Below are 288358 nucleotides of genomic sequence, written 5' to 3' on the forward strand. Positions count from 1 at the left end.
TGCTAGGTGATGTCTATAGACAGCACCTCACCCCCATCCACACACTGGAATTGGGTCCAGGAACTCCAAAAGGGCACCCATCGGTTTAAGCCCTGACTTACAGGCACGTCAGATGTCTGCACATATAACCATAGTTTTAAGGAAGTTCGACTCTTAGAATTATCCAGAATGAGAACTTTCAGGGACAGACCAAGTTTCACTAAGTGACATTCATTTAATTAGCAAACATAATGCTGTTCTCCTATTGTATGTCAGGCATTTTATTAGGGGAGAGGCATACAGTGATGAATAAGTCATAGTTTTTCTCTTTGGTCTTTCATATTAGTGGGGAAAGCACACAAATACATAGTTACATAATATAAACACATACGTCTACAATGTATAGTTGTTCTGGGTGTGAAACTAAGGGTCTGTACAGACTAAAAGAGGTGTAGAATAAAGCTGCTAGATGACACCTTGCTCTGGCCTCGGGAATCCTTGGTAAAACTGTGATCAGAAATTCTAAACACAGGAGCGCTTGGGTGGTGGAGGTGGTTGGGCAACCGACTCTTGGTTTCAGCTCGGATCCTGATCTAGGGTCATGGGATTGAGCCCACGTCGGGCTCCGTGCTCAGCTTGGAGTCTGCTTGAGACTCTCTCTCTCTGTCCCTCCCCCTGCTCTCTCGCTCCAAAGAAATAAATAAATCATTTAAAAAGTTATAAACACAGAAGCCCACAGAGTCACTAATTTTTTTTTTCTCAACCAGAGATATGGTGGGAAAAGTACGTTGCATCTGCTCCTGACTGTTTCAAGCCTTGATGATGACACAGAGGAGGAGATAACTTAACCACAGTGTCTGATAAATGATTAACTCTTGAAGGAACTATTACGACCACCACCAAGAAATGTTTATTTGCTCCCACCATAATAGATGCTATGGTTGCTGGGGGGATAGGGAGCCTGGAGGTCACCTCCATTGCAAACACTTCCCTGGTCTCTCCAGCTAAATTTTTCTCTGTATATTTTACCTCTTCTTTGGCATTTATCACATTACATATTAAAGTGTGTTCTATTCTATTTCTCTAATTCAGTGTTTGATTTTTTTTCCTTAGAGAGGGAGAGGGGGGAGAGGCAGTGGGATAGGGAGAGAGAGAATCTTAAGCAGGCTCCAAGCCTAGCGTGGAGCCCAAAGCAGAGCCCAATGCAGGGCTTGGTCTAACAACCCCTGAGATTATGACCTGAGCCAAAATCAAGGGTTGGATACTTAACTGACTGAGCCACCCAGGGGCCCTAAGTGTTTGATTTTTGGGCGTAGATGCTGTGTGTCACTTTTTAGCTTACATGTAGGTGGTTTTAACTCAATGTATGTGGATAAGTGAATGAATGAGTGAATGGAACGCCAAAACCTCACAGTGGAGTTGGGGAGATAAATTATGTACACATGAAAAAGTAATGATAATATTTCAGGTCTAGGTCATCAGTAATGTAGTCGGAATAAGGAAATGCTTTGCAGCTATACCCATCAAAATGGGTAGAACTGAAAAAAAATGAAGGAAGATATTGCAGAATAATGAATGAATGAATGAAGCATCTACAATAAGCAATGCACTGTGTCAGGAAGATACAAGAGCGAACAAGACTTGGGACACCTGGGTGGCTCAGTCGGTTAAACGTCTGCCTTTGGCTCAGGTCAGGATCCCTGATCCTGGGATTGATTCTGGCATTGGGCTCCCTGCTCAGCGGGGAGCCTGCTTCTCCCTCTTCCTACTACTCCCCTTGCCTGTGCTCTCTCGCTCTCAAATAAATTAATAAAATCTTTTAAAAAGTGAACAAGACTAATACAGTCCTGCCCCTCATGAGAGGTAGATACAAAACAAAGTACAGAAATAATTATACAGTGAAAATCGCTGTAATACTACAAAGGAATGCAATGAGGTTGTATATTAGAGGGACCAAATCTGGTGGATGTATACGAGTGTGATGTTTAGGCAGAGACCTGCTGAGTGAGTTGAAATTACCCAAGAGTATTAGTTTCCTAGAGCCGCCACAACGAATAACCACAAAGGTCACGGTGACTTAAAACAACAGAAATGTATTCGTTTACAATTCTGGAGCCCAGAGGTCCAAAATCAAGGTGTTGGCAGGAGTGTTCTCACTCTGAAGCCTCAAAGGGAGACTACTTCTTGGCCTCTTCTAGCTTCTCGTGGCTCCCAGAGTTCCATGGCTTGTGGCTGCTTCACTCAAATCTCTGCCCCTGTCTTCACAGGGACCTCTTTGGGTTTCTCTGTGTCCATTTGTCATAAACCTCCCTCTGCTTTCTCTTATAAAAACATCAGTCCTTGAATTGAGGGCCCTCCCTAAATCCAGGAAGATGTCACCTTGAGATCCTTAACTTAATTACATCTGCGAAGGTCTTATTTCCAAATAAAGTCACATTCACAGGTACCGGTTTGGATGTATCTTTTGCCTGGGGACACAATTCAACCCATTACATCAGGTGAATGGATGTTCTGGAGTGAAGGAAGAACAAAGGGCCTTTTATAGAGAGGAAACAGCATGTGTGAAAACCTTGCCATTGAAAGTAACACAATACTTTTATTCAAGCAATAGAAAGGAAGACTTCCTTTTAAGCATACGTTGAATAGGTTTGTTTATAGCTGCTTGCTCCCGACACCCCAATAAAATGACAGAAAATGAATCTGAAATATAAGAATTCACAAGGGTAAAGAGAAACAGAGACAACAATGGACTAGTATGTCAACGAATTTTTGGAGGATAGTAAGAAGAGGGAAGAGTGATTAATAACTTTAACAGAACAGAGAAAGCTGAAACCTTACATGTTTGCATAATGATGACAAAAAAGAGCAAGCCCATTTCCCAAAAACTACAGAAAGGGTCAGTTCCTGGAGCCTCTAGGAACAGTGGAAGGTAAGAGTAAGTGATGGGACTAAACCCAATGATCAGCTGAAAGTCTGTATATAAAACAGATTCCAGTTCTTTCCCCCCATATTTCATAGCTTAGTCTCTGTATTCCTCCTTTCTCTGTAGGTAGAAGCTTTCCTCCAGTCTCTGGAGGGCACCAGGGGTTTATAATCTGGAGAAACTGAATTAGAGAAGTTATGCACTTGAGGATACTAGGCAGCATGGAGGAGAGACAGGTGTGGGACTGACAGCAGTATAAATAAGAATTTGACACTGAAAGTCAGAGCCCCTCCCCCCCCCAACCAACCACCTTTCCCTGTTCATCTCCCAGAATGGTAGCAACCAAGGTTATTCCTTCCAGGTAAAAAAAAAAAAACAACCAACCAACCCACCAACAAGCAAACGAAAAAACCCCACAAGACACTTCTCTAGGGAAACAGAATGGTCCTGGAGGAAACAAGTTATAAGAAGAGATATTTTTAGGTCTCTTAAATCACCAGGGACCTTGTCTAAATGCCCTGCAGTGGTCAAATCAGTCTATGCCTTCAGAGCTTTAGTCAGCTCTTTAATATTCCAATTTAGTATGAGTGAAAAATTACAGGTCTCCGAACACTGGAAAAAAGCCAGTACAATGAAATACAGAGACTAGAAAAGCAACTCAGAGGAAACAGATATTATAAAGAGCAGAAGAACCTTGTAACTATGATATGCTCACAGAAATCAGAGAAGATACTCCATCCATGAAACAATACCCCATTTCCGTTAAAAAAATAGAAGATCATTTGGAAATTAAAAATATAAGAGATTAAATTTAAAAAAACTTCCAGGGGTTCCTGGCTGGCTCTGTCAGTAGAGTGTGCAATTCTTCACCACAGGGTTGTGAGTTTGAGCCCCACATTGGGTGTAGAGATTACTTAAAAATAAATTCTTTTAAAAAATTTAAAAAATTAAAACTTTCAGTATAGCCTCAGGAATAAAGTCAGGAAACTCTCAAAATGTATAATAAAAAGGCAAAGAGGCAACATACAGTAAATCTGATGTATAGACATTTCAGAAAGAGAAAACAAAAAATATAGGGGAGAGGATTTTCTTTTTTCTTTCTTTTTTTTTAAAGATTTTATTTGTAAGTAATCTCCACACCCAATGTGGGGCTCAAACCCACAACCCTGAGATCTAGAGTCACACACTCTACTGACTAAGCCAGTCAGATGCCCAACCCCTCTCCTTTTTGTTTCTAGGTGAGGGGATTTTCAAATGAATAATATAAGAACGTTTCTCTGAACTAGGTTTCAAGATTGCAACTGTCCTTTAAATTCCCAGAATATTGTATGAAGAAACACCTACCCCAAGTGTAGACAGGGCATTGGTATATATGCATGTTCTCAGACAGCGGTTCTGTGTCTGTCTTTCTAGTCACCTTGGTGGTTCAGAACTCTTCTTTAGCAGATTCCACGGGAAGGGCCCATGGCAACAACACGCAAGAAAGTCTGAGTTTGTGTGTGTTAATGAAAGTCTGCCTCTGCCCCTTTATATTTGAAAGTCATTTTTGCTGGGTATAAAACCCTTGGCTCACATTTTCTTCTCTTGAATATCTTAAACTATTACACCATTTTGGCCTAAACTATTGCTGACAAAAGTTTGATGATAGTCTAATTTTCTTTCCTTCATGTCATTTTTTGTTTGTGCCTAGATGCCCAAATAATGTTTTCTTTCAAGTCTGGTAATTTTATGAGAAATGTCCTGGGTTGGTGATTTTCAGGTTGACATAAATATGTGTGTGCTATACTCTTTCAACATGTAGTTTTAAGGTTTTTTTTTTTTAAACAAGATTTCCTGACTTACAGATTTAACGTTTGTTTTGTCTAGCTTATTTTACAATGGGGAGACCTATGGTTCTTACCTGCTCCTGGAGTGGACAAAACCTGGAGTGGCTCAGTCGGTTAAGCATCTGCCTTTGGCTCGGGTCATGATCCCCGGGGTCCTGGGATGTAGCCCCACATTGGGCTCCCTGCTCAGCGGGGAGTCTGCTTCTCCCTCCCCCTCTTCCCCTCCCCCTTGCTCATGTTCTCTCTCTCTCTCTCAAATAAATATATAAAATCTAAAAAAAAAGAAAGAAAACTTGTAGTGCTACTTAAAAGAAAATGTTTGTATTGAGATATAATTGACATATGACGTTGTATTTGTTTTGGGTGTACGACATAATGATTTTATATATGTATATATTGTGAAATGATTATATATTAAGTTTAGTTAACATGCAACATCACACATAGCTAGAATTTCTGTGTGTGTGATGAGAACTTTTAAGATCTACTCTCTCAGCGACTTCCACACATACAATACAGTAGTGTTAGCTACAGTCACCACGCTGTGCATTATCTCTCTAGGACTTATCTGTCTTAACTGGAATTTTGTACCTTTTGATCACCTTCACCCATTTTGCCCACCACCTCTACTTAAACACACACACAACTATAAAGACTTGTTTTATTAGGTAATAATAAAAATAAGAAATAAAAATAATTAATAATAAAAATTAATAATAATAAATAATAAAAAGTAAATATTAAAATTCCTAAGTGGCTGGAGCATAAAGAGTAAGGATAAGAGACACCTGAAATGAAGCTGTAAAGTTAGGGGAAGTTAGGGACGGACATGTGTGACAGTGTAGAGACCACACCCACACCCACACAAGCTATAGCTAGGTGACAATATTAGTATTTTTCATTTGTACGAGATGTTGTGATGGGTGATGCCTGGATGGTTTACTCGGTTAAGCATCTGCCTTTGGCTCAGGTCATGATTCCAGCATCCAGGGATTGAGCCTGCAGTCGGAATTGGGCTGCCTGCTCAGCCTGCTTCTCCCTCTCCCTCTGCCCCTCCCCCCGCTCATGTGCACGTGTTCTCTCTCGCTCTGCACTTTCTCTCTCTCTCTCAAATGAATAAATAAAGGATTAAAATAAATTAAATTAAAATTAATTAAATAAAGGATTTTTTTTTTTTTTTGAGAGAGAGAGAGGGAGGGAGAGCACAGAAGGAGAAAGAGAGGGAGAAGCAGCCTCTCAGCGGAGCAGGGAGCCTGATGCGGGGCTGGATCCCAGGACTCTGAGATCATGACTGGAGCGGAAGGCAGATGCTTAACGGACTGAGCCACCCAGGCGCCCAACAAATAAATAAATAAAATCTTAAAAAAAAAAAGATGTTGTGATGGTTAATTTTGTGTGTCCACTTGACTTGGCTAAGAAATGCCCAGAGAGCTAATAAAACATTATCTTTCCATGTGTCTGGGAGGGTGCTTCCAAAAGAGCTTGGCATTTGAGTTGGTAGACTGAGTAAAGAAGATGCCACCTCACCGACGTGAGTGGGCCTCATCCAACCTGTTGAGAGCTGAAATAGAACCAAAGGGCAGGCTCTTTCTTCTTGAGCGGGGATGTCCATTTTCTCTTGTCCTGGGACATTGGAGCTCCTGATTCTTGTACCTTTGAACTCCAGGGCCGGCCGACCTCCGGGTCTCAGGCCTTCAGTGTTGGACTGAATTGTACCACCAGCTTTCCTGTCCTTCAGCTTGCAAACAGCAGATCGTTGGACTTGTTTTTACACTCTTTGTATCTTTTGAATTTTGTGCCACATGCATACATGTTGATAAAAAAAGTTTAAGCTAAAAAAGAATTTATACAATGTCACACAGGTAGTAAGGGCCAAAAAAAAAAGGACTAAATCCAAGTGTTCAAAGCTGTGATGGTGGATAAGAGAAGGGTTTTCCCTTTGTGCAGGATAACAGTGACAGAGAGGGATCAAAGAGCCTTGTGGTCGAATTAAGAATGGACAAGGCAGAGTGCCAAGCGAAGGAGTGTGGACGTCATCCTGCAGATCATGGAAAGTTGCCCAAGTGTTATGCAGGGGATAATTTGATTAAAGGAATATTCAAGACCTTACTCCTCTCCTCTTTGACCACTGCCCAGAATCCATCCAGTCAGGGTTCAAGAGGTGAATTAGGAGAAAGAAGTAAGATACAGAATGATTTTCTTTTAATAGAAGCAGACAGCTCATTTAAATCAGCTTCAAAGGGCTCCAGGAGTGATTGGGCACACCTGGTCACCCAGCAGGTGAGGGAGGGACGATCACTTGCACAGTGGCTGAGGAGAGCGCCGACACACAACCACTGAGCAATTAGTAGACCACAGAGGGCCTGGGAAAAAGTATCAGGAGCACCTCTACCATTCCTGGCTACCCTTCCCATTGATTGCTTTTTCTCTTGGACAAAACAATTGAGGAAGCTGTGTTCAGATTAGAATGATTTTTCAGTGCTCTGAAAGAATCTAGGATCTAAAAGCTATTGCATTAGCACACGTAAGCCTAGCTATAATGCAATAATTTGCATATATAGCAACATTCATCTCAGGCAGAGCCGTGCTTTCCAGCATTAACTCATTAATCCTCACAGTGTCCTTGGGAAGGAGCTGGTGAGTGTGATTATCTCCATTCCACAAATAAGAAAAATGGAGCTGCTGAGGGGGTAAGTAATTTGGACGAAAATAAGTTGGGTCTACGTAGGGAATTAATACTAGAATTAATACAAGTCTCTTGGAAATGAGTTATAAATGATTGGTTCAACACAGTTCGGTATTCAGATTTCTCAAAAATTTTGATAAATGAATATCTGGCTTTGGCTTTGTAACCAACAGAATCTGATTATTGTTCTCTCTTTATTCACCCGGATGAATACCAAAATTTGTCTCATGGAATTCAAAGCCACATTTCTCCCTGACTAATAACTTTAGAGCCCAGAGGTCATAGACTCTGTGAAAGGAATCACAAGGTCAAGGGAATAATAAGGGCAATTCACTTGGCTTAATAGGTGATTAGCAATTTGTTTTTAGTTTTTGAACCATCCAAAATGCAACTTAAAGATGATGATTTGGGTGCAAATAGTTTCTTCAGAAGGTATCCCAGGAAGCATATTGAAGGGGTGGAGAAATAAGACAGCAGAGAGGAAAGTCAGTGAATGCTCCTTAGTGAGAGGGTTCTAGCGGTGGCAATGGTCTGTCCTCTAGGGACCCACTGGGAGACCCTGCAGACCATACCTCAGGCCCAGGGGCAAGGAAGTTTTTAACTTCACCAACTCCTGCCAGCCTTTAGTATATGTGCTGCCGAAGCGAGCACCAGCCTTTAGTTGAGGATCATTCCTGTGCACTCGTGGTCTGCTCTGGCCCAGGCTGACAGCTCCTGCAGGCAGGAAACGCAAGGAAGCTGTAGTGTGCCTGACATTAAGCTTTTAATTGCCAAGGTATCTATTTCAAAGACACCCTTCCTGAATAAACCTATTGTCAGCTGTAGGATACAGCCACTAGCAACGCAACCAGATAAGAAACCAGGTCACCCCCACCCATCAAGTTCCCCTTTTAGAAAACCCTGGGTAACCTGGATCACTGACCACTTGAGTGACCCCCACTTCTCTCTTCCTGCACCCTAATTCCCACTCTAATGTTTTACATTTGCCAATAAAGAGCGAACCCAAGAAACCCTAGGCACCCTACCCTTGATCCTAACACAGGCAGAGCCCAGGTCCGTGGTCCCATGCTCTCTTCCTGTGCTCATAATGAGAACCACAAGGGCTGGTCCGGCCACAACATTGGTTCTAGGCAGCAATGGCTGTGGGGGCTGCCACGTATGGGCAGTATGGGCCCAGGTGAGCAGCTTAGGCATTTCTAGCCAAAGTGTCCCTGTCGCTAGACTGGGACCAACAACACGGAAGCCTTGAGCAAGGAAGGGATTTCACAATTGAGACTACTGGTGACCTCAGGGGGGGCCAAGAGGACAAGGTCAAGGCTCTGGCTGCACCTGCTACAACATTCGACTACCCAGCATTTATTGAATACTTACTGTGTGCCTGCCACTTTCCTAGGTGTAGGGCTACAAGATAACGAAGATATGGTGATTGTTCTGAAACATAAATTCTCGTCATGACTTTTCATAGAATCAACCTTCAGGAGTTCAGCTCTGCTTTAAGCTGCTACAATATTACAGGAGATACAGAGAAATTTGTAAGCTTGAGATGCAAAAACATTGAACAGCCTTAATGTATTCTATTCAGTTTGGTTTGACTGAGGGAGTGATTCCCAGCCTGTTTCCCTCATCTCCTTCCATCTAAGTGACAGGGCTTTGGTTTCACGCTAGACCAGGGCAGAATCCTCTTGTTTTATGAACTCCCTTTCACTGTGTTTCAATTACTTCTTCCCCAGTAGGCACAATATCTGTTTGTTTGGTTTTCTTTATTTCTCCTAGATTGAATGACAAATATATCTGCTTTTCTACTGTTAACTTCTTTGTGTGAGTGTATGCGTGTGTGTGTGTGTTTTCTCTTTTCAACCTGATTCTCCCTTTTAAAACTCTTATCAATGACTGAGTTCATTTGGGATTTTTCCTTCCTATTCCAGTGCCCACATAATGACTGCCCCTCTGTGGCAATTTCTGGTCTCCAAATTTACTGATATTTTAATGTAATGCTGAAATTTTCCGCTCTTTTCTGGTTTCCAAGGTGAAGCTAGGTGAATCTTTCCTTGGGTTAGTAGAGAGCGAGAAAAAAGCCATCCCTGTCTCCTCTGCCTCACAAATGTATCCCAGGTAGCATTTATGGATTTTATTTATTTTTATTTATTTCTTCATTTGAAGGAGAGAGAGAGAACACAAGCAGGGAGGAGGGGCAGGGGGAGAGGGAGCCGCAGACCCCCCTGCCGAGCAGAGACCGCCCCACCACCCAACGCAGGGCTCCATCCCTGGGATCAAGACCCAAGCCTAAGGCAGAGGCTTAAGCAACTGAGCCACCCAGGCGCCCCACATTTATGGATGTGAAACATGGCTACAGGAATCAGCCCTCCTTTTCCTGACCATTGTTTGGCCTAATGGAATAATGATGACGAGATCCTCAGTTGAACATGGAGGCACAGGTGCTTTGTTATCTTGACAAAGTGGCCTTTCTGCTCCGTATTTAATCATGTAGTTATATTTCCAGATAGTTTTATGAAGAAGGGAACCAAAAGAATTTGAGGTGGTGGGGGAAGATTCGTCTTATTTCCGTTAACTCCATGGTTATGGGGTGAGTGACTATGATTACCCTTGTGCAGTTATCTTCTTGGCCATCTGTGTGCTTTCTGGTCAAGGTCAGACATGAAGAAGCACGTGTGTAGCTCCAGTGATGAGGCAAAGAGAAAGTCACAAGTGCGTGGAGGGTGCTGGCCATTGGCGTTATCGGCACCACACGGAGCAGCTCTGAACGCTGAGAGTTTCCCGTTCTATCTGTTTGATTTGGGAGCTCTCCTCTGCCGTGACAATGGACATCAAGAATAGCCACAGAAGGTAGATTTATGTAATTCGAGCCTACAAAAGTCAGCTCTTTCTCCCATAGAAACAGTCTGAGAAGGTGATGTAGTACGAGGCCGAAGATGCAGATTCAATTGTAACTCACACGCCCGATGTTCTCATCTTGGTAGCACTTGGCAGTCCGCTATGCTAATTTGGGGGGCGGGGAAAGGAGAAGGGGAGTATTGATGTCTTTGGTTTGTCATTTCAGACAACAATTCTACATGGGAGTCTCAAAGTCTTTGAAGAATCTTGGCCAAAAAAGAAAGGAGAGAGAGAGTGGTAGCTATAGAGAAATGCAGGGTCAAAACCCAGCAAACCGTCAAGGAAGCAACACTCATCCTAATGGGATATTATCAAATACAGTTAGAAAGTTTTGTCTCTGTCTTTAGTCTGTAAATGATTCCATTGATTTTCTTTCTTTCTTCTTTTTTTTTTTTAAGATTTTATTTATGTATTTGAGAGAGAGAGAGATAGTGAGAGAGGGCATAAGTGGGGGGGTGGTGCAAAGGGAGAGGGAGAAGCAGAGAGCTCGATCCCAGGACCCTGGGATCATGACCTGAGCTGAAGGCAGATGCTTAACTGACTGAGCCACCCAGGTGCCCTGATTTTCATTTTTTTGGCAACCTTGTCCCAGTGTCTATTCTGTACCTTCCTGGACATCTATGTTTTTTTTGCCTGTGAGACATCTCTCCTCCCATTTGGTAACAGGACTTAATTTTCTTAGGGAGTCACCTCTCCCCCACTCTCAGTTCAGGTGGCTTAGGTGGGGCTGATTGTCTCTCCTTGCTCTAAAGGTAAGAACACACCCCAGGCATAGGTAATTAGAGCATTCCAAACCCCCTAAACAAGGTAATTGGCTCAGGTGATGGCCCTGATCCAAGCCAGACCGTGAAATTAGCTCCAGAATTTTTATTGGAACTTTTGGGAGAGATCATTCTCTTTTTGCTGCGGTTGCTAAGGTGTTAGGATATAAGCCTGGAGCTGTAGGTAGTCACTTCTACCATCATCTGGGGAGAACCTGCGTGAGAATGAAACTAGTGCAGGGGAAAGCCCGGCCAATAGATGCAGACAGAAGTCATGATGACAATGAATATTTCAATCTAGCAATGACTAAAATAAAAACAAAATTATCCCTTGACTTTTCAGTTACCTGAGCCAATACATTTCTCCTCCTCCTCCTCCTCTTCCTCCTTCTTCTTTTTGCATAAGCAAATTTGAGTTGCCTTTCTCGTGCTTGAGAACCAAAGAATTCTGGCTAATACAACCTTTTACTAATCAATGGATATTTCTTTCCATTGCTCTGTTTGATTTGTCTATTTTAATATAAGCTTAGCCTTTTTTACTGTGGTAAAATACACATCACATAAAATTTTCCATTTTAACCATTTTAAAGTATACAGTCCAGTTGTATTAAATACATGCATAATATTGTACCACTATCACCCTATCCATTTAGTTTAACCTTTTTAAAAAAAATTTGGATTTGAGATAAATTTTCTTCTTTATAGTCTGTTTCCTAAAAGATCAAGTCAATTACAATAATGTTGAATTAAAACCATTATATGAAATTAACTTATTCTGGCAATACTGTGGGGGCCAGGAAGTATGCGGTCCACAAATCACAAAGGGGCTATTTCTCCCAATTTCATATTGAGTGGACACAATCTTGTTGCTCCCTGAGTACCTCTTACTCTAATTATCTTAGTTTGGGCTGCTTTAACAAGATATCATGGACTAGGTGGCTTAGACAACACACATTTATTTCTCACAGTTCTGGAGGCTGGGAGGTCCAAGATCCAGGTGTCAACTGATTCAGGTCCTGGTGCCGTCCTGCTTTCTGGTTTGCAGATGGCCACCTTCTCACTGTATCCTCACACGGCAGAGGGAGAGAGAGAGTGAGAGAGAGAGATTGTCTCTCTTGTGTCTCCTCTTATAAGGGCAGTAGTCCTGTTCATGAGGGCTCCACTCTCATGACTTAATTACCTCCCAACGGCCTCATCTCCAAATACCAGCACATTGGACATTAGAGCCTCAGTGTGAATTTTGGCAGGCATGTCAGTCCACAGCATTTTGTTAGGATTATAGAAAGGTCCAGTACAAGAGAAGTCTTATTAAGTAATGAAGGCAGACTAGGACTCATAATCAGAGACACTGATGGATGTGTAAATGCTATGGGATTCCCACTGGCAATTCAAAACCCTCCAAGTCCTTGATAGTGTGACTGACAGGTTCTCACTTTTCTGAGTCTTTAAAAAATAATTTCGAAAGCATTTTAAAACTTGGGAAAAAAAATTAGAGCAAAGAGACTCCAAGGCACTGAAGAGAATTGGTGATGGGAAGTACATATTAGAATATAGTAAGATGGCGTGTGTGTGTGTGTGTGTGTGTGTGTGTGTCTGCCTGCACTGGAGTTGTGGTAGTTGGGGGGCACTGCAAAATATAGAGAAAGCTGAAAAAATCTCTTCCTCAGGTTCAACTGGGTAACCAGTGGTGGCCTTCACTTAGAATCCTAAGGGGATGTCAGAGGCAATCTTTCACTTCCCATCCTTCAAAAATGCCTGTTTCCTTTGCTCTCTCTATTGTCCCTCTCCATCTCTCTCCTGACACACTTACTCTCCCACATGTGCTCTCTTCCCTTTCTTGTTCTCCTTTGCCTCGGTCCTGCATGCAATACCAAAGGCAACAGCAGATAACTTCAGCATGTCCCCAAAGCCCTTTAGAAATTCACAATGAGTCTGTTTAGGCCAGGAATCTCCTTGATTCCCCAAAGGATTTGCCCTGTTCCCTGGCTAGCTGCATGGAGTTCAGAAGTCATATTCACTGCTACATGAGCATGAAATTTCCTTGTAGATTTTGGATTACTGTGCTTTCAGGACTTCTGCTATTTCAAGACCTTGGGGATCTTTCAATGGAAGTTTCAGGAGAAGCGATAATGGTCCCCATTGAGAATTCTTATTAAAAATGGGAGTAATATATTTTTTCCCTAATTCTTAAGGACAATTGAAGGAAGTAGTGATGAAAAGCAATTGAAAGCAGTTCATCGGGATCAAAATGGCTGCCTTGCTTGTTACTCTACATAGAATTCTTCTGTCATGTCCGAGTTACTATGTTGAATCCAGATTTGGTTCATGTGTTGCAGATGTTGGAGAATAACACCCCCCTCTGTGAATAGAGTGAAGGAATCAATTTTTCCTGGTGTCATTTATCCAATTGACCTTAACTCAACAAACCAGAACTTAGAATGTATAACAGGGAACATGTGTCTCATTTGGGGTCTTGTTCTTGTTAGATTTTAAAGAGGGTTTTTCAGGGAGGTGTCTGGGTGTGGGCTGCTGCATAAGAGATGCAAAGATGGTGAGTATCATGTCTAGTCGTGTTGCATTGAGTGGAGCTCAGTCACTTGACCACGGCTAACTACCAAGTGAGGTGGAGAAATGTAATTTAGCCGTGTGCCCAGGAAGAAGAGAAAGGTGAGTTTGAGTAGTAGCTGACCAATCTTTATTACAAACAACCACTCAAATATTTTCTACTCCCATTTTCTTTTTTAAAAATATTTTATTGTATTTTTAAAATAGATAAAACATTCATTTTAAAATATTAAAAGAAAATATTTTATTTATTTATTTAGGAGAGAGAGAGACAGGGAGAGCACAAGCGGGGGGGGGGCAGAGGAGAGGGATAAGCAGACTCCCTGCTGAACCCAGAAGCCCAGTGTGATGCAGGGGTTCAATCGCAGGACCCTGGGATCATGATCTGACTTGAAGTCAAAGGCTTAACTGACTGAGCCACCCAGATACCCCTAAGGATTTTAATTTTAAGTAATCTCTACACCCATTGTGGGGTTTGAACTCACAACCCTGAGATGAAGGGGCATGTGCTCTACCGACTGAACGAGCCAGGCGCTCCTCTATTTCCATTTTCTTTCTTTTTTCCTCCGTAATATTTTAAGACCATGTAATATGCTATATATTTCACTTACTTATTTTGTTTATTATCTGTCTCCACTACTACAGCGCAAACTCTATGATTAAGAAGGTTTGTTCAGGGGGATTTTTTGTGTTTACATCACTTGAAACAGTGCCCAGTAGCTCATAATAAATGCTCAATAAATATTTGTTGTATGAATGAATAATATTCAGAACTTTCTTTTTCTGTTCTTTCCTAAGTAGTTTAACCAATTCTACCTTATTTCCTATGTGAGGATATCTTTTGTTTATTTATTTTTTGAGATTTATTTACTTATTTTAGAGAGCGAGAGAGCAGGTGTGGGGAAGGGCAAAGGGAGAAGGAAAGAGAGAATCTCCAGCAGACTCCCTGCTGATCACAGATCCTAATGTGGGGCTGGATCCCAGGACCCTGAGATCATGAACTCAGCCAAAATGAAGAGTCTGATGCTCAATGACTGAGCCACCCCGGTACCTTGGGAGGATGTCTTTTAGATTGCCTGTGCGTCCTTTCCAAAAGATGTCTTTTCACTTCAGCTACATTTGACTGTAGTTCTTTTTCTCCTCTGACTCCTATGAAGAACCTAGACCGAGACAGTACTTACCTCATGAAACAGTCCACGAGGTGGGTAAAGACATTAACAAGCAAACTGTACCTTTTAGGACACCTTATTTTGTGGTATATTGTGCATTTTTCTTCTTCTTTTGCTATTCCCAAAAGTATAACCTTTTCTAAGTTTCCAGCTTTGTCTTAGGTGTGTCTAGGGAAATTAAGATGTGTATACGTCTAGAATAATATGGCAGAGGCTACTAACTGTCCAACAAAATCCATTCTCTGCTTTTTCCATAATAAAAAATTTACACTAGACCATAGCTGCATAGTTAGTGATTACATTTCCCAGCTTCCCTTGCAGCTAGGTATGCCCTGTACCTAACATGTCCCCGTTTTATGCACAGAAGTGATCTCTGCAACTTTTCACTTGCTTATGAGAAAATCCCTAACTTTGGGTAACTATTGTTTTCTCTTGCCAGTTGTCTGGGAAGATGAAGACCAGAGTGACCTTGGAAACCACACTTTGAGACTGCAGGGCAGCTATCAGCCTGGGTCCCTGAAGGATCATGTAGACAGATTTGGTTACCATTCTGGACCATCACTGGGACTGTTGTGAGAGACAGAAATAAACTTCTTAAAATGGCATATTATTTTTCGGTATCTTGTAATAGCAGATTAATGAGAATTCCCAAAGAGAAAGTGAGTTTTGAGGTCAAAGCCAAGGCCTCTTCTCCAGTACAGCACAATGATTAAAATCATAGACTTTGGGATCAAACTGCCTGGGTTCATACTGGGCTTCTCCACTTACTAGTAAACTGGGAAGTTTAGTTAATCTCCCTGGGCCTATGTTTTCTCTTTTCTTACCTGAGGATAAAAGCAATACCACCTCAAAGGGTTATTGTGGGGATTAAATGAGGTAACGTATGTGATGAGCATGGGAAGAGTTCAAGAAACAGTAGTGATTATGACTTTTATTCTAGGGATTCCTTCTCTATTGCCGGCTTTGGGGTACTAAAGTTGGAGTTCATTAGAGAGAGAGTGGATTTCCTTATAAGGCACAGAATCAGCTTTGGTTTTTCTTTTTTTAAAGATTTATTTATCTATTTTAGAGACAGAGACTGGGAGGGGGGTGAGGGAGAGGGAGGGAGAGGGAGAATCCTGAAGCAGTCTTCCTGCTGAGTACAGAGCCCGATGTGGGGCTCAATCCCAGCACTGTGAGATCATGACCTGAGCTGAAATCAAGAGGTAGATGCTTAACCAACTGAGCCACCCAGGTGATCCAAGCTTTGGTTTTTCTAAGTCCATCATGGGCGGACACTGAATGCTATGATCTCTGGCTCTTCCAAATCAGACATCTTCACTTCTCAAAACTGAGGTATAATTCACATACAATTAAATGCACAGGCCTTAAGTGTACAGATCAATGAGCTTTGAAAAACATATATATCAGCATAAGTACCACTCCCATCAAGATAGAGAACATTTCCATCATTCCAGAAAGATCCTTCGGACCTTTTCTTTTTCTTTTTCTTATAATATTTTTTATTATATTATGTTAGTCACCATACAGTACATCCCTAGTTTTTGATGTAAAGTTCGATGATTCATTACTTGCGTATAATACCCAGTGCACCATGCAATACGTGCCCTCCTTAATACCCATCACCAGGCTTTGGACCTTTTCCAGTCAATTCTATTCCTAGTGGCAACCACTAAGCTGATTCCTATCATCCTAACTTAGTTTAGCCTGCTCCAGAATTTTATACAAATGGAATCCTACAATGTCTGGATTCTTTCAAGCACCTTCATGTTTTTGAGATTCATCCATGTTCTTGTGTATATAGTGTCAAAGATAAAACTAAATCGGAGACAAAATTAACAAAGACTGTTGATTCATTGACTCTTGGCAAGGGAGCCCATCTGTCATCACTTTTGCTTCAGCAAGGATTCAGATGTAGTAGAAGGGAAAGGAAGTTTTAGGGAGCAAAAAAGAGGAAATACTGAGACAGTCCCTGACTGGCAAGTATTCTATTAAGGTGGGATTTGGGGAAGCAGGGAGACTTTCTAATTGGTATTCAGGTATTTGGTAGCCCTTGGTACCCTGCACGGGGGAATGTGAGCAGATATTTCAAAAGAGGAGGGCGTGTTCAGTGTTCGATGGAGGGTATTCCGTGACCAGCCATCTCCTGGGACAAGTTGGGATCCATGGGTGGTGTGGGGTTTTTTGATGGTCAAACTGGCATAATGGTTTTTTGGGGAAGAGCTGCAATGGCGGGCAGTTTCTCAATCAGTAGTTTGGTCCATTTCCTTGCTAAGTAATATTACATTCAACATACTAGACCATTCCATAGTGAACCACAATTCACTTGTCCAATGATGAATTCTCTGCTAAAAAAATTCAATATACACTCAAGTTATTCAGTTAAGAAGATTCATATCACAAAAAGATTCTCCAATTTCAAAAAGATGTTCCACAGACACCCTTAAATAAGAATGACCCTAGCAGCACTTAGAAAGTAAATTTATTTACATAAAGTCAGTTTACATGATTTTTTTAATGTAAAGATTTCATTTATATATTGGAGTTCTATTCTAGATGACCTTTGGTAAAATTTCTTTTTATAGTCCTGAACTTATTGATACTCATTATACATTCATTTCCCCCCCTCTTTTGGGAAAAAAAAATAGAGATACAAAACTGTGACTGTTAACTAGTTTTCTTAAGCAAGTCTCATCAAGATCTGTGTGCAGGCTTCTTGGGAAAAAAAGCTTGTGTTATCACCGCAAATGGAACGTGTGATGTTTGCAAAGTTCCTGTGGGAAATCACTAATATTTGTACTAATATTAGTATAAACTGAACTATATTAATATTGTACTGATATTTGAACTAATAGAAATACTAATATTCGTACTAAAGAATAAAGAGGGACCCATCCACTGAACCCTTCTTAACTAAGAATAGAAATACAATCAGATGTCATTGTTGCCCATCTTTTCTGCATCAGAAGCTTTTTTTTTTTTTTTTAAGATTTTATTTTTAAACAATCTCTACACCCAACGTAGGGCTCAACCTTACGACCCCGAGATGAGTCCCATGCGCCACCAAATGAGCCAGCAGGTGCCCCTGCATTAGAAGTTTTAAAAAAGGCCAGATGCTTTCTCTCCTTGAAGTAGGGGGAAACCAAGGCAGGTGAGAACCATTGTGTGTACCTTTTTGTTGAGTGTGGGGAGGGCTACCTCTGATTAAACGTATGAAGAAAGGAAGAACTCCCATAAACAGAAGGCTAAAACTGGTGTGACAATACCTGAGTGTTGTTTAATTCTGTTTTGGTTAGACAATAAGCAGGTGTTAAAAATTTTTTTATTGGTCTCTGAATCTTTTGACATTTTAAAACTTTTTCCTCTAATTTATTTAAAAAAACCAAAATTAGGCCTAGTCCAAAAAAGGGTATCATCTCTGATTTTAGCAAGTGCTTAACATAGGTACTCATTTATCTTTTTACATTTGTCTTTAATAAATCACCACTTATCCTAAGCAAGTGGAAGAATAGTAATTTGCAAGATTGCATTGTCTACTTACAAGTCCTCAAGTGGAGTGATTTTTCTCAGAATTCTTTTTGATTACATGCCTACATTATACATATGCTTAAAAAAATTAAAAAAAATCAAGATAAAAAGCTTCTGTACAGTGAAGGAAACAATCAACAAAACTAAAAGGCAACCTTTGGAATGGGAGAAGATATTTGCAAATGACATATCTGATAAAGGGTTAGTATCTAAAATATGTAAAGCACTTTTAAAACTCAACACCCAAAAAACCAAATACTCCCATTAAAAAATGGGCAGAAGACATGAATAGACTTTTTTTCCCCCCAAGAAGACATACATAAGGCCCACAGACACATGAAAAGATGCTCAACATCACTGATCATCAGGGAAGTACAAATTAAAACTACAATTGGATATCACCTCACACCTGTCAGAATGGCTGAAATTAACACAGGAAACAACATATGTTGGCCAGGATGCAGAGAAAGGGGAACCCTCTTACAGTGTTGATGGAAATGCACATTGGTGCAGCCACTGTGGAAAACCATACAGAGGTTCCTCACAAAGTTAAAAATAGAGGGCTGCCTCGGTGGCTCAGTTGGTTAAGCATTTGACTGTTGATCTCAGCTCAGATCTTGGTCTCAGGGTCATGAATTCAAGCCCCACATTGAGCTCCACACTGGGCATGGAGCCTACTTTAAAAAAAAAAAAAACCCAAAAAACAAAATAAACAAACAAAAAAACAAAGTTAAAAATAGAACTACTGTATGACCCAGCCATTGCATTACTAGGTATTTACCCAAAGGATACAAAAACACTGATTTTAATCAAAGAGATACATGTGCCCCGATGTTTACAGCAGCATTATCAACAATAGCTAAATTATGGAAAGAGCCCAAATGCCCATCAACTGATGAAGATGTGTGGTGTGTGTATATGTGTGTGTGTGTGTGTATATATATATATACAATATATATAATGGACTATTACTTGGTCATGAAAAAAGAAAAAATCTTACCATTTGCAATGGCATGGATGGAGCTAGAGTGTATAATGCTAAATGAAATAAGTCAGAGAAAAGACAAATGCTGTATGATTTCACTTATATGTGGAATTTAAGAAAAAGACAGATGAACATGGGAAAAAAGAGAGAGGCAAACCATAGAACAGACTCCTAACTGTAGAGAACAAACAGGTTGCTGAATGGGACGTGGGTGGGAGAATAGGTTAAATGAGTGATGGGTTAAGGAGCGCACTTGGAGTGATGAGCCTCTGAATTCTACACCGGAAACTAATAAGTTAGCTAACTGGAATTTCAATAAAACTTGGAAGGAAAAAAAAGTGAAAAAAAAACAAAACAAAACAAAGTCGAGCATTTTTAAAAAATAAAAGTTAAAAACAAGAAATCATTCAGCATTATTATTTTCATGTAATGGTTACTTACGTGCTAGGTGCCAGGAATACAGTGGTGAGAAGTCAACCTTTAACCTGAAAACAAGTTGAAAATACTGTGAACGAGCAGTTTCCAAGTGAGAAGTTTGTTGACCTAAGATTTTGCCTTTGGGGAAAAGATACAGAGAAGTGAGGAATAAAGACCTAAGGTGATACTTCTTGAAGTATGTGAATGTTTTCTGGTCCAGAAGCTCATGTTTGGAATGAAATAATCATCATTCAGAATGGTCCTTTTTTCCTCTCCCCACCATGGAACATTATTTATAAGATGAGTGGCTTTCTTAAAACTTGAAATTAAGGGAGATGGAAGATATCACTTGGATTTTGTGTAAGAAATCCATGAACCTACAAGGCAAAGGGCAAAATCAATTTGCTTTATCTTGGTAGAGAAAGTGAATTTTGTCTGAATCATACTTTTAAAGTAAAAATGGGCAGAAATTCAAGCTTGAAGATTTTTTTTTTTTTGCAATGAATTTGCTTTTTTCCAACAACTTTCTACAGGTTAGTGATGAGAGCAAGAAAGAGAAAGCCTCAAATACAAACGCTAAGCACTTGCACTGACCTTTCAGCTGCTACCTAATCAGTGGGCTGATCAAGTCCAGAACAAGAAGGGATTGCCCTGAAAGGGAAGAGCCATCCCTTGTTGTTTAAGTGACTATTCCTATTGACAGCAATTTTCCCAAAGGGAAAAAACACTGGCGAGATGGAAAGCAAAGTTTCTTTCCATTGTCTGTTCCTCTATAATGCCAAAAACAATCAGCTGAAAGGCAGTGGGGAAAAAATCTAAGGGACAACTGGTGTTTTGTCTGTACTAGGTTGCATGATCTGTTTAATGACTTGACTGCAACGAATGGTTGTTTTCGCACTGAGTGGAAACAAGTTAAGAGATTAAGACTTACCAACTAATAGACTCCGGTAGCCTGATGATCATGATGATGGCGGCGGTGGTGGTTGAAGATATTATTTTTTGAGTGCTTACAATGCGCCATACATTATTCTGCACTTCGTTTAATTCCCAATAACCTAATGAAGTAGACACTATTATTGTCTTCATTGTACAATGAGGAAATGCTCGAGATCGTACCGCTAATGAACATGAACTGGGTTGGTGAACTTTAAAGATGTGTAAAACACGCCAGAAGAGAGCTCAACCTTGTGAAAATTTAACTTGCAAGTGCCTACAAAATTATGTGACTTGATATTAAAAGCCTAATAATAATGGGCCTAAAATGCGTTAGATTTAAATAACCTTTTTCCAGAATAATTATCTTATGAAAACTTTAACACCACAGTCACCTCATTTTGAAGGGACTTCAGAAGACACTTCTTATGTCTGAAAGTTCTTGAAAATTGAAAGTGATAATCCATCCGTTCATGGAAGCTTTCATAGCACGCGTAACAGAATTTTGGAGGATAATGTTGATGTGGTTGGGCATGGTATGAAAAGAAAAAAAAATGTTTAGAATGAGAGTAAGAAATAATGTGTCACGTAAATTTGAAGAAGCCAGCCCTTTGCTTCGGTGTTATACGTATGGACAGGCTGAGGTATTTTATGTATGTGTATGTATATGTATGTATTCATAATATAGTAACTGAGATTCTTGGGTTACCTGACGAAGATACATGAAGAAAGGGGAGATAAGTATGAGACACCTTTAGAACGTCAAATACAGAGTTACCATATTGCTGTAGTTCACACACATGACATGTAAAACTGCACTATCTTTTTAAAGATACATTATCTCTTTTTTGGACGGGATCCACCTTTTAGACAATTGGGTCCCCCTTTTCTCTCATAACTCACATACATTATCCATTGTTGGCTCTGTCGTCAAGACATACTTGTAGTCCTTCCACTTCTCACCGTCTCCACTGCTACTCTGGTTCAAGTCACTGTCATCTCTTGCCTGGGTCACTCCAAAAGCCTCTTACCAGTTTTCTCTGCTCCCACCTTGCCCCCTGTGGCTTATTTGGTTCTATTAAAATGTACGTCAGATGGCGACACTCACATGCTTAAAATGCTTTGGTAGCTTCTCATCTCAGAGTAAAAGTCCTTATGATGGCCTGCACACCACTGCCAGATCTGTCTCTTCTACCTCCTCCACACTCCGATCTTACCTGTTCTCTTGCCTGAACTCTCTTCCTGCTACACTGACTTCCCTCCTGTTCCTTCAACTTGCCAGGAACAGTCTTGCCTGGAGGTCTTTGCCTTGCCCCCCTGTCAGTTAATGCTCTTCCCTCTGATAGCCATATGACTCATTGCCTTCCTTCCTTCTGGTTTTTGCATAAATTCAACATATCAGAGAGACCTTCCCTAAGCATGAGGACTTAGTCCTACCCCCTGCCCTCCCTATTCTTCACATTCTGCTTTATTTTTCCTCCATGCTTAGCACCTGTTATAACCCGACATATTCTTTTCTGTTTATTGTTTGTCTCTCTGCCCTAGAGTGTAAGCTCCTGAGGCAAGATTTCTGTTCAGTTCACTGCTATATCCCCAGAACATCATAAACACTCAGTAAATAATGATCTTTCGAAAATGAGTGAGTTAGTCCTCATGGTAGTTCAGGATTGCGAATAGGACAGGAAAGGAGCTACACTTTCAAAAATTGGCTTGAAACCAGATTTTCATAACACAAATTTTGTTTGCATATCACTTATGAAATTTAACATGATTTAAGAAGAGTGATTCTAAGTTTCCAACAGTTTTTTTTTTTATGAATTGGTGATAAGCAAAGTGATACAAGAACAGGAGAGAGAGGCATTAACAGTTTGTTATAAATCTATGTAAGCTCCATGAAAGCGAGAATTTCCCGTTTTATTTATCGCCACTTCCTAGCACTTTGAACATGTAGTAGGTACTCAGTAAATGTTTATTGAACAATTGAAGACATTTTGTATATGTCCCCACTAAAACTCATCTTACGGAAGCACATTCCATGCTCATGGATTGGAAGAACAAATATTGTTAAAATTGCTTTACTACCCAAAGCAAGCTACACATTTAATGCAGTCCCTATCAAAATACCAACAGCATTTTTCACAGAACTAGAAAAAATAATCCCAAAATTTGTATGGAATCACATAATACCCCAAATAGTGGGGCACCTGGCTGGCTCAGTCAGTAGAGCATATGACTCTTGATTTCAAGGTCATGAGTCCAAGCCCCACATTGGGCCTGCAGCTTACTTAACGACAAAAAAGATCCTGAATTGCCAAAGCAATCTTGAAAAAGCAAAGCAAAGCTGGAGGCATCACAATTCCAGACTTCAAATTATCTGATAAAGCTGTAGTAATCAAAACAGTATGGTACTGGCACAAAAATAGACACATAGATCAATAGAATAGAAAACCCAGAAATGAACTCACAATTATACTGTCAACTAATCTTCAACAAAGAATATCCAATGTGAAAAATACTGTCTCTTCACCAAACGATGTTGGGAAAAACGGACAGTAACATACAAAAGAATGAAAACCGATGCAGCCACTGTGGAAAACAGGATGGAGTTTCCTCAAAGAGTTAAAAATAGAACTCGCCTATGATCAAGCCATTGCAGTACTAGGTATTTACCCAAAGGACACAAAAATACTAATTCAACGGGATACATGCATTCTGATGCTTGTGGCGGCATTACCTACAATAGCCGTATTATGGAAACAGCTCAAGTGTCCGTCGGCTGATGAATGGATAAAGAAGTGGTATCTACCTACAATGGAATAATACTCAGCCATAAAAAGAATGCAATCTTGCCATTTGCAACACCATGGATGGAGCTAGAGAGTATCATGCTCAGCGAAATAAGTTAGAGAAAGACAGGCATGCGGTGCTGCACGCGGGTGTGCATCCTTCGTGTTGAACAACAAATCGTGGCGTTTTGGCTTGTCTACGCATGGGGGACCCCGGAGTTCGAGATATCCAAAAGGAAGAATCCAGCTGCCTGGGAAAATGACAAAAACAGCCTCTCATGTGGATAATGTTTCCCTGTGTCTGAAAGACCCTTCTCTGGGAGAGGAGTCTACACTGCAGTGTCTTGAAGACATGATAAACTTCTTTTGGACTACAAAAAAAAGAAAAAAGACAAACATGCAAAGGGAATAGAGAGAGATTGAGAGAGACAGAGAGAGAGAGACAAACCAAGAAACAGACTCTTAACTATAGGTAACAAACTGATGGTTACCAGCGGGGCAAGCGGTGGGGGATGGGTGAACTAGGTGATGGGGATTAAGGAGTGCACTTGTGATGAGCACTGGGTGATGTATGAAAGTGCTGAATCACTACCTTGTACACCTGAAACTAATATTATACTGTATGTTAACTAACCTGAATTTAAATAAAACTAAAAAAAAAAATTAGTCTTATGGAAGCAAATAGCAACCTAAGTCTCTCCTTTTCCTAATGTCATTAGAGAGCTTTCCAAACAGTGTATTTTAATACATACACCTACATGGGTACACGTTTAATTTATCGTTTGAAATCTTTATTGCTTGTCTTAAATATATTGAAGGACGCAATGGTAACCAGTTATTCTAACTTTGTTATATATTTTCTGATTTTGATTCTGTTTTTTAACTCACTTGATTTATTCCCTGAAGTATGTGTTGAGTACCCGCTGTGGGCAAGTGTGGTTAAATACAGTTATTGAGCTTTGGCAGAGCCCCCGAGGGGCAATGGGCCTAAACTCGTTCACTGGCCGTGAGAGCGTAGGGAAGGAGCAGACATGAGCTTATCATGGCCAGGATTTGACAACTGATTGAATGCTGTAAGAAACAAGGGAGGTGTAAGAAAGCTCGCAAACAAGACTCAGATGGGGCTTGAAACAACAGGGACAGAAAAGCTTATGGTGCAATTCTCATGTTTGGATGTCTGGAATTCATTTTAAAACAATTCAGCATAGGGGCGCCTGGATGGCTCAGTTGGTGAAGCGTCTGCCTTCAGCTCAGGTCATGATCTCAGGATCTCGGGAGGGAGCCCGGCATTGGGCTCCCTGCTCAGTGAGGAGCCTGCTTCTCCCTCTCCCTGTGCCCCTCCCCACCCTGGGCTCTCTCGCTTGCTCTCAAATAAATAAAATCTTTAAAAAAATAAAACAATTCAGCGCAGATGGACTGTTACTATGTGTTTGTGGCCTAGATTTTTTTCTTTTAAGATTTTATTTATTTGACAGAGATAGAGACAGCCAGCGAGAGAGGGGACACAAGCAGGGGGAGTGGGAGAGGAAGAAGCAGGCTCCTAGCGGAGGAGGCAGATGTGGGGCTCGATCCCATAACGCCGGGATCACGTCCTGAGCCCCTGAGCCCCTGAGCTGAAGGCAGATGCCCAACCGCTGTGCCACCCAGGCGCCCCTGTTTGTGGCCTAGATTAAGCTACAACTAAGTGCAGCTAGCCTTCTAATCAGACGTTGCCAGAGACAGCTATCCTACACAACAGTATTTCTGGGATTACCGGTGCTGCGACCCACTCATAGGTACGCTACTTCTTACTAGACGAAATGTCAACAATGGCCATTTTACTGGTAAAATGAGTGACTTGTCAAACAGCATGAAGACAGAAACGGGAAATTCCGATGTCCTGATTTGTGGGATGTTTCAGAGCCCCTCCCCGCGCTGGCACACGCAGGATACAGATTGCTGTAGTGTGTATTTCTTCCGTGTGTAACCTTGGCCTCAGAGGAGTCTTGTGTGATGTCCTGGTGTGTCTGCCTAGAGGGGTTCGAGCATCTGGACAAAAGAAACAAGAGACAGAGAGGAAGGAAGGAAGGAAGGAAGGCAGGAAGGAAGGCAGGAAGGAAGAAAGGAAGGAAAGCAAAGCAAGCAAGCAGAGCTTTCTCTTGAGCTCGGAATAGGCGGGAAGAATGGCTTTTGTGCTTGCCTGGTTAGTCACTGGTTAGATGGCGAATGCGTGTGTGCTGGCGGAACGTCGTCTGCGGGCTCCTTTCTTCACAGCCAGGCGCCGAGGTTGTGGGGGAGTGCTGATCTTTACTCCAGGCAAACTTCTTAGGTGGCTACTGTCATCTTTCCAAAAGAACGTGCGTGTTGTGCATACGGAAGTGGCTGAGGTCAGTTGGCAACACCGCACCATTGTGTGGTACAAAATAGAAGCCACACTAACTTATACGATAAGTGTCAGTCAGTCCAATTATTTTAAACTTTATACCACGAGAGCGATCAGAGGAGTTTTGAAAGTATTCGACATAAGCTTATTTAATTTTTCCTTCCTGATTGGCTTCCCCGATTTGTTGAAGCCTCAGTCAAGGCTCGGTGTGCCTTGTAGAGCCGATGAGGCTGTCACTTCAGGCTTCTGGAGAAGAAAAGGTCACTTGGGCGTTTTTGTGCCTGGTGACCTGTGTTATCTTTCTCCATGCAAGATGCATCTGATGATAGGAAAGCAGATCAAGAACAGGGAAAGAAGGGAACTGAAAGTCAAAGGAAGGTTAGAGCAAAGAACCGTGAAGGGATCCATGAAAAATTGAGAAGAATTATTGGTGAATTGCTGAAAGATATTATTGCTGCCTGGTGCCCTAAGGGCAGCTGACAATAGGCATGATATTTTTCATGTTCCCTTTACACAATGGAAAACCCATGACTTCGCTTTGCTTATGAGGCAACTGAATATTCTTACTCTAAAATGAGTTTTCAGACCTCTGTTTGGTATTTGATTAAAGAAAAGCAATCTCTTCGTCAGTTTTCAGGCACCTATGTTCTTCAGCCCTTCAGATTTTTTTTCTTTGTGAATGCATTAAATCATCATCTTTCCACAATGTCTATGATTTTTCAGAAATGGAGAAATCTATCACCAAATTTAACGTATAAAACATGTCTTATTTTCGTCTTTCTCTTTAATTATCATTTTCTGAACCTACACAGCTGTCTATCAAAATGTGCAAATTAAAAATCCTGACCTTGACACGATCAAAATAAGATATTTGCTACATAACTGAATTATGTGTTTATCTTCCATACACCTTATTCATTACCTCACAAAGAATTTTATTTGATTTTTGGATATTAAAAAAGCCTTCTTTATAAATGAAGTCCTGATTCATGCTACAACATGGATGAGCCTTGATTCCATTTATATGAAATGTCCAGAATAGGAAAATCAATAGAGACAGAAAGTAAGTTAGTGGTTGCCTACAGCTGGGAAATGATGAGGGTGGGGGATGGGGGGAGGATGGGGGTTGACGGCAAGTGGGTATGGGGTTTCTTTTATAAGGGACGAAAATATCCTAAAATTAGAGTGTAGGGATGTTGGTGAGCTGCCCTCTTTTATTTCCCTTTAAGGCTCAGTAAATTCCATGTCGAAGTATACATCACTTCAAGCACTGACATAGCAGAATCACAGAGTTGCCTTCGGAGTTACTTGGGTGGTGAGACATACTTCTGTTTATACTGCATCTTTCACAAAGTTGGAACATGGCCAGTGATTTCAAATCCATACACAGGGTGCAATGTTTTCTCATATAATTAACAAGTGAGAGTTTAAATGACTGATGCTGCGTATCTAGTTTTAGCTCTACCACGAAACCGTCTTTTAAAACCAGGAACTACAACATAAAGAAAGAAATTATATTTAAATAACAATGCTCCCTCTGTAGAAAATCAAAGCTGATTACAGTAACGCTTCATTTTCTTTGTCCTCATTGCTGAGGACCCCAGCAAGTCAAGAGGGATAAATCCCTGTTAGAATTTTTTTCTCCTGCTACCAGTTGTGTAATGAATGAATAAATGCACACACACACACACACAAAGAGATACATTACAGGAAGTCACTTATGTGAAAGAAAATAACATAGTGTCTAGCATATGGCGGGTATGTGATAAATAAATGATATAGTAGTTTCTGAATAAGTAGGAGGGGGTGTTTTCTGCTAAACAGAAAGCAGGCTTCAGCTTGAAGCTCTTCGCTAATACATAATTGCTGCTGCTATACGAGGGATTCAGAATATAATTAGTGATTTTCAGTATTTAGACCTTTGCTTACTGGGCAGGAGCGAAAGGACACAATAGAGAAAGCAGATGATGCAATTTTTGGTAGTAAGTCTGCTTTGGTAGCATGGAGGAAAGAATATCCAATCTGTGTGATAGGTGTTGGTGTTTTCAATCTTTCACTCTCTGGCCTCCTTTGAGAACTGTGAGGAAATTTAAAAATTTTCACTCTTCTGCTTTGAGACCTACAAATCAAGCAGTTATAGAAGTAGTGTCCCGACAGACAAGGACATTTTCCAGTTTAGCAGCCCTAGCCTTCAAGCTGATTTGAGAGAGGCGTGGAGTGCACGGACACCAAGCCAAAACGCTTTTAACTGCAACAGGGAGGGAGACGAAGAGATTAGAGAACTTAGAGAAATCACGACGCACAGCAAGCCACCTGGGCAATATCATTAAATATCACCACGGTGTTGGTCTTTGTCTGTCTCATTCCTGGCTCCTAAGAGCTCCTAAAACCCTTGAAATTTCCTAAGTGGAAAGAGCGTGATAATATGAGTGATAAAGGTGTCTTTGGTTATTCCTAACAAGTTCCTTTTAACTACACCTGAGTTTATGTTAATGACCTGACTTACCGAAAGCCCCTGTGGCTGGGGGCTGGTTGCCAGGGGAACCAGCCCTGCCAAGAGAGGCTAGAGATCGGGTTCAACCACTAACGGCCAATGCTTTAATCAATTGCGCCCTGTGATGAAGTTTCCATAAAAACCCAAAAGGACAGGGTTCGGAGAGCTTCTGGGTTGGTGGACATGTGGAGGTGCTGCGAGAATGGGGCGCCCAGAGAGGGCGTGAAAGTTCTCCATCGCCCTGCCTCCTGGCCCTGGCCCCCTCCCCGTACCTTGCCCTGTGTATCTGTCTCCTCCATCTAGCTGTTCCTAAGTTATGTACTTTTAGCATAAACCGATAATCTGGTAAAACAAAAATAGAACAAACGAAAATATCCCCACAGTGGGAAGCATCTAACAACATGTGTCTCCACCAGGGGTGGGGTATCTCCAGATCACCTTTAGGGGACTTCCAAGGACAGACACTGGGGCTACCGACTCCTAAAATCTGGAAGTGGCAACATTTATTTTAAGGTTGCATAGAAAAAATGAGCTGACCTCTGAACAGAGCGTAGTGTTTATTTACTAATTTCGTTCTTTCATTTAACTCAATAAATTATAAGCTTCGATCATGTGGCAGGCCCTGTCTTAGGTCCTAGAGATACTCTATTCAATCAAGACATTAAAATTAACAGTGATGCTAAGAAGGAGAGGTCATAATGAGAAAATAAAATATATTAGATTTTAGTTGTTTCTAATCTCTCCCCTCACCTCTTGGGAGGAAGACGCTTAGGTTATTACTAAGTTCATGAGGATAATGGCCAAAGTGGAAAAACAAATAACCTGGAGAGCATGGGGGAAATCAGTGAGACTGCATCAGAGAAAAGAAGGCTTTACTAGAAGGTGACAAAGAATAGATATGAAAAGGGGAAGTAGTCAGGGAGAGTGAAGACTTGCGTAAGTGGAGTTTGCCTGAAACTAATTTTGAAGATCCTGAAGATGGATAGATAAGGGCTTTTGTGGCAACTTCTGTGAGTATGGAGTTATAGATGAGGAAAGAGGACAAAGAAATTTTGTCTGAGAAAGTGACTCACTCTTTTAGAATTTTCTTTTTTGGTCAAATTTACTTTATCCAGTTTATGTTGAAGTTCATAGTGCATTGTTTCAGAAAAAATAAGGGCGTGTCCAGTATACGAAGGTCTCCTTAATCTATCTCACGGTTCTGCTTCCCTAACTCACCAATTGTTCATTGTTTCTGGTATGTCCTTCCCAGAATATTTTCTGTATATGAAAGCAACTATGAGTATATAATATTTTCCCTGTCTTTGTACAAATGGTACCATACTATATACGGATGAAAAATACGGACATTCTTCCGATATCAAAATTATGATTTGGGGAGAGAATGCACTGTTTGGTACTGAATACAATCAGATAAAGAACCAAAGACTATGTATTTGCCATAGGTAAGTTCCTTTGGGGAAAAAGGCTCTGAGACTCTGAGATTTGTGTGTGGATTGTCTAGCGACTTGGTTTCTCAGGGCCTCTCCCTTGATTAACATTCTCTGGTGGAAATGAATAAGCAATGCAAAGACCCCCACACTTCTTGCCTATTCCCTTGGGTCCATCCACAAGGCTCTTCCCCAGACCTCCCCATCCTCAGCGTTCCAATCCTTCCCATTTTAAGCTCTTGACCAAACAGTCAAACCACATGTCCACGTCCACGAGTCTCTGCAGTCTTTCCTTGGGCCACTTTCCCTTCACACGAAGTGAATGAAGTGCTCAGCTGAAGCTCTGCCCATGGGGAGACTTCCCTCCACCCCTGATCTTCAGAGCCACCCCTGAATGGGTATGTGGTAGAGCTGCAGTCTGTTTCTGACTTGGACTCCCACACTGAGCTCAATCATTCAAGAACCCAGCCCTGTCTTTTTCCTTCTCCGTGAGCTCTTCACAGAGGTCCCCCTATGTAGCCCTAGGTATGAGCTGCGGGACAGACGATGGTGCGATGGTGGGGAATGACATGGAGCCTGGAGCAGCTGCTTGGGCAGCTTATTTTTGCCCTTTGCCCTTGTTTGTGCTCAATCCCGAATGTATCACTCCCATTTTAATGCTGCTGGACACACTTGACCTTATAACTTTGTGGGTCTGACAGAACACAGTTCATGATAGGCATTTCTGGATACATAGGCACTTGATGTCCAGTGGTCAAGCTTTCTGTCTTTTCCATGAAAGCTAACAGCATATCGGGATCTGTTTTTCAAATGATTTGTTTATTTTGATTTTTTTTTAAAAGATTTTATTTATTTATTCGACAGAGATAGAGACAGCTAGCGAGAGAGAGAACACAAGCAGGGGGAGTGGGAGAGGAAGAAGCAGGCTCATAGCGGAGGAGCCTGATGTGGGGCTCGATCCCATAACGCCGGGATCACACCCTGAGCCGAAGGCAGACGCTTAACCACTGTGCCACCCAGGCGCCCCTATTTTGATTTTTTTTAAAGTAAACTCTATTCCCAACATGCGCTTGAACTCATGACCCCCAGATAAAGAGTTGCATGCTCTACCAGCTGACCCAGCCAGGCACCCCTCAGGTGGTTTATAATCCCTGCTGCAAATGGCATGATCATATTCCAGAATCCCAGGAATCTGCATTGTGGTTCTTTTAAAAAAGTTTTTTTTATAGATTTTATTTATTTCTTTGAGAGAGATAGTACGAGTGAGTGGGGTGTGGAAGAACAGAGGGAGAGGGAGAAGCAGACTCCCCGCTGAGCAGGGAGCCCAGTGTGGCCAATCCCAGGACCCTGGTCATGACCTGAGTTGAAGGCAGGTGCTTAGCTGACTGAGCCACCCAGGTGCCCCTGCATTGTGATTCTTATGTTGGGACTTGCCGTAAAATCCATATGGCATCTTTTCCTACCACAGATGCCTCTAATACCATAGAGTCTGCTGGGTCAGACGGCAAAGTGACAGTGCTGCCTCCAGCCTGGACTTGCTGTAGAGCCCTTTGCTACTCTGGGCTTTACTCAAATGGGGAGACTTCCTTGTGATTTGGTAAAATGGGCCAAAGCATATTTCTAAGTGTAGAAAATGGTACTTCCAAGACCTGGAGATCCCTTCTAGGAGTTCCCTTCTAGGTTCCATGTTACTGGTGGGAAGTGTAAGACACATTAATTTGCTTTTCACTTTGGAGGGTATATCCTCTCATGCCTGAGGCCATTGACCCTGAATTCTTGCTGATGTGGTGGGGCCTTGAATCTCTGCTGGGTTTATTTCCCACTGTTTGGAATGTGTGTCTTAACAAGGCCTCCAACATACTTGCTACTTCCTGCTCATTTGATCCTATGAACATGATGTCATCCATATAAGGGACCAAGGTAGTATTTTGCAGAATGGTTGGAGATTCAATTCCCTCTGGGCCGTATTTTGACAGAGAGTGAAATAGTTAACATAGTCCTCTCATAAGACAGTTAAATGCATACTGTTTTCTGGCTTAAGTTAATGTGAACTTTCTAATAGAGAGGACAAAGAATGCATTTGACAGCTGAATGGTCACATGCTATGTACCAGAGGCAGTGTTCGTGTGCTCCAACAAAGATACCATATCTGACACTGCTGGTGCAATTTGGACCAGTATTTTGTTGGGTTTGAGGTAGTTCCCTGCCATCTTCCATGATGTAGTTTCAGTAGCAGCCAGATTGGAGAATTAAAGACATGTATGATGTGGACCACTAATCTCTGCATCATTTAGGTCTTTAAGAGTAGAATTCATTTCTGCCATTCCTCCCTTAAATATGATATTATTTTTGATTTACTATCTTTGCTTGGGGGGGGTAGTTTCAGAGACTTCACTTGCCTTTTTCCATTAAAAATTTTTTTTTCTTAAGTAGGGTCCATGCCCAGTGTGAAGCCCCAACACAGGACTCAAACTCACGACCCTGAGATCAAGACCTGAACCTAGATCAAGAGTCAGAGGCCCAACCCACTGAGCCATCTGGGCGTCCCTTTAATAAATGTTATCCCACAAACCAAGGAATCAAAGTAGGGTATCCTGCTAACTATAAAATATATGTAGTCCAATAATATATATGCATATATAGATAGAGATGTTGGCAGTATATAGAATATAAAAAATCAATTATATACAAAATACACGAATATCAGTTGTATTTTTATAGACTAGGAATGAACAATAAGAAGCTTAAATTACAAAAACAGCATGATTTATAATAATATAAAAATTATGAAATACTTAATGAATTTTAAAAAAGATGTGCAAGCCTTGTACATTTAAAACTACAATTCATGAGAGATACTAAAGAAGAATTTAATAAATGGTAGGAAGACTTAATATTGTTAAAATGTCATTTCTCCCAAAACTGGTATATCGATTGAATGTAATCCCACAAAAATCCCAGTAGGCTTTATTGCAGAAATTGAGAAACTGATTCTCAAATTCATTTGGAAATGCAGAGAAACTAGAAGAGCAAAATTGCTTTATAAAGAATACGAAAGTTGAGAAACTAACACTTCCTGATATCAAGACTTATTAATCAAGAGAGTGTGGTATTGGCACCAAGATAGACACATGTAATAATGGGACAGAACAGAGTTCAGAAATAGACCCACACATAAGTGGACAACTGATTTTTCAACAAAGATGTGAGGGTAAATCAGTGGAAAAGAATAGTCTTAGCAAAAAATGATGACAGAGCAACTAAATATTCTATTTTAACACAATGAAATTAGACCCATATCTTAGAGCATGTACAAAAATGGACTCAAAATGGATCATAGACCTAAATATGATACATAAAATACACAACTTACGACAGAAAACATTGAAGAAAATCTTTGTGACCTTGAGTTAGGCACAGAGTTCTTTGAAATGGTACCAAAAGCACAATTTACAAGAAAAAAACCTGATACATTGAACTTTATCAAAATTAAAAGCTTCTGTTCTTTGAAAGACACTGCTAGGAGAATGAAAAGACTAGCACAGAATGGGAGAAAATGTTGGCAAGTGATACAGCTGATAAAGGACTTGTATAAAGAACCCTGAAAATTCAAACAAGGCAATACAAACATTGGAAAGATAAAAAATAGGCAAAGATTTGGGGCACCTGGGTGGCACAGCGGTTAAGCGTCTGCCTTCGGCTCAGGGCGTGATCCCGGCGATCTGGGATCGAGCCCCACATCAGGCTCCTCTGCTATGAGCCTGCTTCTTCCTCTCCCACTCCCCCCTGCTTGTGTTCCCTCTCTCACTGGCTGTCTCTATCTCTGTCAAATAAATAAATAAAATCTTTAAAAAAAAAAAAAGGCAAAGATTTGCAACTTCCCTGAAGAAGAGATATAGATAGTAAATAAGCGCTTGAAAAGACATACAACATCACTAGGCATTGGGGAAATGCAGATTAAAACCACATGAATTACCCTTACGTAGCTATTCAAATGGCAAAAGTTAGAAAAACTGACCATACCAAGGATTGACAAGGATGGGAAGGAGGATAAAATGGAACGAGCACTTCAGAGAACAGTTTGGCAGTTTCTTAAAAAGTTAAATGTCTACTCACCATGATCTGGTCATTCCATTCCATTGTTAAAGAGAAATGAAAGCAAATGTGTATAACAATACCTGAACACAGCTTTTCATAGCAGCTTTATTTTAACAGCCAGACTGGAAACAACTCAAATGTCCATCAGGAGATTAATACAGCTAAAATTACACTATGTCCATACAATGGAATACTATTTTAAAAAAAAAGGAATTAACTATTGATACACACCATTTGGATTACTTAAAAAAAATAATTATGCTGAGTAAAAGAAGTCAGACAAAAAGGAGTATATACTGTATGACTCAATTATATAAAATTCTAGAAAATGCAAACTTAACTTTATAATGGAAAGTAGGTCAGTGTTTGCCTGGGAATAGGGGTAAAGATGAGGATGGATGTGGGAGAGGAAAGGAAAGTTTGCAGGTGATGCATATGTTTATTATTTTGAAGGTACGAGGGTTTCATGGTTGTATACATCATCAGAACGTATCAGGTTGTAAATTTGAAATGGATACAGTGCACTCTATGTCACTTACGCCTCAATAAAAGAATGAAAACAAGTATCTCTTTCGACCAAGTAACTTTCCTTGTTAAGATATGTGTAAAATGTCATATAGCATTAGTTGAAACTGTAAAAAACTGAGAACAATGCAATGTCCATTATTAGGAGATTAGTTAAATAAATGTTGATGCCCTCTTATAATGGACTACAAATAGCTATTAAAATAATTTTATTAATCTCTATGCACAGAAAGATGCCTAAGATATTTGAAGTATAAAAAGTAATTTGCTTGGGGCCCCTGGGTGTGCGGTTGGTTAAGCATCTGACTCTTGGTTTCAGCTCAGGTCGCGGTCTCAGGGTCATGAGATTGAGCCCCACGTGGGGCTCTGTGCTTAGTGTAGAGTCTGCCTGAGAGTCTCTCTCTTTCTCCCTCTGCCCGTCCTGCTCATGCTCACTCTCTCTCTCTCTCAAAATAACTAAATAATTTTTTTAAAAAGTTAACTGCTTGATGGTGAGAAGGTATAGCCAGTGTGGGCAGTAAATTACCCTATGACCCAAATATTCTACTCCTAAGTGTATATATCCAAGAGAATTGAAAACATATGTCCGCTTAAAAACTTGAACACTGATGGTCACAGCAGCATTATACATAATAGCCAAAAAGTGGGAATAACACAAATGTCCATCAACTGATAAATGGAGAAAAAAAAAGTTATCCACACAATGGAATATAATTCAGGCATACAAAGGAACGAGGCTCTGATACAGCCTGCAATATGGATGAACCTGGAAAACATTATGTGAAGAAAAAGAAGCCAGGCCTACAAGGCCACATAGCATATTTGTGTGAACTGTCTGGAATAGGCAAACCCATAGACACAGAAAGTAGAGTGGCTGACAGGGCCTGTGGGGATTAACTGCTGGGCCAACTGGGATTAACTGCCAGTAGGGACAGGGTTTCTTTTTGAGGGGATGAGAATATTCTGGAATTAGGTCATGGTGATGATTGTGCAACCTAGTGGATATCCTAAAACCGTGGAAGTGTATGTACATCTTAAAATAGCGAAGTCTATGTTGTGACCTATACCTCAATTTAGAAAACATTATTTAAAAAAACTTACAAGAAGTTAAAGATGAAATGTTAAAACACATAATTTGAATATTGAGTGAAATTGAGTATAGTAAAAGACCATTTTTGTTTAAAACATATGCATATAAATAAATTTGGAAGACTACTCACTGAATTGTTCATAGTTACCTCTGAGGAGTGAGGTTATGGAGGGCATTTGCTTTCTAAATATACATTTAGGTGCTATTTGATTAAAAATTGTATTATATATAGGGGCACCTGGGTGTCTCAGTCGGTTAAAATATATGGTTGCACTCATATGTGGAACATGAGAAATAGCGAAGAGGACCACAGGGGAAGGGAGGGAAAACTAAATGGGAAGAAATCAGAGAAGGAGACAGACCATGAGAGACTCTGGACTCTGGGAAACAAACTAAGGGTTGCAGAAGGGAAGGGGATGGGGGGGATGGGGTAACTGGGTGATGGCTATTAAGGAGGGCACGTGTGGTGATGGGCACTGGGTGTTCTATGCAACTAATGAACGCTACGCAACTATTGAACACTACATCAAAAACTAATGATGCACTATATGTTGGCTAACTGAACATAATAAAACAATAATTGATTGAAAAAAGAAAATATTTATTCATTGGTTAAAAACAAACAAACATCCGACTCTTGGTTTCTGTTTAGGTCATGATCTCATGGGTCCTGAGACCAAGCCCTGCCTTGGGCTCAGGGCTCAGCAGGGAGTCTGCTTAAAGCTCCTCTCCCTCTGCCCCTCTCCCCACTCACTCGGCCGAGCTCTCTCTCTAATAAATAAATACATTCTTAAAAAATTATATACTATATATATATATATCTCATGATTGAGTAAAATCAAATACTTTTAAATGACTAAAGAAATACGCTGGCAGTTTGTTCATAAATACATCATATAGGAAATCTTTAAAAAATAATCCTTTGTTCCACAAAAATCACTCTACTATTTATTTTTTGTATAAATTTAGGTTTTTTTATTGAAAGAGTTTTCTTTCAAAATATGAGATGTGTATAAATATATATGAAGTATTTATATGTTGCAATATTTTTTAAACTTTTCAAGTAGTTTCTTTTTTGTATAATTTTACTATTGAGCTTAAGAGTATTCATTAATATTGGGGCACCTGGTTGGCTCAGTTAGTTAAGTGTCAGACTCTTGATTTCTGCTCAGGTCACAATCTCAGGGTTGCGGGATCGAGCCATGCATGGGGCTCTGCTCTCAGCACGGAATCTACTTTTTTCTCTCTCTCTGCTCCTTCCCCCCTGCTCATGCTCCCTCTCAGATAAACAAATAAAATCTTAAAAAAAACGAAAAAGAGTATTCATTAGTATTTTAATATTACTTTTGAGTTTATTACCCATGGTCAGTTCAGACTCCAATTAGGTTAATCTTTCTCCCACAGTTTTCAGTATAAGGATCAAACTCATCCCTCTCTCAAGCTGAGCCAAAGGAGCCTCAGCATTTCAACAATGGCGGAGATGGGCTCTTTGTGAACACAAATGCCTCTGTGTGCTGGCATGGCGTGGCAGCCATGTGCACATACCTCCCAGAGCCCCCACTGCAGAGAAGGTAATTAATGGAAGGCATCAGCTGCTGTGCTCTGACCTTTATCATTGTGTCCATGCTAAGACCCCAGTCCCCTGAACGGTTCCCAGTGACTGCTTCTGGCAGGGATACAAAGGCAGGTCCATTTCGCAAAGACACAGGACTCCTCGGAAGGATACCTTTGGCTTGAGGACTCCTGTTGGCCTTGCCAAAACTTCCTTTGAACAGTGCTGCAGTCTGAATGTTCCTTCTCTCCTGCACAGGGGTGGGATCAGCATTGGTCTGATGGATCTCCCAGCTTCCTCCAGCTCCCCATTTTCCCTCACCAGAATTTGTCCCAGTAAATCTCTTAAAGTTCTCTAATTCTATTTTAGCTTCTGCTTTTCAGATGACCTGGATTAACACAATTGGTCCCAAGAATGATCTAAGAAAATATTGCAATTTGGGGACCAACCCACTAATCACCCAGTGGGCAAAAAGGGTGTTAACCTGTTTGATAGATAGGGCAAGGACAGTCCCAAGCATAAAGTGGTGACTCAAGTGCTAAATATCTCATTGATAGTGACCTAGGGAAACGTCCTGGCTGAGGGGGGAATGCTGTTGCAGATGTAATGATTCAGGCATTTTAAAGCTATGGTACGAACAATATCCTCAAAGACCGCAGAGTTGGCTGATTCCTGCTAAGTTGTATTGATGCCAGCAGGGGGATAATGAAAGGCTCAGAGCCATTAATAAGCAGTTAATGGCTAAGTGTGAGAGCCAGAGGGTCTCTTCGGTAGCTTACAAAGAGGTCCTTACCTCCTACAGTGTGGGAGACAGACACAGTGGAACAGACTGAAAATCAGATAGAATTGCAGAGATCCCCAGGTGTTTGAATGTTCAGCCAAGACAGAGCTCTTCTACCAAGGTCAAGGTGCTGGTTGGGGGACCCTGGGACCCTGAGAGCCAGGATAAGGACATTAGATGGCTGTTCCTGAGTCTGTTTTCTCTGCAGGGTTCCCCTCCCCATCCCAACAGCACCATATCCTTTAGGCTGCAGAGGTGTCCCATCCTTCCCTGGTAAAAGCCAGCAGTTCTGTCACCTGAGAGGACGCTGCAGAGACCTCTCCCTCTTGAGGAACACAGGCTCCCCTCGGCCTTGCCGCCTCCCTGTCTGATAACTAGAGATCCGTCCCAGCATAGCCCGCATGGACACATGCTAGGAATGATGAAGAAGAAAAGAGACTGTACACCAGATAGGCTGCCAGAATTCTCTAGCACGTACCAGCAGGAGCCAGAGGCATATACTTTGGACTATATTTTGAGAGTGCTTGATAAGGGGCCTGGAATTTCACTTTCTCAGGATCTAAGATTTTCAAGAACCTCAGGGAATGGGGCAAACTCACTGTTAAGGTAGTTCTTAGAAGTCTGGAGAAAGCAATGGCAACACTCAGTGAAGTCGAAGTTTCTGAGCTGCCCTCCGTAGGAAAGGATTTTGCAAGGGGCTCAGGCCGCAGTGCAGACCACATTGCTCACTGCGTCTTTGTGATCAGGGGCAGGCATTATGAGGCTGTGGAAAGTGGGAGCTCCGTTAAGGACCCTGTGAATATTCAGGCTCCTGCCACTTCGGCTTCACTTATCATCACTACTAATGACCCACTGGGGGTTTGTGCCTCCTGTCCTTGCAGCTCCGGGCTTTGCAGCTTGGAAATTCTAGTCCCCGAAGGGGGCATATTCTTGGCAAAGGACACAGCCGGTATCCGGTGAACTATAAGTTACAGCTGCTGCCGAGGCACTGGGGACTTTTTGTGCCTAGGAATCAGCAGGTTAGGAGAGGAGTCACCAGTTGGGCAGGGATAATTCACCCTGGCAGTTCGGAGGAGATAGTGTTGCTTTATGCAGTGGAGGCAGGGAGGAAGGAACATGCATGTGATCGCCTCAGGCTGCTTTCTGATACTTCTTGCCCCATTGTAACTGCTAATGGACTTGGACGGCAACACAGCCGGAGAAGAGAATGATTAATTATGAAGAGATCAGATCCCTCAAGAGTGAAGGTTTGAGCCCTGCCATCAGGCAAGCCCCTGAGTCATGCCAAGGGGAGGGGTCATTTAGAATGGATGGTGGAGAAGGAAGAGAAGTTCCACTTGCGACCCTGAGATCCAATGCAGCACCAGGGGCTGTGCTTTATTCCCTAACTTCTCTTTTCTGAGTTTTTCCCTGAGGAAGAAAGGCCTGTGAGGACCATGGAGAGGGTGCTCTGCCAGCTTAGAAGGACATGTAGATCTGTGCCGTGCAGACAGAAGCCTGTGGTGGCCCTGAAAATGCATCTCTCAGATGTCCTACTTCGGGGAGCATGACCGCCCCGCAGACCAGCCTCTATGCTCTGCTGTCCATCCTGCGCTGGCACCGAGGTGGTGTGACTGAGTGTGGCGAGGTACTAAGCCAGACCATACCTGTAAGATGCTGGCCTCCTCTGAAGGGTCACCTGGGCTCAGGGACTGCCCATCGTTTGGCTGAAACCTTCTCAAAACTGTGCTGAAGTCTAAGAAGTAACTTCTTTCTCCCTTCTTCCCTCCCTCCTTAGTTTCTTCTGTGTTCTCCTTCCTAGGGTACAGCCCTGCCTCGCCCTGTGATGGCTCCTCCATCAGCTTCTCCATCAGCTCCTCCATTTTCCCTCAGTGGCGTTTCCTCTAATAACTCTATTGTTCCATCCAATCCCGTCTTGGCATCTGCTTCTTGGAGGACCCAGGCGTCCTGAGACATCAGAGGCAGAGTGGCATATATGACAACCTTGTACACTAAGTCTAGTCAACTGGTAATGGCTGCCGGGAATGCTGAGTTGAAAAAGATTCTAGAGCTGCATCTGGTCCATTGGAAAGAATGCCATGATCTCTTGACATGTTCTGCCATGAGGGCAAGGGAAGAGGGTTTTAATTCTTCATTAGTCGCTACTGCTGAATTGGGATGTTCCCACAATCTCTGTCAAGAAGGGCTGCAGTCTGAGGGGTATCTGTTGTATATGAAACTTTTGTTAATGATGAATGATATTACAATAGTGAATGAATAATGCCCGGTGTGGTTAATTATTACTAATAATGATGACTGCATTAGTAGTAATGATATAATACATAATGAATACATAATATATGAATAATGTTAATGCTTAATGATGAATGATAATTATATTATACCTTAAGGAGCCTAAAGTGATACAAATATAGTATGTGGTTTAATTATATTGGTAAGCAATAAGATTTTCACACTGAAAGATGGAATCGAAAAAAAATACAAAACATAAGGATGTGTTAGTGATTTCCATCTTTGACTTGGGATGAGTGTTCTGATGAGCTAATGTGATTATTTCTGTTTCCTTATGGAGCCTGTCATAATATGATGCTGTTCATTAATATTACTCATTTCCTTTTACCTGATTTTATACTTGTCAAGCAAAGTACTGACATTAATTAGATTTTATAAGGAGACTTCACTACTAGACAGAGAATATGCAACCAGTGGATGTAGGTATTCTAATTTATTTAGCCTTTATTTCCTTCCTCCAAAAACTCAGTTTTGAAATGATAAAAGTAATACATGCTTATCATTAAATAATTTAAAGAGTTATATAAAGCAAAATTTGAAGTCTACTTCTTATACACAGTTTCCTTTCAGTCTTACTCAGTGGGAATAACACTATTTTTTGCTGTAAATTAATTTTCCTCCCTGGGTATCTGAGGCTCAAGGTGTTTTCTTTATGATCTTGTTTAAAAGGAATCTCTTGTGTATTTACTCAGAATGAACTAACAGAACTGCATTTCTACATACCACAAACTGAGGGCTAATCCTTTCATTCAGAGTACTTTATATTTTCATTAGCTAGTGTTTTGTTAAGTCTTTTACGATGGCAAACATTACGCTCTCCAGAAAGTGTAAGCTTTAGCTGCCACTCACAGACTATGAGACCGATTTGCGAGAATATGTATAATGCTGTGCTCATGCATTATATGGTTTATTCAATCTTATGAACTATTTCTCATTTGTTTTTGCATGAATATATTCCTTATTTTTTAGTTATTTTCTAGGAGTCTTTTTACTGCCCCGATGATAAGCTGGAGGGTAAGAAAAGTGACTTTAGTCTTAATGTGAACTCAGTATGCACCTACCTCAATGGTTTAAAAAAAAATGCATGAAGAAGACAAATCTGAAATGAGATAGGTTATAGACTGGGTTTTTTTTTTTTTTTAATACGGGCAAGATTATTATTGTTGGCCATTTTCAAACTCAAAGCAATTCCTGATGAGAAAAATCAGTTTCCTAAGATTAATAAGGTTAGGTTTTTAATGTACATGAAATTTATTTCGAAAGATGTTCCTCAATGGAGAATATGTGGATCTTTACTGGAAGTGCTTTCACTCACAGATTTATAGATGACACTTTGAGCTTAAGATCTTCAAGGGAAATTATTATTTTAGGAACAGAAAACACAACTTGCCAAAATAATACTGATAAAAATAAAGACAAACATAATTTTATATAACTTTTAAAAAGCTTAAATAATAAACTTAAAGAGGGAGAGACTATATTATTTTCATAAATGAACCAAACTTACAAAGTGTACTCATTTTATTAAAGGCTGGGTTTTTAAAATAATTTCATACAAAAAAAACCTGATAAAATTTGTGAGAATGATTTTTTAGGTGGGACAAACATTATGGTGAACAATAACACATAAAACTGGTGGCTGGAAGGATAAAAATCAGAGATTTTTCACGTAGATTAAAAAGTAGATATTTTTCCAAAAGAAATTTATTTTTTTATCCTTTCATAAAATTAGAATTAATTTTTCTTTCAATTAACAGGCAAAATATCACCACAGAAGTGAAGATATGCTAAGACATTCATAGACCTACCTACTCTCTCTCTCTTTTTGATGAAAGAAGACCTGAAATTATTTTGTAGCACATTTACTAGTTGCCAGTTTTCATAAAATGGAATGCTGTAAAGGTAGTTACAAAAATACACAGTAGAAATATCTTTAGAAAGGTTGTGATTTAGTAAATACTGCATTTGTTCAAGACAGTCATGGAGCTGCAAGCCCAGTGTTCATATTGGCTCTGTTCTGTAAACTTTATTTTCTGATATTAGGAGTTTGACATGATTCAATAACTATTTGAGGCAAAATTACTACACCTACACTCTTTATAAAATAAAGAACCACAGCAGCATGGGAATGTCATTTCAGCCATGGGGCCCACTAGATTAGAGGGTCAGGTTTGCTCATCCTCTGAGATCAATGATTGTTGCTTGAGAAGCTTTAATCGATTTATTTTGATCTTTTCTTTTTAGATTTAAGGTTACCCATAGGTTAGGCAAAATACCAAGATTAGAATGCAGATTTGCACACTGCCTTAATAACTGACTTTATCTCTGGCTTGGGAGAAACAGACCTCTGCCCTCATGAGGATAGCTGCTTCACTTGTCCAAATGCTGTGATTCTTAGTGTGGCTGAAATTAAAAATCCAATAAGACCATGCCATTCTGGCATTTGGTATCAGTTTGTCCTGGAAAGTTCCAATTTTATTTTATTTTTGTCCATGTTTTCATACATGTGAAGTGGAAACTTTACTTAAGTATCAGTATACACGAATGACCTTTTCAATGTCATTCGAGCAATAATAAAGGTTCCGAGGCGTATTTGTTTCCATGCAAATGTTACCTCATGGTTCAAGTAGATAATAAAACCTTATTAATAAAACACTAAAATAAACAAAGGCACTCGATCGGCACATTTTTGGTTTTCTCAATGTACTAATTTCCATGTCTGATAGGTGTAGTTTTTGCAGATCCAACATAAACTTGCTTATGGAAGCGAGGCCAACTGGATTTAAATTCCCAAAGACACCACAAATTTGGGGGCACAGATGAAATAACGACATAAACACGTGGTAAAATCAACTCCGGGTTGATCGAAGGGCCCAGGAGAACTAATCTGCTTTCTGAAAAATAATTAAGAATCCAAACTTATCACACATAGAAACCAGTTTATTAGATTGTCAGTGATACTTTGAGACAAATTCAAGTTATTTCATTTTACTTTATATAAACAGAGGAAGGGAGGAAAGTTTTAAACTTCAAGCTTTGTCCAGCATGTGTGCAGTTAGCATCCACAAAAGCACCATTGGATATGGAAGAATTAGCACCACAGAATTTTAGGACCTAACTGTTAACATGCATCACTGGAAAACTTGGAACATAAAAACTGAAGTAGTACGTGGGATGGTCTATTATAAACAATACAAGGCAGTTTATGATTTGTTTTCCTACAGTACAATACAATCACCAATCAATGAGAACCTTTAAGTACAACACAGGACAAAAACACTTTGTACCCTGTTAACACTAAAACAGTTACAGATTTAAAAACATGTTTCTTGTGAGAGGCGGTGGGTTGAGACTATCCCTCCTCCTCTTTTGAAATTGAGTTATATAGTTACATGATCTCTTAAGAAAGTATTTTCAAATCTCTGTCTCTCTCCCTCAGCTCTGACAAAAATTTTTTTTTTTTTTTTTTTGAAAACGGAAAAGGCTCAATGAATTACACCCAAAACAAACCCAAACCAAAACCTGGCAAGAGTCAAGAAGTACTCCAGTGTGGTGGAAGATACTCCACTTAAGATCAGTTTGAGAATGACGCCAATGGTGTTGACACTTGTCTTCCCTTCGGTGCAGGAATGTCAAGTACAGAAGCCTTGCATTCACGATGAACTTTGGTTCATTTCGTTCACACAATGCCTTTATTCTGAAGTGTAACATAAGACACTTATGCCTTATTCCTCAACTGTTTTTGTAGTGTCATAGGGCTGTTCCTTATGCTGGATCTGACAACAGTGAAAAGGGTTGATATTCTCTCTGGATTTAGAGAAATTTGAGCTAAAGAAAAAATATTAATTTAAATTTAGCACATATGAAATTTTAAAGGGAGTTTCACTATTTTCACAGTACAAGCCCATAACGAATATCATTGAAAACCTTTCTGTTAGAAAGCATGTAACAAACCCTCAATTTTAAGTTGTGTGGAGGCCAGTTTTGGCATATTAGAAGATACTGTATAAGAAATGTGCAGTAGGAATAGATAGATACAGGTATATTCAGATCTCAATGCATTGATGCCAAGGAAAATATATTTTTTACTCACCAAGAGAAGAATATACCTTGAAGCATCTATGCAGACACATGAATCAATCATGTATCTGCCCAACTTCTAATTCTGGAATAGTGATAACAGGGTCATTTAAGAAAAAGTACTCAATTACAGTATGGAAGCAATTTTATGTTGTATATATTTAACAGCAAAACATTTTTGAAAATAGAATCATTATTATACGGTAAGTTTACAATTCACCATTTCTATACTTGTAATACATGCATTGATTTGTTTTCCCAGTTTTAAAAAAAAAATCCCACTAGGACCAACATCTTTCAGAACAACAGTCTAACATGAAACAAAACCTCCTAAGGAAAATATTTAGCATCACAGAGATTTGAGAAAAGTCTGTTACTCAGCATCACAAAATACTCATTAGATCTACATGTAAGATTGTTCATGCCATGACATTAACACACCTTTGGGTTAATATGTCTTATTTAAAAAGGATACCAAGATACAAACCAAAGAACTGACATGGAATTTATTTTTAGTTTCTCCTTGATAAGAGTAGACTGCTAATAAACTTGACTCCTGTCTCTACTAGGTGATGATAACGGCGTCTATCAAGCAGCATTTACATTTAGTAAAACATTTAAAACTACTGATAGAAAAATGGCCACCACAGAGAAAGAACGAAAGATAAGTGTAATTATAGACCAATGATTTTTTTATGAAGTGAACTGCCCCCAAACAAAAAAGAAAGCAAAGTTTGTTTGCTGTGAAATATTTTTCAGTTAAAAAATATTCTTGGATAAAAGTTAGCATATGATTTATAAATGTCAGAAAGATGTAAGGATGAACTTCAGAAAAAAGCTAACTTTTGAAAAAAAAAATGATCCTATGCCTTTTCTTCTGAACCAAATCCCTTGTATAAATCAACTTTTAATTTTCTGAAGAGGGTACAGCAGCTGCACGTCCACATTATTGATTTAAATTTGATAATTTGCCAGGCAGGCCTGACTTGAACAAAGAAGAAACAAAACTCATTTCTTAACGTTTTAGGGTTACATTAAAAAAACCCAAATAAAGAAAATTGAGTTATGATGGGCTGGCTTAATGCTTTTGATTGCCCTTATATTTGACCAACATTTCAACACAAGGTAGAACCAATTAAAGATAAGATTTAAAAAATAAAAGCTGTCTAAAAATTGTTCAATGAAAAAGCCTTCAAATTTTACATTTTAACCTCAACTGATTGTAGACTTACTTAGACTAACAGTTTTGCTGTTATCACACACACTTTTGTTACTCTAGAGTTTTATTTCTGAATTGTTCATTGGTTCTATCATGTAACACAATTTTCTAGTAAGTTAAAATAGTTTGAATTATTATATTATAAGAAGCTTTAGAAAAACACATAAGTAGGATAAATTTATAAAAGGATAAAGAATATTTTATGGGATTTTAGACAATTTCTATACAGACAAATAGCTATTTCAAGGTAATAAAGTGCCTTCATTTCTAGGTAATTAATTTTTCACTAAAATATTTTAAGGCTTTATAAGAAACTTAACATTATCAGAAGTGTGATAGTATATAGGGTTATGCTATTAATTAGCATTCTTTCATAGGTCTTATTTCATTTAATCTTTTAATTCATATTAGGTGCTTTTTAATAATCAGCAGCTTAAAATTCATAAATTTGAATTGTAAATTCTGAACATTTAGCGAGGAAAAAGAAAGATGTATAATTTCCAAATGCTGGGATTTGTACTTAAGACTCGCATGTGGCATGTGAACAATCTAGTTTACGTCATAATATACAACAGCCAATGCTCTCAAAAAATTCAACAGAATATTTATCCCATGGCAAACAGGGCCATCATTTCATTCATTCATATATTCTGTTGTCTCTACATTGAAATGATTGCACAGCCTTAGTGAAAAAGGCTGGAGAAAATCTAAGATAAATTCTTCAAATACAGGCACAATGAGTATTTTTTTTTATTGCAATAGCTTATGAATAATCTGTACTGATGCCGACATCCAATGTTAAAGCATTTATATTTGTTTTCAGTTTGCTTCTACTACCCATGGGTGTATCACAGTAAAATACTGGAAACCTAACAGAAGTGTATACAATAGCCATAATCATACAGAATTTTATTTCTTCTTGTCATTTCTCTTTGGAATATATGAGGGTATTTTAAGCAATGCTGTGTAGTTAGTTATGTTGGCAGCCCCAGATCTGAAGATAAATTATGACTATATGGACATCAGCTTACTCAATTGATTATAACCAATACAAACTAATTAAAATGTTCGAATATTCTTTTTCGGGAGATTTTTAATCTATTTTTATCGGAAGATTACTCAAGTCAGGCACCAGATTAAACATCCATGATACCTAAAATGCTTATCTAACTACCACTGGATTCATTTAAAATGTTCCTTAAATTAAAGGTTTTTGAGGTTAGGAGGGAAGAGGAAAGTTAAAACTCATTGCAAAGAATGGTTTAAAGAAATATTCCACATAATTAGAAAAACAGGAACCACCGGTAGGAAAAAGTGCCAGTCTTAAAATTGGGTTTGGTTTTCAATCTAAAGCCTAGTAAGAGTAATTCCTGGTGATTAAAAAAAAAAAATCAAAATGGCATAAAACTTTATAATTGCACATTCCTTTACCAAAGTGCCACAAGTTACCAAAAAATCTTTTTAAATGCATATGATGCTTTCAAAATCTAAGTACACATTAAGTTTTACCTTTTTCATAATAGTATAGTATAGATAGTTTCACAAACTTATCACAAATATAACCAGGAAGATGAGTTACAACTTTCTAAAAACAGGATAGTGTGTTTTTAAAAAATAACTATTAGAACCTTTATTATTTTGAAGATTCAAACCCAAGTATAGCCAAAGCATTCCCATAATATCCAAAAACATCATGAGAATTTATTTAGGCAAATTTTAGCAGTACTCTGCCATGCAATGCACAGACACCATAGCGTTTTTCTTTTTTTAACACTGGTTTAGTTATCCTGTTTTAATCTGACTACATATTATACTTACTCTCTTTAATCACTGAACTGACAATATATGGCATAACGGAGTTTTGAAAACAGCATTAAACACTGAGGTTTCTAGCCTTAATTGCTCATTCCTATTAAGCACGGCGAAAAGGTCTGATGCATGATTAATTTTCATGCTTCTATCTCTTTATTCTAAATGAAAATGTATTGAGATAATACGATAAGGACAAAAGGATGTTAGAGACCAAAGCACTGATATATGGAACAAAAAAATAATAAGCAACTGTATGGAAACCTTCCATATCATTAAATTTGTTAAATCAGGGAAAGATAGTAAAAAATAAGATCTCTTTACCAAGTAATAATTATATTAATATGCTTTTAAAAAAATCAATGGCATGCATATAAGGTTAAATTTTTAGTATTTTTATTTTTTGAGTGTTAGGAAGTTAAACTACAGAGGTATGTCATTATGAACTGAGACCGAAAAAATTATATTGTTCAGAGGAAAAAAAGAGAAGAGAAAATCACGATTCTCAATGACAGGTCATCTGCCTTGTGTTATGCCACGGGCTAAACATTGTGGTGTAGCGCCGCATTTAATTAGGGTGAAAATGTTGACAAAAATATAAAAATGCTAATAATAAAATTAAGATCAGTTCGCAGTCAAGGAACATTAAACAACTGTCAAAAAAGAACCCCTTCTTTCTCGTACAGTTTGAGAATCTCAATGTTCAGTGTAAGAATATAACCATATAAAAGCATATGAAAGAAATGCCCAATTCGAGAAATTCTTCATCTTCTGAGGATGGAGAATGGGACATAAATTGGTATCCTAGTCCTCTAAAAGAATTAACAAACTTTAAAAACACCGGTAAAATCAGAAAGAATTGTTCATGATAAATCACTGATAACGACACCCCCAAAACCCAATATACTGATGTTAATCACAGAACGGCAGATATTCATTCTATATAATTCAACGAACCTTCTTGTAGTTTCTGAATATGAAAATATAACCGCTTGTTCAGTCTTGGGTAGTGGCAAGCGTTTAAAAATTGTTGAAGAAATACTTCAAATAAACATCGAAATGCAGAAGATCCTTAATAGAAGCTGTAGGCATGTGGAAACCCCATACTCTATGTGAGATTCCAGCTGTATTTAGTTCCTGCATTGCCCAAAGTAATACAAATTGCATAAACCCTCTTGCCAATACACAGATATTTTCTTGTCTTCGCAAAACCTAGACAATTGCATTTACCTAACTTAGCTTTTCCCTGGTAGCGGTCCTACAGTGATGACATATATAGTGGACATACCTATAAGAACCATTCCTACCATATAATTTAATCTTGTTTTCTATTATTCAGCTCTTCTATAGCATTTTTCATTTCCAAAATGCCACACAACTAATTATAATAGTTATTTCTCATTTCACAAGGAGGGCAAAGTTAATAAATGGCTTGTGAGGTGGTGGAACCATACAGGGTTTTCAAGATCCTATGTATCTTCTCTTTTTCTGTAGGCAGTCTTATTTAGCATTGCCCTCTGCTATGTGTCTATACCGTATGTATACCTCTTGGGGTCAAAGACTCGCTCTTGTTGTCTGCTGTATACCCAGACCTATCAGAATGTTTAGCTTGTGCTGTATGCAAAATAAAATACCTGTTGATTTGACGAATGAGAAATAGGACTGAGAAAATAAAACAAAGAACCTCCACATATTGCCCCTCACCCTCGACTTCCAAGTGAAAAGCCGTGCTTACCCACTCTTGCTTCTCCACTACAATAACGTAAGTGGTGTTACTCTTCTTCCATAATAGGGTTGTATTACTCACTCTTAAATCTTGATGGCCAAGACCCTATGGTGTGTGTCCTCCAGAGTACTAGTGACTCAACTATTACTACAACTACTCCTAAAACTGCATTATTCACCTTTCCTTTGGCCAAGTATTTAAGTTAAAATTTATGTTTCTGCACACAATAGACTATTCTTAGGCTAATTCAGGCTTAAAGAATCATGAAAATCCTCACAGCTGTAATCATTAGCATGAATATGGAGAATATCAGAAGGGACTGAAAAGACAGACAAATGCAACAAAAAGAACTGGGGACTAGAGGTCCTTTAATTTTCTGGAAAATAGTGCAGGAAAGCTAAGATCCTTGAGAAGACAGTGATTTTAGTGAACAAGGTTAATGTCAAGTTTAAACTAGATGATATTGAAAAGTCTTTTCCAGCTCTAAAATTCTATGTTGTGCTGACTGGTTCCTCTTCTGGTAAGATGAGAATCTGCACAGTATTCAAAGTATATTTTATTTTTTTAAAATACAGGATAAACTTGAAAAGTTTGATGTCTTAGAACTCTTGAGCAACTGAATATTAAAAGTTTTCTTTAAACCACCATTACTCCTTCTCTCGCAACAATACCATAGAAAGCCTTTTAAATCCTGAATAAAATAGATTTAGATGATGTCAATATAGTGTGGATATTACTTTGCTGACAATACTTCATATTGTCAGCAAAATTAGCAGTGAGGAGTTTGCTCCCACTCCTGCTACTTTGCATGAACCTGTCCCCTAAAGAAGTCTTACGTACAATTAGTACAATTCATGACCTCATTTCCGACTTCAAAGAGAGAAGGTGAAATTATTTCTTATAAAAATTAGAGTTATTGTTTTAAATCACAGCAGTGGGAAAAAAAGGCGATGATATTAAGTTTGAATCTCTAAATTACTCTATATGTTTTAAAAACAGGACTAAAATCTTTAAAAAAAACAACAACCAGGACTATGAAATTTGAACATTTTGACTGAGAGGCAACAAAAACAATACTAATTCCAAAACTAGGAACCAGAATCTAATTTTTACTTGGGGCTTTTCTCTTTTTTTTCTTTTTGGTAAGTCTAGCTGGGGGTTTATTGATCTTACTAATTCTTTCAAAGAACCAGCTCCTAGTTTCGTTGATCTGTTCTACTGGCTTTTTTTTTTTTTTTCCCCTGTGTCATTGATTTCTGCTCTAATCTTTATTATTTCTCTTCTCCTGCTGGATTTCGGCTTTATTTGCTGTTCTTTTTCCAGCTCCTTTAGGTGTAAGGTTAGATTGTGTACTTGAGGCTTTTCTTGTTTCTTGAGAAAAATCTAATTTTTATTAGCCAGAACCCTAAATACGTGGGAGGAGGAAAGATGATTTACTATCAGCTTTAATTTTTGCTAAGCTAGGACTTCTCAAAACCCTTCAAGCAGACTGTACTCCCTGGGAAATCAGGTTTATAATTCTTTATTTCACGACCTAAGACCTCTTTACCCTTCTAACATTAAACTGATATCATCAGTTTTCAATATCATCTAGTTTAAACTTGACATTACTCATTGCTCAAATGGCAACAAGGGCCATATTCTCCTTTTTCCACATGGCAACAAACATTGTTGGCAGTTAATTAAAATTAATTACTCCAACTAAAATGAGGATGAACTGCTGAGAGAATTCACGCATACTGCTCGAAAGTAGTTAATCATCTTTATAGATGAGAGCATAGAAACTGGAGGCTTGGTATGATAGCACTGCAAGTCCTCCATGTAGGTTACATTATACTAATGAGGTTCTCTTGACGATGCAAATGAAACTGCTTTTTTACGTGACTTAAGCCAAATTCTACACTAAAGTAGAATGTTAAAGGGAAGTATCATTTCAACATTTTTAGAGTTATTAGACGGAAATATGAATGTGGTAAAATAATTTAGAAACCATAACAGAAAAATAAGTATGAGAGGGGAGAAGGAAGTTGTCTTTAGTGGAAGGCAGGAAGAAATGAGGAAATCAGTAGATGAGAGGGATTCACAGAATGGGGATAATCTGAAACTTTATTAATGTTATCGCATTTAATCTGGCAAAACTTCTTATTCGTTCGAGTGCCTTTTTCCATAGCACCTTAGTACTTTATGGTTATTTTTTCCCCTTGCGGAATAGTTGTATAAACACTGAAAATGACACGCTAACATCCCATAAAGTGAAGAAAGTGCTTGTTGTGTGTGCTGTTGATATGTGTGACTTAATGTTTTGGGATCTCTTTGTGGTTTTGCAGCTTCTGATGAAAAGTCTTAAAGCTGGACATGGTACAGATTGGGATAGACTAGCCGAGGGCCAGCTCAATCCTTGCCTTTAGGTAGTTACGTCAAAATTCAGACTCCTTTTCGGTCAGAACACAATTCTCTTGAAAAAGACAACAGCAGACAGTAACAATTCACCCTTTAGATCTGCTGGTACACAATTTACTATGACTCCTGAGTCACAGTATAATCTTCACTTAAATTTATTACTGCTCCCAAATCCCAATGAATCTTTGCTTAAAATGGCAATTTTTAGGGAAATTCAATTAGAACTTTCAAAAAAACCAAAAAACAAAAAAACACAACCCAAAATGCAATCTGAATGTTGGTTTCATTGTATCTACTCTCTTTCCATTTGTATAAATTATGGATCAAAGTGAGCTTGTAATAATAATACCGAGCTCATAAGGTCTATGTTATACAATTTTAAGAGTGCATAAAAGCTACTGAGCCATCACCATATTGATAAACAATGAAAGCATTCCTTCCAGCATGCTTTGAATATGGAGATATCTTAAGAAGTATCTCCTCGCCTGGAATTATTTTTCACATTTGCTTTCTAAGGTCAAAGCAGACATACAAAGGGAAGGAAACAATACAGTAGCATGGCCATTGCAACTGGTGAGGTGCGGTTGCCCAGTATCTTTGTTGTTAATAGAATCTTCCAGAACAGTACCTCTTGATGCATCCAACAGTAATTAAGGTGGGAGGGTCATCTGAATGTTAGGAATACTGTCATTTAATATTAATATGAGAGGGTATTTTGTCCCCTCCATTCTTACTGCAGTTTTGCTGCCCTGAATTTAACAATAGTCGTGTGTCATTTAAGATGCTCATTGAAGAGCTAATTATTTCTTGCCTGTTTTTTAAAAAAGTATTATCCACGGTAGAAACTATTCACTGATGAACTCAACAACATAGATGATCTCACAAATATTAGGCTGAGTGAAAGAAGCCAAAAACCAAAAATACATGGTCATTTATTTACAATTCTGGAATAGACAAAAGTAACCTGTAGTCATAGAAATCAGATCAGTGATTGCTTCGGAAGTCTGGATTGGGGAAAGAGTGGGGCTGTTGACAGGAAAGGGATACACAGAAATTTTCTGGAGTGAGAAAAATGTTCTGTGTCTTGATATCCGTCAAAACTGATTGAATCATATATTAAGATTTGAGCATTTTACTGTATGTAAATTATACCTTAATATAAAATGTGAAAAAGCATTGCCACTAAATATAATGTTCTCGCTGAAGCATTAGAGTTGGGTGGCATTTTTCTTCTCATTTAAAAACTTCTGCCTTCACACTGTCCCAGAAAGAGCAACATATCCTAGAATGGGATCCACGACCAATACCTTACAGAGAATGTGGATTTTATATCAGGGCACTGAACTAAAGCAGGTTTTTTATTGCTGGACAAACAGATGACAAATTCTTTTATGGACCGTACTAAAAGTAACAACTCTAAGAAAGCATAGAAAACACCTTACATTTAAAAAATACCCTAGAACAGAAAAGGGTTTTTAAGTTCAATTTATCATTGTGAAAATACTAATTTATAAAGGCATGAAAAAATCAATAAAAAGCTTGGCTCAAACACTACTTAAAAGTGATCATAGCAGCAAATGGCTAACAGACACATGAAAAAATATTCAACATCATTAGCCATCAGGGAAATTCAAATCAAAACCACCTTGAGATACCACCTTACACCAGTTAGAATGGCAAAAATAGACAAGGCAGGAAACAACAAATGTTGGAGAGGATGTGGAGAAAGGGGATCCCTCTTACACTGTTGGTGGGAATGAAAGTTGGTACAGACACTTTGGAAAACAGTGTGCAGGTCCTTAAAAAGTTAAAAATAGAGCTACCCTATGACCCAGCAATTGCACTACTGGGTATTTGCCCCAAAGATACAGATGTAGTGAAGAGAAGGGCCCTATGCACCCCAATGTTCATAGCAGCATTGTCCACAATAGCTAAATTGTGGAAGGAACCAAGATGCTCTTCAACAGATGACTAGATTAAGAAGATGTGGTCCATATATACAATGGAATATTACTCAGCCATCAAAAAGAACGATTTCTCAACATTTGCTACAACATGGACGGGACTGGAGGAGATAATGCCAAGTGAAGTAAGTCAAACAGAGAAAGACAATTATCATATGGTTTCACTCATTTATGGAACATAAGAAATAGGAAGATCAGTAGGAGAAGGAAGGGAAGAATGAAGGGGGGGTAAACAGAAGGGGGAATGAACCATGAGAGACTGTGGAACATTGCATCAAAAACTGGGGATGTACTGTATGGTGACTAATATAACAAAATAAAAATTATTAAATAAAAAAAAAGTGATCATAGGGGGACACCTGGGTGGCTCAGTTGGTTGGGCATCTGCCTTTGGCTCGAGTCATGATCCCAGGGGCCTGGGATCGAGTCCCGCATCTGGCTCCCTGCTCAGTGAGGAGCCTGCTTCTCCCTCTGCCTGCCACTCTCCCTGCTTGTTCTCTCTCTCTCTGACAAATAAATACAATCTTAAAAAAAAACAAAAGTGATCATGGCAATATGACCTTCACTCTTTTTTTGCTTCCCCAAGGCTGAGTGAACACAGGTGGAGCAGTCGTAAACCAATGGTGTCTAAAGGAGACTGAGGAACTTAAAACATTTAGGTGGAAAAGAAGCAAGATTTTACTCATGCTACTTTGGTGCATATTCAAGTGCATATATTGAATATCGCATTTTAAAACCATTTTGAACGCCAATGTTTAGGGCCTAATTTATGATTACCTCGCCACTTCAAATCTAAGGGGCCATGTATTCATCAACTTTAAAGAGGTTATAATCAGAATCAAAATAACCACTGAATTCCCAATTTCCTGCAGAAATAACCTTATTACACTGACAGTTCTAAAAATAAATAAGTGAAAAAATTCTATTAGTTATGAGAAGAAAGTAGTAATACCCTGAATAGAATTTATCTATAAGTAATGCCAAGTATTCATGGGCAAAGTTAAAACTATAATCAAAAGCCAGATAATTATTTATCCAATTTATTTCTTTTTTAATTCCACTTCAAGCCCGCCAAGGGTTTATGTTGTTTTAAATCCACATGTCATACAGTGACATCTAAAATACATAATTTTACTACTCATCATGATCTCCACCTGAAATTAGACATAAAAAAATGAAAAAAAGTAACCAATTTCCCTAGCATAATGGCTGGCCTCTGAGCGGAACTCAGTAAGTATTTGTTGAATGAATGAATGAATGCTTTCCTTTCCCTTGATTACCATTTCTTACCTCACGTAGTGGCTTCTTACTGCACATTAAAAATTCAGTATGATTGAAAAGGAAAAGCATAGACATTTACTTAGTAAAAGAAAGCAATGCTCTGAAACCCCTAAACCACGTGTCATTATTGCTGCTTCTGCTTTTGTTGACATAAAAATCACATAAATATAAATCAACACAATTGTGAAAGCACAACAAATTGATAGAAGATAATCTAGACTTTTAGCTATAAAATTTTCCTTTAAAAACTCAGTTAAAGGGGCACCTGGGCATCTGCCTTCAGCTCAGGTTATGATCCCCGGGGTCCTGGGATTGAGCCCCCAGTGGGGCTCCCTGCTCAGCGGGGAGTCTGCTTCTCCCTCTCCCTCTGCCCCTCCCCCTGCTCATGCTCTCTCTCTCTCTCTCTCACTCTCAAATAAATAAATAAAATCTTAAAAAAATAAAAAAATTAAAACTCAATTAAGGGTGCCTGGGTGGCTCAGTCGTTTGAGCGTCGGACTCTTGATTTTTGCTTATGTCATGATCTCAGGGTTGTGAGATTGACCCTCTGATTGACTGGGCTCCATGCTCAGCATGGAGTCTGCTTGTCCTTCTCCCTCTGTTTCTTCCTCCCCACCCCCAAATAAATAAATAAATAAATAAATAAATAAAATCTTTTAAAAAAACCCCAACTCAATTAATGACACTAAAGGACATTGTCTGCTTTGCTAGAGTGAACAATAAAAACCTCTGTCATTAATAGAATGGGTAGTTGTGAAAGGTTTCATGTAAACATCTCTGATGTAGAGATCTGAAAGTTCGTAAGTACCAAAGATAAACAGAATATCAAGTGCTAGAAGATAGAAAAAAAAATACAGCTCGAGATTATATGAAATGAGAAAAAGCTCAGAATCAAGATGATGGTCTGCAGGGACTGCTTTATGACACTCACTGGGACCAGTAACTAAATTCACCATCCTGAAGCCAGGGGTGAAATATGTATTTACTACCACAAAGCTATTTTTCAGTCAAAAATGACCTACCACCATAATCTTACAATGCTTTCAACTTTAAACGAGTGTGAAAAATGTTCCAGCTGACAGAAGAAAACAAATACCCTGAATAAAGCCCACATACTACCTCCCACTGATTTTCAAGCAAAGCAACAGAGAAGTAGAAATTGAGTAGCAGAAGGACCACTTCCTGAAACCTAGTTCAAGTTCTGAAATGACTGGTTAGATGATTATGGACAAGTCACATGCTATCTTTAATATTTTTCCTATCTGTTAAAAAATGAGGGTGTTCACTGACTCCAAAGACCCCTTTGGGCAAAAAAAATTAAAGTTGATGGCAGATTTAGACAAGAGAATTTTATGTTGTCAAGGCACGAAGTAAAACAGGTGAATATAATCCTTTTAGTAGTGGGGTCATTGATTCCCCACATTATGCAAACTGTCTAACGATCATCTTTTTAAAAAAGGAAACGAAGAGGTTCGGATTCCCTCCAGCAAACAGCTATGCTTTGATATTTCCCAGTCTGTGCGGTTTATTCATTTTCTTTCTTTTTTTTTTTTTTTTAAGATTTTATTTATTTATTTGACAGAGATAGAGACAGCCAGCGAGAGAGGGAACACAAGCAGGGGGAGTGGGAGAGGAAGAAGCAGGCTCATAGCGGAAGAGCCTAATGTGGGGCTCGATCCTGTAACGCCGGGATCATGCCCTGAGCCGAAGGCAGTCGCTTAACCGCTGTGCCACCCAGGCGCCCCTATTCATTTTCTTAATCGTGTCTTTTGATAAACAGAACACTTTAATTTTGATGAAGTGTCTAATTTTTATTTTTTTTCTTTTTTAAAGTTAGTGCCTTTTGTTTCCTGTCCAAGAAATTTCTGCCACAGAGTTGTGTACTTTTATATTTGACTGACGATAGCTTCAAGAGGTTATAACTAGCCCAACTCCCTGGCTACTGCTACCTGAAAGTTCTTGTGGCAAAAGGAGGCTCCCTTCCAATTTTGCATAATTTTGTTATACTTTCTGGGGAACTGTTCATGTTATGGGTCAGGAAGAATTAATAAGGATGTTATTAGTATTTATTAAATGCTTATTATGTGATAGAAACTTTGCTAACAGCTTCATGTATCTTAATACATTTAATTTTTTTTTTTTAAGAGAATCCTGGTTGAGTATAGCTTCTGTGAGGGCAAGAAATCTTACCTGTTTTGTCTTCTGGATGAAGATAATTGTCCCAGAAAGAGTAATTAATAGGTATAAACTGAATGCTGATTGAATAAATTCTCACAATAACTCTATAAAGTTATATAATTTGCCCACTATTCACAACAGTGACAGAATTTGGACTTGAACCCAGGACTGGCTGACACCAAAGTCTGTGTTCTTTATAATTCTGTACTAAGGCCACTAAGATTATCTGATAATTCTGGGGGAACCCAGAACCTAAAGATACAGTTGAAATTACTGCTCTTACTTAAGGGGGTGGAGGGAATGTTTTAAAGTTATTGTGGTTTTATTCCTCTCATAGCAAAAAGCAAATGTGGAACTTCTACTAAGCTCCCCCACTTTTTTCAACGACTTATTTTTTTGAGAGAGAGAGCACAAGTGGGGGTAGGGGTAGAGGGAATCTCGAGCAGACTCTGTGGTGAGCTTGGAGCCCAACACAGAGCTCCATCCCATGACCCATGAGATCATGACCCGAGCTGAAGCCAAGAGTCTGTCCTAGGTTCAACATACTGAGCCACCCAGATGCCCCTCCTTTTTTTTTTTTTTTAAGTAGGCTCCACACCCAGCATGGAGCCCCAGGCAGGGCTTGAATTCATGGTCCTGAGATGAAGCCCTGAGCTGAGATCAAGAGTCAGAGGCTTAACCGACTGAGACACCCAGGTGTCCCTAAGCTCCTTCTTGATAATCCTAGCCATATTGATCTTTTTATATTTATAACTCTGCGATGATTTGTGCAGATTGAGCTAATATGAAACTTTTATGGCCTTGGATATACAGGGCCAGAAAAATTCAATCTGCACATAAAATTTAAATTTCAGCCTGCTAACTCCTCAGTGATGCTGCAAAACCACTGTTACCTGGGAATGCCAGGAGCAAGTTGTGTATTTAATGAAATTTCTAGTCAACAGATCTTTAACTACAATACTTTTAATCCTATTGAAATTGAATCCTATTGAATATTGAATGCATACAACATAGCACAATTAAATTTCGTATGAATGAGAATACTTCAGTGCTCTAGAAATTCACTGTTAACAACTATAATCACTGCAGGGACATCAAACAACAACAACAAAACAAAACAATAAGCGTAATACAATGATGTAAATGAAGAATAGATAAGTTCTTGAGTTAATTTCATATAAACTTAGAACATCCCTTTCAAATAGGTTTTGAAAAAACCTGCTTCCAATTTATCTCTTGCTCATAAGAGTTTAGGAAAAAAAATTCTCTAGTTGGTTTTTAATTATTAACTGAACTGACTGTGAAAATGAAGTATTTTTATCTCTTAAATTCTCTATATAACACTTTTTGAAGGCTATACTGCAATGCAAGTGCTGTGACAAGACTTGTGATGACAAGACAGCAAGGGATCTGTATTCTAGTCATTAGGATCAAGTTCTGGAAGGTTCACTAAGATGGGAGCTCAGGAAATAGACTAAAGAACAGAGCTGGCCAAAGACTCAATAAGTAGAGGAAAAAGGGCTGAATCTAGGCAAATGATTTGTGTATATTGATTACCAAAATAATGATTTGATATGCCTTCTGCCAGGGCCAAAACCCACAGTATATTGAGGGCAGAACTGAGCCCAAAGATGTGATGAAAACAGCAAAATGCCTGGAATGCATTAAAAAACACACACACACACAAACTGTTTAAATTGGCTCTAAAAACATGTGCTTAATTCATGGGACTAGAACAAGTAATTCTGAAATTTGTATGGAACCAAAAAAGACTGAATAGCCAAAGCAATCTTGAGAAAGAAGAACAAAGCTGGAGGTATCACAATCCCAGATTTCAAGATATACTATAAACCTGTAGTAATCAAAACAGTACAGTACTGGCACAAAAACAGACGCATAGGTCAATAGAACAGAATAGAGAGCCCAGAAATAAACCCATGCTTTTATGATCAATTAATCTACAGCAAAGGAGACAGAAATATACAATGAGGAAAAGACAGTCTCTTCAATAAATGGTGTTGGGAAAACTGGACAGATACACACAAAAGAATGAAACTGGACCACTTTCTTACACCTTGTACAAAATGAACTCAAAATGGATTACAGACTTAAATGTAAGACCTGAACCATGAAATTCCTAGAGGAAAATACATGCAATACGCTTTGATGTTGGTCTAAGCAATATTTTTTTGGATATGTTCTCCTCACGCAAGGGTTAAAAAGCAACAATAAATAATTTGAACTACATCAAACTAAAAAACTTTTGCACGATGAAGGAAGCCACCACCAAAATGAAAAGACACACTACTGAATGGGAGAAGATACTGGCAAATGATCTTTCTGTGAAGGGGTTGATATCCAAAATACATGAATAACTCATACAACTCAACAACAACAACAAAAAGAAACAACCTGATTAAAAAATGGGCAGAGGACCTGAACATTTTTCCAAACAGGACAAATAAATGACAGGGACAAAACAGATGGATCTGGAGGGTATTATGGTAAGTGAAATAAGTCACAGAAAGATGAACACCATATGATTTCACTTATATGTGGCAACTAAAAAACAAATGAACGAAAAATACAAAACAGAAACAGACTCATAGATACACACAGACTGGTGGTTGCCAGAGGGTAAAAGGGGGGCAGGCTGATGGATGAAAAACATGAAGGGAATTAAGAGGTACAAACTTCCAGATATAAAATAAATACATTATGGGGATGTGATATACAGTGTAGGGAATATAGTCAATAGTATTGTAAGAACTTTATATAGTGAGAGATGGTAACCAGACCTATTGTAGTGATCATTTTTTAATGTATAAAAATACTGAATCACTGTCTTGTACACCTGAAACTAAAATAATATTGTATGTTAATTATAACTTAAAAAGAAACTATTTAAATTATCTGTAAAAACATATACTTAATTTTACCAAATTTTGATTTCAAAGCTACAATGGAGCAGTGGGCTTCTTATAAACCTTGGTATTTTATTAGATTGCTACGTGACCTATGGTAAATCGTTTAACCTCCCTGGGCCTGTTTTCTTCCTCCGTTAAGTGAGGATAGAGATAATGAACAAAATCTATTTTTATCAGAATGAAATGAGATACTATATGTGAAGGAACTTTGAAAAATATGTGAAATTATATGTAAATTATTAAAATTGAAATTTCATATTCTTTTACATTTAATTTGATTAGAAATTTCAGTTATGGAAAAACTTTCAGGACAAATGAATCTTTCGTATCAGCAACTAACTGAATTTGTCCATTAATGGCCCTTCTTTGCAATGTATCTACAGAAAATGGTTACGGCTTCTGATTTACTAATACGGTACCAGTGGAATCAGGCTCATTTCATTTGGCTAAGATATCGGTGAGATTCGTATTTGAGAACACTGATGGATTTCTGTAAATCCAGGCATATGGAAAGAAAAGGAATTTGTGAAGATATTGTTATATGTGAAGAGAGTGAAATAAAATTAAAGTGAGGGCGAATACAGAAGCCTAGAGCAGGGAGGGCAAATACACAATATGATGTCACTACTCCTTGCCTTCCTCGACCTCTCCCCAAATCAATCCCCCATGCACACAGAGAACCACAGACGTCTTCTATGATGAGCCTACATGGGGCTTCACAATCATCTCCAACTTAGAGTTTAGGAAATCATGACCACTTGAATACAGCAGTCACATGAAGATGTTCCATGAGATGAAACAGAATCATTATTTTCATCCTAGGACATCAAGAGAGATTTGGAATGGAGAAGACAGAACCAGTATTTGAAACAGTATTGTTGCAGCTCTCTAAATTTGCATCAATGAGATATATTTTGAGAATTATAACACATGTCGATAATTATATCATATTTAAATTAAACAATGTAGATAATGTAGATAATTAAATCGTATTTAAAGGATAAATTGTTAAGGGAAAATAACATTCGGCATTTTATAATCAATAGCTTCAAACACACTTCTCATATATACCAACACATGGCCTGGGGCATGGCAGATAATCAGATGAATGTCTGTTGAATGAAAAAATGACAGTTTGCTTAGGTTCCAAAAGCTGCTTTGAATCAAGTTAACTTTGGACATGGCATACTTAGAGGCAGTGGAATATTTTTCTTTTGTAAATTATTTTACCTCTAGTCCCTAGCATAAGGCCTGGCACGGGGTAGCCACTCAGCGTTCACTGAGTGAATACAACAGGATCACTGATTGATCAAGCAAGGGAAAGAAGATTTCTGAAGTAAAATGTAGGATGTGCAGGAAACAAAAGATTCCACATTCTACTGCATCTTAATTTGTGAGTCAATCCCTGAAATAAAATGATCGCTTTCATTTCCACTTGGAGTCATTTTGATTTGTCTACGAAGTTCTGTAATCCTGAAGCAACAAGATTTCAAAGCAAAACAGGAATGGGAACCGTGGTGATTACGTGAAGAGAGATGACGTAAGTCATCAGCACAGTGCTAGGTGTGGAGGGGAATAGAAAAGAGGAAGAAACAGTCTCTGGTTTTAAACATAATAAAAAAAGGGACTGTGAGAATGAGACAGAGGAAACAGTACACTGAAACACTTTTCTAAAGCAACCGTCGCTAAGTATGAAGGATGCCGAGGAGGATAGGATGGTCAACAAATGTCAGAAGAAACCAAGAGCATCCAGAGAAAAATCAGGAAAGACCACAGAAGGAAGCCAAAGGTAACTGGAAGAGAAGTTTCACTGGCTCCAGGGATATAGATATTGAAAGGTTCCTATCATCTACTGTGATCCAATCTCCACAACTGATGAATAAGCAAGAGGTTAAATGACTTGCCCCAGGGCTAGCTACAAGGCACAGGGTTGAAGCTTCCGCCGCGGCCGCCATTACCCCTGTACCACACCTGCTACACACCGGGAGGGAAAAGGCAAGACCTTAGAATTCTTAGAATTCCATAAATGCTTGAAACAATAGTCCGAATACTACATAATACATTTGGGGGGGCTTATTAATTATAGCACAAATATAGTGAGTAATTTGGCATTCGCATTCACTTCGTAGTTATTTTGGAACAAAATTAAGATGAATCGCTTAGAATTAAATTATTGAAAATCTAATGTAAAAATCAAATTCTGTGTCTACCTAAGATTGATTTTTTTCCCCCACATAAACTGTAAAAAATTTCCATCAAATAAAACATAGATCTTTGGTAATATTTCTGATGTCAGAAGCAAATCACTTTAATGGAAGGTATGCATGCATCCCAGCTTGGTATGTCATTAAGTGTAATATTTGGGTTTTAAAAAAAAAATCATTTGAACAGCAAATGGTGATTAACAAACCAAATCGCACGTAGTAATCTGATGACTCAAAGGATTTCTTAAATAGGAGTACAGTTTAATAATACACAAAGAACAATAATGCAAACTAGCTTTAGTTATCATAAACCAAGTGGGCATTCTTTATTCTAAGTAAATTTAATGTTATAATTGATAAAGTACGTAATTGTCAAAAAAGGCTCAGAACTTGGGGAATTTTCAGCCTGAGGTTTTTACTATATTAGATGAAGAGTCTTACGGGCAAAATACTAGCGCCAAGCTTATGTTAGCGACTCTGGAGGAGAGGTTAAGGGCTGGGTGGCTGGCAGTGTGTGCCCTGAGGATTGCATGGCACTCAATGAATTTCTGTGGTTTAGGGGTGATAATGGTGAGCAATGAGGAAAGATCTTAAATAGTGCCAGGGCACTGGAAAGGAAAAAGAGTAATTGCTTAGTATGTTACTGAACCGGACGCACCGCAACTCTATCACTAAATATTTTCAACTCAAAAATTGTTTCTCTTCTTGAGAAAACATCTCTAATTTTATAATGGAGATCAAAGGAATAATGAGATTCAATTTTAAAGAATTTTCTTTGAAGTATATATTATCAGTATTGTTGCAGGAGATCATTAAAGAAATAGCTGGGTGCTACAAAAATTATGAAATTATTTAAAATTGTTCTAAATAAATAGCATTTGTCTGAAAAAGTAATATACATTCATATTATGAATTGTTAAATTCATAAAATGAAGAAAGATTCAGTTACCATTATCCAAGAATCACTGTCAACTAATTTTTGTGTTAGTTCCGAGATAATTTAGGCCAAGAAAAGGTACATTTTTCTATGTCAAAATCATAAACATAATACTCATAATTATAGCATTTCTGTTTATTTAGATGGATATTGCTTGTAGGATTTAATGTTTTATTAACTCCTTAAAAAATAAGGCTTTATTAACTTCTTGACAAAATTTTAATAACAGAGGCAGAGAAATTTTAAAAAATTTTTGAAAAATAAGAGTATTAAGAATGTTTCTTGGGTTTGGGTTTTTCTTACTGCCAAAGATTTTGAAAAGAGCGTTTGAAACACTCCATTTGCAGAAAATGTATTTTTATTTATGCCTATTTCCTCCCCAATTATATTTCTTTCTTTTTTTTAAGGGGGGAAGGGGCAGAGGGAGAGAGAGAACCTTAAGCAGGCTCCAAGCCCAGGGCAGAGCCTGACATGGGGATTGATCTCATGACCCAGAGATCATGACCTGAGCTGAATCAAGAGTTAGACACTTAACCGACTGAGCCACCTAGGCGTCCCCAAATTATATTTATAATAAAGCTGCTTAAAGGTAAAGTTTCATAGTGGACTTAGCAAAGATTCTGAAAGCATTTAGTGAACATTAACTCTGCCAAATTCCAGACAAATTTCCAATTTCCGATCTACTACATAAGTAATGAAAAAACGATTCTGGAATGCACATAGGAAAACTCTACAGAAATTCCATGATTTAAGTTTAACTGCCCTGGTAATTCCAACCTCAAACCTTAAACAAACAAACAAACAAACAAACATACGAAAAGTATCCCTCTGGAATCCCCTAGGTCTCATGAGGAATAAAGGTTACCTTTCCTCGAGGAAAGCTTCCGGGACCAGATATAGTTCATTTGTAGCTCCCCAAAGATTATAAGGATCGCTTAATAAAAGCACAATTGCTTTGCAATTGTAAATCTGTTTTTGTTTTTGTTTTTTTGAGTAGGCACCACACCCAGCGTGGAGCTCAATGTGGGGGTAGGGCTTGAAGTCATGACTCTGAGATCAAGAGTTGGAGGCTTAATCGACTGAGCCACGCAGGTGCCCTGCAAATGTAAATCTTTGTACAGGTGAAAATTATAACAACACCGGACGTAAGGATTATACTTGGAGAGCTGAGTAGCAATAACTATAAACCCATTATTGATAGGAGAAAGCAGATATCTTGTTTATTAAAAAAAAAAAGGTTGAGAAGAAAGTAGACTAGTGGTTTCCAAAGGATGGGGCAGAGGAATAGCTGATTGTTCAATGGGCTTACAGTTTCAGTTTTGCAAGATTAAACAAGTTTTGGACGTTGGTTGTACAACAAGGTGAATATACTTCACACTAATGAACTGCCTATTTAGAAATGGTTAAGATAGTAAATTTTATGTTTTTTTTAACCACAATTTAAAAAAAATAAAAAGAGAGAGTTGAATTAGACCACAAGAGTGAAGTATTCAGCTTGACTAAGGATATTTTTTGTACTCACAATAAATTGTGAGTTTATATCTTAAAAAAAAAAGAAAGAAAAGAAAAAATCAAATTGAGAAAACTCATTTGAGACTTAGAGGGTCAACTTGTGAGAAAGTGGAAGACAAGTCACCTATGCATTTGACTCAGACTGGAAAGACAGAATATTTTCGTTTTGAAATCCTGAATTTTGAAATGTAACCAATGGTTACATGTCAAGTAGTTTAATTTGAGCATAGAAGGTGGGGGAGAAACTACCATTCCCGGTGATCATTGCCCAGAAAGCTAGACAATATGATAGTACAAAGTCCTAGATTAAATACTTGGATTTATATATTTAGCCTCTCTCTGTTTCAAGTGAACCCTAGATATTACTTGTTGATAGGATAACCAAAAAAACTCATTTTGGCTGACAGTATTAAAATCTAAACAATTCCAGCTGGAAAGATGATATGGAAGAAAGAATGCAAGTCTAAGGCCACGACAAAGAATGGCTTCCATATCACGCAGAAAGAGCAAGACAAAAATGCCAATTTCTGAACCCCCACTCCGGACCAACCAAGTCAGAATCTCTGGGGGTGGGGACCAGAACCTATATGTTTAATACGGTATGTACACGAATGTTTGAGAATGACCGGACTAAATTGTAAAAGGAGAAACCTCTGTCATTTTAATGGAGGTGAGAACTCCTTAGAGGCAAATACACGGTTTAATGTTTAAGGGTATTCTTGATGACACCATCATGGTCATGACTCTTTGAGTTCCTTAGAGGCACATCAGAGAGTCTCTACTGTTTTAAAGGAGGGATTATTGGATTAAAATAATCTCTTTGAAATATTAGAAGAGATATTCTTAAGTGAGTCAAATGGTAGTCTGTGTTGCAAGAACCAGCTGTCTGGCAAAGCTTGAAATTTTTAGAGCTATAATGAGAACTTTTAAAGCTCTAAAGCAGGGATGACAAATAGCAAATATTTGGCATGATTGTTGTTCTTCTCTCTTTCCCTCTAGATGCAGATTTCAAATTCTCAACATAGCACTTTAGGACAGCCAATCAATTGTACTAACAAACAAGATGAAACCAATTTGTCAGTACTTCTCTAGGGGCATGGAGGGGGTGTGTGGAGGGGGAAGATTGGGTTCTTTAAAATTTTACACACGCACGCACGTGCACACACACGTGTAATGTCCGTGCAGAGTAAAATTCACTTAGTTAAATATTTAGAAATGTGTAATGCAGATATAGTTTATAGACTTTGGTGTAATACATTTTGACTTACTCAGCTCTCTAAAAGGTCTTATTATTTGTCCACCGAAATTTGGAAATGTTCCAGTATTATGAGAAAGCACAAGATGCCTGAAAGAAGGACAAGAAAAAGTGGACCCTGCAAGTGAGAACTGAGTTTCTTGGTTCATACTAGATCCCTGAATTTAGATATATTGCCACAGCTACCCTTTTGCCCTATATAAACCCTTGAAACTCTACAGGAGAGAATCACATATATTATTTGCAGCAATAATCAACCTACTTGGAATCTTGTTCTCTAATACAGAAACCTTAAGACGAAATAGTGAACTATGTTGTTTCTTCCCATCTTAAATTAGTAGTGCAAGAAAAAACAGAGAAGGAAAATATTATTTTATTGCTTCAATCTTTAACCAAATTTAATGTAGATTTTTACAAAGAAAAACTTTGGTAATATCCAATGATTTGGTTTTCTAATTTACTCTACTATCACTTATGTCTTTCCAAATAAACCTGTAGCAGGTACTTTTGAAAGAGCAACATAAGTACTATGTTCATTCTTTAATATGGTTGTTTCTGAAAATATGATTAAAAGTGAAACACTTTTTATGAAAATCATAAAAGGTAGACCTAATTTTGCAGGGCGAATCTCATGAAACCTATCTTAACTAATTCATTTAATTAGTACAACTCATAAATATTTGAAAATATCTCTTGTGTTGCAATAACAAGGGGTGGGAAGAAATGATTTTTTTCCCTAACGTGTTTTCAGAATAATACTAGAAAAATTGAAATCATACTTCTTTATCCAACTTGATACATTAACAGAAGACCTGAACTCAAAAGTTCCAAGTATTCCCAAGAAATCCTCTCAGAGTTGAAAACAATCTTCAAGGTAATAACAATCCATTTTTTAAAATTTATTAATTCCCTTTCACATCCTAAATTAAATGCCTGTCTATTCTCTGCCTTAAATGATTTCAGCAACAGGGAAGTGACACTACTTCTTAAAGTCTGCCCTCATGTTGAGCTGAAATTTCCTATAAATCTCCTATAACTCTCTATTCTGCCTGAAGTTTCCTCAGATTATAATTCTAAGACTTAAATTTTTTAAATCTAAAATTTAAATTGTATGTATAGTACAAACAGGCAGAGAATTAAAAAAAAAGTTTACTGCCTGTAATGATCTTTTTGACTTGGTGACTATCTCTGTTACATTCATCATTTTCACAACTTGGAATTCATTCATTGTTTTGGAGGACTAATCATCGAACGTGTAATAGTTGGAAAGAGAAGTTAATGAACTTGCAGAACTGCCAAATGTGTATATATGAATGATATAGTATTTCTGATAAAATGCGATCCACTAGAATGACAGCTATTAAGGTTATGTCATATATATAAATTATATAGATTTATATACAAAATATTGTTTTATTAATTTTGATCAACTTATTAATTATAGAATGTCCACAGGTTAGTAAACATAATATCAATTATTTTCAGGTATGTTAGTTATGTTTTCAAATATGCTCAATGAGCATCCAGGAGAAGTATCTCTAAATTTAAATCAATGGGTCCCACTGTTATTTGAAAAAAGTACCATAAATACATTACAGTACATATATAGTTCCTCTATCCTACACATATAGATAAGACACAGGAAAATGGTGAAAACATATGCTTTTAAAAGAAAATTAGTGTATTTCTTATCATTTATATATCTTAAGAGACAATCAGCATTTTGAACTTTAGCTTTAATTTTCTGTTTACTTGGCTTACTTTAGTAATTATGAACCATGTGAGCTACGTGACATATGTCACAAAATGTAAAATTGAGGGACTGAACTAATTCTGAGGTCCCTTCAAGTCTTAATATTTAATATTCACTAGCACTTGTATTAGTAACTGTTGAGTATAGAAATTATTTACTTTCCTTTACTAAGATTTATATACCAGAGTTATTTAATAAAGTAAAAATGTTTCAGTTCCATAAATTTGAATGGTAAGCTTTTCAAATAAGAATTCGTAATTGTTAATCCCTACCAGAATTATATCAAGAGTGCTGTCAAAAAATCAGAGAGAAGTTACTAAATGTCATGAAAGGATAAAAAGAGAAGAAAATGATTTTTACCTAAAGTCTAGTCAATTTATGAAAAATATTGTTTTAGATTTGTAAATTTCTCAAGGCAGAATGAATAGCTGAGTCTTCTTTCTACCAAGATGCTACAGTTATTTCGACCACATTTCTCTTTCACTGTCTTTTGTAGCTAAAGTAAAATCACAGCAACATACAGCAGTGGTTCTTAAAGTCTGATCCCCATTCTAGCAGCATCAGCTCACCTTGGAATGTGTCAGAAATGCAAATTTTTGGTCCTCTCCTCACCACCCCAGACCGACAGACTATAAACTCAGGAAGTGGGACCAGCAATCTGTGTGTTAACAAATCCTCTGGGCGATTCTTAATCACACCAAAATTTGAAAACCACTGGCCTGGAGTCACAGAGAAAAATGTGTATCTGTAAATAGGGTAGTCATATCCGTTTATTCTGTTGGGGATAAGGAAACGAGGAGGAAACTTGGTAATGAAATATGAAAATAAATGGAGTGATATAGGAAGAGTAAGATGGTAAAACGAGTTGCAAGAAACAATAAACTTTTTACTAATATTGACAAGACTTATTTTCAAATCAATTCAACATGACCAGTTGATTTTGGTTCATGAAAATGAAGTTGTAGATCCATGGTAAATAGTAATTTGTCTCCTGTCTGCCCTTAAGGGTTAAATTGGGGATCTATCTATATTCTCATCAGCTGATCTCTTTTCATAATTATTAGCATTTATTTAAAATAGTTGGTTGAGATTAGAGGTTCAATCTGTAAATTATACTAAAGATCAAATAAGTTGTATTTACTACTGAATTTCAATGAACTATATGAACCCTTACATAAGGAGTGTCTCCTGGTGGTACTAGCCCCATATATAGGGATTAGTTTTAGATAAAATAATTCCTACTAATCTGAGTCAGATTTACCAGTGGTGTTCGAGGCTAGATTGTGCTTTATTGGTCAGGGGGGTTAAATTTTGGAGTAAGTCTTAAAGATAGTTTGGCCTAATTGAATGTGCACGATCTTTGGCTTGGTGTCAATTTGGGTTCACATATATTAGTCCTGAAATACTGAACCAGTTTTGAAAATCTCTGGAAAATCATATTAAAATGGGGATGGTAATAGGGTTGCTGTAAGGATTAGAATAGTTACAAGGGGTTCAGCAATGCCTAATACATGGTAAGTATTTGATAGTTGTTAGTACTAATAAATCTTGATCGACTCTTCCTTTTATTACCACCTTCTTTTTAAAAATGATCATGGTGCAATTTTCCTAGAGGCTAAACTCATTTCTGAAATTACCCGTCAATCACGCTAGTCAAATTATTTCCTGAAGATCTATTGTGTACCGAAACGTTGGATTAAGTGACCTTTCAGTCCGTATCTTCCCAAGTGAAATGTTTCTATTCATCCTAAATTGCTGTATAGGCATATGGTAAAAGTGTTGAGAACAACTGAGTGAAATAGTAGCCATTCTTTCTTAGTCTATAGATCTAGTTCATAGCGCGATTTCTTTAGCCTTCTCTATTGTGTTTCAACTGTCACCTAAACAAATAAATAGGATGGAGTGGGGCCATGGGGGTAGTGGGAGAAATTAGTGTTCTTACCTGCTTCCAACAGGGTACAGCACATGAGAGGGGGAAAAAGAAGGGAGGAAGATTACGAGTGATGGCATTTTAGAACTCTATTTTTATATATGATTATAGCATGGTTTACCCTTTCTGGAGAACAGCAATAGATAAAATTCCATAATAAATTCAACTGAACTTTCAAACTATTTTATCCTATTGACATTCTAGACTAGTCAATCATTGGTATAAATCACATTGGTAGTCTGAAAAACCTAGAAATAAAATACAGCAGCTTCTGAAGCAAATTAGCAAATGATAAGGATTTTTTTTTTTTTTTGTATCTAGGGGTCTTGTACATATCCTTATCCTTATTTCTAAATTATTATCTTATGGTTCTATTGTTTTATTTGCTGGGTAGTTTTGGCACTTACATGTGTTCTTTTGGTAAAGTTGCTCAGAACTGTTTGAAATGGGAAGCTAAGGACAATTTCTACAAAATGGAAAGGGCAAATAACTGCCAAACTCTACTATTCTCTCCTATCCCACTTAGATTTCAAACAACACTGAGGAAGAAACAACTAAGAACCTGAAGTGTATCTGTTGTTTTGAGAAGAGGGAGGAGAAAACTAAATTTCTGCAACAGCCAATTCACTCTACAGGATTTGTTGAGAACTGACCAACCAGCCTGCTATTGTGAATCACCACCATTAGGCTAAAGGCTGAGTATGTCTGCAATGGAATTTTATGTGCACAGTTTTGAAATTAACAAAATATACATGTGTGTACACACTTCAAAATACACTTTGGTTCCTCTTAAACAAATGGACACCAAAAAGAGAGGCTAGGGGGAGAGGTCTCTCTTTTCCATTTGCTCTATTGAGAGTGGTGGTAACACACTGTCCATTGGAGGACTGGGGCACCTAAATAAATGTGTCTGGGACAAAAAACCTTGTGTTCTTCTCATCCCCCTCAATCATCAACCTTGGTAGTCTCTCAAGGCTAAAAACAAAACAAACTCACGATGATGTTTTATCTTTGCACACCCTAGTAGTTACAGGTCCTCTAAAGTAGAACCGTACCGTTCACAGTTCAGTGCCCTTTCTGATTTCCTTTGTTAAACATCATTACTTGTAACATACTATGTTCAATAGACCAAGGAAATAGGGGTCAAGGGTAGTACTTCATTCTCAGGGGCCCCTGCAGTGGTAGTAGCAGTGTATTATTTAGCAATGTAATTTAAGGTTATTTCAGGCACAATGACATTTCAGGAAATGATGTTATTTTTAAAATTCTTTTGCCATGCACAATATAAGAAACAATCACAGAATGTGTAGAAACAAGTGATGCTTCCAAAGGATAAGATCACATATGGATAGTAAAAATATTTCTATAAAAAATTAAAGCATAGCATAGTTATGTAGTTAGTGTATAGCAATTTGATCTTAAAAAGGACTAGGAACAAAGTTTGATTTTGTGTGGCTGAAGAGATACATACATGTGATAAAAAACTGCCACTTCTGCGTGTTCTTTGGGTATCATCACAGACTGCTGCATCATTACAGTTGTTTTTAATATAAAGAGAGATTGCCTTATACTTTCCAATTCTGATATTCTCTATTTTTTCTTTTGCACTCCATTGATACAGAATTTTAAAGTTTAGAGTATGAGGGAACCTTAGCTTCTAGCATGATCTTGTTCATTTTTTTAAAAAAAGATTTTATTTATTTTATTTTTAGAGAGAGTGAGCAGGAGCTGGGAGAGGGATGGGGGGTGGGGGCGAGAAAGGGAGAGAATCTCAAGCAGACTCCGAGCTGAGTGCACAGCCCTACACGGGGCTCGATCTCACGACCCTGTCATGATCTGAGCTGAAACCAAGAGTAGGATGCTTAACGGATTGAGCCACCCAGGAGCCCCTTGTTCATTTTTCATAAAAGGAAGCCATCCTACTGAAGTTAAATGGTTTGCTGAGAGGCCATCCACTGGCAGAATTAGGTCTTATTATTCTTTCTCAAATGATCTTCTAAAGGTTAAATAAATAGGGATTTAGTTTTGAGAATGTCTTATTTCTCCCATTTCAGTTATGCTGATTTCCTGTTATAGGCAAACAAAATAATAAGCCACTACCTTTCTCTTCTCTCTTACTTATACATTTGCTACCTCTAGGCAACCTTATCAAAGTCACAACAAGTAATAAATAAAATCCTGAAGAGTATGTATTATACTACAGAACCATTTTCTCTACAAAAAGTAAGATAATAAATATTTCTGAATATAGGCATCTCAAAAGAAAGTCTGTCTTTAATAGATCAAATAAAGCAAACAGGTTTATATCCTCATTTTGATAAAGACAAAAACCCACAAAAGGATTTTTTTCCCCAATCTTACACTTTGAGCAACTCTAACTTTTAATTACTATGAACATTTTTCTTAGGGATTACTTTCCCTTTTCTTTACCCCTGTTATTTCTGGGAACAATGAAAACTTTGAATAACATAGAAACTATACAAGGGGAAAAATGAGAGGACAAGCAACTCCTATGCAGTCTTAGGTAAGTCAACAGCAGAAAAGAATAAACTGCATATTCTATTTAAATGAGTATTTTCTTTATATTCACATCACAAACTAACTTCACTGTAGCAGCACTAATTTCATTATGAGTCAGTTTTTATTCACTGGTAGATGTCACTGGCCTTGATAAGAATAAGCAATTTCTCAAAGGATGTTCGAAAGAAGATAAAGTTTGGAAAACATAATTTACCAGAAAGTACTAACATGGGAAACTCCTCGATTAAGGATGGAAAATTCCTAATTTTTTTAGCCTAAATTTAAGCAAAACTCATTCCTGCAGGAGAATTTACCTACCTTTTGACCCCTTTCTTTAAATAAGAAGCAAAACATATAAACCATTTTAAGCTTGAACAAGTAAGTGTCTGGAGATTTTTACCAATGTTACAAATTCTGCAAAGGATGATGAGTTATTAAAAGAAACAAAGTCTTTTATGCTTTAAAAGTATATGTTTAAGAAGATTCTGTCTTCTAACAACAACTCTCTCATTTTGCGAACAGAAAATCATGTCACCAATTATGGAGATATTATTCTAAAGTTTAAGCCAATGCTTGAATTTTTTAAACCTTTTAACATTTTTGTAAAATTTACAGATACAAATCCATTAAAAAAATTCCTCCTCAATCCTCATATATTTTACGGTATTTCTAATAGGACTGGACTTTTTACTCTGGTTGATTTGATTTATAACTAGATAGTATCCTTCAGGGTTTCAGTATAGGACTTTCAGTTTGTCAGATAATTTTTTCTTGGTGGTTATTAGAAAGGTGACTTTAAAATACATGCTTGATATGAGTGAAAAGAGAATAATGATTTTTTTTGGGCAGGGGGTTTTAAAAACTTAAAGCATTATGCTAACTTCATTTTAAAAAACAATTTATTGTTTTATACTCTTTTAGCAGAGAATGGAGATGGTTTAGTTGTATTTGAAACCTCAGAAGTTTTCATCTCTCTCCAAATCATCGTTAGTACCCCTTCTGGTCCCAAGGACATCTGCCAGACTCTGAGTCCTTCAGTGGGGGAATCAATGCTTTAAACAATCAGGACTAGTGTCATGCCTTTGTGTAGTGTTGGATTTGACTAAGTTGCTAAATGCATTATTCATTAATAACCTTATAATCATAAAGATAAAGCTCATGTTAACAAATCAAAAGATTTCAACAGTCATAGCATAACCTTTCACTATAGTTCTAGTACTGATTTGCTCTCAAAATGGCAGTCTTTGGATAAAAATAAGATAATATTAGCAGAACTAGTAAAACTTGGCTGAAAGCGATAATTTGTTAAAGCTTTTAAATACGGGTGTTTTTCATTGGAGAACATAGTTAAGCTAAAATAACACTTGGTAAAATAGCTTAATATCCTGCCAGTCCTGAACCGTATTACTTCAGGAAAAAGACCAATACTCTTTCGCGGGAAGGAAGATAGGAAGACAGGAAGGGTAAGGTGGTTAGGGATAGGGAAGGGAAATTAAACATTTATACATTTTAAATTAATATATACATATCTTTGCATTTTAAGTAAATATCAATGGGATTCATTCAAAATTTCCTTGAGGTTCCCTTGGTGTAAGGATATAGTTCAAATTAAGTGCTATGTTAACTAGATCAAGTATGGTATCTGAGTAAAAGGGAAAAAAATTCATTTAAAATGACAGATCTAAAATTGATACTACTAGGTACAGGACAGTGTATATATTTTCATTTGCATGTTCAAAAAGAATATATGTATATACACATATGCTTGCATATTCAGAGTAACTCTAGAAGGATACACAAGAAATTGGTAACACTGGTTACTTTTCACTAACTGTAGCATTTAAATTTTGTACATATATATGTTTTCCCTATTCAAAAATACTGATTAAAAATCCAGTACTAAAATAAATTTAATTTTAACAATCAGGTCAAATTAAGGAAAAAAAAGACTAATTTTTTTACATTATACAAGAAAATATACTAATGCATATATTGTTTTTCCAAGATCCACCTACATAAATTTTGGTATATTTACTTTCCGACAGTAACTGTGATCTAAAAACTCAAATTTCACATGACCTTAACTTGGGAAAAACACATTTTCCCTGGAACTCATTGCTACAGCACTGTAGACTATGGGTTGTCTCACCAGTATGCTAACATCCTTATTCTCTTCCTCTGATGGGCTAGCCATTAGCCACCATTTCTCTACGAAATTCAAGGAATCTTTAAGGAAACTTCAGAAGAACTTTAAGAATCTTATTTGGCAGTGATAATTATGATACCTGTATTATTCTGTTGGCATGGAATCAATTTTAACTTCTCTTTGTGGTTTACTTTAGATTTTATCCTGCCAAAGATGTTTGGTGTTTTGGTAAAGACAGACTTCAAACGATGTGGTGACTAAGCCAATCCCTTACATAAAGCTTGGAATAGGATTTTATAAATAGTTCCAATGAAAGACATTTTGAAATAAGCAGGGGAAAAAATCTCACACTTAACAAAAATTATTTTCAGAACACCACTTAAAAATTAAGTCCTGATCACTTAAATATTAAAATAAACCATAAACCAAAATCTAAAGGAGTGATAGTACATACATCAACTTTCAATGGTAGCTGCTTATTAAAAATGAGTGTCTGAGGGTGTATTCCAATTTCATCCTCTTCAAATTGTGCAGCTCAGATAAATGTTTATTTTACTGAAAATATTTGCAAAATTACAATATAAATACATGAATATATTAAGATAGAATGACTATATATAATGTATTCTTATCCATATATATAAAATGAATGCAGTAAATATAGCATATTCTCAATGAATTATTAGTACACAGTGTTTCTTAGTATAGTACATACAACCTATTATTAAGCAACAATTATCTAGTTTTCAAATGTACATCTCAGGAAGTTTTTAGGATGAAAAGATACACTAAATCTCCCAATACCCTTTTTGGTTGGTGAAAGTTGGTTCTGCAAATTCTGAAGTAATATTATGTTTATTTTAGCAATGGTTCTTAGGCTCTTTGCATTTTCTTAATTTGAAACTTTATTTCTTTAGTCTGGGTGTTTTCTTAATAATGCTGTATCAGCCAACCATACTTTTAATTCTAACACAGTATCATGTACTGTCTTTTCATTAGTCATTTTAACACACATCAACAACGAAACAGAATTATTAAAATTTTTTTTTGTCTGCAAAAATTTCCAAAATTAACTTCCAGGGTATTATGGGTATTATGGGGAGTCTCAACTAGATATAGTCTCAACTGTAATACTAATCTGGGCTAGAAATAGTTTTTTATTGATTTTAGGTCTTAAGAATACAAATATGAACTCTACTTTAAAAGTGTTTGTTAAATGTATTGGGATTTGTTTCAAAAGCATCTTCTACCCTCCTCCATTATACTGATTTAATGGAAACTTGTTATTATAGCAGTTCCAACACAAACATCTGCATGCAAGAGATCACCCTACAGATTCTAACTACATAGTTATTGAAACACATCCCACCTGTCAAGTGGCATAAATGTACATCTCCTATATACAAAAGGTAAAGTGCATTATTAAATTAGTGAACTGACAGATTGTCTGCCTGGACCATATAGCTTTCAAATAGACAAATGTGAAATTCTCCCATTAGAACCAATTATTTCAAGAGGTTCCAACTAGCTTTTCCACCCTGTCGTTTATTTTTTGGCCATGCTCTTTAGTGCAAATAAGCTTGTGTTTGACTCAAGTTTAAGGGACATGGCAGTTTGGGGCTTTAACAAGGAAAATTATAAAATGTGGCAGAACTTTTAATACTTTTATAATACATTGCATCTTTTGCATATAAGCAACAGATCAGTGCTGCTTTCAGTTGCTAGGAGCACACTGCCAACTATTATGAGGAACCCGTTTCCAAATTTCATACTATTAGCTTATATTATTACAGTTTTGAGTCTATACCACATTATACTTGGGTTATTATGTGCAAACATCATCAGTGTTTTAGAATTATACAGTGAACTAGTAATTTTGGTTACTAACTTGAATGCTCATTTTTTGACTTCTAACACCCAGTTGCCTTGAGTTTAATGTCTTCAAGGCTGGGATCCTATTATTTTGAAGAATACCATGTACACTTGCAGCTTCACTTATGTTACAAATGACAATAAATAAAATGTATATTGCACGGATAAAAATAGTAGCTTATTTTATAAGATACATGGCAATACATGTCCTAATACCAGAGTTTTGAACTGGATCTTATTTGATTATGGCTAATGAATAACTGGGAATTTTAAGTATCAAAAAATCATAACATCATTTCATTTTTCAATGAATACATATAAAAAAGTGAAACAAAAGGACTGGCAGAAGGCTTAGTGATTCTGAAGTATATTCAATTGCCGGTATATATGCATCTACCCATCTATAGCTTTGAGATGGTAGTAACTTTGAAGTATACATACAATGTAGAAGATTTGGCTACTTAACTAATTCTTGATGTAAATAATTAATGCAAATTAATATTTATATACAATTAAAGATATTTATCTTTAAGTCTGACGTAGTATCGTGTATATGTATATATACATACACACACGTATGTATATAGACATAAACACTCAAATCTTATCAGACTAAAAACCAAAAAAGAAATCATTTAGATTTAATGGATATAAATATTTTAGGAGGGTTTTAAGAGAGACTATATAGTCATAGCAATAGTGATAGGAACACTCGAATACTGGAACATTCATCGTTCCAGTTTGCCAAAATCTGACAGGTTGATAATTATTAATAGGCACTATGATGGGCAGCAATAACAATCAGTAGTACAGTAATTCAAGTGCACATCACTCCTTCATATACCAAAAACTACTTTTTATCAAGTCTACAACAGTTATTTTACAGTTAGGACTGTTTAAAGATCCTTGCTACTTTTAGAGTCTCAACACCCACCATGTGCTATTAACTCTAGTACTAACATTATCTTCTAACCTTCAGTTGTTCCATAGTAATCCAGATGGTCCACAATTATAATGAACTAATGAGATTCCTTCATACTACTCGAGGAAACGTGAAATACAATCTGAAAACCAATACCAGCATATATGTCTGGGTTACTGATTGCTCGTTTTTAAATAAGATAAGCCAGTAATATTCTTTTCTTAACTCACAAAGCTCTCTTAGTGACCTTACTTAAATGTATTTGGGGACAAACTGCTGAAGGAAAAAATTATTAAAATAATTTTGAACTACTTATCGCATATAAAAGGAGAGCTACATTCTGATCTCAATCCATGCAGCCAGCTCTCATCAATGAGAGCTATATTTGGGGGTTGAAATCAGTGTCTGGCTCTTAAACATGATTATATGGACTTATTGTGTGGGAGGTGAATAAAGCCAAGATAAAAGACAATAATTTCAATCAGAATAAAATGCAGCTCAACAGAGAAAATTCCAGTCAGTTAATACAGGGTGGGTTGGTACACATATACACTATATCCACCTGTTTAAAAATTGCTTAGGTGTTGAAAAATTGCTGTGGCACTTCCTGGAAAGTAATTTTTAATACAGGTAAATGGGTGAGTCTTGTGTAAAGTAAACCTTTTTTAAGTATCATAAAGAGCACCTTAGAAAATGCCTGAATTTTCCTTTCAAATATGTTTTTAACCAATCCTTGAATAATTTTCCCAGGCTGAAAATTTATATTCTAAATGTTTTTTAGAAAAAGAGTTTTTTTTTTTTTTTTTCTTCTGGAATTAAAACACCTGTAAAAGCCAGGTTTATATTGGAAGTGTTGACACGGTTTTAAGGGTAGCAATTGCAAAAGTGCTACTAAAATGTATTATTACAGATGTATTTTTGTATCAGTTAACTGGTGCACCAACCCCTCTGAAATAGTGCTAAAGAAGAAGCATAAAATATAACACCTTGAGTCCATGATATATTTTGGGAAAAAACCTCTCACAACCTTCAAAGTAGCATGAAAGGCTAAAACAACAAGATTTCCATAGCAAAGCCATAGGATGAAGCCTCCCACTCAACAGTGACATAAAAGTAATTCCTCAAACTTTGGAAAGTCAATAAAAATATATGGTATAGTGAAAAGAGATAAAGATGGGATTACAACTAGTTTTGAATAACCAATTAAAACTCTCCCACGGCTTTGATATGGCAACTAAACTGCAGGGTTACCACAAAATTTGAAATTATAGAATACTATCATTAACTGTAAGATTTGATTCTTTCATAGTACTTTTTGATATTCAGTTATCCAATGAACAACTAATATATTTCTACATGTACTTTTATAAAGAAATATATTTATACTATACTTGAGGTCAATTTCTGTTTCCGTGGTAACTGCCCTACAGGTAAGCTTAGCAGCTTTTAATGAAGTAGGGATGGAATACTTTTTTGGGGAACTTGTTAAATAGAAATTCACACTTCCGTATTAAGTATTCGTATATTTTCTCAGGATCATGTCATAGTGCAATGTAAATCTTAGTTATGGTTTTTAGAAGGTCAGAATGTCACATTTTGTGCTGATTTGCATACTTCAATAGTCTGGAGCAGTTGAAGCAGCTAAACTATTTAGCTCTGGGAAGGTTGGAATTCCCCTAAGAATTATAATGTTCTATGTATAACATGAGAATCAGACTCCTTGAAGTATAAACTACCAGAGGTATTACTAATAACAAAGGGCCAAAAAAAGGAGGAAAAACTTCTTCAAATGATTATGGATCAGTACTTTTAGCCAATTTATGATTTTAAATTTTGCCTGATGGAGTTCAATTTCACTCTAGTCGAGGCATTCTTGTTCTTCACCACTGGCCCTTCTGCCATCCATTCTCTTTTCTTTATGGCTGTTGCAAATTTTCCTCATCTCTTCTTCATACTTGATAAAATTCTCCCCAAACCTTGTCCAAGCTTTGAATGGAACAGTAATAGTATTACGGTAAGGTGGCCTCACCTCACTTACCTTCAGGAAAATTCCATATTTATTAGAGCCCACATCAAAGTAGAACCTTTTATTGTCCACTCTGAAAGAAGTCCCCTCTGGGAGTTCAAGTGGGTCATCATCTCCACCTCTTCGTTCTTCTATGTCCCCTTCGCCATAATCTTCAATGAGCTGAACCAAGGCATCACGAAACTCTATCATTCCTTGTGCTGGGAGCACAATAGTCTGTTCTTGGCCCAAACTGTGACCAAAATAACCTATCATGCCAGTCCCTCGCATCATGGTTTGTCTAATTCTTAGGAAGCGACCCCGTTGATTTTCCTTTAGGTCTAGATAATATTTCCTATTGTCCCTCTCTATGTAGTCTGTTTTGAGGACACTATGAGGGTGTTCTTCAGACCCTACAGAGACAGGTGGGGAGGGTGCCGAGTGCTTCTGTCTCCTCCTGGAGGCTTGATCTTTGCCGTGGCCATGCTCTTGCCGGTGGCCTTTCAGGCCCAGGTGGGCGTAATGCTCGATGAAGTCCCCTAGACAGTCCTTCAGCTCCGCTGCCACAGACAGGGACAGAGTCAGTTTACTCTTTCTGATATTGTCCTGCCGGCCTCTCCCTATCCAGACTTCGGCTATCTTTAGGAACCGGCCCCGGGAGCTTTGCTTTACGTCTAGGTAAAACCTCTTTTTCTGGATGTCCACTCGTTTGGAGGCCAGCTCCTGGATTTCGGCTGCGCCCCCAGCCTGATTAGGGGTGGCTGAAGCCGCGTAGTGGGGGTAGTGGGAGTGCTGGGCCTGGGGATAGAGTCTACTCTTGCTTAGGCCAGAGCCCCCTACATTCTTGCCGCCGCGGCCGCGGCCGCCGCCGCCTCCCCTTCGCCTGGCTCTTTCCATCTTCAGCTGCAAGTGACAAACAGACACACGGGGTGGGGTGGGGGAGGGGTGTTGAGAACAATCGCAGACGCCCCTCGGCCTGCGCTGCCCCCGCCTCCGCCCGGGACCCCCACACCGGGCCGCGGTGCACGGCGCCCGCCGCCGCAGAGCCCGGCTCCCGCCTCTGCCCGACCGTCGGCGGCGACAGGCGGCGTCTCCCGGCTCTGCGCCGCGCACATAGCATCCCTCCGCCTCCCCGGCCTCCCGCTCGCCGCGGGGCCGCCAGCCTCGGGCTCCGCAGCCCCGGGGTCCCCAGCCAGCAAACACTCACATCGACACTGCCATCACCGCCGCTACCGATGCCCTTCACGACCGCCGCCGCCGCCAGCTCTCGGCCCCTCTGCTGCAGCCGCCGCAGCCGCTGCCCCCCGCCAGCTCCCCCGCCGCCGCTCGCACCGTCCCCCGCCGGAGCAGCCGGGCAGGGGCATTGCCTGCGGCGCCCGCCGCCGCCGCCCCTCCTGCGGCCGCTGCGGGGGCCGCCGCCTCTCTTCGGGCACCGGCCCGATACCCGCCGGGAGGGGAGGGGGGTGGCGGCAGGGGGCGGGCCGTGGACCCCGCCTCCTCCGGCACAGCCAGCTGAAGGGAAGAGAAGGTCTCGCGCTCTTCCTGGGGGCGCGCCGAGACCGAAGCCCAGCACCCGGGGACGGAGAGTGAGCGCGAGGTGACTGGACAGGTGTGAAGATGGGAATGAGGACGGGGGTGGCGAGAGTGTTCAGACTTCTCCAGGTTCCGCCGGGATGCGGGACTCCGGCGGCCCACCGGCGTCCGCACAAAGACTACACCTCCCGGAGTACTCAGCGGCAGCGAGAGTCCTTGCGCATGCGCGCCGCATAGCCAGCTGGGCTTGGTGGCAGGGCTGCGGAGCCACACAAGCGGAGGACCGGGACGGGGGCGGGGCGTCCGCCTGCCAGAGCTGATGTGTGCTGGGGGCGCCGTGACGCTGCGGCGTACGTTCCGCAGCGCGGGAATAAAGTCTGTCGAATAGCTATCTAGCCTGGATACCTGGGTTCCAGGCCCTGTTGTTGTGACGCTTCTCAAGTCATCCAGCTGAAGGAGGAGGCCGGTTGAACTGACTCTTCTCACGGTAATGTGTCCTCTCCACCCCTGTTTCAGCTAGCTGCAGACCCTGGGCTATCATTCGAGCCTTCTCCGACATTGGAGGTGCTCAGTCCGGCAAAACAGGCCGCGGGGCAGTGTGTGGGAGGTGCGTTAGAAACGGGTGTCCTCTGCCCCTTTCACCTCCGGAACATACAGGAAATGGGCCCCCCACCTGCCGCTGGCCTGCCCAGAGCTTCCCTCCCTCAGCTTGTGCCACCGGTTGCCTGTCGTGGGTCCTTAGGATTCTGTCCTTTACTGCTGCAGAAATGGAGTCCCTCCATATTTACAAAACAGAGTTCGGGGAAATAACCTGTTAGGTGTAATTTAGCAAATTAAGTTGGATTTCTTGCGTTTAAAATCCTTTAATTCATAATTTTTTTTTTTCCTGGCTGAATGTGAGTTGTTTTATGGGTAGATTTGAGTATGTGAAAATACCAGTCCCTGTGGTAATGAAATCCCTTGGATACTTATTTAGCAGTCTTTAAGTCACGGTACTTTAGGTTTTGTATAATTTGGTATGCTAATTTTAGGGATATTGGGATATATAGGACAGTTTAGATTTTGATGTCATTGAATAGTGGTCTCCTTTTATTAATTCAGCAAATACTTATTGAGCACTCTCCTAGGGATACCAACATATCTGGGGATACCAACAAGGAACAAAACGGGCAAAAAATCTTTCTGCTTTTGGACCTTACGTTTTGGAGAGAGAGAAAGTCAAATGCCCAATATGTTAGAAGGTGAAAATCCTTTGGAGAATAATAAAGAAAGAGGGATGATGACTGTGGGTTGGAGTAGGGAGCTGCAGTTTTACAATGGCTTGTCAGGGAAGGCCTCATTGGAAAGGTAATTTTTGAGTAAAGAGTTGAAGGAAATGGGAGAGCTGTGGCTGTCTGGGGGGAAAGAAAGTGCAAAGGCCCTGAGGAAGCCCGTTGGTATGTTCAAAGAGCAGCGGAGGAGGCCAGTAAGTTAGAGCGGAATGAAATAGTAAGGGAAGAATTGTAGGAGATAAAATCAGACAGGAAAGGAGCAGGGAACAGATAGTGTAGAACCTGGTAGGGTATTTTGAAAATTTAGGTTTTCATTCTGAGGGAGATGGGAAGCTATTGGAGAGTTTTGTAAGGGAAACACCACCATCTGAATTATCTTTTAAAGAAAATAGTAAAATATATATAACAAAATGTGCTAATGTAACAATTTTTAAATGTACAATTCAGTAACATTAATTACACTCCCTCTCTTGCACAGCCATCACCACTATTTTTTTTTTTTTTAAGATTTTATTTATTTATTTGACAGAGAGAGCAAGAGAGCACAGGCAGGGGGAGGGCAGAGGGAGAGGGAGAAGCAGGCTCGCCCTGAGCAGGGAGCCCAATTTGGGCGATCCCAGCTGGGATCATGACCTGAGCCAAAGGCAGACGCTTAACCGACGGAGCCACCCGGGCGCCTCCATCACCACTATTTTTAAAACTTTTTCACCCCAAACAGATTCTAACTAACAGGTTAATTAAACAAAACTCCCCACTGCCCCCTTTGCCTAGGCCCTGGTAACCTCTAATATAATCTCTCTTTATGAATTTGCTCATGCTGGAAGCACAATATTTGGGCTCTTAAAATCTTTTTATTTTTATTTTTAATTTATTTTTATTTTTTTAAATACTTGTGTTTTTTACATCTGGCTTATTTCACTCAGCATAATGCTTTCAGAGTTCATCCATGTTGTGCCATGTATCAATTTAATTTCTTTTTATGGCTGAGTAATATTCCATTGTGTGATTATACTATGTTTTATCTGTTCATCTTTTGATGGACACTTGGGTTTTTTCGCAATTTTGGCTATTGTGAATGATGCTGCATTGGACATTACAAATATCTGCTTGAGTTCCTGTTTTTAATTCTTTTGGGTATATACCTAGGAGTGGACTTGCTGTGTCATATGATAATTCTGTTTAGCTTGCTGAGGAACTAACTGCCCAACCACACTGGTGGCCCTGTTTTACATTCAGCCAGTGATGTTGCAAGGATTCCGTATTTTCCATATCTTCTCCAAATAATTTTCTTCCTCTTTCTTTTTTTTTTTTTTAAGATTTTATTTATTTGACAGAGAGAGTGAGAGAGCACAAGCTCGGGGGTGGGGCAGAGGGAGAGGGAGAAGCAGACTCCCTGCCGAGCAGGGAGCCTGATGCAGCGTTTCATCCCAGGAGGATCATGACTGAGCTGAAGGCAGACACCCAACTGACTGAGCCACCCAGGGGCCCCCAAAATAACTCTTTTTTAAATCGAAGGATAGTTGACATATAATATTAAATTAGTTTCCGTGGTATAGCATAGTGATTCAACAATCATACGCATTACGAAATGCTCACTATTCTTGTCTTGCTTTTGATCTTAGAGTGAAAACTTTAGTCTTTTACCGTTAAATATATTACCTGTGGGTTTTTTTATAAATGCCCTTTATCGTTTTGTGGCAATTCCTTCCACTCCTAGTTTTCTGAGTCTTTTTTTAATATGAAAGCATGTTGGATTTTTAAATGCCTTTTTGTGTCAATTGAGATGATTATGTGGTATTTTTCTTTCATTCTATTGAAATGATTCATTACATTGATTGATTTTCTTATGTCGAACTGCTCTTGCGTTCCTGGGATAAATCTCACGTGGTTATGGTGTATAATCCTTTAAATTAAATTAACAGAATCTTTTTGGCTACTATTTTGGGAATAGACTGTAGAAGCAAGGAGACAAGTAATGTGGCTTGAACCAAGATTTTAGCTGTGAAGGTGGTAAGAGAAGGTAGGATTTCAGCTTTATTTTGAAGGTAAAATTTTTGCTGATAGATTGGTTGTGAAGTGTGAAGGAGTCAAGGATGAGTAAGGTTTTTGGCCTGAGTAATCAGAAGGATGAAGGTGCACTTACCGAGAGCTCCAATTTATAGAGGAGCAATTTGGGGAAATTTTTGTACATATTGACCATGATATGCCCATTAGAAATCAAGTATTTAGTAAGTAATTGGATATACAAGTTTGAAGTTCAGAGGAGTGGTCTAGGCTGTTTGTATAAGTTTGGAAGTCATCAGTGTGCTATAGATTATTTTAAAGCCATCAGGCTGTCATTTTCAAGGAATGAATGTAAAGAGAAGAGAATGAAAAGGTCTGTGACCTGAATCTAGAATGCTGTGATGTTTAGAGATTGGGGAAGTAAGGAAGGACCAGCAAAAGGTACTGAGAAGGGGGCACCTGAGTAGCTCAGGCAATTGGGTGTCTGCCTTCGGCTCAGGTCATGATGCCTGGGTCCTGGGATTGAGCCCCGCGTTGGGCTCCCTGCTCCATGGGAAGTCTGCTTCTCCCTCTCCCTCTGCCTGCCACTCTCCCTGCTTGTACTCTCTCTCTGTCAAGTAAATGGATAGACTCAAAAAAAAAAAAAAAAATTTACTGAGAAGGAATTCTTACTGATGTAGGTGGAGAATCAAGAATTGTCACAGAAGCTTAATAAAGTGTTTCATGAAGGTGGGTGTGACTGATTGTGTCATATGTTGCTGGTGTATTGAGCCAGATGAGGACTGAAAATTGACTGTAGGATTTGGCAGCATGAAAGTCATTGGTATCTTGGTATGAGCCCTTTTGGTGGGGTGGAGTGGTTACAGTGAACTTAAGAGACAGTGAAAGGAATGGAAATTGAGATGCTAGTATAGATGACTCTTCTGAGAAGTTTTTCTATAAAGAGGGGAAAAAGAGTGGAGTAGTTAGTCAAGAGTGTGTTTTTAAAATGGAAGAAATTGCAGTATGTATATACTGATGGGACTTTGGGACTTTTCTGGAAGACTAGTAGAGAGGGAAAAATTGGTGATGCAGGAGAGAGGTGAAAAATGGAATCTAGTGCACACATGGAGGGGCTGGATTGAGGAGCACAGATAGCACACAGGGGATATATATGTGTGTGTGTGTGTCTGTGTGTGTGTGTGTACAATACTGATACCTGTATCGATACTGATATCAATGTGTATATATATTTCTCAGCCTCCTTAATAGCATGGGACAGTTCCCAATTCCTTATTGTGAGAGATATATACTATAATATGTATATGATTGTATATATTGTATATTTTACACATTATATACTATTATATATACTATTTATATTATACACACACACACACACATGTAATCTGCAGTCGGCAAACTGGGGACATAGGAGAGCTGAGAGCGTAGTTCCAGTCCAAATCTGAAGGCCTGAGAACCGGGAGAGCTAATGGTATATGTTTCATTCCAAGTCTGAGTCTGAAGACAGACGACTAATGACCTAGATTGAATATGGCCAAGTGGGGAGAGTGAATTTTTTCTTACTCAGCCTTTCTGTTCTATTTAGGCCTTCAACAGATTGGGCGAGGCTCACCCAAATCGGGGGGGGGGGGGGGGGAGCAGTCTGCTATACTCAGTGTACTAATTCAAATGCTAATCTCATCCAGAAACACCCTGACAGACATGCCCAGAATAATGTTTAACTAAAAACTTGGGCACAGTGTGGCACATTCGAGTTGACACAATAAAAGTAGCCATCGTGATGCAATTATGTGAATAAATTACAGGGTAGGGACTTAAGTAAGTTCTTCTTTAATTGCTTTTATTTTCAGGGAAATCTGAAGCAAGGTGGTCAGCTGAGAGTGAGGATGGGGGAGGAGATGTGATGGCTTTAAGTAGAGAGGAAAAGATATGAAGGGGAGGATAGTAGATAGATAAGTGAAAAGTTGTAGAATTGCTAGGAAGATGGAGGGTCCACTTGAGGTTGGTGGTCATAAATTTAAGGTGAGACCAGTCAACATGATTGTGTTTTTCATTTGCTGCATTCAGTTCGCTGCATCGGTACAGGCTCGGGGTAGGTAGAGAATTTTTTTTTATTCAGGCAGAGTTAGAGTTTTGACAGGAGAAAAAAACGAAGCCAGAGATGGGCAAGTTAAGGGAGTAGAAAGGAAGTGGTTAACTGGTCAAGGAGGAATTAAGGACTATTTGGGGGTGAGGAGAATGAAAGCTAGCAGGACCATTGGATTATAGGTCCTAGTTGGATCAAAGGATTGTTTGAGTTGAATTTCTAGAGGTAATGAACTTGAAAAAGAAGGAGATGTTGATTGGAGAATGAGATGCTTAGAATTGAGATTATGGAAGGATTCAGTCCTTGGTAATGACGTGGCATTGTCATGTGAACAAATGAGTGGAGCAGGGTGTAGGCAAGATAATTGGAGAGCTAGTCAGAAAACCGAGAGGCACTATCTTCTTTGGAAATTTTGCATCAAAGATTGTAAGCCCTTGGACAAGCAGAGGGGGAAAAAGGTGGGATGTAGATATAAATGGCCACAGTACTGATGTTGATGGTAATGATAATGGTCCATTAACATGCAACTCAAATGTCACCAACTTGATCTATATCCAGCACTGAAAAGTTAGCTACTGAGTTATGTATGGTTGTATCGCAACTCATAGTCAACCCGTAAGCCCTTCATGGACTTCTGTTCTTTGACCCACGTGTTCTTATAAGAGTGGCAGGTGACATATGGCATCTTTTCTTAGTTGTCGGTTTGAAATCTTTCACCAAAGGCTTATTATAGTGCAGCTTCTGTAGAAATTTTTCTTTGCTTTCTGTGTAGTCTTCTTTGGCTTGTCTTCTCTCTCAGGGTTGTGAATAATTTATTGGTGAGAAGGCAGGCAGAGAAGTAGGAGTATTCTGTGACTTAGTAATTTCATATCTAGGAATCTATCCTATAGAAATAATAATATGAGTGCCTAAAGATACACATAAGGGTGTTCATTGACCATTATTGGTGATAAAATTTGTAAGCAACCTGTCATCAATAGGGAATAGTTAAATAAATTGTGGTGATAAAGAAAATGGAATTCTATACAGTTTTTAAAAAATCAGTTCAAGAAGTAGTATTAGGTTTTATTTATTCCGTCCCATCACCAGGGATTTTTTTTTGCAAATATTGAGAAACCCAAGTCGAGCTGGCTTCAGCAATAAAAGGTTATTAGCCTATTTAACTGATAACACCCTGAGATAGAGTGGCCTGCAGGCAGGTTCAGTCAGGGCTCTGACTATTTTTTTGGCCCTGTGCTTGACCATCTTCCATGAAGAAGGCATGGAAGTGTTTTACCTTCGAGGTGATTGCTTGTAAAGTTATAAGATGGCTGTGTGCATCCACCATGGTAATATATTTCTTCCTTCATATCTAGCAGCAGCAAAAGCATTCCTTCCCATACCATGGAAAGAGAATCCTGAGGACCACTTTGGATCTGTTATGGACAAGGGATAGAGACCAGAGAACTGAGACCTAGGTTATAATTCCTGCTCCCCAGAATCAGTTGTGTGGCGGGTGGAATGGGATTTCTCCACTGACCTTAAAACAGTTGGGTTTCATTCCTGCTACTGGTGACGAGGTCATTCCTATCGAAAAAGCTTTGCTATTATACACTGGGGGTGGTGGGGAGGACTAAATGGGTTTGTTACCTTCTTTCCTAGTATTAAGGTAATCAGCCTATTTTTTCTCCTCTCATTCTTGATTTTACTAAAACCATGAGATTTTGTTTATCCTCAGGATCCCAAATTGGAAAAATATAAATAACTATTGATTTCATTATTTACAGAGGCTCTTTTACTCTCAGTTGCAAGAAAGAGGTAAACTGGAGGGAGGGAGGGAAGGTGGGAGAGAGAGGTATGCTTGTTGAGAAATAAGCTATAGAATGTTAAAACTCTCTCTTTACATACTTGACTTCAGTTTCATTCTTTTCCCTGTAGCGGCCCCCATTAACTGATATGTATCCTCCTGGATTGTTCTTTGCATTTATATATTTGTATTTTAAAATTTAAATGGTAACTACTATTGACGCTTAGTTTTTCCTGTTTCACTTAGCACAAGTTATAGAACTTGTCATCTGAATACATGTAGTTCTGTTTTCTTACTAACTGCTTATTATGCCATATTTTGGTTATGTCATTGTTTACTTAACTATTAATTTACCCTACTAATTGCTTCTAGTATTTTTGCTATTACAGATTGATATAATGAACATCCTTTGCATATATCTTGGTGCACGTATGCGTGTCTTTCCATAGAATAGGTATCATTGCTGGCTTGAAGGGTATGCAGTTTAAAATGTCGATAACTTCCACAAAATGTCTTTGAAAAAGGTAAGGCCAGTTTCTGTTCTCTTGCAAATATATCGTATATGATTAATATTTTAAATTTTTGCTGATAATGGTATATCAGAATTATAGACAGTTTTGTTGGCCTCATTCATTGGATACTTGTTCTTTCTTAAAGATGAGAAATGCCTTTATCGTATGTCAGATTTCTGTATTTACATGGATCTGTTTCTGGACATGGTATATTTTATTTCGTTGATTCATATCTCTTTATACCAGTTCTACATGATTTTAATTACTGTTGTTTTGTACTATTCCATATTTAGAGTGAGTGTCCCCTTATTGGTCTTATTTTTCAAAAAAAATTTACTACTTTTCAGCATTTTCTCTTCCTAGAGAACTTCAATATAAACTTGTGTGATTTGATGAAAAATCCTGCTGACATTTTTTCTTGTTATTGCTTCTTGGGTGTATTGATGTAATTGATATAATTTTGAGACTAACCATCCAGGAACTCAGTGTGTCCTATCTAGCCCTTTTTGGACATCTTAGTAGACTTTTCTAGTTGTCTTTAAAATGGGTCTCATATATTTTATGTTAGGTTTATTTCTTGGTAGGTAGTAATTTTTGCTGTTATTGAGTTCAGTTATAAATTATATTTTCTAATTGGTTCTTGCTCGTATATAGAAAAGTACTTATTTGGATATGCTTATTGTGAATCTGGTCATTCAAAGTATTTGTTCCTTTTAATCAAATAGGTAAATTACCTGCCCTGGAGATACTGGGGAAAAATTATTTATTTTAGGAGACTTTTTTTTTTTTTTAAGTAGTCTCCATGCCTAATATGGGGCTCGAACTCACAACACCGAGATCAAGAGTTGCATGCTCTACCAACTGAGCCAGGCAGGTGCCCTGAGATTTCAGCTCTTTGGTAAAAGTTAAGCTTATCTCTTATAAAAGCTGGTTAGTAATAGTAGTCAGCCACTTTTAAACGTGATTTTCTTTCTTTTTTTGATAAGATGCTTAATATTATGGGAAGATTAAGAAAGAGGATGGTTTTTGAACAATTTCTTCATGGGAAAATAAGTAATTAGAGTAATTTCATATACTCCCAAAAATAAATGAAACCAGTGACCTTCTCTCCTGAGCCTACTTCAAACTTTTGTTTCTTTCTGACTTTAAAGTCCTTATCTCTACATTTTATGATCTCTTCCATCTTTAGTCTGATAGGCTGGTTTTTCAGAGGAGGGCAGAGAGACACCGTCTCTTTAGGGTCTTTGAAGCCAAGATGATAGAGAGATGGGACCTTCCTAGTCTGTGGTAACAATAATAGAAGCCATTGGAAAAAAATACCAAAGCTTTGTTGCTTCTCCTAGAAATTTTGATATGCAGCATGAGACATCACCTACTGAACCTGATCTGCTTTTGCTGTTCATTCATAAAATGAAGTCACTGAAGGAGCGTGTGGGTGGCTCATTCGGTTGAGTGTCTAACTCTTAGTTTTGGCTCAGGTCATGATGTCATGGGTGGTGAGAGAGAGCCCCTCATTGAGCTCTGTGCTCAGTGGAGAGTCTGCTTGAAGATTCTCTCCTCTTCCCCCCCATCTCACTCACTCTCTCTCAAATAAGTAAATAAATATTTTTTAAAAAATGAAGGCACTGAAGTACAGTAGAAAGACAGTTGGACTGGAAGATAACTTTTGCCTTCTAGGAGGTGTATAATCACAAAATTGCTGATTTTTCCTCTTATTCATTTTATGTAAACTCACCCTGTCTTAAGAGATGGGTTCTTATGAAAGATTTTCGTTGGATAAACTTATGGTTGCTTTTGGAATTGTATATTAATTTCCCAATTTCTTTTTTACCAAGTCTCCATTTTTATTTTCATTCTTCCTCTGACACTTACTGATCTTGTTGTAAAATTTATGCATTTTTTTGGGGCCCCTGGGTGACTCAATTAGTTAAGTGTCTGCCTCTTGATTTTGGTTTGGGTCATGATCTTGGGGCTATGGGATCCAGCCCCATATTGGGCTCCATGCTGGGTTTGGAGCCTACTTGGAATTCTCTCTCTCCCCCTTCCCTACCCCTCCAAAACAAAAAAAAGAAAATTCATGCATTTTTTCTTTCTGTGTGTCAATGCTGCATTTCAACCCAGTGCAGAACTTTGCATCCTAAAGTTAAATATTACTCTCATTTAGTTGTTATAAGTTTTTGTTAAATTTCTGTTTATTGTTTATTTTGATTCTTACTCTGATTTTAAAAGGTTTTGAAACTATATATGAAGTTATGAAACTTTCATTATTGTATGCTTTATGTGGCTATTTTAGCTTTATAATTTATTTTATTTAAGATAAGGGATTAAAGAAAAGGATTAATGACAATTTTATTTTCAGTTCTATTTGTATATTACTTAGAATGCAGGCACAGATAACTTCTTTCAAACAGGCTTAAAAAATAAGGAAATTTATTATTAAAATGTAACTTGAAGACTGAGGCAGGGCTGACTAGAAGACTGGTTTTGTCCATTGACTACGGCTCCATTCTCATCTTTGCCTTCTTCTGTGTGTTGGCTTTGTATTTAAGTTGGCTTTCTCCTCGAGGTGACTTCCATTACAGTGACAAAATGTGTGTAGAAGGCCCAGGCTTCACATTATCAAATAGAGAGCATGGCATCTCTTACCAGTGCAAGACAATATGATTTTCAGGAATCCTCCTCTTTGTGTCTCACTGGCCTGAATTAAGTTGTATATTTTAGGGGTACCTGGCTGGGTCAGTCAGAAGAGTGTATGACTCTTGATCTCAGGGTCATGAGTTCAGGCCCCACATTGGGTGTGGAGATTACCTAAAAAAAGTTGTATATTTTATTATTATTTTTTTAAAGATTTTATTTATTTATTTGACAGAGAGAGTATGTACACAAGCAGGGGGAGCAGCAGAGGGAGAAGGAGAAGCAGGCTGCCCTCAGAGCAGGGAGCCTGATGTGGGGCTCGATCCCAGGACCCTGGAATCATGACCTGAGCTGAAGGCAGATGCTTAACCGACTGAGCCGCCCAGCCACATCTGTATATTTTATTCTTAAACCAAATTTGGGGGAATGCTTTGAGTTTAACCTGAGTTTCTGAATCATCATTGTGGCAAAGAGAATGGGATTACTTGTGGATCACTTGGGTTTACCATGGGAGCTGGGAGTGAGGGCAGCTTTCCTGAAGCATGATGCCTTTGTGGGTAAATAACTGGTTTGTTCTAAATTAAATTTATGGTACTGTAAAAAGGGTGTAGGGTGAAATGGATGGTGGGTAGGCAGTCATCAATGTATACTCGATAATGAGTCCTATAAAATTTCATCTCAGGCCATGTGAAATGACAGTAATAAATATAAAAGGAAAAATAGGCAGCCTAAGCAAGTTTTAAATTGACTTACTTGAAAACTTTCTCTGCAGTTTCCCAGTTTATAATGGTTGATTTCAGCTGACGGGCTGTAGCTACTTACAGAAGAGAGGAAATTCATTAAAAATAATGAATTATTCAGTTGGATAGTGAAATTCAGTTATAAAACACTTCACTGAGCTGTGGATTCAGTTCAGGTCAAGTTGTGTTCCTAGTTTATGGGCAGTGCAGCTTCTCACAATGACACAGCATACAGAGAGGCTTTTATCTTTTTCCCCTGTTGCTAGCGTTTTAATGGCATTTTATTATATTTATTTGATTGGTTTCATTTATACTTTATTTCGCTTGACTTTATTAATACAAATTTTTATTTATACCTTATTAATATCAATCATATATAATACTTGGCAGTTAGGAACATTTGGTGGATATCTTAATAAAAAAATATTCTCTCAAAAAAAATCGTCCTGTTACTTTTCAAATGGCTACTTACTGTAGCCGAACCAAATGCTATAGGTGGTTTTATTTAGCTTTTCTAATTGCTTGGCTGGGTTATTTGGGAGGAAATTAAAATAACCAGAAATCTAGCAATAGATTAATGAAAGTCTTGAAAGCCTCTTTAATTAGGAATTTAATGAGGGCTTTGTCATGGATTCTTTGGTTTTTCTTTGTTTTCCTCTACCCTCTCCTATTCCTATTAGTACATTGAGAAGTAGAAAGAATTCTCAAAAACAATACAGAAGAATTCCTTATAGGTTATATCTTCTACAATAAATTATAGATTGGGCATATGTGCATATGTGTGTGTGTGTGTGTATGAACTAGTTGCCAGTAAAAAAAAACCTAGTTGCTAGTATATTGGTAAGTATAGTTAAACTGAAAGGGCGAGGTTATGTTTTCAGAAAATATGTAATAAATTAAAAGAAATCAAACCCAGAGTTTTTAAAATTGAAGTACAGTTGACATGTTATTAGTTCCAGAGGTACAGCTTAGTGATTTGACATACAGTTGACCCTTGAACAATATGGGTTTGAACTGAACGCGTCCACTTGTGCATGAATGTTTTTCAGTCACGGTACTGTAAATGTATTTTCTTTTCCTTATGATTTTCTTAATAAAATTTTCTTTTTTCTAGCTCGCTTTATATATATAACGTACAAAATACATATTAATTGTTTATAAAATCATTAAGATTTCCTATCAATAGTCGACTATCAGTAGTTAACTTTTGGGGGAGTCAAAAATTATTTGTGGATTTTTGACAGTGTGGTGGGTTGGTGCCCATAACCCTCATGTTGTTCAAGGGTCAACTGTATATACATTAGATAAGTGTAATTACCATCTGTTGCCATACAAAGTTGTTACAATATTATTAACTATATTCCCTGTTCTGTACTTTTCATCCTCGTGATTTATTTATTTTGTAACCGAAAGTTTCTACTGCTTAATCCCCATTATCCATTTCGGCTGTTCCTTTTGGAACCTTTTGGCAACCACTATTTTATTTTTTGTATTAATGAGTCTTGTTTTGGTTTTGTTTGTTTGTTCATTTGTTTTGTTTCTCAGATTTCACATATAAGGAAATCATATGGGATTTGTCTTTCTCTGACTTATTTCACTTAGAAGAATATCCTCCAGGGCTATCCATGTTGTCTCAAATGGCAAGATTTCTTTTTTTTTTTTTTTAATGGCTGAGTAGTATTCCATCCTATACCACATCTTTATCCATTCACCCATAGGTGGACATTCAGGTTGCTTCCCTGTCTTGGCTATTGTATATAATGCTGCAGTAAACAGGGCTACATCCTTTTGAATTAGTCTTGTCTTGTCTTTTCTTTCTTTCTTTTTCTTTTCTTTTCCCTTCCCTTTTCTTTCTCTTTCTTCTTTCTTTCTTTCTTTCTTTCTTTCTTTCTTTCTTTCTTTCTTTCTTTCTTTCTTTCTTTCTTTCTTTCTTTCCCCTTCCTTCCTTCCTTCCTTCCTTCCTTCCTTCCTTGTACATACCCAGCAGTGAAATTACTGGTAAGTTTGATATACCTATTTTTAATTTTTTGAGGAACCTCTGTATTGTTTTCCATAGTGGCTATACCAATTTACATTCCCACCAACAGTGCACAGGGGTTCCCTTTTCTCCATATCCTTGCTAACACTTGTTATTTCTTGTCTTTTTGATACTAGCCATTCTGACATATGTAAGGTAGTATCTCACGGTGGTTTTGATTTGCATTTCCCTGATGATTAGTGATGTTGAGCATCTTGTCATGTGTCTATTGGCCATTTGTATGTCTTCTTTGGAAAAATATCTATTCAGATCCTCTGCCCATTTTTTAATTAGATTATTTTTTGGTGTTGAGTTGTATGATTTCTTCATATATATACATATATATGTATATATATATGTATATATATATACGTATATATGTATATATATGTACATATATATATATGTATATATATATATATATATTTAAGATTTTATTTATTTATTTGACAGAAAGACAGCCAGCAAGAGAGGGAACACAGGCAGGGGGAGTGGGAGAGGAAGAAGCAGGCTCCCAGTGGAGGAGCCCGATGCGGGGCTCAATCCTAGAACTCCGGGATCACGCCCTGAGCCAAAGGCAGACACTTAATGACTGAGCCACCAAGGCGTCCCCTTCATATATTTTGAATATTTATCTTTTGTTTGCAGATATCTTGTTCTTTTTAGTAGGTTGCCATTTTGTTTTGTTGGTGGTTTCCTTTACTGTGCAAAAGCTTTTTGTTTGATGCAGTCCAATTGTTTTTTGTTTTTGTTTTGTTTTGTTTTGTTTTCTGCTTTTGTTGGCCTGCCTGAGAAGTCAGATCACAAAAATATTGCTAAGACTGATGTCCAAGAGTTAACTGCCTGTTTTCTTTCAGAAGTTTTATGCAAACCCAATGAATTTTTAAATTTCATTGTATTGTTGATTAAATTTGAAAGACTTTTTTTTTTTTTTTTTAAGATTTTATTTATTTATTCGACAGAGATAGAGACAGCCAGCGAGAGAAGGAACACAAGCAGGGGCAGTGGGAGAGGAAGAAGCAGGCTCATAGCAGAAGAGCCTGATGTGGGGCTCGATCCCAGATCGCCGGGATCACGCACTGAGCCGAAGGCAGACGCTTAACCACTGTGCCACCCAGGCGCCCCCTGAAAGACTTTTTGACTAGAAGCTGCCTCTCAGTAAAAAGAACATAACCGTACAGGTAAAACCCACAGAATCTAACCAAAATTAGGACATTGATAACCAAATTGAATTGCTGAAGCATTTAAGCTGCTTTGGTTTTATAAGCTGTGTTGTTATTTGAAAACACTTATTAATTCCATCTTATGACTTATAAGTCATTGACACTTTTAAAAAATTCATTCTTATTATTTTCAACATACACAGAAAGTTAGATGAGTATACGGCTATTACTGTTGTAATTTAGATTGTATTTGGAAACCTCCTAAATATAGTTTGTACAGTATAGCTACAGAGAAAAAAATGGATTCATGTTGAAATTCAGTACTCCTTGGGACAGGTCGATGGGTAAGAATGAAATCTTCTTGGATAAATGAATCCATTTTCTGTCTATTTGAGTTTATCATTTAAAAGAACATTCTACTGATAAAGCACTTCAGTGCTTAATTAATTTTTGATAAATTTATATACTCTGTCTAGTTGGTATGAATTTGATATCTCTTCTTGATTCCTCTCATACATTACAGGGAATGAGGTATAATAGCAGTAAAAGATCTATCATAGATTCTGTTGTAACAGAGCTCAAGGGGTTCGCTGCTTGGGGTGCATTAAATTGAACAGAACGCCTGGGTAGCTCAGTTAAGTGTCTGACTCTTGGTTTCAGCTCAGGTCATGATCTTAGGGTCCTGGGATCCAGCCCCTGTGTCGGGGTCTGTGCTCAGCAGGGAGTCTGCTGAAGGTTCATCTCCCCCTCCCTCTGTTCCTCTACTTTCCCCCTACTCATGCTCTCTCTCTCTCCCTCTAAAATAAATAAATAAATCTTAAAAAAATTGAACACAACACAAGAAAGTGTTGAAAGCAAAGAACTTTTTATTACCTCTTACAAGTAAGGAGACAGGGAGATAACTCTCAAAGCACTGTCTCCCTGTGGGGTTGGTATAGGAAGCTTTTATTCAGTGTATTTGGGGGTGGAGGCAGGGAGCTTGCATTTACATTAAGGAACTTACACATATTCTTACCTAGGCACTTTGGTTCACCTGTTTATGCCTAACATGTCAGCATGCTAGCGTGTACATCGTATGTTCAAAAAATGGGGGAAAGCCCTTCCCATAGGAGGAGATCTTAGTACTATAATGAACTGCGGATAACTTCAGGACAGCTTGGGGCTTCTGCTCAGGTCCTCATCCAGTCCAAAAGGGCTCAAACTGGCTCACATAAGAAGTTATCTCATGAAATACCTAACAAGGGGCCATCAGCTGAAACCATCTCTCTGAGTATCTCCTTGGTCAAACTGCTGGTTCTGTAAAACAAAACACATTCGTTCCCTGCTTTTGTCCCTTTCCCTCTCCCTTCTGCTGATAGCTTTCAGACCTCTGATTTGAGTAACTTTCTGTTGCATCCTAGCTAAAACTATCAATATACCAACTTATGTATAACTGTAGATTAAAAGATGTAACATCCTGTTTATCACTGTTTATATTAATGCCTTGGTCAGTAAGGCAAGTTATATAATATATAATCATAATGTAATATAGGGGCACCTGGGTGGCTCAGTAGGTTAAGTGTCTGCCTTCAGCTAGGGTCATGATCCTGGGGTCCTGGAATCAAGCCCCGCATTGGGCTCCCTGCTCAGCGGGGAGTCTGCTTCCCTCTGTCCATCTCCCCTCTGCTTATGCTCTCTCTCTCTGTCAAATAAATAAATAAAATCTTAAAAAAAATAATAATGTAATATAATAAGGCAAGTAATATAATAGGAATTTAATCCCATTTTACAGATGAGGAAATGAAAACAAAAGTAAAGTGACTTGTCCAAGGTCACATGGATACTAAGTAGCAAAGTACCAAAGTGTAATTTTCCAAAATATTAAAGACTGATTCTCATACAAATACGGAATGAGCATATGTCACATTTATTCAGTTCATCAATGACGGAACCAGCAGGAGGTAAAATTGGTTCAAACGGGAACAAAGATTATATAGTATATTAGGGTTCTTCAGAAAAACAGAACCAGTAGGATATATATAGATACATAGAAAGGATTTATTATGAGGGATTGACTCATGCAATTATGGAGGCTGAGAAGTTCCACAGTCTGCCGTTCCAAGCTGGAGGTCCAGGAAAACCAGTCATGTAATTCCAGTCCAAACTTGAAGGCCTAGGAACCAGAGGAGCCAGTGATCTAAGTTCTCCTCCTAGTCTGAAAGTCCAAGAACTGAAGAGTGCTGATGTGGGAGGGCAAGAGAAGATGAAGTCTCTCAGCTCAAATGGAGAGCCAATTTGCCCTCCCTCTGCCTTTTTTTTTTTTTTTTTTTTTGAGACTCAGCGGATTGGATGATGTCCACCCTTGTTGGTGAGGGCAGTCTTTACAAAGTCTACCTATTCAAATGCTAATTTCCTCTGGAAAAACCTCCCAGACACACCTAGAAATAGTGTTTAACTAGCTCTGGGCAGGTAACCCCTTAGCCTAGTTAGGTTGACACGTAAATTTAACCATTACATACACATATTGGAGAAATAATTTTGGAAGGTTAGATACAAAGCTGTCCCTACAGAGCAATAAAAACCATAGCCTTTGAGATGACATTTCTACTAGACAGAAGTTGGTCGTATCTTTACTAGACAAAAATTTACAAGTTAACAAGTAACTTCACAGAGTCTCAGTTTTTGTTAGTAAATAACAAGTCTTATAAAAGTGTATTCTCTAACGAAGTAATTTTTGGGTAGGATTGTGCTCCTATATGATATTGAAAGGACATACTGCCTTCTCTTTGTCTTTTACTTTTGGATAATTTTTCTTGACACACAGCAACATGGGAGCCTAGGTTTTCTGACTCTAAGTCCAGATTTCTTTCCATTCTACTTCTCTGCCTCTTCATAGTATAATTTTTAATACTAGTGTTGTCTGCTAACTTTTGCAAAATTAGCTGGTCTTTGTCATTAGTTTTCCTTTTTGATACACTTTCCTTTGTTATGTAGCGATGGTGATAAGAGTTTTCTTCCTCAGAAAATATGGTGAAATTCAATGGATATTTATAAAATTTGCATAAATACCCAAAGTGAGAAATTAAAATTATAGCTGATCTACTCTTTCATGACATTTTGTTAGCAAATTTCAGAGTCATTATAAATATTCTTGATTTTTGACTACATAATCATACAGATTAGCCTTTACATATTTTGAACAAAATAGAGGTGAACCATTTTAAGTAGTAGGTGAAAATTTGTTCACATTAAACAAGATAATTGCCTAACAATTAAACATTGCACTACTTACTAATCATTTTTTCCAGGCCCTGAAATAGTTATCTGTAGGTATCATTTAACTTACCAGTATTGGTTTTTTTTTTTTAATGCTTTTTAAGAAGGTTGGAATACTTTATTCAGTTTAGCCCTCAAGCAATTAGGCGAGTCAGTTACCATGGTAACAGTAGGTATTAATTTCCTTACCTTAGTTAAAGGTGTTTTTTGTTTGTTTGTTTGTTTTAAGTTTTGTCTGAGAGCGAGAACGTGTGTGGGGAAAGGGGCAGAGAGGCAGAGGGGCAGAGGAGCAGAGGGAGAGAATATCAAGTAGACTCTGTCTGAGCAGGGAGCCTGACTCAGGGCTCCATCACAGGAACCATGAGATCCTACCTGAGCAGAAATCAACAGTCTGAGGCTTAACTGACTGAGCCACCCAGGCACCCCAGCATTAGTTAAAGGTTTTAGGAGCAAAGACATCTCTGAGCTAATCCATTGAAACCCAGCTTTCTATGAAACAGGAGTTAGGTTGTCCATTCTTTAGAAGATGATACCATTTCAAGTAGAAAAATGTACTCTGGAGATGAATTTCTAATCTGACAGAGTGAAGTAGAGTATGATATAAAAGCTAGGTAATTAAAGAGTTATCCCTTCTTAGTTAACGTGAGATACAATTTGTCTTAATTTTCCTGTATTTGGCCTAATTTAAATCTTGAATTTTATTGGTGTATTTCTATTGCCATGAACTAAAAGGCACAAAAAGTGCCTGCAGTAGACAGCTTTCCTACTATCTAATTGATGTCAAATAAAATCATTTAAGGTGAATTTTTTTCAAAACCTAATTCCTAATTTTAGGAGATAATCTCTTAACATTTAATTGGCTAATATTACTAAGCCTGTATAGTAAGCTTACTCATTCAGGTATCACAAAGTCCATTTTGCAAGTAATATATCAAAAAGGTTTTACTAAGAAGTTGTATTCTTATTAGTTTTTTTTTTCTTATTAGGTGTTTTATCACTGTATTATTGTGATTAAAAAAATAGCTGTAGTTGTTAATGCCAGTAGCATTGGACATTTTCCAGTCTTAGACCATTTTGTCTATGTTCTGTAGCAGTAGTTGGCAAATTTGTGGTGGGTCACATTTGACTTGCTGCTTGTTTTTGTACGATGAGCTAAATGGTTTTTACATTTTTAAGTGGCCAAGAAAAAAATCAAAAGAAAAAATTTTATGAAATTTACGTAAGTCTAGATTTCATTGTCTGTAGTCTTACTGGAACATTGCCATGCTGATTTAAGTATTATTTGTGACATTTGCACCACAATGTCTGACTTGGTAGTTGCAACAGAGACAATATGCCATGAGGCCTAGAATATTTACTGTCTGGCTCTTTAGAGAAAAAGTTTGCTAACTCTTGTTCTAGAGTATAAAAAAATGTAGCTTTGGTTGTTCAGTAAAAAAAAAAAACAAACAACAACAACCAACCTTTCCCCTTTTTTTCGTTTACTTTCCCCCCTTGATTGCTAAAAGTAACACATGTTCTTATAGAAAATTTGGAACATATAGGAAAGTAAAAGAAGAAAATAAAAAACCATCTGCAGGGGCGCCTGGGTGGCACAGCAGTTAAGCGTCTGCCTTCGGCTCAGGGCGTGATCCCGGCAATCTGGGATCGAGCCCCACATCAGGCTCTTCCTCTATGAGCCTGCTTCTTCCTCTCCCACTCCCCCTGCTTGTGTCCCTCTCTCGCTGGCTGTCTTTCTCTGTCAGGTAAATAAATAAAATCTTTAAAAAAAAAAAAAAAAACCATCTGCAGTTGTGGGATAACTGCTAATATTTTGGTATACATTGCTCCAGACCTTTAAAAATATGGAATATGTATATGTATGCATATGTATACCTATATGTATATATATGTGTATATATGTATATGTGTGCATGTATACATATGTCTCTTTATATAGAATATGTATTTATACACATGCAAATACACATTTATTGTGTAAAATTAGAATTTAACTTGCTTTTTCACTTGATAAATTGCAAGTATGTTCTTAATGGCTACATAGTGCTCTGTTTTATGGATGTAACATAGTTTATTATTTAACTTTTTTTTACCGTTGTTGGACACGTAGTTTGTTTTCAACTCTTTATCATTATAAATATTGTATATTGTGTATCTTAAATATTATCATATATAAAAAGAATGACTATCCTTGTATATAAGTCTGAGGAATGCTGGTTTTTTTGGTAAGATTAATTCTTGAAAATGAAACTATGTGTAAAACTAGAGAATTATTTTGAGGAAAATGTTGGTAGTGCATGAAAATACTTCCTTGGCCTGCCTTCATGAAAAAGATGGCTTATCTTTCATTTAGTCTTGGCTCTGGTTAAACATAATAATTTTCACACTAGACCATTAAACCAGCCCTTAAATAATTGGACTGGTAAAGCCTATAGTTGATACTGATTGTAGATGGACTGGAGGAACTGGGTCAGTGCCCCACTCTGGCTTCATAGGTTATACTCACAATTCGGCAGCTTGGGAAAGCAGATTTCTTGTGTGCGTGCTTCTCGCATTATTATCGAAGCCATAGAGAAAAGTGGAGTAATGCTCCGGTCTAGTGTGAGTTGACACAGCAGACTCAGAAATGGGGGTAAAGGGAGATGTGCTCCATTCTCAGAGTAATTCACTTGCTACTGCTCTAATTAAAGTAGGTGTTCCAGCCAACCACTCTGTGTCGTGTGTACGCTTCTTTAAAGGAAACGCCATTTGTTAGCATATTCCTAGTTTTTTGCCATCACTCACTCCTAGTGTTCCTACAAAAATGTACCCAAGTATTTCACTCAAAGAATGATTTGTAAATGGGTATGGACTTTAAAAATTACTATGGATACTCACACCAGCTGCCAGTACCGATCTGTCTACAGCAGAAGAAGTTGTAGATTGAAAGGCCTGCAGGCCCACTTTTGGCATGTAGAGGGGTCTTGGATATTGCTATTAAATGGAAGACTACATGGTGCAGTTTCTTCATCTTTGGAAAAATTGGAAGATCTGGTAACACTGGATCCATATGCACTACTGGCAAGAGTTAGCTGGAGCAAAGTTAGTGGCTTCCAATTTGTGCTGTAGCATAGTGATATGGATTATAAGGCAAGATTTTGATGGCTGCATATTTTTTATAGTTTTCAAACATATAAAAGCATTTTATGAAACATTCAAAGATTTATAATAGGTGAAATTATATTTGAGCCTTATTCTATATGGTGATCCTTTTGTAAACTACTTAAGTATCTCTTCTAAGGAAATGATTCACAGCAGCCATACTCTCAGTTTCCAAGGGGGGAAAAAAACACTTTATTGATATTATAAAGTAAAAAGCCTGGTGGACATAGAAGAAAAGGGAAATCTATGCATAGATGAGGGCAATAGCAAGCAGTATAGGAGAATAAGAAAGAATTAGTCAAACTTACTTACAACATGCAACCTCATTAGCTGGGGAAGCCCTGTGGAGACAGCCTGGCTGGGGTCCTGGTTGAGAGGCCTGGGCAGAGCATCTTCCCCTCAGGTGAGACTTCCATCTGATCATCCCCATGTGGGTGGTTTTTGTAGGGCAAATGACCGGGTGTGAAGTTAAACATTTGTTTGCCTCTTTGTGGTTTGGAGCGAGCAGCATTTCTGTGTTAATGTCTTTACATCTTCGAGGAGCCTGGGCCATGTGTGCTTGCCTCTCCTCTCGGATTCTGTTCTGGGGGGGCCAGCCCAGGCTGGAGCCAGAGGGGATGCAAGGCAAAATTTATAGCTCTTGGTGTCTAGACCAGAAGGGCCAGTTCTGACCTGGAGGCTAGCTAATGTCAACTAATTAGGCTCGAGATCACTCAGCAGCACAAGTCTCACAAACAGCATTCTTTAGCTTGCCTGCCTAGGTGCAGGTCTGGGTGGTCCGTTTATGCAGGACAAATCGCAGTACAGTAACATGGATGGCTATGTATAGTAAACATGGTCAGACAGAGTTGTTCTGAGGCTGTATTATCTAGTACTTCTTCCTGACTTTCCTGTTAAATAATTTCCTATCTAATTATTATTTTAATTTTGTATGTGCATATCATTTAATAATTGGGAAAGTTATATGCGTTTGTGTATGTAAACTTCTCTTTCTTCCTTTCTCTTTCTTTTTTCTTTCTTTTCTTTTCTTTTCTTTTCTTTTCTTTTCTTTTCTCTTTTCTTTTCTTTCTTTTCTTTTCTTTTCTTTTCTTTTCTTTTCTTTTCTTTTCTTTTCTTTTCTTTTCTTTTCTTTTCTTTTCTTTCTTCTCCACGCGGGGCTTGCGCTCACAACCCTGAGATCAAGACCTGAGCTGAGATCAAGAGTCGGATGCTTAACTGACTGTGCCACCCTGGCACCCCAAAATTCTTTCATTTTTGTCTTAATTTTCACAATTATTTTATTGCTAACAGAAAAGAGCATGATTGTCAACTAAATCTTACCAGTATTTTCTAACAGAAAACAGTAAATTTTGTTAATTTTCTTGCTTCTTATTTAATTTTTAATTATTTATTTATTATGGCCTTTTGATGTGACAATTTGTCAAACCCCGATTATGATAGAATTTCATAATATGTTTGTTTTTAGAATTTATACTAGTGCTTATATCTAAAAATAATAATTGAACATAATACAATTCCATTGATTTAATAAGGGAAATATAGGCCTTTGTAACTTCAGAAGCTCATTTAAATATATTTTTGATTACAAGTATATTTTGCCTACTTTAGAAATTTTAATTATTAAACTAACTGAAAATTTTTCAGTATACTATTTTTGTTTAGTCTTTTTCATTAAGGAAGTTTTTTGGGATAAGATTTGTTAAAAAAATAAGAATTTAGACAAACTAAAAAATTGACAAGAAACGTTTCCCAATGAATGAAGGATTTACAGTATTTCAAGTACTTTATTTTTTAAGTATTTTATATTCAAATTTAATTTCTGCAGATATTTACTTTCCCACTGTAATGTCTAATTTATTGATTAAAGCTGTAAAGTCATCTGATTTGTGAGTTAAACATAACACTAAATATTTCATCAATAATTAGGCTCTACAGTAAAGAATTATCTCAGAATTATATGGTGTTTCCATAATTCTTTATGGGCTAAATCAAATGAAATAGGGGTGTCAAACAAAATACTCTGGTACCTTTTCATAAAACAGCTATTTTACAAAAAAAAGAAGTTTGAACTTTTGAAATCATCTTTGAGCACAAAATAACAATTCTCTCTTTTTTTAAGATTTTATTTATTAGAGAGAGAGAGAGAACATGAGCTGGGTGGGGAGGGGCAGAAGGAGAGGGAAAAGAAGTAGACTCCCGCTGAGCAGGGAGCCCTACTCAGGGCTCCATCCCAGAACCCTGGGACCGGCACCTGAGCTGAAGGTAGACGCTTAACCGACTGAACCACCCAGGCACCTGGGGAACAAAATTCTTTTAAGAGATTGTGATCATCAGATTGAGCTCAAGAAGCTAGTTACAGGATTGCACAATTAGTAAAGCCCAGATACTTCACTAGTGTGCCAAATTTGCTCTTTTTTCCTGCCTGTATGGAACACTGTGTTTGGGATTGGTAAGGTAATTTTCAATTATTCTATTAGAAGATATGTTTGGGGCGCCTGGGTGGCATAGCGGTTGAGCGTCTGCCTTCGGCTCAGGGCGTGATCCCGGCATTATGGGATCGAGCCCCACATCAGGCTCCTCTGCTATGATCCTGCTTCTTCCTCTCCCACTCCCCCTGCTTGTGTTCCCTCTCCCGCTGGCTGTCTCTATCTCTGTCAGGTAAATAAATAAAATCTTTAAAAAAAAAAAAGATATGTTTAAGATTTGTTGAAGACATGGAAGACAGTACTAATTCAGAAGGTTATTTAATGAAGAAGATGTTCGTTGCAGATATGAATCCATAAATGTTGGTAATGGGCCTCAGAAAGCTGTATAAAATCCTTGAAGAAAAACGCTTGAAAGGACGTTATTTGCTTGGCAAAGAAGTTTCAGAACTGAAGTGTTCAAGAGAATATCTTGAGACATACAAGATATTATGAAAACAGTGGAAGTTTGGGACTGGTAATAACAGGAAGGTTTAGGCTGTACATTCAGTTCAATATAAAAAAGAACCCCTGATATTCTAAGTAATAAGTTGTCTTATTCACAGAGAAGCTCCTGTATATTAAAATTTGCTTGTAGTTCTGAGTTCCGTGTTAAATGAAGTCATAAAAATGGTGAACCTAATGAAGTCTAAGCTACTGTAGTACCTTCTTTTCAGCTTTAGGTGAAGAGATGTGGTTAGCTATTTCAGTAATGAAGTGTATTGACAGTCTAAAGGAAGATTTATAGGCTAAAAGAAAATTTCAAATTATTCCATATGAATGGTTTTTACTTTGCAGATTTGTTGAAGTATAGTTATAGGCTTCAATAAATAGTATTCTTAACTGACATTTTGAGCACCTGAATTAACTTAGAAGTGCAGTGATTATGTGGAAAATATATTAACATGTACTGACAAAGTTTATGGATTCACAGTAATAATTCCGCTTTGGGAGAGTGAAGTTAAAGTAGTTTTAGAAGTGACATTTAATTGGTATCATTTGAATCCCAAGGATGAATTAATAATACTTGTAGAGCAAATTCAGCATATGCCTGTGACAGAGCCTTAGAACACTATATTGAAATACTTGATATAAAAAATTCATTTTTTAAAAAAGATTTTATTTATTTATTTGACAGAGAGACAGCCAGCGAGAGAGGGAGCACAAGCAGGGGGAGTGGGAGCCGGAGAAGCAGGCTCCCAGCAGAGCAGGGAGCCTGATGTGGGGCTGGATCCCAGCACCCTGGGATCACGCCCTGAGCCAAAGGCAGATGCTCAGGGACTGAGCCAGCCAGGTGCCCCTAAAAAATTCATTTGTATTCAAAACTTATTTATATCATCAAAAGGAATTAACATAGTTTTCAGGAGAAGAAAAGGAGAAGCTGTTAGATTTAAAGAACTTTAGCATTCTTGAAGTACAATTTAAAGAGGTCAAGTAGTTGGAATGCTGGTTAATAGTGAAAAAGAAGTTTTCAGCTTTTTAGAGCAAAGCCTCCTCTTTTGCCATTTGCTACCACTTGTGCTAATAAAGGTTCTCCGTGATGCTTGCTATATAGAATATTAAGAAAATGTTAAAAATTTTAATCGGGAGTTGTATGTAGTTATTTTAAGCAGAAAGCCTAATATGCAAGTTATGTTCATCTAAACTTAGTTTCTTGTTTAAAAAGTTTAATTTTACAATGAAGATATAATGCAGTTTTTACAAAATGTCATATACACACTCCCAGATTGCCTTCCCAGTATGCTATAAAAATATTTTCATTTTCTGAATGTGCCATCAAATTGAAGATGTTGTGGACTCCTGGTATAGACCTTCATTTATAAATGAAGTGGGCATCAAGAATCTTCATGTATTTGAGAAAAATCAACAGTTGTCAAGCTTGCTTAGCTGAATAGTTGACCGTTGGTAAAAAATAATTTCTAGGGGCGCCTGGGTGGCTCAGTTGGTTGACCGTCTGCCTTTGGCTCAGGGTTTGATCCCAGGGTCCTGAGATCTAGCTCGGGTCGGGCTCCCTTCTCAGCGGGGAGAGAGAAGGTTCTCCCTCTCCCTCTACTACTCCCCCTGCTTGTACTCTCTCTCTCTCTGTCAAATAAATAAATAAAATCTTAAAAAAAATAATTTCTGAACAAAAAACCCTAAAAGTCTTAATAAGTATTCTCAATGGATTCAGCAGGAAATGTGTTAATGAAAGAACTGAAGAAGATTAATGAAGGGAAGTGGGTGGGGGATGGGCTAAATGGGTGATGGATATTAAGGAGGGCACTTGTTATGATGAGCACTGGGTGTTATATATAAGTGATGAATCACTAAATTTTACTGCAGACACCAATATTACACTATATGTTATCTAACTAGAATTTAAATAAAAATTTGAAAAAGAAAAAATAAAGTGGTTGAAAAGGAAAATTGCAGGATAAGAAAGGAATTGAAACATAATTCCCTAAATAAAATACTCAGTAGAATTACTGTGGTAGAACAAATATGGCTGAAAACGAAATAGATACTTGTTGAGTGAAGTGAACAGCTGGTCGTAGGACGCCTATTTGATCTTTCCTGTCTTAGACACTTCCAGAGGAGTTGTACTGATGAGCTCAGTGTGCTTGAGATTACATTTTGGGAGACCTGTTAATAGAGAAATTGCCTCCTAATATTTCAGTGGAAGAGTTACAGTCTTTGTCCTATTCTCAGCTTCCTGAGGGACCTTAAGAGCAGATACCTGCTGATGGTAAATAGAGTTTTACAGGCAAAGGAAAATAACAGTCCAACTAAGGAAGCTACCATCAGTGGAAAGAAGAACAAAGAACACTCAGAATAGGAGAGTTTTATTGAAACGATATTTGGACTAGATTATAACTTTTACAAAAGAAAGAAATGATAAGCACATTTAGGGAGACTCAACTAGAGCATAAAGAAACTTTCTGGAACTAACAATCAAGATCTTAACATTATAAAAATTCAGTAGACAAACTGAAAAGGACTATCACCATTGGGAGTGAAATTAGCATCTTGGAAGTCAAGTGTAAGAAGTATCTTAAAATACAAAGAACAAAATTAAAGAGATGGTAGTCAGGAAGGAAAAAATAGAGTCTAGGAGAAGAAATCCAGGCAGGAAGAAATTCACCAGCATGTGAATAAATGTTGTAGAAGGAAAAAAGGGATGAGATAGTGGCAATTAATAACTGAACTAGAAATAGGGGTATATTAGTTTGCTGCAGGTGCCATAGTTAAGTGCTGCAACTCCATGATTTAACAGAAATTTATTGTCTCACAGTTTTGGAGGCCAGAAGTCCGAAGTCAAGTTGTTGGTGGAGTTGTTTCCATCTGAGGACTGTGGGGGAAGGATCTGTTTCAGACCTTCTCTTCACGGCTTATAGATGGCTCTTTCTCCGTGTGTTTCTTCACATCATCTCTCAGTGCATGTCTGTCTCTGTGTCTGTATTTCCCCTTTTTGTAAGGACACCACTCAGTTTGGATTAGAGACCACTGTAATAACCTTGTTTAAATTTGATTACCTCTGTAACGACTTTTTCCAAATAAAGAGCCACATGCTGTAGGTTAGGACCCTGACACTTTTTTTTTTTTTTTTTTTTTTTTTTTTTTTTTTTTTTTTGAGGAGGGATACAATTCAACCGATATCGAGGGGAAAGTTTTCTGATCTTAAGAAAAAGACTTGGAAAGGAGTCCTTTTCAAGGACTCACTGATCCCAAGGAGAATAGAGTTTACGATTAGGCTCCTTAAAATATAAAAATCCTTAAAAGTCTTTCAAGCTCCCAGATGGGAAATAGGTGACTCACAATAGAAAAAACATCAGAGAAACAATGGATTTCTTACTTGCAGCATCAAAAGGTGGAAGACAGTAAGAGAATATCTACAGACTACTGAGGGACTGTTATACTCAGCCAACACATCATTCTATCTATTTGAAGAAATAAATTTTCATATATGCAGGGAATCAGAGTTTATTACTTTCATATTCTACCTGATGAAAATAATTTAAAGAGTTCTCTAAACAAACAGTTGAGTCAGAACAAGGATTCAAGAGAGAGAAGATAAAGGGAAGAGGAAACTGTAGTAAACAATATATTTACATATTTAAATTTATAAATATGTTTATATTAGAATGGATGATGAAATGTATAACATAAATGTTTAGAAAATAGTAAGGATTGTTGAAATAGAAGAGCAATACTAAGAAAACTAACAGGCTGTAACCAAAACCATAACAACAGAAAACAGTAATTAGAAGGATGGGGAAGTAAAAACAGGACAGTGCAAATGTAGGGTCTTGGTGGGGAAGGTATATTATTATATTATTTTGTTGAGATAGTATGGTAATAGTAGGATGGAAAAAAATTGACATTTTGTCATTGATAATGGGAAAAGAGTATGAATGTCAGGAAAAATGAAAAAAGTAAGAAAACTGAAGAAAGTAAGAAAAATACTAATCAAAGTAAGATGAAAGAGGAAACTTACGTTCTTACACTAAATGCAAATGAGATGAATTACCCTATTGAAAAACATGTTCAATGGGACTATTCAAAACAAAAAATAGAAAAATAAAAAAATAATAAAATAATAAAAATCCCAGGTATATATTGTTTAGGGGCAGCCCTTAAGAAAGTGATCAAGATTGAAAAGTAGCAGACAATGGTAGATAGATAACCAGGATAATTCCAGGAAAGTATAAACCAAAGCAAATCAAAGTATATTACAGATCTTACTTGACTTAGGACTCCCCGATAGACCATTGGAAGTTGAAAATGTGGTTCATACATCTAACCTCCTGATCGTCATAGCTTAGCCTAGCTGACCACATAAAGGTGCTCAGAACACTTACTTAGATTAGTCTACAGTTGGCTAAAATCATCCGACAGAAAGACTATTTTATAATAAAGTATTGAGTATCTCATGTAATTTATTGACTATTGTACTAAAAGCGAGACCAGAATAGTTGCACGGTTACAGAATGGTTGCCAGTGTGTTGGTTGTTTATCCTTGTGACGGTGTGGCTGACGGCAGCTGTGGCTCCGTGCTGCTCCCCAGCATCATCACAGAAGGTCACTAGCACAAGAAGAGATCCAAGTTCAAAATCTGAAGTGTGGTTTCTAGTGAATGTGTATTGCTTTTGCACTGTTGTAATATTGAAAAATCCCAAGTCACACCATTGTTAGGGACCATCTGTATTTATTTCAGAGAGGAATGTAAGATCTTTTAATGGTGCGAGATGAAGTGTTGTGAAATGATGAAAGACTTGATTTTAGAAAAAGCCCTGTCTAGGTTGTTTATACTCAACAACCTAACAGCTAAATATATAAATAAAAAATTCTATTATTCAGTGACTCGGATCCCTTCTGAGAGTAACCTTCATCTGATCAACGATTAAAATCCTCAGGTATCTTGAAGAGTTTCCTTGTTGCAAATTATTCTACAAGCTTAATTTTCTGTGTGCTTTTTATCTGTCCTGAGATCTAAGTAAATTTGACAAAGATGTTAGGTCTGTAAACAAGTTTACTTTCAAATTCTTTGCCTGTAAGCATCTAGACAGAATTTTATGTGCAAAAGAGAGTATTTTACGTCTGAAAACTAGGCATTTCAAATTTAAATGATTTTAGTGTTATAGGTGGCTTCAGGGAAGAGTTACTGAAGTTTATTTCTGTTTTGGCAGTGTGAATGAATTACTTACAAAATTTCAAGATTTTATAGTTGTTTTTATAGATTTGTCTATTATTTGCAGAAACCACAATTTTCTGGCAGTTTTGCACATTATCTACTCTATGTGTAGCAAAAACTTATTTTCCAGCTTCATAAAAATAATGTTTTAAGATTAAGAATGGAGCATATGTAAAAGTACACTTTGGGATCAATTTTTAACTCTCCTGTTAAGAGTTTTGAATTTGTGACATATAAATGTATTAATAACTACTGACATTTGTAAAATGTTTTATAAAATAAAATATATATTTTACATAGTTTATCTTCTTAATATAATATAAGTGGTAACATCCAAACTTGAGTTGTCCATTCTGATTCAGTGAATCATAGATCTTACCCAACGCCAAACTTTGCTAATGATTCAAAGAATACAAGCAAGCACCAAGTGCAGATGGCATATTCTTTTTTTGGAGGATCCCCAGACTGTCAGACACAGATTCCAAAAATGTCCTTTTCTTTTGCAATAGGACATGTTATGGTTTTGGATTAACGGAATAGTTTTGAGCAATGTGTGCAAAAAAAAAAAAAAAATTGCACAAAGGAAGTTGTGTTGGTTTTGGAACTCCTCTGTTTTATATTCTCTTAATTACACAGCTTACTTGACTACTCCCCATTTTTCAGCCATAAATTAATAAACCCATAATTCCAGGCTCATTTGTGATGAGCAGTCAAGATAGTTGAGCTATATCTTGCAAACAGCATTTTCTAGATAGGTACTTTTTGGTATTTTTCTGCTAGTAAATATCATTGTTAAGTTTACAAGGCTACCATCTGGTTTGAGGTCATTAGTTGTATTATTGGGATCCCTTGTTGAAGTCTTTCATCTTCCCTCCCTCAGTAGGGAGAGTGAATTACTAGCTAGTTCTTAACCCTTTCCTTCCCAATGCATAAGAGTGGTGGAGTTGGTTCCATATAGAAAGTTTTGCTAGAGTAATCTTTTAAAAATTATCAGTATTCTCAGTTTTGGGGATTTATGCTTGGGAAAATGAGCAATTAAAATGGATACCTGCTGATACTGTGTAATTTCTTCAGGGTTTATTGTGCTAAGTATCAATAGGGATAACAGGTTATCCCTAAATCATAAATGGTTGCTGTGATTATTTTATATTAACATCTTTCATCATAAGAATCTTCAGGTATATATTTAAAGCTGCTGCCTCTTTACTAGAAATTTGAGATAATAGGAACTAAGGTTGGAGTTGTGAAGACTTTACTAAGAACTTAAAGCTACTTCAATTTAGTATGTTAGGTCACACCAGGGTATGGATCCATTTGCCATTAACAAAAAGAGTCTGTTATGGTTCTCCCATTCATTGTGTTTTCTATAACCATTCTTTACGTGTGGTTTACATTGAGCAGAGCCCTCACAGCTAGTAACAGATTTTTGAAAATATCCTCTGTGAAACTCTTAGAGAAACTTGTTCACTTAGTAGGCCAAGAGCTTAATAAAAAAAAAACCCTTAATATAGAAAAGCTGTTCTCTGTCTAAAAATTCATTTTTCAAGTAGACTTGTGAACAAGTCCAACAGTTTGCTGAGTTTACTTAGATCTTAGGACAGATGATAAGAAAATTAAAGATGTCAAAATCTGTAAGAATTTACACACCCAAGGATTGACTTTGGTAATAAGATAAAGATTATTCTTTGAAAGGATCAAAGTCATAGAATAACAGGATTTTGAAACTACTAGAACCTTAGAACTCAAGTAAATTGGCTCACTTATTTTAAAAAGAGGAAATACTACTAAATGTATAATTATTAGATCCAGCACATTATATCTGTTTCCTTTTGTTTTGCAATTCCAGCTCTTAAAACCTATATGTGGGCCAAACGCCATAACTTTAAAAATGCATGTTTGGTCCTTCAGTCATATCCACAGGCCTCTCTCTTGAGTTTTCTTTCAAAGATTGCACTGTATTTATTCACAGAGTAATTGTTTTTTGGATTTTGCAACTAGAGCCTATTAAAGATGAATGAAAAAAAGTTGGGAACAACTCCACAGCAGCGGAAACTTCCTGAATGGATGTCTGTGCAGAATGAGACCTGTCCTGCAGTAGAAGGAAAGGTATGTGATTCACCAGTTATTCTTTCAGATGGGAAATTTAGTGTAAATTTTACTGTAAAATCAGTCTTCACTTGTAAACTTAGGTCACCATTTAAGATAGAGTTGCTGTTGTGTGATTGGTTAAATTTTAATGGGGTTTACAAAATGGGAATTCTTACTCTGTATTTTACCTTTTTGTCTAGTTTGTATGGTTGACCTTACTAGTTTGTTCTAATTTGGGTAATTTAGGCAGTATTTACTTTGGTGGATTTTTATGGGTAAACAAGTTTAAGTTTTCATAGATTCAAGATCCACTAGTCAACTCTTCAGCAATTTAAGGCAACATTATTACATCTAGAATACTATTATAATTAAAGAAAAAAATTAATAAAATAGGTACTCTTATGAAAATAGGATGAGAAGTTTGCAAATAAGCTTTTTAGAAAAATAATTTTATAGTGGATGGCTTTATTTTTGCTACATTGTCCTTATGACTTCATTAGTCTATAGAATATTAGTTGATAAAACTTAGAATTATAAATTGAGTGCTTCACTGAACTTTTTCCATGAACATCTCTTACTTAATGTGAAATTTATTTGTGCCTTTTTTTGAATTTTATTTAACTCAAGGCATCTTTTCAGAAGAGTGTTTTCGAAGATGACCTCCCTTTCTTAGAATTTACTGGATCCATTGTTTATAGTTATGAAGCTAGTGATTGTTCTTTTCTATCAGAAGATATTAGGTAAGAGATTTGAATTTCCTAGTTTCATTTGAATTTGGACCCTTAGAAGGTAACTGTGTATACTGAATTTTACAGTTCAGGTGTGTTCCGTAGATAATCATTTCTACATGTAAAATATCATTTGACAAGTTCTAATTTTACGTTAAAAAAATCTTAAAATCACTGGATTAAATGTGTAATGTACCTGTTTGTTCATTCATAATCCTTTCTATTAGCTAATTTTTGTTACTTTCGATACTTAAATACTTAAATAAACACATTGTTTATTTCACCAGTGAACCAATGAACACATTATTTATTTCACCAGTGTAGGACAAAAAATGCAAGAATTATTCAACCTCCAAATGCCCCTTTTGTATTTCATTAAAAATATCAACCTAGTAGTGAATAATGGTTGTGATCAACTCTGTTGCATTGAGTTAGCAACAATTATAGCAAATGATTCCTAAGAAGAACATTAGAAATGACTGTTAGTATTTTTAAAAATTGTGTTGTTAAATTAGGACTATGCAGGAATGCAGTCCAAGGCTCTTGAAACATTTTACAAGGAGAAGAAGTAGGGATTCATTCAGATCTTTTTTGAAGTTGTTATACCTTTTTTTTTTTTCCCCCTTAACTGTTGTACATTGCAATGGTTAAAAGATACAGAGGTAAGTTAAGCTATTTATTAATGCTCTCCTGGTGGTAGATGAATTCTAGAAATAGTATTCAGGTGTTCTCACTCCTACTATAGTTAACTGGCCACTTTTGGGTCTCATTATATAGAACAGAATTTGACTGACAGAGAAGGGAAGTCTGTCATTTATGATTGTATGTTAACTCCACCATCTTACCTTTGTCAGTGCTGTAGCGTTACATATGTAAAGGAAATAAGCATAAGTGATTTGAGGAATGGAGTTCCGATGAATTCTGTGTGCATTATGATAGGCAGGCTTTTTTTTTCTAACCCCCACTGGCTACCTTAAAGATTTTTGCTCTCACAAGTTTTCAACAATTTGATGATGATGTGCCTTTGTGTAGTGTGGTTTGTCGCCATCCTGTGTGGGGGTTCATTGAGCTTTTTGGATCTGTGGGTTTCTAGTCTTATCAGATTTAAAAAATTTCTTGAGATTTTTTTTTCCCCCTCATCCTGTTACTCTTTTCTCCTGGTCGCCTTTATACACCCCTTTATACACACAGGATGGATTGCTTAATACTATGTCATTGGTCATGGGGTTCCCTTCTCTTTCAGTCTTTTATTGTTTTTCTTTAATTCTTTTTCTCTCTGTGTTTTGGTTTGAATCGTTTCTTTTGCTATGTTTGCAAGTTCATTTTTTTTCCTTCTGTAGTGTCTGTCATCCCATCCTGTGAATTTTTAATTTTATTGTATTTTTTATCTCCAGAAGTTCCATTTGTTTCTTTTTAGAAAATATCTTCCATTTTGGCTCTCACATTCGTGTTTTCTTTTAAATATTCGAACATATTCAGCATGTTTATAATGGCTGTTTTAGTGTGCTCGTCAGTTAATTCCATTATGTTATTTTTTCTATGAAATGATTTTTATCCTGGTTAGGGGTCACATTTTCCTGATGCTGGCGGTTTTGATTGGACATTGTGATTTTACTTGTTGAACGTTGGATTTGCTTGTTTTTCTTCAAAGAAAAGAGCTTCGCTTTTTCATGCAGTCAAGTTACCTGAAGATCAGCCTTTACCTTTTGAGCCTTTATTTTTAAGCTTTACCAGGGCAGGTTGGTAGGAGTCTTTACTCTGGGAATAATTTAGCCCTATAATAAGGTGTGACCCTTATGGAGTCTTTGCTGACTGCCCCAGGCGATCAACAAGACTCTCTAAGGTGACTTTTCAGAACTTTAATGCCTCTGCCCTGCATATGAGCCCTAGGAAGTGTTCATCTGATGATTCCCTGGTTGTTCTTTGTTCAGCCTCTTTCTTTCCTAGCTCCCTCCTCTCCAGAAACTACTTCCAGCTCCCTCAGCCTCTCTGGCTCTGAACCCTGTCTCCCTACCTCAGTGCTCTGCTTTGACTTCTCCCTGTTCTGTTGTCTGGAAAGCGTTCCAGATAGAAAGCAGGGGCAGCTGTAGGGCTTCCTCATGGTTTCCTTTCCCTCAGAGAGCATAGTCCTGTATTGCCTATTGTCCAGTGTCTGAAAACTGTTGCTTAGCTATTTTGTCCAATTTTCCGTTTGTTCATAGAGGAAAGGTATGTCTGATTACTGTTACTCCATCTTGGCCCAAAGCAGAAGCTGAGATTCTTTTGTGATACATGTTTTTAATTTAAAAATTATAAAATAGGCACATATAAACAAAAATAGAAAATACTATAACAAAAACCCTAGCTTTAGCAAATCTTAATATCCATTTTCTTCAAATCTTTATTAAGAAATGTTACAATAAAATACAGCTGGAGCCCCAGATATTTCCTTTCTGATTCTCCCCTCTGCAGCTCTCTGAGATAACTTCTACCATGAGTTCAATGTTTAACATTCCCTCACATGTTTTCTATTATATCTATACTTTTATATCCCCAAATATCATATGCTATTATTTTGCCCATTTAAAAACTTTAAAAAGTACTATCAGACTATATGTATATTTTGCCACTTGTGTTTTTCACTCACCATTTTATGTTTTTTTGAGAATTTTTCTTTTTGGTATATGTAGTTCTATTTTAATTTTTATATAATATTTAATTGTTTCCATATGCCAGAATTTGTCCATTCTTTTGTTGGTGAAAATACAGTTTGTTTCCTTTTTTGCCACTAAGAACTGTATTATAATGAACATTCTTTTTTTAAAGCAAATTATTATTTTTTTCAAGATTTATTTATGTACTTAGAGAGATTTACAGAGCACGAGAGAGCGTGCACTCCAGGGAGTGTGCGTGGGGGGAGGGGCAGAAGGAGAGGAGAGAGAAACCTTAAGCTGACTTCCGGATGAGCGCAGAGCCTGATGCAGGGCCAGTCCCAGAACCCTGATATCATGGTCTGAGCTGAAATGAAGAGTTAGATGCCTAAACTACTGGGCCACCCAGGTGCTCCTGCAATGAGCATTCTTAAACATCTGTCTGGTTGTGCTCATCTGAGAATTTGATATATTTATGAGAAAAAACTTGTGGGTCATAGTATGTATACATCTTCAGCTAAATATTATCAAAGCCTTTCCTAAAAGGATTTTACCAATTTACGTTCACCAGTGTTTGAGCAGTCCCACAGGTAGATATCTTTTTCTGCACTTGATACTGTGAGGCTTTAATTGTTGCCACTCATAGATATATGAAATTGTATCAGTTAATTTGCATCTGATTTCAAGTGAGGTTTCATGTCTTCGCATATTTATTAGGATTTATTGGCTATTTGGATTTTCTTTTGGGAATTGCCTGGTCATAGTTTTCCTCTTTCTCCTCCTCCTCTCCCCGCTCCATCCTCTTTCTCCTTCTTCTTCTTTTTACTGGATTATCTGTCTTCTTACCAACTTTTCAAGGACTTTTTAATATTTTCTGGGCATTCATTATCAGGTATTTGTATCATAGATATCTTCTACCATTTGTGGTTTGTCTTAATTTTTGGAATGCAGAAGTTATATAGAAGTTAAAAATTTAATGTAATTAATTTGAACTATTTTTCCCCCTTTAGCATAAATCTGTCTACTGGAGGTGTGGTAGGATTTGACATGGAATGGCCACCAGTGTACAATAAAGGGAAACTGAACAGAGTTGCCCTGATTCAGTTATGTGTGTCTGAGAGCAAATGTTACTTGTTTCATATTTCTTCTATGTCAGGTTGGTATCTCTTTTCTTTGTTTCATTTTTATATGGTTAATAGTTGTATTATGTCAGCTTTATCCCTATAAAATTAAACTTTTCAATTAGCTGGTGCTTCTCTCATCACCTTACCTTTATTGAAATATTCATGTTTCATCTGATTCATTCATATCCCTGTTTTACTTATTTTTACAATATCTCCATCAGGCATTGATATTACTGGTTTAGACGGTAGAGAACTGAAGTTTAGACAGGCGAAGTGACCAGGAATATACTGTTAATGTTATCAGAGGAAGTATTCAAACCAGTTGTTTTTCTTGTCATTTATCAGTCAGGAGTTTGCTTTAGGTAAGAAAAGAAATGCTCACGGTAGCAGTGCCTGGGTGGCTCTGTTGGTTCAGCATTTGCCTTTGGCTCAGGTCATGATGGGGGGTCCTGGGATTGAGCCCCATGTTGGGCTCCCGGCTCAGTGGAGAGTCTGCTTCTCCCTCTGCCGCTGTGCTCACTCTCTCTCTCAAATAAATAAATAAAATCTTAAAAAAAAAGAAATACTCAAGGTGAATATGTTTCAGAATTTATGCTTAACATAAACATAAATTTAAATATAAACATAGAATGTGTAAAAAGTAGAAAATCAATAATACTTGATAGAACCTATGGAAATAATAATAAAATGTTACAGTTTTTCCACAGGGATTAAAAATGTTGCTTGAAAATGAAGCAATTAAAAAAGCAGGTGTAGGAATCAAAGGAGATCAGCGGAAGCTTCTTTGTGACTTTGACATTGATTTGAAGAATGTTGTGGAGCTGACAGATGTTGCCAATGAAAAGGTAGACATAAGGCGTACACTTGTTGTGATGAGCCCTGGGTGTTGTGTGAAGTGTTAAATCACCATATTGGGACACCTGAAACCAATATTACACTGTATGTAAACTAACTGGAATTTAAATAAAAACTTAAAAAAAAAAGGTAGATGTAATACATATATTATTTTCATAAACAAGATTGTGTTTCACAGAATGTCCCATCTGTCTGAATGTTAAATATTTTGAAAAAAATAATTTAAGCTGTATGTTATTGTAACAATAAAGAGATCCCAAATGAGTATTCCATGATGAAAACCTTCAGTTCTAATCCATTGCCTTAGAGAAGTTTCTTTAAGCTAGCACCCCCCCTTAGTACTATTTCACTTTATTTCATATATTTGTAAATTTACATATTGTATTTTAAGTTTTTCCTTTTGATGCATTTATACCAATAATTTCTATTTTTTTTATTTTTAAAAAATTTGTTTTAAGGGAAAGCCTAATGTAGCTCTTGTGGTATGATGCGCTTAGTGGAGGTTTGGCCATCCATTCCATCACCCTTATTTCATATATTTTATTAATGTAGTCATTAAGTTAAATTCTCATATTTAGTCAAATAGTCATTGGACTGGATAGAAAGCATACCAACCTAATCCAGCTTTTTTACATGAATAATACTTTCATAGTCCAAGAATTTTAATACCTACATTGGGGAAATTCCGGAGTTCAGTTCTTATAATGTGGACTGCAAATGAGGTTTCTAGTGATGGGAAATTAATTAAGGACTATCTCTGCCTTGTATTTTGGTATAACATTTCCAACATTATTTGCGGCATGGGCATTTGGTGGTATTTAGGAATATCTGAAAATAGAAAGAAATAATTTTTTACAGTATTGATTTTCATTACTTCTAGCTGAAATGTACAGAGATCTGGAGCCTCAATGGTTTGGTTAAACACCTCTTCGGCAAACAACTTCTGAAAGACAGATCTATCCGCTGTAGCAATTGGAATGATTTTCCTCTCACTGAGGATCAGAAACTATATGCAGCCACTGATGCGTATGTATGTACCAAAGGTCTTTATGATGTGTTTTTTAAACTTTATAATAAATTACTTTAGAAAAATTTTGTTGTAATGGTTGCAAACTCAACTAAAATATTCTAAATCAGGTTGGCATTAAAAATGCTTAAGAAGACATTCAGTGAAACTGATAATTCTCAATATTAATTAGCAAGTACCAGTCAATAGATTGTTCAGTGCTAATAGTTTTTATTGTCATGAAGCCAAAATAATGTCCAATTTGTATGTGATAAACGTACTCTCTCTGAAAACACGGAAAGCTAATAAACACAGGCTGAGCAAACACAAATGGTATTGATGATGTATTTAATTTATAAGCAACTTCAGAATAAAAATAATTATAGATAGTTTCTATATTGAAACTGGAATTATTTCTTATATTTACATTTAAAATGTGCTAAAAATTTAGGAAAATTACCTCCAAATTTAGCTTTCCACTTCTGTTAGTTGTGTTTTTTCATATTTACATATTCATATATACTGAAATTTAGACTTATCTTAGCATTATTTGGTTTTTGTTTTTGTTTTGTTCAGGAAATATATTTTATGTCCCTGTGGATTTCTTTTTCCCTAATTTATACTTTCATTTGTACATGAATATCTTGTTTCCTTTTTTGTATCTGTTTTTAGGCCTGGAAACTCCTTTTTTTTTTTAAAACAGAAAAAAATTCAATTTTTTCAGAAAAGAGGGTGATTAATTTTCCTTTACATTCTGTTAAAAAAAATCGTAGGACTTGTGGAGAACTCGTGCAAGTTCTGTAGCATTTTTATTCATGAAAAATCAGTGTGTGACTTGGTTGGTCCTGTTAACAATGCCTGGAAGGAGGGCTGTTCATATGCCAACATTCACACCTGATTTAATGAGATGCGGGGGAGTGGCTTTGTGTCTCCAAAATAGATTTCTGTTACTTGATTGTATTTTGTTGGAGTCCCACTTTTAAGTTGTTTGATTTGGCTAACTCCTTATAATATTGAATATTAAAAGATAAAAATTTTAAACTTTTAAGGCGCATCAGCTTATTTTCTCCATTCTCAAAATTGGTATGGTGATTTAATGAAGACATAGATCTTTGTGTATCATAGTAGGTTGAATGCAGGTTTTTGGGTCCTTTGGGAGTCACTGTTTTGGATTTTTCTCAAGTGGGACATATAGCTTTATTTTGGTTATCTTTAGTGTACTTTTTTTTTTTTTATAGGCTGGTCTCATCATTTATCGAAAATTAGAGATTTTAGGTGATGCTGTGCAAAGGTTTGCTATAAATAAAAAAGGTATGTGGTGCTCTGAAAATAAAGGATAGAATTTGAATTCACTCTTTTGTGAGGTTTATCTCCAAAAAATCAATATTTACACATGTGCAAACTGTTTATATACAACTTCTTGAGTGTCTGAACCATGTTGACATTAGGGTGTGAGGTCTCTCTGGCCAAAGATTAGCGTTTCAGGCACGTTACTCATGGCAGAGGAGGACTTACTCCTGCTTTGTCACTTCTTTTGCTATTCATTAGGCTTCTTTAGTTGGGGCTTTGTGATTTTGATAACATCAGTGACACAACCAGTTATCTCCCAGTATGGAGATTATTATATCCTTGCTATAAATAGTTGAAGTGTACACGTTACTTTATAGTGTTCTGGTTTAAGTTTCTAAGTTTTTTTCTAGGGTAAGATAACTGCTGTTTTTCTCCAAAAAAGTATGGCCACTTTGTTCAACTTCAGTGCTTTTCTCAGATGTCTCAATAGGTCAGTGATAGCAGACCTACATGGTAGAATGGAAGAACATGGGCTTTCATGTCACAGAAATCAAAGGGGAATCCCTGCCACGTGACTTGAGATTTACATGTTTCCCCATGCTTGGAATGTAGACGATAGCCACATACCTATTGCATAGAATAGCTGTGAGCACTAAGAGGGAGGGAATACTACAAGCACCTGTATTGATCTATATAGAGTTGTTATTCCTATTCTTTTTTTTTTTTTAAAGATTTTATTTATTTATTTGACAGAGATAGAGACAGCCAGCGAGAGAGGGAACACAAGCAGGGGGAGTGGGAGAGGAAGAAGCAGGCTCATAGCGGAGGAGCCTGATGTGGGGCTCGATCCCTGAACGCCGGGATCACGCCCTGAGCCGAAGGCAGACGCTTTAACCGCTGTGCCACCCAGGCGCCCCTGTTATTCCTATTCTTGTAGCTTCTTTTGGAGATTTTAAATAATTGCGTTTGTTAAGATGTTAATTAAATTAGTGATTTTGGGGGCACCTGGGTGTCTCAGTCATTAAGTGTCTGCCTTCGGCCCAGGGCATGATCCCAGGGTCCTGGGATCCAGCCCTGTATCGGGCTCCCTGCTCCGCTGGGAGCCTGCTTCTTCCTCTCCCACTCCCCCTGCTTGTGTTCCCTCTCTCGCTGCCTGTCTCTCCGTCAAAATAAATAAATAAAATCTTAAAAAAAAAATGAGTGATTTTGCTAAATAAAGATATACGTGACCTCCTCTTATAAAATTATATTTTACCCTTGTAATTGCCATTGAGAAGGGATTCATGTCCTTTGTAATAGACCCTCCTTCTTTACCTAATAACGTAGAAGACTCCTTATGCTTTCTTTCTTTCCCTGGAAAGCCACTTCTGATAAGAGCTTGCTAACTCTATAGCCAAAGGTACTGTGGCTAGAAATTATCTTGCTTAAATTGAGTGGATGATATGTTTTTGAAGCTGATCTGGAGAACAATATAGAACTTATTTAGATCATAACAGAATTAAACTCAACAGAGGGGATTCATGGTTTTCTGAATTTGTGGTTTGTAGAATTACTTCTAGGTTATACTTGTAATTTTGTCTCTGATTAAAATGCTTCTAAGGAAATGTTTAAGATATTTCTTAACTAAAGTAACATATATTTATGTCTCTACTAGAAGCTACTAGAATACTACTGTATTGTTTGACCCTCACTTTTATTCTTTATTTCGTTATATGTGTGAGTATATTTTGACATCTTAAGTGAGGTACCTTGACTATGATTCTAGTGAATTGTAACAATGATTACCACTCTTTCTTTTTTTTCTCCTTCCCTTCCTCCCTTTCTGCTATGAAGTCAGAGGTATCAGCCTCACTGTTGTTTAATTTCTCTGGTGTATTTATACATGATATTTTCAAATGACCACCTTTGGTTATAAAATTGTGTTTTTTCTTCTTATTAAAGAATTAAAGTGGATTATAACATCAGAAAATAAAAGGATATTTGCACATTGTTTCTCCCTGTTAAAATATTAGCTTACTCTAAGAGGATGGCTAATAAACACTAAACGATATAGCAGATAAAAATACACTTACTCATTTATTAAAAATTGTTGAGCATTTTATGATGTGGGGATTCAGTAATGAACAAGACACTCCTGATCTGCTTCCTCAGGGGGAAGTCCACAGGTTTGTAGGGCATATAGAGATGAACACAAGCGCTGTGTTTAGCTTATAGGAGAGCCATGTAATGCATATTTGGAAGTATTGCAGTATTTCCTGGAGAAAGTGATGTTTAAGGCAAGACCTGAAATAGGAACAGGAATTAGGTAGCGGAAGAATAGAGGAAAAGTGTTATAGGCATAGGAAACAGCGGTGCAAAAAGAGATCATAATATTGATAGGCAACTGAAAGTAGTTCAGTGTGGTGAACTATTGAAGATGACGGAGTGAGGGATAGAGACGCAGAACAAGGAAACAGATAGGCCATGTTTACATGAGGAGTTTATTTCCTCCTAAGAGGTATTGGGGGGTTTAAATGCAGGAGTGACATAAATTACATTAAAAAAAAGAAAAAAAGAATAACTTGGGCTGTACAGTAGAAAATGGATTGTAGCAGGGCAAGAGTCACAGTGGGAAAGCTTGTTAGGAGGCTGTGAGAGCAATCCAAGGGAGAGGCAGTGGTGACCCGGCTTGGATGGTTTTATTGAGAATGGAGAGAAGGGGATAGATTCAAAATACATTTAATAGAGCAGTTGAGTCAGCAGAATTTGGTGTGATGATGAGAGCCATGTGTCAAGGATCATTCCTCTGTTGTTGCCATGACTAACAGGGGTGAAAACCACTGAAGAAAAGGAGCAAGCTTTAGAGCTGAGGAGTCACAGTTGATTTTAGACATGTTAAAGGAAGGAGGGCTGTCGTATAGCAAGCAAGGTGGAGGTGGCCAGGCAGCAGTTCAATATCCAGGCTGTAGCTCAGAGGACAGTTTTTGTTAGAGATAAAGAACTGGGATTAAGAATTTTGAGAAACTCTTCGTACTTCATGTTTGCATGGTGGAAGGGACAGCAAAGGAGTTGCCATCCATTGGCATAGAAGGCAATTAGGAGATACAGTGTGTGGAAAGCCAAGGGAAGAGCATGCTTCACGTGGGAGGAGTAATCAACCTGTTTTAAGTCCTGCTGAGTGTTTGAGAAACTGAGGATTTAGACTTAATCATCAGTTTTGGCAACGTGGCAACCATTTGTAACCTTTTACTCCAGCAGCTTTGGTGAATTGGGTGACAAAAGTGTCTCGGGGAGAGAGTAGTTATTTGGGGCATGTGCCATTAAAACAGAAAAGGGTCCACAGGCTTTGAGAACATGAAGGTGCTATAAGTAGATCAAGAATGGAGTAGTGGAGTGCTGTGAGTGGAAATCAAGGTGAACAGAGGAATTATTAGATCTAAGGAACGTGAGAAAGTATGTGTAAACAACTTCATTTTTAGACGATTGGTTTGGAAAGGGGATATTCATTCATTCATATAACATATTTGATGGGTGTTTATTATGAGTCAGGCATAGTTTCACTTGTGGGGGAAGTGCACTGAACACAGGAGACCAAGTGCCTTCACTTCATGTCACAGGAATGAGTGAATGAGCCATGTAGATATCTGAGGGAAGAATGTAGCAGGCATCGGGGAAAGAGCTAAGTGTCTGAGGGTGATTGTTTGTCTTATTTGAGGAACAGTGAGGATAACTGAAGCAAAATGAGTAAGGGTCAGAGTGGGAGGAAATGAGGATAGAAAAGGAGCTTGGGCCAGGTCATTTAGGGCCTTATAGGTGGTGACTATGGCTTCATATTTTATTAATTACGATAAATACAAAGCAGAGTGATGGGAAACCCTTAGAGGGTTTGGAGCAGGAGAATGACATGATTAAATTTTAATTTAAAAAGATTTTTTTGGCTGCTATAAAAGGGCAAGTGTTCAGGCAGGGAAGTCTGTTAGGCTACTATAGTAGTCCCAGGAGGAGATAACGATTGTTTGGATTAGGCTGGTAGCAGTAGAGATGGTGAGAAGTGGTAGATTGTGTATATGTTTTGAAGGTATATATTGTAAAGGATTTGCCAGTGAATTCTCCATAAAGGGTGAGATGTGGAGACAGAGAAGACGATCAAGATATTTCGGTTGGATTGGCTGAGTTAATGGAAGGATCAGTTATGGTGGAAAGGTTATAGAAAAGTGGGTTTGTGTGAGAAAAATCTAGATTTCAGTTTTGGATATGCTAAATTTTAGATGCTTATTGATATCCAAGAAGATACCACTGTTGGACACGTGATTCTGGAGTTCAGGGGAAAGTTTGAGGTTGGGGATGTAACTTTGGGAAACATCGAGATACACATGGCAGTTAAAGCAGTGAAAGGAGATGAGATGAAAGAGGGAGTGTCTGGAATAAAGAACAGAGGAGGCCCAAGTATTGATGTTGAGGGCACACTGACATTTAGAGATCAGGGAGATGAGAGCGCGGTGAAGAGGGCCCGAGAAGGGGTAGTAGTGAAAGATGGAGTGCTGAGAGGAGGAGGAAGTTATCAAATATTTTAAATAGCTGAGTATCTGAGGAAGATGAGGAACTAGACCTGACAATTAGATTTGACAACATGGAGGCCACGGGTAACTTTTCTCAAAGCAGCTGTGCTGTACTGGTGGGGGTGAAGGCTTGATTGGAGTCAGCATAGGGAAAATAGGAATTGAAATTTGAGACCATGCGTGTGGACAACTCTTTCATGGAATTTTGCTGTAAACGAGAGTAGTTCTGTAAGCACAGACTAATTAGCAAATTGGGGGGAAGATGAGGTAGATTTCTTTTTCTATCTTCTTAGCATAATGAGGGGTGAGGTTGTTCCCTGAGTAAAAGGAGGAGCAAGCAGATGTTAGAGGGTTGGCGAGAAAGAAGGAGTTATGAAATAGTCATCTTGATAGTAGGAAAGTGGGAAATATAGAATATTTAACAGTCACTACTGAGGGTTCCTTTGAGATCTGTGTCATGAATTTAAAGCAAGCTGAATCATCTTGGCTGTATTTTATCTTTAGCTATAGTCAACTCTTTGAGTATAGGCATCAAGTAGGTAAAAAATTTGGGTTTAATTAGAGTAGGGGTTTTCCTAGATAAAAAGTACCATGGAGGGAGGAAGGAGCAAAAGAGGTCAGAGTCCATACAACGGAATGATTATTATAAAATGGCAAGAAAGGAAAAAAAGACATGGTGGGGAGTGGGAGTGGGAAGGATAAGGTGTGTGGAAAATGTGATACGATCAGTGAATTTGGTTCTGAAATTGTGAAAGAACAGTTGTATTGGGGAGGGCATCCTGGAAAGCAAGCCAGCATGCTGGTGTTCAGAAGATAGAATGCTTACAATTGAAGTTTGGAAGTAGTGCCTTTATTGGCAATTATAAGGTGAAATGACTCTAGGAATGGGTGGCTGAGGTCAGCTGAGGAAAAGATTGTTGAAAATGGAAGGATCAAAGCACTGAAAAGGCCACATGTTAGGTGGAATTATCATGGGAGTAGTAGTGAAGGGCAAGACAGTGAACCAGGCAGTAAAATCTTCAATGAACGAAAGGATGTGATTTTGAGGTCACAATAGCAGCAGTCAGGAATAGCAGATGGTACAATCCTATGTCAATGCTTCAGAGGAGCTGGACTTTTGAAGGACAAGAGAAAATGGCGATGAGCTATAAAAGACTCTAAGCAAGGGTAGGGGTTCGAGGAAGGAGGGCAGGTGTGGCGTAGATGGAGAGGGATGTACCAGACAGAATAAAGTTGAGAGTTTGGAAGATGATTGCTGATTGGAAAGGCTTGCATTTTATTTTGGTCATGACTGGTAAGAGTGGAAGTGAGGCATGGCTGTTGACTCAGGTTATGTTTACCAAATTATGTTTCATAACTAATATTTTGAAATAGTGTAGATGGGTTCAGATTCTCATTTCTGCGATTTTCAGCTTAGCTTGATAACCACTGGTTGTAGTATGTATGAATGTAGATCATTTGGAATTTATTCTAAAATTCAAGTAACAAAAATCTAAAAGGAAAGTAAAATGATTAAGGTGATAAGGAGATAGAATAAGGAAGTTCTTCTGTTTTGGAATTCACTTAAGGAAAGAAATTGAAAATGTGTTTAAATAAATGGCTAAATAAATCCCTTTGCTTTGTGGTTTGAAAATTGACATTGATTCTTTTTGTCCAGAGGAGGAAATGCTACCTAGTGATGTGAAGAAACGATTGACTTCAATCTCTGAGGATATGATGGGTCTGGCTAAGTGTCTTCCTGACACTTTGAAAAAATTGGAAGATCCACAGAGGTTAATATTACCTGTTTTCTTTCTTTCTTTTTTTTTTTTTTTTACCAATTTTGTTTGTTCTTATTGCACTTTCCTATTTTTTTTTTTTTTTAAAGATTTTATTTATTTATTTGACAGAGATAGACAGCCAGCGAGAGAGGGAACACAAGCAGGGGGAGTGGGAGAGGAAGAAGCAGGCTCATAGCGGAGGAGCCTGATGTGGGGCTCGACCCCGGAACGCCGGGATCACGCCCTGAGCCGAAGGCAGACGCTTTAACCGCTGTGCCACCCAGGCGCCCCATGCACTTTCCTATTTATATAGAATTACTATTCATTAAGGTAGACTCATAGAAATTATTTTTAAACATTTTTATTTAAATTCAATCTAGTTAACATGTATTGTACTGTTAGTTTCAATGCTCATTACATCATGTTCCCTCCTTAATGCCCATCACCCAATTACTCCATCCCCCCAACTCACCTCCCCTCCAGCAACCTTCAGTTTGTTTCCTATAGTTAAGAGTCTCTTATGCTTTGCCTCACTCTGTTTTCATCTTATTTTATTTTTCCTTCCTTCCCCTATGTTCATCTGTTTTGTTTCTTAAATTCCATATATGAGTGAAATCATAGGGTTTTTGTCTTTCTCTGTCTTATTTTGCTTCGCATAATACCCTCTAGTTCCATGCAAGTCACTGCAAATGGCAAGATTTCATTCTTTTTGATGGCTGGGAAATATTCCATTGTATATATATACCACATCTTCTTTATCTGTTCATAAATCGATGGACATCCGGGCTCTTTCCATATTTTGGCTGTTGTGGACATTGCTGCTATAAACATTGGGGTGCATGTGCTCCTTCGAATCACTATGTTTGTATCCTTTGGATAAATTCCTAGTAGTGCAACTGCTGGGTCGTAGGGTAGTTCTATTTTTAACTTTTTGAGAAACCTCCATACTGTTTTCAGAGTGGCTGAACTAGTTTGCATTCCCACCAATAGTGTAAGAGGTTCCCCGTTCTCTGCAATCTTGCCAACATCTGTCGTCTCCTGAGTTGTTCATTTTAGCCATTATGACAGATGTGAAGTTGTGTCTCATTGTGGTTTTGATTTGTATTTCCCTGATGCCTCATGACGTTGAACATTTTTTCTTGTGTCTGTTGGCCATTTGTATGTCTTTGGAGAAATGTCAGTTATGTCTTCTGCCCATTTCTTGACTGGATTTTTTTTTTTTTTTAATGTTGGCTTTGATAAGTTCTTTATATATTTTGGATACTAACCCTTTGTCTGATAAGTCAGTACCTTCTCCCATTCCATAGGTTGCCTTTTAGTTTTGTTCACTGTTTCCTTTGCTATGTAAAAGCTTTTTATCCTGATGAAGTCCCATAGTTCATATTTGCTTTTGTTTCCCTTACCTTTGGAGACATGTCTAGCAAGAAGTTGCTGCAGCCAAGGTCAAAGAGGTTGCTGCCTGTGTTCTCCTCTAGGATTTTGATGGATTCCTCTGTCACATTTAGGTCTTTCATCCATTTTGAGTTTATTTTTATGTATGGTGTAAGAAAGTGGTCCAGTTTGATTCTTCTGCATGTGGTTGTCCAATTTTCCCAACACCATTTGTTGAAGAGACTTTTTTCCCATTGGATATTCTTCCCTACTTTGTCCAAAATTAGTTGACCATTGAGTAGAGGGTCCATTTCTGGGTTCTCTATTCTGTTGTATTAATCTGCATGTCTGTTTTTCTGCTAGTACATACTGTCTTGATGATTAAAGCTTTGTAATAGAGCTTGAGGTCCGGAATTGTGATGCCTCCAGCTTTGGCTTTCTTTTTCAACATTACTTTGGCTACTCAGGGTCTTTTCTGGTTCCATACAAATTTTAAGATTGTTTGTTTCAGCTCTGTGAAAAATGTTAATGGTATTTTGATAGGGATTGCATTAAACGTGTAGATTGCTTTGGGTACTGTAGACATTTTAACAATATTTGTTCTTCAATCCATAAGCATGGATGTTTTTCCATTTCTTTTTTATTATTTTATTTTATTTTTTTATAATAATTTTTTATTATGTTATGTTAGTCACCATACAGTGTATCCTTAGTTTTTGATGTAATGTTCCATGATTCATTATTTGCATATAACACCCAGTGCACCATGTAATACGTGCCCTCCTTAATACCCATCACCGGCCTATCCCAATCCCCCACCCCCCTCCACTCTGAAGCACTCAGTTTGTTTCCCAGAGTCCACAGTCTCTCTTGGTTCATTCCCCCTTCTGTTTACCCCCCTTCATTCTTCCCTTCCTTCTCCTACTGATCTTCCTATTTCTTATGTTCCATAAATGAGTGAAACCATATGATAATTGTCCTTCTCTGCTTGACTTATTTCACTTAGCATAATCTCCTCCAGTCCCGTCCATGTTGCTGCAAATATTGTGTAATCTTTCTTTCTGATGGCTGACTAATATTCCATTGTATATATGGACCACATCTTCTTAATCCAGTCATCTGTTGAAGGGCATCTCGGCTCCTTCCAAAATTTAGCTATTGTGGACAATGCTGCTATGAACATTGGGGTGCATATGGCCCTTCTCTTCACTACTTCTGTATCTTTGGGGTAAATACCCAGTAGTGCAATGGCTGGGTCATAGGGTAGCTCAATTTTTAACTTTTTAAGGGTCCTCCACACTGTTTTCCAGAGTGGCTGTACAAACTTGCATTCCCACCAACAGTGTAGGAGGGATCCCCTTTCTCCACATGCTCTCCAACAGTTGTTGTTTCTTGCCTTGTCAATTTTTCCCATTCTAACTGGTGTAAGGTGGTATCTCAGTGTGGTTTTGATTCGAATTTCCCTGGTGGCTAATGATTTTGAACATTTTTTCATGTGTCTGTTAGCCATTTGTATGTCTTCATTGGAAAAGTGTCTATTCATATCTTCTGCACATCTTATGATTTATTTGTTTCTTGTGTATTGAGTTTGAGAAGTTCTTTGTAGATCTTGGATACCAGTCTTTTATCTGTAGTATCATTTGCAAATATCTTCTCCCATTCCATGGGCTGCCTCTTAGTTTTTTTGACTGTTTCCTTGGCTGTGCAGAAGCTTTTTGTCTTGATGAAGTCCCACAAGTTCATTTTATCTTTTGTTTCTCTTGCCTTTGGAGACGTGTCATGAAAAAAGTTGCTGTGGCCGATGTCAAAGAGGTTGCAGCCTATCTTCTCTAGGATTTTGATGGATTCCTGTCTCACAAGAGGTCTTTCAACCATTTGGAGTTTATCTTTGTGCATGGTGTGAGAGAGTGGTCAAGTTTCATTCTTTTGCACGTAGCTGTCCAATTTTCCCAGCACCATTTATTGAAGAGACTGTCTTTTTTCCACTGGATGTTTTTTCCTGCTTTGTCAAAGATTAGTTGCCCAAAGAGCCGAGGGTCCATTTCTGGGTTCTCTATTCTGTTCCGTTGGTCTATGTGTCTGTTTTTGTGCCAGTACCATGCTGTCTTTGTGATCACAGCTTTGTAGTATAGCTTGAAATCCGGCAACGTGATGCCCCCAGCTTTGTTTTTCCTTTTCAACAATTCTTGGCGATTCGGGGCCTTTTCTGGTTCCACACAAATTTAAGGGCTGTTTGTTCCAGTTCTTTGAAAAATGTCATTGGTATTTTGATCGGGATGGCATTGAAAGTGTAGATTGCTCTGGGTAGCATAGACATTTTAACTATGTTAATTCTTCCGATCCATGAGTATGGACTATTTTTCCATCTTTTTGTGTCTTCTTTAATGTCTTTCAAGAGTGATTTTTAGTTTCTAGAATATAGATCCTTTACGTCTCTGGTTAAGTTAATTCTGAGATAACGTATGATTTTTGGTGCTATTATATATAGAATGGATTCCCTAATTTCTCTTTCTTTAGTCTCATTTTTCGTGTATAGAAATGCAACTGATTTCTGCACATTGATTTTGTATCCCGCTACATTACTGAATTGCTCCATAAGTTCTAGTAGTTTGGGGGTGGAGTCTTATGGGTTTTCCATATAGAGTATCATGTCACCTGCAAAGAGAGACAGTTTGACTTCTTCTTTGCCAATTTGGATACCTTTTATCCCTTTGTGTTGTCTGATTGCTGTTGCAAGGACTTCTTGTACTATGTTGAATAATAATGGTGAGAGTGGGCATCCTTATCATGTTTCTGATCTTAAGGGAAAGGCTTTCAGCTTTTCCCCATTGAGAATGATATTTGCTGTAGCCTTTTCATAGATGGTTTTTATGAAATTGAGGAATGTACCCTCTATCCCTATACTCTGAAGGGTTTTAATCAGGAAAGGATGCTGTATTTTGTCAAATGCTTTTTCTGCATCAATTGAGAGGATCATATGGTTCTTGGCTCTTTTCTTGTTGATATGATCTATCACACTGATCTCCTTGTGAATGTTGAACCACCCTTGCATCCCAGGGATGAATCCCATTTGGTCGTGATGGATAATCCTTTTAATGTGCTGTTGGATCCTATTAGCTAGGATCTTGTTGAGAATTTTGGCTTCCATATTCATCAGGGATATCGGTCTTTAATTCTCCTTTTTGATGGGGTCTTTGCCTGGTTTGGGGATCAAGGTAATACTGGCCTCATAGAATGAATTTGGTAGTTTTCCTTCTGTTTCTATTTTTTGAAACAGCTTCAGGAGAATAGGTATTATTTCTTCTTTGAATGCTTGTTAGAATTCCCCAGAGAAACCGTCAGGCCGTGGACTCTTGTTTTGGGAAGGTTTTTGATCACTGCTTCAATTTCTTCATAATTAATCGGTCTGTTTAAATAATCAGTTTCTTCCTGGTTCAGTCTTGGTAGTTTATAGGTTTCTAGGAAGGCATCCATTTCTTCCAGGCTGTTTAATTTATTGGCATAAAGCTGTTGATAAAAGTTTCTAATGATCCTTCCTATTTCATTAGTGTTGGTCGTGATCTCTTCCCTTTCATTCATAATTTTATTAATTTGGGTCCTTTATCTATTCTTTTGAATAAGTCTGGCCAGTGGTTAATCAATCTTATTTATTCTTTCAAAGAACCAGCCTCTAGTTCTGTTGATCTGCTCTACTGTGCTCCTGGTTTCTAATTCATTGATCTCTGCTCTAATCTTGATCACCTGCCTTCTCGTGCGTGGGTTAGGCCTGTTCTTCTCTTCCAGCTCCAGCTTCTTGAGGTGAGAATATAAAAACCGCATTTTAGATTTTTCTGTTCTTTTGAGTGAGGCTATGTATTTTCCCCTTAGGACTGCCTTTGCAGTGTCCCATGGGTTTTGGACTGATGTGTTTTCATTTTTGGTGGTCTCCAAAAATTGTTTAATCTCCTTCTTAATTCCCTGGTTTACCGAATCATTCTTGAGCAGGATGGTTCTTAGTTTCCAAGTGTTTGAGTTTCTTCCAAATTTTTCCTTGTGATTGTGTTCCAATTTCAACGCATTGTGGTCTGAGAATATGCGGGGAATAATCTCAGTCTTTTGGTATCCGTTGAAACCTGTTTTGTGACCCAGTATATGGTCTATTCTGGAGAAAGTTCCATGTGCATTCAAAGAGAATGAGTATTTTGTTGTTCTGGGGTGTAGTGTTGTGTATATATCTATGAAGTCCATCTGGTCCAGTATGTCATTCATAACTCTTGTTTCTTTGTTGATTTTCTCCTTAGGTGATCTGTCTATTGCTGATAGGGGAGTGTTGAAGTCCCCTACTATTAAGGTATTATCATCTATATGTCTCTTTATTCTGGTTAAGGGTTGGCTTGTGTATCTAGCTCCTCCCCTGTTGGGGGCATAGATATTTATAAATGTCATATCCACTTGTTGGATACATCCTTTAAGAATAATATAGTGGTCTTCTGTATCTCTAACTACAGTCTTTAGTTTAAAATCTAATCTGTCTGATATGAGAATTGTTACCCCAAGTTTCTTTTGAGGTCCATTGGCATGAAAAATGATTTTCCATCCTTTTACTTTCAGTCTGGATATATCTTTATGTCAAGATGAGTCTCTTGTAGACAGTAAATGGATGGGTCATGTCTTTTTATCCAGTCTGCAACCCTGTGGCGTTTATGGGAGCATTTAGGCCGTTCACATTGAGAGTGATTATTGAGAGATATGATTTTAATGATGTCATGTTGCCTGTGAAGTCTTCATTTCTATAGATTGTAAATTTCTGTTCTATATCACTCTTGGGGCCTTTTTACTTTTATAGAATCCCCCTTGATATCTCCTGTAGGACTGGTTTGGTGGTTACGAATTCCTTCAGTTTCTGCTGATCCTGGAATTTCCTTACATCTCTTCATCAATTCTGAACGACAGCCTTGCTGGATAAAGGATCCTTGGCTGCATGTTCTTCTCAGATAGAGCTTTGAAAATACACTGCCAACCCTTCCTATCCTGCCAGGTCTCTGTAGACAGGTCTGACGTTATTCTGATATTTTTACCTCTGTACGGAAGGATTTTCTTTCCCCTGGCCACTTTCAATACTGTATCCTTGGATCTAATATTTGCGATATGCACTATGACGTGACGTGGTGTAGGTCTGTGGTCATTGACCTTGGGAGGGGTCCTCTCTGCCTCTTGGACACGAATGCTTGTTTCCTTTGTCATATTAGGGAAGTTCTCAGCTACAATTTGTTCAAATATCTCTTCTAGACCTCTCTCTTTCTCCACCCCCTCGGGGATGCCGATGATTCTGACATTGGAACGTTTCATTGAGTCAGTAATCTCCCGTAATCTACATTCTTGAGATTGGATTTTTTGAGCCAAGTTTCTGTTTTTATTTTCTCTTCTACCATCCCATCCTCCGGTTCACTAATACGTTCTTCTGCCTCATTTACCTGGCCGTCAGAGTGTCTAGTTTATACTGCATTTGATTCATAGCATTTTTAATTTCTGCGAGATTCGCTCTCATTTCCACTCTTAGAGATTCTATATTCTCGTTAATATTTTTTTCAAGCCTACACATCATCTTGACCATTGTTACTCTGAACTCCATTTCTGACAATTTGGTTATATCCATATCCATCAGTTCTGTGGCAGAGGCCACAGTCTCTGTGTCCTTTCTTTGCTGAGGGTTCCCCTCCTTGTCATTCTGATGAGGAGAGGTTGCGGGGATGCCCAGAGCCCAAATTATTGACCAGGACCCAGGCAGTGTGTGCGTGTTTTATAGGGACCTTAGGGATGTGGGCTTCTTGATTTTTCAGCCTGCCTTCTGGGGGAGGGGCCGGCCGCACTGATATTCAGGTAACCCTGTTTGGGTAGAGTCTCTCTGTCCCCTGCGAGGGGGGCTGGGGATGGGCACAATGTGAACCGGTATTTCCCGGCTTTTGTTCTCTGGTGCTTTCCCTGGAGGTTTTCTATGACTCTTCTGAGAGTCAGAGCAGCAGTGGCCATATCCTAGCCTCTGTCTCAGAATAGAGAGATCGCAGTCCGCTCTCCACGGAGCTCTCCTGGCCACTTTAACTCTGTTTCTGTCGGTGCTGCTAAAAACCTAGCAGTGTCCCAGGTTGAGCGCCCCACAGCCGCTCTCCCAGCTCTCGCTTCCAGGGCTGGCACATCTCTGTCCTTTGTGCCTCTAAGACCGCCAGCCGCCCCCGGTTCCCACACGTGCTCCCAAGCTCCCTGTTTCATTGTGGTTTGTGCGCGCTCCGGATCACCAGTTTTCAGACTAGGCGCACGTGCGTTCCCAGGCTCACGGTCTCAGTCTCCTTTCTTGCAGGTGCCGGTCCCAGAGTCCGGCTGCCTCCCCAGTGCAGGTGCCTACTGCTTCCCGGTGCCCGAGCGCGGTGGCTCCCTCCCCCTTCCGTTTATCTTCTGATATCTGTGTGCGGATTCATGGCTCCCCGCTTCATCCCTTAATACTCAGCCCTAGAGATGTTCATTTGTAGAGATCCAGATGTATCTTCCTGCGTTGCAGGCGGATTCCATGGGTGTTCCGGATGGTCTGGTTGATATCCAGCTCGACTCAGGGGAGCAGCTGAAAAAGGGGTCCCCTGCTCCTCTGCCATCTTTTCTCCCTCTGTTTTTCCATTTCTTTGTGTATTCCTCAATTTCTTTCTTAAGTGTTGTATAGTTTTCTGAGTACAGATCCTTTAGCTCTTTGGTTAGGTTTAATCCTAGGTATCTTATGGTTTTTGGTACAATTGTAAATGGGATAGATTCCTTTATTTCTCTTTCTTCTACCTCATTGTTAGTGTATAGAAATGCAGTTGACTTCTATGCATTGATTTTTTATCCTATGACTTTGCTGAATTCCTGTATCAGTTCTAGCAGTTTTTGGTGGAGTCTTTTGGGTTTTCTACATACGGTATCATGTTGTCTGCAAAGAGTGAAAGTTTGACTTCTTTGCTGATTTGGATCCCTTTTATTTCTTTTTGTTGTCTGATTGTGAAGCTAGGACTTCCAGTACTATGTTAAATAACTGTGGTGAGAGTGGACATCCCTGTCGTGTTCTTGACCTTAGCGGAAAAGCTCTGTTTTTCCTTGTTGTGGATGATATTTGCCGTGGGTATTTTGTATATGGCTTTTATGATATTGAGGTACATTCCCTCTATCCCTATACGGTGGAGTTTTTTTTATCAAGAAAGGATGTTGTATTTTGTCAAATGCTTTTTCTGCATCTGTTGAGAGGATCATATGGTTCTTGTTCTTTCTTCTGTTAATGTGGCGTATCACATTGACTGATTTGTGGATGTTGAACCACCCCTGGGGCCCAGGAATAAATACCACGTGCTCATGGTGAATATCCTTTTAATGTACTGTCGGATCCTATTGGCTCGTATTTTGGTGAGAATTTTTGCATCTGTGTTCATCACGGATATTGGTCTGTAAATCTCCTTTTTAGTAGGGTCTTTGTCTGGTTTTGGGATCCAGGTAATACTGGCTTTATAGCATGAGTTTGTAAGTTTTCCTTCCATTTCTATTTTTTGAAATCGTTTCAGAAGAATAGGTATTCTTTAAATGTTTGGTAGAATTCCCCTGGGAAACCATCTGGCCCCATACTCTTGTTTGTTGGGAGATTTTTGATTACTGATTCAGTTTTCTTTCTGGTTATAGTTTTGTTCAGGTTTTCTGTTTCTTCCTGTTTCAGTTTTGGTAGTTTATATGTTTCTAGTTTATATGTTATAAATTCTAGGAATTTATCCATTTCTTCCAGATTGTCTAATTTGTTGGCATATAATTGCTCATAATATTCTCTTATAATTGTATTTCTTTGGTGTTGGTTGTGATCTCTCCTCTTTCATTCATGATCTTATTTATTTGGGTCCTTTCTCTTTTCTTTTCGCTAAGTCTGGCTAGGGGTTTATCAGTCTTACTAATTCCTGCAAAGAAGCAGCTCCTACTTTCATTCATCTGGTCTACTGTGTTTTTGATTTATCTGTCATTGATTTCTGCTCTAATCTTTATTATTTCTCTTCTCTTGTTGGATTTAGGCTTTATTTGCTGTTCTTTATTCAGCTTCTTTAGGTTAAGTTTAGGCTGTGTATTTGAGACTTTTCTTGTTCCTTGAGGAAGGTCTGTATTGCTATATATTTCCCTCTTAGGACTGCCTTTGCTACGTTCTAAAAGTTTTGAACTGTTGTGTTTTCATTTTCACTTGCTTTCCATGTATTTTTTAAATTCTTCTTTAATTTCCCAGTTGACCCATTCATTCTTTTGTAGGATGTTCTTTAACTTCCCTGTATTTGTGGTCCTTCCAAATTTCTTTTTGTGGCCAACTTCATGTTTCATAGTACTGTGGTCTAAAAATATGCGTGATATGATCTCAGTCTTTTTGTACCAGTTGAGACCTGATTTGTAACCCAGTATGTGATCTGTTCTGGAGAATGTTCCACGTACACTGGAAGAGAATGTGTATTCTGCTGCTTTAGGATGAAATGCTCTGTATAGATCTGTTAAGTCCATCTGGTCCAGTGTGACCTTCAAATCTATTGTTTCCTTGTTGATCTTCTGCTTTGATGATTTGTCCATTGCTGTGAGTGGATTGTTATTGTTCCCTACTATTATTGTATTATTATCAATGAGTTTCTTTAATGTTGTTATTAATTGGCTTATATAATTGGCTGCTTCCAAGTTAGGGGCATAAATTTTTACAACTATTAAATCTTCTTGTTGGATGGACTCCTTTATTACGATATAATGCCTTTCTTCATCTCTTATTACAGTCTTTGGTTCAAAATCTAATTTGTCTGATGTAAGAATGGCCCTCCAACTTTCTTTTGATGTCCATTAGCATGATAAATGGTCCCCCTCGCTTTCAATCTGGTGGTGTTTTCGGGTCTAAAATGAGTCTCTTGTAGGCAACATATTAATGGTTCTTATTTTTTTTTGTTTTGTTTTGTTTTTTTTAATCCATGCTGATACCCTGTATCTTTTGATAGGAGCGTTTAGTCCATTCACATTCAGAGTAATTATTGAAAGATATGAATTTAGTGTCATTGTATTATCTGTAAAGTTGCTGTTCCTGTAGATTGTTCTTTTCTGGTCTTTGTTACTTTTGGGCTCTCTCGCTGCTCATAGGATCCCCTTTAATATCTTTTGCAGGGCTGTTTAGTGTTCACAAATACCTTTAGTTTTTGTTCGTCCTGGAAACTCTTTATCTCTCCTTCTATTGTGAATGACAGCCTTGCTGGATGAAGTATTCTTGGCTGCATGTTCTTCCCGTTTAGCACATTGAATACATCATGCCAGTCCTTTTTGTCCTGCCAGGTCTCTGTGGACAAGTCTGCTGTCAGCCTTATGAGGGTCAACTGATAGAAGTTTGCTTCAATACATGCACACAAACTGATTTATAAATTTGAGAAATATCTTTCCAGTTGTTAAATTGCCCATCAAGAAGTTTAAGGCTTTTCTGTCTGCTTTGTAGGATGTTTTATGAAAGAAAGCAATACAAAATTCAGATTTCCACAGAAAGGAAAATATTTTAGATTTAATGTTGTCTTTTTCTTTTGTATATGGGCAACTCTCATTCAATTATATTCATAGTTTGGTCACCTAAAACTTTTTTTTCTTTAAAGATTTTATTTATTTATTTGACACAGAGAGAGCATAACAGGGGGAGCAGCAGGCAGAGGAGGAGGGAGAAGCAGGCTTGCCTGAGTAGGGAGCCTGATGCAGGGCTTGATCCCAGTATGCTGGGATCATGACGTGAGCTGAAGGCAGATGCTTAATGACTGAGCCATCCAGCTCCCTGGTCACCTAAAATGTTATAAATAAAAACAACTCTTATATTTAGTAGCTTCATTTTTCAGGTTTTAATCTGATTATTAAAAAGGAATTTTGTGTAATCAATAGGCTATTTATTAGAACAAGAGGTATCCAGCTTTTTAAAAATTTTATTTATTTTTTTAAAGATTTATTTATTCATTTGACCAAAAGAGAGCACAAGCAGTCATAGTGGCAGGCAGAGGGAGAGGGAGAAGCGGGCTCCCAGGGAGCCTGACGTGGGGTTTGATCCCAGGACCCTGGGATCATGACCTGAGCCGAAGGCAGATGCCTAACTGACTGAGCCACCAGGCGCCCTGATGCATTCAGATTTTAAATGCCATTTTATAGCTAAAGCCCTGATAATCTGAGATATTTGGATTAATAGACATTGGATTACCAGTGCCTTATAGCTGACTCTTTTTGGAACCAGGCCTTGCCCTAGGCCTTAATTGCTGAATGACTTCCTCTAATAGCAGGAATGCTCTTGAACTGTGAATGATTACAATATAGTTATATACTGAGGAAGAAATACTTTGTAGAATGTCAAGCAGTTAGTTGAAATAGAATTCTGATTCTGACAAAATGCAATGGTAGTGTAGTTTTTTGTGTGAGATCTGTGATAAATTTTGATTCTGATATTTCGAATTATGATACAGAGATTCAGCTCTTTTTCAAAGTCCTTTTTCCCCCTAGCAATTTGTTTTAGTTGTTTTTATGTAACAGAATTTCTGAAAGACATGACTGTCAATTAGGAATAGGTAACAATAAAGCCATTTCGTATTCAATTTTACATTTTTCCCTCTATGAAAGAAAAATAGTCACTGTTTATGTGATATTTACATGTATTTCAGATTTTTTCCCTAGCACTTAAACTATCTGTTGAATGTAAATTATGTCTGCTTAATGCGTTGCTTTGTAATAACAAAGCTAAATGGGTTTTCTTAAAACGAGAATGGGAAATACTGGATTCATTTTTAGTAAAGAACGATCTTGTCAAGTTTCAGTGTCAAACAAGGACTAGTTAAATTTCTTATTTCAGGTTCTTTGTAAGAAATCTACAGTAATACCTAACTTACCAAATTATACCTCAGAACCAGAGAGGAACAAAAAAAGGCCTCTGAATGCTAAAATACATGTCAGAAGCATGAATTCAAACTCATTTAACTGCATTTCCAGTGGAGCGCATGAGGGCACATTCAGAGCTATTTGCTTCTCATTTATAGATACAGTTTGACAAGCTTAGATATTGAGTTAAAATGAAAACCAGGTATTGATAAGGAATGGTGTGCACGTGACCACAGCTGGAAGTCACAGCTGGCAGTCTGTGAAAGAGTGGACAAAAGTATAAAAATTAGAACTGAGAACTTTTAAAATAGAGTAGTTTGAGTTTTGTTACAGAAGAGAGCAGCTTTATGCTTCAGTGGACCTGGAAGCTATTGGATTGTACAGTACTACTTACTCATTGATTTAAATTCATTACACATCTGTTGTATTGGTGTCATGTACTTAACATTCTGTTGGGTGCGGAGGCTTTCTGTAGGCTACTAATATGCATAATAACAATCCTAAGAAGGAAGGAAAATATATTGTCTTACCAAAGACAGCCTTTGATATTTGTTAGAGTAAATAGTTGACATGTAAATAGAGTAAATAGAGACATGTCATTCTCTGATGTTAGCACAGAGTAAATGGGCCCTTACAGTCTTACCAATATATACGTCACTGTCGCTATGTTTATGTGTTACAACATTCCCATGCATTTAACAATTAAATGGTGTCACATATCTGTTTCTACTAAAGTATTTATGTACAGTTCTTATATTTGAATATCTGTGTATAATACTGACTATTCTTTATAAGATTTGAAGAATTTTAGAATGTTAGAATCAGTGAGTTTTTCGGTTTTGAATTTGATTTTGATTTTGTTTGTATTGATGGAAGACTTGTCACCTTAAGCTTGAGCCCAACTTTGGTGCAATTTTTAGTGTGGAAAAAAAATCATGAAATGACTCAGCATTTTTGATAGTCTGTTCTCATAAGTGATTAATTTTTTATTTGAATCATCAATATAAAACTTTAAAAGTCATACTGGATTTTATTAAGTATTTTCAATACAGAAGAATTGAAAGAGCTAAATGAAAGTGTTAAATAGGAAAAATGTCTCTTTCTTATCATATTCCCTTTTTTCCCTCAAACTTGTACTTTGATGAAGTAACTAAAAATTGCTTTAATAAACCCTATAACCAACAGATAGTATGCCTTATTTTACACTCTAGCAGTGATTTTCCTTTGCAGTTAACCAGGTTTGTTATAAATACCTGTTTAAAGTCACTTAGTTAGGGGCACCTGGGTGGCTCAGTTGGTTGAGTGTCTGCTTTCAGCTCAGGTTAGATCTCAGGGTTCTGGGATAGAGCCCTGCATCAGGTTCTCTGTTCAGCAGGGAGTCTGCTTCTCCTTCTAGCTCTGTCCCTTCTACCCACTCATGCTCTCTCTGTTGCTCATGCTCTCTCTTTCAAATTATTAAAAAAAATCTTGAAAAAGTCACTTAGTTAAGATGTTATATTAGTAACTACGATTAAGGAGTTAAGAAATTAATATCGTGGGGCGCCTGGGTGGCTCAGTCGTTAAGTGTCTGCCTTTGGCTCAGGGCATGATCCCGGCATTATGGGATCGAGCCCCACATCAGCCTCCTCCACTGGGAGCCTGCTTCTTCCTCTCCTACTCCCCCTGCTTGTATTCCCTCTCTCTCTGGCTGTCTCTCTCTGTCAAATAAATAAATAAATAAAATCTTTAAAAAAAAAGAAATTAATATCATATTTATTCATATACAATTTCTCCATATTTTCCTACTTGTTATATTTGTGCACTGATGGGAAGGTTTTTTTTTTTCTGTTTCAAAGAATATGTGTCTGGTTTTGTGATTATTGAAGATGCACAACAGCATCATTTTCGAATTATAATATAAACACTCTTATATGTTACAGCTGGGACTAGTAATTGATAGGGAAATTGAATCAGTTAGTTAAAACATGGGATCACAAAAATTTTCTTTTAACTTAATAATAATGTATATTTGTTTCCCAATGTTTTGATATTCATCATGGTTTTTTTCATTAAATATAGGACTGCTCTTTGGAATTCTGCAGAGTGGTTCTTGTTTAAAGCACACCCATAATGTATCATTTGCAATTTCTAGTTTAGTTTCTTTAAAATGGAGTGAAAACTTAAGATTGACTATTGTTAATCAGACAGAACTTTCTTTTAAAAAGGAAATTTGCTGTGTCTTTCAACATGTTCAACTTAAAAAAATTTTTTTTTTTGATGGTCATGTGTCATTGATTTGACTTATATTTAATTAAATTAATTACCACAAAAAGTATATCTGGCATAAAGAATTAGTTTGGGACCAAACACACTGACACTTAGGAAGCATATAAATCAACAAGCACATAAGCATGTATGCTTAGTTAAGTGTACAGGTGAATGCAGAAGTTAAGTGTACAAGTTGAATGCAGAAGTACCTTGTACTGGAGAGTAGCCAACAGCTGTAAGCATATTGTGGGTATTAGAGATGAAAAATAACTGTAATCCAGTGTGTCCTTTAAATGAAAGTCAATTTAGAAAGCTTGTACTTACTAAAAAGCATTACAACTGTGCTGGTAGTTATTGAAGTTAAAGTTGAATTACCCTTTCTTAATTTTTTTAGGATTTCTATACTATTAAGTGATATTTCAGAAAGTCTGTGCTCATTGAGGAAGATGATACTTGGTTCTACCGAGACCATTCAGTTATTACCATTGGAAGATCCAACTGCTGATGGAGTGCAACAGAAACAAATTAAAGAACATAAAATTTTTACTAAAGTTAAAGATGAGACATGGGACACAACACTTGATAATTTAATTAAACATGATGAAGGAAATGTACTTCGAAATGAAGTGAAACAAGAAGATGATGGACTTGAAGCTGGATTAGAAGAAGGCAATAAGTTGAAAGAGAACACAGAAAGAATTTGTTTGATGTCGTTAGATATTACAGAACATGAACTCCAGATTCTGGAACAGCAGGCTCAGGAAAAACTTCTTAATGATGTTACTTGCCAATCTCCTGAGGTACTAAAAAAAGAGAACGCAAATTTTATTCATTAGTAGGGGTTGGCTGATTTTTTTCTGTGAAAGGGCAGATAGTAAAAATTTTAGGCCTTGCAGATCAATCACACGTTTTCTGGTGTTACTATTCAATTCTGTCCAAAAATTTAGTGTGAAAGCAACTATAGACAAGTGTAAACAAATGAGCTTGCTTGTGTTTTGATAAAACTTTATTAACAAAAAGAAAAAGTGAGCTGAATTTGGCTTATGAGCTATAGTTTGCTGTTTTTGACTTAGTGTAATAAGCACAACTTAATGGTCTTGTAGTGGAAAGATTTTAAAGTGCTAGTACACATTTGTTGAGCTTTGCTGTTTTAGCATTTCTCCTGATTTTTATGTAATGGATACCTCGGCTTTTTGTGGAATTCCTATATACCTACTAGTGTTAAGTCTTCCAAACCTGATTTTTGGGAGTAGTTATATTTCCTCATACAAGACTTTCTTTACTTAATATTGTGAGAAGTTTCTAATAAACTAATGTTTTTGCTTGGCACTAACCTTTACTGTTATCTGGAGAGTCAGTGACTTACATTTTTTTCTTCATAGATTGTTTTGAAACATTCTATATTATCTGTCAACTTCATGTTTAGATTTCTAATTATTATGTTCTGAGTAGTTTGTTTTGTGAGGTTGTTTTTCTCCTGGCTAAGTTAATATTTTTTGAAATAGTGAAGTTTTATTGGAGAAATCTTTGTGTTTCTTTTGTTGTAAAGACAAACCATAAAATGAGACATCATATAGCTGTATTCTTTTTATATCATTTGTTTTTCATTAGTTTAGGAAATTACCTGTGATGCCTATATTTGGTAGAATTCTATACATTTTATTTTACAATAACTAAGCTTATGGTTTTTAAAATTAAATTTGAAAGCCATTTAATAAGGTTATTTCCCTCTTCAGTTTTCTAGTGTCAATCAAAAGTCTTAGTATTTGAGAAATTCTCTGTTTGGTAACTGTATTAGTAATCACTTCTACCAGTATGTAAATGCATTTTATTTTAAAATGATTTTCAGACTATTCTCATACCAACCACTTGTAAAACAGATTCCCCTTTTAGGAAATATCTTTTGCTAATGTCTGCATCACCTTTTAACTTTTTAAAAATTTCTTACTAGGTATACATTTTAAGATGGTATTTTTCTTATAATAATACAGAATTATGATCAGGATTTCATGATCTGATTGTCATCTTATATCCCAATTATTGCCATTTTTATTGTGTAATAATTAGCAGTTTTTTTCTTTACTCATTAAAACCCTATTTAAAAAGTAAAATAATTTTTTTTCTCTTTGTATAAAACTCATTTTAAAATCCTTTTTTAAGGGGCGCCTGTGGCTCAGTCAGTTAAGTGTGTGACTCTTGATTTCGGCTCAGGTCATGCTCTCAGAGTTGTGAGATCAGGCTCTGCGTTGGGCTCCATGCTGGGCGTAGAGGCTGCTTAAGATTCTGTCTCTCCCTCTGCCCCTCCCCTGCCCATAAATAAATAAAATAAACAAACAAACAAATAAATAAATAAATAAAATCCTTTTTTAAGACTTGATTTTTTTGCAGACTAATTATGGCTGTGCTTCCTTTTCCTACTTTCAGTTTAAAGATTAGACTTTTTTGGGGTCCTTCTACATTTCTTTTATGCAGGGGTCCCATGCTGTTGGACACTTGCTTCCTGGGGATTGCCACATTATTGTAAAGTTTTCTCATATCCCAACACTGGCAATAGCTGAATAAATAACTTGTCTGACACTGTTTTTCAAATATAAATAGATGCTGTTTATAAAATAGTGATCTATTTAAAAGTATTACAGTCATAGGAGCTTTTTGTGATCATTTAAAAATTAGTGGATATAAGAGAACAACTGTTCTTCTTGGAATAGAAATAGAATAGAATAGAATTTTTCAACATCTAAAGAGGTTCTTGTACTCACTTTGGGACACATAGTTTGATATTGTGTAACCATTGTTGAACTTGTCACGTTGAACTCTCTGTTAGATTGTGGGCTTTATATCAAGTCTGTTTGTCTCTGTTGTCTGTCTTTCCAATTACATTTCTCTTTCTTTCTCTTTTTCTTTCTTTGTTTCTTTTTTTCTGTTTATTCTCCTTCTTTCTCTTCTTCCTTGCTACCCTGTCTTCCTTTCTATCTATGTCTCTTATACCATATAAATATGTATTATAAATTTATCTATTAGAGAAGAAGAGGAAGTTGTCTAATGATATCTAGTGTATAGGAACTTTATTTTGTAGAAAACAGGATATGGAGTCAATTATATTGGAAAATTAATGTTTGAAATATAACTTTTTAAAGGATTTATCTTCCAAGGATAATGAAGAGGATCTATCTTATGTAATTGAAAGTGATGAAGATTTAGAAATGGAGATGGTTAAGGTATGTTTGAAATTATAGAAATTTACTTCCAGTTCTTTCAAAAAGGACACTTAATAATGTAAAATATTACCTAATTCTAAATGTCCCCCCACAATGAGATTAGTATCATTTATGTAACCATTAGATTTTATTTTCCTTTTCATATTTGTTTATATCTTTGTATGGTCTATGAATAATGTTTTAGTAGTAGTATACTAATTTTTACATATTAGAAAACATATTCCTGTCAGGTCGCTTCTTTTAAATCTTTTCCTGGAACGTCAGTAGTTATTTTGCCCTCCACTGTTGAAATGTTTCTTTTTCTTCCCATCCATGTGTATCCCATTTTTTTGGGAGTTCTGTTGTTATACATTCAATATTCTTCTTTACTTCTTTTGGTCTTACCTACTATGGATATATTTATTATATATAATTTTCTAATGTTTTTAATTATTTCATTTTCTTCTATTTTATTATCAAAGTTGTAATACTATTTTATAATTAAATATTTTCCACCACTTCACCCAGCCTCCAGTTTCTTTGTCAGGTATGAATCAGGGATGGAAAATAAGGAAGAAAAGCTTAAATTTCAAATTAATTGAAAATGAAAAAAACCCACAAAAGTTCATCATTATTCATGCTTTTTATTCCTCATCTTTAGGTCGATGTGATTTTTGTTCTTTTTTTTATGAAATGAGATTAAGTTCCTGATTCTTTGTTTTCAACCAGAGTAGTGGAGTGATTAGGAATGTGGATTCTGAATTTAGATGTGGGTTCAAATCCCAGCTTCTCCATTTATTTGCTGTGTGACTTTGGGGAAGTTTCTTAGTCTTTTTGATACTCAGTTAACAGCTGTTATTATTTAAGGTGTTATTTGTTAAGAGCTTAGTACAGAGCCTGGCATTTCTTAAGTGTTTAATAAATATTAGCTAATAGTAATAATAGGACATAAATACTAAATCATATTCCTTCATTGATTAGCCATTTCTCTGAGGAGTGCTGTTCAAGTAGCACATTTATACGACACTTGCAGACTTCCACAAACTTGCATTGTATATTGAACCTCTTTGAAGGCAATCTGGATGCCCATATGAGAGAACTTTATTTTCAAAATGCTTTTCTAAGTATATTTGTTGACTTGAATAAAGAATCAGGAACAGAATCAGTCTTTTTCTTTTCCAGGCCTGAAATGAATACACTTTTTAGAAAACCATTAAAGTCAAGTTTATTAAATGGAAGGTTTAATAAAAAGAGAAAATGAGAACTGTGGTTTAATAATTCTTCCTGTCTCTTTTTAGTAAAAAAAACTGTGCAGATGAAACAATTTTGAAATATCCTAACATTCCTTAAATAGATAATCATTTAGGGGAGAAAATCCAATATTGTCAAGCCAAAATAAAGAGCAACTTTATTCACATTTGTAATATTCCATTCCTAAAATTATTTGAATCTTTTATTGTTTTCATAATTCACATAAACAGATTCACATAATTCACAAAAAACACATTTATTGTTTGTTTACTATTTAAATCTTAAACTGGCACATGATATGGAGAAACTCATTACAAAAATAACAGTAAGACCCACATTTACCTCTTGGCAATTGAAAAGTCTGAAGTATGATAAAGGAAAAAAGTTTTAAATTAAAATTTTATTCAAAATTTTGATAACTTTCCCCACAGGCACTCCATGATATGCTATTAACGAACCCTGTTTATGCTGGAAGTATTCCATCTTTGGCCTTGTGCCTTAGAAACCATTCTTGAGCACATATTTAAACTAGAGCACACATGTTCTTTTGTGGTATTGGTTGCACATCTGCCAGCTTTGAACAAAATTGTAGGTTCTGTTAATAATACTTCTTTTGTGTTTGGTGAAAAAGATATGACACTGTCAATGGTTTTGCTTTTAAGATTTCTTTTAAACTTTCAGTCTTTAGAAAATCTAAATACTGGCACAGCAGATCCAGTTCATTCAAAATGCATAAAAATGGAAAGAAATCTGGGTGTTTCTTTTGAAGATGATGAGATTGAAGCTATTGAAGAAGAAGAAGATGATGCAGGTAAGCACTGTAACATGTTTTGAAATGACTCACCTCTGCTACCTACTGCTGACTTTAATTTAGGGTCCAGATTTTAAACATTTTGGAGGCAAAGATTTTGTGGCATATAATTAATGACATCCTAAAAACTTGTCATTAAATCCTTTGGTGTTTGGTCTGTATAAAGCACAATCTTACCTTTTATGAAAGTAGAGGTATAGAAGTCTTGTGTTATTTGGCGCATTTGGTGATGCAGAACTTTTCATCCTGAATTTTATGTTTTGTCAAAATAATAGAAAATCATTAATAAGAATCATTAATTAATTACTTATATTAAACATTATTCTTAAAGGCATAGATATGTGGTGTCTTTTCTTTAGGGGCTTATTCCTTAAAACAAGTGGCACAATGTCAGATAGCAAAATGGACTGATTTCATACTCTGTGTGCCAACTGTAGTAAGGAATCCACAAAATGAACCTTGTATTACCGAAGTGTAAGTAACAGTATTCATTACGGCAAACCTTGGGGTCTTCTCATAAAGTAGAACATTCCTCTAGAGCTATATTCGTCAGTGTTATAATGTGGGAAAATGAAGATATATTGCAGGTGGAAAGTACATGAAAATGTTAAAGAAAATGTTATTCTCTTTGTTTTCTTGTATTAAATGAAGGCATAACATCTCCAAGCAATTTAATTCTCTATTTAGAATTGTTAAAAGCCGAGATGTATAATAATGAATTTTCATTTGTTTATGGATGAATGGTCTTGATTTGCATTGTTCTGTCTTGGCCACTCATGAACCGTTCGACCTAAGTAGAAAATAAAAATCAGTTGAGTAAATCAACATAACTCCGTTGTGCTATGCAGTTAGAATTGTGGTCAAGGACTTGGAGTGGTACCTAAAATGAAGATTTAATTTTATCTCTGGGTTTTATTTGTGATAGTAATGTAATTTCTGATTACCATTAATTGAAAGTTGGTTGTATTTTTAAATTCACATTGGTATATTGCTTGCCATGGTTGGGTTTAAATGTGAGGTTTTAGAACTATAGCAAATTCCAAAACATCGTTTTCTTATAGTGTAGGCAAAGTGTGAACCATTTTGTAGTAGAATCACGAAGTTCTAATCCTTAGTATTAGGTAATAATCAAAGTATTTAACTGAAATCATGACTGGTATCCAGAGGATGGAATTAGTTGGATTTAAAAGACAGAAAACAGTAACCTCTGGTACTTATCACTATATTCTTTAAGATAAGTCAATGAAATAAAATTTTTATTTCCTATCAATTGTATTTTAACATAAATGACTATTTCGTTTTATTTTAAGATCATTCATTACCAGGACCTAATGCAAGCCAAATTAATTCCCTCAAGATCTATTTTGGCCATTCCAGTTTTAAGCCGTGAGTATAATCTCAGTTAATTAAATTGCATATTCACAATTTTCTTCACAAAGGAAAAATGGCAAATAATCCATCTGTTTAATGGTAATAACACAACTTCACTGTAGTTTATACATTCCACACTGTATTTCCTGTAAGTGACTACAAAGTTATTTTAAAATAATATTTATTTAAAATTCATATCTACAAATTGTTTTTATAAGAGAGGAAAATGGTTTTCTTTACCATAGAGAGTTCTGTGTAGATACTAGTTGAAACACATTAATAAATTAATCTTAATTTAATGTTGACTTGTTTTCATTAAATAAGTATCTGCGTGTCTGTTTCATACAACTTATTGTCCAAAGCATGCTGATGTAATAGAAATTCATGAGATAACAGTTTGAAGAACAGTGATAATCTTATCAGTTTTAATATATTCAAATGTATTTATATCTAAAGGGGCACATTTATAAGTATTAAAATGAGATGAATAAAAATGAGGTGAGGAACAAGTAATTTTGAATAAAACTAATAAGAATGTAAAAATCTAGACTGGATTTTTCCTATTCTGCAAATTTAAAATTTAACCCATGGAAGCATTTCTTTCTTCTTTTCTTTGATCTTAAATTTTTTTTTTTTTTATTAAACTATGTCCTACATACAGAAAAGTGCACGTGAATGTACAGATCAATGAATTTTTACAAACTAGGCACCCTGTGTAATCAGCACTCACATAAGAAAAAAATAGGTCATTATTAGCACATCAGAAGATCACCTTTCCTATTGATTTTTCCCTCAACATTTTATTTAAAAAATTTTCAAAGACATAGGAAAGGTGAAAGAACTTTTTTTTACTATGAATTCTTGTATATTCAACATTTTTGTATACTTGCTTTATCATATATCCATTTATCACCTCTCTATCCATTCCTTAATCTGCCTAATTTAGAAAAAATGCATCTCAAGGTAGACTGGACATGATTATTTGTCTCCCTAAATACTTCAGTGTATAAATCATTAACTATAGTTAAATATTTATGGTTTATTTCTTTTGATGTAAAATTTATATACAAGGAAATGGTCAAACCTTAAATGTGCATTTGCACATCTTAAGGGTACATGCGTGCACCCATGCAGCCTAACCCTTTAGTCAAATATGGAACATTACAGTCACTCCAGAAAGTTCCCTCATGCCCCTTCCCAGGCAATCCTTGCCTCAGGAGATTTTATTATTTATTTATTTATTTATTTATTTGAGAGAGCGAGCGCACACGCGTGCAAGTGGGGGGGGGGCAAAGAGAGAGGGAGAGAGAGACTCTTAAGCAGGCTCTATGCCCATCGCAGAGCCCTATGTGGGGCTCCATCTCACAACCCTGAGATCATAACCTGAGCCAAAATCAAGTTAGATACTTAACTGACTGAGCCACCCAGGTGCCCCTCTTTTATTTATTTTAATCAATAAATTTATACATATATTGAAGCTCAAAAATGTAAAAGAAATTTTATTAGAGGGGTGCCTGGGTGGGTCAATCTGTTGAATTTCTGACTCTTGGTTTTGACTTCAGTCATGATCTCCAGGTGGTAAGATTGAGCCCCTCGATGGCTCCGTGCTTAACGTGCAATGTGCTTGAGATTCTCTCCCTCTCCTTCTGCCTCTCCCTCTGCTTGCACATGTGTGCTTTCTAAAATAAAATAAATACATGCAATCTAAAATAAAATAATAAATATAATTTTCTAGAAAAAATTTCTATTTGAGATAGTGAAAAAATTAAACGTGTTTCCACTTGTCCTTGGGTTTCTTGTTAGTAAAACAAAGTAGGCTTTTGCTTTTTACCCTCCAGGGTTCAGTGGAAGGTGATTCATTCTGTTTTGGAAGAAGGAAGAGATAATGTTGTTGTGATGGCAACTGGTAAGTTGTAGTTAAGTAATAACTTAGTCCTCTAAAATATAAAGCTTAAAGGTCTTGAAATACGTGATCTTTTATTACACTCTCAAAATATAAATACAAATGCAAATGCTGTAAAATACAGAAGAGAGTGATCTGAGATTAGATGCTCAAATTTATGCCGGAATTAGCTCTTAGGAGGATAGCATTTTAGTAGGGACCATTCATCTCACACAAGTACATTGTAAGAAGAAATCAAAGTACCAAGGCTTAATTTTTTTTTTTTAAAGATTTTGTTTATTTATTTGACAGAGATAGAGACAGCCAGCGAGAGGGGGAACACAAGCAGGGGGAATGGGAGAGGAAGAAGCAGGCTCATAGCGGAGGAGCCTGATGTGAGGCTTGATCCCATAACGCTGGGATCAGGCCCTGAGCCGAAGGCAGACGCTTAACCGCTGTGCCACCCAGGCGCCCCCAAGGCTTAATTTTTATTTCTATCAGTGTATTATTTTTATTTCCAGGATATGGAAAGAGTTTGTGCTTCCAGTACCCACCTGTATATTCAGGCAGGATTGGCCTTGTCATCTCTCCTCTTATTTCTTTGATGGAAGACCAAGTGCTCCAGCTTAAGTAAGTAATGTTTTCTTCCTTCCTCCCTCCCTCCCTCTCATCCCTCTCAGCCTCCTTCTCTCCCTCCCTCCCTCCTTTCCTTCCATTTTATGTAATCTCTACACCCAATGTGGGGCTTGAACTTAAAACCCCGAGATGAAGAGTCGTAGGCTCTTCCCACTCGGCCAGCCAGGTGCCCCAGTAATGTTTTCATTGCTACATTATCACCGTTTTTTTTTTCTTGCATGAAGGAAACGTGTAATCTATCACGTATGTTAAAATCCAGTCCCCAGTAACACATTTCTGTAAATGTTGCTCTGTTTTAGAGATAAATGGCCCTTTGGTGGAAGGACTTATCTTCTTTCTTGAGTTCTCTATAATCCAAGGCTACCAGATGGTCCCAATAAAAATTTTTTAACAGTAAACTCTAAGCAGTTTACATCCATATCTCAAAATTCTTTTCTCTTTTGGTTACCTTTGCTCTTTAGCTTGGTATGAAGGGTATACATGGAAGTATAATTTTTAGTTACAGAAAAATTTTAAACCTCTTTAACCTGACCTTACCATCTTTCTGAAAAACCTGCCGTAACAACCTGCTTTCTAATATGGCCTTTGAAGGAATTTGTTTATCAAATTAGTGAGTTACAAAAAGAGTGAGGATTGCAAAGAAGACTGTTCATCATTGTATTTCCTTAGTCCTTAAGAATGAAGTTGGTCTTTGTAGGGTGTACATGGCTCCAGAATATCTGTTTTTCTTCTTACAGAATGTCCAATGTTCCAGCTTGTTTTCTGGGATCAGCACAGTCAAAAAGTGTTCTAGAAGATATTAAGTCGTGAGTAATTTATATGATTTCTGATTATGTGGTTGGGTGTCTATGGTATGGAAGAGAATTTTATACAAAATTATATATAAAAATATATATTATAATTTATATATTATATAAAAATTTTTATTTAATGTGTGGACAAAAGTTCATGATTAAAAAATTTATTTTGTTTTTATAGTGCATTTGCAGAATTGTTCATTTTTAAATATTTGGAACTTAAATCTATTATTTTTCATGGACTGTGAAGTTAGCATTGTACTCATATTGTTGTAAAATTTTGGTTTTGAACAAGAACTAGGAGAGTACATATCTAGTTTTATCTCATTTTACAGATGAGCAAACTGAAGCCCAGAGAAAATAATTTGCCTAGAGTCATTCAATGAATTAATGGCTGAGCAGGGACTGGATTCTAGAGCTCTTGCCCCACCAGTCCTATCACGGCATAATTCCTAATAAGAATAACACACACAAAAATATATATGTGTGTATATAGATTAACATATGTATTTTATTAATAAACACACATATACACATGTATTTACTGAATTTTGATAAATGCATACAAATATATCACCCAAACCCCTGTTAAGATACGGGGTATTACTGTCACTCCAGAAAGTTCTTTCATGTCCCTTCCCAGTCTGTCCTCCTTTCTCCATTTTAAAGCAGACCACTGTCTAATTTTTTTCTACCATACTTTTGTCTGTTCTAGAACGTCATGTAAATGGATTCATACAATATGAACTTTTGTATAAGACTTCTTTCATTCAGAAAAATGTTTTGAGAATACTTCATGTTGTATGTATCCACAGTTTTTAAAATATATCGGAGTGATATGTCATTGTATGAAAATACCATAGTTTGTTTTTCATTTCCTTATCAGTAGATGCCTAAGCTGTTTGTAGTTTAGGGCTATTAGTAATAAAGCTGCTATGAACATTCCTATAGAATTTTTTTGAATGTATGTTTTCTTTCTCTTTAAATATTTTAAATCACCTCTATTGAAGTATAGTTGACAAACAATAATTTTTACATACTTAAAATATACCTAATTTGGTAAGTTTGGCATATAAACACCCACAAAACCATCACCACAATCCAGATGATGAATATATATTCATCATCCTTGAAGTTTACTCGTACCTTTTGTAATCCATTCCCCTCACTTTTTCTTACCTTCTTTTCCCCACTCACTAAGTAATTACTAATCTGTTTTCTGTCACTCTACGTTAGCTTACGTTTCCTCAAATTGTACATAAACAGAATTAGTCATACAATATGTGCTCTCGTTTTGTCTGGTTTAAATCCCACACCATAATTACTTTGAGATTCACCCATCTCAAATGGATGTTTCAGTATTACATGTATCAGTAGTTCATTCCTTTTTTATTGCTGAATAGATTACATCATGTGGAGATGTCACAATTCGTTTCATCTGTTCAGCTGTTGATAAGACATTTGCATCGTTCCCAGTTTGGGGCTGTTACAAATAAAGCTGCCCTGAACATTTGTATGCACATCTTTGTATGGACATATGTTTTCATTTCATTGGTATAAACCAAGGAGTGGGATAACTGGATCATGTGGTGAATATATATTTAACTTTTTTTTCTGATTGAGATAAATTTATGTAGTAGTCATGATTTTAACCATTTTAATTGTGTACAGTTCAGTGGCTTTTATTACATTCATAATGTTGTGCAATCAGTATCTAATTTCAGAACATTTTCTTCACCGTCCAAAAACCTCAGTATCCAGTAAGCAGTCACTCCCCAGTGTCCGTCCCCCCACATCCCTTCAAACCACTGATCTATTTTCTGTCTCTATGATTTGCCTATTCTACATATTTCATATAGATGGGCTTATATAGTATATGGCCTTTTGTGTCTGGCATCTTTCACTTAGCATAATGTTGTCAGTACTTGATTTCTTTTTATGGATGAAACAGACGTACCGTATTTTGTTTATCCATTCTTTAATGATGGACATCTAGGTTGTTTCCGCTTCTGGGCTGTTAGAATAATTGTACTGTGAATGTTTATGTGTAAGTTTTTATATAGAGATATGTTTTCATGCTTTGTGTATATGCCAATGAGTGGAATTGCTGGGTCATAGGTTATTCTGTGTTGACTTTTTAAGGAACTGCCAGACTTTCTGAGAGTGATTGTACCATTTTACATTCCCACTCTCAGGGTCTGAGAGTTCCAATGCCTCCTCCTCTCTGCCATTACTTGGTGTGGCCAGTCTTAATTTTAGCCATTCTAATAGGATCTCAGTGTGCTTTTAATTTGCATGTCCTTCCTGGCTAGTGAGGTCGAGCATCTTTTCATATACTTATTGACCATCTTTGAGGCTTCTTCTTTGAGGAAGTGTCTATTCATATCTGTTGCCCGTTCTTTATTGTTGTTTTTCCCTTATTGAGTTTTGATAGTCATTTATATATTCTGAATACGAATTCTTTATTTGGTATATGCTTTGCAAACGTTTTCTTCTAGTTTGTGACTTCTCTTTTCATTCTCTGAACAGTTCTTTTGAAGAGCAGCAGTTGTTTATTTTGAAGTCCAATCTGTCAATTTGTTCTTTTATGGATTTTGCTGTTGGTGTGGAATCTAAGAAACCTTTGCCTAACTCAGGGTCACAAAGACTTTCTTTTATATTTCCTCCTAAAACTGTTACAATTTTAAGGTTTACATTTAGGCCTACAACCCATTTAATGTAAATTTTGTGTATTATACTTGTTATTGATTACAATTTATTTTTCTCATAAGGATATCCCATTGTTCCTGCTCCATTTGTTGAAGATACTATTCTTTCTCCACTGAATTGCCTTTGTACTTTTGTCGAAAAGAAAATGACTGCATATCTATGGGCCTATTGCTCCACTCTTTCTTCTCTGTTCTATCAATGTGTTTGCCCATCTGGTTTGGTGTGTTGATTACTGTAGCTTTATAATAAACCTTGAAATCAGGTAGTGCAAGTCTTCCAATTTTGTTCTTTTTTTTTCAAAGTGTTTTGTCTATTCTAGGTCCTTTGTATTTCCAAACGTATATCAAAATTACCCTTTCTACTCCAGTGCCAGCTGGAATTTGATTGGATTTATCTTCAATTTAGATTATCTGTTGTATTAGCTGTCCTTATAATTCTTTTTTTTTTTTAAAGATTTTATTTATTTATTTGACAGAGATAGAGACAGCCAGTGAGAGAGGGAACACAAGCAGGGGGAGTGGGAGAGGAAGAAGCAGGCTCATAGCGGAGGAGCCTGATGTGGGGCTCTATCCCATAACGCCGGGATCATGCCCTGAGCCGAAGGCAGATGCCTAACCGCTGTGCCACCCAGGCACCCCTGTCCTTATAATTCTTATAACCAAATTACACTGAAGAAACTGAGGCACACTAAACTTAAGTATTCGGCTAAGATCACTTAGCTTGTAAGAAGTAGAATTGAGACTCAAAACTTGGGCAGTCTGACATCAGAGCCTGTTATTTATACTGTTTTCCTATGTGAATTAGAATATTGGATTAATGTCATGAGATTAAAAGCGTATCTATTTTGTTCCTAATTCCTAATGAAAGCACCATGCCTAGCGTACAGCAGATGAAATATTTTAAAGTCTTTTTATAAGGGAAATTCATTATCATTCTATTTAACTTTATCTATGTCTTCACTTGGTAGAATGAAAAGGAGACAGCAGATGAAATATTTTAAAATATTTTAAAGTCTTTTTATAAGGGAAATTCATTATCATTCTATTTAACTTTATCTATGTCTTCACTTGGTAGAATGAAAAGGAGACAATATGTATTTTAAATGCCCTAGACCTAACCTTTATTACAAACATTATCTTAGTTAGGATCCTATCTGCCCAGAATAGAAAAAAGTCAAGCTAGCTTAAGCAAATACTGAATTTTATATTAAGGATATAGGAATGTCTCGTGGATCACACCAAACACAAGTTAGCCACTCCTTAGGAAGAGACTTGGAATTGGATATCAAGAATACAATAAGGCTTTCTTTTATTTATAGGCTCTATGTGTCTTTCTCATTTTTCTGAGGAGATGAGCATTTTCTGCTTTTCCAGTCACAAGATAGAGAAGACTGCTCTGCAGCTCCTTTTTTCACGTATTACAGATCTTGCCGTTGGCAGAGACTGATTGGTTGTTTCTTGGTCAGATCCCCCAAATTCTAGGACAGAGACTAATTGATTTGACATTGATACAGTGGCTAACCCTGGCCCAAGAAGATACATTTAGGCAAGAGAGCAAAATACATAGGAGAAACATGGGCACTGTGGGCTTAATCATGGGGAGGGAGTCGGTGGTAGGGTGGTGGGTTGTAGTTCTCCAAGAAGGAGGGTAGTATGTGGGTGGATTGCTGGCACATAAAAAAAGGCTTACCATAGACTTGATCGTTTAACGCAAACACTAGTTTTGGGGCTAGACTGTTGGAAATCAGAACCTGGCTTCTAATGTCACCTTAATGCTGAGTACTCCCTGAGTACTCTTTGCCACTTTTTATTTTGCTGTGTTGAAGTGGAATCATGTATGCGGATATACATACATATAACATTTGTTTAGTTTTAAGTGGTATAAAGTATTATTTAAAAATTTGTCAGGTGATATGGTTTTGAGTTGTAGTTCACTGGATGATTGTTTTCTTTAGTGTAGCATATTTCCTTTCCTATTTCTTTTTTTGTTTGTTTATTTTTACAGAGGCAAATATCGGATTGTATACATGACTCCAGAGTTCTGTTCAGGTAACTTGAGCCTACTCCAGCAACTTCAGGCTAATATTGGTAAGTGGTATGATAGGATCTTTTTATAAGTACTTATTTAATTGAGGTATCTATTTTAAAGTTAAATATATGGATGGATATTGGATGTCACTTCTGCTAAAGTTGATTTCAAACAGTATTTCCTCCAGGAAGTCTCTGACTTTCTAACTTGGTGTCTTTCCAGTCTTATCCCCTAGTACCTATAATTCCTTCTGCCATAGAAATTAGGCTCCTGTATTATAATTGCCTGTTTATGTATCTCTTTTCTTCTGCTAGACTATGAACTTTTTTTGGAAAGAAAAATGCCCTAGTGCAGTACCTGGCACATCGTAGGGATTTAAATGTATTATTGAACAAATGTTGAATCTTCGATTCTATGAAATGATAGTTTCCTTTTTTTTATATTCTGAATCTTAATTAAATCACAACAGTGGTTCTCCACCCTTGTTCGTGAGAATCACTTTTCCAACTTTAGAAAAATGTAGTATCCTCCAAACTTGAAAATTCTGGTTCAACATGCCCAGGGTGGGTCCCTGGCACCTGTAGGTTCATGAGTGATTCTGATATGTAGTTAGGGTTGGAAACCATAGTACCTTTGATTATTTGCCACCAGTGAGTATGATTTTAAAAAGTTAGATAGTAAGTTAGAGCTTATTTCCTAGAAAATGTAAATACAGAATTAGTAGCTGGTGCCCTTTTTTTCTGTACTTCAAAAATTTTTGTCTTTATTTTTTCCTTCTTGACAGCTGGAATAAGCTGCCCAAGAGTTGCAGTTGTAGCTGCTGCTTTTTGAAACATTCAGTTGAACCAACCAGTTTTAGTTTCCTAATATTATATGATCTCACTATATAATTATGTGTTAAAATAATTCTGGATAGGTAAATTTTCAACATGGCAACATCTCATTTGATGGTTGGTTAGTAGCATGTAACTCTAGGAATGCATTTAATAATTTTTGTAACAGTCTATTGAAAACAAACTTGTTTCTTTTTGGTATGTATTAAATATGAACAAAAGTATGAGGGCAGAAGTTAACATTTGTTTAAATACATTATCAGTGATGTATTATCAGTTTCTTATCCCTTCTTGGCATATTATAGTTTTGTCTTTAATGGAAGACACATTTGGTGTGTCTCCTATTACATTGTATGGAATTCTTAAGGCTATTTCACTTTAGATTAGGCCTAAATACCCTAAATACATGAATTTTATGGTTTTATAGCAAAAGCTAGGATTTGTGTCCATGGCGAGCTGGATATGTTTTGTTCCATTTTAATATTTGCTTTGTTTCTGGGGTGGAGTTAATTAATTATTAACTTAAGTATTTTCTTAAATCCTTTGACAGCTAGTTCTAATTCTCTATTTTTATTTTTTGTAATGGATTAAATTATGAACACTGCAATCATTAGAGCAGAATACTCTGCAGAACATGGGTGAACGTGTTCTCTTTGGTTGACTCAGTGTTGAACAAAAAGGGATAAATTCTTCCTGAAATATTTTTCTTTGGCTTTTGTTTGTAGGAAATTATAAAATGCTTGCAAAAATGAATCTACTCAGAATTCTGTTTGTACGGTAGTCTGACATTTAGCTAATCAGATTGATGCTTTTTGTGTTACATTATTTAAGTAGTATGAGTGTATAACAGAAGCAGCAAACATAATTTTATATGGAGACTCCTTAAAACCAAACACACTTATAATTGTCTTTTGACTTTAGAAATAAGACTTGAGTGGCAGATATGCCAAAATGAAATATGTATAGGACTTGGGCAGGCACTTGGACTTGCAAATTTAAAGTGAAAGTTAGCAAAAGCTTGGTAAACTGATGGTAAGGGACAAAGTTCAGCTCCATTAGGAGGTAGGTAGTTAAACCAGTAATTTTAAGGAAGGTTGTAAAATAAAGAAGGAGCCATCATGTTTGTTTTAACCTATTTAATTTAAAATCTGGGTCATTTAGTTTCAAAAGCCAAAATTGGTGGTAACATTGAATCAGCAGCCAGAGAATTTGGATGCTGATCAACCTGTATTCATATTTAGTAGGTTTATTTTTTTGCTTTCTCTTTCATCTCTATTGTATTTGGTAATTCATTGAATTGTAATTGTTTTATTTGCTTGTCTGTCTCCTCTTTTAGAATTGTGAGCTTCTCATCTTATTAATCTTTTCCTAGAAAAGTATTTGGATCATAGTGGGCATTTAATAACCGTAATAGTAATAGTTTGGCGTTTTGTTTTGTTTTTAATTGAGCTGTCTTTTATGCTAGGTCCTCCTAGCTTAGTATTTTATGATCTAACTTAATCTTTAGAGTGACTAAAAAATGTTAGGTACTACTATATCTACCTTCTCTTTGTGGGAAACTGACACTTGGAAGCTTAAGTAACTTGCTTAAGGTAATACAGCTGTTAGTGGTGGAGCCAGGTTCTGCATTCAGGTAGTCTGACTCTAGTTCAGATATTTGTAGTCACCCCCCTAATGGCAGAAAATCATTAATACTCAAATAAGTATCAAGTAATGATCATCTCCATGATGGAAAAAATTATTTTTGTCTTAAGTATGAATTTGATAATGGAGGGCAAAAGCACTGCTATCTTTACTTTGAAATGTCTGAAGACATTTCAATGGTTAATGGTTATACAAAAAAGCCCTTTTCTGAAATGCATTACTACACAGTATTGATTCTGTTTTGGTGTGGGTGTGTGGTGTGGGGACAGAGTAGAGGGGTTGCTAGGGGAAGAAAGAACGAATTATATTCCTTCTTACCTACCTTGTACATACCGAGATTTAGTTCTTACCATTTACATTAGAAAATGTGGGTATCATCCTGTCTTCCAATATTGACATCCCGGAGGAACTCTCTGCTGTCTGATATGTGATCCGTCATGGACAATGATGGTGCACCTTGTCTCAGCAGGAATGTGCTCTTTAATCTCTTTTGGTAGCTAATCCATGAGATAAAATTGAAAGTATTACCAAAGAGGAAAAAAGCCCCAGCTCTTCTTTTTTAAGGCATTATCATTGCAAATGGTTCATGAGTGATGGTTTTGAGGGCACAGTAATAGTAAGTAATTCATTTCTTTGAGGAGTAATGATGAAAGCTGAAATCTAATAAATAATGTTGTTTGAATAATATATAAATGTTTCCTTCTTTTATCCATATGCCTTGACCCATATATCTCCCATCCTCTATTCTCCTAATGAGGTTTAGTTACCTGATGTCATTTATGTTTATATTTTTATATAAACCAAATATTTTGATTTGAATTATTTTTTCTCCTTTCTGTAATATTTATGTATTCTAAGTGAAGGTGATATTGACTTAGATGAATTCATGACTTCTTTTTGAACTTTATTTCCCCCGTTTTTATATTTTTCACTTTTGTAGGTATCACACTTATTGCTGTGGATGAGGCTCACTGTATTTCTGAATGGGGACATGATTTTAGAAGTTCCTTCCGGAGTTTGGGCTTCCTAAAGGCAATACTCCCATCGGTAAGCTTGCCAAGTGCAAACATCTTGAAGTGACATTCTTATCAAAGGAGAGTCCAGGATCAGGGAATTGCCAGAAGGCTGAAGGCTTCTCTATGGAAGGGCAAATGTTTAGTGAAAGCAAGGGAAAGGTTTAAAAAAAAATTCTAACTTGGGCTTTCTTCTAAGGTTAGCATGTAATTTATTGTGGAATACTATACAATAGGGGTTGGCAAACTTTTTCTGAAAGAACCAGATAATAAATGTTTTAGGCTTTATGGGCCACATGCGGTCTCTGTCACGTTTTTCTTTGTTTCTTTTTTACAACCCTTTAAAAATGTAAAAAGTGTTTGCTTGTGAGCCATAACAAAACAGGCTATGGGCCGGATTTGACCTGTAGAGCACAGACACGACTTTAGAACCATGATTAGATGCCATGCCTTCTCAATGAGCTCTTATGCATGTGTCCTTTTACTCTAGGATGCTGTGAAATCATGGTTACTTCTTCTTGCATCATATTGAAAACCCGAAAAATGAACTATTCCAGTGAGGTTTTAGTAAAGTTTTTAGAACTAGAATTCTACTTTCTTCCCTAGTTATAAAGAATAGCAGATTTCTACATGAGTATTCTACATGAATGGCATGTTTTATATGGACATCTTAAAAATTTACAATAATGGCAACCATCTTATTTTTTTTTTAAAAACTGTGGAGTCACAGGCAGTTATTAAAAAAAAAATGTACAGAGCGATTCTATGTACCTTTCAGTTTCCCCGATGGTAATACCATGTATAACTGTAGTGCAATATCAAAACTAGGAATATGACATTGGTACGGTCTTTACAGTTCTTTTTTTTTTTTTAAAGATTTTATTTATTTATTTGACAGAGAGAGAGACAGCCAGCGAGAGAGGGAACACAAGCAGGGGGAGTGGGAGAGGAAGAAGTACGCTCCCAGCGGAGGAGCCTGATGTGGGGCTTGATCCCAGGACTCTGGGGTCACGCCCTGAGCCAAAGGCAGACACTTAATGACTGAGCTACCCAGGCACCCCTACAATTCTTTTTTTCTTAATTAAAGATTTATTTATTCATTTGAGAGAGAAAGAGAGCATGAGTGGTAGGAGGGGGCAAAGGGAAAGAATCCTAAGCAGACTCCCCACTGAGTGCAGAGCCCTACACAGGGCTTGATCCCACAACCCTGAGATCATGACCTGCGCCGAAATCGAGAGCTGGATGCTTAATTGACTGGGCTATCCAGGCACCTCTTCACAGTTTATCCTTATTTCACTGGTTTTATAAGTACATGTGTGTGTATTGTTCTCTACATTTCTATCCCATATGTAGATTTGTAAAACTACCACTGAAGTTAAGTTACAGAACTGCTCCATTAGCACAAGGCTCCTGGGGCTGTCCTTTTGCAGCCACACCCACCATTCCCCCCACCCCTCACCCTAACTTCTGGTGACCACCGGTCTGGTCTCCATCTTTATAATTTTATTTTGAGAATATTGTATAAATGGAATCATACAGTTTGTCACCTTTTGGAATTGGCGCTTTTTCACTCAGCATAATTCCCTTGTGATCCATTCAAGTTGGTGTGTAAATCAAAAGTTTGTTGCTTTGTATTGCTGCATAGTAGTCTGTTATAGCAGTTTGTTTAACCATTTACCTGTTGGAGAACTTTTGTGTTGTTTCCACTTTGGGGCTATTGTGAACAGTGCTGCTATGATATTTGTGTACAACCCGAAGGTCCTTCAGTTGCTGAGTAAACAAACTGTGACCATAAGTTTTAATTTCTCTGGAGTAGATGCCCAGGATTACAATTGCTGGTGCTATAGTAAGTGCAGGTTTAGTCTTTAAGGAACTGCCAAATTATTTGCCAGAGTGGCTGTACCATTTTACATTCCTGCCAGCAGTGTCTGAATGACTCCATTTCTCTTCATCCTTGCCTGCATTTGGTGTTTTCAGTATTCTTTATGTTAGCCATTTTGATTAAGTGTGCAGTGTTATTCTGTTGTGTTTTTTTAAAAGATTTTATTTATTTATTAGAGAGAGAGAGAGAGAGCGTGAGCAAGGGGAAGAGCAGAGGGGGAGGGGGAAGGAATCCCAAGTAGACTCTGCTGAGTGAGGAGCCCGACACTTTAGCGGAAACCAAGAATTGGACGCTCCACCGACAGAGCCACCCGAGTGCCCCTATCCTGTTGTTTTTAATTTTCATTTCTCTAATGGCTAATGATGACATCTTTTCATGTACAAATTGCCTCTTTTGTGAAATGCCTGATCTCATTGGAACTTTCTTTTAACTGTTTAAAGTGTTTTTTTTTTTTTTTTAAGATTTTATTTATTCAACAGAGATAGAGACAGCCAGCGAGAGAGGGAACACAAGCAGGGGGAGTGGGAGAGGAAGAAGCAGGCTCATAGCAGAGGAGCCTGATGTGGGGCTCGATCCCATAACGCCGAGATCACGCCCTGAGCCAAAGGCAGACGCTTAACTGCTGTGCCACCCAGGTGCCCCTAAAGTGTTTTATTCTAAATATGAATCCTTGGTCAGATATGTGGTTTATAAATATTTTCTTTCAGTTTATAGCTGCCTTTTCATTGTCTTCCCAGTGTCTTTCATATAGCAAACATTTTTAATTTTGATGAAGTCCAGTTTATCAGTTTTTTCTCTTGTGCTCTTCACCTAATCCTAGATCCTGAAGATTTCCTCTTATGATTTTTCCCTAAAATTTTAATAGTATTATGTTTTACATTTAAGTCCATGATTCATTTTGAATTAAGTTTTGTGTAAGGTGTGAGGGTTAGATTGAGGTTCTTTTTTTTTTTTTTTTTTTTTGCCTGTAAATGTCCAGTTGCTCCAAGCCATTTGTTGAAAAGGCTGTCCCCCTTCTGTTGAATTGCTTTTGACACTCTGTTAAAAATCATTTGGGTATATTTGGGTGAATCTGTTTCTGGGTTCTCTAGTCTACTGTATTAATTTTGAATGAATAAACAAGGTTGATTTATATTTATGTTTTCCTGGTAGTAGTGAAGCTATCATGTCCTCTGAGCCCAAGATTTAATAGTTTACAAGTAAACTCTTAAGAAAAAGCATTAGAGATTGTTATTCTTTTGGTAAATTGTCTAGTTCATGTCCATTGCATATTAATTATGCTTATACGTAGCAAAATTGAGAGGTTCTTTCTGTTAGCTCTTCTCAGAAAGATTTGGTTATTGCAGACATTAAAATAAAGTAAAACAAACCAACAAAAAAAGACCCTTGAATGTACTAATTAGCAAGTATATACTGAAAGAATCAAACTAGACTGAATTGAACGCCACCTATGGGACTGGCCCTGGGTTAATGCTTTCATCTTGGTTAAGCCTCCCAACAAGCCAGCAAGACTAATATCTCTGTTACTTTTTGAGACAGTTCTTCACTAGGCTAGCACATTCTCTTGGTTTCCTTCCTTCCTTCCTTCCTTCCTTCCTTCCTTCCTTCCTTCCTTCCTTCCTTCCTTCCGTCTCTTCATTCTGAGATTCCTCTGCTTGTTTCATCTCATCTCCTGCACTTTCCACATTGGCATGCCTGAAACCTTAGTCTTTGGACCTATTCTCTTTCCTATATGCACTTAAGCCCCTGGTCATTTCATCTAACATACGGTTTGAATACCATCTATATGTTGACAGCTCCCAAATTTATATACCCACCCTCCATTAATACCAGCAATGTGTGAGTGATCCAATTTCTCTGCCTCCTTGCTAGCATTTGGTATTATCACTATTTTTTATTTTAACCATTTTATAGAATACACACACACATACACGTTTATTTAAATGTAACTACCTCTTTTTTTTTTTTTTTTAAAGATTTTATTTATTTATGTGACAGAGAGAGAGCCAGCGAGAGAGGGAACACAAGCAGGGGGAGTGGGAGAGGAAGAAGCAGGCTCCTAGCAGAGGAGCCCGATGTGGGACTCGATCCCGGTACGCCGGGATCACGCCCTGAGCCGAAGGCAGACGCTTTAACGACTGCGCCACCCAGGCGCCCCTAAATGTAACTACCTCTTAACCATCTTTTCTACTGAGATGCCTAATAGGCATCTCAAACTTAACCTATCCTTCTGGCTCACTTTCTGATTTTCTCTCCATCCCAGACCTGCTCTTCCCTCAGCTTCCCCCATGTCATTTGATAGCAGCTCATCCTTCTGGTGCTTAGGCCAAAATAGTTCAACTCTTCACTTTTTCTCACGCTCCACCCCACCCCACATTTAAACAATGAGGAAATCTCATGAGGTCTTCAGAATATATACTGAATCTAATAATTTCTCTCTCTCGATCCCTGTCACTGCCCTGGTATAAGCCACCAATGCCCTTGCTGGTGCGTTATTGAAGCAGCCTCCTCGTTGGTTCTTGCTGTTGTCACTCTTTCCCTCCTTCAGTCTATTTCAGTACAGCACCTAGAGTGATCCTTTTAGAATAATAAGTCAGATAGGTCATGTCTTCTGCTGAAAATCCTCTAGCAGCAGACCATTTCACTCTAAAGAACGACAAAAGTCACGACAAATGTGTTATGTGATCTGGTCTTCCATTTTGTCTTTGACTCCATTCTCTACTACTTGTCTCCTCATTCACTCTTCTCCTTGATACTCTTCAGACACTGAGCATGCTCTTACAATAGGGCTTTGTTGCCACTCTTCCCTCTCTCTGAATACTTATTTTTATTTTTTAAAAATACTTTATTTGTCAGAGAGCACACAAGCAGGGGGAGCATTAGGCAGAGGGAGGAGCAGACTCCCCGCTGAGCAGGGAGCCCGATGTGGGACTGGATCCCAGGACCCTGGGATCATGACCTGGGCCGAAGGCAGACGCTTAACCAACTGAGCCACCCAGGCATCTTGAATAGTTATTTTTAAAAAAGATTGATTGATTGATTGATTTATTAGAGAGAGAGAACGTTCCTGTGTGCAGGTCGGGGGGAGGGCAGATGGAGAAAATCTTCAAGCAGACTCCCTGCTGAGTGTGGAGCCTGATGACATGGGGCTTAATCTCAGGACCCACATGACCTGAGGTGAATCCAAGAGTTGGAGGCTTAACCAACTGAGCCACCCAGGTGCGCCTTCCTGAATACTTTTCACATGGGGTGATCCCTTACTTCTCTCAAGTCTTTGCTGAAATATTCCTTTTTCATTTAGGCCTCTTGGGCCACCATATTAAAAATCTGAAATTAATTTCCCCCTCCAACATTCAACATTCCTCATATTCCTTTGCTGTTTTTTTTTTTTTTTTTTAAGATTTTATTTATTTATTCGACAGAGATAGAGACAGCCAGCGAGAGAGGGAACACAAGCAGGGGGAGTGGGAGAGGGAGAAGCAGCTCCCAGCAGAGGAGCCTGATGTGGGGCTCGATCCCATAACGCCGAGATCACGCCCTGAGCCGAAGGCAGACGCCCAACCACTGTGCCACCCAGGCTCCCCTCCTTTGCTGTTTTTTAATAGCACTCAATTCCAATGAGAAAGTGGAGAATCAGAGACGTCACTTTCCCACGCAGGGAGTGGTGGAGTTGGGCCGTAGCTTCACAGTGGGACACCATGCTGATTTCTCAAGCAAGTGATGTGAAAGAAGTATAAAACATCATTTCTGCCCTGAAGTAGCTCATGGTGCAGTAAAGAAATTTAGATCCATACCTATAAAAGTAGAAGCAATAGTATCAAACAGTAAATGGTGTGTGGAACAGTACAAATAATAAAAAAAGGTTAACAGTGTTAATAGTACAGTTAATAGAGCAACAAGATATTTGTACGGTGAAAGTCAGGAGGCTCAGTGTGTCTCGAGGACTGTTTTCCATTAATTTAGTATGGATTTAAAGTAAGCTTTTGGAAAATAGGAAGATTGCTTTCTGTAATCCTTTCTGAGGCCTTTGATTCTAAAAGGATTGTTAGAGGAGCTTTAAATATTTTATGCAGCTCTTAAACACTTTTCAGTGGTGAATTAAATCTTTTATTATGCCTGGCTGTGGACTCTATTGGATCATTTTCATTTCTTGCAATGACTCAGTATAGCACAGGGTGTTTGTCAAGCAATGGCTGAGAAAACCTTTTCCCCCTAGTGTTTTCATGAATCCTGTTGATTAGCTAAGTGGTGAGAAATGCCACCTGGTGGTTGTAGGACTCTCATTTTCCTCACTGTTCTCCGTGCTTTTCTCCTCTTTCCAGTTGCAATCACGCTGGGACAACTGTTGCAGCTTCACACCATATGATTTCAATACATTTAAAAATAGCAAAGAAATCACTAAACCACTTGGCATAAAGATTCCCATTTGGAGAGAATCAGACAAAGTGAGTCTCAGAAAGAGCAGCTAGGCAGAAAGCTCAATATAGTCTTAAAATTCTGTAAAATTCAAATAAAAGGTACTGTGATATCCATGAGACATATCGATTCTTTCCATTCCTCCCTCCCTCACCCTTTCCCAAAGATAGCATATATAGACGCTGCTTGAATAATGTGAACAATAACTGCTTGAAATGAGTGAACGAATGAATGAAGCATGATATTATGCAGTACAAAGTTAGAATTAGCAACATGACCCAAATTTAGAAGCAGATGGAACAGTTACAATTCTCTCAATGTGTAGGTGCTGCACCTTTCCTAAATTTATAATCACGAGGTTAATTTATAGTTTTTGCTTGTTTTAACAAAACTTGGTACTTATTTCCAAAGAAACCAAGTTTTCCAACTTAAAGTGTAAGAGTTTCATGAATTAAGAACTTGATGTAACAAGGTGACACTATAGTTTATTGTCCAAATCAGTTTGCTTTTGAACATTAGAGATTGCGAGCTATCAGTATTTATGCCGCGATTGACAGCATAAGCTGGGAGTGTCCCTGGAAACCAGGATGTGTGATCTCCTTTCTCATAAACAGCCTCTATGTTATGTCCAGGCTTCGCTCTGGTTTATAAGTTTTAAACGTCATAAGGCACCACAAACTTCTGAAAGATTCTGTTCATTTCTGAAGTGAAAATAAATAACCGTTGTTCCTTTAAGTTTAATAAATGCATTTACTTTATTCTGTTTTCTAGTTGTGGAAGCAGCATTCTTAACTGTGACCTTCTAGAATGTTGGAGGCGAAAGATCGCATTTATGTTGAGTTTTCATCATTTGCAGGTCACTGGCAAAGGGACTTTCTAGTAGTAAGGTGGGAATTTTTTTAAGTTAGAAGAGAGTCTAACATCGTGTAGCCCTCTACATCTCATATTTTAGTAGGAAAAAAAAAAAAAAGCCGAGGCCAGGAGAAACCCTTGCCGAAGTCAGTGGTAAATCTGGGAGTCGTGCCCATGGCTCTGGAATTATTATAATATTTTTTTAAAGATTTTATTTATTTATTTGACAGAGAGCACAAGCAGGGGAAGCAGCAGACAGAGGGAGAAGCAGGCTCCCCACTGAGCAAGGAGCCCAATGTGGGGCTCAATCCCAGGACCCTGAGATCATGACCTGAGCCGAAGGCAGACACTTAATTGACTGAGCCACCTAGGCGCCCCTATGGCTCTGAAATTCTTGTATAGAATTCTTTTCAGTTGTTGCAATAACATCAGTAATAGTTGAAACTTTTTTTGTTTAAAGATTTTATTTACTTGAGAGAGAGAGTGCACGAGCGGGGAGGGGTAGAGGGAAAGGGAGAAAGAATCTGAAGTAGATTCCACCCTGAGCACAGAGCCAGATGGGGGGGCTCCATCTCACAACACTGAGATCATGACCGGAGCCAAAACCAAGAGTCCCACACTGAACTGACTGAGCCGCCCATGTGCCCGAATAGTTGTAACTTTTGAGTGCTTACTTTGTACCATGCAGCATGTTCAGCACATTACATGGTCTGTCGTCATTTGGTCTTCACAATGACTTTATGAGATTGCTGTTATTGTTGTCACTTTATAGATGAGGAAACCAAAGTTTAGAGAGTCAAATAACCAGCTCAAAATCTCACACCTAGTTAGCAACAGAGGCAGGACTTGAACTCAGGTGTCTGACTTTAAGCCAGTTATTTTTCACTACCATGCTGCTATTTTGCCTGATTTTTTTTATTAGTTTCTTCAAGGGGCGTCCTGTTTCATGCTTATTTTATTTTCATAAATGCATTGCTCATCCGCTCATACACTATACTGCTTAGAAAAACAAACCAAACCCTCCTACTCTTTGTGTCCTGAAAGCTTCGGTCTTTCTGTGCATATGCAGTTAAACAACAAAGATATTATTAGTGCATTTTTAGACTGAGCAAAGCACTTAAAATGATGAAAATGCTTTGTTGTTGTGAGGGTGAGAATGTGCATGTCCTAAAAGTTTCTAATGCTTAAACTTTCCGTGTGTGTATGTATGTATATATATATGTGTGTGTGTGTGCAGGTGTGTGTGTATGCTTGTATATATATACATGCATACACACGAGCACACACACACACACATATATATGTATAAGCTTGTTTAGAGAAACTAACTTCTCTATAAATTGGCTTACGTATCTATAAGTTGTTAAGTAGGCACTCTCTAAATTCAGATTGTAAGCCAGAAATCAATGAAGTTAATTTGGGAGTTTCATTTTTAAATAATGAAATTAAAAATGTTTAAATAAATTTAATTAAAATATTTAAATAATATTTAATAATTTAAGTAATTTCAAAGAATTTAAGGATAGAGAATGCAACAATGCCAATTACCTGGTCACATTGGTTCTGATACCTTTTTATTCCATTTAAAAAAGACTACTTCAAACTTAACTTTTTCACATGAGTTTTGAGATAATTTTTTTTTTTTTTTTTTTTTTTAAAGATTTTATTTATTTATGTGATAGAGAGACAGCCAGTGAGAGAGGGAACACAGCAGGGGAGAGGGAGAGGAAGAAGCAGGCTCCCAGCGGAGGAGCCCGATGTGGGACTCGATCCCGGAACGCCGGGATCACGCCCCGAGCCGAAGGCAGACGCCTAACGACTGCGCTACCCAGGCGCCCCTGAGATAATTTTTAATTCAGTAAAGCTATATTGATTATAAAAGTAGTTTATAGTGTTAGTAAATTGCATCTTGTTTTTCAAATTCTTTAATTGCTTTTTTTGCAATTGCACCTAAATTTTCACTTACATGGAAGATAATTGCTTAAACTGATTTGTGAGGTGGGTGCAGGGTACCTGAAGAGCTATCTTATGAGGATATCATTTACTTTATTTGTAATAGACCACAAAAAGCATTTTGAGAAAGTTGTATTCTTGGATATAGAACAGCTAATGATTTAGGAACATCTTGAAGACTTGGTCCCTTTTTTCTGAATATAAAATAATAGCATAATTGATTATAACTCCCTGTGATAATAGGAACAAAAATAATGAATCGAATTTCACGGGAGATATGTCATTATCCTAGTTTAGAATTTCTGAAAGATTACATATTCATGTCCTAGTAACTGCTGTGTCTCCTGTTTTGGCTGCTACTCCAGTTAAGAAGTCTTTGCTAGACTGAAAGTAGAATGTGACTTGGTTGCTCAAGGAATCAATTAATAATGGATGTTTTGTGTTATGCATTCTTCCTAATATATAGTATGCCATGATTAACTTAGTAAATTGGAGAGAGGTTATCCAGGTCATTAAGAGCTTTGCTTCCAGATCTGAGTAGCCATAAACCAGTATCTTTAACATAGAATACAAAAAAAAAAAAAAAGTCTTGCTGCTTTGTATTGTTAGATTTTTTTCAGTGAATGAAAGTGTTTATAATTTGTGAATTATAGATTAATAAAAAATAAGGCATAACATATCCCTCATATCAGCACTATTATAAATGTTATAAAATAAATGTTAAATATATGTTACATGTTAAAAATAAAAAATAGTAAGTGGAGAGTTAGATAGTGAATAAGTAGGTAGATTGTATTTAGAGATCTTATGGATTTAGGGGCACCTGGGTGGCTCAGTCGGTTAAGCATCTGCCTTCGGCTCAGGTCATAATTCCAGGGTTCTGGGATCGAGCCCCACATTGGGCTCCCTGCAGGGAGCCTGCCTCTCCCTCTGTCTGCTGCTCCCCTGCTTGTGCTCTCCCTCTCTGTCAGATAAATAAATAAAATCTTTTAAAAAAAATCTTATGGATTTAGTGTTTTATTTAAACTCTTTCTGATTTTTAAAAAGTAAATGTATTCCGGGGTGCTTGGGTGGCTCAGTCAGTTAAGCATGTGACTCTTGATTTTGGCTCAGGTCGTGATCTTAGGGTCATGAGATTGAGCCCTGCCTTGGATCTGCACTGGGCGAGGAGGCTTCTTGAGGTTCTCTCTCCCTCTCCCTACCCCCAATGGCATGTTCACTCTTTCTCTTTCTCTTTATTATTTTTTTATTTAAAGATATTTTATTTATTTATTCGACAGAGAGAGACAGCCAGTGAGAGAGGGAACACAGGCAGGGGGAGTGGGAGAGGAAGAAGCAGGCTCATAGCGGAAGAGCCTGATGTGGGGCTCGATCCCGGAACGCCGGGATCACGCCCTGAGCCGAAGGCAGATGCTTAACCGCTGTGCCACCCAGGCGCCCCTTTCTCTTTCTCTTTAAAAAAAAAAAAAAAAAAAAAAAAGTATTCCAAAGGCTGAGAAACAGGTAAGTAGGAAGTTTTCTTCTTTGAAAAAGTAATTTTAAAGTTGCATTTTTAACACTGTTCCTCTTGTAATTGTCATCCAGTCTGTTTGTAAGAAGGCAATAGAAATGTTGGGAATTAGTGCGCGCTCTCCTTTTTTGAAAATCAGTTTCATTTCATTCAGGTTCCAGTTGTTGCACTCACTGCTACTGCAAGTTCTTCAATCCGGGAAGACATTGTACGCAGCTTAAAACTGAAGAATCCTCAGATTACCTGTACTAGTTTTGATCGACCAAACTTATATTTAGAAGTTGGGCGAAAAACAGGAAACATCCATCAGGATCTTGTCCAATTTCTTGTCCAAAAGACAAGGTAAGGATGTCATGGTTGATAAATTTTGGTTAACTGTTTCCTTCTTTTTAAAAAACTTGTTTTATTTATTTGTTTGTTTACTTTTTACTTACTATTTCTTTCTAATGCGTATATAACATATTTCACATTCTACTTAGCTTTGGTTAAAGTCAAGTGTAATGTTATATAATCAAGACAGCGACTGAGAAAATTGCTTAATTCTGAAGGCAGAAACTAGTTCTGGTATTTTTTGTACTTCATATCATTATTACTTGAACAGGACATACACTTTTTTTTTTTTTTTTTAAAGTTAGCTTTACGCCCAACGTGGCGCTTGAACTCACAATCCTGAGATCAAGAGTCGTGTGCTTTACCTACTGAGCCAGCCAGGCACCCCTACACTTTTAGTAATTGACAAATAAACAACAGAAAAAACTGAGTCTTTTATCTGAATTCTCTTCAGTTCACTAATTATATGACTAATTGAGTATTAGGGAATTTTAGAAGTCATTTTAATAATAAACATTTTTGAGCCCTTGTTATGTGCCAAGGACTATCCTCGGTGCTTTATATAAGTGATCTAGTAATTCTTATAACTGCTCAGTAAGCTACATATTATTTTCATTTTACTGAAGAAGAAGCTCTCACTAGTACTTTTACCTGTTTCTTTTGTTTGGAGGCATGTTATATGTATGCTAAGAAGCTTTCCTTTGCCTCATTTCCCTGATCTGTCTCCTTGGTGAGAAACTTATAACTGTCATGTTATGAAATGTGTTTTTAAGTCAGAATACATGAAAATAATGTTTGACCTACCAGCACAAACACAAAACAAGTCTAGGCAAATAGAGTTTAAATAACATCAATAGTATTTTACTGAAGGACTCTTGGGGTCCTTTAGGATGAATTTAAATGTCGGATTTGCTATTGGCGTGATCGTACTATATCCAGATCAAAAAAAGAAAGGAATGCGGGTGCCTGGCTGACTCAGACGGTAGAGCATGTGACTCTTGATCTTGGGATTGTGAGTTTGAGCCCCTCATTGGGTGTAGAGATTACTTAAAAACAAAATCTTAAAAAACAAAACAAAACAAGAAAGTAATGGATATATTGAGTATTCGTGCTGCTCTGGTGATCTCTCCGAAGTGAGTACTCGTTGTACTTCACTTCCCTTGTGTTCTAGAAGGAAAACATTCTCTTGAAGAAGGCTGTTTATTCTATACTAGAGTCTTTTAACAGTGACATCGTTATGTACTCTCCTAATCTTTGATCCTTTTCTGTCCATATCATTTTTAGTCTCTTGTAGCCTTCCCCTAATAACCTTCTCCTTTTTGAAACTTTACCTTTGTGTGTGTGTGTGTGTGTGTGTGAGAGACATTGTGACATTTTATCTTTCTGACTATATTGTCCTTTTATGCTATCTTTTGTGAGTGTTTTCTTCTCACCGTCTTTTGTGTTAATTCTACTAGTGGAGGTCTCTTAGCCTAGACTATTATCATCTCCCTTAACAGACTGCTCTCTTCCTCAGTGCTCCTCCTTGCAATGGAGACACAATTTTCAGATTCATCATCCGAAAGCACATCCCTGAGTCTTGGAATTCCTCTCTGGTGCCTCCCTCTTTCCTGTGGACTAACAGCCAGACTCCTTAGCCTAACATCCAAGACCATCCAAGATTTTTATATTTAAGTGACAATGGTTTTTCTGAGAGCAAAGCAACAAAGATTTTGCACCCATTTTCAATCCTCCAGGAGTTATGGTAGCAGCCAGCCACTCTGAGTCAGAATGCTTCCTGTAGATCTCAGGCAAATAGAAATTTTCCTCTTAATGAGCAATAATTAGATGGAGGGTAATTAAGACTTCAGAGTCTTGCCTTTTATTTCTATTTCTTCCCTTTATTTAATTCTGCCATTTTTTTCCTATTCATTGAGCTAACATGTTTGTTAAATTCTGACCTTATTTGTTTTCTATATTCATGATACGTTGAAATTGAATAGACAAGCCTCTATCACCCATCTAATTTAGTGGTTAGATGAAGATAGATTTCTTTCCCTTCAGGAAATTGTTGTGAGGAAATAACAAGGTTTAGTAAACCACTTGGCGAAGTAATGAATCATTTTGTAATAGAGATTTTTACTCCTTTGATTTTTCTGCTAAGTTTAAATGTTTGTGTATTTTCTACATTTTTTAAATGTAAAAATTGATACGCAGTCTTAGTATCAATTTGAACACTACAGATGCATGTCAGTTGAAGAGTACTTAGATCTTTGGTTCTGGTCCTCATTTATCACTGTTGATGTTTTGCATTGAGCTTTATTGCCTTCATTTCTCTAACTGTACCGTGCAGATACACACTTCTAGTTTTTGTTGTTAACTTTATACAGAAGTAGTTACAGAGTATATCCATATTTTAGGCAATATTTTCCTTTGATTTAAAGTATCTCTGCTAAGATATATGTTAAAATCTCTGATTATTATAGATAGACCTATAATCTCCCTTTAGTTTTGTCGATTTTTGTTTCATGCATATTAAAGCTCTGTTAATTGATACATACACGTTTAGGATTTTTGTAGCTTCAATAAATTGAAACTTTTATCATTATTAAGAAAAAGCATTTTTGCTATCTTCCTGCATAATGTGATTTTTTAAAGTTAGGGCCCTTAATATGTAGAATATTACAATATTCACATTTTGGTGAACAAATTTTTCTTCTTTGAGAAATGTTTTAAAAATGATGATGGTTTTGTGAGGGGTACCTGAGTCGCTCAGTTGGTTTAAGCTCCGACTCTTGGTTTTCGCACCAGTCATGACCTCATGGGTTGTAGGTTCCAGCCCCCTGTCAGCCTCCAGGCTCAGCAGGGAGTCTGCTTGAGATTCTCTCGCTCTGCCCCTACTCTCACTCGTGCTCTCTCTCTTTTTCTCTCTCTCTCAAATAAATAAATCTTTAAAAAATTAAATGATAGTTTTGCGTATTAAAGATACTTTGTATTTTTTCTCACTTCTTTACCTGCCGGGACGTTTTGTTATAGAAGCCCATTTGGTCACTATAAAAAAATTGCTTTGATTGGATTATTCAGTAAAATTTGTGAAGTCAAATAACTGCCTATTTTTTCCCCTCTATTTAAGCTTTCAATGACTTTTGCCATAGTCCTTCTTAAAGGTTTTAGATACAGTAATTTTTTATTGTTTGCTTAGTATTTTGCAGTATGAATGTACATAATGATGAACATTTATTTTTCACTATTATAGTTCTTTTGTTAATATTTGTGTATATGTCTTTTGGCAGATGTGAAAGTATATTTGTAAAATAAATTCCTAAAGTTGAAATTGTATCAGAATATATGCATTAAAAAATAAAGTTTTTCCGAAATCTAAAATAATAAATTTTTTAATATTGCTTAAGTCAGCATAAATGTATTTATGTAAATGAATATATTGAGGAATTAAATAAATGTACTATGGAAACCATCCTTTGCATTTTTAATAAATAAGCACTGGTTTTTAAAACAGACTTTCAAACAGATGTTTTCTATAATAGTCTCAAGATTACTAGTAAGTACTTCTTTGAACTCTAAAAATGATCTTTAATATTACAAAAAGTTACTGCTTTTTTAGTAAACATACATAGAAACTCAATTTCTTGATCATGAGAAAGAATAAGACTATTCTCCTATGTAAATATTCACTTATCTTTCTAATGTAGATGAAGACAATTCTTCATCTAGTGCTTTGCATTTCTAAAAGTGTGGAAATTGCATTTCCAGTAGCTTGTTAAGTTTTTATCAAGGCTTTTGCTTAAATAAATAAACTTGTCTCTGGTTTTAACTTTAATTTGAACAAAAGATGAGTCCAAAGTGTTTGGGATTTAATGTAATTTATTTCCACATTTCACTTTCCACATTTTTATGTAGCTAAATATATTGTTTTCTATATGCTTTCTTTTTTTAATGTTTTACTAAAAGGAAAATTAACTAGAAATTTAAAAATTAAATTAAAATTAAATTATAATTTTAAAAAGAAAGGGGAAATTAAATAAGATAAAACTCAAACTGGTTTTGAAAACTCAAACTGAAGCCTATATATTTATATATTTGTTCTTCTGTTCTTTTGTTTTTGTTTGTTTGTTTTTAGTTCCACCTGGGAATTTGAAGGTCCAACTATCATCTATTGTCCTTCCAGGAAAATGACAGAACAAGTTACAGCTGAACTTCAGAAACTGAAGTTAGCCTGTGGAACATACCATGCAGGCTTGGGTGTTAAATCAAGGAGAGAAGTTCATCATAGTTTCATGAGAGATGAAATTCAGGTGTGAAGACCCATCATCGTTACTGTTTCCCCATGGAAACAGATACTTCTCTAATATTTATTTGCCATATCTTTATCGACTACTTTGTGTTGAGTATAAAGAAGTTTCTCCAATAAAAGGGAATTAATGTATAATATGGATGACAAATACACGAACAAGCTATTGCAGATGAGTATAAATAGCAGACTGCACATAGTGCTTAGGTACATAGAGGAAGGAACAGTAGCTGTTAAGATGGGTTCTGTTATGGTAATTGTCCTTCCAGGAAGAAGCAATTTGAGTGTAGAGTCTGAACAAGTAAGTGGAAGTTTGTCAAGTATGTGAGGCCAGTAGGTGATGAGGGAAAAGGGATTGGTTATGGAATTCAAGGAGAAGGGACTAGCATGTGCAAAGACACTGTGGTATGAGACTGCATACTGGGTTCAGGAAATTGGGAATAGTTTGGAATGGTTGGAGAGGAAGGGAGTGTGGAGTAGATTTGGTACAAGGTATGGGTGAAAAGGCAGTCAGGAATTGTTAGAGACTCACAAGAAAAAAGTTGAGTGGGTTGGTTGGTCAGGTTATAGAGGAGGGCCTTAAAACTTACAAAGAGGCAGGCTGGGATTGATGCGATGTACCTGTAGTTTTTCTAGACTACTTTATCCTTAGAATTTTTTATTTAAATTTTCATTTAATTTTTTAATTCATTTTGATCTAATAGGTAAAACAAATCAAAGTAGAATAATTCTTGTTGAAGATGACATGTGGGAGAAAGATCCAAGAGCCTTCCCTTCTCCCAAGACAGTCCCCGGGGGTGTCCTGTAATCCTCAGAGCTCTGCAGAATAGTGTTTAAAAACCATCATGACAGACTACTCTTTTTTTTTGAGCAGGATCCTAGTATTATAGAAACATTAGATTAGTAGCCCTAAGCAGGATTGATTTGAAGAAGAAAGACTGAAGAAAGAAAGGGTATCAAATGAAGTCACTGTGAAGTGCTCTAGCTGAGATTCCTGTTGGGATTGGAATCATGTTAATAATTCTAATCTGAAGTGATTGGAATCCTAGTTTAGTGGGCGTCATGCAGAATATTTAGGAAGACTTAAATTCAAGCCACATTGGAAGGTTTAAATCAACAGCTTCACGCTGTCAACATCCTATCTAAAGTCTGTTACTGTAAGCCTATGGACTAGCCCTCCTCTCAAGTTAAGAGATGAACTTAACTTCTGCTTTGCATTTTCCGCTCACTAGGTCTTCCATTTCCTTTCTGTCCAGCTCTGTAGTTGTTAACCACCCTCAAACCAACGTTGTTCAAACAACCTACCTCAAATATGGTTCATATGCACTGTCTATAAAGTTCACTATGCACTGTCATGCTGTAACACATACTTTCCTGAGAGCATCTATTCTTTTTCTCCCTCTTCTTTCCAAAGATAAGAACAGCTATCACAACGGCTTAGTTACCTAAATTCTTAAATGTTTATAGTTTTATTCTGTTATCTCAGGAGTTTGAAAATTATCAGATAAAATGTATTAGCTGTTGCTTACTGAATCTTAACAATTGATGTTTGAGCATTAATCAATGATTTCTTTCATCTTGATTTATTATTAATTACTCATTTAGGTAGAAACATCTACAGATAGGAAAGATTGCAAACTTTATCTGTTATGTTGTGATGGGTGACTTTGTTGGATGCATCTGGTTTTGCTACCCACATTCAGTGTCAGTGAAACATTAATGCTTTGAAATATGGCTTTAAAAACCTCACAGTGATCACGAATTATACCTCGTATCTAGGAAGGTATATGTATGTATGTGCCATTATATTTTCCCTTTCTGTGACAAGATGTCAAAAATTTTTGTCCATATTATGAAATTAATAAATTAATATTGATGCTGTCACCCTAGCGACATCAGGGATTCTGTTGTATCAAGAGTTTTTGCATTTGCATCAAGAGTTCTCAGATACCTTCTCAAGATGATGAAAATACATTTCCTTATCTATATAGAATAGTCTGGTGCTCTTGGAATTGATTACTTGCCATTGCATATTTATTGAGTGCCTACTGAATGCATACATGTACAGAATTCTAGATGTTCACTCTCCTGTCTTCTGAAGTTGATATATACCTCTGTGTGGACCTAAAAGTAGAGCTCACCTCCCCAGCTCACCTCCCTAGCTCTTAAAGTCTTAAATTGACTAATGCTTAGAGTCTTAGTATTTTCTATTTTATAATTTTAGAAAAATTTTTTTTCATATTATTCTTAACCAAATCTAACCATATTCAGATGTAGATTTGCATTTTTAGACTGTGACCATTCATTCTTACTTTTTGTGCTGATTTTTAGTTTCATGTTCTTTTGTATTTTATTTGCTTTTTTAAGGTCTTGAATCCTTTTCTTTCTGGGATGAGGCTGTGAATAAATTATTTCATAAAATACTTTATTTTCACCTGAGAGTTTATAATGATATTTTGAACATCATGTCTGTAGAATAGGGTGATGTCATCTAAAAACAGCATCATAAAGGGGCACTGGTTGGCTCAGTCAGGAGAGCATGCGACTCTTGATCTTGGGGTTGTGGATTCGAGCCCCATGTTGGGTGTAGAGATTACTTAAAAATAAAATCTTAAAAAAAAACCCAGCAGTATCATATGTTGAAAATTAGATCTTCAAAGTTCTCACCACACACAAACATGCACACACTCTTGCAAACGGTAACTATGGGAGGTAATGGATGTGGTAAGTAAGTTTATTGTGGTAATCATTTCACAGTGTATACGTACATCAAATTACCACATTATGCATCTTAAACTTGCACAGTATTATAGTCAATTATATCCCAATAAAACTGGAAGAAAATTGAATCAAATACATTTTTAAAAACCTTTAAATTATTATGTTGCTTATTCACCTTCAAATATAGCAAAATGGCCTAGTTTTATTTACTCAAAGCTTTTTCTTTTTTTTTTTTTTAAGATTTTATTTTTAAGTAATCTCTGTACCCAACTTCAGGCTTGAACTCACAACCACAAGATCAAGAGTCACATACTCTACTGACTGAGCCAGCCAGGCACCTCTCAAAGCTTTCTCTTAATAAATTTCTATTTCGATTTTTTTTTTTCCCTCTCACTTTTCTTATACTTATCTGTTCAGCCTTTTCTTTTTCTTTCTTTCTTCCTCTCCCCCCGCCTTCTGTCTGTCTGTCTTCTGTTCTTGGTCCATCTTAATACATTTTTTTAATAGCACTTTAATTTGTATTGGTCATGCACACACATAGTTTAAAGAACAAGCTAATTCTACAGTACTTACCATGAGAACATCAGCCCCTCCTGCCTTCCCCACTTCTGTTTCCTATTTTCATCTCTTTTAGTTTATTCTTTTAGTATTTACCACTAGATCTTGCAGTGATTTGCTTTTACTGTTACTACTTAGTTTTTATTAGATTTAGGCATTGTCTATTGACTTCCCACCATAAGGAGTGAAAGTTTAGCTCCCTTTCACACCCCTTACTGCCCTTCTGCTTGCTCCGTTTATGTATTTCTAACCTCCTTTCCTCCCAACATTAACATAATTTGGTTAGATCAATATACATATTCAAATATTGTCTATTTACATAATTATTTCTCTATAAGTGCTTTTTATCTCTAAGCTATGTAGTGTATTATTGCACATCTTTTATTGTTAATACTCTAAGTTTTTTGTTTAGTTTTTTATATGTTCTTATCACTATTCTTCCCTAAAATTTCCCCCAATCATGTAAATCTCATTTTAGTATGCACATAGATATGAGATATCCTTTTAAAGATACAGGGATAAATTCATGTTTCATTTTACCATCTTTAATGAGCAGCTGCCTTCCATCTTTGAATAATGCTAGAAAATGTTAAGATACTGGGCAATCAGGTTAAGGACTCTTGAAACTTCATAATAACACAAAGTCTCTTTAAGTAAGTATTTTAAGAGCCTACTTTGTGTCTTGTACTCATAGCTGTTCAGAGAGATCACTTTAGTTGCTACTTTTTATAGAGAGGAAATAGAAATCCTATTTTAGGGTTACCAATCCCTAATTTGTAAATTGGGCAGATAATCTTTTGATCTGTAAGTGATTGGTTGAAATTTTTTTTTTTTTAAAGATTTTTTTTTATTTATTTGACAGAGATAGAGACAGCCAGCGAGAGAGGGAACACAAGCAGGGGAAGTGGGAGAGGAAGAAGCAGGCTCATAGCAGAAGAGCCTGATGTGGGGCTCGATCCCAGATCGCCGGGATCACGCCCTGAGCCGAAGGCAGACGCTTAACCGCTGTGCCACCCAGGCGCCCCTGGTTGAAATTATATTAAACTCAGTTTCATGCCAGGGACTGTAGTTAATGAGCTAATTAATTACTCTTACCAAAAGGCAAAGGTGTAAGGTTTTGGTTCTCCTACGTATTTGTCAAATTATATTGTTATTTATTCTCAGTGTGTCGTAGCTACCATAGCTTTTGGAATGGGGATTAATAAAGCTGACATTCGCAAAGTCATTCATTATGGTGCTCCTAAGGAAATGGAATCATATTACCAGGAGATCGGGAGAGCTGGCCGTGATGGACTTCAGAGTTCTTGTCATGTACTCTGGGCTCCAGCAGACATTAACTTAAATAGGTAAAAACATTTATTGCTTTCACCCTCGCAGATTTCTTTCTTTCTATATAAACTTTGAAAGTATTTGAAGCAGCATGCAAAATTTCAAGTAATGTGTATAAGTGCATTTAAAACCAAAACAAAACAGAGGACATCTAAGAACCTTTGTGGTAAGTGTTATCACCCAGAGGAGATGACCTAATTTCAGCTATACCTCATTTAGTGTGAAGAATTAACTAAATCAGAACTATACTGGGAATGGAACATGGATCCTATGGGTGCTTTCCTAGTATTGTGCGTGGACAAACTGTTTTTTTTCTCCCAGGTCCTCTCAAGTTTTGATATGTCTTCAGCCATAGTTTTCTTCAGATAGCGTTTATTTCGTTATTGTTTCTTTCTTCCCCTGCTGCAATGGTGCTTATTCCAAGTGACTTTTACCAATCCCTATTTGACTTTCTTTACCATTTGTTTCCTTTGTTAGTTCTATGAAAACGTGCAAGCTCTTCTTGACTGTGTGTAATCATGTTGCACTGTACCCTTTCTCTGTACTGATTGACTGCCATGAAAAAAATTAAGTTCAGTGTTTAAATGTAGGAAGGTCATTCTACTTAAACATGAAGCAAGTCTTTTATTGGTACTTGAGTTCTATGAGATTTATATTGGAATATTTATATTTATATTGGAAAGGCAGTGTTTAGCAACTGATTCCCTCATCCATAAGGGGATAAAATCTCAGGAAAAAAACTTATATATGGTAACTGATGGGGCTGTTAAGATGATGTATTTTCAAAATGCACATCCATGTAGCTGAATAAATTGAGCTTGAATGGACATATTAACTCATTATTAAAATGATGAGAGTGGCTATCCAATACAGCTTTTATTTTTATTCATCATTCAGCAGTGTTTTGTTCTGAGTGCCCATTATGTTTTAAGCATTATGCTCTATGCTGGAGATAATGATAATGATAAATAAAAACAGATATGGTACCTGCTTTCGGAGAGCTTGGAGTATAATGGAAATGGCAGATCTTAACAGAATCACAAAACTGTAGATACATAGGATTCATTTTACTGTTCTCTACTTGTGTTTGACAATTTCAATAATCAAAAGAATTTTTAAAAGGGATCATGCAAATCTGTGTAAAATTACAGCTGTGTTAAGTACTATGAAGGAAAGTTGCATCGAGTAGTCAGTATATAATAGGATGTGTATTTACCAAGCTAAAAAGTTCAGATAAGTCTTCCTTCAAGAAGTAAGTTGAGATCTGAAAGGATGAGTTGAGATCTGAAAGAATAGGGATTAATTAGGTAAAAATGTTTGGTATAAATTTTAAGCTCTTCCTTTTTAGAACAGTGGTAGCTTTTGTTTCTTAACAGAGTCAATAAAACCATCGCCTTAAACAGAACAATTATTGTTTTTCTTTTGACTGTCGTCTATAGAAAGCTTTTTATAAACTAAAATAATTGGGATAGAGCGCAGCTCTATCTGATACTATTAAATTTGAGATTGTATCAAATGTATGTTGATTCCTACCAATTCTGATTTATTTATAAGTTTATACTAAAGGTGCCGAACACTTAACAGCCTGAGTTTTATACTGTGACTTTGCAAGTTCATCAATAGATGTAGTTGCTGTTTATCTGGCTCTCAAAAGATACTTTAAATGGTTATCTCATTAAGATTTCACAGGAAGAAATAGTGCTTAGTAATCAAGTAATGGTGCCAGAAAACCCATACTTGAATCTTTAGTATAGACAGGTTGTTCTTTGCATCCGTCCTAAGGGAAATAAACCTATAGGGTTAATCATGATAAAAAAGAATTCAGCGAGGATTTAGGACAGATCTGTGTCATCCTTGGGACAGATCTCTTCTATTGGAAAAAACAAAGTTCGAGAATAAATGGAGTTGCTGGTTCTCAGTGAAAAGATTAGAGTAATTCATAAAATTTTTAGAGTGTATCTTCTGCTAGATTGCTATGATTGAGAGAGGAAACTTGTCCAGTTATCAGTGTAAATATATAATTTTATATTTCTTATTGCAGAAGCTATACCACTGGCAGTGTCTCAATGTCTGCATTTGCTATTATTTTGAACAGTCAAACCCAGAAGTTACTGTAAACTTTTTTTAAAGGGAATAATTTGCAAGTTAATTTCAATTTAATAAATCTTCCAACTGGTCGTATCTGATTTTTATTTTTGGGTTGCTTTTAGAATTTTTCTCCTTTTTCAACTTATTTTTATTATGTGGAATATTGTACTTTATTTTAATAGTCCCCAAAGTAGAATAAATATTTATTAAATTTGTTTTTAAGAGACTTGTAATTTTAATTTTTCAGATTTGTTACTGATAATGAGAAGATTAGTTAAATGTAGGTCATCTGAACCAAATATAAGGGAGGCTATAGTACTTAGAGTGTAGGCGTTTGTTTTCTTTGTTCTTTCAGAGGAGAAGGAGGTGAGCTAAACAAACAAATAAAGCAAGAATTTGGGTTATGAGCCTCTTTCAGTATGTTTTTAGTTTCTCAGATAAAATAAAATAAACAATAACCTTTTATTGGGAAAATGTAAAAATTCATATATAGTGGAAAGATTGCCAAAAAGCTTGTAGCATATAAATCAAAATGAAAAACTTTAGGGTTTATAATAATTTTTTAAAGGCAGCTAAAAAATTGATGCTTGGACATAGGTATAGAATTCTTTCAAAAGTAGTTTTCATAAAAGTCAGAAAAATGCTTGTGTCTTGTGCGGGCATTGACCGGAAAGGGACACATAACTTTCTGGGATTATAGAAAAAAAATTTTTTTTATCTTGATAGAGGTATAGGGGCTTTAAGTTATGAAAAGTAAGCAGTAATAAATGTAAAAGTAACAAAATTGCTAATGCAATTTTATATATTCCTGTGATATTTATAATTGACAGGCACCTCCTTAGTGAGATTCCCAATGAAAAGTTTCGATTATACAAATTAAAGATGATGGCAAAGATGGAAGAATATCTTCATTCCAGAAGGTGTAGGCGAAAGTATGTATTATTTGTTTTATATTAATTAATAGCAGATTTATGAATGGTGCTCTTTTAAGAAAAAGTTTTGCAAAACAATTAGAAGTTTTTAGAAACAATTATTTTGTTGGTGTTACATATGTGCTGAATTTTTAAGGCAGCTTTCTTTGTGCCTCAGTAAACTGAAGCCAGATAATGAGATCCCAGGTGAATCAATTAGTGATGATTTCATCTCATTATTTTCAGCAATGATTTTAACATATATGGTTTTGTTCTTTTATTTAATTTTGAATTTTCTCTTGGGTAGACTCATCCTGTCTCATTTTGAAGACAAACAACTACGAAAGGCATTATGGGAACTGAAAAATGCTGTGGGTATTATGGGAACTGAAAAATGCTGTGATAATTGCAGGTCCAGGTAAAGATTTTTTCTTCTAGATGGAGATTCTAAAAGTCTTTGTTTCTCTTCCTTTTCAAATGATTTTTTTTTAAAGTAGGCTCCATTACCAACCTGTGGCTTGAACTCACGACCCTGGGATCAAGACCTGAGATCAAGAGTCAGATGTTCCACTGACTGAGCTACCCACTTGCCCCTCAAATAATTTTTAATTGAGTTTTTGTTGAATGATATGTATTACAGTTTTAAAAAAGATAATGAATTTATTTAAATAGAAGACAAAGCAAACAATATTGTTTTGCTTTACAGATAGATAAACCAATAAAATGGTGGACCTAAATCTAAATTTATCAATAATTATATTAAGTGTAAATGGTCCATAATCACCATTTAAGGGCAGACATTGTTAGAATTGGTTTAAAAATATGACCCAACTAACAGCGCCTGGCTGGCTCAGTTAGAGGAATATGCAACTCTTGATCTTGGGGTCATGAATTTCAGCCCATGTTGGGTGAAGAGATTATTTAAAAATAAATAAACTTTAAAAAATGACCCAACTATATGCTGTCCATAAGAAATCCACAAGTATAATTATATAGGTAGATTAAAAATAAAAGGATAACAACTGTATAACAATGAAAACACTAATCAAAAGAAAGCTGGAGTTATTTTAATATCAGACAGTGGAGACACTGGAGAAAGAATAATACCAGGGATAAGGAAAGACATTACATGATGATAAAAGGGTCAGTTTACCAATGAATCATAGTTCTCCAGACACACACATACACACACACACACACACACACACACACACAGATTGATTTTAAGGAATTGGCCAATGGCAGTTGTGGGGATTGGCAGAAGGAATTTTTTGTAGGGCAAGCTGGCAGGCTGGAAAGTCAGAATTTCTGTGTTAATAGTCTGTAGTCACAATACCTTGTTGTGCAGCAAATCTTAGTCTTCGCTCTTTAAGGCCTTTATTTGATTGGATGAGACTCAGGTAGTCTCTTTTACTTAAAGTCAACTGATTGGAAGTGTCAGTCCCATCTATAAAATATTTATAACAGCATCTAGATTAGTGTTTGACCAAACAGCTGGGCGCCATAGCCTAACCAAGTTGACACATCAAGTTAACCATCATGTCCAAGAACACATAATCCTAAATGTGTATAAACTTAACAAAAGAACTGACAGAATTAAAAGGAGAAATACAGAAATCCATAATTACAGTTGGTGATTTCAACATCTTCTCTCAGTAATTAATAGAACTAGTAGACAGAAAATCAGTAAGAAGATAGAAATGAACAGGACTGTCAACAAACTGGATCTAATTAACTTTTATAGGACACTCCACCCAACAACAGTGGAATAAACATTCTTCCCAGGTGCTGGTGGAATGTTCACAAATGTAGATTACGTTCTGGGTCATAAAACAAACCTTAATACACTTAGAAGAATTCTGTTCATATGGAGTGTGTTTTCTGACTCTAATGACATTAAACTAGAAACCAGTAACAGGTATTAGGAAAGTCTCCAAATGCTCGAAGATTAAATAGCACACTACTCAGTAACCCATGAGTCAAAGAGGAGGTCTCAAGGTCAACCAGAAAATATTTTGAACCGAATGAAATGAAAATATAAAATGTATGGGATGCAGCTAAAGCAATACTGAGAGGGAAATTTAGAGCATTAAATACTTACAATAGAAGAAAAGTTTCAAAGCTGTAATTAAACCTCCACCTTAGGAAGCAAATAAGAGCAAAGTAAACTAAAAGGAAGCAGAAGGAAGGAAATAATAAAGATAAGAGCATAAATGAAATAGAAAACAGAAAAACAAAAGAAAAAACCAAAGAACTCAAAAGCTCACTCTTTGAAAAAGCCAATAAAATTGATAGAAGCTTCTAACAAGAAAAAGAAAAGAAGAGACAGAGATTACCAATACCAGGAATGAAAGGAATTTCACTCCAGGCCCAACAGACATTAAAAGGATCATAAGGAAACACTGAATAACTCAGTGCACATATATTCAATAATTTAGAGGAAACAGACCCAATTTCTTGATAACCTCAAACTAACAAAATTCACCCACAATGAAGTAGATAACCCGGATAATTTTATGACTGTTAAAGAAATTAGATCTGTTAAAAACCTCTGGAAATAAAATTCCCCAGCCCAAATGGTTTAAATGGCAAATTTTACCAAATATTTAAAAGAAGAAGTAATACCAGTTTTATAGTATGATCCCATTTATATGATATTCTCTCAAAAGTAAGACTATTTATTATAGGGATGAAGAAAAGGTCAGTGGTTGCCAGAGGTTAGAGGGAGGTGGAGGGTATGATTACAAAGGGTATGAGCGCAAGGGACTGTTTACTGTGATGGAGTTGTTGTGTGTCCTGATTGTGATGGTGGCTGATTGTGGTGGTTAGAGGAATCTATGCATATGAATCAATAGATGTGCATAAATTCGTATAACTTTACATATGCACAGATATACAGTCAATTTAACTGGATATTAACTGAAAAAATAAAAACAAATGGTATAACTATAACTAGTTGAGTTAGCCATATATATCTAGGCGTGGTAGCTGTGTTACTAACAGACAAAAAAATAATGATTAGGGATAAAGATGATCTCTGTGGTGACAAAAATTTGCTTCACCAAGAGGATAGAATTATTCTATGCACCTTGAAAAAAAACCCCAAACCCTACAAATATATAAAGCACAAACTGACAGAACAGCTGGAAGAAATCAACAAATCCACCATTAAAGTGGAAGAGTTTGATATAATTTTTTGGGTATTGGTAGGTTAATCTATCCAAAACTGAGTAAGCTGTAGAAAATTTGGTCAACATAGTAACAAGTTTGATTTATCACACACTTGCTATTTAGAACCCTGTACTAAGCATTTAGAACAATGTGTCTCAAGCATTTTCACTTCATGATCCACAAAGCTAATAATACCTATATAACACATTAGGCCATATACTACTCCAGCCCGGGTTCTGTCCAGAACTGTGATCAGCTATTACAACACCCCTACAATCCATTTGCAGCACACTGGCTGGGAAGCACTAAATTAGAGACTAAACTTCTCAAACATACATGGACATTGATTAAAAATTTGACTAATTTGACTCTGTGTTAGAGCAGGGATTGGCAAACTATGGCTTGTAGACCAAATCCACTTTGCTGCTGGTTTTTGTGGATGAAGTTTTCTTGGAACACAGCATACCCTTTTGTTTATATATTGTCTGTGGCTGTTTTTGCAGAGTTGAATGCCCAGTAGCTGTGACACAGAGACAGTATGGCCCACAAAACCTAAACTGTTTACTATCTGGCCCTTTATAAAAAAGTTTTCTGGCCCTTATACTAGACTGTAGTGTTGTCTCAAAAGTTTTCAATGTATGGGTATTAAACATACCACTTTTTCTGATCAGAATGCAATTGAATTACAATGAAATAAGATAAAGAAAATTCTCATTCATTAAATTAAAAACATTGATTCATTAAATTAAAACATTTTTAGAACTTTAGTGATGATTACAACATTATACATTAAAACTTGGAAGATAGAGCAGAGGTGGTATTTTGTGAGAATCTGATAGCTTTAAATATTCATACTAGAAAAGAAAATTAATGAGCAAAGTATCCTACTAAAGAAGTTAGAATGATAAACCTAAATGTAGTCTTTCCCCCTCAAACGTATTATTTTATCTGGAATGTTGTCTATATTCTTATTGTTACTTCAAAGCTATTGTTACAAAGAAAGCAATTGAATTAGGTAGTTGAACTGTATTAGCTGATTTTCTCTAAGGAGTCCTTTTGTTCTCAACCAGCTTTAAAGAATTCTCATTTGTATTAATGATAATTCCAAATCTACCTGAAGGATGGCTTAGGAATGTAACTTCCAAGTGGACTTGAATGAGGTGCAGTTTATCTTTGTGTCATATTTTACAGTCATCAGAGTTTAAGCTAAGTATTTATTGCTTAGGAGATTTGGTTTTTAAGTTATTAACTTTTTTTTCTTACAACAGTCTTTTTCTCCCATCACAACCTGACCCAAAAGTCCAGTATTTATATAATCAGTTGAGTGGAGCTTTTCGAGTTATACTTCTTCATTGTGCTTGCTTGAACCTCCCTACTCTTCTGTTTATGGTCCTAGGTACCTCCCGTGAAATTAGGGTTAAGAACCATCAACATAACATACAAAGATATATCATGGCATATATTTCATGTTTTACATACTTCACATGGTCTTGGCTGTAATGAGCTTTATTTGTTAGCTTATGAAGCAGTTGGATTATTTGAGATTTTTTTTTAACTTGGCTAATTATTACACCGAATCTTTTTATTTCTAAAGGTACATGTCTTAGCTAAGCTTTCTATCATTATTATTACTTAGATTGGATCATTGCTCTTCCATTGATGACTTAGATGATACATCACAGGATTTTGGTCCACAAGCATTCCAGCTACTATCTGCTGTGAAAATCTTAGGAGAAAAGTTTGGAATTGGGCTTCCGATTTTATTTCTCCAAGGATCTGTAAGTATACCTTTGAATCACCTTCATAGTTCTTCTTGCACTCCTGTTAACCTTTTCTTCAGAAGTTTGTTGTCTTAGGATTGCAGCTTTGGCTTTAGATGAGCTATTGGAAAGTCAGAGAGCCGTATTAAGTTCCAATTAAGCACTGCATTCATTACTTTTGACAAAACCTGCGTGTTATCACATGTACTGCTTTTTTCCTATTTCAAGTTGATGTTCAGCTTTACTATTTAAAATATACTTAAAAGTAGAGATTAATATTCTCACTTTGTAGAATTAAAAAAATAATTTAGGTAAGCATTTATTTGTTAAATACTCGAATGCTTCATGTAAATATTTTTCTGAGTTTTTGTCTTGTTTAGAAAGAATGTTAAGTTAGTTGTGAAATAGTTTTAATGAAATATTGAAAACATGTTAACTTTTCAGGTAGTAATGTTTTTAGATTCTGAATGGAGTTTAAAATTTTGTGTGTTTTTATTTTTTTTTTCCCACAGCCCCACTATAATTTTGTTTTTAAATCACCAGTTTGATTAGAAATTTAATAGTGTTGCCACTATTAATTAATTAGTTAAGTAGTGGTCCAAGTTAAGGAACTTGGTTTTAGCTGCAATGAGTGCTACTATTTTTTTTTTTGCTTTTGCTAGTATTTTTTTTATTAAAGAATTAAGTTGCAAGAGATAAAGTTTAATTGAGATCTATGAAAGTTTCTTCTGTCTCTGTCATCTTCAAAACCTGTGTTATCCCAGTTGAATGTGTAATTTATAGAAATTATCCTTGTTTTAATTTGGTATAAGCCTGCAGTATCCAGTATCAACAAATAAGTGTAAGTGGGCTCCTACACAAACTTGAACTGGCCACAAGAGGGATCGGATTTCACCTATTATTTGAAAACCAAGTCAGACCGCCTATACTGACAGTCTCTTCTGGGAGAGAATCAAATTAAGAAGTTTATTCTTTGTGAAATTTTATACTACCCTTGCTAGATAAAGGTGTAAAACTTTTCAAAAAGTACCACTTAACAAAAATTTGTAGACATTAACTACAAGAAAAATAAGGTAATTTTTTTCCCCTTCCATTTCAGTGATCTTGGTATCTTTTGGGATATTGTTTTAAAGATTATAATTGTGATTCCTTTAGGAATTTAGTAAATCGTCCACCTTAACTAATTTAGGGGAAATTGATAGATTGTAGATAATTTTGATCTGTAAGATGATAAATATATTAGACTGAAAACTCTTAGCGTTTTAAAGAGATAATATTTGTACATATATATAACAAATATAATTTAAACAGTGTGTGATTCTCCTTTCATACACAAGATTTTTCTAAATAGTATAAACAGTTATGCGGCCCATCCAGGTATTTGTGAATAGAGTAAAATTTTCTTTTTAAATTAGCACAGGTTTAGATAGAAATTAGATAGAAATTAAATAGTGGAAATGTTGCCTAAGAAACTTTGTTTTAGCTGTCTAAATAGCTGACCATATAAATATTGTTAAATACCCTGTATGAATAAGTGGTAAGGTATGCAATTATCGTTTTATAGATTAGGAAACAGAAACACAGTATTTAATTTGCATAACGAGGACATTAAGTGAAACCTCATTCCTGATCATATTATCAAAGTGCTAAACCTTGTCGTGGCTCCAGAATTAGGTAATACTTTTGATAAAAGATGCTTTGACTGTAGGCAGCCACTAGAAAACTATTGGTGGTTTTAATCACCCTTTATAATTTTCAAAGTAACAGGAGACGGTTATCCATTTAATTTTCTGGATAAGTTATTCTGTCTGATTGAAATATATTCCTAGAGATAATTTTTTTTTAATCTTTTGATTTTATTTTGCACTTAGAATAAAAACACTGGAACTGACTTTATTAAGCCCTAAAGTAGCAGCTCTGAGCTTCTTTGGCTTGTAGGAATTGGGAAAGAGGCAAAAGAAAAAATGTTAAAATGTAAACAAACTATGGGCTTGTTTCACACTTTAAGAACATAGAGATTGAAGACTTGAGAGTTAGAGCTTATACCTGTTTTTTTCCACTTGTTATTAAACATCTTTTTGTGGGTGTGTAAAGCACTGTGTTTTGGGGGCATCCAAAGCCTGAATTAGATGAAACTCATCCTCTAGTATGGAAGGTGTTACTTGGGAAAATTATGAACAGATACAAGTTCTGGAGAGAGCGCTTGTTAATAGCCGGGAAATTAGAGAAGTCTCTGTGATTCTGTCAGTACCACTGGAGCTTTCTTTTCTGTGGGAGATATAGTAGATTTTGGCACTCAGAGATGGAATGAGGGAAGAAAGGTGAAAGGGACTGTGGCATTCCTAGCTGAAAGCATTACCACACAAAACAATTGTCATTTTTAAAGAAGTTACTTCAGACAAGTGGCAGGTTTGTTTGTTTTCTCTATCAGAGGTTCAGAGATTTTGCTTTTATCAGAAAGTGATACTTTGGGTTGTGGGTTCTAGCCAGTCTGCTCTCTTTATTCTGATACTTAGCCATCAGTTAGTCGGCTTCCATATTCCTTGATATGCCAGTTTGGTGCATTTTATTTTCCCAACCTGATTTTTATTTTTTAAATTTTTTAAATTTTTTAAATTTTATTTTTTTCCAAGATACACATGTACCTTTTTTTTTTTTTTGGCTATTAACATTATTTATTTATTTATTTTTAATAATAATAATTTTTTATTAGATTATGTTAGTCACCATACAGTACATCCCTAGTTTTTGATGTAAAGTTCCATTATTCATTACTTGCGTATAACACCCAGTGCACCATGCAATACGTGCCCTCCTTAATACCCATCACCAGCCTATCCCATTCCCCACCACACCGAAGCCCTCAGTTTGTTTCCCAGAGTCCATACCTGATTTTTTAAAAGAAAAGAATGAGATAATTTCCCTTTTTGAGTGTGTCCCATAGAAGTATAGACTCCTAGAGCAAAAAGACTATTTATCTCTATCACTTTATTTTACAGTGGTTGATACTGAATCCCTGAAAGTTAGAGGACCTCCCTAGGACATATTACTTTGTGCCAGAATCAGGATGAGCAAGCAGCTTTCCTGACTACTGGTCTAGTGCCCTTTCTATTCACTATGCTGTTCACATGCAGTTTTACATTTTTATTTTTAGATTGAATGATCTGGAGATACTTGAATGAATGCGATTGGTGAGGGATGTATCTGTAGAATGTGCCTGCCTTAAAATCAATGCCCAAATCCCTATATTCTCTATAGCAGCTTTCTGGGCATGATGATTGCCATGGAAATAAGACTGTAAATTTATTCACACAGTATAGAGTATTTGCAATTATTGATCATGAGGGGAAGGACAGTTACTCCCTGGTGATTAGAAAAAAATCTCATTGCTTCATACTAGCGATTGTGTTCATTCACTTCAGGTTTTGTGTTTTTGTTGTTTTTTTTCTTATGAAAGGAAAGGCTAGAAGAATAATTTTAGTGTTGAGATTGCTAATAAGTACTAGTTGGGCAATTTAATACCTTTGGTGTTACTAGTTTGCAAGCAATAGAATCTCCTACTGTAAGGATAAACCCTCGTAGATGTAGAGTACCACTACAGTGTTACAGGGTAATCGGACTAAGATACTAAGTAGTGGTTTTTCTTTTATTTTTTCTTCTATTTTTTTTTTTAAAGATTTATTTATTTTACAGAGAAAGTGCACACATGCACATGTTTATGTGGGAGGGAGGAGTAAAGGGAGAGGGAGAAAGAATCTTAAGCAGGCTCCATATCCAGCGCCAGGGCTCAGTCTCATGACCCCGAGATCATGACCTGAGCTGAAATCAAGAGTCGGCACTTGTTTATGTGGGAGGGAGGGGTAAAGGGAGAGGGAGAAAGAATCTTAAGCAGTCTCCATACCCAGCGCCAAGGCTCAATCTCTTGACCCTGAGATCATGACCTGAGCTGAAATCAAGAGCCGGCACTTAACCACCTGAGCCACCCAGGCGCCCCTGTAATGGTTTTTCTTTTAGATTAGGGATTTCAGGTTGAGTTAAAGGATCAGCTGTTAACTAATAAAAAGAAAGTTAATTTACTGAGCCAGGCACTGTCTTGGTTATTCAATCTTTGCAACATCCCCAAGGGATAGAAGCTATTGTTAATACTTGTATAGCAGCTGATGAAATAGAAGCCCAGGTAAGTTAACTTGCCCAAAGTCACAAAGGTAGTAAGTACCAGAGCTATGGCTTGAATCCAGGTGGTCTTGCTGTACTAACTACAATGTGTATGTGTATATTTATGTATAAGGATATGTGGGATATATATATGTAGTGTATGTACAAATGTGTAAGATAAGTGAAGGAGGTAGTAAGAGGGCACAGTGAATGGAAAAGTACTTTACAGAGAGTGAAGGTGGGTGGAGTCCTCTCTATTAGAGGACAAGAGAGTTGCACGTGACAGACTAGCTTCCCCAACATTGCCAGAATGTGATGGTCTTTGCAGAGTCTCCCACTGGAATCCTCTTTTCACTTAGGAAAAAAAGAGAATCTCAAAAACAGTAACTTTGTAGCCTACACTTGCTTTTCCTGGAATATCTCAGTAAAGCAGCTCAATCAGAAATGATTAAGTAAACTTTGCAGTACCTTGTGAACAAAAGCACAGTGAACGCAGCCACGCAGTGAGGACTGAGTTGTTGCAGTGCACTCACTGATAATAGCTATTAGGTCACACTGCCTTTTAACACCCATGCTTCTTATCTTGAGCTGCAGCTTATGATTACTATTGTCAGACAGTAATGTATGTTAATAAAAGGTCTAAATAGCCTAGCCAAAGATACCCAACCCTATGCATTGGAAAATGCATGTGAATTATATGTGAAATTACCTGCCATTATTTCACACAGGAAAGGAACACTATTTTGATTATATATTTATTTATGACTTAAGTACTCAGAACAAGCAGGATGGGCATAAAATTTTGTAGGTATTTAAAGCTGAAATTTAGTGTTAAATCCAAAAAATGAACAGACAGTTCTATTTTACTTATCCTGTTTAACTAAAAAAAAAGGATTTTTAGATACTGATTTTCTTCCTAATTTCAGAATTCCCAGCGTCTTGCAGATCAGTATCGCAAACACAGTTTATTTGGCAGTGGCAAGGATCAAACAGAGAGTTGGTGGAAGGCTTTGTCCCATCAACTCATGACCGAGGGATTCTTGGTAGAAGTTCCTGGGAAACGCAGATTTGTAAGAATTTGTACTCTTACAGAAAAGGTAAACAATGTAGAAGTCTACCTGTTTGATTTAATTTTTCTCACTATGTATTAAAAGATTCTTCTTGTGTTCAATAGGGCAGACGTTGGCTTCATGAAGCCAGTACAGAGTTTCCTAAGAAACTTATCCTTCAAGCTAATGATGAATTGTGTCCGAGGGTGTTTCTTCTGCCAAGGTTCATTTTTCAGTTTTTTTTAACTTCTGTTTTTTTGTTGTTGAAATGTCGAATTATACCAGTTCATAGGCACCGCAAAGATAAGATGAGTAAAGATTGCTTTGCATACCTCTTTTAGCTAGTTTGAAGATGGGAGTTAGTGGGTGAAAGATAAATCATACAACATTTTCTTGATTGATAGGATGTAGTTGAGTATAGTATTTAGAAAGCTACTTTCCCATTGATTAAAGAAGCAGCACTGAGATCAATGTAGAAGAATCTATATATCATATTTCCTTCTTATGTGTAGAAGGTGGGAAGGGAAAACACTTGTTGCCTTCTTTTTCGTATCTTTACATGTTATTGATCATTTATGGGTTCTTTTCCTTTTTTAAAAGATTGAGATATAATTGACATATAACATTGTGTAAATTTGAAGTGTACAACGTGTTGGTGTGATAGATTTATATATTGTAATATGATTACTACAGTGGCTTAGCTAATACCTCTATCATGTCACATAATTATCATTTCTTTTTTTTTTTTAAGATTTTATTTATTTATTCGACAGAGATAGAGACAGCCAGCGAGAGAGGGAACACAAGCAGGGGGAGTGGGAGAGGAAGAAGCAGGCTTATAGCAGAGGAGCCTGATGTGGGGCTCAATCCCATAACGCCGGGATCACGCCCTGAGCCGAAGGCAGACGCTTAACCACTGTGCCACCCAGGCGCCCCACATAATTATCATTTCTGTGTTGAGAACAATCTAGTCTCTCCGCAGCGTTGAAGTTTATAATATAGTGTTGTCAACGGTAATCCCTATATTGTGCATTAGATTATCAATTTTTCTTTTAAACTTGAAAAACTCTAAAGAGCTTTACACTTAAACTTTAAAGAGCTTAAAAAGCACTTTCCAGAGCTAGTTCTAAAAAAAAATTAATTTTTTAAAATTTATTTATTTATTTATTTGACAGAGAGAGACAGCCAGCGAGAGAGGGGACACAAGCAGGGGGAGTGGGAGAGGAAGAAGCAGGCTCTTAGCGGAGGAGCCTGATGTGGGGCTCGATCCCAGAACGCTGGGATCACGCCCTGAGCTGAAGGCAGATGCTTAACGACTGCGCCACCCAGGCACCCCTAAAAAAAAATTAATTTAAAAAAAAATCTCAGTTTTGGGACGCCTGGGTGGCTCAGTCAGTGAAGCGTCTGCCTTCAGCTCAGGTCATGATCCCAGGGTCCTAGGATCAAGTTCCGCATCAGGCTCCTTGCTCAGCTTCTCCCTCTGCCTGCCACTCCCCTCGCTCGTGTTCTCTCTTTCTCGCTCTCTGACAAATAAATAATAAAATCTTTTTAAAAATTAAAATAAATAAAAATAAAAAATAAAAAAATCTCAGTTCTTACACAGTAATAGAATCTCATCTGTCTGTCTGAGGGTGGATGCATTACGATAGTAGTTAATTAGATAATTATATTTTAACATTTGAGATAATTTTATTTTATTATTTTTCAGTTCTAAAACTGTACCACCTGGCATTGAACAGCGTTCCTCTAATCAAGTATCAACTGAATTAACCACAGAGAAGAAGGTTGGTTTGTTAAAGAGGTGGTTCATATTGATTTCCTTCTTTATTGAATGAAATGCCGTATGTAACAAAGCAAACTTTGGAAAGAGTAGTGATGTGAACAGAATAAAATATGCAGTATGTGATTTCTGGGGCTAATAGGACTGTTAAAAATATTTGAGAAAGTAACATTTTAAATTTCTTTAAGCCTATTTTATAACTCATTTGGCCTGGAATTTTTTTTTACGTGTTATGATACTTATAATTGATAGAAAAAATAAGCATGATTCCTAAATGTTCTCGTGAAAGTTATACACACATTCACATACATGCACACATACTTTCTTGCTTTGTTTTTGGATCTTAGATAACGATTACAGATTAAAGACCCACAGGCAGACTTCAGCTAATTGGAACACTGGAGTAATAGGAAAATGTGCTGAATTAAATTTTTTGGTTAAGTGTTTCTGTTTTATTAAAGTATGCAGAATTTAACTGAATCATTTTATAACTTTGGCCTCTGCTGTGCCTCGAATGATTGTTTTGATCGTATATTCTCTATAGATTTGGGAGATATAGGACATTTCATTTCTAACTGCCTTTAGAATCCTAGAAGTTGATAATCCAAGAGCTATTTTCAGGTGCTGACTTTTATTTGATGACTTGGTTAATCAGAGGAAAAATTGTCATCGTGAGATTTTTGTATCTTATTTTTTTTTGTATTTGAAAGTTTTTGAAACTTCTAAGTTTTTGTAATGAACCTTTATATGTTTAAAAGCAGCCTAACTTGGAGAAGATGTATTCTCACAAAGCATCTGATAAAATTTCTTCTGGGGGAAACATTCCTAAAAAAAGGTACAGAGTTCAAAATGTTTATTTTCTGTGTTTACTGTATCAACACCTTTTTTCTTTCTTTCCTAAAGAGAAAGGTCTATCAGATGTTGAGCTATTTCATTGGCAGAAGGAAGTGAAAGTTAAGGCATAAGCCTCCAGTATTATAATTATTAAAGAAGACGTGTAAAATGATAGTATTAATGTTAATTTAATAGCTCATACTTCTTGGGTATTATTGTTTGCCAACCCGTATGCTAAATGCTAAGTATTTTATTTGTAATATCTCATTTAATTGTTACAACAGTCTATGAGTTAGCTTCTATTATTTGTTCCCATTTTAAAGTTGAAGATACCAAGGGTTAAGAAGTTAACTAACTTGTTCAATCACATATGGCAGAGCTGACTTTCAAATCTATATTTGTCAACCTCTAGCACCTACACACTCATTATATATGTATAAAATACATATTCCAAGGCCATGTAAAATATATTTTATGGCAACATAAAATGGTAGATATTAGAGTTGGGCAAAATAACGAATGTACCTATTGTACTTTGGAGCTTAATATTTGACTTGCTGACTTAATGATTAAGTGTGGAGAATGTACAGAATTACAGAAGGTCTAAAGATGGAGAATTTGTCAAGACCTATATACAGATTATTGAATGGACTTTGTTTATATAGATATCAGGTGAAAGTAAGTTAATGTGCTCTGATACCGTTACTTTCTAGTGGATTTCTCACTTAGATAATACTCCTTTGGATCTGACAGAAACATTTCCCATAATACAAGTCTCTCACTTAAAACAATTTCTTTTTGTTTAGATATAGGGTAATTAATTACAATATATAAACAAAAGGATTAAGGAGTATATAAAACAAGATATCCATTCAATATGTTGAAACGTTTCTTCATTTAAACATTTATTGTGTTTTTGCTAAACATCTTTGTGCCAGGTATTACTCTAGGCATTGGGGTTTGGTGGGGAAAAATAGAGACATAGTCACTGGCCCTCCCAGGGTTTATATTCTAGTGGAATATACAGGTAGGGGAACATAAAGTTACAATCCAGGGTTGTAGCACTTTGGAAACACACTTTGGAAATGACACTTGAGTCTTAGGTAGAAGTTAAGTGACATGAGGGGAAGTTCTCTGAGCAGAGGAATGGCCCACGTATTAAAACCTGAAAGCAAGACAGTGTGTGGTATGATCAAGGAACGCCACACCTGGTAGAGGGAAGTGAGGGAGTGGTGAAAATTCAAGACTGAAGAATTAAATAGGGTCCAGAATATCCAGTTCCTGTCAAGCCCTCAACTTGATCATAAAGGCAGTTGAATTGGGAGCTAAGGAAGGATTTTCAATAGGACAGTGACATCAAATTTATGAGAACAGAGGTTGACATTTCCATCAAGGATCAGATAGTAAATAATTTAGGCCCTGAGGGCCATGTGGTCTCTGTCTAACTTTGTTCTTGTAGCCTTAAAGCAGCCATAGTTGATATGTAAAGAAGTGAGTGTGGCTGTGTTCCAATAAAACTTTATTTATGGACACTGAAATTTGAATTTCATGTAACTTTCACATGTCACAAAATGTTCTTTTGATGTTTTTTTTAACTGTTTAAAAATGTAAGAAAGCATTCTTAGCTTCCAAGTCTTACCAGATCAGACGGGTTTGTCCCGTGCACCCTGGTGTGCCGACCCTTGCTCGATGACTCTGGCTGTGGAGGGAATGGAAGGCAGGAGGATCAGAGTGTAGAGACACAAATTAGCAGACTGTTGCAGTAGCATTTGCAAGAGAAGATGGAAACTTAGACGAGGGAAGTGGCAGTGGGCATGGAAAGAAACAGAACTGTAAGATATTAAGGAGTTAGAATTGTTAGGACTCAGTGATTGAAAAGACCGGGGGGCTAAGGAAAGTGGAGAACTTGAACATGACACTTTGGTTTGTGTCTGATTGCAGGTGACAGTGTTGGCATTTCCTTCACTGGCAGCATAAAAAGAACCCAGGTTTGAGGTTGGTTACTTAGGGGATGAGGAGTGTAGTGATAGACGTACTGGGTTTGACATACCTGTGGAGTACCCCAGAAATGAATTTTAATATATGGGCTTAGTGTATAGGAGTGAGAACGATGCTTACACATCAGTAACTATTATTTTAAAGATCATTTGAATTTTCATTAAAATAATTCATGTTCATGATTTTAAAAGTCAGTTGGTACTTAATGGCATATAACAAAGCAAGCCAGTTCGCATCCTTCCCAAACCCACTTTACTCTGTTCTGTAGGAGTGGTCATCCCCAAATCTTTCAGCTGGGCTCATTGATATTTGCCTACATTTTTTTAAGGAGAGGGGAGGGGCAGAGGGAGAGAGAATCTCAAGCAGACACTCCTCTGAGCAGGGAGCCTGTCCTGGGGCTCCATCTCACGACCCTGCGATCATGACCTGAGCCAAAATCGAGTCGGATACTTAACAAACTGAGCCACCCAGGTGCCCTTGCCTCCATATTTCTAAGTGACATGCTAGATTACTCTTTTTGGACCTATCAACTTTAGAAGTTTTTTTATTGACCTATAATGGTAGATTAGGGCTTATCTCCCATATGCCCTTCCCTCATTTCCATTACTTCAGTCCCTGCCCTTGACCAAAACAGAATTATATTTAAAGTTTTGGTCATATTAACAATTTGTTTTTACATTATTATACTTACCCACAAATATTGTACACTACTAAGCCAAATGTGTGGCTATGGCCACCACTACCTTAATTTTCCTTGATGTTAGTTTGCCTTTTTTGTTTTCTTGGCTTGGTTTTTAGGGTTCTTATTACTCATTTTTCTTTTCTTGTTTTCAATTTCTTTTTGTTTGTTTACTTTCTTGGATTCCTTGACTTTATATTCCCTTCCATTTAATAAGATTTTAATTTTAGTTATTGAATTTTTAATTTCTAAGAACTATTTCTTGTTCTGTTTCTTCTTTAACATAGCAGTCTTTTCTTGTTTCATGGGTAGAAGATCACCATTTTTTCCCCAAAAGATTTATTTATGTATTAGAGAATGTGAGGCAGGGAGGGGCAGAGGGAGAGGGAGAGGGAGAGAGAAACTCTAGCAGACTCTGTGCTCAGTGCAGAGCCCGATGCAGGGCTCTATCCCACAACCCTGAGATCACGACCTGAGCCAAAACCAAGAGTTGGACGCTTAACTAACTGCATCACCCAGGCGCCCCCAACATCTCCACTTTTTGATAATATTCATTATAGTTATTTTAGACTTTTTTTCTGTGTACTTTTAATAGCATTCATAGGCAAAACATTTTTTATTAAATGTTTTCCATGTATATTTCTGCTTCAGGTCTGTGTTACCCATATTTTGCCAGTATATGTGATAATAAAATTTATTTGTGAAATAATTTAAAATACCATTTTGCAAGCAGTACATTAGTATAAAGACTTTTATAAATAAAGATGAAGGTTAATATAATTATATTATTTAAAACAAATTTATAAGTATCTTGAGTAACCTGATACTACTAATTCTTTGAACTGGAGTTATCTTTTCTCAGGTTTAAATCTACTTATTTTAGTGATAGGATTTGATATTTGTGAAAATCTTACTTTACATTATAGATTTTGAATTCTTGCAGTAGAGAAATTTATAAACATTTCTTAAATATCAGACATGTTCCCCTCTTTCCTTACCAAAGGAGGGCTTTATCATTGGCATGTTTTATATAGGCTGTTCTGTACAATTTCATTTTTATATCTTTTCGTCTTTATAATTATCAGGGAGTAATGCTTATTGTAGAAATTGGTTTTCTGTCTAGTTTGCTGCCTAGCATCTTCCATGTTGTTTGCTAATTGCATGTTTTTTATCTTTCTTTTGTGGAGTCAAAAGAGAAATTATTCTCTTTGGCTTATTTTTGTTTGATTTTGAAGAAAATTGTGAACAGTTTGATTAATCCCATGCTAATGTTCCTCACCAACCAAAAATTGGTGATGTCACAGTAAAGAATCATAGATTGTATCTCTCTTGGTCAAAAAAAGTTATCTTCGGAATGGATAAGGAGTATTTTGAAGAATTTGGTTGAGAACGAGGATGGGGCAAATGGTATTTTTAAGTATACTACATTCTGATGAATTCAGATTACAGTTTTAACTTTACCATTGTAATGAATGCTTTGATTGCAATCGTTTAAAATCTAGGCTGTCCTATAAATCACAATTATTTTACTGGTATGATGAAGAATAAATGTTACTATTGACTTGGAACAATATTTGCATTTTGGGGGTACAATAAAAAGTGAACATGGAGAAAGAAAAGCCTTTACTATTTATTTTCTTTTAAATATTTTAGAATCATGGTACATCCACCAGGAAAATTTTACAAGTCCTCAGAACCTGTTATTTCAGCTCAAGAGCAGGAGACTCAGGTACGGCTTTTGTGAAAAGGCAGTATTTGAAAGGCCAGTTGTGATTATATGCATGCTTAAAATTTTGTTGCCAGTATTTTAAAAATTGTTCTTTAGCTGTGAGCCTGAGATACAGTTAATTTTTCATCCTAAGGGAAAATGTAATAGCTGAAGCTCTAAAAATAAAGGACTGGATTTTCCTAAGTAGATTAAAAAAAAAACCAAACAAACATAGAGTTGTTTCTTTGTTCTTTGTTCAGACTGTGCTGTACGTCGAATTGGTCGAAGCCAGGCAGAAACAAGCCAATAAAATGGATATTCCTCCAGCCATTCTGGCAACAAATAAGATACTATTGGATATGGCCAAAATGAGGTAAGCTGTCTGTCTGCATGTGTTCTAACTTACTGCCTTCTAACATAATAGATTTGTAATGTAGATTGTTCAGTGACAGTACGACTTAGGGTCCAGCCGTCCTATCTGTGAGGTGACGCCCCGGTCTCCCATGCTACGGCCCACCATCTCTCCACTGAGCTGCATACCCACATTTCTACGTGAATGAAAACCAGCTGTTTTCAGCCATCACGTTCGGTATATATAAAATCTCACTCATTATCCACAAACTCTCCATGCGTGCATTTCGTGCAACTACCAAAACTCTTCTTTCTGAATTTCTTATTTTTGTCAATTCATACCTTCATCTTCTCAATGACACATGTTTAAAAATCCTGGTGTTATTTTCACTCCTGTAGCATGGATCCCCCGTCTTACTCTTACTTAAGTAGTTTTGAGACTTTTTCATTTCAGTGTTCCTTATGTATCTGTGTATGCTGTCCTCTCTCTTTTTTTGTGAACCCTGTTAGTTCAGACCATTGCCCCTGGATTGTTGCAAAAGCCTCTTAACTAGTTAGTCTTTCCTTCATTTCTCCATCTCTGTTTCATCTGATATATGAAACCAAATCAGTCTTTCTTTCTCAGGTCGTGCTTCTGTTTAACTAGTTCACCACTGTCTTAACTTCTTTAGCTTATAATTCAGGGCCCTCCATTTGTGGACTTAAACATGCTTTTACATCTGTGTCACAGAATTTTGAATGGTTTATCTGACCATTTGTTGAAGACCTCCTTTCAAATTCCATGTATTTATTTACAGTGTTGCTTCTGCCTTATAATTTCCTTGATTTCTCAAAACTCCTGCTAGGAAATCCTTCAAGATCTGGCTTTATTAATTATTTTCTCAATGAAGTCTTTCATGCTCTTAGTAGCAAAGTAATTCCTTTCTCTGGAATTCATAAAGGACTTTAAAATGTCAATTTAGAAGATGCTTCTGTGACACTTCACAGATAATGCTTTAGTTATTTTTTGTTATTATTGGTGTACATTTGTTATATCTTCCAGATGTTAAACTCTGTGAATAAAGATACTGTTTTCCTAATCATTTTGTGTCTTCCAAAGCACCTAGCACGATGCCTAATAAACACGAGGTGGTCAGTAAATATTTAGAAGAAGTTACTTCCCAAGAATAGTTGTTTGTGGGACGCCTGGGTGGCTCAGTGGGTTAAGCGTCTGCCTTCAGCTCAGGTCATGATCCCACGAATCCGACATCGGGCTCCTTGCTCAGCGGGGAGCCTGTTTCTCCCTCTGCCTGCTGCTCCCCTTGTTGTGCTCTCTCTCTCTGTCTCTCTCTCTCTCATTCTGATAAATAAATAAATAAATAAATAAATAAGATCTTTCAAAAAAAATTCTGTCTTTAAAAAAAGAACACTTCTTTGATAGTTGTATTCATCGTTTATAATTTCTTTTAAAAAATTATTTTTGTCATTATATTTCATCCAAAAGCTGTTACTTTAGTGTAGAAATTTTAATAATATAGTGCTTATATTTAAAATAATTATTTTATTAAAAGTATTCAAAAACCACACTTGAGTATTTAGTGAAGACATCTAAAGGAAAAGGAGTAATAATTAGATTGGCAGATTTTTAGCAAGTAGACATCATACAGTCTCTTGGGTACTGGACACAATAAGTAATACTGAGTTAAAAGCCTAAAGTAGTTAGCAAGTTTATTGTTACAGGTAAATACTTTGTAAATAATGAATGACATTTTCTTTTGAGTTTCTTAGCCTGTTGGTTGTCCTCAGAGCCTCATAGCTTTTTTATATCTGTAAAAATAATAATAGCAATAAGGTCAATAATAGAGTAGAACATTAGCCTGTTTCTTCATGTTAATGGCCTGTTTACCAGTTAGTACTGTGTTTTTGTGGTGATAATGGTGGTGGTATTTTTATTCATAAATTGCTAAGAAAATAAATCTTTAGATGGTGGAAAACAAAGAGAGACATCGTAAAACGCATTACTCGTATTACACATTGTTTCTGGTTGTTAGAAAAATATATGTTTATTGGGTGTTAATATAAAGCTAAACATCAGCTGTATTGCTGGAGTGATAATGTTTTAGTGGTTTCTTGACTTTTTAATTTTTTTAAATGACAGACCTACTACATTTGAAAATGTGAAAAGGATCGATGGTGTGTCTGAAGGCAAAGCTAACATGTTGACCCCTCTGTTGGAAGTCATCAAACATTTCTGTCAAATAAATAGCGTTCAGGTAAAATACTGTGGTTTGCAGGAACTGTGAGAGAATACATATTTTTTGATGATTTCAAAAACACCTTTCAAAAGCAACATTTTCTCCCTTTACAGTTGACCCTTGAACAATGTGGGAGGTTAGGGGCGCCAACCCCCACACCGCCAAAAATCCATGTGTAACTTTTGAATCCCCAAAAACTTAACTACTAATAGCCCGCTGTTGACTGGAAGCCTTACTGAGAATACATACAGTTGATTAACACATATTTTGTATGTTATATATTTTGTTTACTGTATTCTTTTTTTTTTAAAGATTTTATTTACTTATTTGAGACCGATAGCACAAGTGGGGGTGGGGGGAAGGGCAGAGAGAGAGGGAGAAGCGGGCTGCCCACTGAGCAGGGAGCCTGACTCAGGGCTCAATCCCAGGATCCTGAGATCATGACCTGAGCTGAAGGCAGATGCTTAACTGACTGAGCCACCCAGGTGCCTTCTATATACTATATTCTTATAATAAAGTGAGCTAGTGAAAAGAAAATGTTATTAAGAAAATCATAAGGAAGGGGCACCTGGGTGGCTCACCTGGAGTGTCCAACAATTGATTTCAGCTTCAGTCATGATCTCAGGGTCATGAGATCAAGCCCTGCCGTGGGCTCCGTGCTCAGCTAGGAATCTGCTTGAGAATCTCTCTCTCCCTCTCCCTCCGCCCCTCTCCCCCGCTTGTGCATACTCTCTCTCTTTCAAATAAATAAATCTTTTTTTAAAAAAAATCATAAGGGATTGATAAAGGGGAGGTAGGTGGGCTTTAAATGGGTGATGGGTGTTAAGGAGGGCACCTTTGTGATGACACTGGGTGTTGGATGTATGCGATGAATCACTAAATTCTACTCCTGAAACCAATATTACACCATATGTTAACTAATTAGAATTTAAATGAAAACTGGAAACAAAACAAAATCATAAGGAAGAGAAAATACATTTATAGCACTGTACTATATTTATTGAAAAAAAATCTGCTTATAAGTGCATCTGGCCAGTTCAAACTATGTTGTTCAAGGGTCAACTATATTTTCATTTCCACACTGGACACTTAGAAAATCGATTCAGATTGTCCTGTAGTAAATCTTACAAAATATGTTAGTTACCTAATTTTTAAGATGATACTTAAGTATTTGTCCAGGCTGCTCACATCTTTCTATTCTGTTGAGTGATTTTACCTTTAAATTTGAAAAAGTGCTGTGTTTTAGGTAAATTAGATAAATTTAGGTAAATTTAGATAAATTATTTTACTTTCAAATGGAGATAGAAATTAAAGCTGCAAAGTTATTCTTCCTATCAGTTGGCACAGAGCTCAGCCACTTTCTTTTTTGTATTATTTTATTCCCTAATTACCCTCTCCTTTTAGTCATGCTGTCTGTTGATATTAAGTAGAATATATGTTCTTCTCTTCGGTCTTAATAGCGTTTTCTTCCTATCCTTTTATTACTTCTTGCTCCACCATAAATGGCCGTTTCCACAAGGATCCTTTGGGTTTCTTTCTTTAAACTCCACATGCAGACTCTATTACTTTGTGTACTCCAACATAGAAAGTGAGGCATTGTGAGATGGTAGAAAGTCAGAATCAGGCAATCAGGAATTTAATTCCACCATAGTCTACCTGGGCAGCCAAATGTGTTCTTTTTTTTTTTTTTTAAATTTAAGATTTTATATATTTGGGAGAGGCTGGGGGCAGGGGCAGATGGAGAGAGAGAAGCAGACTCCCTGCTCAGCAGGGAGCTCTGTGTGGGGCTCAATCCCAGGACCCTGTGATCATGACCTGAGCTGAAGGCAGATGCTTAACCAACTGAGCCACCTAGGCACCCCACCTTTAAAAAAAAAAAAAAAAGATTGTTTTTATTTGAGAGAGAGAGAACGAGCAGGGAGCCTGACTCCGAATGTGTTCTTTAACTTTTTTGGGTTTCCATTTCCTCACCTACACAATGGAAAAGATACTTTCCTTCCCCATATTAAGGAAATAGTAGATGAAATAGAAAGACAAAAGATAGGGATGCCTGGTTGGCTCAGTTGGTTAAACATCCAACTCTTTATTTTGACTCAGGTCATGATCTTGGGGCCCTGGGATCGAGCCCTGTGTTGGTCTGTGCACTCAGCGGGGAGTCTGCTTGGGATTCTTTCTCTCTCTCTCTCTCCCCATCTCCCTTTGTCCCTTTCCCTGCTCACACATGCTCTCTCTCTCAGATAAATAAATAAATAAATAAATAAATAAATAAATAAATAAATAAATATTTATAAAAAGAAAGATAAAAGATAAGGGGTGTATATAAAAAGTTGGAAGAGTTAAAAATATGGAAGGCACTATTGAGAGGTTGTTTTCACTTCTAAGGATCTCCTGTGAGCTTTGGACAGGCACATTTGGATCCCACTTTAAAAATCATTCTGCTTTTTGTATGTAATATTTCCCTCTTGCGATATAGAATATCTTTGGCGACTTTACATTTCTTTTTCATGCTCTTATATAAGTCATTATGTGAAAACTACTCATGTTTCATATTGGAAATTTTGAAAATGAGATGAGAATTTCTTAACAGTTTGATAAAGAGTATCATAGTTACCAGTAGTAATTGAATACGTTTTTTTCTCTTTGGACACTTTGCTGTAGGATCTTATTTCATGAATTAGTGGTATTATTTAATAATGAAAGAAGTATCCCTCCCAGCCTCTCTTCAGGAGAAGAAACCGAAATAGGGCAAAAGATAAATGCTCCAAAGGATAGGTTTGAAACCTTTTTGAACTTTCTGGTTACAGAAAATGACTGCTAATTTCTGTGGTTAGGAATTGTGCCTGGACTATTTTGTAAATTGAAACAACATATTAAGTAAATAAATTAATTAATAAACTTGAATGTTTATTAACCCAGTTTTGTTATTCACCACTTTCATTAAGCTTTCAAGATATTTGCTTAAGGGCTGCCTGGGTGCCACACTGTTTCTGTTTAAAAGCTTAGAATAGCTGTGTATTGTAGTTTTTAGAAAATATGCATCAAAACGGAGCACGTATTTTCTGGGGAAGCCTAGCTGGCTACTCACACTTTGGCATTTGCCATGGTCTAGGGCATGGATTCAGTCCTCATCCTTGTAATCTTATTAAAAGTCCGATATGTCTTGTCACAGAATAGTTAGTTGTGTTTTGGGGAGTAGATTTGCATTATCCTCCTCTCTGAGCTTGGTTTTATGTATACATGTGTGCATATGTAAATATGAATGGTTACACCGGAATGCAAATTCATTGATTTATAGTGAGAAATGTTAACTGGGAAGTTTCACCTGATCCAACCAGTGTGTTTTCCTCTCCTATTGAAGAAGAAGGTATATGGGAAGCTGGCTTATGTGATAGTTGCTTAGCAAGCCTGGAATATCACAAGGGGAATTCTGATAATATCAGAAGTAGTCTGTCAGCATCATGGCAGGTTAGCATTGTCCTACATTACTTGTCAGGGAAACTGTAATATTCAAATCTAGTTAGCCAAGACGTCTTCTCATCTGAACGGTGCTTGGATAGATATTGCCTCCTTTGGTCCTTCTGCCTTTCCTATTTATGTTTCCATAATTGATCACTCTCTGTTCATATAGTCTTTTATTTACATAGAGCATGATTTGATTAGACTTTTGCTTAATTATTAGAATTACAGTCTAGCCCTTCCTTCTTGAGATTACTGCCCTCATAGTACTTTGCTTAGTGTTTTGGATGTTCCTAAACCCTTTAGTCTCACGTTCACAGATGGTATCATGATTTTGTCCCATAAATAATAAAATCTTCATGGATTTGCCAGTATAATTCACAGTGGTCACATTTCTAAGACCTTGGAATCGGGGTGTCCTATTGTTGCCTCCAGCTATAGCCTACACTGGCAGACTGAGGAATCAGGCTAATGGAGTCTGATATTAAGCATTCGCTAGGAATTTAGGGCCAGATTTGACCGTGTTAAGGTCTCAGATAGAAACACTTCATTTAATAAAAAATATTCTTCCTTGAAAATCTAGAGGTGCCTAGAAACAATGACTTTAGGTCTTGTGATATTGTCTGGCTTTTCTGTTCACCAAACTGTGTTGTCCCAGGTGTCTGAACTAATCTATACACTCACTTATTTATTTAGGGTAGAAATAGATTGCTATGAGTTACTATAAGCCAAGGTCTGTTGGATTAATTCTTTTAATTTAGTATTGATGCTTATGTTTGGAAAGGTAAAGTTGGCATGGGGGAAACTATTCATACATCTGTGTGAATCATACATCATATAATTCTGTCGTAACTCCCACTTGGTCTTTACCTTTATTTCAGGCTTTTAAAAAATTCCAGTATTTCTTCATTAATCTCATTTTTCAATCCTTTCTTCGATTTTTCTCTTTTAAACGTCTCCTAAGGAACCATATTTAAGAGTTTACATAATGCTTCAAGTTTAGAGCCACAGTTTATATGTATCTTCTCAAACTATATGTATATAATGATGATATATTTACTTATGAAATGTTAGCAGAATTTGTGACTATGGTATCTAAATTTGAATATTAATTTGGTTTATTCATTCATACAATCACTTCCAGAGATTAAGGGACTAATTTAGAGTCAGAGTGGTCAACATTATAGTTCATTTTTTATTCCCTCTTTATTGGCTAAAGGGGAGACTAGAAATTCTAGTTTTATAACCATGTTTGCTATTACAAATATTTTACTTAAAAACTCATTCCCTCCAGCCTTAGTTTACCTTTCTAGTTCACTCTGTAAAAAAAAACAAAAAGAAAAGCAAAAAGAAAACAAAACAAAAACAGAACCTTTCTCAGCTCTTCATAAAAGGGGAATTTTTGACTGTTCCTTAGAAGTTTTATTTTGTGTTTTTTTCCCCTCATGCCTAACGATCATACTGATACTCTATCATTATATTGATATTATTATTGATCATTTATATTACATTTAAAATTTTGTAGACAGACCTCTTTTCAAGGACAAAACCTCAGGAAGAACAAAGGAAGAGTATGGTGGTGAAAAATGAAGCATGCTCCCTTTCACAACCTGTGGCCATCACATATTATTTATTCCAAGAAAAGAAGATGTCTTTGGTAAGTGTTTTACTTTCAAGTTACAGGGGATTTTCAGATTTATCTAAACATGTGTTTTATCAGCTTTTCAAATGGTAAAGTTGTGACTTGGGATAAATTTCTTCTAATCTTGCAGTATTTTATATTGTTTCATTTTATATTTAATCTTAGACTAGAATTTTCCTGTTCTGCCAAGCCTACCTTTGTCAATTAATTAAAAAGAGTAAGTGTACTTTGACCATGGTTGTTTTGTAGAGGTTGTATCAGCGGTACTGTCGAACATATTTACAGCTTAGGGATATTAGAGCAGCCATATTTTAAGACTCTATTTTTTTTTTAACTGAGATTAATAGTTTAAAAACTAGTAGCATATATACTGATAAGAAATAATCTCCAAGATACATTAAAGTAAAGAAAGGGAAGACAGAGAGCAGTATGAAAAACATGAATATGTGTGTATATATGCAAGCTTATATATTAACATGTTTTTGTGTATATATACAAAAAATTTATAGACTGTCTCTGGAAGGATGTCCAAGAAGCTGGACATAAGTTTTTAAAAAACAGTTTGCTTTTCACTCTGGCTTCTCTACTATTATTCTATTTTTTAAACCATGCCTGATGGTCTTTGAAAAAAAATCTTAATTACTGTGGAAAATGGCCACACTTAATATTTCTTCACTGTTCTGGACTCAGTCCTTAAGACTGTTGAGGTTTTTAATATACAAAATGAAGAGTATATCTTAGTGGAATAAGGACAGAATTAGCCATCCAGCTAGGTTTAAGTAATTTGAATTCCTATCCTCTCTGTCATTAAATTGATTTGGAAAAGACTATATGGTCCAGTGCCTGCTTTTCCTGTTCTCTGTGTCTCTATTCACTAGGCTATATTATACTTCTTATTCTGGTTAAAATCCAGTATAAATAAGAAAGAATTTATAGCTTGTCCTCATCACTTAATAGATGTTCTAATTAAATAGATTTTTGAAATTAAAAGTACAAAAGCCATTACAGAAGAAACCAAAAAATTCCATTGTACTATTTTTGAAGTGAATTATATGATAAATAGAAATTTTAAGTTCAGTTTCTTAAATAGTAACTTACATGTATGTGTTGAATATGCTTATAAGTATGTAATTTGACCATATATATATATGATATAACTGAATATAGTTCTAAGAAAATTTGGTATAGCCTCCAAATTTTCTGAATAAAATACATTCTAATACTCAGACATGATATGTCGTTTCATATATTGTATTATGTATTTGTGGTTAAAAATGTGGAGTGGTATGTTTCCATTGATATCTTTTGCTATTATTTTTCGGTATATTATTATGTAATATCATGATATAATTATCTGTTCCTCCCAAGGGTCTGCGAGGGTCTGTGCCAGTTAACCACAAAATTAAACATGCCTAAGGACTAATTAATCAGGAGCAATAATACAATTAGTTCTAGGTAATTTGATGCCTGGTATCAAATAACCCTGATATTATGTGCACACATGGTGCATACTGTGGAGTAGAAAAGGATAGACATTTAATGAAAGTAACTTAAAACCCACCTTCGAAGGCTGAAAATGTTGCTTTTAAGTGCTCTGTTCTGTGAAAGTATCAACAGTCACATAAATACCGTCCAAATTCAGACTTCCAAGATATATTAGAATTTCATGAAATAATTTAAAGCTGAGTAAACTTTCTGAGTGTTTAAAAGAATGTTTTATCTAATATACATCTTAAATGGATTTGGAGCTACATTTGTTTAAAAAGCTACATAAATATGTAACACTGTCCTAAATTTAAAACAATTCATGTTAAGTTTAATGCTAGGCAAGAGATGACAGGCCTTGCTAAATTGTGGTTATTATTTTATGAATAGAGCCAGTATAAAACACCCTGTTAAAGTTTTCTCAAGAACCTTTTATAGAATGCATCTGGAGCCTTACATTATCACTAAGCGTTTTAGGATTTGTCTTCTTGGAAATTCACATAACTAAAGTACCATGTGTTAGTTCAATTATATAGAATATTGGATTACAATTTGCTATATTTTCAAAAGGCTGTGGCAGTTATTAGACTTACACAGAATGATTACTCTCTGCCACGAATAGGTTTTTAAAGTGAATAATTACAGAGGGATGAGGATTGAGTTCTTAACTAAAGCTGGATGATTTTGTTTTATTCACTGTAATAAGTATGAAAGGTAGAAACTGTGCAGATCTGTAATGTGGATAGTTTTAAAGAAATAGTAAAAATAAAAATTCTAAGTGAAGGCTTAGTGCGTGTTTATTTTTCAGTGAACATTGACTTTGGTTTTGGACATTTTATTTACGTATGGTACAGTGCAAACTTTTAAGACCTCACTGGTGGCTTTGCTCCTGTTTTTCTAGATAAGTATAGCTGAAGACAGGATTATGCCCCTCACAGCAGTTGGGATGCACTTAACCCAAGCGGTGAAAGCTGGCTGCCCCCTTGATATGGAACGAGCAGGCCTGACTCCAGAGGTTCAGAAGATTATTGCTGATGTTATCCGAAACCCTCCCATCAACTCAGGTGATCGCTCTGACCCTAGTCTGTAGCCTTAATGACTTGAGTCATTGAACCCAGAGGAAGTAAACAAGCAATCCATGAGTATTTTTCACTTTACCAGCATTAACCCCTTGTGCTATGATGGAAACTTTACTTTTGTAATGCTTTTTATAGTGCTTTTGAAAAACAATCTTTCCTCCCACTATCACTCAGAGGAAAGTCTGAGTCTGAGAAATTCCTGTTTTCCTTTTTAGCTTTAGATTATGACTTCCACTCCCATGCCCAAACAATGGGCTTTCATCCTTCTCTAATTCTACCTCACCTCTTAAAAAAAACAAATTTTTTCCTCTATTCATTTCCCATAGCTTACTGACTTTTCATTTTCCCCTAAATCCTACAGATTCCTTGTCATTGGCCTCACTTAAATAGTCTTTCTAACCAGTACAGTCAGTGGTCTCAGTCGCTGTGATGCTGAAGGGATGGTCCTCGGTCTCTCGGCCCCCTTGTAGAAGGGCTTCCTATTGTCACTTTGCTGCAGAACCTCAGCTGTGCTCATGGAGATTGAGCCCCTTTGCCTGCCCTGCAGAAAGTTTTAGATTATCTATTTTTTACAGAATTAAGGATGAGGTACCTCAGTGGGTTTTTTCCCCATAAATGTACAAACTAGATGTGTTACAACTCAGTAAATTGTCAGACTCCTAGGACAGAGCAGTAGACATACAAAAAGCCTTATCTCCAGAACTGCAATTAAAATACTTCAATTTTTATTAACTCAAATTCTTTCCCACTTGGGAACAACTAGGCAGTTCCCCCAGAAATTTAGAAATAAGGGAAATAAGATCACCCTCTGAAAGTACAATCAATACTGTACTAAATTGGTCAGAACAAAAATATTAAAGTCACCTTAAAAGATAGCATTGGGTGCCTGGGTGGCTCCCCAGGGAGCTGGGTCATCTCTTAATCGACCACCTCAGGTCATGAGCTCAGGGTCATGAGCTTGAGCAAAGAGTTGGGGTCCTCGCTCAGCACAGAGTCTGCTTGAGAGTCTCTCTCTCCCTTTCCTTTTGCCCCTCCCCCTGCTTGTGCTCTCTCTCTCTAAATAAATAAAGAAAATCTTTAAAAAACATATATTGAAAAAGACAGCATTAATTCTAGGCTTCAGGAAGACTTGATTGAGGTCTAAAGAAAGAACACCTTCATCAGTTCCATTGGTCATTGTTTACTTATTTATTCAAATTTCTTTCTTTCTTTTTTTTTTTTCCCAAAGTAATCTCTCTGCCTTCTCTCTCTGTGGGGCTCAAACTCACAACTCAAGAGTCCCATGCTCTCCTAACTCAGCCAGCCAGGTACACCTAAAATTTTTTCTGTTTATTATACAATATTAAAGTTGTACTACTAATTATTTAAAAGAAAAATCCTGGCCAATGAGACTTCATGTATACTAAGTGCCTGTTGATAAGTTATGCCAAGAACTTATTTGAGGACAATAACAACTAATTCTGCTTCTATAGTACATCCTCGCCTTCTGGTTATAATTTGATTTCTCATGTAGATCTGTCTATAGCGAAAGTGTGCACTAGTCATGCTAATCTGGATACTTATCTATGAGATAATTGTAAATCAGTGAATTGACAATCTGTGAACACGGTTAATGTGGCTCTATTAAAGTTAAATTAGGTTTCTAAATCTGAAAACCTTAGGGCCACACCCTGGACTGTGATGAAACATCCAAGGTAACTTAGCTGTGAGTCCTCTTATGAGAAAGCTAAGCAGCTGTCCTGGTCCCATTCCAGTCTTTCTAACTCCAGCAGCCACCTAACTAGAAATTAAGGCAGAGAAAGGAAAACAGTAATTATTCTGTAGGGTTAGAATTGTGATGATATAAAATCTCTCTTTCTTCAGTGCAAAGTAAAATAGTATTTTAGAGAAAGTCAGACTCAGATGCCATCTTGATTTTAATACTTCTGGTATTATTTTTTTCCTTTATGTAAAATCTCTCAGCACTTAAAGAAAGGTATGTCTTTTGATGAGCTGTTGGATAGTAGGCAGTATTCCCTGAGATTGTGCAGCTTTTTTCCTTTTTTTTTTTTAAACCCCTATTGACTATTATTGGCTGTCTTCCTTAAATCCTGAAGACTGACGGATGTGGTAGCCTGGTTGGTAAGAGCAAAGGCTCTGATAACAGCTGATTTATTTCAATATAGGCTGTACCACTTCAAAGCTAAGTGACCTTGGGCAAATTACCCAATCTCCACAAGCCTCAGTTTCCTCATCTCTAAAACAGGGCAGGATAATATTGCCTCTTCTTACAAAACTGTGAGAAATAATTAGATACTGCACAGAATGCTCTTGCACTTGTAAGTGTTTCATAGATGGTGGTGATGGCAGTGATGGTGATTATAATGATGATGAAGGAAGAAGTAGATGGTAAGATCTTATGGCTTCTTAAAAATACCCTCTAAATATGATTACTTTTATACTCTATCCTTTTTAGTAGCTAATGAAGAAAATAAGTTAATAAAAAAGTATACAAGAAGGGAGATTTCAAAACAACTTTATAGAACCTTAGAACTTTAATAATTCAGTCTGGTTATAATTGTCTTTTTTTTTTTTTTTCCAAGTACTGAAGAATTCTTGGGCAAATATTCTTGAGTGACATAAAATAGATGTTCTAATTTCAGTTCATTATTGGCAGGAGAAAATGGTAGAGGAAGATTTAAGATTCTATTATTTACCCAATTATTGACCGCATCTATTTTATTTGGCTATGGTGAAGAATCCAGGTATTGCTAAGTCGCTTTCCAAATCATATAGTTGTAAAGTTACAGGATTTTAGATTTGGAAAGGAAATTGGAAATCATTAAATTTTCACTTTCCCAATCCTGCCCTGTTTCAGAGAGGAATTTGAGGCCTAGAGACTTGCAGATTGTTTTAATATCACATCAAGATTAATGACTGAGCAAGTTTTTCTTTTTTACTATACCATGTTAAAGTGTACTGCCAACTATTTAAAGAAAGAAATATGCAAGTTCTTTTTTTAGTTTAAGGTTTTATTTATTTAGAGAGTGAAAGAGAGCGAGAGTGAGAGAAAGCGCGAGTGAGAGAAAGCGCGCAAGCGAGTGGAGCAGAGGGAGAGAGAGAATTCTAAGCAGACTCCAAGCTGCCGGGGAGCCCAAGGTGGGGCTTGCCCAAGGTGGGGCTCGATCCCAGGACCCCGAGATCATGACCTGAGCCGAAATCAGGAGTTGGTCAGGCACCTCGAAATATGCAGTTTCTAATCCTGATATAGGATTGGGGTTTATAAACTGCTAAATGATGGGCAAAATAAATATACTTAATTATATTCAGTTTAACATATTTATATGTGTAATGCCTTTAAATATTCTCTATCTAGTCTCCTTTAAATTCTGAGTTTAGTAATTTTAATTTCTGATGTTAGACAACTTTTTAAATTAAGAAGTTTTAAAGTCAAACAATATATAAATGTGAATATAAAATTGCACAGCCTGATTCAACAAATATCAGAGAGATAAGAGAAGCATCTATAATCATTAGTGACTAAAACATTATTTAAAACATTTATCTTTACCATTATATACTGAATATAGCAAATAAATTTTCATTTAGAGATAAATACTAAATTGAAATTCTAAAGAAGGGCGAACACTTTTAAATATACTTATTAAACAATTCATCTTTCTGTCACCACACTGTATGTAGGTTATACATACAAAATGAGAAAATATATTATTGTAGTTTACTTCCAAAGCAAAAATTGAGAAAGTTAAGATTATGGGAACTATGAGCTCTAAATTTTCTTTTGATTGTACGTTTATAGTGTGTAAGATAACATTTACTGATGTGAAATTTTACTTTCGAATTCTTGTTTTTCCTTGATAAAATACTGTTTGTTCTCCTATTAGAGAAAATATTGTTGAGTTATAAATTATAAAAAGAAATGAAGGTGTACTTATTACGTTAATGATTCAGATATGTTATTTTCATTTTTTTATTTAATTGTAGCCGTATCCCATAATTTGGTGTTTTAATGAACAAGTTTCGCATTTAAATTTTGTAAAATTCTGAGTTGACAATTTTCTATGTTTTGTTATGGCATAATCTTACACCTGAAAATAGGGTTATTTGTGAATTGAGAAATCATATGTATTATTTTCATGCTGTCTTATTTGCTAAGTAGGTTTTGTCCTTGTAATTTAATATTTAAAGGAATTCTGTAACTTTTTAACCTTTTAGCTTATCCGTGTTTATATAATTTTAAGCTGCTTTTATGGAGTTGAGATTCTAACTATGCTTAATAATAAATTAAGCAAGGCATTTAATGAGGTATCTGGGTAATATTTTGAATGATTTCATTCTTCCATTCTTTATGTGCATGTAACTGGAAAATTAAGGGTGGCTTCCAAGGGACCTGCCACAAAAATAGGAGTAATATGATCTCTTTTAAAGCACTGGAGAAATGCAGCCAATGTTCACTATTCTCTAATAGAAATTTTCAGCACTTACTTGCCTGGAAAGTTAGGACAGAATCAGATGTATCTTTAATGCTAGATACCCCTTTTTTGCACATATATATTTTAGGATGATTTTAAGGTAAAAATATAAAGGATTTACAGAAATGTGTAAGTGAATATATGGATTTTCTAATTATATCTGAAAATTATATTCAAATTATAGTACAATAACTTTGTACATTTATTAAATCATTAACAGTGGTTTAAAACCATAAGCAGATGTTATACATCATAATTTTATGAAAAGAAGACATTATAATTTTAGAAACAGATTGTTTTGATGGAATAAAATATGTTTTTCCTTTCAAAATAAATCATTGAACCCATGATGCTATGATAGTTCAAGATTATTGAACTGTGTTTCAAAAAAATTGGCTTGTAAAGTGTACATTTATAGTATGATGAAATTAAGGGTGTATAGCTTATTTATCCAGTGTTTAAATACGCATAGAGGAAAATGAATATAATATGATGTAGTTGTATTACTTGGCTAGAGTACAGGAAAATTTGTATGGTTTTTCTAGAGCAGCATTATCCAAGAAGAAATATGATATGAACCATATATGCAATTTTATTTTATTTTTAAATTAAAACAAATTCTTTTATTGAAGTGTAGTTGACACACAATGTTAGATTAGTTTCAGATGTACAGCATAGATTCAACAAGTCTCTATGTTATCCACAGTATGCGATTTTAAATTTTCTATTAGCCACATTAAAAAGTAAAAAAAATAGGGGTTCTTGGGTAAGTTGAGTCATTTAAGCGTCCAGCTCTTGGTTTCCTCCCAGGTCATGATCTCAGGGTCCTGGGATCGAGCCCCGCATTGGCTCCATGCTCAGTGTGGACTCTGCTTAAGATTCTCTCTCCCTCTCTCTCTCCCTCCTATCCAGCTCGAGTGCATGCATGTGCTTTCTACCTAAATAAAAATAAATTTAAAAATCTAAAATTAAAAAAAAGCAAATTAAAAAACCAAAAATAAACAGACGTAATTAATTCTAATGATATAATTTAATTAACCCAATATATTAAAAATGTTATCATTTCAACATAATTAATATAAAATTATTAATGAGATATTTTGTGTGTTTTTTTGTACTAACATTTACAACATACCTCAATTCCGATGCTAAATTTTAATAGAAAACACTTGACTAGTATTTAACTTTCATTGAATTTACAGTTGAATAAAGTAGATGAAGATATTCAGTGTGTTCCAAACATACTTAAAATTTTTCCAATCACAGAATCAAGTATCATTTTTTAAATTTAATTTTAAATTAATTAGGGTTCCGTAAATGAATTGAGTTCCTTGGCCATACTGGCCACATTTCAGGTGCTTAGTGGCTCCATGTGGTTAGTGCTCATTGTATCAGCGAGCACCATAATAGAGGTGGTTTGGCAATACCTGTCAAAACATAAAATGTCTTTAACCTTTGAACTAGCAATCCCACTTCTAAAGATCTAGAAATGTGGAAGAAAATGTGTAATATAATGTTCTTTGGAACGTTTTGTTTTCAGAGAAAAATTGAAGACAATTGAAAGGAAACTCAAAGTAAGTTTTGGTAGACACATACAAAAGAAGATGCCTCAGCCATTAAGAAATTGTTGAAGTAGTAAAATTGGCCAAATTTCTGTGGTATTTGGATGGCACAACGACTGAAGGACGAATAGAATTTTAGTTGGTTGACAGATATGGTAGTCATATTGCTAATTTTATTACATTTAGAGGTGATCTTATCTTTCCAGGATTTTGAATAGAATCAGTTTTACATCTTAACCCTTTAGAGTAACAAAGAGTACAGGCTGAATAGTTAGATACCCTATGGTCCTAGTTTCTTATTAGCTGGGTAATCTTCTCTTGCTGGTGTTTGTTGTTGTTTAGTTTTGTTTTGTTGTTTTTTTAAGATTTTTATTTATTGGGACATCTGGGTGGCTCAGTTGGGTAAGTGTCTGCCTTTGGCTCAGGTCATGGTCCCAGAGTCCTGGGATCTTTAAAAAAAAAAAAAATTATTTGGCATAGAGTGCCTGTGAGAGAGCACAGGCGGGGGAGGGGCAAAAGGAGAGAGAGAGGGAGAAGCAGGCTCCCCGCTGAGCAGGGAGGCCCACGTGGGGCTTGATCCCAGGACCCTGAGCCACCCAAATACCCACTGTTGTTGTTTTTTTAACTGCAGGTTTTTTTTGAAGTTCAGGAGTAGCAAAATAAGATCTTCGGAAGAAAGGAGAATATAAACCTTGAAAAATGGAATAATTGAAAGACCACCCTTCCAGGGTAGCATTTAGAAATACTTGGATTCTCATCGTTAATTTGAATTGGGTGTCAGAAATGTTTGAAACTGGTTTTATAATTACATGAACATGAGTGAATAGATTCTAAGCTGCTTAGTTTTATGATACTCTAGAGCATTACAGATGAATGTGTTGTTGCAAGTGTTTGAAACATAACTAGTGGTCTGTAGGAGATGGCTAAATAATTTGTAAAAGGTGTGAAGACACACAGTCTGAATCGGTTCTGTTGAGTTACACAAATTAAAAATTCCTTGATTGTAAAAGTAAGAGATTTCTTTCCCAGAAAACTCATTTAGTTAATACGCATTTTAAATAATTGACATGTTATGCTACAATATCCATTGAAAAGATCTTTTTTTATTAGCATCTTATTTACAAGTATGTGACTAGCTTCTATTTTAAGAATAAGTTCATTAAAAAATAATTGTAATAGATATTTGGAATTTGAAGCATGATGCCTTTAGAAACAATTCTGTGAAGGGTGGTTTTGGTTCTCAGGGCACCCCCAAAAAGCAGTTTGAAACATAATTTATGCAGAGTCCATGGCATTGACCTGACTTTAAGTCTTGGAGGCAAGGGCTGCAGCTGGTGCAGGGGTGAGGGGGGACCATGCTTTACTTCATTTCCGTTTGTAGGGCTATAGGCATTCGAAAGAGGAATTTTTCTTTGGACACCTTCCTCCTTCCTTTCTACAAAATATTTCACTATTTCCAGCTCATAGGTTTTCTAAAATGTTCTGTGTAATTTATTTTTAACTCTTACTATTTTTTTCATCCTTTACAGATATAAATAAAATTAAACTAATTAGAAAGCTGGTTCCTGAAAACATTGACACGTTCCTTATCCACATGGTGATTGAGATCCTGGAAAAAGACTGTGACAACAGACTGTTAGACCAGCTTTCATGTGCTTCCAACAGAAAGAGATATTTCCCCAACTCTGAAGAGAGCTGTTCAAGTTCTAAGAGAAGCAGGGAAGAAATAGGTGCTAATACCAAGGTGTTAATTATATGTAGAATTTTCATACATTGTCGGTTGATTCAGTTTGCATATTCTAATACTAAAATGCTGTATTTTTTAAACTGTTATAAATTCTGATACAAGTTACTTTTTAAAATCTGTGCTCTATTTCCTTAGTTTTTCATAAATCTTACCTGAGAAAAGTGATTTTTTTTTTTTAAACAACAGAAAAAGGGAAATGTAGCCCATCTATTTAGCTTTTTGTGTGGAATGTCAGCCTAAATATTACCTCTACCACATACTGATTATATATATAGCCTGGAAATTCTTTTTCTTTCATAGACATAGTTAATATTGGCTTTGAGCATATGGCAATTTATGTAGTTTATGAAAATGAAAACGAATTCCATTATAAATACCCCCAAAACTAGTTTGTCTATCATTCTGTCATTCATCATGCTCTGTTCCTGTCATACTGAATCTCTCAGGTGTACAAGGATAATTGTTGCTCGTGGTCCTGAGTATATACCATATATATTTCTGAGAAAGACCATGAAGTTAGTATTATTTTAGTTTTATTAAAATTAAATGCTTTGGAAATTATTTCTCTGCATGTTGTATGAAATAACTATTCTTTGATAATTGTTCTATTGTATAAATTTGAAAACTTAACCTTCAGTATCTTCTAGGTCTAAAATTATATAACTCCATGATGAAAGTTGTGAAAACTAATAATTAGCTAAAAAATTATTTTAGTTTCTAGAACATAAATTGAGCATGTAGTAAGTGTTTGCTCGTATTGTGCATTAGGGATTCCATTCCAGGTCCCAGGTAGTCTTTATTGGATTTCTAGGAGTTAAACCCATTTTCTCAATAGCTTAAAAGTAAGAAGAACTGGTCTTTTTAAATTCTGTACTCCAGTTAGGTTTGTATATAGACATGTCCTAGATAACCTAATGAAATTTGATTAATTGGAATTCTTCACATTATTTAGACAATTGAAGTAGCTGTGAGAAGGGTATTAATGAAAATATATGTTGGGTGGTGGTAGTGAAATTTGGCTTCTGTTCCTAGCCTTTTATTTCTGAAATCTATACCAGGTGCCTAAAACCTTGTTTTTTTCCCAACTTCTACCTATCAGTAAAGGAAAAGGTGAAGCTTGTTATTTTTTCTTGATTATTGATGCACATTTATATGAAATATTATTTTAATCACATATTAGCATTTGGTTTTTCCCTTATTAAAATAACATCGGATGCTGACAACAGAGTGGGGAGATTTTGGGGGTGGGGTGGGTGGATGGGTAGAAGTCATGCTGAGCCTATTGGATTTAGCGCCCCCCCCCCCATTTGGGGAACAAGGATAATGGGGCTAGGAAGCAGATTAAGAGATGAGTGAGCCAGCCAAAGTATTTTTCTTTCATCTGCCTGGCAAGTAGAGAAGGCTGCTCTGAATAGTGTAGTGTGTTGGAGGGCTGGTTTCAGATCTGTCCTGTTAACATTCATCTTCTCTACTACCTGGATTGTATCTCTTAGTCTGTTTCATCGGATGAATACGAGGCTTCTGATAAAGAATAATGTCAAAACAAATTCTTTGTTGATGCATCGTTAGTTTTACATCTGTTGTGATTGCTATTAAGATAGAAGCTCAGTTACGCCTGTGTTTAATGAAGAAAGATTCTGTCTTGATATTGGTAGTTCTGATTCAAAATATGCAGGTACACAGTGGGTTCTTTAAGGACATCTTTTTTTTTTTCTTTTTTTTCCTAGAAAGTCGTCTTAAATACTTTTTAGTATTTGTCCCATTACTTTGTATTTCTTTTTCAGGTACTTCTACTATCTCTATGTTGGATCTTCTTTTCCTAGCTGCAATATTTATCACTTTCCATGAATTCTTTCTAGTTCTTCATTTCTCTTTAATTTAAAATTTTCTTCTTCATCTTCTTCTTTTTCACCTCCCATTTCTCTGGACAGAATCTTACGTTTATTGCTATATTCCTTATAGTTTAGTATTCACTTCTATACATTTTTCCTTTTGCTTCTGATTCTTAACTGAGCTTTTCTCCTTCATTTTGAGTTTTTCTGATTTTGATTTATGATGTTCTTTCATGTTTTGAATAATTTTCTTAATGTTTTTCAACTCATTTTAAGAGGTTGCAGTTTTATTCTGTATCTTAGCAAGTCTTCTGGTGTCACATTTGACCAATACTTTCCTATTGTTTGTTTTCATGTGAAATTAGTTTTCCTACACTTTGAAAAGAAAGCATGTTTCAAGGTAGTTTTCCCCAAGTTCACAGAGCTTTCTCTTCTGGTATTTTATGTAATTGTTCAAAATATGGAAACTTAGTTTATGGGACAGACTCCTCTGCCACTCTTCCCTTTGTCTCTGTTTCAGTTGAACTGCTTGATTTGATTTCACCCCAGCAGTTCTCCCAGAAGGCAGCGTTATAGCTGGTCAGGAGCCATTGAAGACACCGTGGTAGACTCCTTAGAAGTCACTTGCTATTGGGTTGGGCAGAAGCCCTCCCATTTTCAGATGCTGTTTTCACATTAATCTACCATGATTGCTGATGTCTATCCTGTGGGCTACTTTGGGGTTCTTTGTTCTTAGGTACCTCACTGCATGCCTCTGCTTTCAATCTCGTGCATCGTGGAACTCAGCAGGTCCTATGGCTGTTGGTGGTTTGTCCTCACATGCTCAGAGTTTGGATTTCCTAAGGATACCTTTAAATTTAGTTTCATTGTAAATGTAGATTATGATTTTGGGTTTTCCTGTCAGTTCTGTTCTAATGGTGGACTTCAGAAAGATTAACAAACTATGCTGTTGCTTCAACCATCTTCCCAGAACCGTCTCCCCCAAATCACCTTTTTCCTCCTTATTTTTCTTCACTGCCTAAGGGAAAATGTATGTGATATTTTCTGCCCTGCCACTAAGTTTCATTATAAATTAACTGTACAATATCATTCACAAACTGTTTTGAGATACTCAGAAAAAAAAATGCCTTATGAGTAATATTATTGTAATTATTATTGTTAAAATTCAGTACTTCGGAACAATTAGAATTTTCTTAAGCTTCCTTTTTTAGGCATAGTTCTTGTTTTGTGTTGTTCTCTAAGAAAATAGTGCATGCTGTAACTATTTTGTGTTCTCTAATAATGTTAAAGGTTGATGCACAGCATCCTTGTGATTTTTCACCAAAAGAGGAAAGTCACAGAAATTCCCTAAGACTAACTTCTTGGAGTCAGCCAGCCAGCGATTCAGAAACAGATTTATTTACAGATTCTCATTTACAGGTAAAATTAAATTAATAAAGTAGTTTTCATGACAAGTACATCCAACTTGATAATTACTGTTTTTAGATTTGTCTTAGTTTAGATGAAATTAAATGTGACTATAACATACATATTTCTCTATTTGCTTACATATGTATGCTCACAGATACTCAACAAATGAGTTAATGTTTTGTATTTTCAACTTAATGATAATATTTGTTAATAGAATTTGGAGTATCAGAAAGATATATATACCCCCTGAAAATTTTATTGTGATTGCTGGGAATTTTAGTTGTCTGCTGGTGAAGGAAGTAGTCACTGAAAGGTATTGTTTCTGTTAGGTGACTCAGTTCTCATAATTAAAATCTCTCCAGATACTTACTGTTGAGACTTAAAAATACACTCAGTGTAAGTAAGGATTTTCCCTCTTTCTCAATGAAACAAGATCATTATTATAGTAGTATGGTAAATACTGAAGATAACATTCTGTAGAAGTATTATAGAAGATAAAACATTTTAAATGATGTTAGTTACTGATTAATGAATGCCAAGAGTAAATCAGAATGTATTTTGGTAGTTTGCATATATTCTCATTTGACCCTCCAGGTAATCCAGTGATGTAATGTACTGTTATTCTCATTTTCTGGGTGAAGCAGCTGACGCTGAAATAACATTCAGAAGGCCGTACATTTAGCAAGTGACTCGATTAGAACGCAAACCTAGTTCTGTCTTGTCTGGAAGCCCCTATTTATTCCATGGTATTCGGCTACAAGACTTAGAGTTTTTCCCTCTGCTCTGACAGGAGTTCAGATGTCATGCTCTGTTTTGCTTTTTGGTTTTGTTATCATAACTGATTTCCTTCCTCCAAATGCGCATAACTGTCCAAACTCTGATTGCAAGCAACTGTAGGCTGCAAGGGATTGTGCTAATAAGATCTTACAGGAAGAAGAAATATTTCTGGACCAATTTTATGTCTGCCCAAATGCCTTGTGTCTGGGCCATTTTATATCCCCAGTATTTATTATTTCTGAGTCAAATATCATGTCATACAATGCATATAAATCTAATCTTTTCTCCTGGATTTCTATTCCCTGTGAGGAAATTTGCTGTCCTTAGCCTGTTTTTTCTCTTTAGCTTTTGCTAAAGTGTGAATAGCTCTTTCTTCTTCATTGGATTTCTTTAATTAAGCCGAAACAGCTAGTAGTGTTTTTTTGGGGTTTTTTTACCTTTTCTAAATACAAGGTTTCACAGTTTTCTGCTAAGGATCTTTTACTTTTTTCCCACCCTTAAATCTTTTGAAACCATTTTTAAACATAGAAAACATAATAGAACATAGCAAGTAATTGTAATTTCATTCTTGAAATTGAATAAATTATGCTTTTTACCTTAAGTTAACAGACACATTATAACTGAGATTGAGGTCAATTTATCATATAGTCCTTCAGAGAGTTCTGATAACTAAATTAACTCTGCAGGATTCCAAGGTGTACTTGCGTTAGAATGATTTGTCTATTACGTTAGTTTGAGGCTCTTGTGGTCAAACTGGGATAACACTAATTCATGCCATTTTATGCTTAAGGAACATAACTCAAAACTTGTTTTATCTTTTTCAAGTGAAGATCGTATAATACATAACCACTGCCTCTGGGTTCTTAAAATTTTTTTTTCAGGGACTTTTAACTTAGGGTTCTGAGGCTTCATTTGGTGCATCAGTCCCCTAAAACTGTGCAAAGTATTATGTGTGTGTACAGTTAGAAGTGGATCTTCAGTTTTTAGCAGATTCTCAAAAGAGTCTGAGACAAAAAATGGAATTTTTTTCATTTATTCAGTGAACGTTTTTTGAGTGTCTGTTACGTCCCAGCAACTCTGCAAGGCACCTACAGTGTTTGAAGCACTCTGCTAGTCAGTAGCCGTTGGAGACACAAAGTCTATGCTTTTTCGAATGCCTAATATGATTCTGTGTGTGTCTGTGTGTGTGTGTATATGTGTGGGTGTATATATGTGCGTGTGTGCGCACCTAAGCAGGTGCCTTCCTCAGAACATTAAATTAACCATTTTGGTCAACCCAAACCGAATACATGTGAGACATAACTCTGAAATAGCATCCAGTTCTTTCCTTCTTAAGTGACTGTGTACACTTGAGTGCCTGCGAACAGATTACAAGATGGCAGGTAATTGCCTAAAGAAATGATATAGCGACTTTTGTTCCTCTTTTATTTACTTTTTGATCCAGAAATAAATTCTGTGGCTCTCAATATTTTGTTTTATTCAGCAAGGGAAGGGTGGTGGGTGTATATACAGTAACCTGTGCTACTTTTTACAACTGAACTACATTTTCAACATTACAGATATTTCTTATTCTGTTTCTTCCTACAGCCTGCATCTGTAACCTTAAAGAGAAAATTACCTGAGTGGTTTGCCAAAGACCATGAGACTGTAGCTGACACCAGCAAGAAATCAATGGCCAAAACAAAAAAGAAAGGTCTTTTTAGTTAAACTGGCAATTTCCAGAGGAATTGTGTGTGTCTTGCTGTATTATAAGAGGGGAGCTGGGTTTCATTTCTGAAAATAGTGGCGACCAGTACTTCAGTTTACAGATTATTCTAATCTCAAAAGTAAAACTTACCCATTTGTTCAACAGCTGACATCTTAAAACAGCCTTGTGCAGTTTAATAAGTTGAGTCTTCTGAGAGCCTGAGTGAGTACATCATAGAATAGAATTATAAGTTAGTTTCCTTTAAGATTGCTTTAAAAAACTGTGTTACTGCTCTGTTTTCTAATCTCTTTATTTATTTCAGCAGTATGTTTGGAAAATGTAAGGGGTGCTGATTTGATACAAGTAACAGTCTGGTAGTTGTATGATGATAAAGTGTGTGATAGAAAATCTTCATATATTACCAGAATTCTTTCTTGTGAATGAAGGAAGCATAGTTATTTTTACAAATTGTCCTTACCTATCTTTACAAGAAACTCTTACACGCATTGATAAATGGTATTAGTGGTATCACTAGTGGTAGTGAAAATGAAACACTCTGGGTTCCATGAAAGTAGGGAAAAATAATATAATAAAGGAGACCAACTCCACTAGGCAACTATGCACTTTGTATTTTGATGGTGTTTCTGTTATTTTTTAAATAATAAATCCCTTCGTACTGAATATTACAAAGATATATATATATATATATATATATATATATATACTTTTATTTACTTAATTACCTTGACACTTTTAGTTTTTGAGGATGTTGGAATTTGATTTTAATACCTTTTTATGTAGCACATGCAACTTCGCTATCAAAACCCATACTCTGACACTGCGTTTGGTAAACCATAGTTAATATCACTTGAACCAGTTCACCATCTGGCCTTTAATTGACTTTTTTGTACTAAAAATAACTGTTAATAATTAGAAGAAATATCGTAGAAGAACTAGAAAATCTGGAGAGGTGAAAAAAAGAAAATAAAAATCACCAGCAGATAATCAGTTAACCCCTTCTGTGAATCCTGCTAAGCCTCTGTATTCACTGCTTCTCTTAGTTTGATACATGAATAATACTGAATGTATTTTGTTTATAAAACATTTAAGTTAAAACACAGAAGTTCCCTATATTCCCATTTTCATACATCTCATTACCATTCCCTTTCCAGGAGGTAGCTCCTATTGAATACGTGACTTAAAGTTCTCTAGTCATTCCTTGAGCACTTACGTGCCTTTGCATATATAACTACACATTCATTCCTATTTGTTAAAGTGAATTAGATCATGCTACATGCAATTTTCTACAACCAACTCTTGTCACTTAATGTCATGAAGAACTTTCCATGTCAGTATATATTGGTCTGTCTCGTTTTTTTATAGCTACCTACCATTTTATATGATGAGTATACTATATTTTATATAATCACTTTCCTATTGGTGTTTTTTGTCCTTTTTTTTTCCTAGTTTAGATTATTTCTAGAAATGGAATTAGAGACTCAAATTTATATTTTAATTGAATATATTATGAACATTTTTTTCCCGTGTCATTAAATTGTTTTCCACAGAATCTTTTTTTGTGGCTTTATATATAGTACAGGGATTCTCAAAGTGTGGTCTGCAGACTTTTAGGAGTTTTTGAGACTCAAGGAATTTGCAAAGGCAAAACTGTTTTCATAATACGAAGACGTTACTTGACTTTTGTCCTGTGTTCTTTGCATTGAGGGTGCAAAGCAGTCGTGAGTAAAACCACTGATATGTAAGTGCAAATCAAGGTAGTGACACCAGATTATCGGTTGTTATTAATTCTCAGTCCTTAAACACACATCTTTTCGATCTTCTATGTGATGGAATGGCGAGTATGTATAAAACACTTCTGTGTCCCAAAGTATGATGGTTACCTCCAGGAAAAACACTTGTTTGATTGTTTGAATTGTGAATTGAATCAGTTCTTTTTCCATGGAATACCATTTTTTACTGAAAAGAGTGACTGATAGAAAACTATGATTGGTTATTCAGACTTGGGCATTTGGTGGATATTTTCTCAAAATTGAATGAAGCCATCCTATCACTCCAAGGAAAACTGATGGTTATTTGTTGGCAATGAAAAAATTTGAGTCTTCTGGTAGAATTTATAGTTTTGGAAAACTTGTGTCTGTTGCCAGGAGTTTGAGAGCTTCCCATAATATAAAGACTTTTCTAACGAGGTATTATTCATACTACTAACAAATTGTTTTGTTTACAGTGATATTGTCAACAATTAGAAGATCTGCACAACTCAGTGAACTAATATTTTCTAGATGACTAATACATGATCTTATAAAATCATGCATGAGTGAAAGATTCCTTCAAACCACACAATGGCCCGGTGGATTTTAATGTAGCAGGGTATGAAAACATTCATTTATGTTATAGGTTTCAGGTTGTGCACTGCAACCAGTCTTTAAGAAACTACAGGTGTCCAGTTGTGGTATAGTTTCAAAGAAGAGTGTCTACGATTATCTGGAAAAGCTATTAAAATGCTCTACCCTTTTCCAACTACATACCTGTTTAAGGTCACACTTTCTTCATATACATTAACCAAAAGAACGCATTTGAATGTAGAAGCAGATTAAATGTAGAAGCAGACCTGAGAATCCAGCCACTTCTGTGAAGTCAGACTTTGCCATTCTTCTCGCTATTTTGTGGGGGATATCTTTGTAAAACGTTTTATGTTATCATGTAATGGATTTACTGCTGCTTTTTAAAAAAAAAATTAATAAACATTTCTTAAACATTTCTCAGTTTTAATTTCTAAAATGATAAGTAATGATAGATAAAACCCACATTAACAAAAGCTCTTTTGGGTCCTCAATAATTTTTAAGAATATAAAGGAATTTTGAGATATAGGAGATTGAGAACTGCTGACATAGTATTATATAGATGTACTATGAATTATTTAGCTGATTTCTTACTGTTGCACATTAAATCACATCCAGTTTTTCTGCTGTTTTAAAGCTCTGCTTTGAACATTCTTAAAATGAAATATGGTATAATCTCATGCCACATACATAGCCAAAGGGAGAGAGAGAATTATTATTTTTTGTCTTGGTTATCATTTTGTATGGACGTTAGGCCTTTCAGCGTACATGGCTCTTGATTTATGTTTGAGTTGGTTCCAAGAAGAAAAATCCCAACCTGGATATGGGATTGGCACCTGTGACCTCATCTAAGCTAGTCTTTGGCCACAGTATTTGGATCTGGCTAAATTATTCCAATGAGAGTGAATCTCAGGACTTTTTATGGAAATGCTGGAACAAATATGTTCTCTTTTCCCCTGCTGATACTAATGAGGAAGCATGGACCTTGGGAGTGTTGGAGCACTTTTAGGACCCTGAGGAATCATCGTTTAGTGAAGCTGATGGGGAGGTAGGCTGAGTAGAAAGGGCAGGGAATCAGGTTATGGGTGATACTGTCAGGCTACCTTCATGCCTTTCCTGAAGTCAGACCTATTTTTGAGTATTTCTTATACACGGGGCATTAAATTCCCTTTACTTAGGTTAAACCTGTTTGAATAAGGGTTTTTTCATTTTTAACTTCCAATTTTGTGCACTTGTCACCACAGTACAGTCAGGATTGATAGACCCCCCCCCCCAACAGACATAGAAGATACAAAGTTTTTTTAATGGCAAAGGATGTGGAAGCTTATAGAGGTAGTTCCGCAAAGTAGACGACGAAGTAGCTTGCTCCTTGGTGGAGGGGCAGGCTTTCTAAATCTCCAGGTTTCCCATTCGTGCGGAGTTTCCATATCCTCCCACTCTCCCCACCCGTTCCCGCTCCCTACCACTCCATAGCACCAGGGCACGCTCCATACCATTTCCTACCAGCAGAGGGCGTTGGGGGAGGCGCTGCTGTATTCTGCCTGATGACGAGGTGCAAGTGTCTGGTACCAAATGACTCAGTACAGCACCGAGTACTGACTAAGAACTGATGAACTGGACTTTAATTTTCCGGATGTGTCATCATCCTTCAACAGTGTCAGGTCTCAAGTTTGCCACAGGTTCATTCTCAGAAGTAAGGAGTTTCTTTTAGGGTATTTGTCTTATGCTATCTCCTCCACAAAGTATTAATTTTGATCTCTTGTGTTGTCATTTGGAATTCTGACCATGGAGTCAGAAAATGCCATAACAGTTATTTAGAATTACAAAAAAAAAAAAAAAACAAACCCACCACAAAAAACATAAGCCTATGGTCCTACCAGATAGATTAAGAAAAGAATATAGGACTCTTCCTGTTCAGAGAGGTTGCAATAGAAGTAACTAAACATGAAAGAGCCAATGGCATTACTGTAAAGTCATTTTAGGGCTAACTAGACATTTATCTGTCTTGTGGGAGGCAAAGACATGCAAAACCAACAAAAACTGAAGAGCGTTCACCACAGTCGTGAGGGGAGCTGCAAACATCAGGATCTCAGCTACCTGGAAAAGTGCCACATAGTTTTTCTTGGGAAGGCAACCCAAAAATCATTTGGGATAACATACAGACATCCTTACCAGGTAAATGTGTTTAAACCTTGGAAGAAATTAGAAATAAGTAGAATACGAAGTAAATTAAACCTTTGGTAGGAATATTTCAGGGTTAAGGAATAATAGGTCTATATCTGATAGTGTAAGCATCTGAAATACTTGGGAATAATTTAGCTTTTAGAGTAACAGATTTTCTTGTGGCTCAGTTTTAGAATGTATCATTGAAAAATTAGCATATGTTTGTTCTTTTAAAGCTGAAATCCTACCAAGTTTGAAACATTATTGGAATATTTAATAAGGATTCAAAAACATGTTATTACATAATATTCTATCACAAACAAATTTCATTTGTGAGAGAAGGAAAAAGATGTAACATTATGCTTACTATTAATGCTAAGGTTAATATTAGAATCCATTAAACCCAGAGCTTTCATTATTTTTCAGAAAATTAATGAAACTTCGGCCTTATATCCAGCTTCATTTTCTAACTCAATTTTAAAGGATTATTGAGAAGTGTGTACTCATTTATTCAGTACTTCTTCGTTTGATAAACGTTTGCATTCATGGGCTGTGAGACAATAGACTGGCCTTGTAAAGAAGGAACAAATAGAAGAAGGAAACACAACATGGATCCCATGCTTAAGAGGGGAAGATTTACTCTGAAAAATTAACGAAAAAGCATCTTATAAAAGTATTTTCTTATAGGAAACAAAACATTTTGAAGAAAATACATCACATACTCTAAGATTAAAAAAAATGACCAATGTGAAAGAAAAAAAAAGATCACATGAAGGAATCATAAAGCTAATCATTTATTAAGCATTTGCTGTGTACCACACCCTGGGCAGTCACCCTTTGGTACAACATGAATTAGAATCCTGTATTTGCCTACATGTATTTCCTTACCTTTCTGTAAACAGAAAATGAGTGAGGAAAAAAAAGGTTACAGTATGAGTATGTAACCAGTTGGGGTTAGGAACCACGTGAGACTTTCCTTATTTTTTTAAAATTTTGACTGAACTTAAAGTTTATTTTAAAAATGCTAAATTCAGAGTGCTTCTAGCTGTTTGTATGATGGCACCTTTTTAGGAAAACTGGCACTAGTACTTCTTCCCCATCCTCGCCTCTGTGAAAGACAAGTATTGGGTGAGAGGGAGAACTTCATTCGCAAAAGACACAGCTTGTGGGAGGGCAACAAACCTTTCCTCTTGTATCTACCATGAGAAAGGAGGCTCTTCACTTGGCTTCCCATCCTTATTTCGAGAAGACTGAAGGTGTTGAAACAGTGCTCTAGATTAAGGAGAGTGACTTTCTCTCTGAGAGCCTCTGACCTGGTCCAGCAGAGTACTCGATGATCCTGGGGTTTGATACAGTGGGCTGTGACTGCAGATGCCAAGGGCCCAGCTTGCCCATCACCATGTGGCATAGCAAGAATGTGCTAGTTTCCCGTGGGTTGAGTGGACTTCCTGGAAGGAGCTGGGTCTCAAGGCCATTCTCAGGGTACCCTTAGAAGAGGACCACCTATGGTGCAGGCATCCAAGCAGCAAAATCACACTTGGCAGGAGGTTGGAGAAAGATACCCCCACCCCCGGACCCTCGGAAGGACCACTAGTGCACCCCTGAAGAGAGCTGGCATTTGTATATCTGCCAACAGACTGAGCAACTGCCAATTAGAGAAGCAACCATAACCTAGAGGGAATAAGCAATTCTGCTAGTCAGTTTTGGGACTGTTTTTACTCCTCCTCTTCCCTCCTCTAACTCCTAAGGGTAAGTACAGGGAAGAGGGAGGTGATTTAAAGGAGATAGCTGTGGCCATCCGTCTAGCATGACCTGGGGTCGGGATGGAAGTAAGGAGAATGTTGAATCACATGTGCGATTGAAGATGGAAAACTGAACTGAGACCATTCCAACATTCCCAGAGTGATGGAAAACCCCGAAATTAGGCTGAAACATAAAGCAAGCTACTACCTCGAAGGAGATCTGGCACCTGGTGGCGGTTAGAAAAAGTAGAAGTTTATGTTTATACCTCATCCTCTCCGCCCATTATATGGTTGTGGGAGCATAAAGAAGTTGTGGGCTGAGACACTCCTAATGATTAACATTTATTATTTCGGGGGAGTGGAAGGGGAAGGGTGGAAGGGCCAGATATTTACATTTTTATAATCTGTTTTAAATTAAATCTATATTACTTTTAAAACTAAAGCTAAACTCCCATCTCTATGATCAGATCAGAGATTGCAAACTCTACGGAATTCCGTCCTTATGGTTTCAGTTGGATTTTGGTTAAAAAAAAATTTCCTCCTCATCGCCAAAGAAAAATACATACAGAAGAATGTTAGCGTTTCACCAAACTACTTGACAATATATAGGTCTTTAGTGACTGCTGTTACATATAAATACAGGAGCAAAATGTTGTTGGATGGAATGGTCACTAATGTTAAAGAACCGGGGAATCTTGTAAATATACATTCATACACAGTCTCTCTTTAAAGCAAAATTGATTGTGTACCTCTCAACAAAACTGGTTTTTCACGGACTTTTGATCAGGATGCGAGAATGGTCTCACTCTACTGAAATAATCCAGCATTGACTTAAGTGGGGTTATCCCTGGGAAACCTCGTGAGCAATGGCTAGGCCTCTTTAGGGGAGTTGTACCTGGAAGATGTGGTCTCTCTACAGAACGGCAGATTGGGGACTGGATATACAAAAAGATGCTGACTGCTGCTGTAAGCTCTTAATGCAGTTGAGAGGCAAGAAAATGCTCCTGGTGAGTAAGGGAAAGGGAGACCCTAACCCCACCTACCCCCTCCTATTCCCCTTTTTGTTTTTCTTGTTTCTAGTTTGCAGATCCACAGTTGAGACTCCATGCTCTGAAGGTCAAGGTCACATTTGACTCTGTTTCCGATGTCTTCACTCAATATCAGACACCAGTCTGCTGGGGGCTTTAGGGTCTTAAATTAAAAAGTGAGGTCATCTGTAGGTTTTTCTTCAGCAAGTCTCTGGGGAGCTCAGAATTGTGGAGAAAGATGGTCTCTAGTTAGATATCTTATCAGCCAGCTTTGGGATGTAATAATCTTTGCTAAGTACCAGAGCACTTCCACCAGCTCTCCCACTTCTGCCTCCGGTGAGAGCATCCTCACACATTAGGGGCTCTCCTGTTTCAGCTGACTGTACAGAGTTGCAGGGCGGGGAATGAAATGGGGAAAGAGGCCCCTACTTGCACCATTGCTGCAGAAAGTAGGGAAGGCTAAATTCTGTTCTGCATCTCAATATGGGAAGTCACCTTTCCAGGGGAGGCTTCCTTCACAATTAAATTCAGGTTTTACCTTTTTATTTTCCAGATTTTATAAGATCATGCCAAACCTCCATAAGAGATTAGAAAAATAGCACTTTTATAAAAACATTAACATACACATGAGTGTAACTGAAATGCCTTGTTGGTGTAATAATCATTGTTAATGACTGGTATGCAGAAAAAAGTAAAAATTTAAAAAAATTAAAAAAATTAAAACTAAAGTAGGAAGGCGTCCCAGGATGAAGGCAGACCAATATGTTTGCTTCCACCCTGTCCCAGTTACAACTTCCATCTGCCTCTCTTGCTGGCTAGGACTGGCAGGTGAGCAGGGTCTTAGAGCACTGGCTGGAGTGCAGGCTCTTACTGATGAGACTGGTATGTGGAAGCAGGGAAAGCTAGGGCAAAGATAGGAGTGTGGAGGATTCCAGGGAGCTGCCTGGATCTCGGGGGGAAGGTTGGTCTAGGTTTTCTGGAACGTGTCAGATCTTTTGGACTCCCAAAGAACCTAAGAGAAGCTGAACAAGTAGACCAAATTCTTTTCATTCCCCAGGTGGGAGAACTCCATGAGGCTGAGGGGGTTGGGGGCTTATCCTGTTGCTTTGACAGGTACTACCTGATGACCTGCCTCCCGCTAGACTCCTTGGCAGCTGAGCCTAAATGAGAAGACATCCCTTGCCTTTTCTGTGCGGGTCAGGAATCCTTGGGGCCGGGGGTCATGCTCACCTGGAGGAGCCCATACCCACTCACCTTTTCTAAACTATGTTCCCGGTAGTAAGACCCCAGAGTGTCTGGCCTAAACATTCCTGAGCTCCCAGGTGCCTCTGGCTTTGGTTCACTCTCTGGTATGCTCCTTTCTAAATGGCTATTTGTAGGTGTTATGGACAAGGCTTGGATGTCCAGGCTGAGTGTTCACATGTATGCACAGGAATTCTTTATGGTGTAGAAAAGAGCCAGGGGCAGAGAATGAGCTGTGTCTGTGTGCACCAATAGCAGTTTCCCTTTATAACTTCCTCTGGACTTAATAGGTCAGCATATGTTCAATAAAGTCTGTAGCTCTGCCATTTACTAGCTGTGTGACTATAGACAAATTACTTAGACACTTCAAGACTCATTTAGACAACCTGTAACATGAGAAGTTGCTGGGGTTAAACTCAATGATGTAGATCATTGAACAATGGTTGGCACACATAATTTGTGTTCACCTAGTTGTAGCTGTAGAAATTTCTAAGGGAAAAGACAGACTCTGTGGTTGGGTGTCCAGAGGAGGCCATCTATCTCCCTAGACATTACTCGGACACTGCTTGTGAAATCACTGTGGTCCAGTGTGCCCCTTATTGTTCTTGCTCAGAAATTTGAGGTGTCCCACCCCAAAGTGGATCCTTCTTTCAAGGGTAGATTCAGGCTCTCTTTATCCAAGTTGACAGAGATGGAGGTGAATATTCAACAAATTCTATGGAGTACCTACCGTAGGCCTGGCACTGTTCTAGGTGCTCAGGATAAAACGATGACCAAACAAAACAGGTAAAATGTTACATGGTGATAAGAGGTAGGAGGACAAAGCAGGGAAGGTGGTGGGGCGTGTTGCAAAGTGGCTCAGAGAAGGACTTGCTGAGAAGTGAACTCTGGAATTAGCATGGATTTGACAACCTTCACTGTGACCTGGAGCAAATCGATCCTCTATAAGCCTCATTTATGAACACCATTTTATAGAAGAGGAAACAGGCTTAGTCGGAGAATTACACGAAGTACAGCATTTAGCATAGTTCTTAGTACACTGTGGGAATAATAGGTAGCTCATCCTTTACCTGTAGGAAGGCTACTGGGAAGCATATTATCATCAGAAGGTTGCCTAGTGGTTTGGTCAGAGAGAGGTTGGGTAATTTTGATATTTAAAGGCACCAGGTAGATTTCTTGATGTAAAAGTAATTGTTATTTTTCCTTTTCTTTCTTTTTTCCTTCCTTTCTTCCTTCCTTTCTCTTTCTTTCTTTCTTTCTTTCTTTCTTTCTTTCTTTCTTTCTTTCTTTCTTTCTTTCTTTCTTTCTCTCTCTCTCTCTCTCTCTCTCTCTTCTTTCTTTCTTTCTTTTTCTTTCTTTCTTTCTTGTAATTGTTATTTTTCACTTAACAAAGGATACGAAGGGATGGGCATTCCAGAAGTCTTTAAGAAAATAACTGGAATAATAAAATACTTGGAAGTTGATGAGATATTCTGGTTCATGGATTGGTTTTCTGTTAAGACCCAGTCTTAACATTTCTGAATATAAATTACTTTTAATTTCCTCAATGGCTCATTGTAGCTGGCTAAGCATAGGGATATTTAAGCTTGGGATTGCTGAACATGCAAGACAGTGAAAAACAAGGAGGGAGAAAAAGGTGTCTGCCTGAACTCTGTAAGCCTTAGAGAAGATATGGGACTTGATAAGCCCCCTAGGCCCTCTTTGTCTTAGGTCCTAATAGGGGCAGTGTAGTACTTTTATTGACTCACCTGAATTTCTTACTGTTTTAAGCATCCACCAAGAATCATCGGTTTCTTTCTGTCTTTTGCTCCGGTGGCTCATCATTTTCACACTGGGAGTGAAGGGAGGAATATTTACCTTGCTGGTGCAAGAGCACCACCTACTGGTCAATTGAGGTAATTTCAGGTTATATGGTGCACAGGGAAAATCTGATCATTTGTTTTGGTTTTGGCTTCAGGTGCAGGGCTAATGTGTCAAGATTTGGAGGGAAAAAGCGAGGTGTTTACTCTGGGCCAGTTTTTATGAGCCACAGGGAAGCTGGAATCTGGTCATTCATTTATAGAGCAGCAGAAATTTGAATTAAGCCTGTTCATTAGTTCCTATGTGCAGGACATAATAGGATTTCCTTCTCTGCTCCCAACTGGAAATCTTCCATTGACCTGTATGTAGAAAATTCTTTGGCTCCCCACAGTCCAGAAACAGGCTTCTTAAACTTTCTTTTCATCTACTGTAACACCCCAATGTAGAGACTCTAACGCCTGGCCTCATAGAATGAGAGCAATGCTTAGTCCTCATTTAACAAATGTGATGATTATGTCTCATCTCCAGACCTAGAGCCTAAGTGTCTTGAAGATAACCTAGCGTAAGTACTGTACTGCTTATCATCCTAGATGAGACCTACCTTCAAGCCATCTATCCCCAGCTGAGATAATCAAAGTCTCAGAATAATCCTGTGTTGTGGGCTGAATTGTGTTCCCCCCACATTTGTATGTTGGAGTCCTAACCCCCCAGCATCTCAGACTGTGACTGTACTTGGAGGTAGAGTCTTTCAAGGGGTAATTAAGTTCAGAGGAGGACATTAGTGGGGCCCTAATCTAATATGACCGGTGTCCTTATGAGAAGCAGACATTTGGGCAAGGAGACACCCAGGGTGGGTAGACCATGTGAAGACATGGGGCGAAGACAGCCGGCAAGCCAAGGAGGGAGGCCTTGGAAGAAACCAACCCTGCTGACCTTGATTTTGGACTTCCAGCCTCCAGAACCGTGTTGTTGAAGCCAGCCAGCCTGTGGCATTTTGTCATGGCAGCCCTTTAAAATGAAAACACCCTGAGTTCCTCATCCTGAAAAACTGTTACATAGGCTTTCTCTGAGCGATGTTTTCCACTCACACACTCTTCCTGCGGCACCCAGAGGTTCTCCAGGGTGGGAATTCAAGACTCGGCAGATTTCTTCCCTTTTTAGAGCTCATTTGGGAGCTGCTGAGCTCGTCCAGAGCGGTAGAGAGGGGAATGGAAGAGAATCCGCCTGGAGTAAGCCCCTTGACATTTGAAGATGCCCTGTCTGCATTTTTTGAGCTCTAAGAACCTGTTAGCCTGCAATGCAAGGCCTTTTGCAGCTTGGCACTTAACTTCCCTTATGTTAAACTTAGAAGTGAAGTTGCAAATACAACATATAATTCGTATAGTCCATCCACTCAGAGTTAACCATAGTTTCAATTAGGAGTTAGCTTTCTCGTTCACTTTGAAATAGGTTTTGACATTTTGTCATGTGCACATCGTTTTTAAGGGCTAGCAGAGTTCTGTTGTGTGTTTACCATGCTTTATATAACTAATTTCCTATTTTTGTATACTTAGAATATTTCTAGTTTCACTATTATAAACAATGCTTCAAAGGACATCCTTTTAAATACTTTTAAAAAAGGAAAATCCTTTTGGTATACGTTCCTGGACATAGACTTGCAAATTGTCTTTCAGAAAGTGCCCATTCCCTCACCAGCACTGAGTATTCCTTTGTATTTTTGCCAAACTGGTAGGCCAAAAGTTGTTTCACTACTGCATATATTTTGAATTTCTTTTACTATTAATGAGGATCAAGCATTGCTACATGAGTTTTTGGCAATTTGTACTTTTTATTTATCCAATAAAAATTTGGCCTTAAAAAATGAAAAAAAACCCAAAACCTTAGAGGGGCGCCTGGTGGCTCAGTCGGTTAAGCTTCTGATCTCTTGGTTTTGGGTCAGGTCCTGATCTCAGGGTTGTGGGATTGAACCCCACGCTGGGCTCTGCACTGAGTATGGAGCCTACTAAGAATCTCTCTCTCTCCCTCTGCCTCTGCCTCCATGCCTCCCTCTCTCACTCATATACACTCGCTCTTAAAAAAAAAAAAAAAGCAGCTTATAAAATTATAAAAACATTTTTATCAGTTTTTAACTTTTTCTCTGTTGTATTTATTTATAAATTTTTCCCAGTTTGTCCTTTACCTTTTTTTTCTTTCTTTTGGGTCACTTACCTTTTAATTGTATCCATGATATATTTTTCACAAACAAAATAAAGACACATGTATTGTAAAATTTTGTTAAGCTCCATTCAGAATTATTTCCATTTAGAATTTGTTTTGGAGTAAGGAGAGTAAGATTGGAGAGTTTTCCAATGATTAGCCAGTTGCCCTGTGACAAATTATTGAACAACTAATGCTTTCATGGTATTACCTACTAAATTCTTATAAAATTGGATTTCTTTTGGTCTTTCTATTATGTTCCATTGTTCTATCAGTTCCTGTGCCAATGCTATGCTATATTAAATATTGCAGCTCTAATATATTAATATGTGCTGTGGAATCCTTCCTTGCCATTTTCAAAAATTTCTTGGCTATTCTAAGTTTGTTCATCTAAATGAATTTAGAATTGCTTTAAGTTCCAAAAAATTATTTTGGGTTTTTGATTGTTATTGCATTCATTTCATAGATTAATTTGGGAGAGAACTACAACATTATCAAAATTTCCTTATAAGGAATACAGCTTATGTCTTGGTTTTCTTAAATTTCTTTTATGCCTCTCCGCAAAACTTTGCAGTTTTCTTTTTCTAGGTCCTATATATATATATCAGGTATCTTAAGTTTATAGCTAGGTAATTTTTGTTGTTTTTGTTTGTGTATTATGAATAGAAACTTTTTAAAAGAAAGATTTTATTTATTTATTTATTTGAGAGAGAGAGTGAGAGAGAGCCCGCAAGCAGGGGGAGAGGCAGAGGGAAAGGGAGAAGCAGACTCCCTGCTGAGAAGGGAGCCCATCACCGGGCTGAATCCCAGGACCCCAGGATCATTACCTGAGCCAAAGGCAGATGCTCAACGAGCAGCCACCCAAGTGTCCCTGAATAGAAACTTTTCCCAGTTGTTATGGTAAGACTAATAATAATAGTTTTTGAACAAGAACTGTTAGTTTTATAAATTTTTCATTGGCTCTCTATGACCTTCCCGAGATTAGCATAGCATAGTTTAGATTAGCATTTCATGTGCCGAAAATGGTAATGACTTATCCTCTCGTTCATTATGAATATCTCTTAATTCTTCTGTTTTTCTAAATGCATTGGAAGAACCTTGAGAACAATGTTGAGTACTTGTGGTAAAATCAAGCATGCTTATCTTGTTTCTGACAATAATTTTGTTTTATCATTGATCATATTTAGTAGTGATTTGTGATAAATGATTTTTACTATATCCAGGAAATTTCCTTCTATTTATAAGCTTTTAATTTTTTTCCAGGGTGGATGTTGTATTTATTGGATGCTTTTATGGACATCTGTCCGAATGATTTATGTACTTTCTTTTTTACATTTGGTTTGTAAATATGATTAATTATATACAGATTTTTTAGTATTTCAAAGTTCTTATTTTTGTGGTGGTGGGGAATTATTTATTTAAGTTAGAGCCAGATTTAATATACTCATATTTGACTTTGAGTTACGTTCATAGTGTGATTCATTAATTCTTTCCTTCTTCCCTTCCGTTTCTTTTCCTCTTCCTTCCTCCCTCCCTCCCTTTCTCCCTCCCCTCTGTCTGTCCTTCCTTTCTTCTTTCTTTCTTTCCTTCCTTCCTTCCTTCCTTTGACAGGTTTCAGTATCTGGCTGTCCCAGCTTCATTAAAAAATTGAGATTTTTTTCTTTAGTTATATTTTTAACATTGTTATTGTTTTAAAAAATAATTTAACTTCTTTCTGAGTTAATTGCAGTAATTTATTAGTTTGATCAAAGTCATCACATTTATTGTTAAAAAGTTGTGCATGCCTTATAAGTGAAAAATTTTCTTCTTTATCTGTGGTTGTACTTAATTTCTAATTCATTATATTTTCACTTTCTCCCTTCTTTTCTTGGTTAGATTTGCTTATGGTTTGTGTCTTTTATTGTGTTTTTATTGGTCTTCTCAAACGATAGACTTGGTGTTTATTTATCAATTGTAATTCTTTTTAATTTTATAATTAATTGATTTCTGATTTACCATAACTAATTTCTATTTCCTTATTTTTTTGGTTAATTTTTGCTCTTTTTTTAATAGTTTCCTCAATTAATTTCTTTATTTTCATTTAAAAAAGTAATAATAAAAACAAAGCCCCAAATCTTAATTAGCACTTCGGGGTTATTTTGTGTGCTTTTTATATTACTATATAACTATTTTATTTAGCTATAGATTATTTAATATATTATTATATGATAATTATTATAATTGGTACAGATGGCATTATAATTCTTATTTCCTCTTATACCCAAAGATTACTAAGGAGACTCATTTTAAATTTTCAGGGGGTTTGATTTTTTTTAAATGTCTGTCTTATTTATTCTCATTTTATGAGTGTAGCAGGCCCTGCTAGTAGGCTGTCTAATATCTGTTTCTTCTATTTTTCTCTAGAAATTGAACTTGGGTTTTGCCGAGGGCAGCAAAGTGTCCAGCTAAAATGACTCAATTTCTGGTCCACCTGACAGCTAGTCATGGCTTAGTAAGATGTAGGCACAAGTTCCTGGATACAGAGTTGCTTCCAGAACAAAAAGGCAGACTTCACCAGGAGAATCCCTTTTGCCTCTTTGCCCTTTTCCCTTCTTCCTCACGAAATTTCCTCACTGAAACGCAGATTTGATGTTTGGAGGCAGCAAAAGACAAGCCTAGCAATGAACTCCCACATGCTAAGAATGGCAGAGAAGAAAGAGAGAAAGAGTCTGGGTCCCTGATGGCACTGTGGACTGGTTGCACCAGCTTGGGCCTTCTGGTTAGGTAAGTTCAGGTAACAACCTATGGCAGCAATGGCTGTATTTCCTGTTATGAGTACCTGGGTGCATGGCTGACGGACACACAAACTTTAGTCCGAGAACATGGCTTGCCAGAAGTCTACTTTCTTGTAACTATGATATGCTAACTGCTAGGACGTATAGACTGCCTAATGTAAATCATAGTGTCCCATCGTCTTTGTTTAGGGATGAGCATGGAACTTAGTTCTGACCAATGAGACAGTGGGGGAAGTCTGTTGGGTTAGGTGTGCTCTGGACAAGATTTCTTTGCTTCAAAAAATGGATTGCAAGGGGAAAGGCTCCCCCCTCTTTTTGGTATAGATGTTGGGGTGTGGCGATGTGAGGCTTAGAGCTCTTGAAGCCGTCTAGTTGAGGGGATTTGCTGACACAGTCGGAAACAGTGGAATATAGAGATGGAGAGAGTTTGGATCTTGCTGATGTGGTTGAGAGGCTGCCCTACCTTGGGACATCTTTTTTGTGAGTCAGTAAATTTCCTTATTGCTTACACTACTTTTGTGGGGTCCTCTATTGTTTGTAGCCAAAACATCCTTTCTGACATGTTGCTGCTGATTGTCTGCTTCAGTCTCTCATCCTGCAATTCTCACTACAAGTGTATTCATGTTTCTGGATCTTCTTTTGCCATTAGCAGCATCATTCTCATCGGCACCATCAGCAACATCACCAATAACATTTATTAGGTGTTTTCTAAGTGCTGGGCCCAGAGTCACGTTCATTACATATGTTTTCTTTCTTTCTTTCTTTCTTTCTTTCTTTCTTTCTTTCTTTCTTTCTTTCTTTCTTTCTTTCTTTCTATTTTTTTTCTTGTGGGGCTTGAACTCATGACCCCAGGATCAAGCCCTGCGCTGAGATCAAGAGTCGGGCACTTAACCGACTGAGTCACCCAGGCACCCCCATTAATACATTTTCTCATTTAAATCATATAACAACACTATGACTCAGATACTATTAGTATTGATTCTACTTTATAGATGGGGAAATAAGTCTTAGAAAGGCTACATAATTCCCTAGGCTGCCAGTTTAGGCAGAGCCAGGATTTGGATCCAGGCCTGAGTGACTCCTAGACCAGGCTAAACCCACTATGATACAGCCCCCCACAGACCAGGCTAAACCACTATGATACAGCCCCCCACATTCTTTTCTTTCTTTCATCTCCACATTCCTCTGAGTTTATCAAGCTAGACTTCCAGTTTTCTCCATTCTTCCTTGGTCTTCAATTCCCCCATTTCTTAGCTACAGCATCCTTCTGAATTATAGTGATAATACAATATGGTATTTCAAAGGTTACTATATGTTTCTCGCAGGAAAATAATTTCATAAAGGGACATGTACTTCCCATTCCCCATGCTGGTTCACTTCTTTAATTTTTATCTTTTTAAAGATTTATTTCTTTATCTTAGAGAGAGAGAGCGACAGAGAGAGAGCAAACATGTGAGTGGGGTGAGAGGCAGAAGGACAGAACCCCCAAGCAGATTCCCTGGGCTTGATCCCATGATCCAAGGATTATGACCTGAGCCGAAACCAAGAGTCAGAAGCTCAACTGACTGAGCCACCCAGGTGCCCCATGTCTACTTCTTTTAAACGATGAGTCTGGTGATTTTCCTTTTTAGCTTAATCTCACAGGTAAATTTTCCTGTAATTACCAGTGTTAGAATTGGAGATCCAGAGATGCTATGAGTCTCTGTTTTAAGCTTTCAGTCCCAGGAAAAGGGAAAAGAGAACTACCTATGTTTTCTATGGTTTTATTTTGCCAATTTAATTTCTAATTAACTAAAAAGCATCAAGAGAGCCATAACCCAAAGCAGTTGAATGGCCCAGAACTCTGTAACAGAGACAAGCTATTTCTTTTCCATGTTAATTGTGACAGCAAAAGTCAGCAGAGGCCATGCCTCTTGTTCTAACTTGCCTGGCCATCCTATCACGGCAACGACCCCACCTGGCACACGAGTGAGGTGGCCACCAAGGCTCTCTCCTCTGTTCATTGATCCACTTTGCATTATCTGAAGTTGCTTATGGGATCAAGCTTTGTGTCCTTGTCACCATCAGCTCTCTGACTTGGAGGATGTTGTATGTACTTGATTAGAGCCTGTTGAAAGTAGAGTAGAAGCTAGAGCCAAACTCAGACATAAGATAGGGGACTTAGATGTGATGTGTAATATTTTCCAGAAGTTGCTGACTCTCTTCCTTTTCACCTCTCAGGGCTGGCCTTTGATGTTCTACAGAGCAATACAAAGATTAGGTCATCGTGTCTCTGATTCTTCTGCCCTTAGTCTTCTGCCCTGGATCTTTTATACCCTCTTTTCCAAGAATCTTAACTTGGGTGATCTTCTGGCCTCCCTCGAGAAAACTACACCCATTCTGCAGGAGGATATCTTCTTTCTTGGTTCCTATCTGGGTCCATTGTGTTTCTCCATGAGTTTATAAGAAAAGATGTTGCTGTTTTCCTCTGCACATGTTTTCAGGCAGGAGAATGGGCGGGAGTCCAGGGAAGGTGAGAAGGTGAACAATGGTTCAATTCGAGTGTAATTTTCCTATCAATGGAACTGCTAGGCAATCAACTAATCAACTGTCTAGAAGACAATTTTTTAAATACACAACACCGTCTAGTCCTGTATAAATAAAAGAATATGGGTGAAATGGGTAAAGGTGGTCAAAAGGTACAAACTTCCAATTATAGAATAAATAGGTCCTGGGGATGTAATGATGTACAGCAAGAGGACAAGACAGACAGACAGACAGAAAGAAAGAAAGAAAGAAAGAAAGAAAGAAAGAAAGAAAGAAAAAGAAAGAAAGAGAAAGAAAAAGAGAAAGAAAAAAACAAAGAAAGAAAAGAAAAAGAAAATATTTTTCTTGTTAGCAGGACTTGGCTCTACCCTCAGGAAGGATAGTTCCCACTATTGAGCTGAAGTATATTGGTCTAATCTTGTTTTTTATGAGTGCTGAGGCATTCATGTGGGCCTCACCAGATTTTAGTGTCTGCTTTATCAACTAACAGTATTAAATATGATTAAATTCTTTTAGTTTATAATCTTCTGAAGATGGAAAGGCTTTTTGCATTTTTTTTCAAAGTCCTCCCACCATTTGCTACATCCCAGATGTTGGTTGGTCACCCTCCTCTCACCTACTTTCCTCCACATTAGTTTCAAATGGCAAGATCATGGTGGCTGTGGTAGTGATGGTGGCAAGGTTGGAGAAGGATTGCGGAAGTGATGCCAAGAGTAGAGCAAGATCAGCAAAATGGAGTTCCAGGGGATAAACGATCGGCTAATGGCTGGTTCATGATTAAGGGCTAGGCATAATAAGAGTAAACAAAATCTGAGTTCTTAGTTTTCCCACATGACCGTCAATTCCCAGAAATACTCTGGGTTTCCACTGTAATTTTCTAATTAATGAGATGAGTTCTGCCCTTCAAAAATGGCATGATCAGATTATCATAGCCTTCCTAATTAATCCTGCTCCATACTGTGGCAGGTCTCCTCTACAATTCCTATGCCAGGATCCCAGACTGCTGATCAATCAATAAGTCTGCTCAGAGTTCTGTCAAGTGAGCCAAGATATTGATTTAAAAACAGAATAATGTGCTGCCTACCTTTGATGATATTAAAAAGTAGCTAATTTCTCAAGAGTGTGCTATTTCAATATCACAACATAAAGAAAATTGCCTTGTAATTTTAGAGACATGTGATTTCAGAACCTACCAATTAGCTTGCTTCTAAAAGTTCAATTCCTCTAATAGGAGAGAACTTTTTAAATTCAGATGGCTCTAACCTTGGCTTTTTGTGATAAAATGCCCTAGATATGTTAAGAAGCCACTAGTTTAATGGGCATTTTCTTAAGCTGAGTAGATATGTTGGATGAGAAAAAGAAGTTGAGTCATCTTTATCTTTTTGTTTGTTTGTTTGCTGTGATCAGTGCTTACTAGGTGGATTGAATGTGGATGTGTGTTCACTTACATGACTCTACAAGTTCCTATAAATCAAACTCCTGAGACAAAATGAGCCAGCCACGAATGCCAAACTTGAGCCAGTCAGGTTATTTTCTTGAATAATTAATTGAATTGCCCCTTCCTAAGAACTCCTTCAACCCTGAGCCAAACCAACTTGAAACAAGAAGTTCTAAGTTTGGTTTTATGTGTATTTCTCCCTTGTTTACATTTCCCTTTTCTCTTCCATTTACCTTTCCTCTCTCCCTCTTCTTTGCTCTCTTCAACTTTTCCACTGTTCACAAGTGAAGCCATCCATTTTTATTTCTGTTATGTTCATCCACTCATTCAATTATTTGCTTGTTCAATAGGTATTTATTGGATATTCTGTTGGACTGGACCAGGTACTGGGAATTTAGTGATATGTAAAATCCAGTTTCTAACAAACATATACGTAAATTTGATAGGTGCAATGAAGTAAAGAAATAGGTTGCATATCTTCTTTGGTGAGTTTTCTATGCACATCTTTGGCTTCTTTTTAAAATTGGGTTGTTCATTTTCATATTGTTGAGTTTTATATATATTTTGGATAACAGTCCTTTGTCAGATGTCTTTTGCAAATACTTCTCTAAGTCTGTGGCTCTTGACTATGTCTTTCACAGAGCAGAATTTTAAAATTTTAATGAAGTCCAATTTAGCAGTTATTTTTTTCATGGATTGCATTTTTGGTGTTGTATCTAAAAAGTCATCATCTGGGGTGCCTGAGTGGCTCAGTCGGTTAAGTGTCTGCCTTAGGGTCAGGTCATGATCCCAGGGTCTTGGGATTGAGCCCCATGTCAGGCTCCCTGGTCAGTGGGGAACCTACTTCTCCCTCTCCTCCCTGCTCATGCTCTCTCCTGCTATTTATATTTATTATAAATAAATAAATAAATAAATAAATAAATAAACAAATAAATAAAATCTTTTAAAGAAATAAAAAGTCATCATGAAACCCAAAGTTATCTTGATTTTCTTCTGTGTTATCTTCTAGGAGTTTTATGGTTTTGTGTTTTACATTTAGGTGTATAATCCATTTGGGATTAATTTTGTGAAGGGTGTAAAGTCTGTGTCTAGGTTCATTTATTTGCACGTAGATGTCCAGTTGTTCTAGCACTATTGGTTGAAAAGATGACCTTTTCTCCATTGTATTGCCTTTGCTCCTTTGTCAAAGATAAGTTGGCTATATTTATTTGGGTCTATTTCTGGGCTCTCTATTCTGTTGCACTGATATTTTGCCTATTATTTCACCAATACCACACTGTCTTGATTGATTTGTCTTGATATGGTGTTGAGTGGTACTGAAGCTTTATAGTAAGTCTTCAAGTCAGGTAGCATTTGTACTCCAACTTTGTTCTTCTCTTTCAATGTTATATTGGCTAATCTGTGCCTTTTGCCTTTCCATACAAAATTTAGAATCAGTTTGTCAGTATTAACAAAGTAACTTTCTGGGATATTGATTTGTATTGCATTGAATCATAGAAAAGTTGGGAAGAACTGATATCTTGACAATATTGAGTCTTTCTAACCATGAACATGGAACATCTCTCCATTTATTTAGTTTTTTTAAAGATTGAAGTATAGTTGATTTATATATTATATTGGCCTCTGGTGTACAGCATAGTGCTTCAACAATTATGTACGTTATGAAATGCTCACCATGATAAGTGTAGTTACTATGTGTCACCAATAGAAAATTATTGCAATATTATTGACTATGTAGTATACAGCATTGACTATGCTATACTTCTCATACTCATGACTTAACTATTTTCTTATTTTATAACTGGAAGTTTGTACTTCTTAATCCTCTTCACCTATTTTGCCCATCCTTCCCCCCACCCCTCTCAACGACTGGTTTGTTTTTTGTATTTATGAGTCTGTTTCTATTTTTCTTGTTAGTTTTTTTTTTTTAGATTCCACATATAAGTGAAATCATATGGTATTTGTCATTCTCTGTCTGACTTATTTTGCTTAGCATAATACTTTGTAGGTCCATTCATGTTGTTGGAAATGTCAAGATCTCATTCTTTTTTTGGGTGAGTAATATTCCATTGTACATATATACTACATCTTCTTTATCCATCATCTATCAGAGGACACTTACATTGCTTCCATATCTTGGCTATTGTAAATAAAACTGCAATAAACATAGTGAGGCATCTATCTTTCTGAATTACTGTTTTCATTTTTTGGAGGTAAGTACCCAGAAGTGAGATTACTGGATTATGTTCCTATTTTTAATTTTTTGAGAAACCTCCATACTGTTTTCCATAGTGGCTGCATCAATTTACATTCCCACCAACAGTGCACAAGTGTTCCCTTTTCTCCACATCCTTGCCAATGATTGTTATTTCTTATCTTTTTGATAAGAACCATTCTGATTAGTTTGAGGGAATATCTCATTGATGTTCATTTCCTTGGTGATTAGTGATATTGAATATTTTTTCATGTGTCTTTTGGCCATCTGTATGTCTTCTTTGGAAAAATGTCTATTGATTTCTCTTTGTTCAATTTTAAATCAGATTGTTTTTTTGGTGCTGAGTTGCATGAATTCTTTATATTTTTGATTACTAACCACTTATCAGGCAAATAATTTGCAAATATCTTCTCCCATTAAGTAGGTTGCCTATTTGTTTTGTTGATGTTTCCTTTGCTTTGAAAAAGCTTTTTAGTTTGATGCAGTCCCAATTGTTTTTGCTTTTGTTTCTGTTGCCTGAGGAGACAGATCCAGAGAAATATGCAAAGGCCAAGAGGCTATGTTTTGTTTTAGGACTTTTATGGTTTCAGGTCTTACATTTAGGTCTTTAATCCATTTTGAATTTATTTTTATGTATGGTGTAATAAAGTGTACCAGTTTCATTCTTTTGATGTAGCTGTCCAATTATCCCAGTATTATTTATTAGAGACTGTCTTTTCTTCATTGTATATTCTGTCTCCTTTGTTGTAGATTAATTGACCATATAAGTGTGGGTTTATTTCTGGACACTATTCTGTTCTATTGGTCTATGTGTCTGTTTTCATACCAGTACCATACAGACTTGATTACTATAGCTTTGTAGTATAATTTGAAACCAAGGAGCATATACCTTCCTCTCCAATCTATATACCCTTTACTTTCTTTACTTGTTTTATTGCATTAGATAGCATTTTCAATATGATATTGGAAAGAAGTGGTGTGGGGACATTCTTGACTTGTTCATGATCTTGGTAGAAGAGCTTCTAGTTTCTCACAATTAAGTGTAATGTTAATTGTAGGTTTTTTATATAGATGTTATTTATCAAGTTGAGGAAGTTCCCCTCTATTCCTAGTTGCCGAAATTTACATCGTGTATGGGTGTTGGGTTTTGGCAAATCTTTTTCTGTATCTATTGATATGATCATGTAATTTTTCTTCTTTAGCCTTTTGATGTGATGGATTACATTAATTGATTTGCAAATGTTGAGCCAGCCTTGCCTACCTGGAATAAATTTCACCTGGTAATCATGTATGATTATTTTTATGTATTGTAGGATTTGATTTGCTAATATGTTTTTGAAGATTTTTGCAACAATGTTCATGATATATTGGTCTGTAGTCTTGTAACGTCTTTGTCTGGTTTTCGTATATTAGGGTAATGCTAATCCCATGAGATGAAGTGAGGTAAATGATATAGGACATTGTGTTGTAGTGTTCGGCCACTATTGACCTTGTGACCATACATCAGAAGGAGGCTCATCTGCTTTTGGACTGCAGTTGACCGTGGGTAACTGAAACCATGGAAAGCAAAACCACAGATAAGGAGGGACTACCATAATTTAGAATTATTTTAAGATAATTTGTCACTGTATGCATTGAATAAACTTTAATTTTAACTGACTTTGGTACTGTTAGAAATTCATTACAAGAAATTCATTACAATATTTAAATTTATAAATCTTGTTAAAGATTACTAGTGCCTAGATCTCATTTTTTCCCCTTAAGTGTATTTGGTAAATTTTAGGTTCGTGTTGCTATATATGTATAATTTTCTTCAAATCAAACCTGGACCAAAGAAATTTTTGCTTTAGTTCTACTCATACTTGTTCCAAATATTTAGACTGTATTGTTCTAATTGTATATTATGATGGAGAAATACTTGATAGGCCTTGATTTCTCCATTTTCTTTAAAAATTCTATTCGTAATTTTTTTTGTGTTAGAACTTTTGGAAAGATACAGACTTCTCTCTGGACTGTTCCCACCAAACGCAAAGATCTGAGAAACATTGCTTTTCTCTGGGGGAGAGAATGTTTCTGTAGACCTTTGCCCCTCCTTAGGGAGAGTGATTAAAACAGAGGCACAGGGGCACCTGGGTGGCACAGCGGTTAAGCGTCTGCCTTTGGCTCAGGGCATGATCCTGGCATTATGGGATCGAGCCCCGCATCAGGCTCCTCTGCTATGAGCCTGCTTCTTCCTCTCCCACTCCTCCTGCTTGTGTTCCCTCTCTCGCTGGCTGTCTCTATCTCTGTCGAATAAATAAATAAAATCTTTAAAAAAAAAATAAAAAAATAAAACAGAGGCACAGAGCACTTGGTCATGCCTAGAATCCACAGCCATGCCTTGGTTATGCTGTTTTGTGAGCACAATTGTCTTTTCCAGCTCCTGTGATATTCTGTTTCTTCAACGCCACTTGTACCTTCAGGCATCTTAACAGAAAAAGCAAATCAGCTAAATGGGAAATCAGACTGGCCCCTGCTGTTCCCCCAACTCCCCAATGTTCAATGTCAGAAGACAATGGAACAATGTCCACAAAATTCTGGGGGAAAGAAATTTTGACCCAAGAATATTATAGCCAGTGAAGATGTCCTTCAGCTAAAGACCTCTGGTCTGTGTTACCTAATATAAAGCATGCATGAGTTATAATACTCATTAAAATTTCTTGGCCAATGAATCTAGAAAAATAAGAGTTGAATCAAAATAAAAATGTAAGAATAGAGACACTGATAAAACGTGAAATACATTAAATCCATTTAAACATAGATCTCATACTAAAAATTTTAAGAATTATGGTTACAGAATACAAAGTAAATGACACAAATCCGAACAGCATGAGATAATAATATAACTAAGAAAAATCAAGGAGTTGGGAGAAGGGATATGGGAGAACATATTCTTTCATTAGTTAATTATGTCTAAAATTGAAGCATGTAAGAAAATAAACTAATGACTGAAAACTTCTCTTCAGTGTTTTTTCTTATCCTTAGAAGGATATTTTAAGAAACAATATCTCCTGTGAAGAAAGAACACTGAGTCAGTGTTCACAATTTTCCTTCAGTTAAATGCAAGTGAAATTAAATTCAATACATTTTATTAAAAGTGATATGATCCCAAATAACTAGATGTCATTTATTCTATCTACCTATTTATCTATCATCTGTCTATTCATTCATCCATAGATTGATAACTATGCATGGACAAATGCCCCTTTTGGAGGAGGGATGAAAGAGGACGCCCTTCTCTTCCCTCCCCTCCCCTCTCCCCTCCCCTCCCCTCCCCTTGTCTCCCCATCTCTCCCCTCCTCTCCTTTTCTTTTTTAAAGATTTTATTTATTTATTTGAGGGAGAGAGGGAGAGACAATGTGAGCCAGGGGTGGGGGATGGGGTGGGGAGGGAGGAGCAGAGGGACTGGGACAAATGGACTCTGGGCTTGGCACAGAACCTGATCCTGGGCTTGATCCCAAGACCCTGAGATCATGACCTGAGCCAAAATCAAGATTCCAACAGTTAACCGACTGAGCCACCCAGGCGTCCTGAGAGTGTTCTTTTCTAACCTTCACTTGCAAGGGCTTCTATGGTGCCAGTTGGACAGCTTTGAAACGTGTTCTCCACAGCTGGGAGACACAGAGGACTGGGGTCTGACAGCTGTGTAGGAATCCCAGAGCATGAGAGAAAGATGAATAGCTGGTCTGGTGGCAGCAGGAGAGGCGCTTGGTGTGCTGGGAGCAGCCTGATGTCCTAGAGTTTGTCAGGGTAACACATGTGTGATCATTTCCTGTGGACACATGTGGACCAAGTGGGGGAGGGGAGACCTGGTGTGGGGTCTTTTGAGAGCCTGTCCCAGAGGGCTGACTGGCGGAGTGAGGGAAATGCAGCATTCGGAAGGTGGTATGCCAGGAGTTGTTAACAGTCCGTTGGGTCATGGAAACTTCAGGGAACTTCTAAGAGCTCATGGAAAGCACCACTGCAATCCATGTGAAATTACCAGCCAGACCCATCTGGGAATACTAACCAGTCAACCCTTATTTCCTCCCTTGCTGCCACCTGCTTTGACCCAGGAAGGTTCTGAAACTATAGCTTCCCCGTGGGGAAGGAAGCAAGCTTGAAGAGAGCAGAGGGCATAAGAACCACGCACCACCTTCCCCACTTCTGAACAGAAGCCAGCAAAGTTAATATAACACTAAATCAAGTTCTGGAACTTTTATTGTTATATGGGACTTGTTATCTTAATTTTTGATTTGCGCTATTTTATGACTGAAAGTGACTGCAGGATATTTTGTTTTCTTCCAGAAGTTCAGAAAAGTCATCGCACCTGCACTCAGCCAGCTTTGCCACGGGTGCCTGGCACTTTCATGCTGCTTTGCCTTAGAATGCTCTCCGTCGAGTGAAACTCCACTGTCCCTTCAAGGCCTAGCTCCAATGTCACTTCCACTGTGAAGCCTTCATGGATCTACTCAAACAGAGACTTTTGCTGACTCCTTTGTACTGTCCTACCACTTTAGTCATGTTATTGGTTTGGCACAACATAGACCCTATGTAGAATCTCACCAAAGTCTATACAGAGCAACACCGGGGTCATTTGCTACCACCAGCAGTTAAACCAGTTCTCTCTTCTGCATCTGTGCTCATGGGAAAAGTGGAAAAATATCAGTTGAAAACTTGATGGAAAAGAAAATTAAATTCTTAGCCCCGAGGCCTCTGAAATCGTGCGCCGTCATCTTCACCATCCCAGCAAGATCCGCACTCTGGAAGACTGGCATTTAGGAAACAGGAGCACAGCTGAAGTGACGATTTTTTATTTACCCTTCCTTCCTGTGACAGACTGCAATGCATCAATTTATTCCTGCCTTTTCTGTGGAGCTTTGCCTTCCCGTGGTGTGGTATTTTGCTCTATTCTGAGAGCCCCTTCCTGCCAAGTGATGTCTGCCAGGGGATACATAATACTGTACAAAATGGAACGAGTTATAGAAACAGGTCATATAAAATCTCAGAACCTTGTTGAAGTGGAGAAGTCACTAAATTGGAGACACCATGACTCTGAAATGCAAGGGTCCCAGAGTGTTGATGAAACTGGGGTGTGCTTTGTATAGTACGTTATGATGGCTGGGGAATGAGTGCCTCAGCGAACCTATTTTTTGTGTCTAAGGTACTATCAACAGTACTATCACCTAACACTAAATAAAAAGAAGTAGGATATGCCACATTTAGAGATGACCATGTCATCCCTGGTTGAGGCCGACTCGGTGATGGTATTAGAAACAGAGTTTGGTTAGAAGGAAAGGGAATTATGGAACAATGGAGTGTTTCCTCCCAGCAACCCCCCAGCAAAAACTTAGAGCAAATTCCTGGCTACATGGTTCAACCGTATGAATTTCTTCAAAGAAATTTCCAGTCTAAATACATGCAAAAAAATTCTAATAGCTTCCGAAAAGGAAGGAGGATCTTCTAATACCACAATAAAAAACAAAACCAGAAACAAAATGAAAAAACCTCTCCAGAAGTGACCTCAGTGGACAGCTTGGTGTAAATAATTAATAGTTAAGCGACTGCCACCTATGACATGTCTTAGTAACTTCTTTTATAAAAGATTTTTTATTTGTTTATTTGAGAAAAAGAGCACAAGTGGAGGGGAGGGGAGGATGAGGAAGGGGAGGGCAGAGGGAGAGAGGAGGGGCAGGAGGAGAGGGAGAAGCAGAGGGGGACCCTGGGATCATCACCTGAGCCGAAGGCAGAGGCTTAACTGACTGAGCCACCCAGGCGCCCCTCTTAGTAACTTTTATTTATTTATTTTTAAAGATTTTTTAAAAATTTATTTGGGAGAGACAGAGAGAGCACACAAGCTGGGGAGAGAAGCAGAGGGAGAAGGAGAGGGAGAAACAGACTCTGCTGAGCAGGGAGCCCCATGAGGGGCTCGATCCCAGGACCCTGGGATCATGACCTGAGCCGAGGCAGACGCTTAATCAAATGAGCCACCCAGACACCCCTCTTTATAACTTTTAATTATCATAAGGATCCTTCATATTTTCTAGGCTTTTATAGGCTGAACTCCAAATAATAAAACTAAGTGGAAGAAATAATCTTGTTGCATAACACAAGGATTATACTTTTTAACATCTTCCAATGTGAATATGGTTCAGGTTACTTGAGTTTTAGCTAAATCTATGTAAGAATGATTTTTTAATAAATTAATTTGGGAACTAGCTATATTGTAAGTCAAAAAAACAAGTTTCCAATACCTGCCTTAACCTATGAAGACTTGAGCTGTCTGAGACAGCAGGAGATCAGGAGAGCCTGAATGGTTTGCTCAGAGACCTGTGAAAAAGAGGAAAGATCCAAATCTCAAAGCAGTACATTTTCGGAGTAAACTTGTGCTTAACATTCTGACGGGATCATTCAGTGCAATACAGAGAAGGACTTTCTATTAGGGTATTTAGAAAATCTAAGAGATAAACATTTATCCGGCTCTTCAACATTCGGAAAGCTGTGTTTTCTCCCACAAATGGTGTAGTCTTTTGTAGGCGAAACATTTTGAGAAAATGTTCCTGTATATATGAACTTTCAAAAGCTATTTTCTGAACTGTTAAGCATTTTTTTTTTTTTTTTGCATTGAGCTCTTTGTTACAAAGAGCAAATCACTTGGAAAATAGGTGATTCCTTTTCGTAGTCTTACTTTTAGTGCGAATTGAAAAGATGGCTTTCACAACCCCGGTATTATGGGGTGTCACTCTTCCCGGCTTTGTCTTTCACCCATTTTCCTTATTATCCTTGGGGAGGGTTTGTTTCATTGCATGATTTGTGTCTTTCTGTAGAGTATTTGTTGAAACTGACAGGAAGGAAGGGTTCTAAAGCTTTACTGTGTTCTCCGCTAAGACGTGCTAGGGGGTAGAATAATGTTTTATTCTCCAAATATAAAACCAGACTTGGTAGGTGGGGAGAGGGACATATGATCTCTACAAGAAAATTACTTGCAATGCCAACTTAATGTTAGAATCATGAAGATGAAAGAATCTTGAAGTGTCTTCTAATGTGTCTCCCGTGTTTAGGGAGGACACTATGTAAGCAGCCTCCCCCTTTTTAGTCTTATTTTGCTTCTTCTTTTCTCCTTTTTCCCTTTCTCCTCCTTATTGGCATCGTCTGCTCTGTTCTTCCATTTTATTGCCCTATCCCCCCATCCTCATGGAACTTCTTGATCTCTTTCCAGATCACCCCTGAGTTAGTTCAAGGGAGAGGCCCCTGGCTCAGAGGTCACAGGATTTCTACCTGGAGCAGGTAGGAATAAGTCCAAAGGAGTTTATGGATTATCTCATGCTCTTGTCTAATTCCAGTTCAGGAACCAAATCTCATGCACTTATACTGGTGTCATAAGGAAATCCCAAAGTTTGTGGTGTGAATGAGGATCAAGCTGGGACCCAAAGCATATCTGGAGGAAGCTCATCTGGCCACTCCCACCACCCCTGATATTTCTGGGTATGTGTTTCTATTAGTTCACTTATCCAGGAGGTGGTCACATCAGCCCTCAGGGGTTGTTCTTTACTGGCTCAATTATTTCTATCTTTCTATCTTCTATCTATGCCAAAATATAGCACCTCCAGGACTTAGCACTCTAAACCAGCCCCCACCTTTTTTAATTGTTAGTGGTTTCTGAGAAGTGATTTCTTAGAGCTTTTCTCTCTTAGAATGATATGTGCAGTACATAAACACACTGCACAGTGATTCCTTTTATGGGGGATGCACTCATTCTCCTAGATACTGGGAGTGTTGCCAGAAGACAGTCATCAGACTTCAGTTTCCTGTGGAAATTGCCCACAACTGTTCTTGGGGGAAGCCTGTTCTATCGACCAGTCTCTAGGGGAACAAAAGACCAGGCCTCCTTGCTACAATGCAAGTCAACTCTGAAGGGTCATCCCCACGCCACTGAGTCCCATGGCTGTGATGAGACCTTGGTTGAGGCTGTATCATAGCTCAGCTTCTCTCTGCTCAGTTCTGCTTCCCTCCCTTCCCTTCCTCAGAGGTTGAGTCCAAGAGCTTTCACTAATAAGCTTACTGTATACTAATCTCTGGTTCAGAGTCTGCTTCCAGGGGAATTATAAAAATTCCCCTTTTCTAGTCTTAAAAGGGAAGACATTTGCAAACAAAAACTAAAAAAAAAATGTCTTTCATAAGTTATTAATGTAACAATATACATCTTCTTTCGTTGGGCCACAGAAATGAGTAGGTAGGAGAACCCCAAACAACCGGGCAGAAGAACAGAGATTTAAACTTTCTCACCAAAAAGAAATTTCTGGAATGGACCCAAACCAAGATAGCAACATTGGAGGCAGCTACCTACAGGGCTGAGGGCACAGACTAGACAAATTGCCTTAGCTGGAATTCTTGCTCTGCCATTTATTGTGTCTCTATGTCACACTCCCCTCATTTGTAAAATGAGAATAATAGTACTTACCCTATGTTGTGAGAGACTGAAAATACAAACGAATAGTGGCCAAATCATATATAAAAATAGAACTCTGACCCAGGATCCATAGCAACTGGCCCAGGAAACCAACCCATTTTCTATAGGAAACAGCCCAGGAAGCCAGCCTACTATCTACAGGTCAGACTTGTGGGAAATCAAACCACTCTTTCTAGCAAAAAGTGCAGGAATCCAAACAATAACCCTTGTCAGAATTGGTGGAAAACAGCCAGGACTTGATTAATGACTGACAGCTTCCCTAGTTTTGGTCTGTTCCCAGCTTAGGACCGACCAGAAAAAGCCTAATGTGTCCCTTAGCCAATTACATAGGATGCCCTGCTTCCAGTTAGTTTTCCTACAGCTTCCTCATGCCAACAGCCTCCAGGCATGGCATATTTGAGGCTGTCCCCTTTTTCCACTATAAAGCTTTCCTACTCCTCTGCCTTCAAGTTTCTGCCAAATGCAAGTGATAGGGGTTGACTCCCTTGGCATGTATAGCAAGCTCTGACGAAACAGCCTCTGCTTGTTTTCATTTGGGTGGCCTCTGTTGACTCCACAGTTACTGTGCAGATGCAGCAGATACCTGATTTGTATGACCTACTGCCATAGACCCCAGCCTTCAACCAGGTGCAGTGCCCAGTGACCCCTGTGTCTTGGAGGTGTGTTGAGTCCATGAGGACATGGTCAGTCAGTACAGAGTCTGAACTCTGCTGTGTTGAGTTCCTTGACTATTTGTTCATAGTTTGGTACTCGGTTTTGTTATCGGTTCCCATTTTGGGGGCATCATTGGTAGAGACAAGCGATTCCTTTTCATCATCACTTTTGCTATCTTTCACATTGCTGTTTTGTGTTATGCTGTCTCAAAGTCATAAAAAAGAAGAATCATAGGGTAGAACATAGGCCCTGTAAGCCCGTTGTTTCAATCTCCCTCACAGACTTCGTGGTTTCAAGTGGACTAGCATCTATTTGGACAAACTTTGCTGTGAGTCACCAATAAAACTGGATGAGGTTTTCCTTACATGTTAGTTTGGTTTGGCTTTCATGCTGAGAGAGCATTGTCTGGTTTTCTGCCTGGGGTGGGGGTGGGGGTGTAGATGATCAGGTCTGCTTTCAGAGACAGCCAACCTTAGGTTGGGAACCCATGACACAAGGTACATAAGCATTACATTCCTGCCAACTATTGCCACATCTCCTGGGGTTGTCTAAGTCTAAATCCTCTCTTCTGCCAGGAAAAATGCCTGCATCCTTTTTTTTTTAATAATAATTTTTTATTATGTTATGTCAGTCACCGTACAGTATATTCTTAGTTTTTGATGTATTGTTCCATGATTCATTATTTGCATATAACACCCAGTGCACCATGCAATACGTGCCCTCCTTAATACCCACCACCGGCCTATTCCAGTCCCCCACCCCCCTCCCCTCTGAAGCCCTCAGTTTGTTTCCCAGAGTCCGTAGTCTTTCATGGTTCATTCCCCCTCTGTTAAGCCCCCCTTCATTCTTCCCTTCCTTCTCCTACCAATCTTCCTGCTATTTCTTATATTCCACAAATGAGTGAAACCATGTCTTTCTCTGCTTGACTTATTTCACTTAGCATAATCTCCTCCAGTCCTGTCCATGTTGCTGCAAATGTTGAGTAATCGTTCTTTCTGATGGCTGAGTAATATTCCACTGTATATATGGACCACATCTTCTTAATCCAGTCTTCTGTTGAAGGGCATCTCGGCTCCTTCCAAAATTTAGCTATTGTGGACAATGCTGCTATGAACATTGGGGTGCATATGGCCCTTCTCTTCACTATGTCTGTATCTTTCGAGTAAATACCCGGTAGTGCAATTGCTGGATCATAGGGTAGCTCTATTTTTAACTTTTTAAGGGACCTCCACACTGTTTTCCAGAGTGGCTGTACCACCTTGCATTCCCACCAACAGTGTAAGAGGGATCCCCTTTCTCCACATCCACTCCAACGTTTGTTGTTTCCTGCCTTGTCAATTTTTGCCATTCTAACTGGCATAAGGTGGTATCTCAATGGAGTTTTGATTTGAATTTCCCTGATGGCTAATGATTTTGAACATTTTTTTCATGTGTCTGTTAGCCATTTGTATGTTGTCATCGGAAAAGTGTCTGTTCATATCTTCTGCCCATTTTTTGATTTGATTATTTGTTTCACGTGTATTGAGTTTGAGAAGTTCTTTGTAGATCTTGGATACTAATCTTTTATCTGTAGTGTCATTTGCAAGTATCTTCTCCCATTCCATGGGCTGCCTCTTAGTTTTTTTGACTGTTTCCTTTGCTGTGCAGAAGCTTCTTATCTTGATGAAGTCCCACAAGTTCATTTTTTCTTTTGTTTCTCTTGCCTTTGGAGATGTGTCATGAAAAAAGTTACTGTGGCCGATGTCAAAGAGATTGCTGCCTATGTTCTCCTCTAGGATTTTGATGGATTCCTGTCTCACATCGAGGTCTTTCATCCATTTGGAGTTTATCTTTGTGTATGGTGTGAGAGAGTGGTCAAGTTTTTCTTTTGCATGTAGCTGTCCAATTTTCCCAGCACCATTTATCGAAGAGACTTTTTTCCACTGGATGTTTTTTCCTGCTTTGTCAAAAATTAGTTGCCCAAAGAGCCGAGGGTCCATTTCTGGGTTCTGTATTATGTTCCATTGGTCTATGTGTCTGCTTTTGTGCTAGTACCATGCTGTCTTTGTGATCACAGCTTTGTAGTATAGCTTGAAATCCGGCAATGTGGTGCCCCCAGCTTTGTTTTTCCTTTTCAACAATTCCTTGGCGATTCGGGGCCTTTTCTGGTTCCACACAAATTTAAGGGCTGTTTGTTCCAGTTCTTTGAAAAATGTCCTCGGTATTTTGATCAGGATGGCATTGAAAGTGTAGATTGCTCTGGGTAGCATAGACATTTTAACTATGTTTATTCTTCCGATCCATGAGCATGGAATATTTTTCCATCTTTTTGTGTCTTCTTCAATGTTTTTCAAGAGTGATTTGTAGTTTCTAGAATATAGATCCTTTACCTCTCTGGTTAAGTTAATTCCGAGATAACATATGATTTTTGGTGCTATTGTAAATGGAATGGATTCCCTAATTTCTCTTTCTTCAGTCTCATTGTTTGTGTATAGAAATGCAACTGATTTCTGAGCATTGTTTTTGTATCCCATCACATTACTGAATTGCTCTATTAGTTCTAGTAATTTGGGGGTGGAGTCTTTTGGGTTTTCCATATAGAGTATCATGTCATCTGCGAAGAGAGACAGTTTGACTTCTTCTTTTCCAATTTGGATATCTTTTATCCCTTTTTGTTGTCTGATTGCTGTTGCAAGGACTTCTAGTACTATGTTGAATAATAATGGTGAGAGTGGGCATCCTTATCGTGCTCCTGATCTTAAGGGAAAGGCTTTCAGCTTTTCCCCATTGAGAATGATATTCGCTGTAGGCTTTTCATAGATGGTTTTTATGAAATTGAGGAATGTACCCTCTATCCCTACACTCTGAAGGGTTTTAATCAGGAAAGGATGCTGTATTTTGTCAAATGCTTTTTCTGCATCAGTTGAGAGGATCATATGGTTCTTGACTCTTTTCTTGTTGATATGATCTATCACACTGATCTATTTGTGAATGTTGAACCACCCTTGCATCCCAGGGATGAATCCCATTTGGTTGTGATGGATAATCCTTTTAATGTACTGTTGGATCCTATTAGCTGGATCTTGTTGAGAATTTTGGCTTCCATATTCATCAGGCATATCGGTGTGTAATTCTCCTTTTTGATGGGGTCTTTGCCTGGTTTGGGGATCAAGGTAATACTGGCCTCATAGGATGAGTTTGGTAGTTTTCCTTCTGTTTCTATTTTTTGAAACAGCTTCAAGAGAATAGGTATTATTTCTTTGAATGTTTGGGAGAATTCCCCGGGGAATCTGTCAGGCCCTGGACTCTTGTTTTTGGGGAGGTTTTTGATCACTGCTTCAATCTCTTCATAATTAATCAGTCTGTTTAAATAATCAATTTCTTCCTGTTTCAGTCTTGGTAGTTTATAGGTTTCCAGGAAGGCATTCATTTCTTCCAGGTTGTTTAATTTATTGGCATAAAGCTGTTGATAAAAGTTTCTAATGATCTCTCCTATTTCATTGGTGTTGGTCGTGATCTCTCCCCTTTCATTTGTAATTTTATTAATTTGGGTCCTTTCTCTATTCTTTTGAATAAGTCTGGCCAGTGGCTTATTGATCTTACTTATTCTTTCAAAGAACCAGCTTCTAGTTCTGTTGATCTGCTCTACTGTGCTCCTGGTTTCTAATTCATTGATCTCTGCTCTAATCTTGATCACCTGCCTTCTCATGCATGGGTTAGGCCTGTTCTTCTGTTCCAGCTCCAGCTTCTCTATAAAAACTTCATTTTAGATTTTTCTATTCTTTTGAGTGAAGTTTGGATGGCTATGTATTTTCCCCTTAGGACTGCCTTTTCAGTGTCCCATAGGTTTTGGACCGATGTGTTTTCATTTTCGTTGGTCTCCAAAAATTGTTTAATCACCTTCTTAATTCCCTGGTTTACCCAATCATTCTTGAGCAGGATGGTTCTTAGTTTCCAAGTGTTTGAGTTTCTTCCAAATTTTTCCTTGTGATTGAATTCCAGTTTCAAAGCATTGTGGTCTGAGAATATGCAGGGAATAATCTCAGTCTTTTGGTATTGGTTGAGACCTGTTTTGTGACCCAGTATATGGTCTATTCTGGAGAAAGTTCCATGTGCATTCAAAAAGAATGAGTATTCTGTTGTTCTGGGGTGTAGTGTTCTGTATATATCTATGAGGTCCATCTGGTCCAATATGTCATTCAAAGCTCTTGTTTCTTTGTTGATTTTCTGCTTAGGTGATCTGTCTATTGCTGATAGGGGAGTGTTGAGGTCCCCTACTATTATCGTATTATCTATATATCTCTTTATTCTGGTTAAGAGTTGGCTTGTGTATCTAGCTGCTCCCCTGTTGGGGGTGTAGATATTTATAATTTTCATATCCACTTGTTGGATACATCCTTTAAGAATAATATAGTGGTCTTCTGTATCTCTAACTGCAGTCTTTAGTTTAAAATCTAATCTGTCTGATATGAGAATTGCTACCTCAGCTTTCTTTTGAGGTCCATTGGCATGAAAAATGGTTTTCCATCCCTTCACTTTCAGTCTGGATGTATCTTTAGGTTCAAAATGAGTCTCTTGTAGAACAGCAAATGGATGGGTCATGTCTTTTTATCCAATCTGCAACCCTGTGGCATTATGGGAGTATTTAGGCCATTCACATTGAGAGTGATTATTGAGAGATATGATTTTAATGATGTCATGTTGCCTGTGAAGTCTTTGTTTCTACAGATTGTAAATTTCTGTTCTGTATCACTCTTGGGGCCTTTTTACTTTTATAGAACCCCCCTTAAAATCTCATGTAGGGCTGGTTTGGTGGTCATGAATTCCTTCAGTTTCTGCTGATCTTGGAAGGTCCTTATTTCTCCATCAATTCTGAATGACAGCCTTGCTGGATAAAGGATCCTTGGCTGCATGTTCTTCTCAGAGCTTTGAAAAAAAACTTCCCAACCCTTCCTGGCCTGCCAGGTCTGACAGGTCTGACATTATTCTGATATTCTTCCCTCTGTATGTAAGGATTTTCTTCCCCCTGGATGCTCTCAATACTATCCTTGGATCTAATATTTGTAAATTGCACTATGACGTGACGTGGTGTAGGTCTGTGGTCATTGACCTTGGGAGGGGTCCTCCCTGCCTCTTGGACACGAATGCTTGTTTCCTTTGTCAGATTAGGGAAGTTCTCAGCTACAATTTGTTCAAATATCTCTTCTAGACCTCTCTCTTTCTCCACCCCCTCGGGGATGCCGATGATTCTGACATTGGAACGTTTGATTGAGTCAGTAATCTCCCGTAATCTACATTCTTGAGATTGGATTTTTTGAGCCAAGTTTCTGTTTTAACTTTCTCTTCTACCATCCTATCCTCCAATTCACTAATTTGTTCTTCTGCCTCATTTACCCTGGCTGTCAGAGCATCTAGTTTTGATTGCATTTGATTCATAGCATTTTTAATTTCTGGCAGATTTGCTCTCATTTCTGCCTTTAGAGATTCTATATTCTCATTAATATTTCCATTAATATATTTTTCAAGCCTACACATCATCTTGACCATTGTTACTCTGAACTCCATTTCTGACAATTTGGTTATATCCATATCCATCAGTTCTGTGGCAAAGGCCACAGTCTCCATGTCCTTTCTTTTCTGAGGGTTCCTCCTCCTCATCATTCTGATGAGAGGTTGTGGGGATGCCCAGAGCCCAAATTATTGACCAGGATCCAGGCAGTGTGCACGTGTTTTATAGGGACCTTAGGGATGTGGGCTTCTTGATTTTTCAGTCTGCCTTCTGAGGGAGGGGCCTGCTGTGCTGATACTCCGGCAACCCTGTTTGGATAGAGTCGCCTCGTCCTCTGTGAGGGGGAATGGGGATGGGCACAATGTGAACCGGTATTTCTTGGCTTTTGTTCTCTGGCGCTTTCCCTGGAGGTTTTCTATGACTCTTCTGAGAGTCAGAGCAGCAGTGGCTGTATCCCAGCCTCTGTCTCTGAACAGAGAGATCATAGTCCGCTCTCCACGGAGTTCTCCTGGCCACTTTAACTCTGTTTCCATTGCTGCTGCTAAAAACCCTGCAGCGTCCTGGGTTGTGAGCCCCACAGCCACTCTCCCAGCCCTCACTTCCAGGGCTGGCACATCTCTGTCCTTTGTGCTTCTAACACCGCCAGCCGCCCATGGTTCCTGCGCATGCTCCCCAGCTCCGTGTTTCAGTGTGGTTCGCGCACACTCCAGAGTGCAGGTTTTCAGTCTGGTTGCGTGCGCACTCCCGAGCTCCGGGTTTCAGTCTAGTTCGAGTGATCACTCCGGAGCTCTGCTTTTCAGTCAGGTGAGGTGCGCATTCCGGGGCTCAAGGTCTCAGTCTACTTTCTCATGGGTGCTGGTCTGCAAGTCTGGCCCACTCCCCAGGGCAGGTGGCTACTGCCTCCTGGTGCCCCAGCGCAGCGGCTCCCTCCCCCTTCCGTTATCTTCCGATATCTCTGCGTGGATTCACGGCTCCCCGCTTCGTACCTCAATACTCAGCGCTGGAGATGTTCGTTTGTAGAGATCCAGATGTATCTTCCTGCATCTAGGGCTGATTTCTAAATATAGTACTTTCACACAAAACGTTTTTCAACACCTCCAGATGTTATCTCCACTCGATTCCCACAGTCGTAACAGAGTAGGTCTGTGAGGTGGATGGATTCCACTGGGCTAGAAGCAGGAGCAAACAGGCCAGGCTGGACGGCGGGAGGCTGTTGGTTCTCAGCCTGCGCTTGTCTTGTTGTTCCTCAGTGTATCTTTGACGGTCCCCTCAGTGCACGCAGCTGTGGGCCAGGTGGGCTGCCCACACCTAGGCGAGCCCTCAGGCCTAGGTGTGGCAGCAGTGCGACTCTGACTGGGAAAGGTGCGACAGAAGGTGTGAGCCAAACACCTCACTGACATGTGGAGTCAAGGAGCAAATGCCTGCATCTTATATGGACTCTCGTTACATCCTAATTCTTGTGCCTTTCTCAATGGCATAACTTCACCAAGAATGATTTGGGCCTCCAGCGGCCACTCAGGGGAACATTTGATTTGAACAAAATTGTTCATTTGAAAGGTACCTTAGAAAAGAAACAGAAAAAGTTTTCACAGGCCCAATGGGCAGTGTTTTTCGATGGGTAGGCAGAGGCCTACAAACAAAAGTCTGAGGTAAAAATTGCTTCACTAAAAGATTCTTTGGCCAATGCTAATGAACACTTGGGCAAATGTAAACAAGAGCAAGCTAGATTAATTTCTCTGGTAAACCCTCTCTTTCCTGTCCTTCAGTTGCCTCTCAATATCCAGCTCTCTGTCTTTCCCCTTATGTTTCTGATTTCTCTCCTTCTATACCTCTTGTTGACACTTTTGCAATGCAAGTTCTAGGCTCCTTGCTTGACCTTGTGGTTCCTCATGCAGTATAGATATCACTACTGACTGAAAACATAAAACGATTTTCGGTCAGCCAGTTAGCCTCTTATGAGATTCTATTACTCCTCACAATTCTATACCATAACACCCTGAAACCTCTCCTGCACCTACCAGAAGAAGGGGAGCCTCAAGATCATCTTGTCTTGGGGAACTTGCTGTACCTCACTCAGGTTTATTAGAGACTCTTACTGAAAAAACTAACCAAATATATTTTTTTAAGATTTTATTTATTTAGTTGAGAGAGAGCGACAGGGCATGCACAAGCAGGCACAGTGAGAGAGAGGGGGAGAAGCAGACTCCCTGTTGAGCAGGGAGTCCGATGCTGGGCTTGATCCTAGGACTCTGGGATCATGACCTGAGCTGAAGGCAGATGCTTAACCAACTGAGCCACCCAGTTGCCCCAATAATAACCTAATATCATTTGCCAATGAATCATACTTCAGACTGAAATTTGAAGTTATCAAGCAGGATATACAATCACTAATCTAAGGATACAGTCCTTGACCTGAGATAAAATTGGCCCAGATGAAAGAATTTACTGTACTCACTAGAGCTTGTCCACTACCCAAAGAGCAGAGAGCAAACATATGTTTGCTAATAGCAGGTGTGGTGTTGGAGTAGTACGTGACTTTGAGATGCTTTGGGAACAAAGATTATTTCTCATCTCTGCTGGAACTCCTATTAAAAAATAGACAGCAAGTTAAAGAACTTCTAGATGCACTCCCATATCCCAGACAGGTGGCAATTATATAGGTTGGGACCCATGTAAAAAGATCATGTGGAAGCTAATGGAAATGTTCTAGTAGAAGATCACTATACCAAATAAGCTGCTTTAACTAAAATTATAATCCTATCTAAACCCTCAAAGGATAAATATCTGGAGGGATTCAAAAAGGCCATTATAAAATATCAACCTGTAACCCCTGATTTTGAAAAAGAAGATTAGAAAAAATCTGGTTGTACCCTTCACTCAGGTAATCTCTGGTGTTCTCAAGATGGGTGCTTGGTGGCACCAAATGTTTTTAAATGGATATTAGCTAAGTTTTTCCATGAAACTCCTCAACACAGATTAGACAAATTGGTTAGTACCTCCAATCAACATTGATACAGAAACTTTAAAAAGATGACATAGAGTATTTTTGGATCATGTGTCTCCTGTCAACAACATAATCCTAGAAAAATTGCAAATGTAGGACATAATTAGGAATCAAAACCTCAAGGTCCCTTTGAACGCCTTCAGATGGACTTTATCTAACTTCTACTCTCCATGGTGTTTGAATATGTTATAGTTATTATATGTCTTTTTCCAGGAGGGTTGAGGCATTTTCTTGCCAAAAAGTTACAGTCTTTACAATTGTTAAAAAGCTTCTGGATTTTGAGTTTCCAATTTAAGCATTCATACTTTCATATCAAGTGATTGAGGCACACACATTATGGGAACCATTATAAAAGAACTCTGGAAGGCATTACCCCTTGCCCAAAAACTACACTGTCCTTACCACTGGCAGTCTCAATCTGAAAAAACTGAAAGGACCAATGGCATCCTTAAAATCCGTGAAGCTTTCAGAAACTCTTTAGCTCTCTTGGCCAGAAGTATTCCCATCAGTCCTTATGGTCAGGCAGTCTACTCTCTCAAGGATACATTTGTTATCAACCTATGAATTAGTAACTGGAAAGTCTGTGTATTTAGGATTTCACCCCCAACACTAGGCTTTGCCCTACTGCATGTGGCAAAATATTGTGAGGGATTCATGTCCTATTCCAGGTTCCATCACCAACAGGTTAAGGCTACCTTTCCCACAACATTTTCCTAAATAATCTTTTCATGATTTTTAACCAGGATATTTCAACTATTGGAAGAGACCTCAGAGAAAAACTGCTCTTGAAACCTGTTGGAAGGGACTGTATCAAGCACCAATAACAACAAACACAGCAGTGAAACTCCAGGGAGTTAATCCTTGGGTCCACATTTCACAACTAAAACAGAAATTCAGAACTCCACACAAATGGAAGTCTACTCCAATAGGGTAAGTCAAAATGAGGATCCCAGGAACAGTTGATCTTCAGAAATAGACAGCTGACCCAGCGTCTTTAGAACAAGCAGATGACAATGGATATTGGGCAGCTTCTGCCCAAGAGGTTGGACCAAGACCCCATCTAATTTGTGTTTTGTTTATCTGCTTGCTTATAATAATACTTCTTTTATATAGGCCTTTTGTTCTTTTCCGCTCATAATGACCCTTTTTTTTTCTCCTCACCTCCTTATTATAATTGTTAGGTCAAGACATACTCATACCAATACCGTTCTTTGATTATCCAAACAGTAACGACTGCCCTCAAACTTACTGACTCCTGGATATGTTATCCATCACCAGACTCTGTGATAAAATCTCTGGACAATTCTGGTTTCATCAAATGAGACCATAGGGGTTTACAGCTGATAGCATTTCCACTTGTACCTACATGGACAACTGACCTTACATTGACATGTGACTTTGCTAATACTTATTTGTCCCAGATAAAGAATCAGTAATTACAACCTATTGGTCAGACCCCAGATAATTCTAAATTTGAATTCAACAAACTTCATAGGGCAATGGGCCAAATAATTACAACCTGGAAAAGACTGATAGAGATCCAAGTATATAACTCAACTAATGGAAGGTCTTGGTTCCAAGCTCATGTCATGAACGACTAATTTTTTCCTGTATATCCATGTTCCCCTACTGGATACTACTTCTTTTGTGGCCAGGACACCTGGTCTTGTTTGCCTTTAGACTAGCACCTCATACACTTTAGGAATCGTATTTTGAGACTTCTCTGTACACAGAGATCCAAACTCTCTAAGTCACCAAGTTTGGATTCAGATCTGAGCTTCAAAATGAGGTCAGTCTTGACTATTCAGGCATACTACCTTGGGGAATTACTGACTCACTGTTTATATAAACGATCAGAGCAGTGTTCCCATTGGTGGTAATCACATAAATAGAAAAGACTGTAAGTAAACCTATCACTAACTAGCAGATATCATTAGAGACATCATCTCTGCCCTTGATAGACTACAGATCAGCCTCAGCTCATCGGCATGTGTCATGATGAGTGATTGCATTGCTCTAGATTTCCTGTTAAATAGTCATGGAGATGTCTGTGCCGTTGCTAATATTTTTTGTTGTACTTGGATCAATGAAACAGGCAAGGTGGAACAGGGTATATATTACCTTGAGGAAAAAACTATTTGGCTTTCTGTGTTTGATCCTATGGCCTATGGGATTTGTTTTCTTGTCCTTGGTTGAGCAGTTGGGCTTCCTGGTTTTGAAGCAGCTTGTAGGGACTATTCATTGTTCTTGCTTTCATCATAGTGGTCATGATGCTGGTCTAGTGCATTCTATCCAGACTCTTAAATGCTTCTGTGCAGCTTCTCTCTCACAGATGATCACCATGATATAATAACAAAAAAGGTCAAGAAAATCTTGCAATACAGTTGACTGTGAAGGCAAATGGACAGTTGGAGTAATGAAGAGATTGGTGGTGACTGAGGGGGTTTGTGAGGAGTAGGTATGATTCCAGTTTAGTTTCAATAAGTGGCTCTGAAATTTCTTTTCACTTTTTGTCATATCACTGTGCTATGATATTAATGGAAGTGGGTTCCTGATTTTGTTCCCTGTGGTCTGGGTAGCAGAAAATCTGGCTGAACTAGAAGTGTAGGGCTGTGTACAGACACTGCCAGAAATGGAGGAGGATGCCTGTAGTGGCTGACTTGGGGCTCTGGTAGACTGGCCTTGGTTTGACATTATCATGGATCCTAGGAAAGTGGACAGTGGGGTCAAAGTGTTCCTATAAGGTCCCAGGATGGGCTTTTAGTGTCTTCCTAATTTCTCTGGATCCTGAGGTCCTTCGTTCTGATAACTGGGACCCTGCGTCACCAAGGAGGGTAAACCTAGTGCCTTTCTGGAATCAGGGTCCTGTCCTGGGCCTCAGAGTATGTCTGGTGGTCTTGAGCTATATTTGGGCTTATTTTCCCAAAACTACCCATCAGAAAATAGGAGACTTCTTGCAACGAGCTTGGCCTATTGCCAATAATCTTGGTTTAATGTTACCCCTAGGCTATGTTTGGCTTTGGCACCTTTATTTTGGTAAAAAAAAGGGAGCAGACCTAGTGGACTTAGTTGCACACTGGTTGTAGGAGACCTTAATGTCTTTTTTTAAAATCTCTTTTTGGGGAGAAGAACTTCATGTCTTACACAAGCAACTCAACAGTAGGCCAGCTAGCACTGAGGTTAGGCTCTGATGTGAAGGCATAAGGACTTGGCCTTCAGTCTGTGTGGTCAAGAAGATGGCTTTTTGGGAAAGGGAGACCAATCCTTCATTGAAGGGAGATTAATTGATATTGAAGAAAAGAACTTTAATAGTATCTAAACATGTAAGAGTTGAAGCAAGAGAGAGTGTGGGGAGTAAATTTCTAATGGGAGAGGGATTGGAAGGAAGTACTTAGAAGTAGGTTAGAAGGGTGACAGGTTGGCTTGAAAGCTGCAGACTCAGAGCTGAAGTTTGACAGTGAGGAGGCTAGGCTCCAAGATGTAGCCAAATGTCTCTAAGAACCACCATCCATTGGGAATGAGCCTTTCCTCAGAGAGACCTATTGGAGTGTCTACCAAAGTAGAATCAGCTTATAGAAGTGATTCCTTAAAAGAAAAAGAATTGTAGAACTTACGAATTCCTAGGGGGAAAAAAAAAAAGAAAGCTTTGTGGCAAATTAGAAGGACATTTTAAGAGAAAAGAAACTGCAATGACAGCTGACAGCAAAGTTGGAGACAGAAGGATTATTTAATATAACAGGTGACTCTGAGTCATCAAGAATGCCTAAGAATAACATGCAGAACATTGGGTAAGTATATAAATTCCATACTAAAGTTGTTTATGTCTATTTAGAAAGATATTTCAGAATCAGGTGTATATTCGTTAGGGTTCTCCAGAGAAAGAGAACCAGTAGAAACAGAACCATATATAGGGGTGGCTGGGTGGCTCAGTTGGTTAAGCACCTGCCTTCAGCTCAGGTCATGATACTGGAGTCCCAGGATCAAGCCCCGCATTGGGGTCCCTGCTTAGCAGGGAGTCTGCTTCTCCCTCAGCCCCTCCCCCTGCTCTTGCGCACTCTCTCTCTCACTATTTCTAATTGAAAAAAAAAAAAGAAATATATATATATTCATCGACCCATTCATTCATTCATTCATTCATTCATTCAAGGAATTGGTTCATGCTGTTATGGAGACCAAGAAGTCCCACAGTCTGCCATCTGCAAGCTGGAGAACAAGGAAAGTTGGTGTAGTCCAAAGGCTTGAGGACTGGAGTTGCCAATGGTGTTTAAGTCTTGGAGTCTTAAGGCCTGAGAACCAGGAGCTCTGCTATTAGGGGGCAGAAGAAGATGAATTGCCCACTTCAAGAATAGAAGAAGGAATTCCCCTTTCCTTCATCTTTTTGTTCCATTTGGGCCTCCAGTGATTGGATGTTGCCTACCTACATTGGTGAGGACAGATCTCTTTACTCAGTCTACTGATTGAAATGCTAGTCCCTTCCATAAACACCCTCGCAGACATACCCAGAAGTAATATTTTATCAGCTACCTGGGCACTGAGGTCAGTCAAGTTGACCCATAAGATTTACCATCATAAATTGGTTTATAACAAATCTGTGCTGATCAAGATGTGTTAAGTGGGGTATTATAAAGGATTTGGTAGAGCTGCTTATTACATCTTTCAAAGCGAGCTGCTGTCATGGTGTCACAAACAGTTCAGTGTAAACCATCCAGTGAGGGCTTAAATGATGTGGTCCTGGTATTTAGTTTTTTGATTGTCAGGAAAGAATGGTCTTTTTATTGTCAAGCAATTACCCATAAAATCATGCTTTGAAACTGCTTTTGATCAGCACTGGATGGCAGAGTTGTGAGATTATATTCCTTCAGAAAGTCTGGGTGGATGATATCCTGTATTAGATAGTTGATTTGGGTGTAGCCAAATGTCATGGGGAGAAAACCGTTAAGTTTTTCTTTCATGAATGAGACACAGATTTGATTTTATTTTACTTATTCTATTTTATTTTTATAAAATAAAAATGTAGGAGCTTTTCCAATGGCAAAACAAATGGAATAATGAATTCTAAGTTTTTATACAAGATAGCATGGTCATGATATCCTTAGGCTTCCCAATACAAACAGAAGGGAAAAAAGGCATCTACATTTAGTAGTATGAGTTTTGGGTGAATCCTTCAAGTTAAAGTGGTTATATCATATACCCCTCAGTAACCAAAGAGACTCACAATGTGGGATTTCTAGGCGGTTGAGTATTAGATAACATTTACCAAAACCTCAGATTTTGATTTTGAATAGTTGATCTTGAATAATACCTTCAGAGAGCAAGCAATTAGTTAGTGGAGCCAGGGGTATATTATTGCCACTCCTGGTCTGTGGTGTTAAAGCCCCACAGTTCAACAGAGGAGTATTCATTTTCCTTTCCATTTTTAAAAAATACAGGTGTTTGTAGTGATGTTTTAACACTGAAACAAAATAAAAATCATAAAAGCTGAATTTATTGTTTACTTAAGAGAATTTTCATGAATCACAGGGTAACTCTTTAAAAAAGGTCCTCCTGTTATAACTATTAGACTAATTTTAAGGATTGGGTTCCACCATTAGAAATGGTTGTTTAATAATTTTTAAGGAGGTTACCCTTTGGTGTTCTATTATAATGATTATAAAGAAAAGAACAATAAAACAGTATATAAAGTAGAATATTTGACAAGGCCTTGTTGCTTCTCACCCTAATTTCTATTTTTGACCCTTTTAACTACTCCTTTTGTTATTTGTATCGTATTTCTTTTTTTAAGATTTATTTATTTATTTGAGAGAGAGAGCGAGTGAGCGTGCACATGTGCACGTGTGTAAGACTGGGAGGGGCAGAGGGAGAGAATCTCGAGCAGACTCCCCACTGAGTGTGGAGGTTGATGTGGGGCTCAATCCCACAACTCTGAGATCATGACCTGAACTGAAATCAGGAGCTGGACGCTTAACCAACTGAGCCACCCAGGCGCCCCTTTATCATCATATTTCTAAATAGCATATTTATATCCTATTTGTTGACTCCCTTTCCCCAAAATCTATACTTTTTAGATGAGTACTTAATACTTTTTTACCTCCCACCCCTCCACACATACATCATCCCATCCTATTAATATTATCACATATATGATAAATCAATATTTAAGTTTATTTTGACTGTGTACGTACCTACAGATGAGCATGTAGTATAATATAATTTTGTTTACTTTCTCATACAACTTTAAGTTTTCTATGTATTAAATACAGTACTTATTTTAAAATTTCCAGCTTTTTAAATTTATTACTATTTTTATTCGAGAGAGAGAGAGCATGTGAGTGGGAGGAGGGGCAGAGAGGGAGGGAGATGGAGACAGAAGCTAAAGCAGACTTCACACTGAGCGTGGAGCCTGATGTGGGGCTCCATCCCACAACCAGGAGATCATGACCTGAGCCGAAACCAAGAGTCTGATGCTCAACTGACTGAGCCACCTAGACACCCCTCTAGCTTTCTTATTGACCTATTTAGTTTAGTCCCAAACTGCATCTGTCAGAACTACAAATTTCATCACAATACACTCTAACACATGGGTCACTTTTCTTTTCCTTTCTCCCTTTCCTTTCCTTCCTTCCTTCCAATCTCTCTCTGTCCCTCCTTCCCTCCCTCCTTTCCTCTCTCTCTCCCTCTCTCTCCTTTCCCTCTGCTCCTCCCACCTTCTCTATCTCTCTTTCTCCCCACCCCCACCCTTTGTGACTTTCTGTAGCCCTGAGTTCTGCCCCAATCTAGATAGATTCTCTCCAAGAGGGTTTCCGAGTATTGGTTTTCCTTTTACTATCATCCTGGAAATTCTTTTTGCTTCTTTCTTATGTTGGATTACATGTCTTGCTCAACGTTTTTTCCTATACTTGGTCAAGCACATTCTCTAAAAACTTCTAGAAAAAGGGTTCATGTCAGGTTATTTTTTTGAGATTCTGCATGTTTGAACATGTTTTCATTCTACTCTTCTACTTCAGTGGTTTCAACTATGTATTAATCTATGCACGATGCCATTAACAGAATACCACAAACTGGGTGGCTTAAACAGTAAAGGTTTATTTTCTCACAGTTCTGGAGGCTAGAAGCATGAGATCAAGGTTCCAGCTGATTCCATTTTTGGTGAGAACCCTTCCTGGCTTGCAGACAGTCACCTCCTCACTAAGTCCTCATATGGTCTTTCTTTGGTAAGTATGGAAAGAGAGCAAGAGAGCTCTCCTGTCCCATCTTATAAGGACACCAGTCCTTTCGGATCAGTCACACCCTCATCACCTCATTTAACCTTAATTATTTCCTTAGAGTCTCTATCACTAAATACAGTTACACTGGGGATAAGAGCTTCAACATATGAATTTTGAGGGTTCACAAACATTTAGTGCATAGTAAACTATATACATATATTTTTTCTACAGTAGAAATATTTTTTTCCAGGGCACCTGGGTGGCTAAGTTGGTTAAGTCATGATGTCAGGGTCTTGGGATTGAGCTCCTCATCAGGCTCCACACTCAGCAGGGAGTCTGCTTGTCCCTATCCTGCTCCCTCTGTGCTCTCTCTCTTTCTCTCTCAAAAAAAGAAATAAAATCTAAAAAAAAAAATTTTTTTCAAAAATTTTTTTTCCTAAGAATTTCGAGGGTGATTTTCCATTATCTTCTAGCCTCAGTGTTATTGAGAAGTCTGAAATATTTTTTTTAGTTTTTTTATTAAGACTTATCTAAACATTTGAGAGAGAGAGCGAGAGAGAGCAAGAAAGAGAGTGAGTAGGAGGGGCAGAGGGAGAGAGAATCCAAAACAGACCCCACACTGACCATGGAGTCCAACACAGGGGTCAGTCTCATCACCCTGAGATCACAACCTGAGTTGAAGCCAAGAGTTGGACGCCCAACCGATGCACCACCCAGGCACCCCTGAAATCATTTTCATTACTGAACTGTTTTCCTTTCTGGAAGCTTTTAAGATCTTCTCTTTATCCCTAGGCTTCTGAAATTTCATGATGATGTGTTTTATGTGTTTTCTCATTCACTGTGTTGGGCACTTAACAGGTATTTTCAACTGAGAAGTTCTGGAATATCAAAAAATTTTTTTCTTAGATAATTTCTTCTCTCTTTCTTAAAAAGAGATTCTGTGTTTCTGATTTAGGATCCAATCTGTTCATTTTCTTACTAAATTCTATTTCCCATATCATTTCTTTTTCTTTTTATTCCCAATTGATCTGTTGAATTTTGGTATTTGTGTATACAGCTGTGACGCAAGGCAGTGTAGGTATATTGCTCTTCCTACAGGAAGGCACCTACTTCTGATTGTATTTAATAAGAATGAAAAAAATTGCTAAGTGCACACTAATTGCCAGGGGCTATGCCAGTTTGCTCCAGTGCTGATACCACATCTGAATTGCACAGTGATTGGCATCGCTATTTGCTACTGCTTGAGATTAAATCTAGTCATCTTTATGCTCTATCTGGCTTTTGCATTGGGCAAACACAAATGTTAAATGGTGTGTTAAGAATACCATCCCTGGTCTCTAAAATAGTCAAATTGATAGAAACAGAAAGAAGAAGGGTGGTTGCCAGGGGCTGGGGAGAAGGAGAAATGTTTTTTTTTTTTTTTTTTTTTTAATGGGTATAGAGTCTTAGTTTTGCAAGATGAAAAGGCTCTGGAGATCTTTTATACAAGAATGTGAATACACTTAACACTACTGACCTGTACACTTAAAGATGGTTAAGATGTAAATTATTTGTTACATTTTTTTTTACCAAAGTTTTTAAAAAAGTAAAAACAAAAAAACAAAAAAACGTGAATTATCATCTCTGCATATCTCAAATACTTGATGGTGGTGGTACTGATTGCCGCAATTACTTCAGGGATGTTGTATTGTATGTGGTTTACTACCTTGGAAAGGATTGAGGTAGTTCCAGAGGCTTCCATTCCACCCTGCCTACCCAAATAGCCCTTACATCAAAGACCAGGGAACAAAGGCAGAGATTCTACCAGTTACTAAATATATCTATTCCCACTCTACATTCTGGGATTAGGGGATGACCATAGACAGAATGAGTCTCTGGTCCCATTTGGACCCACTAAGCGATCCATTTGCCAAGACTCCATTTATCTCCTGACTTTAAGACTCCACTCTGACTGGTAGACCGCAGTGATATATTGGATCACTGGAGAATAGGGTCACTTCAGAGCAGTATCCAGTAACTCCAAAATATCTGGTGTTTTACCTTCCCCAGTGCCCAGTTATTCTCTTAACTAGCTGTTGGCACCTCTGTGAAAGCCTGGAAGGATGATTTATGGATAGATATCTGTGACTGCATTGCAGGATCCTTCCCCAAAGTTCTTGCTCAGCCAAGGAGTTCTGGATCTGTGAACTGGTTTAGGTATGGGAACTAGTTAAGAGGCTGTGAACTCCTCATATAGCAATTAGAGTTAGGTGTCTGCCCAGGAGACCTGGAATTTTTCCACCTATAAATGCCAAGCAACATCCTTTGTAGACTGCCACTTTATTTCTGGAGATTTCACGATCTTACACAGTCCTGTGTATCTAAACCTTCTGATAACAACCTGGTCATGTCCACCTTGTCTGTGCTGGTGAGGGCTACCACCTGGCTTCTCTATTCAGGGATCCCATTATTTCAACTGAAACCAGAGAGTGCGGTTCCCTTGGGGCATCCCTCCCTGTTGTTGGTAGAGGACAGCTACCACAGAGCTTTTCAAAGTCGCTAGTTACCATCCTTCCTCACCAATGAATACCTTTTCCTCTCATTAATAAATATCTTAATTTCCTAATGTCTTAGTGGAGGGAGTGTCCTCAGTTCCTTCTAGGGGGTAAGACTACATTGGCGGTGGCTGAGTAGGTTGGTTAAAATAGATCTGGTCCAACATTTTCATCTCATTGGGATTTTGGATTTCTTCTTCTACAGTAAACCAGAGAATTTTTGGGATTTTAACCTCATCGACTGCTTGTTCCTGTTGAGTCCAAGCTTCAATTAACCAGTCCAGTAGAATGTTAACACCAGCCCGGGGTGCTGAAACCAATGTATTCAATTCTAATTCCTGCGTTAAGTGTACCCATATCAATAAATCAGTCCAATCAAGCTTTATGTTTCAGTTTCCCTGGTGTCACACTCTTTAAATCACTTGTATACATGCTTTTCAGAATCCTGTGACAGAAGTTTCATTCCTTTGGCTTGGCTCTGTTAATGTTGAACTCCCATCATGAACTTGGAGGCAAGAAAAAGTTGATGCACTTGGTCCTGAGGAGAATAAGCACCCATTTTTGAAGCAACTACTCCAGGTACAGTCACTGAAATATTTTTCTCCCCCAGAAGGTTGCATCCCTCAGATGGAGAGTGGGGAAGGGTTGGCTCCACTCTTAAGGAAGGTTCAGAAAGATCTGGGGTTTCAAAGTGTTCAGCCTCATTTCTGACTGCTCACACAACCCCCATCCCCATCTCAGGTTCTCACTTCTTCACCACCAGCCAATACCCCTATGTTGGTGAGGGACATGGTGGAGCTGAACATTTAATAGGTTTTACAATTTACCTCTCCTAAAATTAGGCCTGCTCTCAGTCCTCAGCCATATCGTCTATGTGACTGTAAGATAAGGGACTCATTAAATTCTGCCATTGAATCTTCTTGATTTTCCACTGGTGTTTTGAGTTGGATGGTCACAAACTCTAATTTTTTGTTTTCTGTGTATATGTTCTCTAGTGGTATCAGAAGCCAGCTGGCCCCCCCATCTTTATAACCAGCCCCCCCAATTTTGATAAGCACAATTATTATCATAGCAGTGATATGTCCCAGACATAGTCTTTCTTAGCAACTTGCCTTCTACCTGTAGTACCTCCCATGCTCTGTAATAATTTGAATAATTGTAATGCCAACCATGCCATGATTGCTTGAATCCCATTTTGTCTTAATAGAAAAGTTACCTGTGAACTTTCCAGATCACAGAATTCCATTCTAAAGTCTTTTTCCTAGGACCACTCCAGGCACTAATTACTGCATCGGTCAGGGTCCTGTCTCAAAACAAATGGTACACTCAAAGTAGCTATTTTGAGGAGGATTTGATAAGGGACTATTTATAAAGGTATAGGTAAGGTTTAAGGAAACCAACAGAGGATAATGTAGTACTGTGGGTTAGTAATTGTGGGGAGCTGATACCACTCTGGTCTGAAAACGCAAGGGGCAGAAGTGGCTACTGGAATCTGGAGAGGGAAGCTCTGTGGAGGAAGTTTCCAGATAGAGGTTGTGGCCTTTGGGACGAAGAGGCAGGCCACTCAAAGCAAAATAGAAGGGAGGGAATCGAAGGGGAAGGGAGAGAACAAATCCGCTAACCTCTTTTCCTTCTTTCCTCTGATCTCTTCCTGGTGTCTTCCCTTGGCCAAATCCAAATGGAAGTCAACAAGCAAAGAATCCTATTGGTGTAGCATCTTCCAGTAAACCTCCTTGCGCTCACAGAGAAAGGAGAAAGGTTGACAGTACCTGAAAGAGGACAAAGAGCAGATACTCAGCAGAGGGGCTGATTCTAAAAGTCTAAAATACTGGCTTGCCTGGCAGGAATCGGTCAAGTTTCTCTCAGATCTGTGATATGTATGGGCTATTCTGTATTATCTGGTTTAGTGAATGTATATAAACGTTATAAGAAGTTTTCTATTTAGGTTGATATATGTCTCTTAAAGTCCTATTAGAAAGTGGTGGTCCCATTTCTTGAGAGTTCCAGATAAAGCCTCATTTATTCCACTTTTAATGTAGAAATAATCAACTTCCAATGTAAAAATAATCTTTTATTCTTTCCAATATTAAAAAATCACAATTAAAAGGAATTATTTCAATTTTATAAGCCAGGAGCTTCTTAATGTTCAATAACAAAAATTCAACCGAGCAAATTTTAAAGATCTAATTGGATTTATTAATTGATTCTAGCAAGTAGGAGGGAGCTCCAAAGGGCTACAGGAAAGGAAAGGTTTTTAAAGGTAGAGAGGGAGGAGGAAAATGGAAATTATTAGCAAAGAATCCATTGTTTTTAGGCAAGGTTGCCCTCCTAATGGGATTGAAAGGGTCTATTAGTAGGTTTCCTAGTGCTAACCAGGAAGTCCACCTGCTGACTAGTTAAAGGTGACATTCCTAGGGGGTCAAAACTGCAGTTAGTTTACGTATTAAGTCTTGGTTTATTGACTTGAGACTTTAACCTAAATGGTGCCATTTTGGACCTGTGTGGGTGGTTTTGTTTTTTGTTTTTTGTTTTTTTTTTAACATCAGGAGGTGATGGGGATAGAGAGAAGAGACACATTTTAAAGTTATTAAAATGCTTTGATTGTTAGGCTTTTCCGACTGGATTGAGGGAAGCTGGCTGTCATGGTGCCCAGCTTCTCCCTGGGGAGAGTGGTTGTGTGGTTATTGGTTTAACCAAGAGAGGGAATCTGGAAGTGTCAGAGGACAGGTTGAGAGATACTCAGTTGTGTGTAGGCTGAGTTTAGAGGTACTTCTGGGACGTGCAGGTCATGCTGTAGAGACAGGCTTCGCAACACAGCGGGGAAGATTTTGGGAATTCAGGAGAGAGTTCTAACCTGGAGTTGCAGATTTGGGTTTGGGGTTGTTCCCATGACTTGGATAGAGGTGGTGATAATTCTAATTCTCTTTGGAAATGTTCTAGCAATAAGACAAACCAGAAAAATCATAAATCTCAGGGGAGGGGAGATACTGTTCTATGCTCAGGAGCCAAAAGGGGTTGGAAAAGTATACTTTGGGAGGATACCAGGGGCACATTCAGCTGGCTCACAGTTTTGTCTTGGGTTGGCTCAGATGGTGGTTCCTGAATATATGAAGTCTCGGGGGCACTGAGCTGCCCCCAGCCGGGTTCAGAGTGACTCATTCTCTGTGACAGCTGGGTGTGGAGGAAGTGCTGGCCACCTGCCTCCCTCCAGGGCTGTAATTAGCTCAGGCTTTTCTGCCTTTTGTCATGTTAAATGGTGCCTGCCTGCGCCTAACTTCCAGGAGGCTTGCACTTAATCTGCAGGAGAAAAGAAAGGGTGACTCACTCCTCTTTCCCAGGCTGCTGTTACAGAACTCAAGCTTTCTTCAGCGGACCCCAGGGGAACCCCTCCAGGAGCAGTATGAAATTTATCTTTATTCCTGAATTACTCCTTTCAAACTAGTTCCCATTTCCTGGGGAGAAGCAGCCCTCTGCCTGCTTAGTGCTTGATTTTGGGGGGCCCTGTATGGATTTCTCGTGTTTGCTAGGGCTCTTCCTATGTAGTTAGTGTATAGCTCTCCCAGATCTTGGTGAGCAGCCAAGCTTCACATCTTTCAAACTCACCAATTGCTCGATAGACTGTTTACATCAATCCACCCTCCAAATGCTCTCAGGGTAATGGCCATGAGGAACGGCAGGAGAAGAGAATCTGCAGAACAAACGTCCATTTCAGTGACCACTCAAGGTCACCAGAAGGTTCACTTCCCAAGGGCTTTGGGACTTATCTTTCCGTGGATGTACACTTTGGTCTCTGAGTTGATTTACTAGAAGAGCCTTCACCAGATGTGATGCTGAAAGGCCATCTGCTCTAAGGTTTAACGCGCTCTGTGCCTCACGGAAACGGAGTTTGTGATCTGTAACAATACTCGGTTTGAGGTCACCTTCAGCTACTCCGTGTGTAGTTTCAGAGCAGCTGAACAGTGAAAGCAATAGCTCTGTCCCTTAAGAGGTGCTCTAAAATAGCTTTAAAGGACGTTTACAGTGGAAGAGGCTTAAAGTTCGACAGATTTCCTAAGGAGCTTCTTTTTAAGAGGCTACGGAAAGAAATGAGTGGGGAATCCAGAACCTTCCTTTTTTAGCTTCTTGTAGCAAGAAGGTGGTGCTCTATCCTTCAGGCCATTCACAGCTCCCTGCAGCTTCCCTGTAGCTCAGAAGGGCTGGCATTTCTGCGAGTGGAGTGTTGCAATGATAGAGCTGTCCAGGGAAGTTCCTATTGTACCTTTAGTTTCAAGAAGTAGAGTTTCTATGTTTTCTTATACCCCAAATTCCTCAACATTTTCTCTGAAATGACTGACAGCACTGGCAGGTGATAGAAATGAACAACCCTTTGTTGTCAGAAGCTCTGGCTCATGATTAGTCACTATTTTTTTAGGTAATAAAAGCAGACTTGAATTTAATAAAACATCTGAAATAACCATGAAAATTTACCAAAGATGTAAATTAGGGGCATGACTGTATCCTAAATTATAGGTTTCTGCTTTTTTAAAAAAAAGTATCTCTTGTGCGACTCCCTAAAATGGCTTAATTATTTGAAATTTGATTTACACACATTCAGATATATTTAATGTATAGACAAAGAGTTACTTCAGTTTTGATACTCATCTTGTTAAAAGATCAAGTGTGTGCTTTTAAGCCCCCCCGCCCCCCAAATGGTCCAACTATTTGTTGATTGTAAGGGTAAGGGCATCAATATTCAAACCTTAACTTCATTGTTTTTATCCAATCCTTTGATGTCTAAAATGCAAGTTTTTTAAAAAAGATTTTTGTTTTCACACACACACACACACACACACACACACACACACACACACGGAATGAGGGGGAGGGGCAGGGGAAGGGGAGAAACAACTGAGCAGGGAGCCCAACTTGGGGCTTGATCCCAGGACCCCAAGATCATGACCTGAGCCAAAGGCAGACACTTAACAGACTGAGTCACCCAGGCGCCCCTAAAACGCGTTTTATGTTAACTAACTTGTTAGCTAACATGTTGTAAATGAAGTTGCTTTTCCCAGGTTCCTCCTACAATAACAGTTCAAACTATGGTGTTTTTTCATAAGCAGTCTTAAAGATCCAACTTCCCGGGTATGATTGACTTACCAGGAGGCAGCTGGAACAAAGCACTGGGTGTATTCACCCTGATCTGCACTGGGTGAGGACAAGTGGCTGGCAGAGCCTGTGAATATCTGCGTATCAGTCATGGAACACGTGGAAAGAACCCAGTTACATGAAGGCATCTGGCAGAATGGGGATCTTGGTTGTCTTTCCATCTCTTGACGGTCCCTTCTCTGCAACTAAGTGGGAAATAAGAAAAGTGTGGAGTTTGTGGCTAGACCTGCTGTTTGGTAGGAGTTGGTAGAGGATGACTCCTCTGTGTATGACATCCATGTGGATGACTCTCTCTCCACATGGTTGTGTGACTCTTGCTGTACAGCCTCGTTGCTCTCAGGAGCTATCAGATATGTTCCGCATTTTCCCCTTTCCTGTCTCCCCAGGCAGGCTTCCACATGAAGACGACCTTCTAATAGGTGTCCCTTAGATCGGACTTCATCTCCCTGTGGAGGGAGACTTTATGTTTGTCTTGGAATTCCCATTAGAGTCCTAGAAAAACTCAGAAAGGAGTCTAAAGCTAATGGAAATCTCTTCTCTTGAGAAGTTTTGGTTATAAGAAGTTATCTAGGACAATGCGTTGAAGAGACATTGATTACATGGAAAAACATAGTCTGATTTATTGATGAAGAAGAGAGAACTATGACTTGAGTATTCAGTGAGGTTAAAAAAAAAAAAGCACTCAGTGTAGTCAGTATTGTAAAAAGAAATAGAATGAATAACATCTGAAAACAGATTGTGCATTTACCAGAAGCTAAAATATTGGCATAGTGTAGCTATGCAGATGAAATTGTTGGTGGGATTTAAATATTTTGCAGCTGTGTGTATATGTGACTGTGCAGACATGCGTGTCTGTGTGGTTGTGCATGGTGAATGGGCTGGGTAGGGCTTAGCCTATAGTTAAAAAAAAAAAAGCCATTGGATTTTTCTCCCTGAGAAACTGTGGATGTGTTGAAGAACTGATTTCTTTTTCACTTCTTGGTGGTGCACAACTTTTCTTCCAACTCAATCTAGTTTCTCCTTGCTATTCTTCTAGAGAATTAAGGTTTAATTCCTGATCTGAGCTGGCAGGTAAATGGGTCATTAACCCTGTTGTTTTAGAGGGTCAGGCCCACCAGCTGCCCCTAATAGCTTTTCTCCCTTACAGCCCCTTTGATGTCCTGAACTGACAGTGTGCTCACATTGAAATGCAATGATACCTGATCATTTATTGAAGGTGAGAGTATTCTCATGAAGGTAGGGGGTTTTGAAAGTCTAAGGAAGCAAAGATTGGTCTGAGGAGCCCTCTAGAATTCGTGCTGCTCATTTATGGTATACCTAGAATCCAGCTGCACAAAGGCACCCACCGTGGGCTGAAATGTGGAGGGTAGTGATGGGACCTAAGTCCCATCTGACAACAGTCAGACCCAACAATGTGCAGGAACTTAAGAGAGAAAAGCACAGTTTCAAAAGAATCACTGACCTACCTAAAACTAAAAGGAAAAACATCTGCCCATGGTAGCTTCCTGGAACATGTGGGAGGCGAAATGACCAGTTCTGCTCCTTGCTTTCTGCAGGATCAAGGCTGTCCGTTGGCAGACTGGTGATGGGGATGAAGATGGGCCAGGCCTGGGGTCACCTCCCTGTATAAGCCTCCTGCCTCTTAGGAAAACTCTGAACCCCTGGGGGTCTCAGGCTGCCTGTGGATTCTATTGATGTGTACCAATATTGGGATGAGATTCATGCCCCAATATCTTCTTACTTCAAACTCAAGATTTACTAATCAAATGCCCTATCTATTTTAAAAGTCTGCTAAATGCTCTATGATGGGATGACCAGTAAGTTAATTCTTCTAATATGTTAATTACCTAATTATTTACATTCTTTCCACAAGCACAATATCTCAGCACAGTCAAAATGCACACTTCATCTGAAAAAGACTTGAGAATAATTCTTATGGCAACACGGAGCTGGAAGAAATGTTGCAGATGGGTTAAATCCAATCCTCCCATTTTATAATGAAGGCAAGAGAGGCCCCTGACTTGAAACTACCTTACAGAGTCATACAATCACTTACTGCCTGGGCAGAAACCAAATCCTGGCCTCTTGACTCTGCATCATATGTGGTGAGAATCAGAGCCACAATAGCATACAAGTGAGGAATTTTTGTGGTTTTTGTTAGGGGGTGTATGGGTACTCCCCAAATCGGGAGCCCTTCCTATATGTAGGACACTGTGCTTAGAGCGGGTAATAAAGGAGGGGGGAAGATATTGATCTTGACTTAGAGGAGAGATGGTACAAATATGCTTAAGAGATAAGTCACGATCCTAGGGAATGTATCTATTCTGATGTGTGGAGCAGAGAATTACCTCCTGAAAAACTGAGTCTCATACAGCTCATACATTTCCCTTGATTTCTGTTACCTCTGCATTTTACAACTAGTTAATGTCAAATGTTATAAATTCAAGGGTCCTCAGAGTATGCTTGTTGCCTCTTTTTTTCCCCCCTGAGGTTGAGAATAAATTAATTTAAATTACTCTAAACCCTGAAACACAGAAGAAAATTGAAGGGCCTCTACCTGGGATATAGGTACCTCTAAGAATCAGGTTGTCCCAAAACTTAAGGAGGAATGGAATTGGTAAAATCAGGTTTTAGGCTTGACTTCCGAAAAGGAACACTTGAGAGGTAAAAGGAAAATGAAGAAAATGCTGTTAATTGAGCTGGAGAAGGAAAGGAATTTCCTTAGGAGAAAGACTGAGGTCTTAGCGAGCAGGTCAGACAGATAGGAAGTAGGTGGGCTCTGTGGGTCTCTGTGTTCCTTTTGGGACTGGGCTTGGGAAAGGGGGATCCTATGATGGTTAATAGATTGTTGAGTTGTTTGAGGAATATCAAATTTATAATTTATAATGTCCGCTCTTCCCTGTCTGGATTCTGAAGGAGCCAAGTATGAAGATGCCAGGAGCACAAGGCTCAAAAGGAAAGTGGAAATTACAAGCCTTTAAAATATGTGGAATGGATGCTGGGGGCCAAAGGGCATCTCAGGGAATATCTGGAGACTTGGAGGGACCACCTTGCAAATTTCCCTATTTTGCCACACTGGAGGAGCTCATGGGAAGGATGTGACCGCTGATTGACCCGGGGCTGGACCCTTTCAGTGGGCGGCTCCTCCCTGCCTCCCGGGCTTTAGGAATGTACAATCCGCCCACCATCCCCACAGCTGGAGCCGTTTTCAAGGACACAGCCCAGAGAGACTCTTGTCCTTGAGGTCACCTAGGTGCTCTACGTGACCAAATCCAGTTAAGGCTTCTGCATAAGCTCCTAAGATTCTGTTAGGGGGGCGTGGAGATCCCCTCAGCTGGTGGCCGCCCGAGAGGAGCTGTGCAGGTAGGCTCCCAAGTGGATCACACCTGCCACCTGCCAATCTGGGTGGTCTGCCTCTTCTGCCCTCCATGTATGGGGGTAGTGGGTGGGTGGGGGGCAGTTTCACATTTCACCTGGGAAGCTCCCGAGGTTTCCAGCCAGCATGCTGGAAGACAGGGGTGTCTCAGATGCCTTTTGGGGAGAGGGTGCAGTATGCAGAGGCGAACTGTTTTTCCTAGGAAAGAGGGTGTGTAATACCACAATTACCTTTTTGGATGGTATGTTTCTGCTAATGTGATTCTGGATTGTTTTAAATACTGGGTTTTGAGGCGATTGTTTTGTTTGGAGTAACTATGGTAGGAGCTGGTCATTTGTGTTTTGACATTTTGTGCCTGGGGCGCTCATGCTTGGTGTTTTATTTTTCCTGTTTACGCTCTTTGGACACGTGGTTTCAGGGAGGGATTTGGGTTTTGTTAATTCAGCTTGGGAGGTGATGAAGGAGCCCATTCTGTGATAGTTAGGCTGTGGCTACCAGAGCAGGGACCTGACTCTGCCCAGGCCTCGAGGTGAGATTGTCTAAGCAGAACAAATTTGGGGATTAATTTTTTTCAGCTATACTGTACATGAGGATTTTGTTTCCAGAGTCCAATTTCTCTCTGACACTTACTATATGAGGGAGTTCATGTTGTCTCAATTTGGTGCCTATTTATATTGCTGCTGAAGGATGTGGGGATTTAAGAATGTCCTCTGTGCTCCTTGCACACTTTTTTGGGCAAGCTGTATTAGTGCAGCTGGACATAACGTGAGATGGGAAATAGGTAGGGAGTGAATTTAGGCTCAGGGTGCAGTTTGGCCTTGGAGTTAATTTAGTAGATGTTCAGTTTTGGCCATCTCCGAGCCTTAGGCACAAAAATCTCATCCACACAAGCCTAAAGAAGATACATAAAGAGCAGTAATAGGTGTGGGCAGAGAGGTCTCATGAAAGTAGTAGCAAAACCACCCTGATACCCTGTCGGTTTTCTTCTCTGAGAGAGCTACGTTCCTAATTCGTATCGACTTGGTTATCCCAGCACTGAGGTGAAAGAGTAAAGGCTGTGCGTGTGTGTGTGTGTGTGTGTGTGTGTGTATGTCTGTGACAGAGAGGTTGGGGAGAGATAAGGGGGTGTTATTGGTGGTGAAGGGAAGGCTTCTCCATTATTATTTTTGGCTGCTGTGAAGGGAATTTCTTCCCCATGATTTTTCTTTTTTTTTGAGATTTTATTTATTTATTAGAGAGGGAGAGAGAGAGAGGTGAGAGCACGGAACGGGAGAGGGTCAGAGGGAGAAGCAGACTCCCTGCTGAGCAGGGAGCCCAATACGGAACTCAGAACTTGATGTAGGACTCGAACCTGGGACTCCAGGATCATGACCTGAGCCCAAGGCCTAGGCTTAACTGACTGAGCCGCCCAGGTGCCCCTCCCCCATGATTTTTGCTTTCAGGGGAGGGCTAATCTGTTGGTTGGATCCCGCTTCTCTGTCAGGAGGGGGTTAAATCTGCCAGAGGCCACTGCTCCTGCCTGGCATGGTTTCTTGTCCCCGCTGCTTATGAGAAGCATAAGGCATCGGGCTTCCCTTTAGGCACCGAGCTTCTCAGCTTCACGTTTTGTTTTCCCTGCCCTGGGCTTCCCCCCATTTTTCAGACTTCTTTTTGTAACAATAAAGGGCCATCAGGGATTGTGGGGATGTGATTATTAAAACTCAATTTGGTTCAGGTGAAGGACTCTTGCCTTTGACATTCAGCGTTCTTCTCTCACCTGGAGAGCGGCTGGATTGGCTGTCACTTTGGTTCTTAGAGCAAGGCCTGAGCAGTTTCCACCCCCAACGTTATTTTACACAAGCTGCAAGAAGAGGAAGGAACAGAAGGAGATACACTGTAAGTTTCTTGTATCTTTTGCTCTTTGAGAAGTCATGCATACTTGTTATTCTGTAATATTGACGAAAAAAAGAGGAGGCTCAGCTTTAAGTGACCCCAAATAAGAAAAGTTAGGATTTCTTCTCATTACTCTTATCAACTTGATGTAAAATGGAGTCAGGTAACTACTCTCGGGTACGAGGGGGCAGGTCTTACCCATGGGGCTTGATGGTGGACCAGCTCTCTGGTTCTTTAAGATGGGTGGAAGGAAGTTCAGACATTTGAATGAAAAGAAACAACCCTTACCAGCAGAGGTCTGAGAAAGCAGCTCTCATGATACTTGATTATTACTTAATAATAATCGGAGCAGATGTTAATCATTTAAGTAGTAGATTCGGATTCTGCTCAAAACCCACTATCCATCTGTCTTCTGTCCCCCTCCCAACTAAGAAAGTCCAAGGAAAACCCACTTTAGGTTTCAAGTAACTGTTTTCCACAAGCGGTTTTTTGTCTTGGAGATCGAAGTTGTACTTAGCAGTGACTGTGTGAAACTACAATGGAAAGCAAGCAGTCCTATCGCTAATTGCCCCAAGTACCGTATGGTGTGTGCCTCTGCAATTTCTGTATTAGCCACTGGGTGGCGAGCTCAGTTCACGGAAACCCAAATCTGCGCACCAGAAGTTTCTTTCCCTAACATTGTTAACAAAAGGAAGACTTACAGCAGCCAACACTGGCTGCTATGTGGAAATGAGAGGATAGAAACTTCCAAAAAAATAATTTTATTGAATAATCAATTTGGGCATTTACTGCTTTATGTGTGTTTTACAAAAGCTTATTGCTTTTTTTATTCTCTATTCCTCCAGGACACTTGATTTGAGAAAGCAATCAATAAAGATTAATTTAGACAACCAGGTGCCACAATGACATAGTGATCAAATTCTATTCCTTAACTGTACAAGATGCTTTTCATTTGAAGACCATACATATCTAATGTACCCCTGAGTCCTTGCTATGGGCTGAATTGTGTCCCCCTGTCCCTGTCCACCCCCCATCAATGTAACTGTATTTGGAGATAGAGCTTTTAGGAAGTAATTAAGGTCATAAGGGTAGGGTTCTAATCCTAAATGACTGTTGGTAATAAGAGAATTTAACATTTAAGAATTATTTTAATGATCAGTAATACTGGGGAGTTGAAGAAGCCTTAAGACAGAACAATAGTAGAATATCTTTCTCATTATTCCCAATGGTCTTAAACAAAACAAAAAAGCCCCAGAACTTATGTTTTGTATATCTTATATATATCTATGCTTGTGTATAAATTTTTATTTAGGAAATTGTAAGATATCCAATTGCACGAAGACAGAGAAAAGTTGATAGTCTATAGCAAAACTTCTGGGGTCTTCTTTGACAATTTTCCCCTATGTTTGCTAAAATTACTTAACTGGGGACAAGACCACCGAATCTGCAATTTGGAATGAGACTTAGAAGTGCATATTTCTAGAAAGTTAAAGTATTGTCTTAAATCCATCCCGGTGTCAAAGATGGCTCCTTTTACATGCAAATGTTTCTGGGAGGTAGAGTGGGGGTGGTGGAAATAAAGAAGAGGGAAAAGGTGAGGAAAAGTAGAGAGACAGGAGGGGGGAAATAAGAGAAACTTTCCCCTTTGGAACTAAGGAGGTTCAGATCTGCTCAGAAGACTCCAGATTCTGTTGTTTTTTGCTCACTTACAAAAGGGATACACTTAAACATGGAAACAATCCATACTTAAACCTTAGATCAGAATTTGAGGTCTAGTTTTGACACTTCTGCCTTTGGGCAGGATGCTTTCTGATCCTTTTCCCTAATCTGTAAACAGAGCTAACGTGTACTCATGGCATGTCTGGAGGTTTGGATGCAAGGATGCCTACAAAGCCTCTAGCCTTGCCTGGCACAGAGTTGGTGCTTAGGATTATTTGGTGGGGGTTTAACATGGTAGCTAAGAGTACAGCCTTTGGAGGCAGACAGTCTGGCCTGAGTCCAGCTTGATCACTGACAAGCGAGGCTGCTTAAACAATCTACAAGTTTCTTCATCCGCAAGCCGAAGATCATATTTACTTCCTGTTGTGCGGATAAGTCAACATGTATCAAGTTCTGTGTAGTGAGGACTACTTAGTAGGAGCTCATTGAGTGGCGGCCGATACTGTTACCCATTAGGCTTGGACACTGTACTTGGCACTTGGGGGAAAACTGTGGATGGAAGCTGCAGGAGCTCTCTCCTGCTCACGCCTCTGCGATTGCTTTTTCACGCTGTCCTCCTCTGACTTGGATCTGATCGTGCATTCATGTGTTTATGCATCAATATCTAGTGCAACATGTCTCAATTTTTCAGGACCCATGACTCCTTTTGATAAATGTAAAAAAAAAAAAAAAAAAAAGGCAGCCTTCCTATTCCTTTTCAGATTTTGATTTCCTGCCCCTCTGTCCATCCCCTATTCCCATCTGGTCATTGCCTTGTCATTGCCTTCAGGGGAAAATCTCCCATCTGGAGGCTCGCCATTGCCCAGGGCAGAACTTCCCAGTCCTGGGCCAGGGCACATGGGACCTCTGGTGGCTTGTAGGGGTGGCAAGAAAATGATCCTCCCAGCTAGGTGGGGAGCAATCCATCCCTCTCCTTATTTCCTGGTGAAGTCTCCTCTTAATCCTACAAGTTCCCTTTCAAACATCCCTTCTTTAGGAGCCCCTTCCTAACCATGGCACTTGTGGTTGGCAGAATTCCAAGGTGACCCCCAGCATCCCATGCCCTGGTATAATTCATTCCCTGTGTCTGAGCAGACCTGTGAAGCTGATGAGATACTGCTCCTGTGATCACGTTACATTGTACCGCAAAGGTAAAGGGATTTTGCAGATGTAATTAAGGTCCCTAATTAGTTGATTTTTGAGTTAATCAAAAGAGAGATTATCCTGGGTGGGCCTGGCCTGATTAGGTAGCCTTTAAAAGTGACAAGCAGCAGCAGGCGTTCTCCTGCTGGCTTTGAAGAAGCCAACGACTGTGCGGTGAGCTGCTAAGCAGTGCAGAAACAGCCAGGAAGGTGAAAGAAAATCTGGCAAGCGGAACACGAAACATTTTCAGAAGGGAGGAGCCAACTGCTTCAGAGAGGTAAATTAAGACAAGGGCTGAGAAATAGACATTTTATACCCGGCAAGCAGGTGGTCAGGGTATAGTCCGTGGAATGGCATGGACAAAATCGGATTGCAGTGTTGTGAACAGTGAAGGCAAGGTGATGAGTAGATCGAGCACCGGGTAAGTCTTTCAAGCAGCTGTGCTGGGAAAGGAGCGTCAGAGGGTAGTAGTAGAGGGGGCCCTGGGACCACAGTATGGTTTTCATAATGGGACATGCTGAGGAATGTAGATGCTACTGGGAAGGACAAAATGGAGAAAGAGGAGAGGAAGGCACTTCATGGTATGATGTTCCCAAAGAGATGATTCTGAACAAAGAGGGAGAAATTTCCCCTGGGCAGGAGTGGGTTGGCTCTTCCACTGTCCTTCAAAGGAAAGCTGTGTTAGGTTTAGGTTTGCATATGATTTTGGAAGGCAGGGTGATTGATTGGGTAGGGCAGGACGAAGAAGCATTTTTAGAGATGATCTCTACTTTCTCTGTGAAATAGGAAGAAAATCATCCACTCATAATAAGATGGTGAGTGGTTTGTGGAAAGTGGGGAGTTAAAAATAAAAATCTTTAAAATTTAATTATAACATACATATAGAAAAGTGCGTAACTCATAATTATACTGACCAGTAACTTATTACAGTGTGAGCTCAACCATGTAACCACCACCCATTTAAAGACCTAGAGTGGTACAGCACCCCAGAAGCTCTTCCTGTGCCCCCACTGAACAACAAATGCTTCCCAAAGGAACCACCACCCTGACATCTAACACCATACATTAATTTTGCCTGTTTTTTGGTATACTTTATCTGATCGGAATTATATGGTATATATTGTTTTATACCTGGTTTCTTTTTTTTTTTTTTAAAGATTTTATTTATTTATTTGACAGAGATAGAGACAGCCAGCGAGAGAGGGAACACAAGCAGGGGGAGTGGGAGAGGAAGAAGCAGGCTCATAGCAGAGGAGCCTGATGTGGGGCTTGATCCCATAACGCCGGGATCACGCCCTGAGCTGAAGGCAGACGCTTAACCGCTGTGCCACCCAGGCGCCCCTATACCTGGTGTCTTGTACTCAACATTGTATTTACAAGATTCATCCGTGTTGTTGGGTATAGAAGTAATTCATTAATTTGCATTGCTATATACTATTCCATTTATGAATGTATCACAATTTGTCTTTTCTAATGTTGATAGACATGGATTGTTTTGGCTATCACAAATAAGGCTTTTATGTAAAGACATACTGCATATTTTTTTTAAGATTTTATTTATTTATTTGAGAGAGAGAGAGAGAGAGAGAGAAAGTAAAAGCAGGGGAGGGGCAGAGGGAAAGGGAGAAGCGGACTCCCCAATGAGCAGGGAGCCTGACATAGGACTCAATCCCAGGACCCGAGATTATGACCTGAGCGAAAGGCAGACACTTAGCCAACTGAGCCACCAGACACCCCCATACTACACATTCTTTGGTGTCCGTATAATGCCACTCCATTCCACGGGCATGGAATTACTGTACATTGGGTTATACATATGATCAACTTTCACAAATACTGCCTGGGAAGGAAAGATCTGGCAGCAATCCTGCAATCAATTTTCTCCCTTTAGTGAGGATGCCTGGGAAAGAAAAAAAAAATGACCCAGGTGGACGCTGTTGTAAATGTGCTAATGAAAAACTTGCTGGCAAATACGCTTTTGGTATTTACTAGCATGAGGGTCCTTATCTATGGAATGCTTTTTAGCAGGATGTACTTGAATAGTTTATGTTGCTTTGTTGTAAATAAACCTGGTATATGTGTCCTTAAGGGTTATGATTCAAGAGAACAGTACCTAAGCTATGGACCCATCAGAGTATAAAATGTAGATGTTTCACAACTGAAATTAGCTCCCGTTGGTTTATGTGATGGCCGTGTGCATTGCTCACAGCCTCCTACCATGACAAGGAAGAGTGTGGACAGTGGTGTTGGTAATCACCAATCTCTCCTTGCTTTGCCTGTGTCTCACGATGACCTGTATCCGTGTAATTGTTTGTTGATATGGGGGAAACTCTCCAGATCTTATGAGTCTGATTTGAGTAGCTGATTCTTTGTGTTATCTCACTACCAAACAGTATCTGTGTGATCGCTCCAATTTATACTTCCAACAGCAGTGTAGAAGAGTTCCAATTGCTTCCATTCTTGTTAACACTCGGCAAAGTCGTCTTTTTATTTTAGATGTTCTGGCGTGTGTGTGTGTAAGTCCTTTGACTTTTTTTTTTCTTCAAAATTGCCTCGACTCTTCTTTTATTTCCATCTTAATCCACAACAGATCTGCCTAAATTTTGATTGAGATGGCATTAAATTCATACACAAATATGGAAGAAAGGCCATATTGTCAATACTTAGTGTTGTGGGTTGACTTGTGTTCCCCCAAAAGTTATGTTAAAGTCCTAACCCCAATACCTGCGAATATGACTTTATTGGAAATGAATCTTTGCAGATGTCCTCAACTGAAAATGAGGTCAGACTTGATCAGGATGGGCCCTACATTCAATGACTGGTGTCCTTATGATGATACCATAGTTGATTTTTAGACTTCTTTCTTTCCAGATATATATTCACTAAAGACTATATATTCCTTCTAAGTACAGATTTAGCCATATTGCATATTTTTTAATATGTTTACACCTTCATTTTCATTTGCCGATTTGCCATTTCTTCTTTGACTCATGGGTAATTTTGAAATAGTAATTTGAAAAATATGGATAATTTCTGGTTGTATTTTTGTAGTTGAGTCCTAGTTGAATTTCATTGTGATGAGAGAACATATTCTAAGTGGATTTTTTTATTTTTATTTTTTAAGTGATTTTGATCCTTCGGAATTTATTGAGACTTGCTCTATGGCCTAACATGTTGTTTAATTTGGTAAATATTCTGTATATATTTGGAAAGCATGTCTCTTTGCAGTTCCTAGGGTCAGTGTTCTATATAAGTAGATCAATTCATGTTTTTCAAGTTTTTTCTATCTTTATTTTTATTTTTTTTGTCTGCTTGTCCTATCAACTATTGAGAAAGGTATGTTAAACTCTCTTAGTATCATTGTGAGTTTGTCTATTTCTCCTTTTAGTTCTGTCAATGTTTCCTTTATTTCTAGGTTCTATGGTTATGTGCACACACATTTAAAATTATAATTTCCTGCTAAAATGGAACTTTTATCATTATGAAATATCTTTCCTCTTCTATAATAATGCTTCTTGCCAAAAAATTTACTTTGTGTGATATTAGTGCAGGCACACAAGCTCTTTTCGTTAGTGATTGCATAGTGCATCTTTTCTCAGTTTTTACTTGTAGGCCCTTTATATTTAAGGCATATCTTTTATAAAGAATACAGAATTAAGTTTAATTTTTGTTTTTCAAACCTACCAATGTTTTTCTCTTAATTGGACTGTTTAGTCAGGCTAAATTTATTATAATTACTTAAGTATTTGTCTTTAAATCTATTATAGGATTGTTGTATATTTTTCCAATCCATTCTAAGTTCTTTTCTCTCTTTCAATCTCTCTTCCTCTATTGTAGACCTTCTGGTGCTGAGTTCTCTCAGTTTTTGTTTGTTTTGAAATAGGTTTGTGGAATTTTTACCTTTAAAGTAATTTTTATTGTGTATAGAATTTTAAAGTATTTTGAGGCTATTATTCCATCTTGGAATATCTTTTGGCTTTTATGATTTCCTTTGGTAAGTTTTTGCAAGTCTTATTGTTTCTATTTTGAAGGTAATCTTTAATTTTTTTTCATATTGGTTGCTTTAAAAATGTTTTTTTTATACCTTTGATTTTTAGCAGTTTTAGTTCAGTAAGTAAACTAGGTACATCATACTCTGATGCAATCAGATATGATTTTTAAAAGAGATTTTATTTATTCATTCACTTATTTAGAGGGGGCAAGCAGGGGGAGGGGCAAAGGGAGAGGGAGAGAGAGCATCTCAAGCAGACTCCCCGCTGAGCATGGAGCCTGACTCCTGGCTCTGTCTCACAACCCTGAGATCACAACCGGAGCTGAAATCAGGAGTTAAATGTTCAACTGACTGAGCCACCCAGGTACGCCCAGATATGATTTTCTTGGTATTTATCGTACTTGGGGTTTGTAGTACCATTTTGATCTGTGGATTGATACCTTTCATTATTTTTGGAAAATTTGTAGCAGTCTTAGTCCAGTTATTCCCATTCTCTCTCTCTCTCTCTTTTTTCCTAGGAGCCCAATTACATGTGCTACATATTTTTTATTGTACTCCTTTGGTCTTAAACTTTTTAGATTTTCTTTTTTTTTCCTCTCTCTGTGATTCATTCTGGATATTCCCTTTTTACGAAAGCCTATTTTTTCAGGGCAGTTTTAGGTTCACAGAAAAATTGAGTGGAAAGAACAGAGATTTCCCATACATCCTTTTGCCCCTATGAATGCATTGGCCTCCCTCATTATCAACACCCCCATTAGAATGGTACATTTTTTGCAGTTGAGGAGCTTACAATGACACATCTTTATCACCTGAAGTCTATAGTTCACCTTGGGGTTCACTCTTGATATTGTGTGGGTTTGGACAAATGTACAATGGCATCT

General features: G+C 37.5%; 2 protein-coding genes across 9 annotated transcripts; one reads left to right on the forward strand and one right to left on the reverse strand.

Moving 5' to 3' along the window:
• Positions 1 to 43701: 43701 nt before the first annotated feature.
• On the reverse strand, positions 43702 to 80009 carry PURG (purine rich element binding protein G). 2 transcript variants are annotated; one of them, XM_026508383.4, is made up of 4 exons: positions 79922 to 80009; positions 78748 to 79617; positions 66922 to 66923; positions 43702 to 43902 (listed from the first exon to the last, which is right to left on the reverse strand). In XM_026508383.4, the coding sequence occupies exons 2-4, from the start codon at positions 79609 to 79611 to the stop codon at positions 43800 to 43802; spliced, it is 969 nt and encodes a 322-aa protein (XP_026364168.1). In that variant the 5' UTR covers positions 79612 to 79617; positions 79922 to 80009; the 3' UTR covers positions 43702 to 43799. The 2 variants fall into 2 exon arrangements, with proteins under 2 accessions (XP_026364168.1, XP_044243442.1); XM_044387507.3 differs by lacking the exon at positions 43702 to 43902 and having other exon boundaries at positions 44285 to 79617; positions 79922 to 80005.
• Positions 80010 to 80495: 486 nt separating this feature from the next.
• On the forward strand, positions 80496 to 222010 carry WRN (WRN RecQ like helicase). Of its 7 annotated transcripts, none has more exons than XM_026508385.4 (36): positions 80496 to 80734; positions 87787 to 87921; positions 110991 to 111098; positions 111708 to 111820; positions 115449 to 115594; positions 116259 to 116407; positions 117298 to 117447; positions 118662 to 118734; positions 124909 to 125023; positions 139911 to 140316; positions 142654 to 142734; positions 144646 to 144775; positions 146086 to 146161; positions 147985 to 148052; positions 148550 to 148658; positions 149402 to 149470; positions 154175 to 154257; positions 157616 to 157722; positions 168456 to 168643; positions 172749 to 172923; positions 177363 to 177544; positions 180446 to 180547; positions 180834 to 180944; positions 185334 to 185475; positions 190539 to 190709; positions 190787 to 190884; positions 192370 to 192445; positions 193200 to 193276; positions 197606 to 197681; positions 197921 to 198033; positions 200149 to 200263; positions 205227 to 205358; positions 207730 to 207892; positions 215471 to 215685; positions 218811 to 218939; positions 221295 to 222010. In XM_026508385.4, the coding sequence occupies exons 2-36, from the start codon at positions 87907 to 87909 to the stop codon at positions 221412 to 221414; spliced, it is 4383 nt and encodes a 1460-aa protein (XP_026364170.2). In that variant the 5' UTR covers positions 80496 to 80734; positions 87787 to 87906; the 3' UTR covers positions 221415 to 222010. The 7 variants fall into 7 exon arrangements, with proteins under 7 accessions (XP_026364170.2, XP_026364172.2, XP_057159373.1 ...); XM_026508387.4 differs by having other exon boundaries at positions 193203 to 193276; XM_057303389.1 differs by lacking the exon at positions 87787 to 87921 and adding an exon at positions 94263 to 94481 and having other exon boundaries at positions 80498 to 80734.
• The last annotated feature ends 66348 nt before the right edge of the window (positions 222011 to 288358 follow it).

The sequence above is a fragment of the Ursus arctos genome, unplaced genomic scaffold, assembly GCF_023065955.2.
Source record: "Ursus arctos isolate Adak ecotype North America unplaced genomic scaffold, UrsArc2.0 scaffold_27, whole genome shotgun sequence".
NCBI classification, from domain to species: Eukaryota; Metazoa; Chordata; class Mammalia; order Carnivora; family Ursidae; genus Ursus; species Ursus arctos.

Bases quoted from the DNA above. Each gene is read 5' to 3' on its own strand.
- WRN (XM_026508385.4), top strand. The intron at 144,776-146,085 runs GTAAGCACTGTA...TTTTATTTTAAG, and splicing joins AGAAGAAGAAGATGATGCAG to ATCATTCATTACCAGGACCT. The intron at 197,682-197,920 runs GTACGGCTTTTG...TTCTTTGTTCAG, and splicing joins CTCAAGAGCAGGAGACTCAG to ACTGTGCTGTACGTCGAATT.
- PURG (XM_044387507.3), bottom strand. From the start codon at position 79,611: ATGGAAAGAGCCAGGCGAAGGGGAGGCGGCGGCGGCCGCGGCCGCGGC.